Source organism: Pseudophryne corroboree, chromosome 3 (assembly GCF_028390025.1).
Source record: "Pseudophryne corroboree isolate aPseCor3 chromosome 3, aPseCor3.hap2, whole genome shotgun sequence".
NCBI classification, from domain to species: domain Eukaryota; kingdom Metazoa; phylum Chordata; class Amphibia; order Anura; family Myobatrachidae; genus Pseudophryne; species Pseudophryne corroboree.
In genome coordinates this window covers 452,813,369-453,057,161 of record NC_086446.1, presented here as the reverse complement: position 1 = coordinate 453,057,161, position 243,793 = coordinate 452,813,369, and the positions used below count along the sequence as shown (strand labels likewise).

At 45.6% G+C, this 243,793-nt stretch overlaps 2 protein-coding genes across 5 annotated transcripts; one reads left to right on the top strand and one right to left on the bottom strand.

The window, feature by feature from the left end:
* The first annotated feature begins 22,982 nt into the window (after nt 1-22,982).
* LOC135055954 (E3 ubiquitin/ISG15 ligase TRIM25-like) lies at nt 22,983-37,845 on the top strand. Of its 2 annotated transcripts, XM_063960578.1 has the most exons (5): nt 22,986-23,484; nt 32,829-33,050; nt 34,145-34,262; nt 36,412-36,510; nt 36,632-37,845. In XM_063960578.1, exons 1-5 carry the CDS (start codon nt 23,041-23,043, stop codon nt 37,216-37,218), a joined length of 1,470 nt encoding a protein of 489 aa, XP_063816648.1. In that variant the 5' UTR covers nt 22,986-23,040; the 3' UTR covers nt 37,219-37,845. The 2 variants fall into 2 exon arrangements, with proteins under 2 accessions (XP_063816649.1, XP_063816648.1); XM_063960579.1 differs by lacking the exon at nt 32,829-33,050 and having other exon boundaries at nt 22,983-23,484.
* Nucleotides 37,414-215,777, bottom strand: UNC13D (unc-13 homolog D). 3 transcript variants are annotated; one of them, XM_063960576.1, is made up of 34 exons: nt 215,744-215,777; nt 188,756-188,904; nt 172,680-172,721; nt 172,447-172,542; nt 170,781-170,888; nt 167,775-167,834; nt 161,942-162,008; nt 161,455-161,647; nt 153,836-153,880; nt 151,584-151,652; nt 150,044-150,113; nt 149,834-149,938; nt 147,946-148,035; nt 145,428-145,531; nt 133,434-133,551; nt 122,277-122,401; nt 112,847-112,937; nt 110,250-110,306; nt 109,885-109,982; nt 101,222-101,273; nt 100,997-101,127; nt 100,558-100,678; nt 95,776-95,919; nt 91,464-91,559; nt 88,943-89,149; nt 88,769-88,837; nt 88,557-88,636; nt 88,247-88,352; nt 87,367-87,438; nt 71,945-72,028; nt 60,987-61,104; nt 42,765-42,888; nt 42,141-42,343; nt 37,414-38,301 (listed from the first exon to the last, which is right to left on the bottom strand). In XM_063960576.1, the coding sequence occupies exons 3-34, from the start codon at nt 172,719-172,721 to the stop codon at nt 38,192-38,194; spliced, it is 3,255 nt and encodes a 1,084-aa protein (XP_063816646.1). In that variant the 5' UTR covers nt 188,756-188,904; nt 215,744-215,777; the 3' UTR covers nt 37,414-38,191. The 3 variants fall into 3 exon arrangements, with proteins under 3 accessions (XP_063816646.1, XP_063816645.1, XP_063816647.1); XM_063960575.1 differs by lacking the exons at nt 188,756-188,904; nt 215,744-215,777 and adding an exon at nt 178,705-179,048; XM_063960577.1 differs by lacking the exons at nt 161,455-161,647; nt 161,942-162,008; nt 167,775-167,834; ... (3 more) ...; nt 188,756-188,904; nt 215,744-215,777 and adding an exon at nt 158,369-158,437.
* Between the last annotated feature and the right edge of the window lie 28,016 nt (nt 215,778-243,793).

Here is a 243,793-nt window from a genome sequence, read left to right as displayed (position 1 = left end):
TCCATGGCTGTGGGGATCTCCTCCATGTCCGTCTCGGCTCGCAGAGGTCTCCGGCTGCGCCAATGGTCTGCGGACGCGGAATCCAGGAAAAGTGTGGAGGGTCTACCTTATACAGGTCAGGCTCTCTTTGGGGAGGCGCTAGATGCGTGGATTGCCACGGCTACAGCGGGTAAGTCTCCTTTTCTCCCCTCAGCTGCACCGTCTACGAAGAAGCCTTTTACACCAGCCACGTCACAGTCTTTTTCGGCCCGCGAGACCTAGAGAGAACAAACCTTCGAACACCTTCTTCAGAGGTGGTCGTGCTAAAGGAAAGAAGCCTACTCCCGCTGGTTTCCAAACCCAGAAGCCTGCTTCTGATACCCCAAAGTCCTCCGCATGACGGGGGACAGCTAGGCCTGGAGGAAGGTCAGGTGGGGGCAAGACTCCGGCATTTCAGCCACGTCTGGGTGTCGTCTGGCCTGGACCCTTGGGTACTGGATATAGTGTCCAGGGGGTACAGGCTGGCATTTCAAGATCTCCCGCCTCACCGATTCTTCAAGTCAGGCTTGCCAGCTCTGCTGGCAGACAGAACAATTCTTCTGGATGCTATCCAAATATTGGTGGTGTCCAGGGTCATTGTTCCTGTTCCACCTCATCAGTGGAACAAAGGTTACTATTCGAACCTTTTCATGGTACCGAAGCCGGATGGTTCGGTGCGGCCAATTCTGAACTTAAAATCTTTGAACCCCTACCTCAGGGAGTTCAAATTCGAAATGGAGTCTCTGAGAGCTGTCATCTCAGGTCTGACGGAGGGAGAGTTCCTAGTGTCCCTGGACATCAAGGATGCGTACCTCCATATTCCCATCTGGTCTCCGCATTAGGCATATCTCCGGTTTGCACTGTTGGACGATCACTATCAGTTTCAGGCGCTGCCGTTTGGCCTCTCCACAGCTCCGAGGGTATTCACCAAGGTGATGGCGGAAATGATGGTTCTCCTGCGCAAGCAAGGGGTGAACATAATTCCTTATCTGGACGATCTCCTGATCAAGGCGTCGTCCAGGGAGAAGTTGTTGTGATCCATTGCTCTCACGACACATCTGCTCAAGGAGCACAGTTGGATCCTGAACCTTCCGAAGTCTCATCTGGAGCCGACAAGGAGGCTGTCTTTCCTGGGAATGATCCTAGACACGGAAGTGCAGAGGGTGTTTCTGCCGGTGGAGAAAGCACTGGTGATTCAGTCAATGGTCCAGGATGTCTTAAAGCCTACCCGGGTCTTGGTTCATCAGTGCATCCGCCTTCTGGGGAAGATGGTTGCCTCCTACGAGGCTCTTCAATACGGAAGGTTTCATGCTCGATCCTTTCAGCTGGATCTCTTGGACCAGTGGTCGGGATCTCACCTACACATGCACCAGAGGATCCGCCTGTCTCCGAAAGCCAGGATTTCGCTCCTCTGGTGGATACAACTGCCTCACCTTCTGGAAGGCCGAAGGTTCGGAGTTCAGGACTGGATCCTTCTAACCACAGATGCAAGTCTAAGAGGTTGGGGAGCTGTCGCTCAGGAGGAAACCTTCCAAGGACGGTGGTCGGATCAAGAATCCCTACTCCCGATAAACATTCTGGAGCTAAGAGCCGTGTACAATGGCCTTCTGCAAGCAGCACACCTTCTACAGGATCGGGCTGTTCAGGTGCAGTCGAACAACGTGACCACAGTGGCCTACATAAATCGACAAGGCAGAACAAAGAGCAGGGCTGCCATGTCAGAGGTGTCAAAAATCCTCCTCTGGGCAGAAAGGCACGCGCTGGAGATGTCAGTAATCTTCATTCCGGGTGTAGACAACTGGGAAGCAGACTTCCTCAGCAGACACGATCTCCATCCAGGAGAGTGGGGCCTCTATCTGGAGGTGTTGGAGGAGGTAACCGCTTGGTGGGGGGTTCCTCACATAGACATGATGGCCTCCCGCCTCAACAAAAAGTTGCAGAGGTACTGTTCCAGGTCGAGAGGCCCACAGGCAGTGGCGGTGGACGGACTGTTAACACCGTGGGTGTTGAAGTCAGTGTATGTGTTCCCTCTTCCTCTGATACCAAAGGTTCTTCAACTGGTAAGAAGAACAAAGGTTCTAGCAATCCTCATTGCTCCGGACTGGCCAAGGAGGGCTTGGTACTCTGACCTACTGGATCTCCTGCTGGAAGATCCAAGGCCGTTACCTCTTTGGGAGGATCTGCTACTGCAGGGGCCGTTCGCTTATCAAGACTTACCACGGCTACGTTTGACAGCATGGCGGTTGAACGCCAGATCTTAGCTCGGAAGGGTATCCCGAGTGAGGTCATTCCTACCCTGATACAGGCTAGGAAGGGGGTAACGTCTAAACATTACCATCGCATTTGGAAAATATATGTTTCTTAGTGTGAATCCAAGAAGTTTCCTGCGGTGGAGTTTCAACTTGGACGTTTTCTCCTTTTCCTGCAAGCAGGGGTGGATATGGGACTGAGATTGGGCTCCATCAAGGTCCAGATCTCTGCTTTGTCCATTTTCTTCCAAAAACAATTGGCTGTCCTCCCTGAGGTTTAGACCTTTTTGAAAGGGGTTCTGCACATCCAGCCTTCCTTTGTGGCGCCAATGGCACCCTGGGATCTTGATGTGGTGTTGCAGTTCCTGCAATCTGCTTGGTTTGAGTCTCTGCTGGAGGCTGATCTCAAGTTTCTCACGTGGAAGGCTGTCACTTTGTTGGCCTTTGGCTTCTGCACGACGTGTGTCGGAATTGGGGGCTTTATCTTGTAAAAGCCCCTATCTGATCTTCCATGAAGACAGGGCGGAACTTAGGACTCGTCCACAGTTCCTACCTAAGGTTGTATCGGCTTTCCATATCAACCAACCTATTGTGGTGCCAGTGGCTACTGACTCCTCAATTGCTTCAAAGACCTTGGATGTAGTGAGGACTTTGAAGATTTATGTGCAGAGGACGGCTCGTCATAGGAAAAGTGACTCTCTGTTTGTCCTCTATGATCCCAAGACAATTGGGTGTCCTGCTTCTAAGCAGTCGATTTCACGCAGGATCAGGTTCACTATCCAGCATGCTTATTCCACTGCAGGATTGCCATGTCCAAAATCTGTAAAGGCCCACTCTCTACTCGTAAAGTGGGCTCTTCCTGGGCGGCTGCCCGGGGTGTCTCGGCGGTACAACTCTGGCGAGCAGCTACTTGGTCTGGGTCGAACATGTTTGCCAAGTTTTACAAGTTCGACACTTTGGCCTCTGATGACCTCAAGTTTGGTCAAGCAGTGTTGCAGGAGCCTCTGCGCTCACCCTCCCGTACTGGGAGCTTTGGTACATCCCCATGGTACTAATGTGGACCCCAGCATCCTCTAGGACATAAGAGAAAATAGGATTTTAATTACCTACCGGTAAATTCTTTTCTCGTAGTCCGTAGAGGATGCTGGGCGCCCTCCCAGCGCTGCGTTTTCCTGCATTGGTTTTATAGTTCAGTACTGCCTGGTTCCTAGGTAAGTTCTGCGTTTTTTACTTTTTCAGCTGTTGCTGAGTTGTTCCGGCATGTTAGCCGGATTTGCCTGTTGTGTGAGTTGGTATGAATCTCGCCACTATTTGTGTAATGCCTTCTCTCGAAGTATGCTGTCTCCTCGGGCACAGTTTCTAGACTGAGTCTGGTAGGAGGGGTATAGAGGGAGGAACCAGCCCACACTATTAAACTCTTAAAGTGCCAATGGCTTCTGGTGGACCCGTCTATACCCCATGGTACTAATATGGACCCCAGCATCCTCTACGGACTATGAGAAAAGGATTTACCGGTAGGTAATTAAAATCCTATTTTCCCATCCCTACAAAATCAGCTTTCTGAAAATCGAACACCTTTGTTTTTGTATGGGATGAGTCTGTCTCTGTCTTTATGCTGAACCATACTGCTTGATGATCACTGTATCCCAGGTTTTCACCCACTTTTATGTCCGATATTCTGTCTCCATTTGTAAGTATTAAGTCTAATATTGTGTCTTTCCGAGTGGGCTCCCTCACCAGTTGGTGGAGGGAAGCTCCCTGAAGGGAGTTTAAAATGTCTCTACTTCTAGTGGAACTAGCAACAGACACCTCCCAGTTTACATCAGGAAGATTAAAGAGATAATAGAGGCGCTTACATTCACACTTCCTGGAGGTAGGTGTATGTTACTATGTGGTAAAAAATTCAAGAGGTTTTTTTTACTCTAAATTTCCATAGGTTTGGTCTTTCAGGTATGATTACTATTCTGTCATACACTGTTTATGACGCTTCTGTTACTCTCTGTCCCCCCTTAGAGGAGGGTCACTATCTTCCTACATTCGTTTCAGTGTTAGTAATTATATGGTGGTATGGGATGTTTCACGTGAATATCCCAGCTTCACATATGCACTTCCATAGGGCAGTGGTATAAAGGCGTTTAGCACTGGCTGTATGCTGCATTGGTCCTATATATCTAGATATATTCAGACTCAGTATACACTAGTGGTAATTCTCAGGGCCGGCGCTTCCACTAGGCAGCTTTAGGCAGCTGCCTATGGGCGGCGGTACCTGAGGGCGGCCTAGAAGAAAAAAAATATCTGAAAAAGCAGCTTTCTATTGGCGGCAGGACTCAGAGCAGTGTATGTGACCACAGTCCACACAGCTTATCAGGGAGTCAGTGACTCCCAGACTACAAATCAGCACCAGGGAGAGAGGGTGCAGCGCTGACAGCCTCAGTCACAGGCACCAAAGAGAAAGGAGGGGAGAGCTTCTGTACCCGCCCATCGACGTCAGCTCCTGGAGAGGCGCAAGTTTGCTGAGATCTCGCCGCCGGGCGGAGAAGAAACTAATCCGAGGTGAGGGAAGATACCGTCGCTGCTGCCCGCCCGCCGCCCAGCCGCAGCCGCCCAGCTGCAGCCCCCCCCCCCCCCCCCCCGGCTCGTACAGCGCAAGACCGCTGCAGCGGTTCGGTAACACAGGACTTCTCCCCAAGTCCTGTGTTACCCCCCCCCCCTCATGTCCCCAGGTTGTGTGACAACTTGTGTTCCTCCTCCCCCTCTCCACCCCATCGTGTCCCTATGATCTGTGATGCTCTCCCCCCCCCCTCTCATGTACCCAGGTCATGTGTCCCTCCTCCCCCTCATGTCCCGTGGTAACCCCTCCCCCCTCAAGTGCCCAGGTCATGTGTTTCTCCTCCCCCTCATGTCCCGTGGCACCCCCTCCCCCCTCAAGTGCCCAGGTCATGTGTTTCTCCTGTCCCTCATGTCCCGTGGCACCCCGTCCCCCCTCATGTGCCCAGCTCCTGTGTCCCTTCTCCCCTCTTATGTCTAGTGTCACGCCCCTTCCCCCTCTCATGTCCCCATGTCCTGTGACACCCCCTTCTCCCCTCAGGTGCCCAGGTCCTGTCCCCCCCCCTTAAAGTCCCCAGGTCATGTGTCCCTAATCACCCTCTCCACCCCCCTCATGTCCCCATGTCTGTGACACCCCCTTCCCCCCTCCAATGCCCAGGTCCTCTGTCACCGCCCCTCAAGTCCCCAGGTCCTGTGTCCCCCCTCCCCACCACCTCATGTCCCGTGACACCCCCTCCCCCCTCAGGTGCCCAGGTCCTGTGTCCCCCCCCCCCCCTCAAGTCCCCTGGTCATGTGTCCCCCCTTCCCCTCTCCACCCCCTCATATCCCCATGTCCTTTGACACCCTCTCCCCCCCTCATGTCCCCAGGTCCTGTGTCCCAACTCCCCCTCTCCACCCCCCTCATGTCCCCACCTTCCCCCTCATGTGCCATGGCCCTGTGTCAATCCCCTAAATCCTGTGTCCCTCATGCCCCCAGGTCATGTCCCCAGGTCTTGTGTCCCTCATTCCTCCAGGTCTTGTGCCCACCCCCCCCCCCCCAATTCCCATGTCACCCTCTCCTCCTCATATGCACAGGTCCTTTGTCATCCTCCTAAGTTCTATGTCACCCCCCCCCCCCTCATGTCCCCAGGTCTTGTGTCTCTCCTCGCCTTTCCCCCTCATGTATAGTGTAACCCTCATCCCCCCTCATGTGCCGAGGTCCTGTGCCACACCCCCTCGTGTCCTGTGTCCCTCCTCCCAACTCCCCATCGCCCTCACGCTGGGCCGTAACTATGTGTGTGCTAGCAGTGCGTTGTGCTGCCCGCTGGCAGGGCTGTTTGTTGCTGCCTGTGGTGCGGCTAGGTGCCAGCATCCTCTCCCCTGCATCCTCCCATGTATACCCGCCACGTCCCTCCTGCCGCATCCCTCTCTCCTCCCCAGCGTCAAGAGTCAGAACCGGGCCCCGATACCTGGAAGCAGCGCGGACTGCTGCTTACCAGGCTGGATATGCGGGGCACACAATCAAGCACCCCGCGGTGCTGATCATATGCACTTAACCCCTGGAAGGTACTGAAGCTCAGCACTGTCTTACAGCTCGGGACCTGCTCAGGAGGTCGCCGGGCTGCTAGCTGCAGAAGAGGAGCCTGGTAAGTATGAGGCTGCCATGTCTCTCTCTCAACATTTCTCCCCCCTCGCTTTCTCTCTTACATGCCTCTTCCCTCCCCATGTCTCGTCCCCTCCCCTTCCCTCGCCTCTTCCTCCCCATGCCTCTCCTCCCTCCTCATGCCGTAATGTGTAAAAAAAAAGGGGACGCTGTCTGCCGTAATGTGTAATAAGGGGGACGCTGTCTGCCGTAATGTGTAAAAAAGGGGATGCTGTCTGCCGTAATGTGTAAAAAAGGGGACGCTGTCTGCCGTAATGTGTAAAAAAGGGGACGCTGTCTGCCGTAATGTGTATAAAAAGGGACGCTGTCTGCCGTAATGTGTAAAAAAGGGGACGCTGTCTGCCATAATGTGTAAAAGGGGCTCTACCTGGTGTAGTGGCGCTACTGTGTGTCGTAATTTAAATGATGGCGACTACTATAATATGTATTGGTATTACTGTGTGGCCACACCCCTTCCCCATGAAGCCATACCATTATATTCTTTGCGCACGCCTAAGGCACGCACTGCACCTGTTCTGCATAAATGGGGAGGGGCTGATGCCCTATCTTGCACACAGCGCTAAAATGCCCTCATGTCCGCATGTCCCGTGTCATTCCCCCAGGCCCTGTGTCCCTCTTCCCTCTCCCACCACCCCGCTCATGCCCCAAGGTCTTGTGTCCCTCTCCCCCTTCATGTGACCAGATCCTGTGTTACAGCTTCACCAGCTTATCCCAACAGGAGATCCACTAACAGCAGAGAGTCCCTGAGCAGAACCATATGGACTCAGGTTAGTGTGATTGTGACTGTACTGGTCACACCGAGTGCATCCTCCCCTGTGGCTGGAGCCTGGTCTGGTGGGAGCACTACCGACTCTAGAAACGATTAATATTAACAGGGGGCCATGGACTGTATGTATGCCATTGTCTCCCATGCAGGACACCAGTAGTGACTGCAGGTACCAGACACACGCACACAGCATTCCAGGATGACAGCACTACACAGCCTCGGCACTGACGGCAGTGCCTGCCTGAAAAATAAGTATGGGGGAGGGGGGGGAGGGGGGGCAGTAGGCTGAAGTTTTGCCTAGGGTGCTAAGAAACCTAGCACCGGCCCTGGTAATTCTGGTTACAGAGCTGTATCCCTGGGTTTGTTCTGTGATCCAGTTATGTTTAGACTGAGAGGTCCTTTTCTCCTGTCATGTGCGTAGATGACATTATTCTAGCTAGCTATGTGGGCTATTGTTATTCTGGGAAGCTTAGAAGGTGATCTATTCTATAACCATACATCTCTCCACTAACACCTCTTTTATGATGCACTAACACTTCTGGCAGTTTCTCTACACAGGATGCCCTTTCTACTACAGTAGTTCCAGGCTAGTGATCAGGATGTAAATCGTCGGGTCTTGAACAACTGCGCCAAGACTTTAAACTCTATGGCCTGATGGTGCTTCAGTCTGACGCGTTCAAAACAGGTCAGTTCCTCTACAGGGTGTCTATGGACTCTTGGTCATTTGCAGATAAGGTTAAGCACTTGTGTGAGGTTTTAAGCTTATTTGGAGACTTTGCCAGTATAAATATGTACAGCTCTGCGCCATTGGAGTGGGCGGAGCTTCATCAGAGCGGGACCAGTGGCGTTTTGGCGCCTTCCTCTGCTTACAGCAGCCATCAACAGCACACACTCAGCGCTTCCTGCCTCACAGACACGCTGGAAACTGGTACAGGGTGTAGCTAAGGGGGAGAGCCGCTTGTGTACACTATTCTGAGCCTATTTAGGACTGCATTTATTAGTGTTACTGTGATCACAGAGCTGACAGTCTCACTGGGTATGTGCAGCTCAGGGTGTGCTGGTATTTCTCCCTCTCTCTGTGTCTTCTCTCACATACAGTAGGGCAGGCTTCGATTATAACTGTCTGTGTGTTTGTGTATGTTTTTGTAGTTACTGTGAAATATGGGAAAGCAGAAATTGTGCAGTATCTGTCACACCAGATTATCTCCATTATCTAATAATTCCTGTGAGCAATGTAGTCAATCTTCACAGATTAGTGAGGAGGTTTGGGGAGAGGGCACAGAGCATCATTGGTTAGGGTCTCTTAAGACTGTGATGTCAGATATGTCATCCCAGCTCAGTCACTGCTAATGTGCAAAAAACTCAGCTACTACAACAAGCTGTTGCAGATTTAGCTGCTAGGGCTGATGCACAGCCGCCCCCCCCCCCCCCACCCCCACCCCTCCCCTCCTCTCTCATGCAGGACCCCAGAAGCGTAGTTTACCTGCTCTGCTCTCTGATAGAGATGATGATATCCAGGATGATGGGGATGACCTGGATCCTGTTAGTGGGGATCTCAATTCTAATCAGTGTGTTGAACCCCTCATTTTGGCTATGAGGGATGTGTTGCTGCTCCCTCTAGAGGACGCTACTTCACAACAGTCGTTTTTCTTTGTACAAAACAAGCCCAATGTCCCTTTCTCTGAATCTCCATAGTTAGATGACTTATTCAAACAGGCCTGGAAAAATCCAGACAAAAAAAAAAGTTTTTGCACACTTTCCCATTTGCACCGCATGGTAGAAAATTTTGGGAGGAACACCCTGGGGTGGATGTCTCAGTCTCTTGCCTGTCTAAAAAGGCAGTGCTGCCCGACCCGGGCTCCTTTACTATGAAGGACCCTGGGGATAGAAAGATAGAGACTACCCTAAAGTCTATATACACTGCAGTCGGCCTTTCACAAAGACCGGTCATTGCGGGTTGCTGGATGACCCATGCCATTCATTCTTGGGCCATGCAAATTCAGGGGGACCTCTTGGGATATATGCCATAAGTTACCATGGTTACCCTCCTGAAACACATTCAGGACACTGCCCGTGTCCTCTGTGATTCCCTCAAGGAGATGGGGAACATAAATGATAATGATACAGGAAACATCATTGCAACAGTATATCAATTTGAGGAACACTTGCACATTATGTTGCTAATCAGTGTAAATAACATCGTGTTATATTGAGCTTATTGATATTGCTGCCTGTACCTATAAATATTGATTTTTTTCTTGTATAATCACTTATATACAGTGTCTTGGGAGGAAATATACAACTCGATGGCAATAAAATAGTGTGTTAAGACAGGGTATAATTGGAAATTATTGATTGCTGTTTTTTTATTTTTAGCCAGTATAAGTGGTTCATAAACAGTCGTTTTATGTATTTTTTAGATGCATATATTTTATTATAATAGTAAAAATCAAATCTATTTTAATAATATTAGTCTGTCAGCGCTTTCTAGTTTTCTTTTTTCTAGTAGAGCTTGGTTGTGAAGGGCGGAGTGGTCCCTTTAACTCATGAGAGCTGCAGACAGATTACTATTTAATTACTGAGCATTCAATTGGCGCCAGGAGGTACTCCGTACCTTTTTCGTTGTTTTCTGGGGAACATAAATTCTCGGACGCCATGGCGGTGTCGGCGCACAGGGCCTTGTTGCGTCAGTGGATTGCGGGCGCGGAATCCAAACGTAATGTGAAGTCCCTCCCCTTTTCGGGGGAAGGGCTTTTTGGGGTTGAGTTTGATGCCTGGATTTCCAAGGTTACTGCCGGGAAATCCATGTTTCTCCCCTCTGGGGCCCCACCGGCGAGACGTTTCTATCTGGGACCGTCTGTGCAGTCCTTTCTGTCCCACACATTTTGATCAAAGGCCAGAGGTGGCTGCAATGTGGCTAGAGGCACAGAGGTAAGTCCAGAAAACCTGCAAGTACCAGTCCTCAGGAACAGTCCACCAGTTCTGCTTCCACTAAAGCCTCAGCATGACGGTGCCCACCCACCCCGGGGGGATCTTGAGGTGGGAGCTCGACTGCGTCACTTCAGCCGCATCTGGGAGACCTCCTGCCAGGATTCCTGGGTCCGGGAGCTTGTTTCTCAAGGCTACAAGCTGGAGTTTGACAGTTTTACCCCCCCCCCCCCCCCCCCGCCCCCAACAACGATTTTTCAAATCAAGCTTACCAGGTTCGGAGGATATGCAAGTTACATTGCAACAGGCTATCCAAAAGTTGGTCCAGTCCCGCGTCATTGTTCCAGTACCACTCCCGCAATGCGGCAAGGGGTTTTATTCAAACCTGTTTGTGGTGCCGAAGCCAGACGGCTCGGTCAGACCCATTCTGAATCTGAAATCCATGAATCCTTATTTGAGGGTGTTCAAATTCAAAATGGACTCCCTGAGAGCAGTGATTGCGGGCCTGGAAGAACAGGAATTTATGGTCTCCTTGGATGTCAAGGACGCCTATCTCCATATTCCGATTTGGCCTCCTCATCAGGTGTACCTGCGGTTTGCCCTGCTGGACGATCACTTCCAATTCCAGGCACTGCCCTTCCACCTGTCAAAAGCCCCGAGGGTATTCATGAAGGTGATGGTGGAGATGATGCTTCAACTTCGGGTCCAGCGGATCAATGTGGTTCCTTATCTGGACGATCTTCTGCTAAAGGCAAGATCCAGGAAGGTTTTGTTGCTCGATATCGACCGCACCATCCGTCTTCTGATCCTCAACTTGCAGAAGTCCCACCTGGAGCCAACTCAGAGGCTTCTGTTCCAGGGGATGTTGCTGGATACTGTGGCCCAGAAGGTGTTTCTACCAGAGGACAAGGCGAAAACACTTCGGGAGATGGTCCGCATTGTGCTCCGACCTACTCGAGTGTCCGTACATCTCTGCATACAATTGTTGGGAAAGATGGTCGCCTCATACGAGGCAATCCAGTATGGGAAGTTCCATGGATCTCCTGAGCAAGTGTTCCGGATTGCATCTCCAGATGCATCGGGTGATTCAGCTGTCACCTCAGGCTAGGTTTTCCCTCCTGTGGTGGCTACAGTCCTCCAATCTCCTGGAGGGAAGGAGTTTCGGGATTCAGGATTGGACCCTCCTCACGACGTATGCGAGTCTGAGAGGATGGGGAGCTGTCACCCAAGGATCACAGTTCCAGGGCAGGTGGTCAGCCCAAGAAAGCCTCCTTCCAATCAACATTCTGGAACTTCGGGCGATCTACAATGCTCTACTTCAAGTCTCTCCTCATATATCAATCGACAAGGAGGGACAAAAAGCAGAGCCTGCAAGTGAGGTGTGTAAAAGATACTCCTCTGGGTGGAAAGAAATGCAAGAGCCATGTCAGCAATCTTCAATCCGGGAGGCGGACTTCCTGAGTCATCATGATCTCCACCCAGGGGAGTGGGGGCTCCACCATCTGGTGTCCCAGCAGCTCATCCACCGGTGGGGTTGACCACAAATAGACATGATGGCTTATCATCTCAACAAGAAACTTCCCTGGTATTACTCGTGGACCAGGGACCCTCAGGCGAGGGCAGAGGACACACTGGCATCGCCTTGGCCATACTGGCTGGTCTACTTGTTTCCTACGATCCCATTGCTCCCAAGAGTGCTAAAGCGAATCAGGAATCAAGGTGTCCAGGCAGTTCTAATTGCCCTGGATTGGCCTTGAAGGGCGTGGTACGCGGATCTTCTGGACATGTCAGTTGAAGACCCTTGGTCTCTACCACTCAGCAGAGATCATCAACAAGGACTGTTCATCTACCCGGACTTACGGCGACTTCGTTTGTCGGCATGTAGGTTGAGCGGAAGATCCCATCTCACAAGGGCCTTTCCAAGAAAGTTATTGCAACCATGGTTCAGGCCAGGAAACCTGTGACGCCAAAACACTTTCATCATATCTGGAGGAGATATGTCTCTTGGTGCGAGGAACGCACATATCCGCCTGCACTTGGGACGTTTCCTACGTTTCTTGCAGGCTGGTGTGGATAAGGGCTTACGTCTGGGTTCCATTAAGGTCCAGATTTCAGCTGTCTCCATTTTCTTTCAGAAGAAATTGGCAGTGTTGCCAGAAGTTCAGACCTTCTTGCAAGGGGTACTCCACATACAACCTCCTTTTGTGCCGCCTACGGCAACCTGGGATTTGGATGTAGTGTTGACATTTCTACAGTCCTCCTGGTTTGAACCTCTGACGACGGTAGAAGACAAGTACCTCACGTGGAAAACGGTGATGTTATTGGCCCTGGTTCTGCTCGACGTGTTTCAGAATTGGGGGCCTTATCGTGTAAAAGTCCGTACTTGGTCTTTTACGAGGACAGAGCGGAGCTCCCGGCTAGACAGCAGTTCCTGCCAAAGTTGTCTCTGCGTTCCATTTGAAGCAACCTATTGTGGTTCCATCCAGTTTTGACGCTTCTGCTCCTCCGGAGGCATTGGATTCTGTACGCGCCTTGAAGATATATGTCAATCGTACAGCTCGGGTCAGAAAGACGGATTCTTTGTTCGTGCTCTATGATGCACAGAAGGGTTGCCCTGCTACAAAGCAGGCCATTGCTCATTGGATTAGGCTTACTATCCAACAGGCCTATGTGTCGGCAGCCTTACCTGTTCCTAAGTCTCTAAAGGCCCACTTTGCTAGATCAGTGGGCTCTTCCTGGGCGGCTGCCCGTGGAGTCTCGGCCTTGCAACTATGCCGAGCTGCTACATGGTCGGGGAAGAACACTTTTGTTAAGTTCTACAAGTTTGTTACCCTGTCCAAAGAGGATACCCAGTTTGGGCAGGCGGTGCTGCAGCAGTCTCCGCACGTTCCCACCCGTTCTGGAAGCTTTGGGACGTCCCCATCGTACTTGTTTTCCCCAATATCCCTTATGGATGCTAGAGAAAATAGGATTTTAATACCTTTTCTCGTAGTCCATAAGGGATATTGGGTGCCCGCCTCAGTTTGAGGACTTTTCTGCAGGTTCTTGTTCTATAGTTACCTGTTCAACTATGAGAAAAGGATTTACCGGTAGGTATTAAAATCCTATTTTTTCTTAAGGGAAGTGGACAGAACTCTACTGGTGTCCCACATAATGGCCATTACAGTTTACATATAGCTAGGCTCACCATAGAAGACGATTATGGTAACAGTACCATCTGTTGGTCAGTTCCCCAGTTTTTCTCTATTCTCTGGTATCCTGTAGAGCAGGGCTGGCCAAACCAGTCCTCGAGATCTACCAACAGTACACATTTTCCAGACCACCTAGCTGGTGCACAGGTGTAGTCATTACTAATTAAGATGTGCTGCATTCATTCCTAACTGACAATTCTACAGATCTCCAGGAGGCCTGGAAAACATGAACTGTTGGTAGATCTCGAGGACCGGTTTGGCCAGCCCTGCTGTAGAGAAATTGGATTACTAGTACTTTGCACTAGAGTGAGAAATGACACACCAAGGGTAGAAAAGACAACAATATTATCGAAGGGGCTCTTCTGTGTTCCCTCTGTTGTCTTGTTTTTATGTAACAGGGTTTTTGTTCTGTAGGTCGTGGTTTCTACTACTCTACATGCTACTCTTGGCATGTCATTTTGCCACTTGTCATTGTTGGAGGATGCTCTTCCAGGATTCTTTCCTCTACTCTTACCTCACTGGTAGAACAGAAGTCCAAGACCAGGGTTTACTGATGTATGGGTAAGAGTTGCAGGCCCCCTCATCTCCTTGTTACCTCCTTATTTCTCCTATCAGGAAGTTGTGATCCCCTGGGAGGGTTTCTATATCTAGCCTTATGTTCTAGCTGGGATTTCCTTCAAGGACTTTTTTTTGCTAGTGTTCCACCGGGTGTTTTTTGCTTAGTCCACTCTTGTGTGCCACAATCGCTCGCTCAGGGAGTTTTCAATTACCTCTGCGGCTGCAGGTTTTGGGCCAGAGTGAGAACTTCATGTTATTTTGACTGTGCGAAAGCGCACACAGACAGTGGAATTCTGTGCTTATACAGCAGACTCTCCTACGCAGCCGACTTTCCTAGGTGTTCAATTGTCCCTGATTTTTCAACATATCCCTTAAACCATAGCATTACTCTTTCAAGCTCCGGTTTGATTCCTGAGCTTGGTACTAGATCTTTCAGTATCTTCTTGCAGTCAGCCTGTGGTTGTTCGACTCACCCTGTTCTCAGGGGTGGTGGATATTTTCCTGTCTGTCGGTTAGGGTCTAGCGTATGGTTTTCTTGATGACCACTGTCTCTATCTTTGCTACCACTGTTTAGTTTAGTTGTAGAGTTCTGCGCTTTCCTTGCGCCTTCCCACCCGGAGGTCAACTTTGGGACGTACCCATTGCCTGTGCTCCAGTGTACCCTAGTGGATGAAGGAGAAAATAGGATTTTGGTACTTACTGATAAATCCTTTCCTTCAATTCCATAGGGGACACTGGACGCCCTCCTGACACTGTTCCTTACGATCATATTCCCTAGTCATTGCAGTTACTTTTTCTTTGTCTGCTGCATCTTGGTCATTGCAGTTTTTCTTGTTCAGTCTTTGGACTTTTTGCTTAGTTGGTTCCTCCTTCTTCCTTTCTCTCCTTCCTCTGTTGTCTCTGCTCTCTGTCTCCTCTCGGCTTGGTTTATATAAACTGGGCTTGGAGGGATATAGATGGGGAGGAGCCAACTACACTTCCTGAAAAAAATTAAAGTGCTAGGTTCCACTGATACACCCGTATATACCCCATTGTCTGTGCTCCAGTGTCCCCTATGGATTCGGAGAAAATAATTTATTGATAAGTACCAAACTCCTATTATCCACTCAATTGTCTGCATCTACGGGTGGCTGAGGGACAACAATATCATTCGGGGTCCAATCAATGTCCTAGAACTAAGGGCGGTACTAAATGTTCTAGTTCAGGAACAGCTACCACACAGATGTCCACAGGATGTTGATGGGTCCATTAGGACTTCTTCCTCAAAGGAAGGAACTTGTAACTTGGGAACCATTTTATCATCTGGATTTTAATAGTCTGTCTGTTGGATGAATATAAGGGGTTCTCTGATACTGTAGTTCAGATGCTTAAGTCTGTCGACCTATGTATGACACAAAACAAACAGAAAAACTCATGTCAGCATTTCAAATGTCAGTATTCTTACTATGTCGGCATTTTGAACATGCTGACATAATGAATATCTGTATTTTGACTGTGTCTGTGTTATGACTGTAGGTCAATGGCTGCCGGGATTATGACCATCGGTATTGTGTCCGTCGGTAAATCATACTGAACCCCTCCAAGCGATGATGCATCTACCCATCTGTCTTTTACCATAAAATATGCATTTATTTCTAAAGTGCAGACGTTCTTACAGGGTGTGATGTAGTTGCGATTACAGTATAATTCCCCAGTAGTTCCTTGGGAACTGAATTTGCTGTTGAATGCATTACAATACCTTGGCTTTAATTGCATGACTTGGTTGATATCCGTTTTTTCTTCATCAGGATCCATAGTGATCTTCAGTCCTTACATTGGCCCTCATTCCGAGTTGTTCGCTCGCTGCTAATTTTAGCAGAATTGCTAATAGGCTAAAATCCGGCAGTTATGCGTATGCATCTCAGGGCGCACGCGCTAAGCAAATTTACACAAAACTATGCTATTTTACTCACAGGCGAACAAAGCTTTTCAATCGCTCTGCTGATTGACAGAAAGTGGGAGTTTCTGGGCGGAAACTGGCTGTTTTCAGGGAGTGTGCTAAAAAACGCAGGCGTGCCAGGTAAAAACGCAGGAGTGTCTGGAGAAACAGAGGAGTGGCTGTTCAGACGCTGGGCGTGTTTGTAACGTCAAACCAGGAGCTAAACGGACTGAGGTGATCGCAATCTAGGAGTAGGTCTGGAGCTACTCAGAAACTGCAAGGAAATTGCTTTCGTTAGCAATTCTGCTAATATTAACAGAATTGCTAATCTTTCGTTAGCAATTGCTAATCTTTCGTTAGCAATTCTGCTATGCTAAGATACACTCACAGAGGGCGGCGGCTTTGTGTTTGCATTTCTGCTAAAAGTAGCTAGCGAGCGAACAACTCGGAATGAGGGCCATTGGTGTGTAGGTGGTAGGAGTCGACTGGGCACCACACAGTAAAGCTTTTAGCTCCTGGGATGTTCCATCCCTCCTCCTCATATACCCCGCTCCTGGCCCATGGATGCCAGTTTTAGTGTTGGTGTTGGCAGAAGTCAGAGCACCGTTCACACAGCTGAAAGAAAAAAGTTTTTTATTTTTTATTTTTTTTATTACTAAGCGTGAATGAATGAGCAAGCGCTGGGAGTCTGTTTGTGCCAGCGCTGCCGCTCCAACAATCCCCCGCTGGTGCTAAAACGTCAGTGAGGCTGAGAGACTGACTATTCCAGCTGGGTTTCTTCCTGGTCGCCATGCTAGTACAGCGTCCAGGGCCTCGAACTGTAGCGGGAGAAATGGTGGACGTTTGTGGGACCAGAGATATACGCAGTCCATGCCTCCGGTCCCTGGGAGACAGACCTCAGGCACTGATGTGAACCCTGACTGCAGCTCTGGGTTACACTAGACCACCAGGGCATATATATATACCTGCACTGGGGATAATGGAGGCCTGAGTACCTGGTATTTGATGTTAGCCATGGGAGGTAAGCACTTTCCCAGCGGCCCTTCCCCCAGTCCAGATCCAGATTCCACAGCTGAATCTGACAGATAATTGTATAGTGTATGCCCAGCTTTACATGAAAAGCACGTGGGGGAGGGGCAGCCCAGAAACGAGAAACCCAGCTGTGGAATCTGGCTGGTTGGAATGACAATCCGGTAATGGATGAGAGCAAAAGACAATCAACCATTTGCTTCCAAACACCGGGAAATGGACAAAAACTTTTGTTCATGCAAATTGGTTAAAGCCGTGCGTGAATGACAGGTTTTGCCCATTTTCCAGTGATTTGCTCTCATCCATTACCAGATTTTCATTCCAACAAGCCAGATCTGGCAGATTATCTGCCAGATAATTGTATAGTGCATGCCCAGCTTTAGGCTACGGCCACACAGAGCAGCCAAGCGGGTCCTATTCAGCGGGACCTGCTTGGCTGCAAGGAGACTGCACATGGGCGCCTATGCAGGCGCCCGCACATGTGCGGCAATCCTGCCGCGACCGGATCCAACCACAGCATGCTGCGGTTGAGCCGGATGGCAGGACGATGGGATTTCAAGGTGAACACATACATTTCAATGCTATGCTGTGCTGCCCTGTGTGCTATTGAAATCCCGTGTGTCACTGGCCGGATCCTATTCTGCGGGATCCCGCAGAATAGGATCCATGTGAACACACAAAAAACCTCCTGGCCAAGCGGGATCTGCTTGGCAGCTATGTGTGGCCGTAGCCTTACAGTCTCTGAGCCATATTTCAAATGAAGACAGGTATGCTGTAGGGCTCTGGGAATGCCAGGTTATACATGCACTAGTCCTACCTACCACTGCTGTGTGAGTAGTTGACTTCAGTGCACATTGCAATTGTTATTTACTTGCATTGTGCTAGCTTATGCCAGCTCTGCTGTCTGACTGCGTTTCTATCTGTCAGTTATATCTATCCCTATAAATTTTCTTTTTTAAAAGCCCTGAAGACAGGTGTTCAGGGCTGTGGTACTTCACAATTACTTTGTTTTGTGAAGGTGGTCACATTTGCAATTGCTAAAGCTGTACATTGTGTGGGCTTAGCTTCTAGTTATCCAGTTACAATGTCCTCCAAAGGCAAAGATAACAAAAAGGATAATACATCTGTGCTGGTTTCATGTAAGACCTGTGCAGCAGCATTTTCTCCATAGGACCTTGTGCAGGACGGTTTGTGTGTTAAATTCTATGTGCCAAACCCACAATGGCTGCCTCAACCAGCCCCTCTGCAGGAACCACGGTGTGTGGCTTCTTTGGGACAGGTGTTAACACGCATAGCGGACCTCTTGGCACCTCCAGCTTTGCCGCCTAATATGGGGGTCCCGCAGCAATTGCCTCATACATTGCAGGCCCCAAGGTGGATTGAACCCATTTACATACTCAGACCACATGGCGGCCGCTTCAGTTGTTGCAAGTAGACCGTACTCAGAAGAGTACAGCGCATAAGTGATCTGTTTGATCACAGTCTACACAGCGGTCAGAATCTGTGGAATCCTCAGATGAAGAGTTGGACACCTCTCTCCCTTGGTTTTCCTCATGTGAGGATTGTTATTTCTCAGTGGATGTGACAGCCCTTGTAAGGGCAGTTAAGTCTGTTTTGGTTTTTGAGGAGGAAGAATCAGGACCTGTGCCTAAAACGTCTTTGTTTAAGAGTCAGAAGGGTGGTTAAGGCTGAGTTTCCTCACTCTGAGTATCATGCTGAATTCATGCAGGAAGCTTGGAATGCTCCTAGTAAGAAGTTCCCGGTGTCTAAGAGATTGGCTTCTCGTTACCCCTTACCACAAGGAGAGTGTGCTAAATGGAAAAATCTCCTTTCAGTGGATATTCATGTAGCATGCCTGGTGCGCTCCTCCACATTACCTATAATGTCGGCTTCCTCCCTTAAGGATGCGACAGACAGGAAGATTACTAGACCGGGCTACTACTAGACCGGCACTAGCTTCAGTCTGGGCGGCGTAAACTGTGGAGTATAGGGCTGATGCACTGGGGGACAGTCCGAAGTTCGATGGTTCCAGAGACCAGCTGTCTCTTATTGCTAACAACAGGCAATCAGCCCGATATTTAGAAGAGGCATCCTGAGATACGAGTCTTTAGTGGTAGCTTGCCGGGTGCTCTGGCTATGCTCCTGGAAGGTGGATTAAAGTCTAAAAAGGCGTTGGAAGTTCTGCCTTTCGCTGGAAACATTCTGTTTGTCGCAGAATTGGATAAGATTGTGGCTACGCTGGCAGCTTCTAATACCCCGTTCACACTTCACAAATAACCCGGTATCGACCCGGTATTTTGCTGCGGGTCGACACTGATCGCTGTGTGGTGTGAACAGGTCACTGCCGAATTCCAGGGTCGCCTGACCCAATAATTCAACCCGGGAATGAAGAAGGCGTAGTGTGAACGGGTTACCTGGGACCACCTGGTACCCGTTCACAGCATAGGAAGAGGTGGTGCAGAGATGATCTCATCTCAAGCGCCGCCTCCGCACTCGACCCCGATACCGCCGCGTTCCCCACCCCTTGATGGCAACCTGACCCGGCATATTGCTGGTTCAGGAAGCATGTTCTCAGGCTTCAATGCCGGGTCGCACCCGGGAAGGACGCGTATCCAATTCTCGAGTGCAACCCAGCAATTGCAATCTGAACGGGATATAAGTCAGATTTTTTGCCATCAGCATCTAACCTGAAGGCTGGGACATCTTCCTTTCGGAATTTTTGGTTTCAAGGCAAAGTGAATATATATATATACATTATTCTGGATGGCAGGGCATATTTATACCATCTGGCTAGATTTTATATATATATATATATATATATATATATAGTGGTAACAACGAGCGCGGCACTGGGAGACGTAAACGGTGATGTGAAAAAATCAAATGCTTTTATTCAGACAATCTACGTTTCGGGGACGCAGCCCCTTCGTCAGGATGAATAAAGTGACAATAGACAGTGTTTAAATACATGTGCAATAAGAGGTTACTCACCGCCTCCAGCCGTCGCGCCGCCCGGGTGCCGGATCTGACGTCACTCCCTCCAACAGGAAGTGTCGCGTCACCGGTCCGTCAAGCCAGCGTTCTCGGGCTGTGGGATACATGCAACCATGGCAACGTAAACAACAAGTGAATCAACTCAAAACACGCTTAATATACAAAAAACTATCCTTAATACAGTATATCCCAAGGGATTAAATGAGATGTTAAGCTTGAGATGTTTCCTATAAACAACTGCAGAAGCAGTTCCAGATGTGGCCTCATACGTTCAGACATAGGTGGACGTATTTTTCCTGGTTGCTTCTGCAGGCTATGAAGTTGAATAGTTGACGTTCTTGGGGTATAGACACTTTCCCAGCGCATAAAGATAGCATTAGCCGTCTCTCTGTCCTAATATATTACAATGATGGTGACACTTATATATGTGTAGGAAATATTTAAAAATGGAAACGGCTCATATGCCCAAAGTAAATAATTATAGCAATGTATTGAGTTATTAATAGCGGTAGGGACTGTTAGATTCATGAGCATTATTATTAAATGATTTTAATACTTTTTATTAATGGATAACACACATGCAACAATGACCATTTGAAAAGTTTGATTTGCACTTTAGTTTTTTGTATATTAAGCGTGTTTTGAGTTGATTCACTTGTTGTTTACGTTGCCATGGTTGCATGTATCCCACAGCCCGAGAACGCTGGCTTGACGGACCGGTGACGCGACACTTCCTGTTGGAGGGAGTGACGTCAGATCCGGCACCCGGGCGGCGCGACGGCTGGAGGCGGTGAGTAACCTCTTATTGCACATGTATTTAAACACTGTCTATTGTCACTTTATTCATCCTGACGAAGGGGCTGCGTCCCCGAAACGTAGATTGTCTGAATAAAAGCATTTGATTTTTTCACATCACCGTTTACGTCTCCCAGTGCCGCGCTCGTTGTTACCACTATATAAAGGGATCTACAAAATCCAGGAGCTGAAGGCACGGGGGCAAAGATACCTTAACGCTGGGGAGCGTATGGAGTGCCGGGTCAATCTGCTTGCTATATATATATATATATATTATGTTGAACATTTTATTTATAGGGGCCCCCACAAGTTTGTTGCCCTGGGGCCCCCAGAAGCCTTGATCCAGCCGTGTGCTAGAATAAGAATTAGTGGTGTATATACACGGTGAGATTTTTTTCTTACGATTTTGACTTTATAGTCAAAGGCGTAAGAAAAGTTAGTGCGATCCTGAGCCTAGATAGACTGTGCAGGCAAGTCAATTTTGACTATCTCGTAGAAATGATAGTCAAAATTGACACTTAGCCAAAATAGCGCATAAGTATCGCAAGGACAGTCATTATGTGCTTGCGATTCCGACCTAGCCCCTATCGCATAGTGAGAATCAGGGTTAGCCCAAATCTCACCATGTGTATACACCTTAAGACTCTGACCCAGGATATCTGGGTCCTGGCTTAGGGGGTCATTCCGAGTTGATTGCTAGCTGCCGTTGTTCGCAGCGCAGCGATCAGGCTAAAAATCTGCATTTCTGCGCATGCGTATGGGCCGCAGTGCGCACGCGCTACGTACTTTCACACAAAACTATGCAGTTTCACACAAGGCCGAGCGACTCTTTTCAGTCGCTCTGTTGATCGGTGAGTGATTGACAGGAATGGGGCGTTTCTGGGAGGTAACTGAGCGTTTTCTGGGAGTGTGCTAAAAAAACGCAGGCGTGCCTGGGGAAACGGGGGAGTGGCTGGCCGGACGCAGGGCGTGTTTGTGACGTCAAAACAGGAACTAAACAGACTGAAGTGATCGCAAGGAAGGAGTAGGTCTGCAGCTACTCTGAAACTGCTTGAAAAAATGTCAGCACTGTTCTGCTAACCTTTCGTTTGCACTTCTGCTAAGCTAAGATACACTCCCAGAGGGCGGCGGCTTAGCGTGTGCACTGCTGCTAAAAGCAGCTAGCGAGCGATCAACTCGGAATGAGGGCCTTTGTGTGAATGGGTCAACCCAGGTTCAGGGCCCCAGGACCAACCCAGATAAACCGCAGTGTGAAAGGTGTGACCCGGGTTACATCTAAAAGCTGCTGGTTGGCTGTGTATGCAGAGGCCCGCCTCAAGGGAGTGACATGCAGAGAAGACATGGGTGCAGTATGAAGATGGCGATGCAGGAATAACTCGGTCCAATGTGCGGTGAGAAAGCGGTTTCAGCAGCTATGACACGGCTTGAAACTGTGTTTACTTTATCCAGATTGGACCCGGGATTTTGGTGTGAAAAGGGTATAACAAAATCCCTGCAGAAAGTGTATAGAAAGCAGGTGCCAAAGCGTTGAGTCCTGTAGGATCCTCTGTATTACATCGTACAAGAGTCCCCTGCTGGATTCTGAGAAATAGATTTAGGCCCTGATTCAGATGCAGCCACATCTTTGTCTGTGTCTTTTGCTGCTGTAGTGTCTGCAACTTTATGCTGATGCCGCTACAAAGCCCTTTCCTGGTGTACTGCCCTGTGTTCAAATGTGCAACGATTGAAGCGTCCACTATGTGCATCTTTAGGTGGCATCATCCATTGATACTTTCACCATCCCTATGCTAGGTACAGATTCTCTGGCTGATTAGGGCCTCCTATGTGAGCAATGAAGTGTCTGTGCACCCAACCACTATCAGCGACACTGCCATGACACTCCCTTATCACTCCCATAAGAATAAGCATCTCTGTGCTTTCTGATTAGCTACCGCCCAGGAGCGCCCAATACATTTCTGATCCATTTAGACACTGTGCAGCTGAATCAGTACTGTGACTGTGCGCTAACAATCAGTACGCATGGACAGTGTTACTTCCATTCATACACAGTATAAAAACATTCCTCCACTGCTTCAGACATTGGCAGTGCGTGCTACTCACAATCAGACCCTTAATGTGACTATAAAATGTAGGTTTTACAATTTATTAAGCTCTATCTGTCTCTGTAACTAATAAACATATACGTCCAGCTGTATCCACAGAAAGCCGTCCTAATATCAAGGGTGATTATTTATTGCAGAGATACATAAATTAGACAGAAGTGTGATAAGTGATTAAAACAAAGTAGTATATCTGTCAGTACTGTTTTTCCTTGGCCACATCTTTGCAGCTGTGTGCTATGCTGGAGGAAGGTGCATAGCTAAGAATACATCCTGCCATTGTCCTGCTACTTCCCATCCAGTTCTATGTTTGTACGCTCACGTTCTGCGATGGCGACTGCTGCTTTTCTCTGTTCTGAATATTTGTATTGCCCGGTCTGCCTGGACCTGTTCCGAGAGCCTGTCACCATCCCCTGTGGGCACACTTTCTGCTTGGCATGTATTACTCAATGCTGGTCTCTACAGGGAATGCCTACCTCCTGCCCCCAGTGTCGTTCCACCTTTCGACCAGACTCTTCACCACGACTCTGCAAGAACAGTATTCTGTCACAAATGGTAGAAGACTTCTCAAACTTTCAAGAATCAAGTGAGGGGATGACAGCTCTCAGCAACCAAGCCAAGACTGTGGGAATGCCATTTGAAGATCTCTGTCATCAAAACTTGCCTGACGGAAGCCTTGAAAGCAAAACTAGTAACAAATTTGATTTACCACCTATATGCAGAAATAGCCAGGAAGCCATCAGTGTTCAGGTGAGTATTCCAACTATCTACCTTTAATCTGATCTATAGGTCTGATTCAGAGATAAACACAATGTTGATTTTGTACGCAGCAGAGTAATTTCTTTGCCACTGCGGATGCATATGTCTTGCTGCGCATCTGCCATGATGGTGTTGCGGTCAAACTGTGAAAAAAATTGCAGCTTCGGTAGCATCAGCGTACATTGCTGAATCAGGCCATATGTGCCCAGTAATCCTTGTTCTGCTCCTGTCTGCCTAAAACGTGTGGGTAATCCAGAGGGGTTTGTTGTACAGAGGATGGCATTTCTGACAATATTCTGTTGTTGAAATATATAATTTAACCAAAGTACATACATAGCATACACACTTTGGGAAAATCCATAAAGTAGAATAAAGTAATGTTTACCTAAAGAATATGGAAGGACCTTTTACAATTACAGGTGAGGCTTCTGTATATGCCCACACCAAATCTGCACCTTGAATTTGCAGTAGGATTACTAATAGACAACAATATTATTCCAAATTAATGCAGTGTGATATTTGCTTATCAGGAAAGATTGGGGGTCATTCCGAGTTGATCGCTAGCTGAAAATGTTTGCTGCGCTGCGATTAAGTGAAAAAGCGTCAGTTCTGCGCATGCGGCGCAGTGCACACACGCGACATACTTTCACAACTGGCCAATGTATTTTTACACAAGGTCTAGCAAAGCTTTTCAGTCGCAATGGCAGCCGCCGAGTGATTGACATGAAGGGGGCGTTTCTGGGTGTCAACTGACCATTTTCAGGGAGTGGTGGAAAAAATAAGATTTTACTTACCGATAAATCTATTTCTCGTAGTCCGTAGTGGATGCTGGGACTCCGTAAGGACCATGGGGATATAGCGGCTCCGCAGGAGACAGGGCACAATAATAAAAGCTTTAGGATCAGGTGGTGTGCACTGGCTCCTCCCCCTATGACCCTCCTCCAAGCCTCAGTTAGGATACTGTGCCCGGACGAGCGTGCATAATAAGGAAGGATATTGAATCCCGGGTAAGACTCATACCAGCCACACCAATCACACCGTACAACCTGTGATCTGAACCCAGTTAACAGTATGATAACAACGAAGGAGCCTCTGAAAAGACGGCTCACAACAAGAATAACCCGATTTTTGTAACAATAACTATGTACAAGTATTGCAGACAATCCGCACTTGGGATGGGCGCCCAGCATCCACTACGGACTACGAGAAATAGATTTATCGGTAAGTAAAATCTTATTTTCTCTGACGTCCTAGTGGATGCTGGGACTCCGTAAGGACCATGGGGATTATACCAAAGCTCCCAAACGGGCGGGAGAGTGCGGATGACCCTGCAGCACCGAATGAGAGAACTCCATGTCCTCCTCAGCCAGGGTATCAAATTTGTAGAATTTAGCAAACGTGTTTGCCCCTGACCAAGTAACTGCTCGGCAAAGTTGTAAAGCCGAGACCCCTCGGGCAGTCGCCCAAGATGAGCCCCCTTCCTTTTGGAATGGGCTTTTACAGATTTTGGCTGTGGCAGGCCTGCCACAGAATGTGTAAACTGAATTGTATTACAAATCCAGCGAGCAATCGTCTGCTTAGAAGCAGGAGCACCCATCTTGTTGGGTGCATACAGGCTAAACAGCGAGTCAGATTTTCTGACTCCAGCCGTCCTGGAAACATATTTTTCAGGGCCCTGACAACGTCAAGTAACTTGGAGTCCTCCAAGTCCCTAGTACCCGCAGGTACCACAATAGGTTGGTTCATGTGAAAAACAGAAAACACCTTAAGGAGAAATTGAGGACGAGTCCTCAATTCTGCCCTGTCAGAATGAAAAATTAAGTAAGGGCTTTATATATGATAAAGCCGCCAATTCTGACACACGCCTGGCTGAAGCCAGGGCTAATAGCATCGTCACCTTCCATGTGAGATATTTTAAGTCCACAGTGGTGAGTGGTTCAAACCAATGTGACTTTAGGAAACTCAAAACAACATTGAGATCCCAAGGTGCCACTGGGGCACAAAAGGAGGCTGTATATGCAGTACCCCTTTTACAAACATCTGAACGTCAGGCACTAAAGCCAGTTCTTTCTGGAAGAAATTCGACAGGGCCGAAATTTGAACCTTAATGGACCCTAATTTTAGGCCCATAGACAGTCCTGTTTTCAGGAAATGTAGGAAACGACCCAGTTGGAATTCCTCTGTAGGGGCCTTCTTGGCCTCACACCACGCAACATATCTTCACCAAATGCGGTGAAAATGTTTTGCGGTTACATCCTTCCTGTCTTCGACCAGGGTAGGGATGACTTCATCTGGAATGCCCTTTCAGGATCCGGCGTTCAACCGCCATGCCGTCAAACGCGGCCGCGGTAAGTCTTGGAACAGACAAGGCCCCTGCTGGAGCAGGTCCTTTCTTAAAGGTAGAGGCCACGGGTCTTCCGTGAACATCTCTTGAAGTTTCGGGTACCAAGTCCTTCTTGGCCAATCCGGAACCACGAGTATCGTTCTTACTCATCTCCCTCTTATGATTCTCAGTACTTTTGGTATGAGAGGCATAGGAGGGAACACATACTCTGACTGGTACACCCACAGTGTTAACAGAGCGTCCACCGCTATTGCCTGAGGGTCCCTTGACCTGGCGCAATATCTGTCTAGTTTTTTGTTCAGGCGGGACGCCATCATGTCCACCTTTGGTTTTTCCCAACGGTTTACAATCATGTGGAAGACTTCCCGATGAAGTCCCCACTCTCCCGGGTGGAGGTCATGCCTGCTGAGGAAGTCTGCTTCCCAGTTTTCCACTCCCGGAATGAACACTGCTGAGAGTGTTATCACATGATTTTTCGCCCAGCGAAGAATCCTTGTAGTTTCTGCCATTTCCCTCCTGCTTCTTGTGCCGCCCTGTCTGTTTACGTGGGCGACTGCCGTGATGTTGTCCCACTGGACCAATACCGGCTGACCTTGAAGCAGAGGTCTTGCTAAGCTTAGAGCATTGTAAATTGCCCTTAGCTCCAGTATATTTATGTGGAGAGAAGTCTCCAGACTTGATCACACTCTCTGGAAATTTTTTCCTTGTGTGACTGCTCCCCAGCCACTCAGGCTGGCATCCGTGGTCACCAGGACCCAGTCCTGAATGCCGAATCTGCGGCCCTTTCATAGATGAGCACTCTGCAGCCACCGCAGAAGAAACACCCTTGTCCTTGGAGACAGGGTTATCCGCTGATGCATCCGAAGATGCGATCCGGACCATTTTTCCAGCAGATCCCACGGAAAGGTTCTTGCGTGAAATCTACCGAATGGGATCGCTTTGTAAGAAACCACCATTTTTCACAGGATCCTTGTGCAATGATGCACTGATACTTTTCCTGGTTTTAGGAGGTTCCTGACTAGCTCGGATAACTCCCTGGCTTTCTTCTCCGGGAGAAAACATCCTTTTCTGGACTGTGTCCAGAATCATCCCTAGGAACAGTAGACGTGTCGTCGGAAAAAACTGCGATTTTGGAATATTTAGAATCCACTCGTGCTGTCGTAGAACTACTTAAGATAGTGCTACTCCGACCTCCAACTGTTCTCTGGACCTTGCCCTTATCAGGAAAGCGTCCATATTTCTTTTAAGAAGAATCATCATTTCGGCCATTACCTTGGTAAAGACCCGGGGTGCCGTGGACAATCCAAACGGCAGCGTCTGAACTGATAGTGACAGTTCTGTACCACGAACCTGAGGTACCCTTGGTGAGAAGGCAAATTTGGACATGTAGGTAAGCGTCCCTGATATCCAGTGACACCATATCGTCCCCTTCTTCCTGGTTCGCTATCACTACTCTGAGTGACTCCATCTTGATTTGAACGCTTGTATGTAAGTGTTCAAATATTTCAGATCTCACCGAGCCGTCTGGCTTCAGTACCACAATATAGTGTGGAATAATACCCCTTCCCTTGTTGTAGAAGGGGTACTTTGATTATCACCTGCTGGGAATACAGCCTGTGAATTGTTCCCAATACTGCCTCCCTGTCGGAGGGAGACGTTGGTAAAGCAGACTTCAGGAACTTGTGAGGGGGAGACGTCTCGAATTTCCAATGTACACCTGGGATACTACGTGTAGGATCCAGGAGTCCACTTGTGAGTGAGCCCCCTGCGTGCTGAAACTCTTGAGATGACCCCCTACCGCACCTGAGTCCGCTTGTACGGCCCCAGCGTCATGCTGCGGACTTGGCAGAAGCTGTGGAGGGCTTCTGTTCCTGGGAATGGGCTGCCTGCTGCAGTCTTCTTCCCTTTCCTCTACCCCTGGGCAGATATGACTGGCCCTTTTGCCCGCCTGCCCTTATGGGGATGAAAGGACTGAGACTGAAAAGACTGTGTCCTTTTCTGCTGAGATGTGACTTGGGGTAACAAAAGGTGGATTTTTCAGCTGTTGCCATGGCCACCAGGTCCGATGGACCGCCCCTTTATACGGCAATACTTCCATGTGCCGTCTGGAATCTGCATCACCTGACCACTGTCGTGTCTTCGTCTGGCAGATATGGACATCACATTTACTCTTGATGCCAGAATGCAAATATCCCTCTGCGCATCTCGCATATATAGAAATGCATTTATAGTCCATAAAATCTTGTCCCTGTCAAGGGTATCAATATTTTCAGTCAGGAAATCCGACCAAGCCCCCTCAGCGCTGCACATCCAGGCTGAGGCGATTGCTGGTCGTAGTATAACACCAGTATGTGTGTATATACTTTTAGGATATTTTTCAGCTTCCTATCAGCTGGCTCCTTGAGGGCTGCCGTATCTGGAGACGGTAACGCCCCTTGTTTTTATAAGCGTGTGAACGCCTTATCCACCCTAAGGTGTGTTTCCCAACTCGCCCTAACTTCTGGCGGGAAAGGGTATACCGCCAATAATTTTCTATCGGAGGAAACCCACGTATCATCACACACTTCATTTAATTTATCTGATTCAGGAAAAACTACAAGTAGTTTATTCACACCCTACATAATACCCTTATTTGTGGTACTTGTAGTATCAGAAATATGTAACACCTCCTTCATTGCCCTTAACATGAAACGTGTGGCCCTAAAGGAAAATACGTTTGTTTCTTCACCGTCGACACTGGAGTCAGTGTCCGTGTCTGTGTCTGTGTCGACCGACTGAGGTAAATGGGCGTTTTTACAAGCCCCTGACGGTGTCTGAGACGCCTGGACAGGTACTAATTTGTTTGCCGGCCGTCTCATGTCGTCAACCGACCTTGCAGCGTGTTGACATTATCACGTAATTCCTAAATAAGCCATCCATTCCAGTGTCGACTCCCTAGAGAGTGACATCACCAATACAGGCAATTTGCTCCGCCTCCTCACCAACATCGTCCTCCTACATGTCGACACACACGTACCGACACACATCACACACACAGGGAATGCTCTGATAGAGGACAGGACCCCACTAGCCCTTTGGGGAGACAGAGGGAGAGTTTGCCAGCACACACCAAAAACGCTATAATTATACAGGGACAACCCCTTATACAAGTGTTTTCCCTTATAGCATTTTTATATATGTAATCATATCGCCAAATAAGTGCCCCCCCTCTCTGTTTTAACCCTGTTTCTGTAGTGCAGTGCAGGGGAGAGCCTGGGAGCCTTCCTCACAGCAGAGCTGAGCAGGAAAATGGCGCCGTGTGCTGAGGAGAATAGGCCCCGCCCCCTTTTCGGCGGGCTCTTCTCCCGGAGTTTGTGAGATCTGGCAGGGGTTAAATACATCCATATAGCCTCAAGGGCTATATGTGATGTATTTTAGCCATAAAAAGGTATTATACATTGCTGCCCAGGGCGCCCCCCCCAGCGCCCTGCACCCTCAGTGACAGTTGGTGACTGTTGGTGAAGTGTGCTGACAACAATGGCGCACAGCTGCAGTGCTGTGCGCTACCTTATGAAGACTGAAAGTCTTCTGCCGCCTGTTTCTGGACCTCTGGACCTCTTCAACTTCGGCATCTGCAAGGGGGGTCGGCGGCACGGCTCCGGGACCGGACTCCATGGCTGGGCCTGTGTTCGATCCCTCTGGAGCTAATGGTGTCCAGTAGCCTAAGAAGCAAATCCATCCTGCACGCAGGTGAGTTTACTTCTCTCCCCTAAGTCCCTCGTAGCAGTGAGCCTGTTGCCAGCAGGACTCACTGAAAATAAAAAACCTAACTTAAACTTTTATTCTAAGCAGCTCAGGAGAGCCACCTAGATTGCACCCTTCTCGTCGGGCACAAAAATCTAACTGAGGCTTGGAGGAGGGTCATAGGGGGAGGAGCCAGTGCACACCACCTGATCCTAAAGCTTTTATTATTGTGCCCTGTCTCCTGCGGAGCCGCTATATCCCCATGGTCCTTACGGAGTCCCAGCATCCACTAGGACGTCAGAGAAAACGCAGGCATGCCAGGAAAAACACAGGAGTGGCTGGCCGAACGCAGGGCGTGTTTGTGACGTCAAATCCGGAACTGAATGGTCTGAACTGATCGCAAGTGCTGAGTAGGTCTGGAGCTACTCCAAAACTGCACAATTTTTTTTTGTAGCTGCTCTGCGATCCTTTCGTTCGCACTTCTGCCAAGCTAAAATACACTCCCAGAGGGCGGTGGCATAGCGTTTGCACAGCTGCTAAAAACTGCTAGCGAGCGATCAACTCGGAATGACCCCCATAGATCCTTTATCTGCTATGCATTTAATATTGTACTTAAAGCTGATCAATAAAAGGAGGTTTTTCCACTATGAAGAATTTAGGTAATTGGCACCAGACTTCATCATGAGCATGAGCCATAAGGTGCTGAGAACTGCCACAGCCGGTTCTGTTCGGCTGTGGCAGTCCGCTTACTTATGCTGATGCAAGTTTCTGCCGTGCGATTATGCATAGTATGGGCATGCGCAGTCTGCCATTGTTTCTGCGTCGGATGCACAGTTTGCAGTTATCCATGAGATCCGTCAACATGTGGACTTGCTTTGGACTCAGAATCAGGCCCATAGTGTAGCATTAGAGGAATATAAAAATGTATTTACATGGATCAACGTTTTTTGTCTTTATGAAGTTAAAAGCTAAAAATGATCTTGATGATGATGCATTCAGTAGCAGATCTTGCCACGGGCAAGCAGGACTTTGGCCCGGGGCGCCGCCTTCCGGAGGGCGTCGCACTATGGCAAGATCCGCCACTGCTGTGCCCTCCGCTGCCCGCTGTGTCCCACGGCTGTGTCCCCTGTGAAGGGAACTAGACGCTACGCGTCTAGTTTCCCTTCGTGGAGAGGACCTTTGCTGAGCGGTGCGCGATGACGTCATCGCGCACCGCTCAGCATTTAAGCAGCGCTACTACTGTACAGGGGGCGTAACTGACCACGCCCCTGTATTAAGCCACGCCCCCATTTCCTGCCCGGGGCGCACAGAGGGCTCGAACCGGCCCTGGATGCATTGTAGCACCAAAACTCTCCTATAATCAGGCATATGGCACTGTAGCTTCATGCTTCTTTGTTTAATTGTGACTCAGACAAAGGTACTCATTTGCTAGAGACAGGGGGGATTCAATAGGCTGTAAATTTGTGACAACTGAATTTGCAGCATTTTTCTGGCGATTTGGCCTCCAAATTGCCAGAAGTAATAGCCAACAATGGACCTAATTCAGATCTGTTCGCTCACTAGCTATTTTTGCAGCGCTGTGAACAGATAGACGCCGCCTATAGGGGAGTGTATTTTAGCTTTGACAGTGTGCGAACGCATGTGCAGCCGAACAGTACAAAAACAGTGTGTGCAGTTTCTGAGTAGCTCTGACCTTACTCAGCCGCTGCGATCACTTCAGCCTAGTCGAGCCCAGAATTGACGTCAGACACCCGCCCTACAAACGCCTCGACATGCCTGCGTTTTTCCAAACACTCCCAGAAAATGGTCAGTTGCCACCCAAAGACGCCCTCTTCCTGTCAATTGCGGTGCATACGCATGCACAGTAGTTACCTGATCGCTGCACAGCAAAAAACGCTAGCGAGCGAACAGATCTGAATTAGGCCCAATGTGCATTGGGTTTCAGACTCACACATCTCTGACACTGGCCTATTCTGGTGGATTTGCTGCTTTTTACTTGTGTTTTTTAAAATGTTTTAAAAAAAAGTGTGTGTCTAAACACTAGAACTGTCAGTCCAGACTGGTAGCAGCAAGTCTTGGGGACTTAGATCTTGGAGTCTCCCCAAAATCTCTGCTATCAGCACAGGGCTGATGGCACTGTGGCAGGAAGACCCACAATGCGAGGTTCCCATGCCATAGTGCCAAACCAGTACTTGGTCAGGCAGCACAGGGCCATATTATTCCCTATGGGGGCCAGGTCCACAATAATCAATAGACACCCAAAAAAAAACTTCATTGGTTCCCCCTTCTGCAGCCCTGCCCACACACCCAGAAATGCCTCCCCAATATTAAAATATGTAAATAAGGTGCCAATTTCAAAGATATCTTTCATCTTTCAAATTGTTTGAAAAATTGCTTAGTGTGACACTCAATTTCATTTGTCAGGGCTCTGGGAAGTTCAAGGGAAATTGCTCATCTTCCACATTGTTCATCTTTCACATTGGTCATGTGTTCTAGTGTGTAGGGCCCTTAAGGGGTGATTTTACTAAGATGGGAGTTATATTTAAGATGGGATGTTGCCCATAGCAACCAATCAGAGTCTACTTCTCATTTATCTAGCACCTTCTACAAGATAATACCTGGAATCTGATTGATTGGTTGCTATGGACATCCCATCTTAGTAAATTTAACCCTAACATTCCAGCTAAGCATATGTTCTTCTTTCTTGGTCAGATTTATAGGCTAGCAGAAGCCTATCCACCTTGAACTACTCATTAATTAGCTTGTCTGAGACCTGTATTCTAAAGGCACTTTATATTGGTTCGCTGCTGGACCACCAAAATAAATTATTGCCCTTATTAAAACAACAACCAGTCCCTGGAGCTCTTCCCAATATCCAAGGGTGTTGGTGGTAATATAATGATAACTGTATTTAAGGTCACTCATTTTCTTCCTTGTAGTGGAAATCAGCCACGCAAACTGGTGCTGACGGAGGATCGGGTGGGGCATATTCAAGCCCTTTTGCAGAGGGGAAATGGCTTAACGCCACAGTGATTCTCCATGACTTTCTCATTGTACCAATGTTGCTCCACAATCTTTTTTTTCCCAGATCTGTGCAAACTTCTGCTCCTATAATAAATGCACCATTTCCATCTGTAAATCTATATGCCCTGACAGAAATCTAGGACAATGTACATTACAAAAGACACCCAATCTAAATAATTTTCAAGAAAATAATGTAAGTTGACAAATGTATTTGAGCTGGTTCAATAACTCTGCATCCCCACAGGTTTCATATGCCAAACAGCGCAGAGTAGTAAGCCAGGGGTTCTCAGACATGGCGCGAAGCCTGCAGGCCTCAGGGTTCCGGCTACTGCAGATGCTGGAACAGGCAGAAAGCCAAGTGCTGAAGAATGTAAACAGCCATGAACTGGTGGAAGGGCTTACCATGACAGCAATGCAGTCTGCCCAGGTTGTTCCAGATCAGCAGCAGGACCAGCATGTGACAGCGGTAGGGATCAGCTGTACATATCAATATGTATTATTTGTGCTGTTCCTTATTTCCAGCTAGAACATGTTAAGTCTGATTAAAACACACACATTGAGCCTGATTTAGAGTTGGACATAAATCCATTTGCTTTGCATAAAAATACACTTCCTTTACACCATGCATCTGCAAAGTATATACTCAACTTTAGAGTTGAATGTAAGTTGAGCTTATATCTCATGCTTGGAGAGGCAGATCAAGGGGGTTCAGTAAAGTAAGGCCACCCAGACCCAACTGTAGCACAACCCTTGGAATGCAGTCTAGTTAGAGGTGGCTGTATCTCTAGAAATACCTCTTAGGAGTGTATTTATTTCCCATGCTTAATGTTTGCTGTAAATACATATGATGATGATGATGATGATGATGACCAAAGCAGAATCAACACACAAAAAAAAATTAAATAGGTGACTCCCACATTGCATATCTTCCTCTTATAGTGTGACCAGCCCTTCCTATAAAAGCCAATAGCTAGTTGCTTTTCTATGCTCTTACAGGGCCCCCTTCATTTTCCTGCTACTTAGACGGTAATTTAGGAGGTGACAAATGGAAACTGGTTCTTTTTGTTCAATAGCATTAAAGATGTGCTGGTCCCAACTTTAAAGCAGGCCAGTAGTCTCTGCAGAGTCAGATATTATACATAGTTAGTGAGGTTGGAAAGAGGCAAAATGCCCATTGGGTTCAACCTGTATTCTGTGTTAAGCTGTTCCTATTATAATGCACCTGCTGAAGTAATGGTTTAGTACCAATTGACAACTATGATTCTTACCACTACCTGATATTAATGACACTATGTTAAATGCTATAGTCCTGGATACGTTTTCCAGTTAGAAATTTGTCCAATCTGTTTTTAAATGCATTTACAGAGTCTGCCATTATTATCTTCTCCGGCAGGGAGTTCCAAATCTTCATTGTCCTTACAGTGAAGAACCCTTTCCTATGTTGTGTGATACCACATGCATACCACATACATTACATGCTCTTCATCATAAAAATTATGCAGTTGCTAGGTCTTATACTTTTATCTTATGAACTTTTAATTCTTTATTTTGTCATATCAGGAGGAAGAAACCTCCATTCAGGATCACAAGTGGTCAGGACTATATGCAGCTGTCTCGAAATTTAAGGAGTGTTTACTGGAATTATGTGCTGATCATATGGGTAGGCTGGTACAGCAAGGTGAGGAATGAACCTTGGTGTGACTGAGGTTGGGCAGGGGTGTGCCAAACCATCCTGATGCCTTGTGTGCTTTTTACTGATTAACTAACATTTGTGTATTAGTTGTGTGCAAGACCAATACTGTGGGTTGTTTTAAGTGCCATTAGGTCTACCAAGCTAAATACAGTTAATTTAGAATTGTGCATCAAGTAAATTGTCATTTTTCATTTAATGTCATTCAGGGTTTCCCAAACTGGGTCCTCAAGTCACCCTAACAATGCAGGTTTCAAGGATATCCTTGCTTGTGCACAGATGGTATAAACAAATTGACTGAAAAACGAATTATGTCACCTGTACTTAAACATTGATAGATATTCTTAAAAGCTGGAATGATAGGGTTCCTTGAGGACCCAGTTTGGGAATCAGTGATGCAATTAATTTTGATGATCTTAAAACTTGCTGCATGTTATAGCTGCCTCCAGTTTCCTTCACATAGGCACACTCATGTATGCGTTAAGATAAGGAGGATAGCACAACGGTTTTCATTGAGGAGAGAAGGATGGTAACACAGAGCATGTTGAGGCAAGAAAGATGGTAACACAGAGCATTTTGAGGCAAGAAAGATGGTAACTCAGAGCATGGTGAGCTAAGGAGGATGGTAACAGAGAGCATATTGAGCTAAGGTGGATGGCAGAGCAGAGTAAGTTGAGGTAAAGAGGATAGTAGAGCAGAGTATGTTGAGGCAAGAAGGATGATACCACAGAGTATGCTAAGGAGAGGAGGATGTTCTGGATGGTAGAGGAAAGCATGTTGAGGTGAGGAGGATAGTACCACAGAACATGTTGATGATAAGGAGGATGGTAAAGCAGAGTATGTTGATGTAAGTCAGGGACGTAGCAAGGGTGGAACGAGTGGAGCTCGAGCTCTAGGCGCCGCTGGGAACGGAAGGCGCCGGCTCTCTGTAACAGAGCTGGGAGCCGGGACTTTGTTAGGAGGAGATGACTAGAAGAGAGGGAAGGGGTGGCCACCACACTGCCTGCATCTTTCATGTCACTGATTGCAATGCAGAGAGTCCAGAACAGTTTAGTGTGGTGTGTTGTTAGGGAAAAGGGAAGGTTTGGAGACTTGTCAGAAGAACCTTCCTGGCTGTCAGGTACTGTATCTGCATTCAGTGATATGGAACATGCAGGCAGTGTGGTGGCCACCCCTTCCCACAGTCCTTTCCTCCTGTCCACGGAGGCCCAGCCTGTCAATCACATAGAAGCTCCGCTCCTCCATACTAGAACGAGGAGCTGCTGCCTTCTGGGCGAGAATAGATGTGTCTATATGTGTGTGTTTATGTCTGTGTATACTGTGTGTTTAGGTGTATATGTATATGTGTGTGTGTGTGTGTGTGTGTGTGTGTGTGTGTGTGTGTGTGTGTGTGTGTGTGTGTGTTTGTGTGTAAATTAGAGTTTTTATGTTTATATGTGTGCATATGTGTGTTTGTGTATACATATGTCTGTGTGTATATGTATTTCTTTGTATACAGTATGTCTGTGTATATGGGTGTTTGTGTGTATGTCTGTATATCTGTGTGTATTTAGGTGCATATGTGTGTGTTTATGTATGTCTGTGCCTGTGTGTGAAAAATAAATACATATATATATAAAATAGGGGGGGCACGCCGTGACATGACCCTGCTCCGGGTGTCATGTCTCCACGCTACGCCTCTGGGTAAGGAGAATAGGAAAGCAGAGTATGTTGAGGCAAGATAGATATGACCGCAGAGTGTGTTAAGGCAAGAAGGATGGTACCAAAGAGTATTTTGAGCTGGAGAGGATAATAAAGCAGACTATGTTGAGATGAGGAGGATCGTACCGGACGGTAGAGCAAAGTATGTTGAGAAGAGGAGGATGATATCACAGAGCATGTTGGGGTAGGGGGATGGTTAAAGCAGAGTATGTTGAGGTAAGGAGAATAGTAGAGAAAATTATATTGAGGAGAGGAAGAGAAGGAGATTGGTAGAACAAAGTGTGTTGAGGAGAGAAGGATTGTACCATGGAGTATATTGAGGCAAGTAGGATGGTACTGCAGAGTATGTTAAGGCGAGAAGGATATCACATTTGCCCATATTATAACTGCAGTGTTATTTGTCCTGCTTCACTTATGTACTTACTTTGTTCTATAGTGTGGACCACACATAGCAGCTGTCCCATATTACAACCTAAATTATGGAGAAGCCCACTGCTGCCGTTGATCCCACGTGTAAGAGACGAGTTTCTCCAGTGTAAGACATTTATTACAAGAATCTTTTCACATCTCACCCATTATGTATCAGATTTCTCCAGCACCCTTGCTTGTTGGAATTAATTTAATTGACATGTTACCTATGACCTTCTTGTATCCAGATTACCGTGATATCAGCCTGGACCCAGACACTGCCCATCATAACTTGTGTCTTATGCAAGGGAATCGCAGAGTGCTATGCAAGCTTCAACCTCAGGCTTACCCAGAACACCCAGGAAGGTTTAATCATTACACCCAAGTGCTGGGTAGGGAACCAATGGCCCATGGGCGTCACTACTGGGAAGTATGCCTGTCTGGAAATCGTGTGAATTTGGGTGTTACCTACCATGATATCTCCCGCAAAGGGCACCAGAGCTACTGTTTAGCAGGAAGAAACTCACAGTCTTGGTGCTTAGAGTGGAACAGTACCCGCTGTTATGCCTGGCATGATGGTCAAAGAGTTTTGGTAGCCACAGGACAGCAGGAGAAACTAGGTATCTTTCTAGACTGGGATGCAGGAAGTCTTTCTTTCCATGAGGTATCAGACAATATGTTACTACTTCATCAGTTTCATGCTTCCTTCATCCAGCCTGTGTACCCCATCTTTTTCATCAGCTGGAACTCAATCATGTCCCTTGGAGAAGGAACATCAACTCATCACAGTGTCAACAGCAACCGCTTCCACAGGCAACTATCTGCAAACTTTTGACCAAAAGTTTGATCCTTTGTGAACTTTAAACCATTAACTCTTGGGCTACTCTTTTGCAATCTACATCTTAACTTTACATCTTTATCTAAATAATTATATTGTGAACATTCACCTTTTTGCCACTGTTTAATATACTTTTACTAACTTTGATGAAATTGTACAGAACTCAACACATGAGGGTAACACATAATACAGTTTTAGTATAAATATAAAAGTGTACTTTATTTTCCTCATACAAATCAGATTGTAACATCTGTCATAACTGTATGATTCTGACAATTTATCTGTGATATCAAATCTACGTTTGCATGGATTGATCTTATGACTTTTTGATACAATCCTTTGAATGTATGATTGCATGGTGAAACTCTGTGTGGTGTAATGATGACGTCACACAATCTTAAACCAAATAATTTGACAGAAACGTCACCAGCTGTTACCATAGAATCATTGGTTCTTTATGACTGCTATTTGCTGTAGAATATGGTTCAGTGCAATTTATCACTGTCTCATGTCAAGACCGCTTCTTTGATAAGCCGCTGTTTTGGCATAGGCTAAAACAGTAGCAATGAAAGTTAAATTTCAAAACTTAGTTACTACCTTAATAAATAAAGATGTTATATAGAATTGCATTAATCATGTGGAATCTGTTGTTAACACATGAATAAGGGCTTTGATCAGGCTCCTTAATCCTGTATAATTGGTATATCTCTAATCTCAGAACAGTGACAGCATTAAGCATTGGAAGTTTAAATAGGACTATTCTATACAGGTATCTGCATGGTAGAAAAGATAGTAGCAGCCATTGGTCCGCCAGTACAATTACATAAGTATATAAGTTTAAGCTCTGCACAGCACCCTGATAATGCCCAGCCGACACCTCCTCAGTTCATTGACCATATAGTAGAAAACTTCTCCTGGTCTGACCCATTAGCAAATCAGATTGCTATATGCAGCAACTCACACACCAGGGTCACCGCTCAGACTCCTTAGACTGACGAGCTATCTGCCTACGAAGTTTGACAAACGTGGCGGCTTCCTTTTCTGAACGACGACAGTCCAGGAGTTGCAGGATACGGTCCCCTGAGAACGAGACAAAGTCTTGTTTTTACCCTGATTTACATGTTCATGATTAACAAACTTTGGAAAAACAGGAAGAACAACTGCTAATGTTGTCCTGATGCAAGTCTGCTTTTTGCTGAGTTGTCTGACTGGGCTCTTGTGCATGAAGGCAAGCATTTGGTTTTGTTTGCCTTGCTGTCACTACTGTGTTCACAGCTAATGTCTCCTGTCTACCTATAACAAATATATTTTATAATGACATCAGATGGTTGGGCGCATTCTGAAAATCCCATTTGTTTAACTCCCTAAACTAGTAAGAGTAAAAATCTTTGATCACGTATTCTTGGGAGCCACATGGAGAGGAATAAATAATTAATTTAAATGCATGAAAGCAAAGCTAAAGGGGGTACACACTACATTTCTAAGCAGTCTGACTAGACTGCTTAGAAATTAAGCACACGTCGTTCCGTGTGTAGGGTGCCGGCGACAGCGATGCGTGGTCCCGCGCGTCACTTTTGCCGGCTCTAGATTTGGCATGCATGCATGCATGCCAGATCTAGTTAGATCTCTCACTTCACCGCTGGGTGAAATAAGAGGCCCCCCTCACTCAGCACACATCGCGCTGTGCTGAGCGTTCTGTGCTAGATCGTTCAGCACACATCTCTGGGGCACATCTCCCCGTGTGTTCCCCCCTTTAGTCTATATCTAATCAAAATAAAAATGTCCCACAGAAATTAAAGGATATTTTGCATTATTTTTGTATGTCTATGCAGGAGATTTATTGAAATTAGTGCAATTGAACAACGTGATGTTGCACATGGCAACAGATCACATTTTAATTTTCCTTTATTTTAGTACATCACTATTTTGTTTTGGTAGCAGCAGCTTTTATAAATATCTGCCACAGAGATGCTCCACAGCATGCATTTATACCAGCCAGTGTATGAACAGTACTTACTTCATCTCCCTATTGGGAAGCCTAAAATAGATGGAGCACAGTGTCCAACTTAAAGGAGTGTATCTTACTCTTGTTATAATAAGGACAATTCAAAATATATGTCAATGGGTTGATTTTGGCATGTTGGAATAAAGCTTTTCATAGCCTGGCCTGCATTGCCCTATTTTAAGGCTGGTGAGCTCAGTAGTAGTAATAGTAGTAGTAGTAATAGTAGTAGTAGTAGTAGTAGTAATAGTAGTAGTAGTAGTAGTAGTAGTAGTAGTAGTAGTAGTAGTAGTGGCTTGACCATTTTATTGCAAATGACATAAATTTGAAGGAACTGACCACCTACACGTATTTGTGGCGTTTCCTTTTCTCTTCTATGATGACAGCACCATAATGTGGTGAATTGAGGGAACTTGGTGGCCTATGTATGAAGTCTTGGAGAGACATAAAGTACCAACCAACCAACCAACCAACCAGATCCTGTCATTTTTCAAACACAGCCTACAACATGGAAGTTAGGAGCTGATTGGCTGGTACTTTATCACCTTCCACTTTATCTCCCCAAGCCTTAGTACATAGGTCAAATATTTACACTGAGGTGTTCATTGTGTGAATATGGATTTCCAGTACTAACAATGCAACAGTATCCCATCAGTCCAGCTTGTATTTACACATGGGTCCGAGTAAACAAAATGTTGAGTAGAACCCAATAAAACCATTCTGTGACATTCCTTCCCTGTGAGTCGTTGATGACACGTATCAATCCACTACCATGATGGGGCTAAATTAGCGCCACAAAATATCCATGGCAGTCAGAGATCTGGTGGGTATTGTGTATAATCATTTATATCTACTCAGAGCCGGAACTAGGTGTGTGCCGATGGTGCCTTGCCCACAGCGCAAAATGCACTGAGGGCGCACCATCGAGCATCACACCCGCACGGCCGCAGATTCACTGTTTTAGGTGGCGGTGCCGCCTGCGTCCTGCTGACAACGGCGCCGCCTGCATCTGGCTGAAGCCGCTGCCGCCCACATGACTGTGTCCTGCTGCTGAAGCCGCCCCACCCACACACCCGTGTCCCGGTGAAGCAGCCCACCACCAGCCTGTGTACAGCTTAAGCTGCCACCGCTGCTGCTCAGGTCCCGGCAGCGCTGCGGCTGAGTTCTGTGAAGTGGACAGGAGGAGTCAGGAGCCGGTAACAGCACTACACAGACACTACACTATACTACACTACACTATATTACACTACACTATATTACAGTACAATACCCTACAGTATATTACACTACACTTCACTACAGTACACTACACTACACCACAGTACACTTCACTACACTACACTCTAAGGGTAGGGGGGGTGTAAGGGAGACTCTTCCTGCCGTACTGCGTTAAAGGGGGACTCTGCCTGCCATAATGTGTAAAAGGGGGACCTATCCTGCCGTAACGTGTAAAAGGTGGACTCTTTCTGCTGTAATGTGTAAAAGGGGACGCTGTCTGCCGTAACGTGTAAAAGGTAGACGCTGTCTGCCGTAATGTGTAAAAAGGGGATGCTGTCTACCGTAATATGTAAGATGGGAACGCTGTCTGCCGTAATGTGTAAAAAAGGGGACGCTGTTTGCCGTAATGTGTAAAAACAGGGACGCTGTCTGCCGTAATGTGTAAAAAGGGGACGCTGTCTGCCATAATGTGTAAGAAGGGGACTCTACCTGGTGCAGCGGAGTTACTGTGCAGCGTAATTTGAATAATGGAGACTACTGTGCACCATTATATGAATTGGTATTATTTTGTGGCCACACCCCTTTCCTGTGAAGCCACGCCCCTATATTATTTGCCCGCGCACTGCCGCCGGTTTACATTAAGGGGGGGGGGGGGCACCGATGCGGTTTCTTGCACACAGCGCTAAAATGTCTAGGTACGGCACTGTATCTACTTATCTATAGTATCACACTATAGTAATCCCCACTGTCATCCTGTAATTAGGGAGGCATGTTACCATGTGAAAACAAAGAAAGCAGCTGTAATTATACAGTTCTCACAAAAAAATCAGCGAAGAAAGGCTAAGTACACACTCTGGGGGATATTTAATAAAACATAATTATCTCATAAAAGCTGGAAAATGTGATATTTATGTTCTCTGGAGATGGAAAGAAATATCTCCTCTCCAGTGGCAGTTGCAGAGCAGTCCACAATTCACGTACTTAACGATCCACGTGGACTACGATTGGGAACAGTAACCAGTGCCGAGCGCAGCGAGGCACCTTGCCCGAAGCATGGAGAGCAAAGCGAGCGTTGCAAGGGGACACAGTGCACTAATTGGGGTTTCCAGTCACTGTACGGAGAAAGCGACACAAAAAAAATAATTAACGAAACTCATGTTGACCTTTTGACCTGTCGACAGAGACCATGTCAACATAGAAACCCTGTCAACCTAGTTACTGTCGACCAATAGTGGTCGACTTAGACTGTTGACCTAAGTACCCGTCCAGAAACCTATTAATAAAGTATCATGATAGATTCTATATATATATGTACACACACACACACACACACACACACACACACACACACACACACACACACACACACACACACACACACACACACACACACACACCATACTGAGCAGGGGTGAAAAAAAAGTAGGTCAAAGATTATACATGTGCATTTAGCATAATAGAAATAAAACACATTTGCGCCAGTTTCCCGGTTGTATTGCCAGTAATTTGAAGTGGACACAGCTTAGTGTTAGTGCTTATTACAGTAGTCTGTCAGGTGTCAGACAGAGCGCCATTCAGTTACTGTTCATGAAACTTCTTTTCTAGGTTTCAGCATGAAATTTTCAGCAGATATTTTTTAACCAGAATATCAATATACATACATTGTTGTTGGGAAAAAAAGAAGAAGATGAGAACTGACCATTGAGTTTTGGGTGGGACAGGGGCAGCCGTGTCTGTGGGATGATGGTGACAGTATCACTGATCTCCTCTTTTAACCCCGGCACATCGGCAAGAGGTAAGAAAGCCTCTCCCTCCAGCTCATTAGACAGCAGAGTATCGTAATCAAATACTGTCAGCAGCAGACATGCTCCGGGAACATCACACTGCTCCAGGGTCACCAGGCTAATGGAAGGAGAGAACACTTCATGTAATACATTTTACAAAATGATAATTGTACAATACCTTTTATACAATGCTTATATTATCTAACAGGGCAATAACAGAACAAAATGCAAGGAATGCAACTTTTGCACAAACTTTGCAAAAGGGATTATTGGGGTCTATCCATGAAGCAGTGAAAATAGTGGAGAAGTGAGACAGTGGAGAAGTAGCCCATGGCAACCAATCAGCATTGAAGTAACATTTATCAAGCACATTCTATAAAATTACACAGAGCAGCTGAGTGGTTGCCATGGGCAACTTCTCCATTGGCTTCATCTCCTCTCTTTACTGCTTCATGAAAAGATCCCACTTGTCTGTTGAGTCCACATCTCTCCCAGCATTTCATTAACTTATAACTACACAAGTTTTTGAAGTCACTCACAAGTCGAAGGTCTCATCGTACAGAGGGTTCAGCTCATTCTTTTTGACCTGTGTAGAACGTGGCTCCACTGCTGGGAATACATGTTTAGGTTCCAGCATTAGCTGCACGAAGGGGTCACTGCTGCCTGCACAGATGAAAAAAATGCCACAATGTGTTAATTTGCTAATTACACTAAACACACACATTACACATGGTATATACACTTCTGACAGATAAGCAACCAACAGCTCTGTACTCTCTCTTACTGACAGCTAGTGGCGTAACTACCACCCCTGCAGACCCCGCCATGGCATGGGGGCGCGGGGTTGATTAATGCTGCCTGACAAAACAGTGAGAGTCAGTGACAGTGACTGAGGCTTCATTCTTCCTATAGCCAGGACGTCAGTCTCGAGTGGCCACCCAATTAGAAGAGGTGAAGGTGGAGCTCCAGTGCCTGTGTGATGGGAAGGGACACCGGGCAACACGGCACTCACTGGTGTGGAGTTTGGACGGAGACCAAGAGGCTGGGCTGCTGCGGCAGTGGTCCCGCTGCCCGGCCCCGGCCTCCTATACACAGACAGTCACACTCTGTCTGTGAGCTGCTCTGGAGGTGGCCCTGCTGCCCGGCCCCAGCCGTGAAAGTGGCCCATACACTTGTGAGATATGCAGTGCTGTAACTAGGCATGTTAGCGCTGTGTGCAAGAAACGGCATTGGCGCCCCCCCATGCAAGATAGGGGCAGTGCATGCCGTAGGCGCACGGAAAAATATATAGGGGCGTGGCTTCATGGGAAAGGGATATGGCCACAAAATAATACCAATTCATACTACGGTGCACAGTAGTCTCCATTATTCAAGTTACGCTGCACAGTAGTGCCACTACACCAGGTAGAGCCCCTTTTTACACATTACGGCAGACAGTCCCCCTTTTTACACATTACAGCAGACAGTCCCCCTTTTTACACATTACGGCAGACAGTCCCCCTTTTTACACATTACGGCAGACAGCGTCCCCTTTTTACTCATTACGGCAGACAGCGTCCCCATTTTTACACATTACGGCAGACAGCGTCCCCCTTTTTACACATTACGGCAGACCGCTTCCCCCTTTTTACACATTACGGCAGACAGCGTCCCCCTTTTTACACATTACGGCAGACAGCGTCCCCTTTTTATACATTGCGGCAGACAGAATAGAGAGAGAGAGAGACACACACACAGACAGACAGATACTTACCATCTCTCCCCGCTGGCAGTCAGGCTCCTCGGCGCTGGCAAATCCCGGGCAGGGGAGGAGGAGGAGGAGGGAGGGGGACTGGAGCCGCAGCAGCGCTATGTAATTGGTAGAGGCGCTGCTGCAGCAGTCCCCTCTCCTTCCGCATTGGCTAGCCGCCGCCGCTGTGAATGCTGGGATGAGGGAAGCGCATCCCAACGTTCACAGCAGCGCCGGGCAGCCAATGCGGAAGGAGAGGGGACTGTTGCAGCGGCGCCTCTACCAATTACATAGCGCTGCTGCGGCTCCAGTCCCCCTCCCTCCTCCTTCTCCCCTGCCTTCAGCGCTGCTGCTCTCCTCCCCTGCCTACGGCTTCTCCAGCGTGGCCCACACAGCAGAGGTGGCTTGTAATGAGTCAATTTGACTCATTGCAAGCCGCTGGCCTTTGCGCCCTCAGGGCAACTGCGCTGTGTGCCAGGCACACCTGGCACACATGTAGTTACGGTGCTGGAGATATGGCATACAATCCTTCGATTTCGACCGCATCTGTGAGAGAAATTGAAGGATTGTATGCACAGTTAAGGTACCAGGCGACGCAATGCGCGTACATGCTGCTCAAATGATAGTATGTGCTGCACTTAATATTTATCGCATCGCAGTGCGATCGCATGTGTTCTTAAAAACACATGCGATACATCGCACTGCGATGCACGATATGCACCCATAGGGAGCGTCCAGAGGCCGCTCCCACTCGGGGGTGACGTGCCCATTACGTGATTACCATGCGATCTATCGCATGGTAATCACTTTGGCAGTTCAGCGCGATTTCATCGCACCTGAACTGCCGGTGCGATGCTCCGTGATGTCGCGTCGCGGGGCATCGCACAGGTGTATGGGCACCATTAGGCTGAGTACACACTGGCAGATATATCTGCAGTTCAATCGATCTGCAGCTATATCTGCAGATGGTGGTTGTTCATACACACAGAAAGATGCACCAATATATCTGCAGATATAATGGCCATCTGTTGTGTTGCACAGCAGATGCAATATATCTGTGGAAGACGTCTTTCACAGACATATTGCTTGTACACACCTGCCGATCAGCAAAATCTATATTGGCCGATCAATTGATTAGGCAATATATCTGCCAGTGTGTTCCCAGCATCATGCCAATCAGTTGTTTGTCCAATATATCTTTTGCTGATCTGCAGGTGTGTACAAGCAATATGTCTGTGAAATACATATATTATATTATACACATATTATAATAATATACCGTATATACTCGAGTATAAGCCGACTTATTCAGCACTTCAGTGGGAAGGAGGGACACGGAGGGCACAGCGCGCGCCTCTCCTGTGTCCCTCCTGCGTCTCCGACGGCAGCGGCGGGTCTATTACATGAAGTACCCGTTCGTGACCTCCGATTGGCTCACGAACCGGCACTTCATTTAACAGACCCGCCGCTGGAGATGCAGGAGGGACACAGGAGAGGCGCGCGCTGTGCCCGGCGTGTCCCTCCTTCACAAAACAGCACGGGAGCGGCGGAGGGTAAGTTGTACTTGGCACTGGGGGAGCATATTTGGCACTTGGGGGGGCATATGTGGCACTGAGGGCATATCTGGCAGTGTGAGGGCATGTCTGGCACTGTGGGGGCATGTCTGGCACTGTGGGGGCATATCTGGCAGTATGAGGGCTGTGTACGGCTAGAGCTGCATTTCCCACCCTAGGCTTATACTTGAGTGAATACGTTTTCCCAGGTTTTTGTGGTAAAATTAGCTGCCTCGGCTTATATTCGGGTCGACTTATACTCGAGTATATACGATAAGTGGTTTTGACTCCCTGCATCAGCAGGACATCATTACACTGCTGCAACATATACAGGATGCTGCAAATTTTAGGAGTGAGGCAATTAAACAATTATGTCTCATTAATGACTGAACCACAGCTATGGCGGTCTCAGCTCGTAGAGCTCTGTGGCTGTGACAATGGTCAGCAGTTGCTGATTCCATTAAAGGTGTGGTGAATCTTCCTTTTACACAGGAGACCTTGTTTCGGGAAGAACTGAACAAGTGGTTCTCTCAAGCACGGCAGGTAAGCCTACCTACCTGCCATCTGCGACACCTCCTACTAGACGTACCTACCCTGGGCCCTCTCTGCAGTCCTTTCGTGTAGCCAGATTCAGAGGCAGAGCCAGAGGTGCCTTCAATGCTGGTAGAGGAACTCGCGGTAAGTCCTGTAAACCAGTGGCTGCTGGATCTCTGGACCAGGCCTCCGGATCCTCATCCATGCAGCCCTCCGCGTGACGGTTGACCCCAGCAACAGGGCGACTTCCAGGTAAGTGCTCGCCTTCAGCACTTCGCCCACATGTGGGCACAGTCCTGCCCGGATCCTTGGGTGAGGGACCTCATATTCCAAGGATACCGGTTGGAATTTCAGGTACTTCCCCCTCCCAGATTCTTCAAGTCTAGCTTACCAGCTTCACCCATAGCAAGAGTTACCTCGCAAGACGTCATTCAAAGACTGCTACAAACGAAGGTTGTTGTCCCATTGCCTCCTCCGTTGCACAACAGGGGTTTTTACTCCAGTCTTTTTGTGGTACCAAAACCAGACAGTTCGGTACGGCCCATCTTGAACCTAAAATCACTGAACCTAAACCTACGAGTGTTCAAATTCAAGATGGAATCCCTGCAGGCGGTGGTCTCCGGTCTGGAGGAGGGGAATTCTTAGTATCTCTGGACATCAAGGATGCTTACCTACTCATTCCCATATGGCCTCCTCATCAGGCGTACCTCCAGTTCGCTATACTGGACAACCATATCCAGTTTCAAGCCTTACCCATTGGTCTCTCCACAGCTCCAAGGGTATTCACAAAAGTTATGGCGGAGATGATGCTACAATTACGCAGAATGGGAGTCAACATAGTCCCCTACTTGGACGATCTCCTTTTTAACCTTGTGAACCGACTAACCAGTTCACAAGGTTAAAAAGGAATTGCACGGACCAACAGACATTCCTAGCCCAAGCATCTGATATGGAAAATCGCTTCAAAGACTCCGGTTATGATGAACAGACACTTAAATCATCTCTTGAAGGAGTCTCTAAACTAGATAGAACTGCCCTTACCAAAAGGAAAAATAAAGAGAAGGTAGAACAGAATGATAGATTTAAGTGGGCATTTATTACTGGTTACTCGTCCCAGCACCATAAGGTGAATAACATCTTGAGAAAACACTGGTCAATCCTTAAAAAGGATTCTGTGATCGGATCCGAGTTACCAGAAAAACCTATCTGTATTTACAGGAAGGCACCAAATATACAGTCAAGATTGGTACATAGTTTTCATGCCACTCCTGAACAATCAATTATTACATCTAGGGGATTCTACAGGTGCGGCTCATGTATTGCATGTAGGAATATTGCTAATACATTTGGGAACAAAAAGGAAGAAGTTGTTATCAACAATAGAAAATTTATTATTAAGGATTTTATCACATGTCACTCAGCAAATGTTGTATACTGCATAGAATGCAGTTGTAACAAATTTTATATTGGTAGGACTAGCAGAGCGCTAAAAATTAGGATGGGGGAACACCTTCGTAATGTTAAAAAAGGCTTGGAAACCCATGCTTTATCAGCTCATTTTAAAAAAATTCACAATTCTAACCCCAGTGATATTAAAAACTTTTATGCCTTAAAAAAAGTGGCATTTGATAAAAGAGGTGGGGATCCACATAAGAAACTTGCAAAAATTGAAATGCAAACTATATTTACATATAAAACCTTAGAGCCTTCGGGTCTCAATAAAGATTTTGAGACCAAGTGGTTCATAATGGAATAAAAGCTATGTTGCAATAGGATGTACACCCTTTTAAGTTTTTTATCAATATGTTTATTAATATGTTCATTAATGTGCTTTTTGTTTTTCCTTTATGACTTTTAAATGTGGATGGTCTTCACCAAAATGGCGCCCGTCAAACCTCAATTTGAATATCCAATGTTTGATACCATAACGTCGAGACTGGACACTACACTTCCGGTCACGGACTGCCGTAATGATGATCGGACGGAGTGACGCACTTCCGCCAATGAGGTATACGGAAGCGGAGAATCATGATCTCGGCGTTGTGATGCACTTCCGACCGGAAACAACACCCACGTGACCGGCTGTGCACTGCAATTAGAGGAAGCCGAAAACGGGCGGGAATAACAGTGAGAACAATATCCTGGAGTGGAAGACCGGATTAATAAATATGTCATATGGATGGGGATTTTTAGCAGTAGAGAGTCCATGTCTGGAAATAGGTTTTTCTTTTTGGTTAACTGGTTGGGTATAAATACCCTGTTCATATAGATACCTGTACACCTTGAAAAAGATAACATCCAGTTATCGAAACGCGTTGGTTAAGGTATCGTTTTGGCACGTAGAGGACTCACTTGGCGGTTGATGACGACTCTCGGGGACGCCTGGGCTAATTATTAATGCGCATTTGTCTACTAACATCTGTAGACCACTATACTCGGTGAGAGTCCACTTGCTTATTATGTTATTCATGTTGTGATGTCCATTAAAAGTGTTATCTGGTAATGCACTATCAAGTACCATTTTATTTACATATGACCGTTTATTGGTGAATGGGAGAAAGTGCCTTGTGGGAAAGATTGAAACAGATGCTAATCGGTGATCCGCTCAGCATACAAACGTTATTGTCTGCCTAGAGAAGACCATCATATCTGGTACGAGTCCGCACTAGGAAACAACATCACATCTAGTCATATTTCATGACGGTTTTCCACTATGTTATGTGTTTTATTTTGTTTTAGAGGTTTTATAAACATACATTGGTGGCTGATGCAAGCTAGTCCATTGATATGCCTATAGCAGAGCGCCCGAGATCCTATGTGCAGAGCCGTCTTAACAGCAGTGTAGGCCCCTGGGCACAGCAATGCACTGGGCCCCCTACCCATCCTCCAGTGGTAGGGGTGGGGGTGCTATCAGCGGCAGCTTTGATGTCCTGCGGGCGGTAGGGGGTGTTCTATCTTCCGCTCAGCATGTAGCACCTGGAGCAGTAATTTCTCTAATTACTCCTTTACTGCACAGATGGGGCTAAACTGTAGAAGGGGCATTGGGCTGAATGAAGAAGCCCTGGTACATGACTTCCAGGGTGGTAGGGGGTGTATAATACATAGGGGAGGGGTGGCTAGTGGAGTGGGCTTAATATTTATCATTTTCCGGTGGGAGGGCAGCTTGCCTGACTGCAGATATCTCAAGTTCCTGAAAATATATTTCTTCGCTTTGAATGGGATAAAAAAACTAGAGAGGCCCACCTTTCAGAAGGTTCTGGGGACTTGGGGATCAGAGTTCAGGAGCCAGAGCAATCCACCAACGAAAATATAAAACTGCATACCAGGCGTGTGGAGCTGGAGCAGGGACCAGCTGCTTGAAGGCTGATATCTCTGGTTCTGGGCATAGTAGAGACAAGCTGCAAGTGTCCACCAAAAGGGGAGAGTCCTAGCTTTTGGTTTATACCCTTAGAAATACTCTAAGTCAGACAGAACCCGAGATATCAGGCTGGGAAGAGCAATTAATAGGCTTGGATGGGGACCACTGCTTTCAAGTCGGATATCTCCGGTTCCCCAGGGCCGATTTTCAAAAATCTGGTACCCCTGGAAAGAGGAGACCCTCAGCTATCAGCCTAGGGCCCTTATTCTCTTGGGGCCCTTGGGCAAGAGCCCATTGAGCCCATACGAAAAGACGGCCCTGCCTATGTGGTAATCTTTTCTTTACATTGTATCTAAGTGTTGGTGACACTTATACCACTGGGTTCTAGGCTGCCAGTTGGCGCATGAACGTGTGATCACATTTTGCTTCGATCTCCTGATAAAGGCAATGTCCAGGGAACATCTGATACACAGCATCGACCTGACGACTCGCCTGCTTACGGATCATGGATGGATCCTAAATTTACATAAGTCTCACCTGGAACCATCACAATGAATTCAGTTCCTGGGAATGATACTGGACCCAGTGTCTCAGAAGGTGTTCCTTCCTATGGACAAGGCCTTGACTATCCAGGCTATGGTCCGCTTGGTGCTCAGACCCCGCAAGATGTCAGTTCATCTTTGCATTCGCTTACTGGGCAAGATGGGCAAGATGGTAGCCTCCTACAAGGCAATCCAGTACGGCAGATTTCATGCCCATCCATTCCAGCTGGATCTGCTGGACAAATGGTCAGGGTCTCACCTGAAGCACGGATCTCCCTGTTATGGTGGCTACAAGTCCCTCACATTGTGGAGGGTCGGAGTTTCAGTATCCAGTCATGGATACTACTGACAACGGATGCCAGTCTCCAAGGTTGGGGGGCTGTGACCCAGGGGGCCCAGTTCCAGGGGAAGTGGTCGAGTCAAGAATCTGTACTCCCAATAAATGTCCTGGAACTCATGGCAATTTACAATGCTCTTCTGGAAGCTTCATGTTTTCTCAGGAATCAAGCCATTCAGGTACAGTCAGACAACGCCACTGCAGTGGCGTACATAAACCGACAGGGAGGAATAAGAAGCAGGGCCGCAATACAAGAGGTGTCAAGAATACTCCTCTGGGCGGAGGCAAACGTAAAGGCCATCTCAGCCATATTCATTCCAGGCGTGGACAATTGGGAAGCGGACTTCCTCAGCGGACACAACCTCCATCTGGGGCCCTCATCCTCAGGTGCTTCAACAACTGGTTCACCGATGAGGCTGTCCGCAGATAGACCTGATGGCTTCTCGTCTCAACAAGAAGCTCCGTTGTTACTGTTCCAGAATGAGGGATCTGCAGGCTGCAGCAGTAGACGCTCTGACGGCGCCGTGGACTTACCAGTCCATATACCTGTTTCCTCCAATCCCTCTCATTCCCAGAGTTCTAAAAAGACTCAAAAGGTAAAAAGTTCAGGCAATTCTAATTGCCCTGGATTGGCCTCAACGAACCTGGTATGCAGACCTCCTGACCTTGTCTCTGGAGGAACCCTGGCCTTTGCCGCTTCTCAAGGACCTTCTTCAGCAAGGACCATTCATCTATTCAGACTTACAGCAGCTATTTTTGATGGCTAGGAGGTTGAGAGGGAAATTCTAACAAGAAATGGTCTTCCCTCCAAGGTTGTTTCCACTATGGTCCAGGCCTGGAAGTTACATCAAAGCAAGTTACATCAAGTCCAGTGGTTACATCAAAGCATTACCACTGGATCTGGAAGAAATATGTTTCTTGGTGTGAGGGTAGAAAATATTCTCTCATGGAATTTCGACTTGGTCATTTTCTTTTTAACCATTTCTTTATTGAGTCATTATGAGTAAACAAACAGTTGATCTAGTATAAATGCCAAACGTCTTGAACAGATCTCAATTCGTACATCAGAATAAATGTTTACAGAAATAAAACAGTGACAATGAGTAATTATGTCTTGTTAGCGGTGTCCATTCATGTCACCAATAATTACTTTATACTGACAGAAGCAAGAAATTAGTCCCGAGGGGGAGCCACCGACGGACCTCCAGTATCCGCATAGGGAGACAGGTGGATCAAGTGCTGCCAATCTTGTTAAATACCATGTGGTGTTTTTTAAGCTATGATGTATTTTTTTGCCGTGTGGTAAGTGGGAGAGTAGATATATAGGATTCCCATAATGTAAAGAAACGATCCACCTGTTTACCCTTGTCCACTATTGCCTCCACCCAATCCATTCTGAACAGATGATATAGTTTAGACAAAAATAATGGTATCTGCGGAGGTGTAGTGTCTATCCATCCCTGGAGAATTGTCTTCTTCCCCGCTGCGCTAAGAGCTATAAGTAGTTTTTTACATTCCATTGGCATCCTAAGATTTGGATCAATAATGCCTAGAATTGCCCATTCTGGTGTAAAGGGAACATAGGTGATTAATTTGGCTTCAGCATAACGCCTAACTAGATGCCAAAAATATTGTATGATTGGGCAAGCCCATAAACAGTGGTAAGTATCAGCTTCAGATTGATGGCATTTCGGGCATGAATGGGAGTCCGAGGTTCCCATATGGAAACGTCGCAGGGGGGATAAATACGTATTGTGATATATATTTAAAAATAACTCTGTATACATGCTAGTGGGAAGAACTTTGCGGGAGAATAGTAGGGCCCTTTCCATTAAAGGTATCGTCAACCCAGGGAAATGGTTCAACCACTTAGACATAACAGTCGCATGGTCTAAAATTTTTCTCAGGAAAGTATAGTGGGAGGAAATAGCTTTACGTTGTGGGACTGGGTAGGACAAAAGACTATCTAGAGAGTTATTCCAATCCGCAGTTGTAAAGTGCCTGAGGACATGACTTATGTAGAATCGCAATTGTACAAATGCCAAGGGGTGTGGGCCAACCACGTCAAACGTTGAGGATACCTCCGAAAAGGTCAAAATCCTTCGACCCTCCGTGGAGACCAAGGATCGAATTGAGTGCAACCCAGCCGACCCCCATACAGTAAAGGGGTGAGCAGCCATGCCGTCCAGAAATTCAGGGTTTTGGAGTAAGGGCAGGTGTAGGGAGTGATAATTATTCAAATTGGCATGGTGGCGCAGAATGTGCCAAAGTTTTCTGGTGGTCCACAGGAGGGGATTAGATTTAACAGAATCCGGAACCTCCTGGTCACGCTGATGGAGAAAACATGTCAGGTCAATGCCCTGTAGGAAATTCTGTTCCAGTGATGTGTTTGTGTAGACTGAACTTTTTTGTATCCAATCCCTCAAGTGACGCAGGAGAGCAGCGTGATTGCACACCTCAATATCAGGGAAATTGATCCCTCCATTTGATTTGGGTTGTGCCAATTTCCGCATCGCTATTCTAGCTCTGCCACCCCTCCAAACAAATCCCCTGATAAGCTTGTTGATGGATTGAATATCTGATTTTGTAAGCAGGAACGGAAGGGTTTGCAGTGGATAAAGTAGACGGGGATTGGCTACCATTTTAAGTAAGTTGGCCCTACCTAAATAGGATAGGGAGAGACGGTCCCACCCCTTTATGTCGGAAGATAGGGTAGATATGGCTTTACTAACATTTAGTCTGTATAAAGCATCTATGTTTTTTGGTATCAATATTCCCAGATAAGGAATGTACGCATCGGCCCAATGTAAAGGATATTGAGTAGTCCACCTAGTGCCAGTGGTAGAACTGCATAGTAATAATGCCCTAAATTTGTCAATATTTATGCTAAACCCTGAAAAAGAGCCGAACATATGTTTTTTTTCGAGTATTTGGTGAAGGACCCGTTCTGGATTATTGATATAAAGGAGTATATCATCGGCAAAACCAGATAATTTAATTTCCTGTGCACCAATTCGGATTCCCTGAAACGCTGTCCAATCTTGGAGTGTACGCAATAAAGGATCAAGTGCCAGATTAAACAAAAGAGGGGATAGGGGACAGTCCTGACGAGTGCCCCTTTCCAGAAAAAAGCGCGGTCCTCTAATTCCATTTATAAGGAGAGAAGCAGAGGGTTTGTTGTATATATACCGGATATAATCAATGAAAGTCGTACCAAAACCCCTGTTTTCCAAAACTGTATATAAATGAGGCCATAACATCATGTCAAATGCTTTGTTAGCATCAAGACTTAAAAGCATTTTTGAATCAGCATGGGAATGATGGGATGATACTACCGCTGCTATTGCTGTGCGGATAGCCTTGACTGCATGTCGGCCCTGTACAAACCCCATTTGGGTATCAGCGAGAATGTCTGGGAGAATCACTTGGAGCCTCATCGCCATAATCTTTGCTAAGATCTTATAGTCGACGTTGAGGAGACTAATAGGCCAATATGAAGAGAGTAGCGTCGTGTCCCTGTCTGGCTTCGGTAGAAGGGTTATATATGCTTCATTAAAAAAAGGAGAGGGGCAGTGTCTTTCATGTATGGCTTGGAATAGTTCCAATAATGTTGGGGCAATATGTGGTTGCAGTATGCGATAATAGTCGCCCGAAAGGCCATCTGGGCCTGGGGATTTGCCATGAGGTAGATGTGAGATAGTGTGATTGATCTCCTCCATCGTAATTTTGCCCGCCATGGCCTCCCGTTGTTCGGGAGTCAGTGGTGGCAACATGGAGTTTGCAAGCAAGTGATTCTGAACATCCTCATCTACTGGGGAGGACTTGAATAAAGTCGTAAAATAGTCTTGAAATTGAGATACAATTTCCTGGGATTTGGTTATGATGGTGCCATTCACAGGGTGTTTCAATGCGGTTATTGTATGACGTTTCCTAGGGGGTCGGGACATGACAGCAAGCAATCTACCTGCCTTATTCCCCCACCTGTAGAATTTGTTTTTAGTGTAATCTAGGGAATGTTTCGCCTACGTTGCTAGATAAGTTTCCAGTAGTTGTCGCGCTTGTCTATATGTGGTCAGTGTGTTTTCCGATGGAGCCGAAACATAAGCCTGAAATGCGTCTGACATTACTGTTTTAAGTGCAATATATTCTGCCTTAGACTCCTTTTTCTTTTTAGCCACATAGCTTATAATATGTCCCCTCATCACCGCCTTAGAGGCATTCCAAAAGATAATAATCTAGGTTCTCATCAACAAAATTCGTCCAGTGGTAAGTGAGATAAGATTTAAAGTCTTCCGAGTTAGCTAGATAATGTGGGAAGCGCCATATACGATCCGATGGATGCATGGAAGAGTGGGTAAGAGCCAAGGTAAATGTAATGCATGAAAATCAACCATATTACTTGATTTAAGTCGGCAGCTCCCCCCCAGCACCAAGGCAGTATGCTAAAATAGAATGTACATGTTGTTAACAGAAGAATGAACAAGACACATGGCAATTTCAAATATCCACAATGACTCACAACTCCTTTTTCAAATATTTTCCAACAAATAACAACTATGGTGGGCACCATCTAGGCTTAGTGGTGCGCACACAGAACACTCCTAAATATATTAATAAAATCCTATCATGTAGGGATGCCTCCCCAAAAAGGAACAAAAGGAACGGAGAGAAAAATAAAAAAGAACAAATACAATCGGTACCACCCGAGACGTGAGAGTCAGCGGCTGACAGACATTGAAACAACAATTTATCTACGTGGTGATCGCTGCGGTAGCCTATCTGTCAGAAAATGTGATTTGGCCATCTCCGGGTCATTGAAAAAGGTGTGGCCGCCATTTTCCTGCACACGCAGTTTCGCAGGATACAGCAAGGCAAATCTAATATTTTTGTTGTGTAAAAAAGTGCAAACCTCAGAGAATTCTTTCCTCTTTTGAGCAACTGCGGTGGAAAAATCCTGAAAGATTAAAATCTTATGTCCCCTGACCACCAGGCCCCCAACTTTACGATATGCGAGCAAGATTTGTTCCTTAGCTCGGTAATCGAGATAGCGGGCAATAACTGGGCGTGACTGCTATGATGCCCCCTCCCTCAAGGCCCCTATTCTGTGAGCTCACTCAATATGGGGTATTTCGATATTAGCTATAATCCCCAATGATGTGGGCAGATCGGTATCTAAAAAAGATGTAAGGGTCGATGCCGTGATAGATTCAGGTACGCCCACAAACCGGAGGTTATTTCTGCGGGATCTATTTTCTAGATCCTCCAGTTTGTCTTGTAACTGTTGTGTAAGCTGATGGAGAGTAGAAACCTCATCATGACTAGAATGGACATTATCCTCCACATCGCTTACTTTAGATTCCAGGGCCGTGATGCGGGTCGCGTGCGAATCAATACGCGCTAACCCGCATCCAAGCAAGTCTGGAGGTCATTGAATCTTTTGTCCATTAGGGGCATCATAAAATCAGCAATGTCTTTAGCCGTCAAAGGGGAATGCCTATCCCCATGCGTCTCTAAAGTGTCAATCTCCGTGCTACCAGGAGAGGGGGGACCTGATTTTTGGGACACTTCCTTCCCCTTTCCAGCCTTGTTAGCGAGGTTAGATTGTTTTGGAGGCATATTTCTGTCGAGGTATTTATCCATACCCCAGGGGAATAAAATAGAAAAAGAAAAAAAAAATCACAATGATAGAGGTATGATCAGTGATAATCACCGAGGATATTGTAGTTAGAAATAAGATGTCTCGGGTGGTAGAATACTGTTACGCTAATATACTAAAAACATGACTCACACGGGGGGCATCCCAATAAAAGAACATGGCATTTTGCAATCACATAGTCAAGGCATATAACATGCACACACTGTTGAATCGCATATTTAAAACGTTAGGCTGAACATGTGAATACCTGTGAAATATGTGAACCTTCAAAAATATGGGTGCAGCCCTGTAACACAATAAGTAACACCAGAATATGCCCACCGAATCACAGAAACAGAATTATTTAAAAAAAATATGGAATGGAAAAATTGCATAAAAATAAAAATAAAAAACGGTACATATGAACAGCAAACAGTATGTCTAAGGGTTCAGACTGCAGACTATAGGAGGTGAGATATAAACCAAGAGCTAAGGGCCACTGGGTGGCAGTATTGCCTTAGTTAAGTAGAGACTGAAATATAATTGTGCAGGCCACTACAACAGAAAATAATAAGTGAACATAAACTAGGCAAATGCAAATGAAAATAGTTAGAGATACCTGACACTGTTAAGCAGAACTTAGGTAGCATAAAGACACTGCCAGCTAAATATGAGAAAATAGTGTTTCTGTGTCAATAATTGAGATGTGGGCAACGACCCAAGTTCGGGGCAAAAGCAGTCACTGCCGGCATAAGTCCCCTTAACAATGGTGGGTTCAGTTGCTACCTGTATGGGGAAGGAGAGAAAGGAAGGGACCAAGGAAGGGAAAGGAAAAGTGCGGGTTGGGGGGTGTAGGATCACACAAAAGGTATGAAGGGAATGGATATTAGTGGGGAGATGACAAATACCGGGTTAGAGTGGAGAGATCTGTGATGCCTCTTAGGACGTGGTTCTCATCCAGAAGAAGGCTAGATGGGTGGCAATCAGTGGGGTCCAAACACCCCTTGCTTGTCTCTGCAGATACCGTCGACCCGGGTCCTCTGTCGCCAACACCTCCCCGATGCGCTGTCCACCTTAGTCAGGATTGGCGATGTCTTATCAGGGCTCCCCCCTCTGCGCTTCAAACCAGGTGGCACGGCAGCGGTCCGCTCCGGAAAGCCTCCCAGGAGCTGTCAGTAAGGTGGGCCCGTCAGCCGCTGCATCAGTCCTGGGGCAGCGAGATCAATCCCTCTGTGTCTTATTGCTGGTGCTACGGCAGGTCTGGGCCGAAGAGAGCAGCTCCTCCGTGTCTCAGCCGCTTCTTTGCAGGAGAGGGAGGAATCCCTCAAGCCACAGTGGGTCCGTGCGGAAGTGCGCCCACAACAAGCGGCACCACAGTCATGATGGGGGTCACAAAGGTCCGTAAAGTATCAGGGCTCCACGTCCGCCGCGGCAGTCTCCCGCCTCATTGCACAGCAAGATAGCAATAGGGAGCACGGGCCGGGACTCCGTTTCTTCTGTCCCGCGAGCCCTCCTCTCCGCCTCTCTCGTCGGGCTTTCACCAGATTCAGGTAAAGGTGCTAGGGGGGCCAGCGTGGGGTAACACCGCTGCCGCCTGATAATGACAGCTCGTCCGAGGCAGGGAGCCGACAAACAGACTCACAGTGAATGCTCCCAGCGTCTCAGGCCGCCATGAGGGCCATCAGTGTCGGTGGCCGGACTCCGGTGTGAAATAAGCGCTCCCCAACAAAAGTGACCTCAAAGCGTTCCTCTCAGTTTGATCTCTACAGGTGGTCGATTATATTGTTGAATTAAGCAGGATCTAAGCAGGATGGGCACTGATTAAGTAGGTCTTTGTAGGGAGCTCAGATAAAATGCGGCCTTGCTGGATGCCCCGCCCACTGGAAGTCCCGACTTGGTCATTTTCTACTGTTCCTGCAAGCAGGAGTGGATATGGGCCATCAAAGTCCAGATTTCGGCTCTCTCCATCTTCTTTCAAAAATAACTTGAGTGTTGCCAGAAGTACAGACATTCCTGAAGGGGGTTCTCCATATCCAACCACCCTTCGTACCTCCCACGGCTCCGTGGGATCTCAATGTGGTCTTGACCTTTCTCCAGTCGGACTGGTTTGTACCCTTGCAAAGAGTGGAATTTAAATATCTAACTTGGAAGACTGTCATGTTGCTGGCATTAGCCTCGGCAAGACGTGTGCCAGAATTGGGGGCCTTATCCTGTAAGAGCCCATATTTAATATTTCACAAGGATAGGGCAGAGTTTAGAACTCGCCCACAGTTTTTGCTGAAAGTCGTGTCGGCCTTTCACGTAAAACAACAATTAGTAGTTCCGGTGCTGGCGGACACATCTATTGCTCCAAAGTCCTTGGACGTTGTGAGGGCTTTGAAAATTAACGTCAAAAGGACAGCTCATCACAGGAAATCTGACTTGCTTTTTGTCCTTTATAACACTACCAAAATTGGTCGTCCTGCTTCTAAGCAGTCAATTGCTCGTTGGCTCAGGTTGACCATTCAACAAGCCTATTCTTCGGCAGTGTTGTAGCTGCCGAGTTCTATTGAGCAGTGACGTGCGGTGAGGTCAGTGGCTGCGGAGGCACTGACAGCTAGACACGCCCGCCCCCATTGCCAAGCCAGTCAGCCCGGAGCAGGAATTCATCGGAAAGCGGGCCCCAAAAAAATTAAAATGGGGTCCACCCTCTCGAGCAACAACCAGCCCAGTGCTATGCCCCGCACCCCTGGTGGCGGTGGGTGCGAGGTTCATTGTATGTTAATATTGTTCTTTTGAGGTGGCCTAAAGGTCCCAGCAAGCCTGCCCCAGCATGCTGGCACTTGGAGAACCAGAAGTGCCAGCATGCCCGGACATAAAGGGCCCGCTGGCACCTGTAAATAAAATATATTAAAAAAAACCACAACACTGTCTTTAAAAAAAGTGTTATTACTCAGGTTCTTCACCTGGGGCGGTGGCCTTTAAGCTCTTTTGCATGGCCGCCACCTTCCCAGGGCTTCCGGCGTCTTCACCTGGGGGGGCGCTGCCTCCCCAGGGCTTCCGGCGTCTTTCTTCGGTGTCTTCACCTGGGAGGCGGCAGCCTTTAAGCTTTTTTGCATGGCCGCCTCCTTCCCAGGGCATCTGGCGTCTTCACCTGGTGGGCGGCGGCTGTTAAGCGCCTTTGCATAGCTGCCGCCTATCCAGGACTTCCACGGCATCTTCTTTCTTCAGGAGCTCTTCACTGCCCTTCCTACACTGTCGGACTGACGCGGCTGCCTCGCGCTGACTTATATAAGTCAGTCGGAGGGGGCGGGGGGAATGACGTGGCGAGTCGTGATTGGCTCACTGCGGCCATCTTGAATTTCCAAAATGATACTGAGGCGCCATTTCTGAAACTGGTACCGCTCCGCTGCCAATCTCTGCAGAATGGCAGGCAGGGATCTCGGATCCCTGCCTGCCGCGTCCCGCCGCCCGCACCTCCTCCACTTCCCGCCACCCGCACCTCCGCCGCATCCCGCCGCCCGCACCTCCGCCGAGTCCACCAAGTGATGACAGCGGATCCAATGACGGATCTGCTGGCCAATCACTGTGGCCTCACTCACAGGGGCGTGTTTTCCTTTAGAGGTGCCGCTTTCCTATGTAATATCAATAGGCTTTTACTGCCCATGGCTTGGCCCCACCCCCCGCTCCCACACCTTTCCCATTCACAACGGGAGGCACCACGATCGGTGCCTCCCAACCCCATTTTACACTGTGATAATAATTAGAATAATATAAAGAAGATACTTATGACACAGAATGTGTGTCATAAGTATCTTATTTGTATTATTTTAATCATTAATGACATTATTGACATTAATGACTGCCTCCCCTGCCTCCCAGGACTGCAAGTACCTGCTATCCAGGCCCACTCCACAAGGTCAGTGGTTATTCCTGGGCGGCTGGCGGGGTGTTTCGGCCTTACAGTTGAGTTGTGCAGCTACTTGGTCTGGTTCGAACGCATTCGTTAATTTCTATAGGTTCGACACCTGGGCCTGAGATGACCTTCAGCTTGGTCAGGCGGTTTTGAAGGGGTCTCAGCACTCTCCCACCCGTTCTGGGAGCTTTGAGACTTCCCCATGGTACTAAAGTACATCCCCTAAGATGTTAGAGAAAATAGGAATTTCATACCTACCGGTAATTCCTTTTCTCGTAGTCCGAAGTGGATACTGGGCGCCCGCCTCAGTGCTTCGTATTCTTGCTTACCTGGTTGTAAGGTTTCTTGGTTGGGTCCGCCGTTGCGGTCCCTGTTCCACGTTGGCTAGCGTTGCTGCCTGTGTTGGTGATAGTATTGCTGTCCTCTGTTCTGGTTAGCGATGCTGTCCCTTTTATTGTTGTGTGTTGGTTCGTTACGTCACCGTTATCTTCATATATATTCTCTCTCTCATGGTATGTCCGTCTCCTCGACTCCACAGTTTTCCTAGACTGAGTCTGGTAGGAGGGGCATAGAGGGGAGGAGGCAGCACACAAACTAATGTTTTCTTAAAGTGCCAGGCTCCAGTGAACCAGATCTATACCCATGGTACTAAAGTACATCCCCAGAATCCACTAAAGGACTACGAGAAAAGGAGTTACCGGTAGGCATTAAATTCCTATTTTCTGTATGTCAGTGATCATGTCAATTCCAATTACAGCAAATGGCATGAAAATGCCTAGTGGCATCGTTATTAGCCACACACCAGGCACAAACCTGTTTTCCTGCCACACGGGGAAACAGCCTCCAGCTGGTAGATGTTGGCTAACATGGATTACAACAATGAAAAAGACAGGCCTGGGGATATCTGCCACTTACCCCCCAGGCCGTCCATGTTACCGAACATCTACCAGCTGGTGGGTGTTTCCCTTATAGCAGACCCGTTATCTTTCACCCAGGGTGCAAGCTGTGGCAGAGCCCTCCACTGCACCCCTGCCACACACTGCATAATGTTCAGACCTAATTTACTGATGATGTTATATTTGGTAGACTGTATTTATATACCTCTTTATCGACTGGACAGATATAACTTCTGTGGGGGAGATACGTGTAACCTGGGTCAACACATGCACTATACTCACCATTGGAATCCAGGGGAAGTAGATTCACTGCATTGAGGATCTCCACACGTAGCTTCTGCTCTGATTGATGGTAACTGGCCTTCACTGTGACGGCACCATACTTCTCTGTCATGGATCCCTTTCATAGGGTGAAAAATAAAGGAAGGTGAGTTGCACTGATTTACCTTATCTACTGTGACACTGGCAATGTATTTCTGATGTTTTATTGTCGGTATGGCAAACATTCTTATATACATCCATTTTATCCTTGGTGATTTCCATCACTACTCAGCGCAGATCAAGGGGCGTATGTAATAGACTGTAGCTGCACTCTCTGCAAAACTTCTGGTGAGTCTGCCTGCTATTATATCAGCCCCGGCTCTCTATTAGATCCTCCAGAATCAATCACCCTGCCCACAGGAAACAGAAGTCTTTCAAACCCTATGCTTCCACAGCCGTCCCCTGAGTATGACACCACCCACTTCCCCTAGATAAGGCGGATAGTTAACAGTTGCCTCTGGCAGGTGCAGTGTTTACATCTGAACATGGCCTCTGTGGAATGGGCTAAGTGCCTAACACACCCACAACCCTCCCGTAAGATGCCCACGAGATGGACTGTCTTGTGTTCACTTCAGGCCACCTCCCAATCCCTGCCCAGGAACACCCATCACTTTACAGCTCCATTTCTCATACCATCACATGCATTCAGGGCAGTAGAGAGCTGGGCTGGGCCCAGGTACTTTTCAGGGGGAGTGGCCTAATCACAAAAAGAGTAGAAAAAATACAAAAAAAATTGTATTTTAAGCGCCTTCATGGCCACACTGCTGCACAGTACACAGCAGCGTGTGCTGGGCTGAAGAGAACAGCTGCAGATGCTGCTGTCAGGTAAGGGGGAGGGAGCCTGGTGCCCCCACTGGGCCTTCACTGGGCCCCTCCATCAAACCTGGGCCCGGGTAATTTGTACCCTCTCCCCCTCTCTCTCGGCACCACTGCATGCACTCACAGTAGCAAATAATCGCTCAACTACATGAACATCGAAATAGCGTGCAGTTTGTTAAACAGGCCCTGAGGCACTGTCTCCTTTACATCGCATTTGGTTTGCCATATGGTTTGCATAGTTGGTGACCACTGCAAACTCCACACCCAACCAGTAGTAGCCAAAAGCATCTCTAGCCCATTTTATCGCAAAACATTATTTTTCTAAGAAAAAACCTGGGGGCTGGAAATAAACAATCCACTGATTAAAGATATAAAAATGCTGCTTGAGCAGCTTCAGCCCAAACTAACTGATATGGAGAAAGCTCTTTGTTAAGAACCTTGTTAATGAGACAGCAGCAGCAGCTCCTGCACACTCCTTGCAGTGGGACCTACACCCTAATTTTGAGTGGGACATTCTGAAAAGTATGGGAGACTTAGGGGGCCGAACATTTGAGTTTTAATATAACACAAGTACAGTTTAAAATATATGCCATCACTGCCACATCTACCTCTTTCTATGCCATCAGACCCCTCCTCCGCAGGACCCAGCATTTGTCACACATGTCCCCATGCTCTCCAGCTACTGACAATAGTGCCCCTTATTCACATTATGCCACACGGTATGAGCCAAATTCAAATTATGCCACACGGTATGAGCCAAATTCATATTATGCCACACGGTATGAGCCAAATTCATATTATGCCACACGGTATGAGCCAAATTCATATTATGCCACACGGTATGAACCAAATTCATATTATGCCACACTGTATGAGCCAAATTCATATTATGCCACATGGTATGAGCCGAAATTCATATTATGCCACACGCTATGAGCTGAAATTCACATTATGTCACACGGTATGAGCCAAATTCACATTATGCCCGGAGCTGGCCCTAATCAGTATGATGCCCCTAGCACCGCCACTACAGATGTAGCCAGCCTCATTGTTGTCGTAGTGCGTACCCACGGGCATACGCATCACGGCAAGCTGCACTGAATGCTGTGTTGCGAATAGCTGCAGCCAGCGTTTGCGGGAATGTGCATGCGCGCATCATAATTGCAAACCAGTTCTAATAGTCTCTTCCTGTACTTTTAATAACATCTATTCTGTGCCTCAATACTCAGGGAAGATGCACAATGCTAGACACACTCTGAGCAATGTAACAGAAAGCCTTACACAGGCAGAAAGGCGACACATGTAATAACCTTACCTTCTCTTTCCTGGCCGGGCACCATGGTATGGCTGCTGTTAGAGATCCACCTGCACCAGCAAGAGAAGGCAGGGTTGCACACAGGTCGCCGGGCCCAAGGAAATCTGGGTGTGTGGCCTAATCGCAGCCCCCCGTGGCCACGCCCACTTTTAGAAAGACCCCTCTAAATCAGCAGGAACTGCCCTGCCGGGGCCGGGAGAGGAGGCGCACCACCACTCCACTTTGCAGCAGCAGGCGTGGGGTGTGGGGGGTACCGCACATTAGGGGGTGCCTATGCGCACCAGGCACCCCCCCCCCCCCCCTGCGCACACCTATGATGCTAAAAGGGGCTTGATAAATGATAAGTTAACTCTAATTGGTTGCTATGGGCAACATCACCACTTCCGATACACTGCATCTTAAAGTGAGAAGAAGTAGAGCGCGCCAACATTTTTGTACATTTATGGTTTTGTAAAGGTTGGGATAACTTTCAGACGGCCAATGCTGTGACTGATGGTAGCGATGTTGATCTGATGCGTCTTCGAACGGAGCCATCAGATATGAGATGCCGGCAGTGGGCGTCTTTTAACACTAGATGCCTCCTGCTGCATATTTTTTGCACAGTCACTGCATACAAAGACACATCAACTTTGTGATTAGCATCCATCTCTTAATCAGGCCCTGTGAATCTGGTTGTTCTACTATGTGTTCTATTCCTGGGACTGGCAGTCCAAACCTACTGGCATCATTTCTAGTTGGAAGCCACTTCCCTGCTATTATGACATTCCTATTCGATCTACTAATTAGAGGATTTACATCAGTGACATTTGTTTCTTGGATGCAGCACAATCTGAAATATTACATGGACAACATTACGTACTATTGCCATCAAGGTTGTGAATTGAGAAGGAACTGTCAGTACCCAATAGCGCACCGTTTTTCTCAATTTATGTATTTTTAATAGGCCTGAATCTTTTTAACCAGATTGAATGACAACTAAAGATAATACGAAATAATAAGATTTTACTTACCGATAAATCTATTTCTCGTAGTCCGTAGTGGATGCTGGGACTCCGTCAGGACCATGGGGAATAGCGGCTCCGCAGGAGACAGGGCACAAAATTTAAAAGTTTGACCACTAGGTGGTGTGTACTGGCTCCTCCCCCTATGACCCTCCTCCAAGCCTCAGTTAGGATACTGTGCCCGGACGAGCGTACACAATAAGGAAGGATTTTGAATCCCGGGTAAGACTCATACCAGCCACACCAATCACACCGTACAACTTGTGATCTGAACCCAGTTAACAGTATGACAAACGTAGGAGCCTCTGAACAGACGGCTCACAACAATAACAACCCGATTTTTTTGTAACAATAACTATGTACAAGTATTGCAGACAATCCGCACTTGGGATGGGCGCCCAGCATCCACTACGGACTACGAGAAATAGATTTATCGTAAGTAAAATCTTATTTTCTCTGACGTCCTAGTGGATGCTGGGACTCAGTCAAGACCATGGGGATTATACCAAAGCTCCCAAACGGGCGGGAGAGTGCGGATGACTCTGCAGCACCGAATGAGAGAACTCCAGGTCCTCCTTAGCCAGGGTATCAAATTTGTAGAATTTTACAAACGTGTTCTCCCCTGACCACGTAGCTGCTCGGCAGAGTTGTAATGCCGAGACCCCTCGGGCAGCCGCCCAAGATGAGCCCACCTTCCTTGTGGAATGGGCCTTGACAGATTTAGGCTGTGGCAGGCCTGCCACAGAATGTGCAAGTTGAATTGTGCTACAAATCCAACGAGCAATCGTCTGCTTAGAAGCAGGAGCACCCAGCTTGTTGGGTGCATACAGTATAAACAGCGAGTCAGATTTTCTGACTCCAGCCGTCCTTGAAATATATATTTTCAATGCTCTGACAACGTCCAGCAACTTGGAATCCTCCAAATCGCTAGTAGCCGCAGGCACCACAATAGGCTGGTTCAGGTGAAACGCTGAAACCACCTTAGACAGAAAGTGAGGACGCGTCCGCAGTTCTGCCCTGTCCGAATGGAAAATCAGATATGGGCTTTTATACGATAAAGCCGCCAATTCTGACACTCTCCTGGCTGAAGCCAGGGCCAGTAGCATGGTTACTTTCCATGTAAGATATTTCAAATCCACCGATTTGAGTGGCTCAAACCAATGGGATTTGAGAAAATCCAAAACTACATTAAGATCCCACGGTGCCACTGGGGGCACAACCGGGGGCTGTATATGTAGTACTCCTTTTACAAAAGTCTGGACTTCAGGAACTGAAGCCAATTCTTTCTGGAAGAAAATCGACAGGGCCGAAATTTGAACCTTAATGGACCCTAATTTGAGGCCCATAGACAATCCTGTTTGCAGGAAATGTAGGAATCGACCCAGTTGAAATTCCTCCGTCGGGGCCTTCCTGGCCTCACACCACGCAACATATTTTCTCCAAATGCGGTGATAATGTTGTGCAGTCACCTCCTTCCTGGCTTTTACCAGGGTAGGGATGACCTCTTCCGGAATGCCTTTTTCCCTTAGGATTCGGCGTTCAACCGCCATGCCGTCAAACGCAGCCGCGGTAAGTCTTGGAATAGACAAGGTCCCTGCTGAAGCAGGTCCCGTCTTAGAGGTAGAGGCCACGGATCTTCCGTGAGCATCTCCTGAAGTTCCGGGTACCAAGTTCTTCTTGGCCAATCCGGAGCCACGAGTATCGTTCTTACTCCCCTTTGCCGTATAATTCTCAGTACTTTTGGTATGAGAGGCAGAGGAGGAAACACATACACTGACTGGTACACCCATGGTGTTACCAGAGCGTCTACAGCTATTGCCTGAGGGTCTCTTGACCTGGCGCAATACCTGTCCAGTTTTTTGTTGAGGCGGGACGCCATCATGTCCACCATTGGTCTTTCCCAATGGACCACAATCATGTGGAAGACTTCTGGATGAAGTCCCCACTCTCCCGGGTGCAGATCGTGTCTGCTGAGGAAGTCTGCTTCCCAGTTGTCCACTCCCGGGATGAACACAGCTGACAGTGCTAACACATGATTTTCTGCCCAGCGGAGAATCCTTGCAGCTTCTGCCATTGCCCTCCTGCTTCTTGTGCCGCCCTGTCTGTTTACGTGGGCGACTGCCGTGATGTTGTCCGACTGAATCAACACCGGCTGACCCTGAAGCAGAGGTTTTGCCAGGCTTAGAGCATTGTAGATTGCTCTTAGCTCCAGTATATTTATGTGAAGAGACGTCTCCAGGCTTGACCACACGCCCTGGAAGTTTCTTCCCTGTGTGACCGCTCCCCAGCCTCTCAGGCTGGCATCCGTGGTCACTAGGACCCAGTTCTGTATGCCGAATCTGCGGCCCTCTAACAGATGAGCACTCTGCAACCACCATAGCAGAGACACTCTTGTCCTTGTGGACAATTTTATCCGCTGATGCATCTGCAGATGCGATCCGGACCATTTATCCAGCAGATCCCACTGAAAAGTTCGTGCATGGAATCTGCCGACTGGAATCGCTTCGTAAGAAGCTACCATTTTTCCCAGGACTCTTGTGCATTGATGCACAGATACTTTTCCTGGTTTTAGGAGGTTCCTGACTAGATCGGATAACTCCCTGGTTTTCTCCTCCGGAAGAAATACCTTTTTCTGAACAGTGTCCAGAATCATCCCTAGGAACAACAGACGTGTCGTCGGGATCAGTTGGGATTTTGGAAAATTCAGAATCCACCCGTGTTGTTGGAGCACTACTTGGGTTAGTGCTACTCCGACCTCCAGCTGTTCTCTGGATCTTGCCCTTATCAGGAGATCGTCCAAGTAAGGGATAATTAAGACGCCTTCTCTTCGAAGAAGGATCATCATTTCGGCCTTTACCTTGGTAAAGACCCGGGGTGCCGTGGACAATCCAAACGGCAGCGTCTGAAACTGATAATGACAGTTTTGGACCACGAACCTGAGGTACCCTTGGTGTGAAGGACAAATTGGAACATGAAGGTAAGCATCCTTGATGTCCAAGGACACCATAAAATCCCCTTCTTCCAGATTCGCTATCACTGCTCTGAGTGACTCCATCTTGAACTTGAATTTTTGTATGTACAGGTTCAGAGATTTTAGATTTAGAATCGGTCTTACCGAGCCGTCCGGCTTCAGTACCACAAATAGCGTGGAGTAATACCCCTGTCCCTGTTGTAGGAGGGGTACCTTGACTCTCACCTGCTGAGAATACAGCTTGTGAATGGCCTCCAATACCGTCGCCCTGTCGGAGGGAGACGTTGGCAAAGCAGACTTTAGGAAACGGCGAGGAGGGGACTTCTCGAATTCCAACCTGTAACCCTGAGATACTACCTGCAGGATCCAGGGGTCCACCTGCGAGTGAGCCCACTGTGCGCTGAAATGTTTGAGGCGACCCCCCACCGCCCCTGAGTCTGCTTGTAAGGTCCCAGCGTCATGCTGACGCCTTTGTAGAAGCCGGGGAGGGCTTCTGCTCCTGGGAAGGAGCTGCTTGTTGCAGTCTCTTACCCTTTCCTTTGCCTCGGGGCAAATAGGAATGTCCTTTTGCTCGTTTGTTCTTATAGGAACGAAAGGACTGCGGCTGAAAAGCCTGCGGCTTTTTCTGCTGGGAGGTGACCTGGGGTAAAAAGGTGGATTTTCCGGCCGTTGCCGTGGCCACCAGATCCGATAGACCGACCCCAAATAATTCCTCCCCCTTATACGGCAATACTTCCATATGTCGTTTGGAATCCGCATCACCTGACCACTGGCGCGTCCATAAACTTCTTCTGGCAGATATGGACATCGCACTTACTCTTGATGCCAGAGTGCAAATATCTCTCTGTGCATCTCGCATATAAAGAAATGCATCCTTTAACTGCTCTATAGTCAGTAAAATACTGTCCCTATCCAGGGTATCAATATTTTCAGACAGTGACTCCGACCAAGCCACGCCAGCACTGCACATCCAGGCTGAGGCGATTGCTGGTCTCAGTATAACACCCGTATGTGTGTATATACTTTTTAATGTATTCTCCAGCCTCCTATCAGCTGGATCCTTGAGGGCGGCCGTATCAGGAGACGGTAACGCCACTTGCTTTGATAAGCGTGTGAGCGCCTTATCCACCCTAGGAGGTGTTTCCCAGTGCGCCCTAATCTCTGGCGGGAAAGGGTATAATGCCAATAACTTCTTTGAAATTAGCAGTTTTCTATCTGGGGTAACCCACGCTTCATCACACACTTCATTCAGTTCCTCTGATTCAGGAAAAACTATCGGTAGTTTTTTCACACCCCACATAATACCCCTTTTTGTGGTACTTGCAGTATCAGAGATATGCAAAGCCTCCTTCATTGCCGTGATCATATAACGTGTGGCCCTACTGGAAAATACGTTTGTTTCTTCACCGTCGACACTGGATTCAGTGTCAGTGTCTGGGTCTGTGTCGACCGACTGAGGTAAAGGGCGTTTTACAGCCCCTGACGGTGTCTGAGACGCCTGGACAGGTACTAACTGGTTTGCCGGCTGTCTCATGTCGTCAACCGACTTTTGTAGCGTGCTGACACTATCCCGTAATTCCATAAACAAAGCCATCCATTCTGGTGTCGACTCCCTAGGGGGTGACATCACCATTACAGGCAATTGCTCCGCCTCCACGCCAACATCGTCCTCATACATGTCGACACACACGTACCGACACACAGCAGACACACAGGGAATGCTCTGATAGAAGACAGGACCCCACTAGCCCTTTGGGGAGACAGAGGGAGAGTTTGCCAGCACACACCCAAGCGCTATAAATATATATAGGGACAACCTTAATAAGTGTGTTCCCTTTATAGCAGCTCAAATATTATAAATATCGCCAATAAGTGCCCCCCCTCTCTGTTTTTACCCTGTTTCTGTAGTGCAGTGCAGGGGAGAGTCCTGAGAGCCTTCCTCGCAGCGGAGCTGGGCAGGAAAATGGTGCTGTGTGCTGAGGAGAATAGGCCCCGCCCCCTTTTGGCGGGCTTCTTCTCCCGGTTTTTTTGGAACCTGGCAGGGGTTAAATACATCCATATAGCCCCAGGGGCTATATGTGATATATTTTAGCCAGAATAGGTATATTACATTGCTGCCCAGGGCGCCCCCCCCAGCGCCCTGCACCCTCAGTGACCGCTGGTGTGAAGTGTGCGGAGAGCAATGGCGCACAGCTGCAGTGCTGTGCGCTACCTCATGAAGACTGAGACGTCTTCTGCCGCCGGTTTCTGGACCTCTTCTCTATTCGGCATCTGCAAGGGGGTCGGCGGCGCGGCTCCGGTGACCCATCCAGGCTGTACCTGTGATCGTCCCTCTGGAGCTAGTGTCCAGTAGCCTAAGAAGCAAATCCATCCTGCACGTAGGTGAGTTCACTTCTTCTCCCCTAAGTCCCTCGTTGCAGTGAGCCTGTTGCCAGCAGGACTCACTGAAAATAAAAAACCTAACAAACTTTTTCTAAGCAGCTCTTTAGGAGAGCCACCTAGATTGCACCCTGCTCGGACGGGCACAAAAACCTAACAGAGGCTTGGAGGAGGGTCATAGGGGGAGGAGCCAGTACACACCACCTAGTGGTCAAACTTTTAAATTTTGTGCCCTGTCTCCTGCGGAGCCGCTATTCCCCATGGTCCTGACGGAGTCCCAGCATCCACTAGGACGTCAGAGAAAATTAATTTTATACAATATTTGTGCAGGATGTCTATAGAAATAAGTACGGATGGCTATCAGTGGGTTGTCCATTCATGGTCACCATCAATAGTATCATTGATTGATAACCTTGATGGTGTAAAACCATCTGTAAGGGAACCATCAATGGTTTTACCCATCGATGGTCACCCCTGCATTAGTGCAGACCAATCATTCTGGGGGCATGGCTTTGCGGGTGTCGGGTGGCGGAGCTTTTTACCATCAATGGTGGGAATCTGCTTCTCCACCATTGATGATCAAAGTATTCACCATTGGTCATAGACCATCAATGATTTAAAATCATCAATGGTCGATGGCCATCTATAGAAATAAGAAGAAAGTAAACATTATATACAATATAGTAGACTGTATGCATAGGCTTAATTATAATCAGTCTATGGCGTGCGGTTCAGTGGGGTACGGTACCACACACCCTGCACATAAGAATATACTTATCTTGTGCTCAGGCCCGGTGCTACCCGCTCAGAGAAGGGATGCAGTGCAGGGAGGCGCTGGGAGGGAGAGGCGCTCCCCCTGCTCTGCATCCCTTCCCTGCTGCGCCGTCCTGTCCTACCTGCTGTTGCTGCCAGCTGCTGTGCGGCGCTGGCATCATGAAAAGCCCCCTCCCCCATTCCCCTCACCTGTGTGACAGCGTCTGGGTATATATCAGAGGAGGGGGTTGAGCTAGATGGGACAGAAGGGGCGGAGCTACACGGACCAGGCTGCTGTACTGAGGGAGACAGTGGCTTAGGTAAGTGGTGGGTAAGAGAGAAATGTGTGTGTGTGTGTGTGTGTGTGTGTGTGTGTGTGTGTGTGTGTGTGTGTGTGTGTGAGTGTGTGTGTGTATATATATATATATGTATATATGGTGGGTGTGTATGTGTGTGTCTATATGTGTGAATTGTGTGTGTGTGCGCGCTTAATGGATGCTAGTACTGGGGGGGCATTACGTATAACGACGCTACTACTGGGGGGACATTACATGTAAGGACGCTACTACTACTGGGGGGGCCATTACGTGTAAGGATGCTACTACTACTAAGGGGGGCATTACGTATAAGGATGCTACTACTACTGCTAAGCGGGGGCATTACGTATAAGGACGCTACTACTACTGGGGTCATTACATATAAGGACGCTACTACTACTGGGGGGGCATTACATGTAAGGACACTACTACTACTGGGGGGGCCATTACGTGTAAGGACGCTCCTACTACTGGGGGTGCATTATGTATAAGGACGCTACTACTACTAAGGGGGGCATTACGTATAAGGACGCTACTACTACTGGGGGGCATTACATGTAAGGACGCTACTACTACTAAGGGGGCATTACGTACAAGGACGCTACTACTACTGGGGGGGCCATTACGTGTAAGGACGCTACTACTACTGGGGGGGGGGCATTACGTGTAAGGATGCTACTACTACTGGGGGGGGCATTATGTATAAGGACGCTACTACTACTGGGGGGGCATTACGTATAAGGACGCTACTACTACTGCGGGGGCCATTACGTGTAAGGATGCTACTACTACTGGGGGGGGGGCATTACGTATAAAGACGCTACTACTACTGGGGGGGGCATTACGTGTAAGGATGCTACTACTACTGGGGGTGCATTATGTATAAGGACGCTACTACTACTGGGGGGGCATTATGTATAAGGATGCTACTACTGGGGTGCATTACATATAAGGACACTACTTGTGAGACCACACCCCTTTTCCCGGCGCACGCCAAAGGAATATGGGAGGGCGCAAATTTATAGTTTGCAGGGGGGCGCCGAACACCCTAGCACCGGCCCTGCTTGTGCTGACAAGAGGGTCCCCCCTCCTTCATTGTTCCATCTTCCCAGTGACATCTACGAAAAGGTGGCACTGCTCAGTGAAAGTAAAGACTCTGACACTGTGCCAGAGTCTTTGCCCTCTTGTGCGTATGCTCCATCTTCCTGAATATCACTGGGAACATGGTGCCATGGGGGAGAAGGGACGTGCTTCCCGGCACAAGGTAAGATATTGGGGCTGCTAAGAGGAGGAGCTTTACAGCTTTGACTTTATGCAATTGTAATACAACAGGAAGCCAATAAAACTCTACTTTGCCCTGTTACCTGCTGCACAATCTTCTTCTGGTAATACTTCTCGATTAGTTTCCGAGTGCTGGAAGAGCAGAGTTCAAGTTCTTGTTCCAGTGCCTGAGGCAAAAGACAGACAGGAAACTTAATATATATTTACATACCTCCCAACATTCCGTTTTTCATCACTAAAGGCCCAAAGGGGGCATGACCAGCGCTCTGTGAGCTGCTGGCATGCCCCCTCTCCCTGTCTTCACTGAATAGACGCTGTGCGCATGCGCACAGCGTCTATTCACCGCTGCTCTGCTAAGCAGAGCAGCGATGACAGGAGCCTCCCAACTTCCCCTTCCACACCGCAGGACACTGCGGCCCGCGGGTGGGACAGTGGGACAGTCCCAAAAAAACGGGACTGTCCCGCGAAAATCGGGACAGTTGGGAGGTATGCATTTATGTTGCCACTGCCACTGTTTCAGCTGTTCAGAGAGGAATAGACAGTTTTACATTAAGGAGTCTACTGATTTATTGTGATTAACCTTTGCATAACCAATTAAGCTAGCTTATCTCTAAAATAAAGACACAGACAAAATAAGACACGGACAACCACTGCGTAAGTTTGAAATGGTCATTAGCTATTTATTAAGTGGAATGACCCTTCTGGTAAGGGATGGCAGGGAAAACGCTTGATGACCAGCTCTAGCCAATTGATGTTATAATAATAATGGTGGCAACTTAAATGCCTCAACTTAAAATGGTGGCGACTGCACATACCCCAACTTCTATAATATGAGACCTGGGGAACCAACGGGTAGCATCTATCCTTATGTATCAATGCCTATTTCCCTATAGATTGTAAGCTTGCGAGCAGGGCCTTCCTACCTCTGTCTGTCTGTCTGTCTTTGCCCAGTTTTGCTGTATAATTGTTGTTCTAATTGTAAAGCGCAACAGAATATGCTGCGCTATATAAGAAACTGCTAATAAATAAATAAATAAATAAATAAATAAATGAGGAGACTAAAACGTCTCATCCGGCCAAAAGCATAACCTGCATTGAAAAGGCAACACACCCCTCACTATGGCATAGCGTGACCATTTCCTATAGAAAATGCTCATCCTATAGAAAATGCCCATCGTCCCCCGAACTCACTAGCCGTCCTTGGGGGTGTTCTTCAGTATACCGGCTGTCGGGATCCCGGCGCACAGTATACCGGCGCCGGAATCCCGACAGCCGGCATACCGACACTTATTCTCCCTCGTGGGGGTCCACGACCCCCCTGGAGGGAGAATAAAATAGTGTGGCACGCGTAGCGCGCCACCGTGCCCGTAGCGTGGCGAGCGCAGCGAGCCCGCAAGGGGCTCATTTGCGCTCGCCACACTGTCGGTAAGCCGGCGGTCGGGCTCCCGGCGCCGGTATGCTGGTCGCCAGGAGCCCGACCGCCGGCCAGCCGTAGTGAACCCGTCCTTGGAAAGGGTAGGATTAATCTATTTATACTCAGAATCAATAGAATATATATTATGTGAAAACACCTATTTAATTCTATTGATTATATTGTAATATCACTAAAGGCAGGAGTAAGGTGAACAAATAAATGTTGAGAATTAGATTCACATATACTTAAGTAATATACAGTTACAGATAGGGCAGTGGCGTAACTAGAAATTTTTCTCCCCCAAGCCAAAAAATCCTTCGGCGCCCCCCCCCCCCCATACACCCCGTAATTGCCTGCGGCGCGCGCTGGCAAAAAGGGTGTGTGGCTTTGTCGAAATGGGCGTGGCTTTGCGTGGAGGGCGTGGCATTGCAGGAAAAGACTACCTTATACCCCAGTTTTGCAACCTGCACGCCCAGACGTTGGCCACCACAGGAAAGAAAAATAATCCTGATTCATGCCCCTTACATTATTTGTCATTTTTCCTCCTTATAGTAATGCTCAGTATACATTATTCCACATACTGCAATGGCCCTTAGACATTATTCCACACACAATCAGTGATCGCGCTGAGCCAAAAAAAAAGTGGGTCCCAGGGACCCTTCACTTTTAAAAATTGGGGTCCTACCGGTCTTTTTCTGGGTCCCATCGGAATGAAGGTTCTTATTAATTTTAATCTTGTTTGGACACTACAAAAGTGTTGCAAGATGGGGGGGATGGGGTGACAATGCTGCTGGGCTGTGTAGCATGCAGGACACCCTGCACCAGAGCTGTAACTAGACATTTTGGTGCCCTTAGGCAGAAAGTGAATTGGTGTTAGACCACTCAGACCACAAAGAACAGGCAGTGCGCGCCGTAGGCGCGCCGCAAAATTTTAGGGGCGTGGCTTCATAGGGAAGGGGCGTGGCCACATAATAGTGTCAATTCACATTACACCACACAGTAGTGGCGCTTATACACATTGCACCAGGTAGAACCTCCTATGCACACTGATCCAGGTAGATCACGTCATACACTTTGCTCCAGGTACAGCACGTCATACACTTTGCACCAGGTACAGCACGTCATACACTTTGCACCAGGTACAGCACGTCATACACTTTGCACCAGGTAGAGCACGTTATCATACACATTGCCGCTAGGTAGAGCACGTTATCATACACAGTGCACCAGGTAGAACACGTTATACACACTGCGCCAGGTAGAGCACGTTATCATACACATTGCGCCAGGTAGAGCATGTTATCATACACATTGCCGCTAGGTAGAGCAAGTTATCATACACATTGCATCAGGTAGAGCATGTTATCATACACATTGCCGCTAGGTAGAGCAAGTTATCATACACATTGCCGCTAGGTAGAGCAAGTTATCATACACATTGCGTCAGGTAGAACACGTTATTATACACATTGCGCCAGGTAGAGCACGTTATTATACACAATGCGCCTGGTAGAGCACGTTATCAGCCACATTGCGCCAGGTAGAACACGTTATTATACACAATGCGCCTGGTAGAGCACATTATCATACACATTGCGCCAGGTAGAACACGTTATTATACACAATGCGCCTGGTAGAGCACGTTATAATACACATTGCACTAGGTAGAGCACGTTATCATACACATTGCGCCAGGTAGAACACGTTATCATACACATTGCGCCAGGTAGAACACGTTATCATACACATTGCGCCAGGTAGAGCACGTTATCATACACATTGCGCCAGGTAGAACACGTTATTATACACAATGCGCCTGGTAGAGCACGTTATAATACACATTGCACTAGGTAGAACACGTTATTATACACAATGCGCCTGGTAGAGCACGTTATTATACACATTGCACTAGGTAGAGCACGTTATCATACACATTGCGCCTGGTAGAGCACGTTATTATACACATTGCACCAGGTAGAGCACGTTATCATACACATTGCGCCAGGTAGAACACGTTATCATACACATTGCGCCAGGTAGAACACGTTATCATACACATTGCGCCAGGTAGAATACGTTATCATACACATTGCGCCAGGTAGAGCACGTTATCATACACATTGCGCCAGGTAGAGCACGTTATCATACACATTGCGCCAGGTAGAGCACGTTATCATACACATTGCGCCAGGTAGAACACGTTATTATACACATTGCGCCAGGTAGAACACGTTATTATACACATTGCGCCAGGTAGAACACGTTATTATACACAATGCGCCTGGTAGAGCACTGAGGCACATTGCAGTAACCACTCACTTATCACCTCCAGTTGCACGAAGGGGCCGTTTGACACAAGTGGTTCCGCCCCCAGCAGCAACTCACTGACACTCACCATTTTTTCTGACAGCACAGTGCAGTGAGTGCACTGGCACAAGTAGCCAGCCTGCGCCTGTAGTAGCCGCAGCCTGGAGGAGCTCTATGTGAAATCGCAAGCAGAGGCTGTTCTCTGGCAAGAAGGAGCTCGTCCAATCGCTTCCCCTGACGGGCTGGCCACTGCTAAATATACCGATAATCAGTTCCAACTGTGTCAAAGTAGTGGAGCCCCAGGTGCAATGGGAAAGTCAGTGTCACTGCACAGTTGTACTGATATACTGGTATATTTAGCAGTGGCCAGCCCGTCAGGGGAAGCGATCGGAGGAGCTCCTTCTTGCCAGCCTCTGCTTGCGATTTCACAGATAGCTCCTTCATGCTGCGGCGCCGGCTGGCTACTTGTGCCAATGCACTCACTGCACTGTGCTGTCAGAAAAATGGTGTCAGTGAGGCCCTGACACTCTGAGCGGCCTCACATTGCACACACGGAGCTTGCAGCCCCCGGACATCCCGCATCTGCACCAGCTACTCCAGTTGAAGCGGGGCGATGCAGCACTGTCTACTGCTTACCTACAGCGGGAGCTGCGCAGCCCGGACGGCTCCTGCTGGAAGGTAGTTGTCGGGTCACGGTGGGGCGTTGAGCGGGTCCCGGGTAGGGGGGTGGCGGCGGGCAGATCCGGAGCTGTACTCCCAGTCGCAGAGGAGGGTGCTGGCGGCAGAGCGGCAGTGGAGCCGGATGAGCGGGGCCAGTCTGTTAGCCCTGCAGCACAGATTCATGTGCTGGCGGGGAGCAGGATTCAAAGCGGGAGATGCTGCAGGCTGTGATTGGATGGAGACTACAGGAGGTGATTGGCCGAGGAAACAGCCAGTCACCTCCTGCATTCCGCTGACAGGCTTAACACATGCAAACACATATTCAGATGAGCGCGTCCTGTGGGACCCGCTCATCTTCTAAATGTGAGTCCCGGGCGGCTGTTTCTGGGTAAAATACGCGCCATGGCGCGTTTTTGCGATCATTGACAATAATGCACATGACACAATATGCACACACCGTAATGCCCCCTACACATTATGCCACACACCGTAATGCCCCCGACACATTATGCCACACACCGTAATGCCCCCGACACATTATGCCACACACCGTAATGCCTGTGACACATTATGACAGGAATCGCAAAGCCAGTTATACATTATGCTACACACTGCAATGCCCCTGATACATTATAGCACACACAATGTCTGTGACACAGTATGACACACACCACAATGATCCTGAGACATTATACCACATACCACAATGCCCGTGATATAGTATACAACACACCGTAATGCCTGATACATTATGACACACACCGCAATGTCCGTGATACATTATGCCACACACCGTAATGCCCATTACACATTAAGTTCTACAGTAAGGCTTCCAATTACTTTTAAATTACCTCCTCGTTGCCAGGGGTTTCATGCTCTTGGTTCCATGCACGGTGCCAGGGGTTTTCATGCTCAGGGTGTCATGCTCGTTGCCAGGGGTTTCATGCACTGGGTGTCCTGCTCGTTGCTAGGGGGTAGTGCTTGTTGCTAGGGCCGTGCTCCCAGTGCCACATATGCTCCCAGTGCCAGATATTCCCCCACAGTGCCAGGTATATGCACCCAGTGCCAGATATTCCCCCACAGTGCCAGGTATATGCACCCAGTGCCAGATATTCCCCCACAGTGCCAGGTATATGCCCCCCCCCCCCCCCCCCAGTGCCAGATATTCCCCCACAGTGCCTGCTTCCCCCCCAGTGCCAGATATTCCTCCCCCCAGTGCCAGGTATATGCCCCCAGTGCCAGATATCCCCCCCCTCCAGTGCCAGGTATATGCCCCCAGTGCCAGGTATATGACCCCCCAGTGCCAGATATTCCCCCCCCCCAGTGCCAGGTATATGCCCCCAGTGACAGATATTCCCCCACAGTGCCAGGCATATGCCCCCAGTGCCAGATATTCCCTCCCAGTGCCTGCTTCCCCCCCCAGTGCCAGGTATATGCCCCCCCAGTCACGGGTATATGCCCCCAGTGCCGGGTATATGCCCCCCCAGTGCCAGGTATATTCCCCCAGTGCCAGGTATATGCCCCCCCAGTGCCAGGTATATGCCCCCCCAGTGCCAGGTATATGCCCCCCCAGTGCCAGATATTCCCCCCCAGTGCCAGGTATATGCCCCCAGTGCCAGGTATATGCCCCCAGTGCCAGGTACATGCCCCCCCAGTGCCAGTTATATGCCTCCAGTGCCAGGTATATGCCCCCAGTGCCAGATATTCCCCCCCAGTGCCTGCTTCCCCCCCAGTGCCAGGTATATGCCCCCAGTGCCGGGTATATGCCCCCCCCAGTGCCAGGTATATGCCCCCAGTGCCGGGTATATGCCCCCCCAGTGCCAGGTACATGCCCCCAGTGCCAGGTACATGCCCCCAGTGCCAGATATTCCCCCCTAGTGCCTGCTTCCCCCCCAGTGCCAGGTATATGCCTCCAGTGCCGGGTATATGCCCCCCCAGTGCCAGGTATATGCCCCCCAGTGCCGGGTATATGCCCCCAGTGCCAGGTACATGCCCCCAGTGCCAGGTATATGCCCCCCCAGTGCCAGGTATATGCCCCCAGTGCCAGGTATATGCCCCCAGTGCCAGGTATATGCCCCCCCAGTGCCAGGTATATGTCCCCAGTGCCGGGTATATGCCCCAGTGCCTGCTCCTCCGGCCCCCCCCCCCTATGTGTTGGAGGGACACGAGCGCATCGCGCGTATCTCCTGTGTCCCTCCTGGCTCTCCCCCAGGTGTCTAATAAAGGAAGTGCCGTTCGTGAGCCAATCAGAGCTCACGAACGGCACTTGCTTCCTTAGACCGGCCGGGGGAGAGCCAGGAGGGACACAGGAGAGACGCGCGATGCGCTCGTGTCCCTCCAACACATGGGGGGGGAGAGCCGGGGGAGCAGGCACCGCAGCAAGGAGGGAGAGGAGATCGCAGATTGACATGCGGACGCTCGTCCGCATGTCAATCTGTTCTAAATCAGTGGCGCCCCCGCAGCCCCTCGCCCCTCGCCCCCAAGCCACCGCGAGGACTGCGGGGGCAGTAGTTACGCCACTGAGATAGGGTAAGATACACCCTCCTTTGGCTATACAAATTACGTGATACATAACCCTATCCAAATAAATAAGCTCCTACATATACTCTGTGTTATTGTATTAAAGGTACTAAGGGTCCTTCATGTATGTGTGGAAAATATAATTGCTATATCCCCTATACTATGGTACTAACGATATACTGTTAATGCTCTGACATACTGGAGTTTACATTCAAGTAAAAAATTGGATCTTGAACTATCTTAAAAAATGGAACCAAGCTGTATTTAGGCAGCCTGCTCTCTAATAGAATTGGGGTTGCTACACCCCTAATGAAAGCAATATTCCATATGCGTCTAACCAGATCTAATACGAATACCGAATATTGACGTAAATGTGAGCTGCAATACATGTAAAATTGGTACTGCTACATTTCTGAAAGCAACTCCCTCTACGTGTATAATCAGAGCATATATTTTCTCCATCAGGGACATTAATAATTAATATGATAAGCCCCTGCTATATGGAGATTTACTCCCTAGTGGAATGTGATTTGGGAATATAGTAGTAGGGGATAGGTTGAAATAGTGATCTCTATTAAACACATTATCCCTCAACTTGAAGGCCAACAGTATTACCACATCCACCTATACTCACAGCCTTGTTATTAGAGATACTCCTTTTGAGGTAATTATAGTTGAGTAAGGGGTGCATGTACGACAATTATCAGTCGGATCAATTATCATAGAACAGACAGCTTTTTGATAGTATCTTAATAATTAGTACCCGATCAAAACATATACATTGATACAGCCACCCTAAGTGGGTTGCACATTAAGAATTACATGTGGAAACGGTTTTTAATACTTTATTCACATTTCTTAATAACTTTCTTATTCACTTATATGTTTGTCTTTGTAATTTTAAACTCTATGTTTCACTGTGGTCCGGGATATTACCAATAATGTACATTCTATTTTAATATATTCTCAATAAAGGTTATATTTTATGATTTATTACTTCTGTCTAGTGCTTCGACAATACAGATTGCCTCTGCAGCCAGAAAGGCTGAGATATGCTGCACACAGCCCTTACTACAAAAACTACAGAAACTGCAGGAACAGCAAGGGTTAATGCAGCCCAGGGAGAAAACATTGTTGCCAGCCACAGGTCTCCTTGCTGTCACCTGATTGGATGTCAAAGGAGCAGGAATCCCAGGCATGGAATGTTGCCCTGAGAAGCCAGAGAGGTTAAATATGCCCTGCATCTGGTGGGAGGTGTGCAGTGTCAGCATGGAGTGTTCCCTGCAGTGTGTCCAGCTGTTGGTAGTGTGAGAGGGGTGGGTGTTGCAGCAGTCCCAGACAGAGTGCACCCTATCTATTGGATGTGAGTAGGACAGAGTGACAGCAGTGTTGGAAGCTATAAACCTTCACCAGGCAGAAGTTAGCAGAATCTTGGAGCCAAAGACTTGTTGGTAGTACTGATACAAACTGCATCCAGTTGACAGCAAAGGGAAATATGAGCTGCCACTACTTTGGAAGCTGTGTGTGGTGCGTTTGAACTCTGTTATTGCACACTATTCACAGACTCCGCCTTTGTTGAACTATTTCAGACCATATCAACCTCCTTAAAGTGTACCTCAGCCAGTGCCACAGTTAAGCACTAATACCTGCTGCATATAGGGACTGAGAGACTTTTGGTTAGACAGTAAAGGGGAGCACCAAGCAGCTATTAGCAGCATATAACCTGCCTACCCCTCCCAGTATGATACAAGCTGTAAAACAAGTGCATACCATGCCACAGCCTGCATAGTGTGAGGGATTATTCAAACCACCATACCTTGAATGTGCAAATAAATGGGTAGCATTATCATAACTTCAGGATCACAAGACTGCTAATACAGCCTGTCCATCTCTAAAGCCACCCAATGGGGTAAATGTATGAAGCAGTGATAAGAGAGGAGAAGTGAGCCAGTGGAGAAGCTGTCCTTGATAACCAATCAGCTGCTCTGTATAATTTTATAGTATGCAAATTATAAATGTTACTTCAATGCTGATTGGTTGCCATGGGCAACTTCTCCACTGGCTCGCTTCTCCTCTCTTATCACTGCTTCATACATTTACCACCATATACCTCTATTGTCTGTAGCTGAGTTCAATTGCCTATAAATCGGAGGTTTGTGGACAGGAACTCACTGTGGAGCTCTGATATATAGTTATGCAGAGGTTCTCAAACTTGGTCCTCGTGGGCCCACACAGTGCATGTTTTGCAGGTCTCCTCACAGAATCGCAAGTTAAATAATTAGCTCCACCTGTGGACCTTTTAAAATGTGTCAGTGAGTAATTAATACACCTGTGCACCTGCTGGGTTACCTGTAAAACATGCACTGTGTGGGCTCCCGAGGACCGAGTTTGAGAACCTCTGTATAGTTATGCATCTGTGCAGTGCAAATGTTTCCTAGGCTGATTAAAGTGTAGTAATCTCCTGCTACAGCTTGCACCATGTAAAGTGTTCACTAGCACATCCCTTAGCAAAAGAGCGCCCTTCAGAGCTGCAACACTGGTCACTGTTACATTGATTCTTGCAACAAACGTATATTGGCCCTCATTCCGAGTTGATCGGTCGCAATGCGAATGTAGCAGAGTTACACACGCTAAGCCGCCGCCTACTGGGAGTGTATCTTAGCTTCTTAAAAGTGCGACCGAAGTAATCCCAATATTGCGATCACAAACCTCGTAGCAGTTTTGGAGTAGCTTCAGACTTACTCTGCCTGTGCGATCAGTTCAGTGCTTGTCGTTCCTGGTTGACATCACAAACACACCCAGCGTTCGCCCAGGCACTCCCACCTTTTCTCCGGCCACTCCTGCGTTTTTTCCGGAAACGGTAGCGTTTTCAGCCACACGCCCCTAAAACGCCGTGTTTCCGCCCAGTAACACCCATTTCCTGTCAATCACATTACGATCGCCGGAGCGATGAAAAAGCCGTGAGTAAAATTACTTTCTACATAGCAAAGTTACTTGGCGCAGTCGCAGTGCAAACATTGCGCATGCGTACTAAGCGGATTTTCATTGCGATGCGATGAAAAATACCGAGCGAACAACTCGGAATGAGGGCCATTATGGATTAAATTCCGTAGAGTAGTAAATACTTCTAAATCGCTCTACCACAGGAGTGAGGAACCTCCGGCCCGCGGGCCGTATAAGGGGGGTCATTCCGAATTGATTGCTCGCTAGCAGTTTTTAGCAGCCGTGCAAACGCATTCTCGCTGCCTACTGGGGAGTGTATTTTAGCTTTGCAGAAGTGCGAACTCTTGTGCACCAGAGCGCCTGCAAAATCTTTTTGTGCAAAACAAGACCAGCCCTGTAGTTACTCTTCGTGTGCGTTGATTCTAACGACAGAGGGACGGCATTTGACGTCACACACCCGCCCAGCCAAGCCTGCGTTTTTTCTGCCACGCCTGCGTTTTTCTAACCACTCCCTGAAAATGGTCAGTTCACACCCAGAAACGCCCACTTCATGTCAATCTTCCTGCATTTGGCCGTGCGACAGGAATGTTCGTTAGACTCTGTGCAAACCCACGATGTTCATTGTACCTGTACGAAGCACCTGCGCATTGCGGTACATGCACAGAAATGCACATTTTTAGCCTGATCGCTGCACTGCGAACAACAGCAGCTAGTTATCAACTCGGAATGACCCCCTAGTCCCGTAAAGCCACTTGTTCCGGCCCGCTGCTGTGTGTGTGTGTGTGTGTGTGTGTGTGTGTGTGTGTGTCAGGGGAGGAGAGCGCAGCGTGCGCCTCTCCTGCCCCTTTGTGCTCAGTCCGGCAGCAGTGTGTCTCAGCTGTCAGGGCAGGGAGGAGAGCGCAGCTATGTCCGGCGGCAGCGGCGTGTAGGATCTCAAACCAGCTGCCGGTTCGTGAGCCAATCAGGAGCCGCCACTGCCGGTCCACGAGCTCTGATTGGCTCACGAAACGGTGGCTGGATTGAGGTCCTACACGCAGCCACCCACATAGCTGCACTCTCCTCCCTGCCTGGCCCCAGAAAACTGAGACATGCAGCAGTCGGACTGAACACTATGGGGCAGGAGAGGCGCATGCTGCACTCTCGTCCCCTGACACACACACAGCAGCAGCGGTGAGCAGCACAGTGGGGTGGGGGGCATGTGTGGGGTAATATGTAACTGGCACTGTGGGGCAATGTGTATCTGGCACTGTGGGGGCATATGTGTATCTGGCACTGTGGGGGCATATGTGTATCTGGCACTGTGGCGGCATATGTGTATCTGGCACTGTGACGGCATATGTGTATCTGGCACTGTGGCGGCATATGTGTATCTGGCACTGTGGCGGCATATGTGTATCTGGCACTGTGGCGGCATATGTGTATCTGGCACTGTGGTGGCATATGTGTATCTGGCACTGTGGCGACATATGTGTATCTGGCACTGCACTACTGGGGGCATATGTGTATCTGGCACTGCACTATTGGGGGCATATGTGTATCTGGCACTGCACTACTGGAGGCATATGTGTATCTGGCACTGCACTACTGGGGGCATATGTGTATCTGGCACTGCACTACTGGGGGCATATGTGTATCTGGCACTGCACTACTGGGGGCATATGTGTATCTGGCACTGCACTACTGGAGGCATATGTGTACCTGGCACTGCACTACTGGGGGCATATGTGTATCTGGCACTGCACTACTGGGGGCATATGTGTATCTGGCACTGCACTACTGGGGGCATATGTGTATCACGTCCCGTTTTTATTGGCCATGACCTGTATGGCATGTGGCCACACCCATTTTTGGCAACCACTAAGGAGCATATCTACTGGAGGCAGGCTAATTTTTAAGTTGATAATTCTTTTATGGCCTCCAAAGGATTTTATAACTATCCAAATAGTTGGTAGAAAAAAGGTTCCCCACCCCTGCTCTACCATTTAGTGGCTAAAACCAAGTTTAGACCTTTTCTGGGTTTTTTATATATATATATATATATATATACCAATTCAAATTGCTATTGACCTCATACTGGGATCTCTTATCGCACCCTGAACTCACGTGTGCTGGAACTATATTCCAGGGATATTTGTATGTTGAACTGTCATAGTGATATGTATATGGTTCTTGCTTTGATATATGATTTGTATATGGTTCTTGCTAATGTAATGAGATATTACTTTAATATTTGAAACGTCATTCATATTATTTGATATGCTGATTGATTGTGACTATTTGTACTGAAAGTGATTAATTATTTACATGACAAGTTTTCAGATTACATTTATCGTATTCTACGCTCTATTATTGTTTTCCTTCATTGCTCTACCTCTTGTGTGAACCCACCCTACAGGTAGTATCCCTCTTTCTTACCATTTATGTTATTTAAATAAAACGCCTCATAGAGGCCTTAAATGCCATATTTCAGACCTGGCTTGTGCTTCTCATCTATATCTCCGAAACCACCAGCAAATCTGTAGTGGAGACTGTAACGATTTGGCCGAAGAACTGAGAGAACCAGATCAGGTCAGTGAATTACCTCCACACCTCACTGTACAAGGCAGGATATCACAATTAGCTCCATCTGTGGATCTTTTAAAAAGTGTCAGTGACTGGACCTGTGCACCTGCTAGGTGAGCTGGAAAACGTGAACTGTTGGTGGCTCTCGAGGACCAAGGTTGGCTACCACTGGTCTAGCATGTGAACATTTTAATGCTCTGATTACAGAATGGTCTAGCATGTGAACATTTTATTGATCTGACTAATTACAGGTTGGTCTAGCCAAGTGTTGCTCAAATACAATACTCGTGTTTTCAATGTCTCCCTTAAGAATCGCAAATCAAAATAGTAGAACCAAATTATTATTGTCACACCTGTGCTCCAGTCAGATGACTCCGAAGTCATGCGCTCGTAGAGCTCCATGATTACTGGAGCTGGGAAACAGTGATCTAGCATGTAAACATTCTAATGCTCTGATCGGCTACAGGTAACTCTAGCCATGGGAAAATCTAATATTAGAGTCTCACTCGCTTGCTGTTGAGTAAACATAGACAAGAGATAGAGAAATACAACAGGCACTGTCACCCAAGCACCAAATAACCTAAAAAGGTAATAAGATGTAGTATAAAGGAGTACGGGTATTTCTACTATCATATACATATTATCAGAGCCGGCCCTAGGCATAGGCCTAGGGCATTTGGAATGCCTAGGGGCACAAGCAGCTTCTGCGGATTAAAATTATATGCAGCATGCCTAGATTCTGTTTGTGACTGCGGCTCTATCTGCATGGGAAATGCATTACTAATGTGCGGCATTATGTGTATAAGGTGTATAAGGTGGCGTAACGTATAGAAAGAGCACTACTGTGTGGCCTAATGTGAATGAAGAGCAATATGGTGTGGTGTAATGTGAATAAGGGGCACTACTGTGAGGAGTACCGTGGTACTACTGTGTGATGTAACGTGAATAAGAGACACTATTGCATAATATAATGTAAATAAAGTTGCAGTACTGGGAGGCGTAATTTCAACTGGGGTTATTATTGTGTGGCCATGCACTTTCCAGCAAGAAGCCACCACGTTGTGGGCTGCGCACTGAATGTGCACACTGTTCCGATTTAAAATATAGGGGGTAGGTGCACCAAAATGAGGACTGCTATGGGTGAGGGGTGATGGTGCTGGGAAAGGGGTGCAGGGTCAGAGGCAGAACTAGCATATGTGCAAGGGGGCACCAGCAAAAATCTTGCCTAGGGCATCATATTGGTTAGGGCTGGCTCTGCATATTATGGCACATGTACAGAAGAGAGATAGCAAGTGAAATTATGTAAAATATGGATTTACACAACCAGACACATGCAGAAATACACTTTTGTATGGATTTACAGCTGACATTTAAAATGTATGTTTTTAAATCAATTTTACACCAGTGTTTTAAGGACTGCTTAATAAAAAAACAAATCACCAATGTGCCTATTTCTTGTTCTCTCTTTAACATCCCCGATCTACTAGATTTTCTCAGCTATCTGCAGCAAAGCTGAATGAATTAAATTCTAGAATTTCTGTTACGTATAAATATCTGTTTTTAGTGTTATTTTCGCTTTGAAATAATAGATGGGGGGGAATGTAATAAGGTTTCAAAATTTAGGGAGCAAGAGATTTTGTGAGAGTCCTCCTATTTTTTTTAAAGTGGCAACCATTTACATGGCAACATCAACTAGATTTTGCCATGTACACGATTGCCACTTAAAAAAACAATCAGGAGAACTCTCACAAAATCTCTCGCTTCCTGATTCTCACACATATAGTTGTAAAACATGAATAAATAACAGTAAGTTATATTGTCTTTCTTGGTGCATAAAACCTTAAGTCTATTTAAATTTGAAATGAATTGATTTGGCCCAGTATAGTTATATGCAGAGCCGGCAACAGAGATCACGGGGCCCGGCACAGTGATATATCTGGGCCCACCTCCCCCCTCAACCACACTCAATCCCCAAACTCCTCTAAATATATATATATATATATATTATATATACACACATACACAAACACACACACATAAACATACAGATGTGTCCTTTACACTACTATGCACACACCTTTATGGGGCTGGCAGCGGGTGCATATGCACCGTGGTCCCACTACAGAACGCTGCTACATGCAGCAAAGGTATAGCACAAGTGTGATACTAGGGTACACAACACATTCTACTAGATGGTAGAATATTCTCAAAATTTTACCGTGAACCTGAGTTCCTAAGTATCATATGCCTTTTTTAGAAACAATCGGGCGCTATTGGCCACGTGTTTAATCCTTTGTGGCCTGTTTGGTGGATGTGGGTGTCCAAGAGTTATTTTTTTTCTACGGTACAATACTTTAATGGTAACTCCTTAAGTGCGATATACCCCTGATGAAGTGTCAGCATGAGACGAAACACGTTGGATTATCTGTCTTTTGTGATGTGATCTCCAATCTTACAATAGAAGGAGGAGATCGCAAAAGAAATATCGGTTCACTTGTACTTATCTTGACCCCCATTTTATGTTGGTAGGGGGCGATTAACCAAAGAACATTCTTATGTATAACGGACACTGGTGTTGCTTTTTATGAATTTTTTATAAATTTGTGTATTGGAACCTACTGATTATTTCTACATTTTATGAAATGTTATACTTTATCATTGTACAATACTAACAAATGAGGTCCGCAGGGACGTGCAGTGAGCTAAATGGCTCAGGAGGCACTGACTAACACCAGAGCCAGATTTACATGCAATATATGAGCCAAAGCATACATGTGGGCATTATACACAGGTGCAGCAGTATAAAGTCCTGGAAATTTGGTGAGTTTTGATCAGAGATGTGCAGCAAAGTTAGCCAGGTGAGGCACTGCCTCACCTGCCATAGACTCTTTACGCCAGAGTTTTGGCTATAAAAATAATTAGAATAATGCAAAGAAGATATTTCTAACATATTCTTTGTATTTTTCATATACTTTATACAGTCAAAACTCTGGCACAAACATCGGTATGTCAGGAAAGGCTCTGCCTCACCTGCTTCACCCCACCGCACGTCATATACGGTATATTCTGGGACAAGAATTGATACTTGGCTGCACTTACCATGAATGTAGCAGTGTGAAGAGAGTCCATTGACAATCCACAGCCCTCTGCGTGGAAACATAACTCCAAGTTCTGAGTGGACAAGAAGAAAAGCGAAAATTCTTACATTGCTCTTATTAAACATATAGAGGAATAAATTTCCACGATTGCTTTCTGCCATAGGTTACAAGCAAAAGTGACAGGGTGGTAGCCGTTCATTGATTTAGGAGAAAAAAAATTAAATAACAGCATACAATTAGTACAAGGCAAACATCACCCGCTGAAGGGGCCTTATAATTCTGAAAGTTTGAATTCTTTTTAGTTAGCCTTTAAAAGTGATCATATTCATAATGACTTTGAGAACAAAACTACATGCATTTGTTATTAAACTGGTGTAAAGCACTGTCTTGCCTTGGGAAAGACCATTCTTCTTTGTATGCAGTCCGCACTACAATCAGAAATATATGATTTAAAACTAATACTTTTAATTATATACGATTTGTGCTACTACATATGTCTCTGATGGCAATAGAGAATCATATAGAACAGGGCTGGCCAAACCAGTCCTCGAGATCTACCAACAGTTCACATTTTCCAGACCACCTAGCTAGAGCACAGGTGTAGTCATTACTAATTAAGATGTGCTGCATTCATTCCTAACTGACAATTCTACAGATCTCCAGGAGGCCTGGAAAACATGAACTGTTGGTAGATCTCGAGGACCGGTTTGGCCAGCCCTGATATAGAATGTATGTAACAGAAAGCCTGACAATTACAGTCCTGGTCAGTGGTGAATACAGCTAGGGGACTGCCATAACGTGAAATAGTTATTAACTTTCTGAGAAATCTAAAACAGTAAAACAGCGCCTAAGAAGTTGATATATAGAACTGGAATTATCACCTTGAGTGCTGCATGCAACCTCTGGTAGTAGCGGGGGGAAGCAATGGTCTGGCCGGACAGGTTGGAGATGACTGTTAGGATGTGAGACCACAACAAAGACAGGAGGCTGTGAGAGGAACAAAACAGAACATACAAGAAATGAGCTCTGTATCCGGAAGGTAACATGGAAATGAAGGGAAATAACTAGAGGATATTCCTGGAGAGATAACGAGAAATATAAATGGGTGCAGACAGACCTAGAATATGTACAGCCGTGGGTGCATTATGAGGAGTGAATTAGTTTAGGGTAATTCTAAATATGGTTCTTTACCAGTTAAAGTTTTCCTGTACTAGGTTCTGGTTCATGTATTTTAACTCTGACTCCAAGAACTTCATCAGCGGGATGATGGTCTGTAATGTGAAAATCAAACTGTTAGACCAAAGAAAGGTAGAATAATCTTGCTTATACTGTAGGCAAGGATCTCTAGTGACTAAAACATTCATCAATAAGCAGAGCTAGGTGTGAGCCTCGGACATACTCACATCATTGGGATTGCGGGAGTCACTGCTGTTGGCTATGGAATGAAGGTGTTTAGCAATGCCAGAGTCCAACTGTGGAAAGGGAAAATAAAGTTCAGTTCTGGGGTAAATATACAAATGCTATGGAGAGCAGAAACCTTTCTTTGGGCCAGTTTAACAAAAGTAAGTGGAGCTTACTTTTTGAGCAAGGGCTTGCACCACTCCTCGGATCTCACGGTCGAGGCATGCCACAGCATTCTTCAGCTGGTCATAGAGTGTGTGCTCAAACTGCCCTGCGCTTATGGCATCAGACGTTCTGCGTTCCAGAGATGCCCAGTCCATCTTATCAGGCAGCGACCGCACCACCAACCGCAGCTGCTCAATATTATTAACCACCAGGCACAACTGAGCAAATAAATAAAGAGTCATAGATCAAAGTGCTCCAGAGGGAAGGAGACAATTGTAAAGAGTCGTCTCAGGCTCAAAATTTTTTAACATAATAAACACATGCTTTAGATTGATCTTGCAAGAAGTGTGAGCGGCCGCGTGCAGTGTCACACCTGCGACATGCTTGCATCTGCTTAGCCACCCCCTTTCTTACCAGGAACACCCAATGAATTTCACAGCTACTGCGTCCAAATCTGTTATGTGTCTCTGAGCGCTAACAATCAGGACACATGCTCTGTTTCACTCGGATACATGTGCTGACTTAAAATATCAACCAACTTCGTGTTGCATTGACATTGGGTCCGACTCAGAATCAGGTTTAAAGTTTAAAAGCAGTATTTTTTATGCTAAGCAGTGTGTATGATACTATGGTTGGGTTGCGGTCGTTAGGTCGACATGAATTAGGATGACATGCATTGGGTCGACCACTAAAGATCGACATGCAGTAGGTTGACAGGATGTCTAGGTTAATTAGGACATTAGGTCGACATGTGCAAGGTCGACATGAGTTTTTCACTTTTTTTTTTACCTTGTTCATACTTTACGATCCACGTGGACTACTAATGGGCACCTTGCCCAAAGCGAAGGGATGCGGTGCACTAATTGGGGTTCCCCCGTCACTGTACGAAGAAAACGACACCAAAAACAGTCAAAAAAACCATGTTGAACTTTTGACTTGTCGACCTTGCACATGTCGACCTAATTACCCTGTCAACCTAGACACCCTGTCGACCTAGTGCATGTTGACCTTTAGTGGTCGACCCAATGTATGTCGACCTAATGTGTGTCAACCCAACGACCCATAACCCTATGGTTATGAAGATGGCAGTTGAACTAGAAACTGCACCAGGGCAGCAGATATTTCCAACAGATTCTTAGCCATGACTAGGTGCGAAATAAACAACAACATGATGGCTATCAGAGGCTTCAATTTCAATCAGCAAAAGGTGAGATAACTGGGTAAGACCAAAGTTGTGTCCTTCACTGACCAGGGGGTGCAGCGATAACCCAGTGCACATTGATTGGGCCTAGTACTCTTATTTGTAGTCCTGTATGTATGTATGTATGTATGTATATATATATATATATATATATAAAATATCTCTGTGGAGCGCACTTGTTTAACGTATTACACAAATAGCCTTCTTGAATTATAGACTATTTGGACAATAGAAATATAATAACTGTTTTCAATGTGCATATTCTTCTCATTATTGTTCCTTTTTTTATTTTTTGTTTGTTTTATTTTCCTGGTTACACCCCAAAGAACACCCCTGAAGAAGTCGCTATAAGACGAAACGCGTTGGATGAAAGCATCTTTATTATTAATTTTAAATGTATAAACTGAACAAACAATTGTATTCCTAATGATCAATATTACTTTGTAAGGAAACAATTATCATTTTTATTGCAAATGTGATTTTGAACTACATTGTCTTAACAATAAAAACATGTGTTTTTTTAATATGGGTGTCTAAATGTGTAAAGACACCTTCTCTTTATCTATCTATCTATATCTATCTATACATATAAAAAAAAGTATTATCATTAGACAAATAATTGCCTAATATGTTAAAGAAGTGCGCTCCACAGAGATATAATTTGTGTATCTGTTTCTATGTTGATCTCTGTCGACAAGGGATCCTTTCTCTGTGTTGAAGCCTGCCTATAAAAGAAATAGTGTTAAACTAACTGATATAGAACAAACTAACTGATATAAAATAAGCATATATATATATATATATATATATATATATATAGTATAGCTGGGTCCGGCACTCCACCTGGATACCAAGGATACTTTGCCTGGGTGCCTTCTATGAGAGGACAGCACCTCTCCAGCATACACACCAACGGCAGCGGCACTCCAGGACAGCCAATAGATTCAAAATATCTGTGTCGTTCTATTGCATATCATCAACGTTTCGGGGTGTCAACGTTTCGGGGGTAACACCCCGAAACGTTGATGATATGCAATAAAACGACACAGATATTTTGAATATATTGGCTGTCCTGGAGTGCCGCTACCATTGGTGTGTGTATATATATATATATATATATATATATATATATATTATTTAGCACAGTGGGCAGGCACAGGAGATGCATACTGTGTTTTTCCTTCCTCTTTCCTATCAAGTAAATATTGGTAACAATACATTTTACATCCATGTGGCTCAAATGGAAAGTCCTCAATGATGAACACTGATATAAAACACACATGCATATAACATATAGATGATATAAATGTACACACAGACTACTAATGTACCTTGTTTGCAGCCTGTCCTGGATTCCCTTTATCTGACAATTTCTCAGCTCTTTCTTTAATCATTGAGCAGTACATAATGGTAATACGGCACATATCCTAGAAGGAACAAGTGGATACTTTGTCAGTGTGAGACTCGCAATAACATTAAAGTACAAGATAAACGTTTACATGTGGTAGTGTCCGTATTAGATTTACCACCCTTTGCAGATGGAAGGCAGAATAGTATTGGTTTGGCGAAAGTGAGTGCCATGAATAGAGCAAAGTGAAACATACTTACAGTATACCTAGTCCTATTAGCCTTCTATGCAATTATTTAGGATTATCTCTACCCTCTTTTAGTAATCCATTACCCCTGCATTGATAATCCCAATTTGTAATTAGTAGGTCAAAGGTTCTCAAACTCGGTTCTCAGGACCCCAAACAGCTCATGTTTTCCTGGTCACCTAGCAGGTGCACAGGTATAGTCATTACTCACTGACACATTTTAAAAGATCCACAGGTGGAGTTAATTATTTTACTTGGGATTCTGTGAGGAGACCTGGAAAACATGAACTGTTTGGGGGTCCTGAGGACCGAGTTTGAGAACATGTGGTCTAAGTAATAATTTAATTTGAATTCGGGGCAGCATAACTTTAAAGGCTCGTACACACTATGAGGTGTAGGTGTAGAAAAGGTGTAGACAAACCTCATACTTTATTCTAGCTTTTAACAGAGTGTTAGAATGAAATGAGTTATCAAAACATGCCTGCACTGCAGCATAGTATACTATGTACACTGAATGCGCCTACTGAACTCCATTATATGGCAAGAAGTCATATAATTTACTTTGGAACTCCATAGTAGTGTTACATGGTGCTAAAGTTTTATGAACAGCCTGAAGTGAATGCTAACATGTAGAAACCCTCAATGTCCATCTTTCAAGACCTGTAAAATGAAATCTCAATAGTATTTTTCAAATTGTAGTTGACAGCTCAAAGCTGGACAGCTCTGCACTTTCATCTGAGTCACGCTCAGGCTTCTGGGCAAATCCATTTGTTTGTAGAGTTTGATCTCTGAAATAGCCATCATTTATCTATATCCCCTATCGACCAGAGGCGGACTGGCCCGGGGGGCAGAATGCCATGTGCCCCCTGGGCCACGCTACTGCCAAGGGTCACGGGATGGCCGCCACCTTCCACTACACCAGCTGTGACCAACCCGCGGCTCTCGAGCCACATGCATCTCTTTCTATCTCCGCATGCGGCTCATAAGCTCCCGCGGTGCCTCCCGCTGCCCTAATCGGCAGTGCCCGGCGCCGGCCCGTGAGCCAATCAGAGCTCCTGGACCAGCAGCCAATCAGGAGTCTTAGCTTCCTGTCCGTGTACTCTGATTGGCTCACGGACCGGTGCCTAATTAGAGAGAATCAACGCCGCCGGAGAGTGGAGACTGAGGGGCAGGAGAGGCGCACGCTGTGCTCTCCTCCCCTCACAAGCAACAGACTGAGCAGAGCAGCAGCACTTGGGGGGGGGGCGCAGTGTGGGGACATGTGTATCTTACACTGGGGGCATATTTGGCACTGGGGGGACTTGTATCTGGCACTGGGGGCATATCTGGCACTGGGGGGACATGTGTTTCTGGCACTGGGGGGACGTGTATCTGGCACTGGGGGCATATCTGGCACTGGGGAGACGTGTAGCTGACAGTGGGGGCATATTTGGCACTGTGGGCATATCTGGCACTGGGGGGACATGTGTATCTAGCACTGGGGGGACATGTGTATCTTACACTGGGGGCATATCTGGCACTGGGGAGATGTGTATCTGGCAGTCGGGGCATATCTGGCACTGTGGGGACATATATGTATCTGGCACTGTGGAGACATATATGAATCTGGCACTGTGGGGGCATATATGTATTTGGCACTGTGGAGGCACCCATTTATTGGTGTTTTTATATGTATGTGGCACTGTACAGGGGCTTTATTTGTATGTGTCACTGTACAACATGACTAAAAATGGGGTTATGACACAAGGTCATACTCCTACAAACGTCAAACCGAAAGGTGTGCGCATAAAAATGGGGTGTGGCTTTGTGACAACTATGCCACGCCCCCATTCTTGCGTGCGTGCCTTCGGCGCGCGCATGATATGGCTCTTACCCTTGATTACAGATCTTTTCTGGCTCTTTGCCATTGACTGGTTGGCCACCCCTGCACTACACAACTCTGCTGAAGCCACGGCCGCACTGACAAATTTATAATAAAGTATCTTTGGGATAATTTACACCAGGCCTAATTTTTTATATTAATAAATATTTTTTAAACAAAAAACCCTCCATTTAAGATGGCACCATTACTTATGGTCCAGTGCTCTGGACTTGCCCCCCAGGTTAAAAGTTGCCAGCCAGCCCCTGCTGTCGACATAATGACTACATATCCTTTGCAATAAACATCTTTCCAGTTACCAATAATTTCCTCAACCCAAGCTCCTGTTTTACATTCCAGGACCATGCAGTACTTGCACCACTGAGGCTGAATGCGGAAAGTATAGGGCCTAGGCCCTCATACAGTTCTGCCCCTGGCATTACTGCCATAGATGCCCATATAATATGCTACTGCTGCTCAAGTGAAAACAAGATGGAAACCTAGATCTGTCAGTAAAAGTGCATGTGTCCAGTTACAGTGCAGTGAAGTTCCTCTCACTAGTAGCACTGTTCATGTTACCCACCTGACACTCTGCATTCTGCCATAGTAACACTATAGACACATTAGTTACACATTATCACACATGCATAACATGCAATTTCCTGGACCACGAGTTCCACAACTGATAATGGCAGCTAGGATTCTCAGAACTTCCAACATGTTCCCTTCCACCAAGTACAAAAGGCTTTGCTCTGGACCTTCCACTTAATTTATGATCGTAGTCACCTGTTGAGAACTAATTCATTGAAGAGAAGGGTGTATTTAACCAGCGCCTGATTAAGGGTATCAGCCGCCTTAGGCTAATACAGAAGTGAACCCCCCCCCCCCCCCCTGCCACCTTCTCCACACCCATTTTTTTCACTCATATTCAGCAAAAAATCTGTAATTATGTGTAAAAAAAACCCCAACAGATTCAATTATTGTTTGCTGAAACAAGTTGTATTTTTTTTTCTATAGAAACACAGACTAATGACATTAATACGAAAAGGTACATTAAATATAGTCGTCAAACTCACCGTTTACATCAAGCTCCTTTTTCTTGCTTTAGAAGCTGCTCCCCATAATATGATGCACAAGACAGTCCCCCTTCCCCAGTAATAATATTGTCCAGCTCCTCTTCCCCTCCCTCAATAATATGCACCTGACCAGCCAGCCCCCACCCTGGGTCCCCATAATAGCATACCTCCCAACATGACCCTCTCTAGGAGGGACAGAATGCTCTGCTCCTGGACTTTTCTCTTAATTTGTGATTGCCGGAACCTGTGTTGAACAGGTTCATGGATAAGAAAGGTGTTTCAGCACAGGTGAGGGCAATGATACATTAAGAGGGAAGTCCAGGAGCAGAGTATTCTGTTCCTCCTGGAGAGGGTCATGTTGGGAGGTATGATAATAATGTGCCACCTAAAGGACTGGAGTCAGGACTGTGACACAGACACCCTCAGATAGTCTCGGGACACACACACCAGGTCTGACAGGAAGTCAGCCTATTGGTTGATCAGGCTCTGTGAGGCACCGCGCTCTACTGCTGAAAATGGCCCCCTGATGGCTCTCTCAGTGTCCTGGAATGCCTACTGCGCATGTCAGATTCTCTGTCATCATGCAGCAGCATAGGCAGGACGGAGTGAGTGGGGGCCATATGCGAAAGACGCTGTAGCGCTCAGGCAGTGCTCAGCAGCAATGATGACTGAAGCAGTGAGTGGCACAGACAATTACGGTGCCGACATTAGGAGCAGCCGCACTGCCGCAGAATCGCATAGTAAAAAACAAAAAAGAAACCTAACTAATCTAATGTGCCAATGCTGCGTACCCCCCAGGACCCAGCGCTCCAGGCTGCAGCCTAATGATCATATTGGTTGATCAGGCCCTGTATTTAACATAGGTGACTGCAATCATAATCATAGATTAAAAGGTATAGCCAGGAGCAGAGAATGATGTACCTGGTGACAGAGGGTCTAGATTCTAACGTAATTACGCAAAAAGCTATATATATATATATATATATATATATATATATATATATATATAACATTTTCCTATATCTCTTATACAGTATATCTCTTGCATTGTTAGCAGAATTGGTCAAATCTCTGTATGGAAAACCCTGTTTGTAGCAATGATAACTCTTCTCACCTCAGTGAATTTCACCATAATCATAAATGCCTCCTCGGGGTCAGGCCAGTCCAGTTGCTGCCATGTGCGTCCAATCTGTGTGAAGCATGTGGACAGATCCACGGTGGATGCACTGTGCTTCTGTAACTCTGACAGTGGTACCAACTGAGGAGATAAAAATCACCACACTGACTGGATACTCCACTCTCCAGCACGGTCACTATTGGATCTACATGCTCTTTTTTTTTACTTCTGCACCTTGCTTCTACTTAGTGTGTATATAGACCCATTATCACCCATTCATTTTCAATATACAGTATGTTCTTCTGTAAGAAGATGTTACTTTTGTATTTGTACACATGTAGTACATAGTTGTTCTTCTATTGTTTTCTATATAAACTGACTTTTTGCTCAAGTGTCTAACTCTAATTACAGGAAAACGGGGCACTTATTTTTAACTTACCACTAAAACCTCTTTCTCTGGGTCTGTAGGGACACAGAATGATGGGTTACATTCCAGCCATTAAGAGTGGAAAAGAAACAGGATGAAAACCGTCTCATCTGTCCTGTAACCATCCAGCTGCCCACGTACCCAGCTAATGGCACATCACCCAGGAGGAGCAAACATCTTGGAACATCTATGTAAATAGTGTCAGGAAGAAGTGGGGATTTTTCACCCTCCTGCTACACTTCTGGGTACAGGATGAGTGATGCCATGGCAGTGAATTAATAGACTACATTCTCATTAATAGCTACCTGCCCCCTCTGTTTTATATATAATCTTACATACAGTAGCTTTTACGTAAAATACTGTGTAGTTCTTTATAATATTGTCTAAAAACACTGGGCAGCTACCTATGGAACAGTGTTCATGGAAAACATTATATTGGTCACATTTACATTACATTGGTAGATCAATTAACCAGGAAATCTCCCTATTGGTATCATCTATACAGTCTAATCCAGTTACTTACCGCGGGATTTACTAAAGGGAAAATGCGGTAAAACCCCCGTTTTACCGCATTTTCATATGTACTAACTCCCGACCGCCGCGTTTTCACCTCATAGGGTATCGCCATGTTTTTATGGCGATACCCTATAGAAGCCTATGGGATTCTTACCCCCGCCGCCACCCTACGCCGCATCCCGCCGCCGCCCCGCGCCGCTCACGCCGATCCCCCCCTTCCCCCCCGTCCCACCCGGCATACCTGAGCTGCTGCTGCCTGCTGGTGCGGCCCCCCTCCTCCTTCTCCCCCGCATCACAGCCTTGTCTCCTTCCGGCTGCAGGGGGGAGGAGGAGGAGCCCGGGGACTCCCTGCACACGTCACCTCCCGAGTCTGGGAGGTGACGGAGACCCCCGCCGACCCCCCGCAGACCCCGGCAGACATCATCGCGGGGGGCCTCCTATACTGCATTGCGATACTAATCGCATATGTTAGTACATATGTGATTAGTATCGCTGCGGTAGGCGGCGAGAGGCGGCGATTGCTTATAGTAAATCCCGCCCTTAATCTTGTAGTGTGAAGAGGTTTTTTTTTTCTTTAAATATTACATTTTTATTAATGATTTTAAAACATATGGAGAAGGGGAGGGGAAATGCTTACAGAAAAAAAAGAGGGAAAGGGGAAAGTAGGAAATTGGGAGGTGGGGCAGACAGATACAATTATGGAATAAACATAGTTGTACAGTTATGTTTCAACATAAGAATGTATAAATATCAAACATATAAAACATACACTGGTCCTTATGTAATATCACATCGTAATAGAAGTATATCAAAGCCAATGAGGATAATCAAGAACAAGCAGTGCAGTGAGTCCATCATGCAGGGTTGAGTGACCTATAAGTGTGAATATAGTGGTGGATGCTCAATTAGCTTAGTGATATCATTCAGGTGCTTGAAAGGGAGGGGTATTTCTAAGCAAGAAAAAAACAAAAACATATTGTTTCCCCAGCACCCTAAATGATAGCAGTAACCAGATTTAAATCCCATACAATATCTTAGAATTCAGAGATCTCGGTTACATATATCTGTGTAAATGTATGTGTAAGCCCCCAAGCTGCGTCAGGGCCTCTCTGTATATATATTGGGGGTCCCTAGCGCTATATCTAGGTGCAGGGCGTGGAACCACAAAAAAATCAGCATAAGCCAGACAGCCCAGGGCAGCATACCAGTGAAAAAACTATAATATTAATAGATTAGTGTTAAGATTCCGAAGCTATAGGGAAAGTGATACAAACATCAAATGTAATTAAGATAAGAAATAGTGTTGAAGAAATTAGTATGTGATAAGTGTTAATGTAAGGGTATGCCACACTAAAGCCATCCAGCTCTGCCAATCCAGGGGCACCACATCCCGCACCTCCACAACCCCAATCTGGGTCTATGTTTAACCAGCAAGGAGCCACATGATAATGGCTCCCTGCTACTATATATCTAAGCTAAGAGCTACCCACCTTGGAGCAACCCCATAATGCTCCATCTGGCATGTCATCCGGCGTGATCTATAAGTGTGCCATGAGACCCAGAGAAGAAGGGGGCCTGACGTGGAGGGTGGGGAGAGGGCATGTTAAACCTGCTGTTTAAAATTCATTGTGGGACTGAGCAGCCGTTTCAACAGCAGCTACCGTAGTGATTTGGGGGTGTGCACCAATTTTGTGCTATTAAGAGTTTAGTCTATATTAAAATGTGGCCCATCACATAACGGTCATTTGGTAGGAGATCACCCTGAAACAAATGGAGTAAGACTAGTTTAGGGTGAGGGGTTATATGAAAGCCCATGACTTTAGAAATAAGGTCAAAAACTGCGGACAAGAGATTGTTAAGCTGGGCATGACCAAAAGGGTTTAAATTACGCCAACACATATTGGAAATAGATGGCCAAAAGGTATGAGTTTAGATGGAGTTAGATATAGGCGGTGCAGAAGCTTATAAAAGTGTTCCATATGAGACATACAGTGAGATAGGTGGAAGCATGTGTGGAAAACCACTTTCCAGTTGTCATCTGAAATCATACATGTAAGATCACGTTCCCATGTAACTAGAGAGGGTAGCTTCATAGAAGGATGGGGGCTAATGAGAAAATTATACCACCTCGTAATCCCACCTTTATTGTCCGCTCTAGGCTACTAATTCTCATAGGTATGTAGGAATTAAGGAAACCCTGTGGGGCGACTGTGTGATGGAGTACAGCCAGTGTCGTAATTGCAAATATCTATAAAAGTCCCTATGGAACAATGAATATTGAGACTGGAGTTGGCTATAAGGTAGTAGTGCACCATCTGTTGTTTCGCCACTGAGCGTAAGTAAACTGTGGGACATCCAGACTTCAAAATTTCCAGTCTGGGATCAGGCAGGCTATGCCAGCCAGCGATAGATCGGTTTGAAGCCTGATGTCATGACCCTATATTATTCATGCCCTTTTCCTTTTGTGACCAGTTGCAGGTTGAGGAGTTAGTGGCATTTTCATTACTTAATTGGGATTTTCATTTAATCTAAGATCAGACATACAGTATAATCTATGGATAAAATGTAAACTGAGCAATGTGAATGGTGCTGTCCTTCCAACTGGCACTCAGTATTACATAAAAACAAGACAGTTCAATGTCCAATCTCCCTATTGTGTATTCCTACCACTGCATGCCCCATGTGACTAGCAGAGGTAGCAGACAGCCCTGGTCATTTAATATATATCTCCAGTAGTAGCAGACAGCCCTGGTCATATAATATATACCTCCAGGAGTAGCAGACAGCCCTGGTCATATAATGTATATCTCCAGGAGTAGCAGACAGTCCTGGTCATTTAATATATACCTCCAGGAGTAGCAGACAGCCCTGGCCATATAATATATACCGCCAGAAGTAGCAGACAGCCCTGGTCATATAATATACACCTCCAGGAGTTGAAGACATTCCTAGTCAAATGATATACACCTCCAACATTAGCAGACAGCCCTAGTCATAAGACGTACACCTCCAAGAGTAGCAGACAGCCCTAATCATAGGAAGTACAACTCCAGGAGTAGCAGACAGCTTTAGTCATAGGACATACATCTCCAGTAGTAGCAGACAGCGCTACTCATAAGATGTACCTCCAGGAGTAGCAGACAGCCCTAGTCATACGATGTATACCTCCAGGAGTAGCAGACAGCCCTAGTCACAGGATATACACCTTCAGGAGTAGCAGACAGCCCTAGTCATATGATGTATACCTCAAGGAGTAGCAGACAGCCCTAGTCATAGGATATAAACCTCCAGGAGTAGCAGACAGCCCTAGTCATGGGCTATACACCTCCAGGAGTAGCAGACAGCCCTAGTCATAGGACATACACCTCCAGGAATAGCAGACAGTCCTAGTCATACGATATACACTTCCAGGAGTAGCAGACAGCCCTAGTCATACGGTATATACCTCCAGGAGTAGCACACAGCTCTAGTCATAGGTTGTACACCTCCAGGAGTCGCAGACAGCCCTAGTCATACGATATACACCTCCAGGAGTAGCAAACAGCCCTATTCATATGGTATATACCTCCAGGAGTAGCACACAGCTCTAGTCATAGGTTGTACACCTCCAGGAGTCGCAGACAGCCCTAGTCATATGATATACACCTCCAGGAGTAGCAGACAGCCTTGTTCATATGATATACACCTCCAGGAATAGCAGACAGCCCTAGTCATACGATATACACCCCCAGGAGTAGCATACAGTCTTGTTCATACAATATACCCCTCCAGGAGTAGCAGACAGCCCTAGTCATATGTTATAAATCTAAATATACATTTAAAAGTTATTTCCTCACCAGATCAATTTGAACAGCTCTTTGAACTCTCTCAAGAGCAGTTGTATACGCCTTCTCCAGCCAACTAGGTAATGAGTCGGCAAACAAACGGTGGATATCAGACAAGGGAAGGGGATCAACCCTAAGAGAAGAAGAAGAAGATACTTTTTGGTGTGGGATTATAACATTCTTTATAACTTTTTGATGTGGGATTATACCATTCACCTGCACATAAACTATTTTCTTGCCTGGTTAGCAGTAAAAGGTGGAACTCTGTGTTCAGATAACTCTCACCTTGTCAGGCAGAAACAAATGAGTAATACAACACTGGATGCATGACATAAGCAAGTTGCATCTTATATCAATAATCCAAAAATTCTATCAGATGTCAGCTAAAGCAGTAGATGATACATTAATACTGCAATTGGCATAATGGTAATGGCAGTCATTTAATGGTTACCTTGTTGGTAGGTGGTTATGGAGTTTGTGAAGCTCACGCAGAGTGAGATAGAGTTGGTAGAGGAGCTCAGAGAGCTGGCGACGAGAGGTGTGGTTAGGAGGTGGAAACTGACAGAGCAACTGCTGAGAGACCTGACACATGGAAAAGAAAAGTTCCAGGTCACAGACACAAATTAAATGAGGATCTTTGGTGAGATCACAATGTCTTGCAGACTGTAACACTCACCAACTCCTCCAGTTCTTGGAAGGCCAGGCTGAAAATATCCACCTTGATAGTGCTGAGGAGTCAAAAACAGGATTATTGATAAATTGAGATACTGTAAGAGGTATAGAACAAGTGAATATAAAACTAGAAAGCCTAGACATACACCATAAATTATTTAGTAAGGCTGCAAAAATACATACTTATAGGTCCATCAAGAATCCAACCATATACAAATTCTAATGATGCTCACCCAAGGGAAGCCAAAACATACCCATTTCTCCTTTTAGCCTTACAGGAGAAAAATATTCCTTCATGACTACAAAAATGGTAATTAGAAAATTCCCTGGAAATTACATATACATTAGTGCATGTTTCGCCCCAGAGATGCTTTCATAGGTTATACTCTAGAGTTATACAGTTAGCTGGATGGTATTGTCATACTGCTGTAAAAAAAATGTCATACGGAGTCAACATAGGAATGACATGTCTTACAGACAGAAAACTGACAGAAAATTAGCTTAGTCCATTAAAAAACAGTATTTGTTTCATTTTGGATGCTAAGGCGTCTATCAATCAATATTTGTGGCATTATTGCATTTTCAGGGGATACCTTTTAACATTATCATCCCAACGAATGAAAGTTGGACAGCAGCAGATATCTTGGTCCCTCCGATTCTGACAACAAAGCAGTCAGATTTGCCAAGCATCTGAATAATTCCAGAGTTCGGCACCGTCAGACAATGCCATTCAGAAGATAGCATTAGCAGCTATAACCTACTGGGCTACAATCCACACAAAGTACCGGGAGAGGGTTCCTCCACTCCCATCTCAGAAAATGGCTGCTGCACATGCGTGGTCAGTAGACAATGCATTTGCAATAGCGCTGCAGGAGTTCAGATAGAGAAGTGAAGTAACCGCTAATGTAATCTATTCACTCCTAACAAATCACAGGGACAAATTCCTTTCAGTGCCCCTGTCCCTGCATGCGTATATTAATACAGTATATCCAGACAAAGTAAACTGCATAGCACCTTGAGAAAAACACCCTGCGCATCGTTGAAACATTGCTGTAACTTTGTTGTGCAGCTTTACACTCAATGGCCCTCATTCCGAGTTGATCGCTCGGTATTTTTCATCGCATCGCAGTGAAATTCCGCTTAGTACGCATGCGCAATATTCGCACTGCGACTGCACCAAGTAATTTTACAATGGAGATAGTATTTTTACTCACGGCTTTTTCTTCGCTCCGGCGATCGTAATGTGATTGACAGGAAATGGGTGTTACTGGGCGGAAACACGGCGTTTCAGGGGCGTGTGGCTGAAAACGCTACCGTTTCCGGAAAAAACGCAGGAGTGGCCGGAGAAACGGTGGGAGTGCCTGGGCGAACGCTGGGTGTGTTTGTGACGTCAACCAGGAACGACAAGCACTGAACTGATCGCACAGGCAGAGTAAGTCTGAAGCTACTCTGAAACTGCTAAGTAGTTAGTAATCGCAATATTGCGAATACATCGGTCGCAATTTTAAGAAGCTAAGATTCACTCCCAGTAGGCGGCGGCTTAGCGTGTGTAACTCTGCTAAATTCGCCTTGCGACCGATCAACTCGGAATGAGGGCCAATATTTTTGCATTTTTCCAACAATCCGCTGAGTGTCATCTGGTTCCTATTACAAGGAGAGGGCACACCAGTCTCTACCTAGGAATCCTCTGGACATATACCTTTTGAAGATATATATATATATATATATATAACCAACAAGACAGATCTGACATTCAGTGATCTGAGTGTTTCTTTGTTGACATAAATTCACTGAGCGACACACATGTAGAATAATAGATGGTCCCAACGCGTTTCGTCCCTAATGGGACTTCATCAGGGGTACAAACAATCAGATGCTGAGAAATGAGGTGAGAGTGACTTGTTAAAACGTCTACACCTCTGCTTGTTCCGGTTAAGAATGGGTATATACAACCAGGTTATATCTGGTGTATCAATTCACAACGTGATGTGGCTCCATTGTGTAGGGGACTCAGTTCATAAAATGTTATATCGCAGTAAGGGTTTTAATGTGACCGATATAGATTAAACAAATATTTAACACTGGACTGTAAGCGATGACCAACTTTCTGTGTATACAGGAGGGTATCTTGACAAAAGGTTGACACCTGAAATAGGTTGACATGGACAAAAGGTCAACATGGAAAAAGGTCGAATTGAGTTTTTCAAAACTTTAACTTTTTCATACTTTACGATCCACGTGGACTACAATTGGGAACAGTAACCTGGCCGGAGCATGGCGAGCAAAGTGAGAAAACGCCACCAAAAAAATAAGAAAACTAATGTTGACCTTTTTCCATGTCGACATTGTTCATGTCGACCTTTTGTCCATGTCGACCTATTTCAGGTGTCGATCTAAGGTGCGTCAACCAATTGAAGTCGACCTAAGTCGTGTTGACCTAATTGCTGTTAACCTTGAGTCCCAGACCCATACAGGAGTAGGTGTAATGCGTATACAATAGATGTGTTCCTCTCAGAGTCCAGTGGATATCCACTGGACTCTGAGAGGAATTCATCATTTGTATGCGCATTACACCTACTCCTGTATACACAGAAAGTTGGTCATCGCTTACAGTCCAGTGTTAAATATTTGTTTATTCTATGTCGGTCACATTAAGACCCTTAGTGCGATATAACATATTATGAACTGACTCTCCTACACAATGGAGCCACATCACGTTGTGAATTGATACACCAGATATAACCTGGTTGTATATACCCATTCTTAACCGGCACAAGTAGAGGTGTAGACATTTTAACAAGTCACTCTCACCTCACTTCTCAGCATCTGATTGATTGTACCCCTGATGAAGTCCCGTTAAGGACGAAACTTGTTGGATCCATCTATCATTCTACATGTGTGTCGCTCAGTGAATTTATGTCAACAAAGAAACATTCAGATCACTGAATGTAAAACCGGATATTTCCGAAGACACATCTTTGCAAAACTGTACAGATGCTTTTGATGCTTTATTGTATATTTATGAATACATTTTTACTTGAATGCATTTGAGAATTTTATTGTATATCATTGTTAACCTAATATTGGAACAATACCATTAAACTAGCACAATGGGTGCACAATGTTCAAATAGTCCACCTGAAGTCCAAGTTCAAGCCTCCACCACAAAAGTCTGTCCAATTTCCCCAAGGTAGGTTGCCGCCACCTAACAGGTGGGTGGTAAGTCACCACGGTGGGGGGCCAGTTACACACAAGTGCCACCCAAGGTGTCCCCATAATGGCATGCCCCACCTTCCACCATAGCAGTTTTCTGCTCAAACAGGCCACAGGGTGCTCCGGCCCATATGGCTCTTTCTGGCTCAGTACTGCTCCCAGTCCGTGCAGTGGCGCAGTAGTTCGTAACACACAGTCCTGGTCAAGAATGTGCGCCATCAGCACTGGATCGGGTACCAGAGCCTCCTTCAATGACTGGAATGCCAACTCGCAAGCAGGTGCAAAGTCCACTGACTTGGGAATGCCCTTCCTAGCCATCTCTGTCAAGGGGTTCACTACAGGACTAAAATCAATGACAACGTGTCCGTAGGGCCTTACAGGTTCTAAGGTTAGTACCGGTCTGGGTGATGTGGGTCGGGGACAGCCTCTGGTTGCCTCCACCCCCTCTGGTTTGGGCCTACCCCTGTCTCCTCCCACATAGTGCCCCAGGCACTGCACCTCCGTCATACCTATCTGGCAACTGTCTGCCCTAACTGTCAGATCTGCCCTCCAATCCTCCTCCGTCGACCTATGACTCAGGAAACCTACCCTGTCACCTAGGCCTACTCCTTCCTCCTCGCCCACTACCTGTGCCACAGTGATGGCGGCCAGACCACCAGCATCTGGATCCTGTGTGGCATCCACTACAGGGAGGCTGCGTGTCTTCCCCGATCTACTGAGCACAGGCAGGGGACCTGCTATGTCCACAGCAACTTGCTGTAAAGGTTCTCCTATGGGCAGAGGCCCAGACAACACAACCGCTGGAGTGCCCGATCTGCCAATGCATGGCAACAGCCTTACAGTTGGTCTGGGCGTCATTCGACATTCCAGACCAGGGTAAGCTCTGTGTCAGGCACTTCAGGGTACGGTCTGTCTCCGGGTTACTGTCCAAAGGGGTTTCGCTGGCAACCGACACCGGTTGCGCAGGAACGTTCCCTGGGGGGACCAGTTAGACACATTCCCTATCTTGTCTATCCCCTCCCACTTTCCTGGCTACCCTATACCTTAACTCTTCCCGCCTGTTCAAACCTCCTGCCCCAACCCTGTCAAGGCCGCTGCCAGAGTGGCGCCTCATGCCTTTCGGGGATGGGTCAGAGAATCTCTTCTAAATTGGGACACTCTACAGGGGGATCTAGGTGGGGACTACTAGGGTCAGTCTGGTAGAGGTCAGTCATGGAAAAGTCAGTGTGGTTTCTCATACTCACCGCCGGAGTTGGCAAACCACTTGGGTCAGGAGCATCATTGGGCACCCCCACAGGATCAAACGAGCTGCAACCAACATCCTCTGCGTTGCTAGGGGACGTAGGCATACCAGAGGCAAAAGGCATGCGGGGTCGATGTGCCGATCTAGCCGCTGTAATCTTTTCCTCTGGGCTGGTTGATGCTGTGGTTGGCTGTGCTGGCAGTTGTCTAGCAGCTGTAGTCTTTTCCTCTGGGCTGGGCTGTGCTGGAGTAGCTGATGTCAACAGTGGTTGTGGAACTTGACTCCGGGAAATGGCACCAGCAAACGTGGTGACGATCCCACCACCCAGATCATTTCCTAGGACCACATCAGTTGGGAGACCATCCATGACGGCAACTTCTCGCAACTCTGGTCCAGCTCCCCAGTCAGGTAGACTCTTGCCATGGGAACCTCTTTCTCCGTTCCATCTGCCAGGGTGACCTTGGCAGTGCGACCCTGCAATACTGCAGCAGGATCTATAAGGTGGGGGCTCACCACAGTGATTGAGGCCCCAGAGTCTCTTAGGCCTTCCCCCTGCAGGGGTCCCACGTGGACCGGCTGCAGGTGCCTCCACATATGGTGTAGGGGCTGTTTGGCCATGCAGGTGACTCTCTCCGCAGAGTGCACCTGTCTCTCGCCACACTCCATCGGACTGACTGGAGGGGGAACAGTCTCTGTAGGCTCATCTCCTCTCGTCAAACAAGCGAGCTAGGCTCCAGCACTCGGATTTGGGACACGAGTCTGGGGTGCTTGGGATGCAGGACAGTTCATCCTCAGATGTCCGATTTTCCCACAGCTGTAGCACTTCTTCTCCAGTCGTGGCACCGATGATCTCTGATCAGTTGCAGGGACGCTGCGGTGCGGTTGCTGGCCAAGAGCACCCGGGTTGTAAGATGCTTGTCTTTGGGGGTGATGAGCTGAAGAGGGGTGTCCCCCTGGTGGTACAGTCTTTTGGATCTGGCTGCTGGCTGGGCGCTTCTGCCCCCGTGGCCGAATTGCCACATATTTGTCGGCTAATTGGGCAGCCATTTTTAAGCTGGGTGGCTCCCAATCTAGCACCCACTCCTTCACTTCTGGGGCGCACCTGCGGTAGAACTGCTCCCTGCAGATCAGGTCGATCAGTGCGTCCCATGTAGTGGCTTCAGAATCCTTCACCCACTTCACCACGTACTGCCGCAGCTGGGTGGCGAACTGCCCATGGGTGCTGCTAGGATTCTTGGGCAAGTCTCTGAACTTCTTCCTGTAAGACTCTGGAGTGATGAAGAATCGCTGGAGGAGGGCCTTCGCAACTTCGTCGTAATCCCCACAGTCCTCCGTGGCCACTCCTCGATAGGCCTCCAAGGCCTCTCCATGCAGAGTGGGCACAAGGTGTCTCACCCACTCCGACTTGGGTAAATCATGTAGTTTACAAGTCCTTTCAAAAACTTATAAATGTCCATCAATGTCCCCATCACTGTCTGCAAACTTGGCAAACTGAATGCGTCCCGATCTGTGTACAGCAGCTGACAACGGCTCCCGGGCTACCACGGCCTGTGGTGCCCGCTCATCACGCCACATCTGGATGATGATCAAGCGCTCTTGCTCCGTTGCCCTTCCCCCCAATTCCGCTAGCCGATCTGCTAGGGTATCCGGGCCGCCCCCCCTGGGACGTCGGGATCCTGGCCCTTTTAGGGATTGCTGGGAAACATGGCTGCTGCTAGAAGGGGCGGGGCTTGTGGGTCTCACTGGTTCCGTACGAAGGTCCACTGGTGGGCCGTCCTCTGCGATGCTGAAGCCGTCAGTGCTCTCCACCTCCGCCCGATGGGACTCCTCTAAGGTCACGAGCGCCGCCTTCATGGCGCTTCTGGACGCGTTGAAAGGGATATCCACACCCTTCTCCTGGCACACGATCTCCAGATCGCCCTTAGACGTTCCGCTGAAGTCCGTCATCTTGTGCGTTCTCCTGCGCTGCAGTTACTCCTCTCCTGAGTAACTCTGCTTCTCCAATCGGGTGACCGAAAAGCCGCCTGGGATTATCCCACCGCTATGCCACCAATTTCTGTGACAGGACGGTCCCGTACGAAAGCACTCACCGCTTTCGCGTCCCGTCTCCTGTGCACAGAATGGAAGATTAGGTCACACGGGACCTGGCCACATAGGGGATTCCCGCTTACCGTCAGTAACCGCCTGTTACTGACTCCACCCACTGTGCTGTGGGCGGGTTTATGCTGCCACCACCAAACTCCTAACCTGCCATGGCGTTTGGAACCACGGTTCTGCTCTGTATGTGCCGACACACTGCATTACCACACCTGTGTGGTGTTGACGAATCCTTGCTAGGCCTCTACCGGTAGCTGGCGGAAGGCGGAACTTGGAGACGTTAGGTGCTTCCCTGGAAAGCCGGAGGACGGGGCTATGTTTGGCATAACCCTGTAGGTCACAAGATGACGCGGTCTTCTTGAGGCAAATGGTATTTATTTGCAATAGTTCTAAAGAGAACTCTTCCCTATTGCTAGGGGCAACAGCATACAGCAAGATGTTCCAGCAGAATAAAGATGGTACAAATACAATACACTCTGGAGGCATGCAGGCCTCCTTTTTATGTCAATTTTCCACACAGTACAACAGGGGGTCATGTCCTCCCTGAGCCCTTTCTATCCAATCAGGATATTTTACAAAATACCAATAAATAAATTACATTTCAAAAGGAGATAAGTGCAATAAAACAATATCCTCCTTCCTGTCACCCAGACAACGTTTGGTATCAGATTAACATTCACTATTGATAAATTTATCACATAGCTTCAAAATACAAATGTTTCTGGTCATTCACATCTTCAGGCAAACCCAGGGTTTGGGATTACAACAGGAAAGGCTATACAACACAAACAAACAGTCTTCCTTCCTGCATCTGCCATTCAGGGTTCGTATATTAATTAAATCAGTTACATAAAACAAGTTCCAAGCCCAGAACTACTTTACATATGGGATAAGGAGATCCCCGTGAGTAACATCTCTCTCTAAGGTACTTACACATCAAAAGGTTTTGTCATTCACACCTCTCTGCTAGGACAGGGCCATTAGCATGCCACTTCCTACTGACAGGAGATGATTATTCAGACATTGATAAGAGTAAGTGCATTTTCCCCTTTAAAATACAGGTGACCATATCTTGAATATAAAATAAATACAGTTAAACATGCAATCCTACAATTGTGCACAGAGCACTACATATGACATGTTAAAACACATCATTAAACAAACTTTTAAACAGTCCACGCCCAGCGCCGTAAGTACATTTAACAGTGACGCCAAGCGCCCATTGTCCCTTAATATGGCGCCGGGCACGAGGGTTAACCCCTTCAGTGCCGCAGCCGCCATTACACGTGTGGCGGGTTAGTCTCTCCGGCCACACTAGCGCCCTCAGATATGTCTATTTCATGTTTGTTCTGAACCTCGATTAACAGGGGGTTCTTCTAGAGGTGCTGCTGTAAAATCATATCTAGTACTATTGGGTACCCCATCTCTTTCCATATGTGTGTGTGTATATATATATCTATATATATTACACAGACTGTGAAGGGAGAGGGGTGGCATATATATATATATATATATATATATACATACACCCAGACACACGCCTGAGATAAACCAGAATAGAAGGTGACAAGTCTGGAAGCTGTCACTGCACGAGGCGGAGCTGCTGCTGCTGCTGCTAAAAGCCAGCGCTGAGCCAATTGTAGCTGTTTGCCCAGACCCAGATGTAAAATACCAGGTCCAGCGCTTTCATCCAACAGAAAATCCAGGTACACCCTGCGCAGACCCGGGAATAACCCTGGCAAGTTGCAGGGTTGCAGACTCGGGACTCCAGACCTGGGTTGGTAGCTTTCACACTACAGCTACACTCGGGTTGTTTAGGTTGTGCCGGATAATTACCAGGTTTTTTCAGCAAGTCTGAAAAAGGTATCTATTGATAAAAGTTCTGAACTTTATTTAATGACAACATCAGGTACAGATGTAGAAAATAAGGATTGCCTCAGTTTGATGCTCCTGGAGCCGATGGAAAGGAAAAGTGTGTGATTATTTTAATAAATAAATATTCATTAATAACACTTGAGTGTAGTAAATGTTTCCGGAAATGGCAGCCTACAGTTTCATTGTCTTACCGTGGGAGAAAAGTGAAATACAAAACTGTACTTTCTTACTTTCCTTACTTTATAAAACACTTGTTCATGCTTTTGTAACAGCTCTGTAGGTCAGTTATGACATCTGTCACCAGGCTTAGCAAAGACTTCAAGTTTTCCTCATGGCCCTATAGAAACAGGATGAATAATCAAACACTGAGAAAGACACAAAGAGGTGGGTTAATACGTGCCATGTAAAATAATAAAATGCTATACATTGTGTTATACATGTCCTTCCCAGAGTAAAGGGAATCTCATGTAAAAGCCGACAAACTTAAATATGACCTTGGGCAGGTGGCTCAAACTTTTAACTTAGGTTTTATAGTTAAAACGAGAATCTACAGTGTACGAGAATCTACAGTGTAATAATGTTCACAAAACAAAGCAAATGTTACCTGTATCATTGGTTGCAGATGCTGTCTCTTCAGATCAAACCACTCATGGGTTCCTGTCTGTAGAGAGGCAGAAGGGAAGGAATACAAATCTATGTGAATCTTTGCTACAATTGAGATGGATTTTCCTGTTTTTCTGATTTCGGGATTAGAGAGCCTCCTTCTTTTTTCAATGCCGGTCAGCGTTGAGCGTCCTCAGGGAGGCTCAGATGCTGCCCAGCTACCACCTCCCGGCTCCCCCTGCTGTGCACACTGCGCAGCATGACGTGAAGTCAGAGGACATACTGCGCAGTGTGACGCCAGCTGCCCACGCTGCCCGGACCACACCTCACCGCCCCCACTTGCAGCAAGTGAACCCGCCTGCACTCCCAGAGGATGGTGAGTACTTCCGTGGGATGGGCGGGTCTAGGAAGGGGTCGCTGAAGATTTTAATTTTAAAATATTCAACCCAATCCTGGGTATCCCGGGAATCTCGGGATTGATTATTTTTCAATCCCAATACCCGGGATTGAAAGAACGGACCGGGATTGGCCTCCCTAGTGGCAGCTTCAAAGAAATGCGTTGCGACTGGCATGCTAGCACAGAATGTCTCTGTAGGCACAAAATATTTCTATAGTAATGGTCTGCAAGATACACAAGTCCAAGACGGCCCAGCGAAGTGGGGGTAACGCTGCAGAAAGGGGGAATGCAGCTATATGCATGGTGCAGCTGATAAAAGAATACATGGGTATCCCTGGCATCAACCGTATGCTAGTTCACAACCTGATTGAAACGCGGCATGCATTCTGCTAGAAGCAAGGCAGCCACCAAGACTTCGGAAGCCGGGTGTTTAGAGGAAGTGATCAACGCACTGGCGGATGGCAGTCCGCGAGCTACAAGTAACACATTTGCTCAAACAAAGGCAATAAAGCACAAATAACATCTTATCCTGTGCAGAAGGTCACCTGGTGGATAGTTTCTCGCCAAAGTTGATTTTGGGAGAAAGAAGGGATTTGCCCTTTTCCCTCCTTAAAAAAGGGCCAGGTCTAGCCATGGACCCAGGGAGGTTTTGGTTTTACCTTCCGCCAGGCCACCCTCTGCACTTACATCTTACCCTCCACTCTAACCTACCTTACCCACACCCACCCCACCCACCTAACCATTTTTTTCCCTGGCATCCGTTCATGATATATCATCAAAGTCAAGTTAAGGGTCTACGGGTCACTCTGTAGGGGGCCTAATTGTTTCCATGATCTTACAGGTGGGAGAAGAGAAGCGTCATGGCGAATGAGCTTCTATGGCCCAGTAGGTGGCATCTCTTACTTTGTGTGTGGGGAACCCGAGTTTGGTTCCCAAGAAGGGGGGAGGAGATTAACAACTCTGAAACAATGAACAGTCGATGACTGAGGCAGAGGGGTATGAGATGGAATAAGGAGAGGAGGTTTGGACCTCTGATGGTTACCATAGTTCACTGAGGCGGCAATGGCACCGGGAAAAGGAAATTTGTATACCTCATACATGATATAAAAGCAGACCTGGCACATATAAGGTGCAGGTTCCATGGAGTCAAAGTTATATGGGATGGCTCAGTCAGTACGTCAGTGCTCTATGGTCATAGGGTTACAGATTCAGTTCCCAAGACTTGAGTTTCTACCATGCTACTCCTATACAAGCTGGGGCCTGTTAGCATGTTAAAGTCTGATACAGTACTCAGGAGGCAATGGTCTGGCCCCATTTAGAAGAGTCAGTGCTTGACAAAGCCAAAACTAAAATCCATGCAACAGCTGGCAAATTCATTGTGTCAGAGAGGGGGGCAGCGTAACCATTGACAAGCAAATTTAGTTTCATAGGTAGCAGATCGATAAATCAGATGGAATTCACTGTCAGAAGCTGGCCTAGAGCTGTTTAATGCCCAGCATCTGAGGGCTGGAGGCTTGTTAGGATCACAGTAGGGTGGCGGGCCTTGGTTCAGAAGGAACCTAGCGTTGGCGCTAGCAAAATCCGAGGAGAAACCCTGCCCTCGCTAGAGAGCGGCTGATACACTCGGTACCACCCATATGGGGGGCTGGGCCAAAGCCATGAGAAGGCGGCCGAGGTGCGTTCTCCCGGGGCTATGCGTTGGGGGCAGAAGGGTCCCTGTGTGATAACCGATTACAGTTGCGAGGAAGGGACCCCCTGCACCTGGGTCAGTTACCAGTTTCAGTTGCAATGAGGGCTGGGGACCCGCAGTGCTATCTAGGCCATCAAAAAATGAATCAGTAAATTTATGGCCAAATTTAATAAACTGTGACCTTTTAATTTGCAATGTACATTAATTCTCTGTCTGCTTATTTCTGGTGCAAGGAAACCGGGAAAAGGGGGGGGGGGGGGGGGGAAGGGAAGAGGCGAGGGTTTTGGTGAAGTGTCAGGAGCATCAGACGATCACTAGTTTAAGAGATTTGGCCCCAACCTCCACACACGAATCACTCTATAAGGCAAATAAGTGCAATATACCTGTATTCTTAGATTCTTACAATGGGCAAACTGCTATCCCTGTGATTCTGCCATCCTAAGCCCAGTACATATTACTTTTCTATAAACCATGACCCAGTAAGAAGGAAAAATGTTCTGCTGATTGCTACCTTGATGGCCTGGATCACTCTGTCCTGTAAGGTGGGAGTGGCAGAGCACAACTCTCTGAAAGCCTTGGTCTTACACATTTGTATCAGCACCCTGCACGTGGAGGGAAGAGGTAGTATGGTGAGGTAGGTATAAAATACAGAAAATAAGGTAAGACACAATGCTTGGTGACATATCCCTCATTATTCCGCAATGGAGGAGAGGATGGAGCACCATTTGTGAAGCAAAATGTCCTAGAATTTGCCCTGTTGAGTCTGGATTGTCTACCCAGCACTTCCCAGTCTATACAAACTTCTGATTTCTGGACACACAGTTAAAACCTTAAAGTGTACCTAGGTGTGTGGAGGAAAATCTCCAGTGGCGCACTGCGCAGAATGTTAAATGTTACATCAAAGAGCAACAAAAATGGTCTTAAAAGATGTATAATTTATTCGCACAAACAGGTAATGGTTGATTTACACAAAACATAGGCCCGCATTCCGAGTTGTTCGCCCGTTGCCGAGTTTCGCTATATTGCGATTAGTCGCTTACTGCGCATACGCAAGGTTCACAGAGCGCATGCGGTTAGTTATTTTACTCAAAAGTTAGGTATTTTACTCACGGCATAACGAGGATTTTTCATCGTTCTGGTGATCGGAGTGTGATTGACAGGAAGTGGGTGTTTCTGGGCGGAAACTGGCCGTTTTATGGGTGTGTGTGGAAAAACACTGCCGTTTCTGGGAAAAACGCGGGAGTGGCTGGAGAAACGGAGGAGTGTCTGGGCGAACACTGGGTGTGTTTGTGACGTCAAACCAGGAACGAAACTGACTGAACTGATCGCAGTGGCAGAGTAAGTCCCGAGCTACTCAAAAACTGCAAAGAAATTTCTATTCGCAATTATGCAAATCTTTTGTTCGCAATTCTGCAAAGCTAAGATTCACTCCCAGTAGGCGGCGGCTTAGCGTGTGCAATGCTGCTAAAAGCAGCTAGCGAGCGAACAACTCGGAATGAGGGCCATAGTGTGTTAAAGTGCATGAAAGAAGGGAAGGAACCTCGATAACAGCATATGGAGACCAGGAGCCAGAAGTGAATATTGCAGTGTACCTGGCTTCCTCACCAATCCCATAAAGCCAGATGCGTTTAATAGTTAGGGACATATTTATTAAAGGATGAAAATCTCTATGGCTGGCAAAAACGTGATTCTGCTGGCAACAAGACAGTGTACTACACTATAGGGGGGTACACATGGTAGAGATGTGTGCTGAGCAATCTATCACAGAACACACAGAACACTCAGCACACATCTCTCTCCCCATGCTCAGCACACAATGCGATGTGTGCTGAGTGGGGGGGCGGGACGCTCGCTTCACAGAACAGTGAAGTTAGTGATCTACTAGATTTGGCACCCAGAGTCAGTGATAGCGACGCGCGGGACCATGCATCACTATCACTATGGGCATACACATGGAGAGATCCGTGCTTAATTTCTAAGCAATCTAGGGGGTAATTCCGAGTTGATCGCAGCAACAAATTTGTTAGCAGTTGGGCAAAACCATTTGCACTGCAGGGGGGGCAGATATAACATGTGCAGAGAGAGTTAGATTTGGGTGGGGTGAGTTCAAACTGAAATCGAAATTGCAGTGTAAAAATAAAGCAGCCAGTACTTACCCTGCACAGAAACAAAATAACCCACCCAAATCTAACTCTCTCTGCAAATGTTATTTCTCTTACGTCCTAGAGGATGCTGGGAACTCCGTAAGGACCATAGGGTATAGATAGACGGCCTCCGCAGGAGACATGGGCACTATAAAGAACTTTAGAATGGGTGTGCACTGGCTCCTCCCTCTATGCCCCTCCTCCAGACCTCAGTTAGATCCTGTGCCCAGAGGAGACTGGGTGCATTACAGGGGAGCTCTCCTGAGTTTCTCTGTAAAAATAATTTTGTTAGGTTTTTTATTTTCAGGGAGCACTGCTGGCAACAGGCTCCCTGCATCGTGGGAGTGAGGGGAGAGAAGCAGAACTACTTAAGTGATAGGCTCTGCTTCTTAGGCTACTGGACACCATTAGTTCCAGAGGGTCGGAACGCAGGTCTCACCCTCGCCGTTCGTCCCGGAACCGCGCTGCCGTCCTCCTCACAGAGCCGGAAGATAGAAGCCGGGTGAGTAGAAGAAGAAAGAAGACTTCAAAGGCGGCAGAAGACTTCAGTTCTTCAGTGAGGTACACTGCTCCCACACACACACACAACAGCGGGCACTGTAAGGGTGCAGGGGGGAGCGCCCTGGGCAGCAATTAATAGCCTCAAGGGACACTGGCAGATATAAATATACTGCGGAGGCAGTATATTATTAATCCCCTGCCAGTTTTTTTATTATTTGAGCGGGACCGAAGCCCGCCACTGAGGGGGCGGGGCTTGATCCTCCAGCACTACCCAGCGCCATTTTCTCCACAGCACATGCAGAGAAGCTGGCTCCCCGGACTCTCCCCTGCTGAACACGATCACAGACGGCAAAAAAGAGGGGGGGGGGGGGCACTTTTTATTGGCACAGTGAGTGTATATTTATATATTTATATAAAAGCGCTTTTTGTCAGGGAATTTGGTTTCCAGTGTCAGTTGGCGCTGGGTGTGTGCTGGCATACTCACTTACTGTCTCTCCAAAGGGCCTTATTGGGGAACTGTCTCCATATAGATATATCCCTGAGTGTGTGGGGGTGTCGGTACGCGTATGTCGGCATGTCTGAAGCGGAAGGCTCATATAAGGAGGAGGTGGAGCAGATGATTGTGGTGTCTCCGTCGGCAACGCCGACACATGATTGGATGGATATGCTGAATGTTTTAAATGCAAATGTGGCTTTATTACATAAAAGATTGGACAAAGCAGAGTCCAGGGATAAAGCAGGGAGTCAATCCATGGCTTTGACTGTGTCACAGGGCCCTTCTAGGTCTCAGAAACGCCCGATGTCCCAAGTAGCAGACACTGATACCGACACGGATTCTGACTCCAGTGTCGACTACGATGATGCGAGGTTACACCCAAGGGTGGCCAAAAGTATTCATTATATGATTATTGCAATAAAAGATGTTTTACATATCACAGATGACCCCTCTGTCCCTGACACGAGGGTACACATGTTTAAGGAAAAGAAACCTGATATAACTTTTCCCCCATCTCATGAGCTGAATGAGTTATTTGAAAAAGCTTGGGAAACTCCAGACAAGAAACTGCAGATTCCCAAGAGAATTCTTATGGCGTATCCTTTCCCGGCAAAGGACAGGGTACGGTGGGAATCCTCGCCCAGGGTGGACAAGGCTTTAACGCACTTGTCCAAAAAGGTGGCGCTGCCGTCTCCAGACACGGCAACCCTCAGGGATCCTGCTGATCGCAGGCAGGAAACTACCTTGAAGTCAATTTATACACATACGGGTGCCTTGCTCAGACCGGCAATAGCGTCGGCTTGGGTTTGTAGCGCTGTGGCGGCTTGGACGGATACCTTGTCAGCTGACATTGATACCCTGGATAGGGATACCATGTTATTGACCTTGGGTCACATTAAGGACGCAGTCCTATATATCAGAGATGCTCAGAGAGACGTTGGCCTGCTGGGTTCGAGAGCCAACGCCATGGCGATTTCTGCTAGGCGAGCCCTGTGTACCCGCCAATGGACGGGTGATGCCGACTCAAAGAGGCATATGGAGGTTTTGCCTTACAAAGGTGAGGACTTATTTGGGGAGGGTCTCACGGACCTGGTTTCCACAGCAACGGCAGGTAAATCTACTTTTTTGCCTTATGTTTCCTCACAGCAAAAGAAAACGCCACAATATCAGATGCAGTCCTCTCGGTCGCATAAGTCCAGAAGAAGTCGGGGCTCTTCCTTCCTCGCCAGAGGTAAGGGTAGAGGGAAAAAACTGCCGGCTACGGCTAGTTCCCAGGAGCAGAAGTCCTCTCCGGCTTCTACTAAATCCACCGCATGACGCTGGGGCTCCGCGGAGGGAGTCCACTCCGGTGGGGGTACGTCTTCGACTCTTCAGCCACGTCTGGGCTCAATCAGAGGTGGATCCCTGGGCAATGGAAATTGTATCCCAGGGTTACAAACTGGAATTCGAAGACGTGCCTCCTCGCCGGTTTTTCAAATCGGCTTTACCAGCTTCTTCCCCAGAAAGGGAGATAGTTTTACCGGCAATTCAAAAACTGGGTCAACAACAAGTGGTTGTCGAGGTTCCCCTAGTTCAACAGGGGAAGGGGTACTATTCAACCCTATTTGTGGTCCCGAAACCGGATGGCTCGGTCAGACCCATTCTAAATTTAAAATCCCTAAACCTGTACTTGAAAAAGTTCAAATTCAAGATGGAATCACTCAGGGCAGTTATCTCCAGCCTGGAAGGGGGGGATTTTATGGTCTCACTAGACATAAAGGATGCATACCTTCATGTCCCCATATATCCTCCTCATCAGGCGTACCGGAGGTTCGCTGTACAGGACTGTCATTACCAGTTTCAGACGTTGCCGTTTGGGCTTTCCACGGCCCCGAGGATTTTCACCAAGGTAATGGCGGAAATGATGGTGCTCCTGCGCAGGCAGGGAGTCACAATTATCCCGTACTTGGACGATCTCCTGATAAAAGCGAGATCGAGAGAACAGTTGCTACAAAGCGTGTCGCTCTCCCTAAGAGTGCTGCAGCAACATGGCTGGATTGTCAATCTACCAAAGTCACAGTTGGTTCCAACGACCCGGTTGACTTTCTTGGGCATGATTCTGGACACGGAACAAAGGAGGGTTTTTCTCCCGATGGAAAAAGCCCAGGAACTCCAGAACATGGTCAGAGACCTGTTGAAACCGAAAAATGTGTCGGTCCATCAATGCACTCGAGTACTGGGAAAAATGGTGGCGTCCTACGAGGCCATTCCCTTTGGCAGGTTTCATGTGAGGACTTTTCAGTGGGACCTTCTGGACAAGTGGTCCGGGTCCCATCTGTACATTCATCAAAAAATCAGCCTGTCCCCCAGGGCCAGGGTGTCTCTCCTGTGGTCGCTGCAGAGTGCTCACCTTCTAGAGGGTCACAGGTTCGGCATTCAGGACTGGGTTCTGGTGACCACGGACGCGAGCCTCCGAGGATGGGGAGCAGTCACACAAGGAAGAAACTTCCAGGGACTATGGTCAAGCCAGGAGGCTTGTCTACACATCAACGTACTGGAATTGAGGGCCATATACAACGGCCTGCGTCAAGCGGAGACTCTTCCTCGCGACCTACCGGTTCTGATTCAGTCAGACGTCACAGCCGTGGCTCATGTAAACCGCCAAGGCGGAACAAGGAGCAGAGTGGCGATGGCGGAAGCCACCAGGATTCTTCGCTCGGCGGAAAATCATGTAAGCGCTTTGACAGCAGTCTTCATTCCGGGAGTAGACAACTGGGAAGCAGACTTCCTCAGCAGACACGATCTCCATCCGGGGGAGTGGGGACTTCATCAAGAAGTTTTTGCAGAGATAACAAGTCATTGGGGACTTCCTCAAATAGACATGATGGCGTCACGCCTCAACAAGAAGCTTCGGAGGTATTGTGCCAGGTCAAGGGACCCTCAGGCAGTAGCAGTGGACGCCCTGGTGACACCGTGGGTGTTTCAGTCGGTCTATGTGTTCCCTCCTCTTCCACTCATCTCAAAAATATTGAGAATCATAAGACGAAAAAGAGTGCAAACAATACTCATTGTTCCAGATTGGCCTCGCAGGGCCTGGTATTCAGATCTTCAGGAAATGCTCACAGAAGATCCGTGGCCTCTTCCTCTCAGAGAGGACCTGTTGCAACAGGGGCCCTGTCTGTTCCAAGACTTACCGCGGTTGCGTTTGACGGCATGGCGGTTGAACGCCGAATCCTAGCTGGTAAAGGCATTCCGGAAGAAGTCATCCCTACTCTGATAAGGGCTAGGAAGGAGGTGACGGCGAAGCATTATCACCGTATCTGGAGAAAGTATGTATCTTGGTGTGAAGCCAAGAATGCTCCTGCGGAAGATTTCCATCTGGGCCGTTTTCTCCACTTTCTACAAACAGGAGTGGATATGGGCCTAAAATTAGGCTCCATTGAGGTACAGATTTCGGCCCATCAATTTTCTTTCAGAAGGAATTGGCTTCTCTCCCAGAAGTCCAGACTTTTGTAAAGGGAGTGCTGCACATCCAGCCTCCTTTTGTGCCTCCAGTGGCACCATGGGACCTTAACGTGGTGTTACAGTTCCTGAAATCTCACTGGTTTGAGCCTCTTCAAACGGTGGAATTAAAATTTCTCACTTGGAAGGTAGTCATGTTGTTGGCCTTGGCATCTGCAAGGCGGGTGTCTGAATTGGCGGCTTTGTCTCACAAAAGCCCCTATCTGATTTTCCATGTGGATAGAGCAGAATTGCGGACTCGTCCTCAATTTTTGCCTAAGGTGGTTTCATCGTTTCATATGAACCAACCTATTATGGTGCCTGTGGCTACAAGGGACTTGGAGGATTCCAAGTCCCTTGATGTAGTCAGGGCCTTGAAAATTTATGTAGCCAGGACGGCTCGGGTTAGGAAAACAGAGGCTCTGTTTGTACTGTATGCAGCCAACAAGGTTGGCGCTCCTGCTTCTAAGCAGACATTGCTCGCTGGATCTGTAACACGATTCAGCAGGCTCATTCTACGGCTGGATTGCCGTTACCAAAGGCCCATTCCACTAGGAAGGTGGGCTCTTCTTGGGCGGCTGCCCGAGGCGTCTCGGCGTTACAGCTTTGCCGATCGGCGACTTGGTCGGGGTCAAACACTTTTGCAAAGTTCTACAAGTTTGATACCCTGGCTGATGAGGACCTCCTGTTTGCTCAATCGGTGCTGCAGAGTCATCCGCACTCTCCCGCCCGGTCTGGAGCTTTGGTATAATCCCCATGGTCCTTACGGAGTCCCCATCATCCTCTAGGACTTAAGAGAAAATAAGATTTTAAACCTACCGGTAATCTTTTTCTCCTAGTCAGTAGAGGATGCTGGGCACCCGTCCCAGTGCGGACAAATTTCTGCAAGACTTGTACATAGTTTTTGCTTACATAAGGGTTATGTTACAGTTTGGATCAGTCTCGGGCTGATGCTGTTTTGTTTCATGCTGTTAACTGGTTCGTATATTCCATGTTAAACAGTGTGGATGGTGTGGGCTGGTATGAATCTTGCCCTTAGGTTAACAAAATCCTTTCCTCGTACTGTCCGTCTCCTCTGGGCACAGTTTCTCTAACTGAGGTCTGGAGGAGGGGCATAGAGGGAGGAGCCAGTGCACACCCATTCTAAAGTTCTTTATAGTGCCCATGTCTCCTGCGGAGCCCGTCTATACCCCATGGTCCTTACGGAGTCCCAGCATCCTCTACGGACTAGGAGAAAAAGATTTACCGGTAGGTTTAAAATCTTATTATCTGCCCCCCCCTGCAGTGCACATGGTTTTGCCCAACTGCTAACAAAATTCCTGCTGCGATCAACTCAGAATTACCCCCCTAGTCAGATTGTTTAGTATTTAAGCACGGATCTCTCCGTGTGTACACCACTTGGTATCCGGTCTCTAGGTTGACCACACTTAGGTCACCAGTCATTAGGTCGACCTCTATTGGTCTACATGCTGATAATGTCGATTTTATTCTTAAAACATAAAGCTATACCTTAAACACACCTTAAATACACTTTAAACCTTTAGCCGCTGCGGCCGCTATACTTAATACACACGCTCTGTACTTTATACACTGTTTGCGTACGGAGTCCTGTATCACTGTACGGACTTAGCGTACAAACGCCGCGCTGGGGGTACAAAGTACACACAGCGCGCACACACCCAGAGATTCACTTTAAACCTTATACAGCAATGCGATGCGTTACTAATACACTTTTAAATCTTAGCAGGAAAAGGAAGACACAACACCGATTTGTAGTTAATCACTGGGTTCCGACACCACAGAGTAATATTTCTAAAAGGGGGTTAACAATACAAATTATGCACTACAATACAACAGAGTAAATGGCTACAGTCAATGTACATACTTGAGAATATTCGCATGCGCCTCCCGGTCCGGTCCTCCGCTATCAGGTTGATAACGTTGAGAGTCTTGTGTCAGGCCGGGCTGCAGCAGGCTTTATTTATACAAGTCTTCCAAAAGCAATACAATGGATACTGTAATCCCGTTGTCCATTGGACACAGGAATGCACTTTTACAGTACAGGAGAGGTCATAGGTTGATTTGAAAAGGTAGGCGATGTCTTTCCCAACTGCTCTTGTGGGTGGTCTCCTCTGGATTCCCGCCGCATACATAATATACAGTAAATACAGTTTATATCTATATTCTGCTTCTGCACCTAACTATCCGCAGGAACATGCGATCTTCCGCAAACCAACACCGGAATGTTACCCTCAAAATACCCTACAGCTGGATACCAAACACCACCTTATAACCTTAGTCTGTCCCCTCTTATCCTGTAAAGGCGAATCCCTTTGTTCTGGAATCATTTAAACTGTTGATACTTTCTGATATGGTGCAGGGGGACTATGTATACAAAGTGCACTATTTGGATGAAATATGTAATGTTTTGATAGCTCTCCATGCGTTCACAAACTCCGCCGTAAATACCCATACCACGCGCAGGACCGCGGGAGCGACCATACGCAAATTGCGGATATGTGCACGCACGGCGGAACAAGTGCACGCGCAGTGGGCATGTGTGTGCAGTTTATACGTGCTGTGTGTTCTTCAATATTTTTCGACTTTGACAATGCATTATGTCGACAGGGTTTCTAGGTTGACATGGTCATTAGGTTGACATGTTCTAGGTCGACATGACAAAAGGTCGACATGAGTTTTTCACAATTTTTTTTTTTTTTTTTTTTTTTACTTTTTCATACTTCAGGTGGACTACAATTGGGAACAGTAACCTGTGCCTAGCACAGCAGGAGCAAAGCAAGGTACCTTGCCCGAAGCATGGCGAGCGAAGCGCGCCATGTGAGGGAACACGGTGCACTAATTGGGGTTCCCGGTCACTCTATTAAGAAAACAATACAATTTTTTTTAAAAACCTCATGTCGACCTTTTGTCATGTTGACCTTGCTCAAGTCGACCTAATGCTTGTGTGGACCTATTTTGGGTGTCGACTTAGTTACTGTCGACCAATAGTGGTCGACCTAGACATTGTCGACCTAAGTGTGGTCGACCCTATGAACCACACCCACCCTCCTTATGAGGTGTTACTGCCAGCGAAGTCAATATAACAATTATGCAAATCTTGTTTTGTTATCACCATCTCTCTGTCAAAGTGAAACATGGAGGTGCAATACGCTGCCCATGAGAAGAATAGAATGATATCTGAAGATCACCAGCTTAAACCGAAGTCCTTTTGTGGAGATGAAATTGATGGACATCCCTCCACAAGAACACACATACTGCATATGTCAGAAAGCTACTAGCAGAATATTTTATACACTAACCTGAGCAGACCCTGAAGACGTTCTGTGGAACGTGACTCTGACAGTGGGAACACAATGCGATACCTCTGTAGAAGGGACACTCCATATTGCAAAAGGGAGTCAAATGATTCAGCCAATTCATTTTTCTGATGTAAACAAACAAAAACAAAACAAGCCATGAGCTTGTGCTGATATTGTACAGGCCTAAGTGGATGTTAGGTATTAACTAGAGATGAGCGGGTTCGGTTTCTCTGAATCCGAACCCGCCCGAACTTCATGTTTTTTTACACGGGTCCGAGCGACTCGGATCTTCCCGCCTTGCTCGGTTAACCCGAGCGCGCCCGAACGTCATCATCACGCTGTCGGATTCTCGCGAGGCTCGGATTCTATCGCGAGACTCGGATTCTATATAAGGAGCCGCGCGTCGCGGCCATTTTCACACGTGCATTGAGATTGATAGGGAGAGGACGTGGCTGGCGTCCTCTCCGTTTAGAAATTAAAATAGATAGGAGAGTGAGAGTGAGACACTTCATTTACTTACTGGAGCTTAGGAGGAGTTATACTAGTGACTGATGACCAGTGACCTGACCACCAGTGCAGTTTTATAATTTATTATTATTTAATAATCCGTTCTGTTCTTGTTCTCTGCCTGAAAAAAACGATACACAGTGACTCAGTCACACTCACATACCATATCTGTGCTCAGCCCAGTGTGCTGCATCATCTATGTATAATATCTGACTGTGCTCACACAGCTTAATTGTGGGGGAGACTGGGGAGCAGTTATAGGTTATAGCAGGAGCCAGGAGTACATATTAAACAGTGCACACTTTTGCTGCCAGAGTGCCACTGCCAGTGTGACTGACCACTGACCACTGTGACCAGTGACCTGACCACACTGACCACCAGTATAGTATATTGTGATTGAATGTCTGCCTGAAAAAGTACACTCGTCGTGTGACTTGTGTGGTGTTTTTTTATTCTATAAAAATTAAAAAACTCATTCTGCTGACAGACAGTGTCCACTCCAGCAGGTCCGTCATTATATAATATATACCTGTCCGGCTGCAGTAGTGATATATATATATTTTTTATATCATTATTTATCATCCAGTCTACTAGCAGCAGACACAGTACGGTAGTTCACGGCTGTAGCTACCTCTGTGTCGGCACTCGGCAGTCCATCCATAATTGTATACCACCTACCCGTGTTTTTTTTTTTCTTTCTTCTTTATACATACTACATCTCATTATCATCCAGTCTATATTAGCAGCAGACACAGTACAGTACGGTAGTCCACGGCTGTAGCTACCTCTGTGTCGGTACTCGGCAGTCCATCCATAATTGTATACCACCTACCCGTAGTTTTTTTTTCTTTCTTCTTTATACATACTACATCTCATTATCAACCAGTCTATATTAGCAGCAGACACAGTACGGTAGTTCACGGCTGTAGCTACCTCTGTGTCGGCACTCGGCAGTCCATCCATAATTGTATACCACCTACCCGTGGTTTTTTTTTCTTTCTTCTTTATACATACATACTACATCTCATTATCATCCAGTCTATATTAGCAGCATACACAGTACAGTACGGTAGTCCACGGCTGTAGCTACCTCTGTGTTGGCACTCGGCAGTCCATCCATAATTGTATACCACCTACCCGTGGTTTTTTTTTTCTTTCTTCTTTATACATACTACATCTCATTATCATCCAGTCTATATTAGCAGCAGACACAGTACAGTACGGTAGTCCACGGCTGTAGCTATCTCTGTGTTGGCACTTGGCACTCGGCAGTCCATCCATAATTGTATACCACCTACCCGTGGTTTTTTTTTTCTTTCTTCTTTATACATACTACATCTCATTATCAACCAGTCTATATTAGCAGCAGACACAGTACAGTACGGTAGTCCATGGCTGTAGCTACCTCTGTGTCGGCACTCGGCAGTCCATCCATAATTGTATACCACCTACCCGTGGTTTTTTTTTTCTTTCTTCTTTATACATACTAAATCTCATTATCATCCAGTCTATATTAGCAGCAGACACAGTACAGTACGGTAGTCCACGGCTGTAGCTACCTCTGTGTCGGCACTCGGCAGTCCATCCATAATTGTATACCACCTACCCGTGGTTTTTTTTTTCTTTCTTCTTTATACATACTACATCTCATTATCAACCAGTCTATATTAGCAGCAGACACAGTACAGTACGGTAGTCCACGGCTGTAGCTACCTCTGTGTCGGCACTCGGCAGTCCATCCATAATTGTATACCACCTACCCGTGGTTTTTTTTTCTTTCTTCTTTATACATACTACATCTCATTATCATCCAGTCTATATTAGCAGCAGACACAGTACAGTACGGTAGTCCACGGCTGTAGCTACCTCTGTGTCGGCACTCGGCAGTCCATCCATAATTGTATACCACCTACCCGTGGTTTTTTTTTCTTTCTTCTTTATACATACTACATCTCATTATCATCCAGTCTATATTAGCAGCAGACACAGTACAGTACGGTAGTCCACGGCTGTAGCTACCTCTGTGTCGGCACTCAGCAGTCCATCCATAATTGTATACCACCTACCCGTGGTTTTTTTTTCTTTCTTCTTTATACATACTACATCTCATTATCAACCAGTCTATATTAGCAGCAGACACAGTACAGTACGGTAGTCCACGGCTGTAGCTACCTCTGTGTCGGCACTCGGCAGTCCATCCATAATTGTATACCACCTACCCGTGGTTTTTTTTTTCTTTCTTCCTTATACATACTACATCTCATTATCATCCAGTCTATATTAGCAGCAGACACAGTACAGTACGGTAGTCCACGGCTGTAGCTACCTCTGTGTCGGCACTCGGCAGTCCATCCATAATTGTATACCACCTACCCGTGTTTTTTTTTTTCTTTCTTCTTTATACATACTACATCTCATTATCAACCAGTCTATATTAGCAGCAGACACAGTACAGTACGGTAGTCCACGGCTGTAGCTACCTCTGTGTCGGCACTCGGCAGTCCATCCATAATTGTATACCACCTACCCGTGGTTTTTTTTTTCTTTCTTCTTTATACATACTACATCTCATTATCATCCAGTCTATATTAGCAGCAGACACAGTACAGTACGGTAGTCCATGGCTGTAGCTACCTCTGTGTCGGCACTCGGCAGTCCATCCATAATTGTATACCACCTACCCGTGGTTTTTTTTTCTTTCTTCTTTATACATACTACATCTCATTATCATCCAGTCTATATTAGCAGCAGACACAGTACAGTACGGTAGTCCACGGCTGTAGCTACCTCTGTGTCGGCACTCGGCAGTCCATCCATAATTGTATACCACCTACCCGTGTTTTTTTTTCTTCTTTCTTCTTTATACATACTACATCTCATTATCATCCAGTCTATATTAGCAGCAGACACAGTACAGTACGGTAGTCCACGGCTGTAGCTATCTCTGTGTCGGCACTCGGCAGTCCATCCATAATTGTATACCACCTACCCGTGGTTTTTTTTTTCTTTCTTCTTTATACATACTACATCTCATTATCATCCAGTCTATATTAGCAGCAGACACAGTACAGTACGGTAGTCCACGGCTGTAGCTACCTCTGTGTCGGCACTCGGCAGTCCATCCATAATTGTATACCACCTACCCGTGGTTTTTTTTTTCTTTCTTCTTTATACATACTACATCTCATTATCATCCAGTCTATATTAGCAGCAGACACAGTACAGTACGGTAGTCCACGGCTGTAGCTACCTCTGTGTCGGCACTCGGCAGTCCATCCATAATTGTATACCACCTACCCGTGGTTTTTTTTTTCTTTCTTCTTTATACATACTACATCTCATTATCATCCAGTCTATATTAGCAGCAGATACAGTACAGTACGGTAGTCCACGGCTGTAGCTACCTCTGTGTCGGCACTCGGCAGTCCATCCATAATTGTATACCACCTACCCGTGGTTTTTTTTTTCTTTCTTCTTTATACATACTACATCTCATTATCAACCAGTCTATATTAGCAGCAGACACAGTACAGTACGGTAGTCCACGGCTGTAGCTACCTCTGTGTCGGCACTCGGCAGTCCATCCATAATTGTATACTAGTATCCATCCATCTCCATTGTTTACCTGAGGTGCCTTTTAGTTGTGCCTATTAAAATATGGAGAACAAAAATGTTGAGGTTCCAAAATTAGGGAAAGATCAAGATCCACTTCCACCTCGTGCTGAAGCTGCTGCCACTAGTCATGGCCGAGACGATGAAATGCCAGCAACGTCGTCTGCCAAGGCCGATGCCCAATGTCATAGTACAGAGCATGTCAAATCCAAAACACCAAATATCAGTAAAAAAAGGACTCCAAAACCTAAAATAAAATTGTCGGAGGAGAAGCGTAAACTTGCCAATATGCCATTTACCACACGGAGTGGCAAGGAACGGCTGAGGCCCTGGCCTATGTTCATGGCTAGTGGTTCAGCTTCACATGAGGATGGAAGCACTCAGCCTCTCGCTAGAAAACTGAAAAGACTCAAGCTGGCAAAAGCACCGCAAAGAACTGTGCGTTCTTCGAAATCCCAAATCCACAAGGAGAGTCCAATTGTGTCGGTTGCGATGCCTGACCTTCCCAACACTGGACGTGAAGAGCATGCGCCTTCCACCATTTGCACGCCCCCTGCAAGTGCTGGAAGGAGCACCCGCAGTCCAGTTCCTGATAGTCAGATTGAAGATGTCAGTGTTGAAGTACACCAGGATGAGGAGGATATGGGTGTTGCTGGCGCTGGGGAGGAAATTGACCAGGAGGATTCTGATGGTGAGGTGGTTTGTTTAAGTCAGGCACCCGGGGAGACACCTGTTGTCCGTGGGAGGAATATGGCCGTTGACATGCCTGGTGAAAATACCAAAAAAATCAGCTCTTCAGTGTGGAGGTATTTCAACAGAAAAGCGGACAACAGGTGTCAAGCCGTGTGTTGCCTTTGTCAAGCTGTAATAAGTAGGGGTAAGGACGTTAACCACCTCGGAACATCCTCCCTTATACGTCACCTGCAGCGCATTCATAATAAGTCAGTGACAAGTTCAAAAACTTTGGGCGACAGCGGAAGCAGTCCACTGACCAGTAAATCCCTTCCTCTTGTAACCAAGCTCACGCAAACCACCCCACCAACTCCCTCAGTGTCAATTTCCTCCTTCCCCAGGAATGCCAATAGTCCTGCAGGCCATGTCACTGGCAATTCTGACGAGTCCTCTCCTGCCTGGGATTCCTCCGATGCATCCTTGCGTGTAACGCCTACTGCTGCTGGCGCTGCTGTTGTTGCTGCTGGGAGTCGATGGTCATCCCAGAGGGGAAGTCGTAAGCCCACTTGTACTACTTCCAGTAAGCAATTGACTGTCCAACAGTCCTTTGCGAGGAAGATGAAATATCACAGCAGTCATCCTGCTGCAAAGCGGATAACTGAGGCCTTGACAACTATGTTGGTGTTAGACGTGCGTCCGGTATCCGCCGTTAGTTCACAGGGAACTAGACAATTTATTGAGGCAGTGTGCCCCCGTTACCAAATACCATCTAGGTTCCACTTCGCTAGGCAGGCGATACCGAGAATGTACACGGACGTCAGAAAAAGACTCACCAGTGTCCTAAAAAATGCAGTTGTACCCAATGTCCACTTAACCACGGACATGTGGACAAGTGGAGCAGGGCAGGGTCAGGACTATATGACTGTGACAGCCCACTGGGTAGATGTATGGACTCCCGCCGCAAGAACAGCAGCGGCGGCACCAGTAGCAGCATCTCGCAAACGCCAACTCTTTCCTAGGCAGGCTACGCTTTGTATCACCGCTTTCCAGAATACGCACACAGCTGAAAACCTCTTACGGCAACTGAGGAAGATCATCGCGGAATGGCTTACCCCAATTGGACTCTCCTGTGGATTTGTGGCATCGGACAACGCCAGCAATATTGTGTGTGCATTAAATATGGGCAAATTCCAGCACGTCCCATGTTTTGCACATACCTTGAATTTGGTGGTGCAGAATTTTTTAAAAAACGTCAGGGGCGTGCAAGAGATGCTGTCGGTGGCCAGAAGAATTGCGGGACACTTTCGGCGTACAGGCACCACGTACAGAAGACTGGAGCACCACCAAAAACTACTGAACCTGCCCTGCCATCATCTGAAGCAAGAAGTGGTAACGAGGTGGAATTCAACCCTCTATATGCTTCAGAGGTTGGAGGAGCAGCAAAAGGCCATTCAAGCCTATACAATTGAGCACGATATAGGAGGTGGAATGCACCTGTCTCAAGTGCAGTGGAGAATGATTTCAACGTTGTGCAAGGTTCTGATGCCCTTTGAACTTGCCACACGTGAAGTCAGTTCAGACACTGCCAGCCTGAGTCAGGTCATTCCCCTCATCAGGCTTTTGCAGAAGAAGCTGGAGACATTGAAGGAGGAGCTAACACGGAGCGATTCCGCTAGGCATGTGGGACTTGTGGATGGAGCCCTTAATTCGCTTAACAAGGATTCACGGGTGGTCAATCTGTTGAAATCAGAGCACTATATTTTGGCCACCGTGCTCGATCCTAGATTTAAAGCCTACCTTGGATCTCTCTTTCCGGCAGACACAAGTCTGCTGGGGTTGAAAGACCTGCTGGTGAGAAAATTGTCAAGTCAAGCGGAACGCGACCTGTCAACATCTCCTCCTTCACATTCTCCCGCAACTGGGGGTGCGAGGAAAAGGCTCAGAATTCCGAGCCCACCCGCTGGCGGTGATGCAGGGCAGTCTGGAGCGACTGCTGATGCTGACATCTGGTCCGGACTGAAGGACCTGACAACGATTACGGACATGTCGTCTACTGTCACTGCATATGATTCTCTCACCATTGAAAGAATGGTGGAGGATTATATGAGTGACCGCATCCAAGTAGGCACGTCACACAGTCCGTACTTATACTGGCAGGAAAAAGAGGCAATTTGGAGGCCCTTGCACAAACTGGCTTTATTCTACCTAAGTTGCCCTCCCACAAGTGTGTACTCCGAAAGAGTGTTTAGTGCCGCCGCTCACCTTGTCAGCAATCGGCGTACGAGGTTACATCCAGAAAATGTGGAGAAGATGATGTTCATTAAAATGAATTATAATCAATTCCTCCGTGGAGACATTGACCAGCAGCAATTGCCTCCACAAAGTACACAGGGAGCTGAGATGGTGGATTCCAGTGGGGACGAATTGATAATCTGTGAGGAGGGGGATGTACACGGTGATATATCGGAGGATGATGATGAGGTGGACATCTTGCCTCTGTAGAGCCAGTTTGTGCAAGGAGAGATTAATTGCTTCTTTTTTGGTGGGGGTCCAAACCAACCCGTCATTTCAGTCACAGTCGTGTGGCAGACCCTGTCACTGAAATGATGGGTTGGTTAAAGTGTGCATGTCCTGTTTATACAACATAAGGGTGGGTGGGAGGGCCCAAGGACAATTCCATCTTGCACCTCTTTTTTCTTTAATTTTTCTTTGCGTCATGTGCTGTTTGGGGAGGGTTTTTTGGAAGGGACATCCTGCGTGACACTGCAGTGCCACTCCTAGATGGGCCCGGTGTTTGTGTCGGCCACTAGGGTCGCTTATCTTACTCACACAGCTACCTCATTGCGCCTCTTTTTTTCTTTGCGTCATGTGCTGTTTGGGGAGGGTTTTTTGGAAGGGACATCCTGCGTGACACTGCAGTGACACTCCTAGATGGGCCCGGTGTTTGTGTCGGCCACTAGGGTCGCTTATCTTACTCACACAGCTACCTCATTGCGCCTCTTTTTTTCTTTGCGTCATGTGCTGTTTGGGGAGGGTTTTTTGGAAGGGACATCCTGCGTGACACTGCAGTGACACTCCTAGATGGGCCCGGTGTTTGTGTCGGCCACTAGGGTCGCTTAGCTTAGTCATCCAGCGACCTAGGTGCAAATTTTAGGACTAAAAATAATATTGTGAGGTGTGAGGTATTCAGAATAGACTGAAAATTAGTGTAAATTATGGTTTTTGAGGTTAACAATACTTTGGGATCAAAATGACCCCCAAATTCTATGATTTAAGCTGTTTTTTAGTGTTTTTTGAAAAAAACACCCGAATCCAAAACACACCCGAATCCGACAAAAAAAATTCGGTGAGGTTTTGCCAAAACGCGGTCGAACCCAAAACACGGCCGCGGAACCGAACCCAAAACCAAAACACAAAACCCGAAAAATTTCCGGCGCTCATCTCTAGTATTAACGGGTCCAGGATGCCGGCTGTCAATAAACCGACAGCGGCATCCCGGCCGCCAGTATGCCGGCAGCGGGCGAGTGCAAAGAGTCCCCTTGCGGGCTCGCTGCGGGCCTGCTCTTAGTGCCTACATTATCTTATTAGCCATAGAATAAGAATACACTTTTTTGTTTCATATACAGTAGGATAATGATTTACTAGTATCACTGACTTAATTCTAGCAAATTAATCAACTGTGTAGCCATGTGATTTAGTGTTTTTTTTTTTTTCATTTAGGCACATGGGACATTCCTAACTTTCCAGATGGCTATTTAATATTTAAAGTTTTATTGTGATTGGGCACATCTCAACTCTACATAAAAAATATTCCAACTACATCTGCCGCCTGCAGTACAGAGGAGAGGCACAGGGATTGCACAGGCTCTGCAGGGTAATATAAGGATAGTTCCCAATAGACGTTCCCACACAGGTGGAAGGCTAATCTCCACAATTTCACCTGATTGTTATTTATGTCAAGTTGTTGATGGGTTTTTTTTTTTTTGTCGATTGTTATTTTAGGTCAAGCTGGTGCTGTTTATAGTGTTCATACTACAAACATATTTATACTTAGCACTTTCATAGTTTTTTATATATAATTTATCCCTACTTAATATTGAAAACTACTTCAATCACAGGGAGCTCAGAGTATAGTATAATTATTTATTTATAAATTTTAACTCTAAATATAGACTTGTCCACTGTGGGAGTTACTACTTCTACGTCAAACATAGGGGGTAATTCAGATCCGATCGTAGATGTGCTAAATTTAGCACATCTACGATCAGTTTCTCTGACATGCTAGTCCGCCCCGCATGTCAGATCTCACCCCTCCCCCTCTCCCACAAGGTGGCAAAAGCATTGCACGGCGGCAGTGCTTTTACACCCGCTGAGTAGCTCCCTGCCTGCGCAGCCTAGCTACATGTCCCAGGTCGCAGCAGCTGCGTGTTATGTCATGCAGCTGCTGCGGCCCACACCCGCACAGGCCCAGACACATCTGCATTGTCTGGACTGTGCCCCACCAATGGCACCCTCCCGCCTGTGTCTGTCAATCAGGCAGAGACGATCGCAGCCCTGAGATGCTGTTCCTGACCGTCTTTTCGTATGGGCTCAATGGGCACTTGCCCAAGGGCCCCAGGAGTATAAGGGCCCTAGGCTGATAGCTGAGGGTCCCCTCTTTCCAGGGGTACCAGATTTTTGAAAATCAGCCCAGGGGAACTGGAGCTATCTGACTTCAAAGCAGTGTTCCCCATCCCAGCCTGTTAATTGCTTTTGCCAGCCAGATATCTCAGGTTTTGTCTGACTTATAGATATTCTGAGGATATACTCCAAAATCTGGGACTCTCCCCTTTCGGTGGATATTGGCAGTTTGTCTTTACTGTGCCCAGAACCAGAGATATCAGTCTTCCAGCAGCTCGTCCCTGCTCCAACTCCACACGCCTGGTATGCAGTTTTATATTTTAGTTGGTGGATTACTCTGCAGGGACGTGCACCGCACGTCAGTGTTACTCTGGCTCCTGAACTCTGATCCCCAAGTCCCCAGTACCTCCTGAAAGGTGAGACTCACTAGTTTTTATTCTACTCAAAGCTAAGAAATCTAATTCCAGGAATTGGAGATATCTGCGGTCAAGCAAGCTGCCCTCCCACCAGCAAATGCTGAATATTAAGCCCACTCCACTATTCACCCCTCCCCTACGTATTAAACACCCCCTACCACCCTTGAAGTCATGCACCAGGGCCACTTCATTCAGCCCAGTGCCCCTTCCACAGTTTAGTGTTATCCCTCTCGCCCCATCAGTGCAGTGAAGGAGTAATTAGCAGATATTACTTCTCCAGGAACTACATGCTGAGCGGAAGATAGAACACCCCATACCACCCGCGGGACATCAAAGCTGCCGCTGATAGCACCCACTAGCCCTACCGCTGGAGGATGGGTAGGGGGCCCCCGTGCACTGCTGTGCCCAGGGGCCTTCACTGCTGTTAAGACGGCCCTGATGCTGTTAGCATCTCATTGGGCCTCCCGGGGTGCACTCGCACAGATTGTGATAGCTGCCGCTGCAGCGATCCAGTCTGAATTACCCCCATAGAACTTTATGTCACCTACTTAAAAATAATTCCTACAAATCACAAGTCAGACAATAATGCTAACCCTAAGTATGTGTACAGATTTTTTGCTTCTCCGTTCCCTATCTGCCTCTCAGTGCACAATGGGCCTAATTCAGACCTGATTGCTAGCAAGCAATTTTTGCACTGCTGCGATCAGATAGTTGCCACCTATAGGGAGAGGGTATTTTAGCTGTGCAAGTGTGCGAACGCATGTGTAGCAGAGCTGTACAAACTGATTTTGTGCAGTCTCTGCACAGCCCAGGACTTACTCAGCTGCTGCGATCACATCAGCCTGTCCAGGACCGGAATTGACGTCAAGAACCCTCCCTGCCAACACATGGACACGCCTGCGTTTTTCCAGACACTCCCTGAAAACGGTCAGTTGACACCCACAAATGCCCTCTTCCTGTCAATCTCCTTGCGATCGCCCGTGCGAACGGATCCGTTGCACAAACCCATCGCTGAGCGGCGATCCCATGCTTTGTACCCGTGCGACACGCCTATGCATTGCGGTGCATACGCATGCGCAGTTTGTGCCTGATCGCCCGCTGTGCGAAAACGCACAGCAGCGATCAGGTCTGAATTACCCCCATTGTTAAAACATGTGATAGATAAAACTGGTGCACTGGCAGTGTAACAAACACACCAAATTACAATGCACAACTGCACTTGTGTGTAACTGTAAATCATCACCTGTAAGTGAGACTCTGGTTATCTACAACCTCATAACTGCTATAACTGTTGGACCAATGCATCATCCCGGTTTGATATAAGCAATACCTGCTCATCCTGCAGTCGACCTTGAACCCACAGGTATTCAATACTTGTTATGTGGTGCAATAAGCAGCTACTGCTGAATTCCAGACTCTGGTACAGTTTACTGTAAGCTAGCCACTGCCTGGAAACACACAAATTGGTTGATAAAAATAAATACATGACAGTATATTGGGGAAGGGGAAGGGAAGATACGACAAAGGTGATGCTCAAAGGATATAGGGGGACATTTACTAAGCAGTGATAAGAGCGGAGAAGTGAGCCAGTGGAGAAGTGCCCATGGCAACCAATCAGCAGCTCTGTATCATTTTATAGTATGAATATAGATGTTACTTCAGTGCTGATTGGTTGCCATGGACAGCTTCTCCACTGGCTTACTTCTCCCCTCTTATCACTGCTTAGTAAATGTCCCCCATAGAAACTACCATACATTACATATATATGGTTATTATAAAGTTCACTCATTGATTGATTGATTGATTGATTGATTGATTGAGTGGCTGTCGATAGTATGACTGATGAGCATCTCTAATCAAATATTATGTATGTTGTAGTCTAACAGGTGATATTTATCAATCTATCTATATATAGGCCGATAGATAGATAGACAGTTAGCTAGACACTGATTAGCCATACCATTAAAACCACTGACAGGTTAAGTGAATAACATTAATTATCTCATTACTACGCACATTCTTAGGTTCTAACCTATTCTAATCTTTTCCCGATTACACTCAAAGATTTAGGTTCCCTTTATGTTTTATGTACCAGGGAATAACATACTTAATTCCTACAGTACCTAAAATGACCTAATCTTGGTGTTAGGTGATACTCCTTTCACACCGCACAAATAACCCGGTAACGACCCGGTATATTACCGGGTCGACGCGGGTCGCTGAGCGGCTTGAAAGGGGTCAGTCCTGAATTCCCGGGAACCCTGAATAAAGCAGGGTTATTCCTGGGTTATTATTGAGTCAGGTGCAGTGTGAACGGGTTGCCGGGTCGATGCGACCCGGGACCCGTTCACAGTATAGGCAGAGGCAGCGTGGAGATAATCTCTTCTTACAGTGCCGCCCCCGATGTCGCCTCCATCCCTGCCCCCAATGGCAATATGCCTGGTCCAGAACCCAATGTGAAAGGGTCCAATGCCGGGTCGCACCCAGGAAGAACCCATTTCCAAATCCCGGGTGCGAGCCTGCACTGCGATCTGAAAGCGGTATAACTAAAATAACAGTTTAACTAAAATAATAGTTAGGGTAGACTTAGCTGTGATAACTCTATTTTTCCTAAGTCCACAGTATCCACAGGATAAACATGAGGTAGCGACAGCGGATTGGCACCAATGATCAAAGCTTTCGGCCTCCCAGAATGCAACAGGCCAGTCCTTTATATCCCCGCCTCCTGCTCAGGCAATTCAATTGTTTACCAAATCTCAAGGCAGGAGCATTATAAAGAGCCCTAATCAGGCGAGAAGAACACACATGCACACCCTTCCGTATAAGAAGGAAGAGGTTAGTAGATGAAAGGATCCTCAAATCAGGTGCGTCAGGGTGGGATCCCTGTGGATACTGTGGACTTAGGAGAAATAGAGTTATCAACGGTAAGTCTTCCATAACTATTATTTCTCCTGCAGGGTCCACAGGATAAACATTGGGATGTCCCAAAGCAAATCTAGTGGTGGGGACGCTCCTGATTGGACAGGAGAATCCTTCGCCTGAATTCAGTGTCCTGAGAGGCAAAGGTATCAAAGACATAGGGGTATATTTACTAAGGTCCCGATTTTGACCGAGATGCCGTTTTTTCTTCAAAGTGTCATTTCGGTAATTTACTAAGCAAAAATCTCGGCAGTGATGAGGGCATTCGTAATATTTTGGAAGTCCTAGGAAAAAATCACGAATCAATACACCATCGGTCAAATACGCCTGCAATTTGGTAGAAATCGGTAATTTACTAAAAAGTGCAAATCACAAACACTGCCGACAATAGCCAAACACTGCCGTGCAGAAATACAATTCGTGAAAAAGTGCTAAAAAAAACAGACTTGCTTTTTTATCCCGTGTTTGGATAGGCATGCAGGGATCCATGAGATCCGTGCATGTTTATCAGTGGGAAGGGGATGGGAAAGTGTGTATTTTTTGAAAAAAAATTGCGTGGGGTCCCCCCTCCTAAGCAAAACCAGCCTCGGGCTCTTTGAGCCGGTCCTGGTTGCAAAAATATGGGGGGGGGAATGATAGAGGTTCCCCCATATTTAAACAACCAGCACCGGGCTCTGCGCCTGGTTCCAAAAATACGGGGGACAAAAAGCGTAGGGGTCCCCCGTATTTCTGAAACCAGCACCGGGCTCCACTAGCCAGATACATAATGCCACAGCCGGGGGACACTTTTATATAGCTCCCGGCGGCCCTGGCATTACATAACCAACTAGTCACCCCTGGCCGGGGTACCCTGGAGGAGTGGGGACCCCTTCAATCAAGGGGTCCCCCCCCTCCAGCCACCCAAGGACCAGGGGTGAAGCCCGAGGCTGTCCCCACCATCCAAGGGCTGCGGATGGGAGGCTGATAGCCATTGTGTAAAAAAATTAATATTGTTTTTAGTAGCAGTACTACAAGTCCCAGCAAGCCTCCCCCGCAAGCTGGTACTTGGAGAACCACAAGTACCAGCATGCGGAGGAAAACCGGGCCCGCTGGTACCTGTAGTAGTAGTACTACTACTAAAAAAATACCCCAATAAAAACATAAGACACACACCTTGAAAGTATAACTTTAATACATACATACACACCTCCAATATACACATACTTACCTTATGTTCACACGAGGGTCGGTCCTCTTCTCCATGTAGAATCCATGGTGTACTTGTGGAAAAAATTATACTCACAAAATCCAGTGTAGAAGCCTTTTCTTCTTTTAATCCAGTTGTAATCCAGGTACTTGTCAAAATAAAAAAAACGGACACCCGACCTCGCACTGAAAGGGGCCCCATGTTTTCACATGGGACCCCTTTCCCCAAATGCCAGGAACCCCCTCTGACTTATGTCTAAGTGGGTTCCATCAGCCAATCAGGGAACGCCACGTTGTGGCATCCTCCTGATCGGCTGTGTGCTCCTGTACTGTATGACAGGCGGCACACGGCAGTGTTACAATGTAGCGCCTATGCGCTCCATTATAACCAATGGTGGGAACTTTGTGGTCAGTGGTTGACCGAAAGTAACCTCACCGCTGACCACAAAGTTCCCACCATTGGTTACAATGGAGCGCATAGGCGCTACATTGTAACACTGCCGTGTGCCGCCTGTCATACAGTACAGGAGCACACAGCCAATCAGGAGGGTGCCACAACGTGGCGCTCCCTGATTGGCTGAAGAAACCCTCTTAGACATAAGTCAGAGGGGGTTTCTGGCATTCGGGGAAAGGGGTCCCATGTGAAAACATGGGGCCCCTTTCAGTGCGAGGTCGGGTGTCCGTTTTTTTATTTTGACAAGTACCTGGATTACAAATGGATTACAAGAAGAAGAGGCTTCTACACTGGAGTATGTGAGTATAATTTTTTCCACAGGTACACCATGGATTCTACATGGAGAAGAGGACCGACCCTCGTGTGAACATAAGGTAAGTATGTGTATATGGAGGTGTGTATGTATGTATTAAAGTTATGCTTTCAAGGTGTGTGTCTTATGTTTTTATTGGGGTATTTTTTTAGTAGTAGTACTACAGGTACCAGCGGGCCCGGTTTTCCTCCGCATGCTGGTACTTGTGGTTCTCCAAGTACCAGCTTGCGGGGGAGGCTTGCTGGGACTTGTAGTACTGCTACTAAAAACAATATTCATTTTTTTAAACAATGGCTATCAGCCTCCCATCCGCAGCCCTTGGATGGGAGGGACAGCCTCGGGCTTCACCCCTGGTCCTTGGGTGGCTGGAGGGGGGGGACCCCTTGATTGAAGGGGTCCCCACTCCTCCAGGGTACCCCGGCCAGGGGTGACTAGTTGGTTATGTAATGCCAGGGCCGCCGGGAGCTATATAAAAGTGTCCCCCGGCTGTGGCATTATGTATCTGGCTAGTGGAGCCCGGTGCTGGTTTCAGAAATACGGGGGACCCCTACGCTTTTTGTCCCCCGTATTTTTGGAACCAGGACCAGGCGCAGAGCCCGGTGCTGGTTGTTGAAATATGGGGGAACCTCTATCATTTTTGCCCCCATATTTTTGCAACCAGGACCGGCTCAAAGAGCCCGAGGCTGGTTTTGCTTAGGAGGGGGGACCTTACGCATTTTTTTTTTAAATTTAACACTGATTTTTTTTTAAAAAAAAGTGCACAATGAAGCCCAGCACGGATCTCTCAGATCCAGTCGAGATTCATTGTATTAAAGTCGGCAGTGTTTTACAAGTCACGTAAAACACTGCCTAAAAAAACGAATGACATCGACATCGGTAAAACCGAAAATGCAGAATACGGCAGCTTAGTAAATTAGTCGTACTAAATTCAAAAAGTTGCATATTTACACTTTCGATGTCATTCGTGATTGAACTTTGACCTCAAACGGAAAATTATGAATCTTAGTAAATTTACCCCATAATGTCTAATGAATGTATTAAAGGAAGACCATGTGGCTGCCTTACATATCTGTTCAGCTGAAGCACCACGTTGTGCTGCCCAAGGCGGACCTACCTTACGAGTAGAGTGAGTAGAGACCTTAGCCGGAATAGGGAGATCAGCTTGAGAATATGGTTCTGAAATCGTCATCCGAAGCCACCTCGCCAGTGTCTGCTTGTCAGCAGGCCATCCTCTCTTGTGAAATCCGTAAAGAATGAAGAGAGTGTCTGTCTTTCTGATGGCACTGGTACGATCCACGAAGATCCTTAAGGCATGGACTATTATTATTTATTACTAGTTATTTATATAGCGCACACATATTCCGCAGCACTTTACAGAGAAAGTTTGACCATTCACATCAGTCCCTGCTCGCAGTGGAGCTTACAATCTATATTCCCTACAACATGTACACGCACACACATTTACACTAAGGTTAATTTTGTTGGGATAAAAAACAAATACTCAAGACAAAGGCGCTGAGTGTGGTTTCATATAAACAAAGTCAAATACTTTAGAGTCCGTGAGAGTACTTATGGAAAGAAGACTTCCGCTTCAGTAAAACCTCATGCAGAGATGTCGTATGGATCCTCTATTTCACAGGTAACTCACGATGATATGTAATGGAAAAACAAATGACAATTCATAGTGTAGTAAGTCCAGTACCACTTAGATCTTTATAATCAATTAAGCCAGATATTCAAAGGTAGCATATATTCAAGGGTGGCGTACCCCACTCACAGTGAAAAGAATAAGGCTCCGCACATAAAGGTATCTTTTAAACTGGATAGCAGGGATATTCAATAGTATTGAAAGCGTACCATTACTCACTCAGAATGTGAATCGGATCCTCCTATAGCGGTTTCTTTGAAAAATTCTGCTTCAATCACGAACAAATGAAGTGGATAAAAACTGATTTATTTAAAATTAATTAAAAATATGAACAGGAGACCACACATAACAACTCAGGGGTAGAAGTAACAAAGCCAGTGTTACACCGCCGGCCGAAAACGGCAAACCCAGCCAACGGCAAACGTTTCTCCCCGCAAATGGGGTTCCTTGAAAAAGCCCCATTTGCGGGGAGAAACGCGTTGGAAAGGGTGTAGGACAGGTAGTATCACATAATTACACTTGGGAGTGTAGTCGTGCATTACATCTGGCTGGGTTTGCCGTTTTCGGCCGGCGGTGTAACACTGGCTTTGTTACTTCTACCCCTGAGTTGTTATGTGTGGTCTCCTGTTCATATTTTTAATTAATTTTAAATAAATCAGTTTTTATCCACTTCATTTGTTCGTGATTGAAGCAGAATTTTTCAAAGAAACCGCTATAGGAGGATCCGATTCACATTCTGAGTGAGTAATGGTACGCTTTCAATACTATTGAATATCCCTGCTATCCAGTTTAAAAGATACCTTTATGTGCGGAGCCTTATTCTTTTCACTGTGAGTGGGGTACGCCACCCTTGAATATATGCTACCTTTGAATATCTGGCTTAATTGATTATAAAGATCTAAGTGGTACTGGACTTACTACACTATGAATTGTCATTTGTTTTTCCATTACATATCATCGTGAGTTACCTGTGAAATAGAGGATCCATACGACATCTCTGCATGAGGTTTTACTGAAGCGGAAGTCTTCTTTCCATAAGTACTCTCACGGACTCTAAAGTATTTGACTTTGTTTATATGAAACCACACTCAGCGCCTTTGTCTTGAGTATTTGTTTTTTATACCATTGTTTATTAGGGTAAGGTGGCCCTTTTTTTCCTCAAGTGGCTGCACAAGTGTGTTGGCGCCTTGGGTTTCTGATTATTTGTTTATTGTAATTTTGTTGGGAGCCAATTAACCTATCAGTATGTTTTTGGAATGTAGGAGGAAACCGGAGTACCCGGAGGAAACCCACGCAAGCACAGGGAGAATCTACAAACTCTGCACAGTTTGGGCCATGGTGGGAATCAAACACATGACCTCAGTGCTGTGAGGCAGTAATGCTAACCATTACACAATCCGTACTGCCTCAACTACGTCCAACAATGCATCTCCTGCAGAAAGGTGCGGCCCTTGGAAGGCCGGGACTACAATTTCTTCGTTAAGGTGAAATTTAGACACCACCTTAGGAAGATACCCAGATTTGGTTCTGAGAACCGCTCCATATGGATGAAAAATCAAAAAAGGAGGGCGACATATTAATGCCCCTAAATCTGAAACTCTTCTAGCTAAAGCAATAGCCAGTAGAAAGAGAACTTTAGCTGTCAACCATTTAAGATCCACTCGGGCAACTTGAAGAGCCTTTTAGGACTAAACTTAAGTCCCAAGGCACTGTAGGAGGAGCAAAAGGAGGTTGAATGTGCAGCATTCCCTGGAAAAAAGTTGTGAGAATCCTCTTGCTTTCAGGATGGAAGTTTCAAGAGCCAGTCGATCCAGGTGCTTGTGATAGCAAGGACCCCGAGACAGTAGATCTGGACGTTGAGGGAGTAAGACTGTAGCATCCATCGACATCCTCTATAGATCTGTGTACCAATGTCTTCTGGGCCAAGCCGGAGCTATAGTATCACGGCACCCTTTCCTTGTTTTACCTTTCGCATTATCTTGGGTAACAGGGTAACAGGGCGATTGGTGGAAACACATAGGCCAGACGAAAGTCCCATCTCACTGACTAGGCATCCACAAAGATCGCTCTGGGATCTTTAGTTCTAGACCCGTATGCGGGAACTTTGTTGTTCTAGAGTGACGCCATGAGATCTATCTCTGGTAACCCCCATTTGTCTACCAGAATTTGGAAGAACTCTGGGTGTAAAATTTTTTTGCATGAATGGAAAAATCCGCTTCCCAGTTTAGAACTCTTTGCCTGAATAAGTGCCCAAAGTTCCAATATATTTATTGGCAGGCAATTTTCTTCCTTGGTCCACTGCCACTGGCAGCAACTACTTCCTGACACTGCTCCCCAGCCCTGAAGACTGGCATCTGTTGGCAAAATTTCCCAATCTGATATCCAAAAGGGTCTACCTTTGTCCAGATGGGATGTCTGTAGCCACCAGGCTAATGACCTCCTTAATTACCATAGTCGGCATTTTATTGTCTGATGATAACCATTCCATTTGGAAAGGATCAAACGTTGCAGAGGCCTGGAATGGAACTGAGCATACTCCATCATGTTGAATGTTGACACCATCAACCCCATCACACGCATTGCGGCATGAATAGATACCCTTTGACTGTGTAGCAGCTCCTGAATCTTTGACTGAATTTTGGATATTTTGTTCAGAGGTAGAAATACTCTCTGAAAACCTGAATCCAACATAGCCCCCAAATGAGTCATCCATTGTGACGGAACCAGGGACGACTTTGCCCAATTTATGAGCCAACCGTGTCTCTGTAAACAAGCTATTGTCTGTTGCAGATAACATTGAAGCAATTCCTGAGACTGTGCCAGGATTAATTAGTCATCTAGGTATGGAAAAATCCTTATCCCCTGCTGATGGAGATAAGATGCCATCACTACCATAATTTTGGTGAATACTCTGGGAGCCGTGGCCAGTCCAAATGGTAGGGCCTGAAACTGAAAATGATGCTGGTGGATAGCAAACCTGAGATAGCGCTGATGGGACAGTGCTATAGAAATATGTAGGTAAGCATCCTGGAAATCCAGGGATACCATAAAATCCTCCAGCTCCATGGCCAAAATAATGCAACATAAAGTCTCCATATGAAAATGAGGCACCCAGATGTACTTGTTCAGTGCTTTGAGATTGTGTATCTGCCGTTCCGACCCATTTGGCTTCTGGACTAAAAACAGATTGGAATAAAAATCTTGTCCTCGTTGTGTAGGGGGAACTGGAATTATCACTCCTGACTGAAGTAACTTCTGAACTGTCTCTTGCAAAACCCTGGCCTTCATTTCCACTGAAGATGGGCTGGTACAAAAAAAAGGTTTGAGGAGGGTGTTTCTTGAAAGCAAATGCATAACCGTGAGTTACCGCTTCTTGCACCCAGGCATCTGTGGTAGACTGCTGCCAGATCTGTGCACACTGAAGAAGTCGGCCTCCCACCCTGGGTTCCCCCAGGTGGAGGCCCGCACCATCAGGCTGATGGCTTATCTTATGATTTGGAAGCCGGTCCTTTCGTAGCCCAATGCTTTTTAGTCTTACCAGACTTGTTGGATTGGGACTGTTTGCCATCACCCTTTCCTTTTGCTTTTCCTTGATTCTGAAAGGGCAGAGAAGCTGGAAATCTAGTCTTAAATTTTTGTGTGGAAGGAAACTTCACTTTCTTGGAGTCTGCTTCTGACTCCAAAGTACTGTTTAATTCTTTACCAAAAAGAATATCTCCAGTAAAAGACAAAGACTCCAGAACATTTTTGGAGTCTGAGTCAGCTTTCCATGTACGTAGCCAGACCGTTCTGTGAGCTGCTACTGCTGAGGCTGATGCCTGAGAGGCAATTGTACCATATCCAATGCTGCTTCTTCCATAAATGTTGCCGCCTGTTTGATATGTGCAATATGAGATTTTTGCTCTCTAGATGCCATTGCAAGATCTTCCTCCAATGCATCAGCCCAGGCTGCCACTGCCTTTGCTATCCAGGCTGAAGCCATGGCTGGTCTTATGATTGCCCCAAACAAGGAAAAAATGGTTTTAAGAAAACCATTGATTCTCCTTTCCGTGACATCATTTAATGATGTTGACAGCAGAGGTAACGTAGATTGTCGCACCAGTCTGATGACATGCGTATCTACTTTGGAAGCCACCTCCCTTTTTAAACAGTCCCCAGCTGGAAGAGGATAATTGGAATTCCATTTCCTTGGAATTCTAAACTTCTTACTGAGCGTAACCCAAGCCTCTTGCATAATTTCCATCAGCTGTTCTGACCCAGGAAACTCAGTCCTAACTGTTTTAGGACATTTAAACACAGATGCCTTAGATTTCAACACAGGATCTGCCGCCTCTTCTAAGGTTAGAATGGCTTTCATCGCACTAATCAGCTCAGGTATGTCTACCAAGCAGAGGCCTTCCTCCTCGTCTCCGTATGCAGACCCGGAGTGTGATGAGTCCTCATCCTCCGACGAGCCATCATCTGAAACATGTGTAGACTGTGAAGATGTTGTTTCATATCTATGTAATTTACTTACCACCGGCCTTTCAGGTTATTTTTGTTGAGAGGCTGCCGCTCCCCCTGCTGGATGTAATAAACCCCAAGTGGAAGGTTGCATGTAAGGGTTAACAGGATAACCTATCCCTGGTATAGGAGCTGGCATTATCCACTCAGCTATACTGGATAATGTCTGTGCAAAAGTAGCCCATGGGGGTTCAACTTGAACCTGTGTCTGCCTTGGATTATTTAAGAGGCTTCGGTGAAAGCTAAAACAATTTGCACATAATCCATTTTGAACCAGATCCTGAGAGGTTAACCCAGCTTTGCAAGACAAACATGAAATGAGTGTTGGTGCTGCTGTGGAAAGTGTATTTTCCTTACTGTTGCTGCTCTTAGACATGATAAATAAATCACATACCTGTACAGTGTTAACTACACAATTTGTGACTGTAATCACTTTAAAATTTGTTAAAGTGACACACAATCCGACCCTACCCTGCTTTGCACCAGCACTGAGGATCGGAATACACAGAAAACTGACAGAATTATAGTAAAGTCAGCAATCACACTAGAAATCAGTCACAGATTATACATTAGTATAATAAGCAATATGAGCACATAATCAACTACAAATACATTTCAAGCATGTAGGAGAAACATATTACTGCATTACCTTATATAGGAGTTTTAAATGTATACAGTCACACAGCGAAAGAAACCAGCAGCAATAGTTTACAGACTCATATGCATCAGGCACTTATCTAACTATTCGTACTCAAAGGTAAAAAGAGACTTAGTGCTGTATCACCCGGCTCAGGAGAGTGGGATACAGGGAGACTTCACCCCGCTTCCAGGATCGATCAATATGTTAGCGAATGTTGAGTGGATCCAGATGCTAATAGTGTACACACTCACCCCGTGAATCTACAGTGAACACAGACGCCCAAGTGAACACTGACACACCAGTCACACAGCTGCCTATGCTGTGACTGGGTCCTTTTAGATACACAGATGGAAGCAGGAACTCAGTTCATGGTGGGAAACTCGGAGGAAACTGGTCATTAACCAGGGGGAGGAACGACCAAGGGAGCGTCTGACTCCCCACTGCTGACATCAACCCTAGGGATCACAGCCTCATACAACCCTTGGAGCCTATGATGCCTAGGGCCTAGCGCTGATGCAGCCAAGGTGGCAGCCGTGTCAGTGACTCTTTGGTAGTCTGCTCCCAAAACAGTGCGGCTGTGTCTGTGTTCCCCCTCTAAGCGGAACCGATGCCTTACCACCTCCCCGTGATCCGGCCACAGCCTGCTGGACTTGCTAGTACATCCTACACGGACGCCCGCCGAAACAGCACTGTACACGTGAGTAAGCGTTGTTGCGACTCTTTTTAATGTACGTATAAGACGCTTTTTAGAAAAGATCGCTCAAAAAAAATAGTAAGACTGTAAAAATAAAATGAAAAAAGCAGCCCATTGACCATGGTCCGGCTCCTGCCACACCAAACAAAAAACTGATTTGCCTGAGCCAGGAAGCGGGGATATGGGATCCGGTCTCTAGGTCGACAGTAACTAGGTAGGCACTATCTAGGTCGACCACTATTGGTCGACAGTAACTAGGTCGACGGGGTCTCTAGGTCGACATGTTCTAGGTCGACGGGTCAAAAGGTCGGCATGAGTTTTTCACAATTTTTTTCTTTTTCTGAACCTTTTCATACCTAACGATCCACGTGGACTACGATTGGAATGGTAATCTGTGCCGAGCGAAGCAGTAGTGGAGCGAGGCACCTTGCCCAAAGCATGGCGAGCGAAGCCAGCCATGCGAGGGGACACGGTGCACTAATTGGGGCTCCCGGTCACTCTACGAAGAAAATAACACCAAAAAAACTCATGTCTACCTTTTTACCTGTCGACCTAGACCATGTCGACCTAAAGACCCTGTCGACCTAGAGACCCTGTCGACCTAGTTATTGTCGACCAATAGTGGTCGACCTAGACACCTTCGACCTAGTTACTATCTACCTTCCATACCACACCTGGGGATATATGAACAGGCCCGTTGCATGCTGGGAGGCGGAAAGCTTTGACCGTTTGGTGCAAATCCACTGTCACGTCATCATATCCCAATGTTATCCTGTGGATAACCAGTGGACCCTGCCGAATAAAAAAAACTTGGTGTGTGTGAACTCCTGCATGCAGTTAGGGTGAAGCAGTTTTGAGCTTGATGGACCTTTGGAATCTACATATCCATATGCTACTGTGTATCTGTAATAATAACTATGAACATTCTATAGTGTTACTGGTATTAGAGGACAATGATTGTAACTTACGCAAGTCCCTGATGAAACTCAGACAGGTCCTTCTGGGAAGCATGCAGGTGCAGAATGGTAATACCATGAGGACCGATTTCTCCATTCCATGTGGAACCGGCGGCCTGAGGTTGGAATGAGAATATCCCTGAGTGATGGTATGCTAGAGACATATGCAGTAACTACAAAGTTTAGGAGTCCTTTATAATTTAATGGTACTGTATGTATAGTAGACAGGGCCGGACTGGCCATCTGGCACTTCTGGAACATGCCAGAAGGGCCGATGGGCAGGTGGGCCGCTCAGGTCCCTCAGAGAGCTGGGAAGGCCGCGTGCAGTGCAGCCTCCAGCTCTCTGCTTCAGCCGTCCCCACCAGTCTCCATGGAATGGGGCATGCCGCGAGTCCACGCCCCCCGGACTCGCGGCGTGCCCCTGCCCCCAGCAAGCATCGCCATGGTAACGGGGGCATATCGCGAGTCCACACCACCATGACTCACGGCGCGCCCCCGTGATGAGCGCACGCGCTCACGCTCATGAATGCCCGGGCCGAATTAGAGCCCCAGTCCGTCGCTGATAGTAGGTGATTAATGTGTTCTAAAATATGATAGGATGTGATATGCAAAGAGAAATATAAGACTATGGGGTAAATTTACTAAGATGGGATGTTGTCCATAGCAACCAATCAGATTCTACTTCTCATTTATCTAGCACCTTCAAGAAGATAATACTTGTAATCTGATTGGTTGCTATGGGCTACATCCCAACTTAAATAGAACATCTATTTTAGTTAATTTACCCCTATAATTGTGTTTGTTTCAAGAGCCAGGTGCTATGTTCAGGTAAATACAGCAGGTAAACAGTCGGTTCCTATGGCTGACATACAGAGGTGTGTCATTGTTTTTGGTGCAGAAGGACCCAAGGAAAAAAAAGACTCATATATATATATATATATATATATACACACACTTGTATATGTACATATATTATATAGTAAACAATAAATGTTTAAGACAGGTAGCAATTATAGCTCTCCCCTCTCCTATGGTTATTGTATGCAATTTAAATGACCATATAGCTATATCTCTGCTGACATAGGTCACGTCACAGCTGAGCAGATGAGCAGCTGAAGTGATAAAACAATCCTGTTCTAGTTGAACTTTGCCTTTTCTGAATTTCCGGATTGTTTTTCTCATGACTGTCGGGATATATGTACTAAGCCTAGGAGAGTGATAAAATGGAGACAGATAAAGTACCAACCACTCAGCACCAAACGGTCATTTTTCAAACTCAGCATGTAATATGACAGTTAGGAGCTGATTGGCTAGTACTTTATCTCTCTCCACTTTAGCTCTTTCCAAGACTTAGTACATATGCCCCTGTATTTTTTATGGCTATTTAAAGTCATACTTCTTTTTGCAACCATTGTACTATTACATTACATCTTGCATTTTGCATTATATACTATATGTTCAACAATGCCAGGTGAGACTTGATTTATAATCAGTATACAGAGTGCAATAGAAGTTCCCAACCATGGTCCACTATTTTTAAGGCTAGCCATACTTGAACACAGGTGACTTAACTGGGTATGAGTCTTTGGAAAGACACAACTTAGGTCGACAGTCATTAGGTCGACCATGGAAGGTCGACATGCATTAGGTCGACAGGGACAATAGGTCGACATGGTCATTAGGTCGACATGTACTAGGTCATCATGGGTTTTTTGACTGTTTTTGGCGTAATTTTCTTCGCAAAGTGACGGGGAACCCCAATTAGTGCACTGTGTCCCTTCGCATGGCTCGCTTCGCTCGGCACAGGTTACCGTTCCAATCGTAGTCCACGTGGATCGTTAAGTATGAAAAAAAAAATGGAAAAAATAAAATAAAATTTTAAAACTCATGTTGACCTTTTGATCTGTCGACCTAGTACATGTCAACCTAATGACCATGTCGACCCATTGACATGTCAACCTAATGCATGTCGACCTTTAGTGGTCAACCTAATGACTGTCGACCTATACTGTGTCGACCTAACGACCGTATCCCAACTTAATTAGTACCTCGGTTATTTTGATTTAACCATCTGTGCTCAAGCATGAATATCACTTAAACCTGGACTATTGGTGTGCCTTGAGGACCAAGGTTGGTAAACACTGGTGTACACTATGGGGTAGATGTAAGAAGGCTCGATATGGGGGAGAAGCTGTATCAGTGCCGTTTGTGCATTGATACTGCTTCTCTCCCATGTATGGTTGCGGGGAAGTGTGCTCAGTTACAGGGGTGCTATGCGCCATTATCCATATCGGCACTGCTATCTGTAAGATAGCAAGGCATTATGCAGGGGCAATGTATGAACGGTCAGTTTCACTGACTGTTCCGACACCTGCAGCTATCGATTTCGACAGCTTCAGGTGTTGTTGCCCATACATCCCAGCATGGACAGCGCAATGGCGTATCATGATATACTGCCGTTTTGATCAGCCGCAATGATATCGGGGCTAATTGAATATCCCAAAGTCTGCCTTAATTATTTTTTTTTTACCTTGTGGCAAGTGATCTCATGACGTACAAACTGCTGTAGTAGCTGGCGGTGGACGATGTAGCTGGGATTCCTGCTCAGCATTGTTGCTCTCTAGAAGTACATAAAGCAGAGAACACTAGTCAAAAGCCTGTGTAGAGAAGACAACATATAATATCATGTTGTTATGTCAAATCTGTCTAAAAGGAACATAACAGTGCTTCTCAGAGGACTATTTACAGATACTTACAAGCAGTGCAAAAGAATGCATAGCAATTCATGATAGAATTCAGTGAAATCCTTAAATAATCACCAAAACCTCCTTCACACACTCTCTAACTACTAGCCCATGAGGTATAAAAGTACAAGAGTCCATCACTCATTTTATATAATGTATCATTATTATTATTAATATAATTTCCTACTTGCAAGTGATCAATAAGGCTTACAAATCAGTGCTATTGCCTTACTGTGTTATCAGGGACTTGAGCCCCACACATATAATATTTATTAAACCGATTGTTGATGGTTGTATGCTGTATGATAACAGCATCACAATCATGGCTTGAATAAGCAGTAATCTCCATTGTATACTATAGTGTAAGATGTAACTCACACTGACTTATTATTATGAGTCACAGGGGTAAATTTACTAAGGTCCCGATTTTGACCGAGATGCCGTTTTTTCATCAAAGTGTCATCTCGGTAATTTACTAAACTCAAATCACGGCAGTGATGAGGGCATTCGTAATATTTGGAAGTCCTAGGAAAAAATCACGAATGAATACACCATCGGTCAAAACGCGGCTGTTTAAGTATGAATCTCGGTCATTTACTAAGAAGTGCAAAGCAAAACAAAACAAAACACTGCCGTGAAAAATTACAACTCGTAAAAAAGTGCTTAAAAAAAACAGACCAGCTTTTTTTATCCGTGATTGGATAGGCATGCACGGATCCATGAGATCCGTGCATGTATATCAGTGGGAAGGGGTGGGAAAGTGATTATTTTCTAAAAAAAAATTGCGTGGGGTCCCCCCTCCTAAGCATAACCAGCCTCGGGCTCTTTGAGCCGATCCTGTCATACAGTACAGGAGCACACAGCCAATCAGGAGGGTGCCACAACGTGGCGCTCCCTGATTGGCTGAAGAAACCCTCTTAGACATAAGTCAGAGGGGGTTTCTGGCATTCGGGGAAAGGGGTCCCATGTGAAAACATGGGGCCCCTTTCAGTGCGAGGTCGGGTGTCCGTTTTTTTATTTTGACAAGTACCTGGATTACAAATGGATTACAAGAAGAAGAGGCTTCTACACTGGAGTATGTGAGTATAATTTTTTCCACAGGTACACCATGGATTCTACATGGAGAAGAGGACCGACCCTCGTGTGAACATAAGGTAAGTATGTGTATATGGAGGTGTGTATGTATGTATTAAAGTTATGCTTTCAAGGTGTGTGTCTTATGTTTTTATTGGGGTATTTTTTTAGTAGTAGTACTACTACAGGTACCAGCGGGCCCGGTTAATGATAATGTGCAGAATGCAAGTTTTCACCTCTTAGGTTTACCACAAAACCACTTTGTGGTTTAACCTCATGTACCATATGGCTCATATTTAACATTGCCATGAGAAGACATCAGGACTGTCATTGCGTGTCTTAAATATTTTGAATCTACTGTTCACTTCCCACAGAAGTCTAAATGGAAGGTGCAGAGGAGCTCCCATTATAAGTATAAAGATGAGATCTCAGGGGAAGCTGGGAATTGATGCTTTTCACAGTGAGGAAAGGAAAGGCTGTGCTACCTGCCAGAGAGTCTCCCTGTAATTGTGCCCTTTCACCTCTCATTTAAAAAATCATGATAGAACACTGAAAAGTCATCTGAGAAGGTGACACTTTGCTTATATACCATGTTCTCACCTTTTTGTGTGTAAGAAGGAACTGCAAGTGGCACTGTCCTCTTTCTGGATAAGTTTCTGTCCGAGGTTCTAGATGATACCAACGGTCCTCCTTACACTTTAGATCCTGAGCACGGATAATCACATATCTGACTTAATTTATGCAATATAACGATTTATACATCCCTTCTGCATGTATATGCAAATAATATTTTAGTCCCCATGCTCTCACCCGCAGTCGCAGAACCACATTGCCTAAAAAGTCATCTTGACCTTTGTCCTTACGAGCATCTTTAAATATCCTGAAAAACCAAGATGAATTTGTAAGCCATGGAAGACAGTAGTAGAAAATGCAGACTGTTAACTGGGTAACTTTTTAGGTAGGAGAAGGGCAAAGAGTAAGATGGTATAGGGAACAAGTAACTATTGTATAATGTGCCTTTACATATGTGGAAATGCTATGCAGGATCTCAAGGCAAAAATACTATACCTCACCCATCTTTATCACCTTCCATATACATGCACATAGAACACTGGACACAGCTTGACAATTCTCTACTACCCATATTTATTGATCTTTGTATTCTCATGACAATAGATAAATATATAACCAAGTGGCCTATTTACTAAGCCTTGGATGTAGATAAAGTGGACGGAGATAAAGTACCAGCCAATCAGCTCCTAACTGCCATGTCACAGGCTGTGTTTGAAAAATGACAGGAGCTGGTTGGTTGGTACTTTATAACCATCCACTTTCTCTCCATCCAAGTAAGTAGACCCCATAGTTAGTTAACTGAAATCATTTTCAAATGAAATTCCAATGAATCAGATGAAAGGTAGGCAAAGTATTCTTAACAATAGCTAAAATTAGTAATCACATAGCTACATCCTGCTTTCCTTCAGAGAATAAATGGCACTTTATAGAAATTCACTAATCAGGGCTGGGATGATAGGTAGTTCTGCTGTACAATATATAGATGACATTTAGAAGAAAACTATAAGAAGAGTAGCTAAAACAACATAAACAACAGTCTTCTCTGGATATTTCCAGTAACCTGCACTGAGGAAGCCAAACAAGACACAAACAGATGATGAGTTATGATGATGAGTTAACGCATCCTGAGTTATGATCTCAAAAACATCAGACACTACCCATTCTATTCTACTTTGGGGAGTAGCTTATTTAAAAAAAAAAAAAAAAAAAACAGGAGAAATGGTGCAATAAAAACACATACCTCCCAGCTGCCCTATGTTTACAGTGGAAATACACTGTCATCCTTATTATCTGCATTGGTGCAAGAGATCTGACTGAAATTGAATGGCTCACTGCACACGCTCACCTCTGAATATCCCCCAACTCTGTCTACATGCCCACTAGCACTCCCATGTAAACTCACCATTCCCACCCAGTAATGCCCATTCAGCTGTAATTGAGTAGCAATTGAGATGCAGCAGACTCAGAACTGCTTGGAAACGCTTTAAGTTGCACAAGGAGGCCGTGATGCATGTTCAGGTTGCTAAATATCACAACATCCTTTGAAATTCAAAATTGTATGCAAGTCAGAATTAGGCCCAACGTGACTCGTCCAAGGTCCTGAGAATGGCATGCCTAAGTCAGCTGGCATATGTGCTTCAAGGTGTTTTGCAAGGTTTTATGTATTTGGAAGACTAGTTATGTGTGTGTTAGCATCTAAGGAAGCATGATAGGACACATGTCTTGTGGAAAGCCTTGAGGTTTATGTTGTCAGATAAATAACGATTCAAATCCTCACCTCTTCAATCCATGCAAATCCGTGAGCTCCCCCAGCTTTGATCTGACAGATTCCACATCATCTGAGTCCCTGTGCAATTAGAGTAGGAGACAAGGTAGACAGGATTATGGCATGAAACTCACAGAACAAAACATGAACCGTAGGAAGAGGACATGATCCAAGACACACTGTAGAGGGGGCAACACCTCATCTTGAATGATACAAAAAGTTTGTCATTTAATCAGTGACTTTAATATCAATGCTAGACAACCAAGCAGAAGTCTAAGCATTCTCTACATACTTCAGAGTTCTTGAATTTAGAATGGGTGCGTAATAATATCTCCATGTTCTGGTCACTTCATTGTATTCCTTTTTGGGTGAATGCAGCCAAACAACACCCAAAGGTCCTATGGGACAACTGGACCATAGTAATTTTATATTCCTTTCAAAAATTTCTGTCCTTGCAGCCTCCTGCAAATTCAGCTTGTTAATATATTAAAATAAATGGTAGGCTGTCAATATGAAACATAGCATCCTTGATGTAGTATTGAGAAGGCAATACACAGGGAGGGGTGCACCTACTTTAGGGGTAGTGGATCAGTGGTTACTGCTCAATAATAAAGCGAGGAGCAGCCCTCAGGGGCTGACAGATTACATTTTTAATGAAGCAGAGGATGTATCCTTATGATTAAGTGTGAATTCTTTACATATTTTATGGTCATAATACCAAACAGTTGTAATAGCCTGGAAATCCTACATGGTAAGTTTAACCAATCACACCAGACCTCTCTTCTTGGAGTAGCAACTCTTTCAGCTGTGCTAGCAACAACATTAAACAACAAACATTTTCCTATGATACTTGGGAGCAGATGTGAAGAAAAATACACCACACAATAAAAAAATGTGAGTGCAACACCAAATGAACCCATTTTCACATGGGACCTCTTCTCTCACAAAGTCATTGAGTACGTTAACGAGAATGTGTTAATTATACTTAATTATAAAAATTGGAGCAACCTTTAAAAGGTGGTAACCAACAAATTAGACTCCCTTGTACTTGGAGTATCTGCTGTCATCAGGGCAAGAAACAATTTAGTAGGTGAGCTGGTGATGGGCTCCTCGTATAGGCTGAATGAAATAATCAGAGGGCTCTACATTCCTTACACAGTACACATCTAGGATCACCGCCATTTTTTAATCTCTTCGACCATACACATATAATGTACAGCTGCACTTACAAGCAACATATTTTTGTTTATTAGTAATCATTTTGAATTCAAATCATATAATAATTTACGTTTATCAAATACATATTGTATTAAATGTATTAAAAGATGATCTGATATCCAGGCAAATTGCAGGGAGATAAAATGTGCGATGACACGTAATGTAACACGTTGCTCAATGACGGGCATCATTTTTGGTTAGTAATTTGACATTGCCAGGCTGTACAAGTCTATGCTTAGTTTAGCCACAGCTAAAGTTATACCAAAAACAACAACAACAATACATCTATAGAAAATACTATAGCTCGTACATATTCATCATCAATGTGATAAAGCTACTACATTTGGGCCCTCATTCCGAGTTGTTCGCTCGCTAGCTGCTTTTAGCAGCCGTTCAAACGCTAAGCCGCCGCCCTCTGGGAGTGTATCTTAGCAGAAGTGCGAACGAAAGGATCGCAGCGCTGCTACAAAAAAAAATTGTATAGTTTCTGAGTAGCTCCAGACTTACTCCAAGCTTGCGATCACTTCAGACTATTTAGTTCCTGTTTTGATGTCACAAACACGCCCTGCGTTCGGCCAGCTACGCCCGCTTTTCCCCAGGCACGCCTGCGTTTGTATCTGACACGCCTGCGTTTTTACACACACTCCCCGAAAACGGTCAGTTACCTCCCAGAAACACCCACTTCCTGTCAATCACTCTGCGGCCAGCAGTGCGACCGGAAAGCATTGCTAGACCTTGTACGAAACTGCATCGGCTTTTGTGAAAGTACATCGCGCGTGCGCATTGAGCCGCATACGCATGCGCAGAAGTGCCGATTTTTGCCTGAACGCTGCGCTGCGAACAACGGCAGCTAGCGATCAACTTGGAACATACACGTTTTTAGCAGCTCAAAGACTTAGAATATTTTACAGACAATATAATTATAAACACCCCCCCCCCCCCCTCCACCATCACCCCATACTCCACCTTCTATTTGCAGTATCTGAAAATCAAATTTACATTCTATCAGTGTCAAACTGATTACTGACAGATCCATCAGCACTCACCACATGTCCATCTGGAACCATGCATGTTCTATGTCGTTCACTTCCCTGAAACATAAATATATATATAATAGCAAGTTATTAAGATTGCTTTTATTTTTCAGTAGAAACACAGAGCTGCTCTCGCTCATGGTTATAAGGGACAGGGCATATTTTATTTCATACTTTCTTAACAGCTTTAAACAAGATTTTTTTACTTAAAAGGAGGGTGGGCATTGAGATAGATTTTGGGACCATGTTAATGATCACAGCAGTTTGCCCCCATTCCCAGGGAAGGGCTCTCAACATTTGGCCCGGGCATAAACCCAAGAAAGTGTCTCAGGCTCTGCTAGCAGAGCGCTGGCATAAGCAAAGAATTCTAGCTGGCATGAGCAAAAGAGAAAGAATTCTACCAACTGCTCTTAAATATAGTGAGTATTGTATGGACTGATATATAATACAGAAACCATCCTCGTGCTGGGTGGCAGTTTTTACCTTAAATGGGAAAGTAAGCGGTATGACTTTACCTTTTGCCCGTTAGTAGTGCTATTTCATTATTACACGGGGGTGATGACATTGGGAGACTGGTACATTATGGGTCATATTTTGGTGGCCACAAAAGCTGCAAGCCTCCTCGGCTGTGGAGGGGTACTGAGAATAAGATACAGAATCTGAGACAGTAGACTGTAAATAGTCTTCCTCCGTCCACATCACTTCTTATATAAAGGTTCAGATGGAGAGAATACAGAGCGCAGGGAAGCTCCTCCAAAAATAGTAAGACGATAGATCTTAGCAGCCTAGATTCCCCTCAATCTAATCCTTGAGGTTTGAACCTCTATCCTTTTTTTGCCATGCTCTCCTCCCTGGTATATACTACATATAAGTACTGCATAAGTGCGCACCTTTAGAAATAGAATGTATATTTCACTTTTTGTTGGTTTATGCATTGATGCTACATTTCATGTGTTTTGGTACCTATCCTGATGTAAGTGAATACGTTGTGAACCCCTTCCCTGGGCCTTGGCCCACCCTGTATTTTTATCCAATGGTTCCCTTTTTTTCTGTACTCTTTTGTGACTTGTATGTAAAAATTTCAATATAAAAAACGAATGTAAAAAATAGGATTTTAATAGCTACCGGTAAATCCTTTTCTCGTAGTCCATAAGGGATATTGGGGAATCTAGTAGGATGGGGTACAGACGAGGTTCAAAGGAGCCAGTGCATTTTAAATGTCTTCAACTGGGTGTGCTGGCTCCTCCCCTCTATGCCCCCTTGCACAAGCAGTTATAAGTAAAAACATGCCCGAAGGAGAAAGGACATATATAAGAGAAGGAACATGATAACAGAAATGGTGGTGAGATTTACACACCAGCACACCACTAACATATAACAACCAACAACAGCTGGTAACAACAACAGCAACAGCTGAACAGATAACCATAGAACAAGAACCTGCAGAGAAGTCCACGCACTGAGGCGGGCGCCCAATATCCCTTATGGACTACAAGAAAAATCCTATTTTCTCTAGCATCCATAAGGGATATTGAGGGAAACTAGTATGATGGGGATGTCCCAAAGCTTCCAGAACGGGCGGGAACCTGCGGAGACTGCTGCAGCACCGCCTGCCCAAACTGGGTATCCTCTTTGGCCAGGATATCAAATTTGTAGAACTTCACAAAAGTGTTCTTCCCCGACCAGGTAGCAGCTCGGCATAGTTGCAAGGCCAAGATTCCATGGGCAACCGCAGAGGAAGAGCCCACTGATGTAGTAGAGTGGGCCTTTAGAGACTTAGGAACACGTAAGGCTGCTGACACATAGGCCTGTTGAATAGTAAGCCTAATCCAGTGAGCAATAGACTGCTTTGAAGCAGGGCAACCCTTCTGTGCATCATAGAGCACGAGCAAGGAATCCGTCTTTCTGACCTGAGCTGTAAGCTTGACATATATCTTCAAGGCATGCACAGCATCCAATGCCCCCGGAAGAGCAGAAGCGTCAGACCGGACGGAAACACAATAGGTTGATTCAGATGAAACGCAGAGACAATCTTCAGCAGGAACTACTGTCTAGTTCAGAGCTCCGCTCTGTTCTCGTAAAAGACCAAGTAGGGACTTTTACACAATAAGGCCCCCAATTCTGAAACACATCAAACAGAAGCCAGGGCCAGTAACATCACCATCTTCCACGCAAGGTACTTGTCTACTACCGTCATCAGAGGTTCAAACCAGGAGGACTTTAAAAATTTCCACACTACCTCCAAATCCCAGGCTGCCGCAGGCGGCACAAAGGGAGGTTGTATGTGGAATACCCCTTGTAAGAAGGTCTGAACTTCTGGCAACACTGCCAATTTCTTCTGAAAGAAAATGGAGAGAGAGGAAATCTGGACCTTAATGGAACCCAGACGTAAGCCCTTATCCACACCAGCCGGCAGGAAACGAAGGAAATGTCCCAAGTGAAAATCTGCAGGCGGATACGTGCGGTCCTCGCACCAAGAGACATATCTCCTCCACATATGATTATAGTGTTATGACGTCACAGGTTTCCTGGGCTGACCCCTGGTTGCAATAACCTTCTTGGAAAGGCCCTTGTGAGCTAGGATGTTCTCCTCAACCTCCATGCCGTCAAACGAAGTCGCCGTAAGTCTGGGTAGACAAACGGTCCTTGTTGAAGAAGCTCTCTTCTGAGTGGTAGAGGCCAAGGGTCTTGGACGGACATGTCCAGAAGAACCACGTACCATGCCCTCCGAGGCCAATTAGAATTGCCTGGACACCTTGATTCCTGATTTGCTTTAGCACTCTTGGGAGCAATGGAATCTGAGGAAACAGGTAGACCAGCCGCTACGGCCAATGCGACGCCAGTGCATCCTCTGCCCTTGCCTGAGGGTCCCTGGTCCGCGAGCAATACCAGGGAAGTTTCTTGGAGAAGGAGATATATAATGAAATAATGTATATTTAAATTAACCTTTGGGAACCCCAATATTAGTGTTGTCTTGAGATAGACCTTGTTTTTCTCTGGGGGTGCAGCCCTAATACAACCAAAATATGCAACAAAACAGAGAGAACTAGAAAAGCGGTTATCGAGTTGGGCGCACTAATCTAATTTATTGGATTATATTATATAATAAAATTTAGCTTTTATTGCTTGGATTTATTCTAAAAGAGTCCCAAAATAACAAGACATATACAGCGAAATATATAGAAGGTAAAATATTACACATACAAACATAAAAGTGATAAAGACTGAAATATGTAAGTGTTGAAAGATTTTAAAAAAGCAGAGCCACCACTATAACTCTGCACCAATGTATTTTGATGATTGAAAAATGACAGTTATGAGCTACTTGGCTAGTACTTTATCTCCATCCACTTTATCTCCATCCAAGGCTTAGTAAATAGACCCCTAAGTCTCTAGAAACAACTCTCTATAGTGCTCCCTGTCTGTATTGTATATAATTTACTATGATGCTATATGTTTGTTGCATCTGTCCTATAATGTCCTTTAATTGTATATCTATCAATCACAACACAGTTATTTCTTTTTCTCTAGCATCCATAAGGGATATTGGGGGAAACTAGTACGATGGGGTATAGACGGGATCCAAAGGAGCTAGTGCACTTTAAATTTCTTCAACTGTGTGTGCTGGCTCCTCCCCTCTATGCCCCCTCCCACAGGCAGTTTGTACCAAACTCATTACTATGTATTCATTACTGTCCCTTACTGACACTGTGCTATATCAGCGTTAATTTAAATAATTCCTCCTGCGTTGTTAGTGTTATGGGAACGTTGGTTAATAAGATGGATTCTTTAGCAGCTTGCATCCAGTATTGTAACCCAAAATATCGGTCTTTGTGAAAGGCTGGCTGTAGTATATATAGATTTTAGGGTAGTCTCTATCTTTCGATCCCCAGGATCCTTCATAGTAAAGGAGCCCGGGGCAGGCAGCACCACCTTCTTAGACAGGCGAGAGACTGAGATATCCACCCCAGGGGGTTCCTCCCAACATTTTCTACCTTGAGGTGCAAATGGAAAAGTGCGCAAAAATTTTTTGGACACTTGGAATTTTTTGTCTGGATTTTTCCAGGCCTGTTTGAATAAGTCATCTAACTCTGGAGAATCAGGGAAAGTGACATTGGGCTTGTTTTGCACAAAGACAAATGACTGCTGTGACGCAGTGTCCTCTAGAGGGAGCTTTAACACATCTGAAACAAAATCACCAAGTAGGCGCACGGTACCAGTGATGTTGATAAAAACACAATTTATTAACATAAAACCAATAACAAACTGATTAAAAGACACAACACTACACAGAGCATATAACTGAGGTATTATACCTTATAGTTCACACATAAAGTGTATAAATAAGTGAAAGGGACACTAATATGCAGGAGAACCCGTCTCTGTAAGATAGGGTTAATCTCTCACATTAATTCCATATCAGACAGTTTAAATGAAAAGGAAGTCCTGTAAACTGATGTAATTAGCGTTTGTGACCATAAAGGTGTCCAGATTTAAATAGTGTTTCCTTGGAGCAAAATAAACCAGCCGATTAATGTTACTCACTGAGACGTAATGATCTCTTGCTGTACGGGATAAATGGTTAAGAAACCGCTTGTTATCACCCTGTGCATGGGTGAGACATCCGTCAGCGGTATATTCAGATGAAAGCCACTTCTTTCTGTGCAGCACCAGTTGCCTGTATTAGATCACCATACAGATCCTCCAGCTTGCTGAGCGACGCCCGGCCGGGCAGGAGGTAACAATGTTCCAAATGCAAGGAGAGTTAGAGTGGAGTGATTGAATCACAGGCTGGATCATTCACCGGTAACTTGTAACAAACGGCTGAAAGTGATGGATGTCGTGCTCCGTGGGACTTTAACACATCCCTTATAGCCAAAATGAGGGGTTCAATACCCTGAGTAGAATCGGGATCCCCACTAATGGGATCCAGGTCATCCCCATCATCTTGAATATCATCATCTGAATCTGATAGCAGAGCAGGTAAACCACGCTTCTGTGGACCTGCATGAGAGGGAAGGGAGGGGGGGGGGGGAGCTGTGCATCTGCCCTAGCAGCTAAATCTGCAACAGCTTGTTGGAGTAGCCGAGTCTTCTGTACATTAGCAGTGAGTTGGGAAAACATATCTAACATCATAGTCTTAAGAGACCCTAACCAGTGGGGCTTTGGACCCTCTCCCCCAGTCCCTTCACTGATTTGTGAATATTGTCTGCATTGTTCACAGGATACAGAATCATTAGATAATGGAGAGAATCTGGTGTGACATACACTGCACAGCTTGTGTTTACCCATATTTCACAGTAAGCACAATAACATACACATAGACAGTGATAATGCATGCCTGCCCTACTGTATGTGAGAGGAGACACAGATGAGAGAGGACACCAGCACACCCCGAGCTGCACAGCCCCAGTGAGGCTGTCAGCTTTCTAAAAACAGTAAACACTAGCAATTTAAGTCCTACAGAGGATCAGGATAGTGTACACAAGCGGCTCTCCCCCTTTGCTACACCCTGTACCAGTTTTCCAACGTGTCTTGTGAGGCAGGAAGCGTGGTGTGTGCTGTAGATGGCTGCTGTAAGCAGAGGAAGGCGCCAAAATACCTCAGGTCCCACTCTGTTAGCCCCGCCCTCTCTAATGGCGCCAGAGTTATAATGAATATTTATACTGGCATATTCTCCTTCATAGCTTAAAACATCACAACAAGTGCTAGTCAAACCGTTTGTGCCAGTTCTATATGGGGGATCTTAGCGGGACACCCCAGGAGGGTCCCGTACACCGCGCCCGTGGTCAGCCGCACTTTGAACCGGGGGACTTCCCTAGCGGGGCCCCTGGTTTGTACTCACCCCAGATGTCACCTTTAGGCAGCGTTAGGGGTGTGCGTCGTGCTGCGGCTGTGACAGCCAAGGCGCAGTGCCCCGCTGAACAACAACCACTCAGGACAGTGGTCCTGTAGCGGAGAAGCGGCTCTGCACCTCGTAAGGTCGGTGACCGTCTCCCCCCCTAACTCCCACGGTGCAGGTATGCTGTTGCCCAGACAGCATACCGAAAATAATAAAAGTTTAAAATGAAATTGGAGCTCAGAGATGTGCATCCTCTCCTGAGGGCACTTTTTTCTAAACTGCCTGTGGGAGGGGGCATAATGGGAGGAGCCAGCACACCCAGCTGAAGAAATTGAAAGTGCACTGGCTCCTTTGGACCCGTCTAAACCCCATCGTACTAGTTTCCCCCAATATCCCTTATGGATGCTAGAGAAAAATAAATAACTTTGTTGTGATTGATAGATATACAATTAAAGGACATTATAGGACAGATGCAACAAACATATACCATCATAGTAAATTATATACAATACAGACAGGGAGCACTATAGAGAGTTGTTTCTAGAGACTTAGGGGTCTATTTACTAAGCCTTGGATGGAGATAAAGTGGACGGAGATAAAGCACCAGCCAGTCAGCTCCTAACTGTCATTTTTCAAACACAGCCTGTGACATGGCAGTTAGGAGCTGATTGGCTGGTACTTTATCTCTGTCCACTTTATTTCCATCCAAGGCTTAGTAAATAGACCCCTAAGTATATAGTGCTGACTTTGTTCTGGCAGCCACTATATAATATACACACACAAATGTCTTGTGACTATACAATGAGGACGGACCAACAATTCTCTGCTGGCTTTTCATTGCAGACCACAGTTCTCTGGCTACCATGCAATGCAGTGCCACCCCCGTCTGGTGGCTTTACCATGCAACTCATCTCCATAGACACACACAAGTTTCTGATTACTTTAACATGTGGATTGTATTACCTCTCTGCTGTGTTTATAATGTAGACACTCCTGCAAATCTCAGGTGGTGACACAACACAGACATCAGATCTATGGTTGTAACACATTATATACTCAAATAGGTCACTTATCTCTACTTAAGCACTATGCAGTCGTCTGTATGGTGGAGAGGAAACATGACTGTCATACCAAGCAGAGGGCACTGTAACTGGTACCTGGTGCTAAGTGTTCAATTGTCCCTTACTAACAAGGAGAGACAAATGGATGGAGGGATAAAGGGGTGGGGTGGTAGTATAGATTGCCATAATTGCCAACCCACATCTGCAGGAAACTGTATTCCGTACGTAGTGTGTATTAGGAATTCTCAAGAGAGAAACACAGAAAAGGAAAATATTTTCTTTATGTTAAAACTTATCCTGTGTAACGGTTCCTTGCAGCTTTACATTTTATTTTTGTGAGGAAATATCAGAGTTTAGGATCTTGATCTCGGATTACTGCCTGGACCATCTGGATTGGGGTTATAGACTTGTCTTGTATCTTAAAATATGAGACTTCCCACTGTACATCAGTCGGCTTTTCTAGTCCTAGGACGGAAGGGGACTAAGAATAAAATATGGACATTTTTGGAACCTTTGTATTACACTCCATTACTTACAAATTTAGCAGTGTGCTACCTGTTCCGGAGGGCTCACATGTAATGGCCCTAACTGCAATCCCAGATGAATTGGTAGAAAAGCAAGACAAAAAGACGGACAATAGAATGATATGCATTCCATGGCAAACAGTACACACTGTGACCAAGTGCTCAGTGATTCTTTTCTCACAAATAATAAGGTACAGTACATACATTATAAATGTTTCATTCCATACAGGATTTAAGGTCTGGGCCTTGACCTGAGTCCTATGTGTCTGGTCTTCTGGAAGCATGTTCCGGACCACTGCTTTGTGCTTCTGCTTCTTATCAGGATTGGGACTGCTGTCTCTGGATCTAGTGTCAGCTCGACTGTCAATTCCCAACATGCAATAGGGGTCACTAAATCCTTGCAGAAAAATAAACAACCTAAGTATATTAAAATAATTATCTCTCACATGATGCATACATATCCGGTTACAAAAGCTGAAAGATTCTGATGGCATTTATTAAAATAAATATTCAAGTAATATCTAAAGCATTGTCAAGAAACTGATAAGAAAATGTCACACACACTTAAATATAATATATTATAATTATACACATATATAGTATATCGATTCATACATATACACAGTATATATCTAGTGTTCTGTACAGTTTAAGACTTTAATCAGGTATATAATGAGATAAACATACTTACCACTGACATCTTTTCCAATAATCCCTTTCGCTTCTTTCACTGTAACTTTCACACAGAATATTGGGGGCTGTAAGTAAAGCAAACAACTCATGCTTATTGTTCTAAATGCTTCCCATTATTACTAAATATGGTCTCAGACGTAACTTTACAACCATTCAACTTCCTACCAACAAGCTGTTATATTGTTATATACCTTACTGTGGTCATTTAACTAATGAGGGAACAGTACACTAGTGTCAATTACAACACTTCCTTCCTGTTCTTGCTTACAGTCACACTTCACTAATCCAGACACCAAAGTAGTTTTTGTGCACATACATAACATCTTTACTTCAGTATTGTTGCTGTACAGAAATGAAAGATAACAAGACACTCTGGTATAAATGAACACAAGTAGATGGCATTGGTAATATTTAGTAAAAGGCAGACCTCCCAACTTTTCATTTGTAGAAAGATGGACATATGTGTGGCAAAGCCGCGCGCTCCCGAAAAAGGGTCGTGGTCTAAGAAAATGGGCGTGGCTTCGCGGAGGATCCGCAATCGCGAGCCACGCCCCGTTTTCGTCACTGAGGGGGCATGCCCAGCGCTCTGTGATCCGCTGGCATGCCCCCTCTCCCTCTGACTCCAATGAATAAGCAGGGCAGCGAGTGCCTGAGCCTCCCAACTGCCCCCCCCCCCCCCCACACCGCAGGACACTGCGGCCTGCGAGTGGGACAGCGGGACAGTCCCCAAAAAACGGGACTGTCCTGCGAAAATCGAGACAGTTGGGAGGTATGGTAAAAGGTCTACAGTATATATCAAGACATACTGTTCAAATATTTAAGGCATTGCATCTGTTTTTAAAGTGAACGTTACATATCATTAATTCAGAAATGACTGTGTACAAGACCTCAGTATTTCTAAAAGAGCAGCTTCATCTCACTTTTGTCATTACAGAAGTAACCATTCATAGCTCAGTCATTTTTGTATATTACAGAAAACCTAAACCATTACTGGATGATCCAATTCACATACAAGTCAGAATATACACAACTGTTTGCAGACAGAAAGGCTACTGAAATATTGGACAAATGTCCTGATAGCACAGCCTGTGGTCAATTCAATGACTAGCATTTGCAAGAGGACTCTACCATGTCACCTGACACATTCTGAAAAATACCCTCACACATGTCCACTGGAAATCTCATGTCTATCAAGTGGGTCGGTAAAATTATGTCCATGGAAAAAATGGTTCTTAGTTACACATTCAGACACAATGGCCCTCATTCCGAGTTGTTCGCTCGCAAGCTGCTTTTAGCAGCATTGCACACGCTAAGCTGCCACCTACTGGGAGTGAATCTTAGCTTAGCAAAATTGCGAACGAAAGATTCTCAAAATTGCAAATAGAAATTTCTAAGCAGTTTCTGAGTAGCTCGACACTTACTCTGCCATTGCGATCAGTTCGGTCAGTTTCGTTCCTGGTTTGACGTCACAAACACACCCAGCGTTCGCCCAGACACTCCCCCGTTTCTCCAGCCACTCCCGCGTTTTTCCCAGAAACTGCAGCGTTTTTTTACACACTCCCATAAAACGGCCAGTTTCCGCCCAGAAACACCCACTTCCTGTCAATCACACAACGATCACCAGAACTAAGAAAAAACCTTGTAATGCCGTGAGTAACATACCAAACTTCTTAGCAAATTTACTTGGCGCAGTCGCAGTGCGAACATTGCGCATGCGCAGTTTGCGGAAAATCGCTGCGATGCGATGAAAAAGAACGAGCGAACAACTCGGAATGAGGGCCAATATCCAGATAGCATTAATAAAGGTCAAGTTACCCAGGCACACTGCCCAAGGATGTACAGTAGTTTCTTTTAGAACCTTGTTCCCAAAAAGTAACAAAGATAACCATGGCATGTACTGTATTGTATTTCTATTTTAATGGATTTACCATTAGTCTCCAAGCTTTCCTTTTCTGATGTAAGTGCTTTTTGAATCACATTTGTCTGTTTCTCCTTTGTAACTAACTGTGTGTGCTGTATGTTTTGCTCCATTGTTCCCATATTCCCTGAACCAGACAACAAGAACCATTTCCAGCAGGAGACAGAGAATGGCATATAACATCATTGCCTTGACAAGTCCAACATGGTCACTATCACCTGGTCATTATCAGCCATTTCCCTCACAAGATTATGTTAATATTCATCAAGGAAATCAGGGAAATGACTAGGTTTAAAATGGACTGCAACCCTGACTGGTTGGAATTGCAGCGGTTTGTGCATCAGTGGGTTAGAAGCGTCAGATCTGCCCAGACGAATTTGTGTAACTTGGAAAGGAGAGGTTTCGGGCTCCAGTCAAACCAAGGATTGATTGAATGTATAGCTGTTGTTGGAGCTGGATGGGGATTACAATTGCACTAAAGGTTGCGCAGCAGCAGCAGATGGGCTAATAAATTACATCCTAACACATAGATGGGTCAGCCCACCAAAACCATGGACAACCCTCACCTGGACTATTGCCAGCAATTTTGGATAGAGCAATATACACCCTAATTTCATATACTTAAATGTGTATTAATTTCCATTTGTGTCTTTATACTTACCATTTATACTAATGTATTGTTTATATAGTCAGTCATGAGTACATGTGATACTAAAACATTTTTTTTCATATAACTGTGTTATATATACATTTCCTACTTACGCTGTGACACCTTGCATGATATCTCCACAGTTAGTCACTTTGCAGTGTATGGCACAATCTTATTAAGATCATTTACCTTCTTATGTGACCAAATCGGACAGCTTAATGTTGCCAAACTCCAGTACTAGAATGTGAAAAATCTAGACATTTCTGTAAAATTCTATCACACAAAGTGCCCTTAAATTTTACGTTAAAACATACATTTTAAATTTTTTTTAAAGTGTCTCTTTACAATTAAGGAGGACTTGGTGGACTGGTCCAGTTATTTTATATCATGGATAGGCAGAATTAACTCTGTCAAGATGAGCGTGCTCCCCCGACTCCTGTACTTATTTCAGACCCTCCCGATATATGTCCCTACCTACGTCTTCAAGACTCTACAACGCCAATCCTCCCTCTTTATTTGGAATCACAAACGCCCTCGAGTCAGACTTAAACTGCTTCAACGCCCCTCCAGAGGTGGCGGCCTGGGTATCCCGGATTTTAAGAAATACTTTTATGCCGCGCAACTCGCTCAATGTGCACAATGGTGCAACGAAGGCGGGACACGGAAGGTCTGGGTGGGGATAGAGGCAGAGGAGACGGGCCTTGCTACACTATCCTCTCTACTGTGGCTTCACAGGAACCAGCGTCCCCGTGCGGCCCTATTGCACCCTGTAGTAAGTCGCTCCCTGGCAACATGGGACCTGACAAATAGACGATTCAGTCTGGCCCCATACCCGTCCCCGCTAATTCCGCTATTTAACAACCCAGCCTTCCCACCAGGTATGAGCAGAGCCATACACACGTCCTGGCGCATGAGTGGTATTTTCTATGTTAATGACATCACCTCCACAGCTACGTTCCCACAATTCGCAGATATCCGTGAAGGAACAGCAATCCCCTCATCAGACTTCTTCCGCTATCTACAAATTAGACACTTTCACTCCACCATCACCACCACCCTTCTCCACAGACATTTATCCCCCTTTGAACACATTAGCTGGAAACGCACCAACACTAAAGGCCTCATATCAGACATCTACACCCTCCTGGACGACCCCCCCACAACACCCCGGGCCCCCCATGAAGTGGCATGGGAAAAGGAACTGGGATTCACTATAGACAACGAGGACTGGGTAGATATATGGGACAATGCGGCCTCCAGCTCCATCTGTGTAAGAATTAAAGAAAATATCTATAAATTACTCTATCGATGGTATTATGTCCCTTCCCGTCTACATACTATGTTCCCCGATACTCCAGATAGATGCTGGAGGGGCTGTACGGACATTGGTTCATTCTTACACATATGGTGGGCCTGCCCCAAAATCTACACAATATGGGGTGAACTCAGCACCATGCTTTCGCGTCTATTCGACACCTCCATCCCCTTCGAACCCCAATACTTTTTGCTCCCCATGTCTCTTCCTACCCTCAACAGACATCAAAACAAACTATTCCGCCATATAGTCTCGGCAATGACATGTCAAATCGCCACAGACTGGAAGAGCCCGACCCCCTCACCAATGCAGGGGATAATTTCCCGGATATGGTATGTCCACAAAATGGAATACATGACCGCAGTTATTCGTAACACCTCGAAGCAATTCGATAAAGTATGGTCCCCATGGCTAAACCTACAACAGGCCTCCTCCCCATTCATAACCTGACACGGCATGCCAAGGACCTATCCACCTCCTGCCCCCGAAGGCTACTCCTCCACCTCTCCTCCCCTCTCTCTACTCCCCCCCCCTCTCTTCCTCAACCGGAGGTGCCCAGCCTCCTACACTTTTCTGTCCCCTTCTGATCGCTCTCTGAGCACTTTCCTTTCTCATTTCCTTTGCTGACTCTCTTGACGGAAGGCCACTCCGTTGCCGAGAGTTTCCCACTTATTATGTTCTAACCTAAATCTCTAAACACGGGAAAACATTAAAACAAAAACAAAAAAAAAAAGGATCCATGCGGTTGTAGCAACAATTTACTGTACTTACATTTGTATTTTAAGCACCCAAAATGTTTGGGTGCTCTGTTATGTAATCACTGTACCTACTTCATGATCCATTCAATAAAATGTGTTTAAAAAAAAAAAAAAAAAAAAAAGTGTCTCTTTACAGCTAAGGATCTGTTTGATCTCAGTTCAGAACCAAAGCTTCACCCCATTGTATTCATCAGACTCCTGCATACACTGGCGTGCGCAGCACATTTTATTAGGGGGTGCTCCGTCGGAGGGGTATGTCTAGCACTGCCTTTTGGGCGTGTCTGGCACCATATATTGATGGTCAACGCATATAAAATATCCACCTTTGTACCAATCCTAATAAAGCAGATACATTTCCAGATGTTGTGGTGTGCACCAAACAAACACCCCTGATGGCACTCACTGCAGTTACACTGCTCCTCCTCAGCCTGGTCTGGCTCCCCCTGTCTTTCCCCTGCTAGCTGCAGCAGCAGCTTACTTACAAGTCAGTCACTCACTGACACTGACAGTCGCAGACTAGTACTGCTGCTGCTGGAAAAACGAGTGACGTGTCAATGCTGCTGCCGACCGCCTGCCAGTATTGAATTTGTCTTCCTAAGAGGAACGCTGGCTGCATGCTTCTCTCCTCATCAGTAGTTGGCGTTGGCATAGCATAGAAGGAGAGAGGTGTGTATGTGGCGGGTGTGACAGGTGGGCATGCGAGCAGCATGACGTAATTACATTGCGCTGTTTTTGTACATGGAGGTGGAGCCGAGAGTTTGAAAGCTGGTGTCAGTGGCACTCTTGATTAACCCAGGCGTCTGGTCAGTAATGCAGTCCTGACAGGGTGCAGCACAGAGGGGACAGTAATCAGCCTGCTCGGCGATCATTGCATCAGGCATGTGAGATCGGGGTGCCAGACATTAGGGGGTGCCTGTGCGCACCAGGCACCCCCCCTGCGCACACCTATGCCTGCATAGAGGTAATATCTAACACATGGTGACTAAAGTCCAGTCAGATTCCTGTTCCTGAAATAATGTAAGATTCTAGTCCTTATGTAGACCAAAGCCACAAATAAAATACATGTATTTTATACAAAATGTGATATAACACGAGGCAGCCAGATACATAATAAATGTCTAGAGTTACAAAAAAAAAACAAAAACTAAAACTAAACTAAACTACAATATAGAACCATTTATTTATAGTTACCTCAAGGCCTTTAACACTTTCAAATATGGCCTTGTGCTCCTCAGGATCCATATTGAAAGCCTGTAAGAGACAAACAATTACCAAGCTAGCTTAGAACAGAAATTGGACTAGTCACTATTAAAGGACCAGTTAGGATATCTAGTTATTAGGTCACATTTGTATCTACTGTCCTTCCTGTATACAAGTAGATTTCTTTAAAATCATAATGCTCATTAGGATACATTAGGTCAATTGCCAATTTGTCATGTCCTGATCAAGTTCATGAGAATTAGTGACCTCCAGAAGATAGCACTGCTGTACAGAGTTCAACTGGCTTTGCAGACCATATTTATTTACTCTATATATTCATTAAAGCCTGTTGCATTAGCGACATCTTAATGGAAAAGCATAGACTTGGGGGCCCATTGTCATTTTATGTTTGTACAGTATGTTGCATACATTCTATTAATATAATCACAAAATTTGTTTTAATTTAAAAGGTGACCAAATATTCCAATACCTTCTTATCTTTCAATTGATAAAATTACGATTTGTAAATATTTAATTTCCAGTTGAAAACTAGATTTTCCAACTAAATATCTCATTATTAATGTAATTGTAGCACCTACAGTAGATGTAGCCATAATAACATTATAGTAATAATGTAACGCAGTAGACCTGGCTGCTTGCCATGTTCTATTGCAGAGAATAGGGAAGGAAGTGGGGATGCAGTCGTAAGGTCAACACTCACAATGTCGACAGGTATGATATCAATGTTGCTGAAATGTTGACATGCAACATGTTGACATCCTCAGAATGATACACTCTGACAATGTCATATCTGAAATGTTGACATAATCAGGGTAAATGGGCATGTACTTCCAGTGGGAGCCGGGGATGGTTGCATGCTCGTAGAGCTCTCATATAATAAAAACTATGAAATATCTAATCATATGAAGCTACTTGCACTTTGTAAAAAAAAATATATAATCAGCATTGCAGTTGAGCAGATCTATGTAGTGTGCAGCCACACATCCAATTCCTTGCAGCCACACATTACATAGATCTGCTCAGCTGCAATACTGATAATTTTTTCACAAAGTACAAGGTAAGCTTCAAATAGTTAGAATTCTCTAGCTTTCTCTTTAAGGGCAGATAGATCAATGAATAAAGTGTATGACTGCAATGCCACGGGCAATGGGTTTGAGTCCCAGGTATCTCAGCATCTTGAAATGTATAAAGGACATTGTGACTGAATAACAAAGAGCTCTCAAATTAAGTTAATGAATGTTGAATAGGTATTAGCAACGGAGCAGATTAAGGTAGGTTAACTTGTTGATTCTGTGGGCCTAATTCAGACCTGATCTCAGCAGCAAATTTGTTAGCAAATGGGCAAAACCATGGGGGTCATTCAGACCTGATCGCTTGCTAGCTATTTTTTTGCAGCGCTGCGATCAGATAGTCCCCGCCTATAGGGGAGTGTATTTTAGCTTTGCAAGTGTGCGATTGCATGTGCAGCTGAGCACTACAAAAAAGTTTTGTGCAGTTTCTGAGTAGCTCAGAACTTACTCAACCACTGCGATCACTTCAGCCTGTTCTAGGCCGGAATTGATGTCAGACACCCGCCCTGCAAGTGCTTGGACATGCCTGCGTTTTTCCTACCACTCCCAGAAAACGGTCAGTTGACACCCAGAAACGCCTTCTTCCTGTCAATCACCTTGCGAGTGGCTGTGCGAATGGATTCTTCGTACAATCCATCGCTCAGCAATGATCCGCTTTGTAGCTTTACAACGCTGCTGCGCATTGCGGTGCATACGCATGCGCAGTTCTGACCTGATCGCAGCGCAGCGAAAATCCTAGTGTGCGATCAGGTTTGAATGACCCCCATGTGCACTGCAAAGGGGCAGATATAACATGTGCAGAGAGAGTTAGATTTGGGTGTGGTGTGTTCAAACTGAAATCTAAATTGCAGTGTAAAAATAAAGCAGCCAATATTTACCCTGCACAGAAACAAAATAACCCACCCAAATCTAACTCTCTCTGCACACAGGGTCGGATTGGCCCACAGGGGTACCAGGGAAACCACCGGTAGGCCCCACTGCCTGAGGGCCCACTCCTTCCTCTAGGGATTAGGTTCCAGACTGTGCACTTGTATTATACATGGTAGATATGTTGCATTACACTGCACAAGTTTATTGTGTATTTCAAGCCTCTGTGGGGGTTGGCCACACCCCCTTTGTAGGCTGACCACACCCCTAAGTATGGACCCCTATCAACGCATTCCCCCCGTGGGCCATTCATGCCCCAGTCCGACACTGTCTGCACATGTTATATCTGCCCCCCCCTGCAGTGCACGTGGTTTTGCCTATTTGCTAACAAATTTGCTGCTGCGATCAGGTCTGAATTAGGCCCTGTGTGTGGCTGCATTGCTGGCATATTTAATTGTCAACCAACCAAACACAACCAAAGTGAAATGATTGAACCACGCTCATTCTCTGTGTGGGAAGTAATGGCTTCCCACTTAGGGGGTCATTCAAACCTGATCGCTCGCTAGCTGGTTTTTGCAGTCCTGCGTTCGCATAGTCGCCGCCCACCGGGGAGTGTATTTTAGTTGTGCAAGTGTGCGATCGCATGTGCAGCCGAGCGGTACAAAAAACTTTGTGCAGTTTCTAAGTTGGCCAGGACTTACTCAGCCGCTGCGATCACTTCAGCCTGTCCGGTCCCTGAATTGATGTCAGACACCCGCCCTGGAAACGCTTGGACACGCCTGCGTTTTTCCAATCACTCCCTGAAAACGGTCAGTTGCCACCCACAAACGCCCTCTTCCTGTCAATATCCTTGCGATCGGCTGCGCGAATGGATTCTTCGTAAAACCCATCGCACAGCAATGATTTGCATTGTACCCGTGCGACGCACCTGCGCATTGCTGTTCTGACCTGATCACAGCAAAAAACGCTAGCGAATGATCAGGTCTGAATGACCCCCCTAGTCCATATGGTTTTCCCATACAAGATTGTTGTTTCTTACCATTTGCAAATATTCATATAGCTGCTCATTATCAGATATATGTTCTGGTTCCGAAATCCCCATGCGGTGTATGATGGTATATAGAGCTTCCCCATAGAGCAGATTGCGCTGAAAAGAATCAATTACATTTATAGAATATAACGTATAAAATAGTCAATGAAAACAAAGATAAAGAAAATCCACTTGCAGCATTTTCATACCGCTGGTACCTGTTTTTGTTTCTAAATCATAAACTCTATGATGCAATAAAAAAAACCACAACTAAAAATAAAGCTTCACTTTCGAATTCAATTCAAATGAAGTGTACCAATTAGCTATGCAATGACCACCAATTGCTCAATTATAACTGGCTTAGGCTTGTGTGCATTACCCTTCTTATACTCCCTACTACACCCAAGGGGAGACTACACTTCAAGAGACATAAAGTGGGCAAGTTTCCCATAGCAACCAGAATCAGTTGTCATTTGTCTAGCACAGTCTATAAAACGACAGTTAGTAAGTAGCTGACTTTAAACCCCAACCCCTAGAACCTCTGGAGCTAGTGGCGGTTCCAGAGGTGGGGCTGCAGTGCAAAATGCAAATAGGGGAGCCACACCAACTGCCAATCAAAACTCACAGACATCACCGGCCGGGTGATGGCAGTTGGTTTGACTCCCCTGTTTGAGGGGTGGTCTTCAGGTTGCCGGCGGCCGGGCTCCCGATGACCACCATACCGGCGCCGGAATCCCGACATCTTTTCTCCCTCTTGGGGGTCCACGACCCCCCTAGAGGGAGAATAGATAGTGTAGCGCGCCACCGTGCCCGCAGCGTGGCGAGTGCAGCGAGCCCGCAAGGGGCTCATTTGCGCTCACCCAGCTGTCGGTATGCCGGCGGTCGGGATTCCGGCGCCGGTATGCTGGCCGCCGGGAGCCCGACCGCCGGCATCACATACTACATCCCTTTTTGAGTATTGGACTGCCACACAGCCCCACCTCTGGACTGGAGCTACCAACTGGATGGACTAATGCAATATGCAGTATGCAGATGTGTGAACACTCCCACTTCATACTCTCCAACATGACCCATTCCATTACAAAATGCTCTGTTCCTGGACGTCCTTGGTGGAAATTCAGGAGCAGACAATTTTGTACCTAATGGAATGTAGGAGGGTTTGCTACTTCACAGTATTAAATACCACAGGAACAGATCCCTTTCTGTTGAAGACAACTCCTACATGGCCCTATGACCACATATGCGCAGCAGCTTTGCAAGGTTTGAACCCAGAAGTAAAGTGGTGGCATGAGCTCTTTGCAGGCACAGCCTTTGTCCCTGCAGGAGATTTTCTGAGCTATACCCTGAAAAACTATTTCTTGTTACCGCGCTATACGATCATAAGAAATTATGTTTATCGGGGTTAAATGTGGCAAATAATACATCAGCCATTTACAGAGGGGTTTTTTTTACGTTTTGCTGAAGTCTACTAGCGAATGTGTACAGTATGTTATTAAAAACATGGTGTAGCCCTGGCATAAACTGGACACATATGCTACTAGCAAACTGTGATGCCTGTGGCCACAATAGCTGGTATTTCTTAGTGAAGGCATTTTACACCCACAATCTGGTGAGCATTAGCATCTAGCTCTGCATCAGGCCAATGTATCTCACTTTCTACTAATTTGTTTCTAACCTGTACAGATGGGGAAACCGGCTTAGTTCCAGCATCAGGCTCTTTCACGGATGTGTTCTTGGAGGGTTTGATTGTGCTCTTCCTCCCGTACCTGGCCTACAAAATGGTTCACAGTTGAAAATCCATTAAAGGTAAAAAAAATTAGAGGTTAGAAGAGGGAGCAAATGAGAGTAAATGACTATTTATAATTATTGCTTGCATATGCAATGTAGATGGATGTCTGTTAGTCTTACCTCTCTGCGGGTAAAGCGATGAGGCGCAATCGGAGGCTCCATCTGTGTGAGAGGCAGCGGGGAAAACATAAGACAAGTTAAACAACCACCGATACATAAGGATCAGCTTAAGTTCCTTTATCAGTCCCTTTATCACCATGTGTGACTCGATGGTCTGCATGAGAGGGCTTCCTGTTGCTGCATTCATTCCTCCAGGAAAATTCTGCACTTGTTTTGTTACATTTCATTCTGAATGAAATGAATAGACTATTCCCCAAACAGTTCTCTCACTGCGTAAGCCTAGATCATTCCAAACTCGTTCAAGACTTTTAGCAGGGACCAACAGGTTGTTTTATTAATCAAATGATTTATTATTACTTAAAAATGTATGTTGTCATCACTAGTATCAACCTGTATCTTTATGCCAACTTTAGAGATTAACAAAGATACGTGAGAGGCATATCTAAAGCTACATCAAACAAGTAGGACGTAGCTCTGTGGGCATGCGCTTTTACATCATGATCAGCCTTTTGAAAAACTAGGGCTGTAAGTGAAAGATAATCTCTAAATGATGACAAAGTCTTGTACATGTACAAAATCAAGTAATATATTTTTTACACTATGCAGAGATTTAAGTTCTATTCTAAATGCAATGTTATCTATTCAGTAGTCTCTACATACCTACCCAATCATCCCCTCCAATCTGTTAATCACAAACGCCTTTCATGTTCTTTTGTTCCTATTTCCCACTACTGCCTCCAAGATTTCTCCCATGCTGCACCCATACTTTAGGAATGCATTACCCATCCTATTGATCTCAACATTAATCTTAAGGGAGATGTTTATTAAACAATATTTGCAGGATATCTCCTGAAAACAGACATTTTGGGGGACAACCCGCAAATATGAAAGATCCTTGGAATTTAACATAGAGGGACCGCAGCAGATATCTCCAATATCTGCCGCAGCACATCCATTTCTGATTTCTATGGGGGCTGCTATGAAGTTGCATTTACCAAGCTCCAGAATTTGAAGCAAGGCCCTAGTAGCTAATATATGCAGATAGCCATATGCAGATGGCGTTAGCCTATAATAGCCAAGGGCTACTGTTTCACAGATTCTTTCGAAGAGGGAGCCTCTGCTTCCAGCTTTTCACAAGGATGGACTCTTATCTGAGCCCGTCTCTCAGCAAGAGCTTTTTCCTAAATTTGCGTAACAATACACCTCGCCAGAGAAGCCAATCAAATGCCATAAGTACAATGTGTCTTGTTCCCTTTGCACAGATGATATAGCAAGCCCCTTGCACATCTGCCCCCAACTGACAATAAAACAAAGTGTTGTCTACAAAATAAAACCTTCCTCTCTCTGCCTGGTACTTGTGTCTTAGTATAGAAACCAGCTGGATGGCCATACCACGTGGAACTGAGCACAACTAAGGATCTGATAAATGACATTAGTTTGTGAATACTTGCTACGGGTCCATTATACAAATAAGAATGGTTGCCTTTTCTTTCATACTTCCATGTCCTTTTTTCATCAAATACATTGTTTTCACATGTGGAATATGATGATGCTTTATAAATGTAGGAGAATAACTATTTCAAATAAAATAGATGTGATTGTAGGTAATGTGAATTTACAGCTAATAATTTCTTTACTGATATCAATACATCTACTCCTAATCTGGACTGGATTTAAAGTTATCATAATTTATGTATATCACATGAATGAAATTTGCAGTGCTGTACAGAGCAAGGGTGGAATAAGGGCCCGATTCAGTTTGAGTTGTAGTTTTGCAAAAAATCACAAAACTACAACTCCTTTCTCTAGTATGCGGGGGGGCCGTCTAGCAGAGGGCAAGGCCTCCCCGCATGCCGGACCACCCCTCACTGAAAAGTGAGCGCTTCGCTAAACAGCGAAGCGCTCACATCTTTAGGGTAGCCCCCTGCCTTTAGCAGCCTAGCGGCGAAGGCAGTTGCCTTGTCACCATGTTTTGGGTAACAGCGGCAGCGTGAGACATCAAGCAGCCACCGCGGCTTGCCCCCCGCAAATGGACCGTACACACCTCCGTTGTCCGGACAATGCCCCCCCAACCCCGCCACGATGTACCCAAAATGCAGCAACAATGCCCCATCACCACCCTCGCTGGGGCCTCGCACATGTGTGCAGTGGCATGTGCGCATGTGCAAAAGTGCGTAAATCAACGAATAGCAATTTCCGCACTTCTGCATCTCAAGCTGAATTAGGCCATTAGAAAGGATGGGGCCCACGTGCGATGAATAGTGGCAGAGTCTATTGTGCATTCACTGATCTCTGGGAACATGGTGCCAGCCACAACAGGAGGCAGACATACATACTGCTTACAGTATGCTACACACAGATAAGGCCTATGACACCAGTGGTGTGAGGCAGCAATGCAGACCACTGTGGGGCCCATGTACCATTTACGGCTTATTCTCCAAAAACACCCATTTTTGGGGTGGGAGGGCTGGGGGTTAACTTTAAATTGACCATGAAATATATACAGAGTCCCTGGCGCTCAGACCTTATAGATGTGCAAATATGCTATTTTGGGTGCATAAATTAATGAATAATAACTGTGTGATTTTAAAATCACAGAAATGGCATTTATTAAAACAATTCATCAGTAAAAACAATTCATCAATATAAAGTGCAACAACAAACAAGTTTAGTGAGGTAGATTTGTGCCAAATGTCCCGCTGAAAGTGACTGGTGCTTGCCTCCTCATAGAATGGGAGCGATCTCTCACCTTAATTCATATGTGCGGTGGGCTAGCTTAAGAGATAGCTGTGGGGTCCTGGGCTGAGTAGCCCGGCGCCACCGCACTGTGCGTTTCTCAGCAAGGCACTTCCGGCTCCAAAACAATATCCCTCACTCCTCCTCCTCCAAAGTTTGGAGGAGGAGGAGTGAGGGATATTGTTTTGGAGCCGGAAGTGCCTTGCTGAGAAACGCACAGTGCGGTGGTGCCGGGCTGACCCCACAGCTATCTCTTAAGCTAGCCCACCGCACATATGAATTAAGGTGAGAGATCGCTCCCATTCTATGAGGAGGCAAGCACCAGTCACTTTCAGCGGGACATTTGGCACAAATCTACCTCACTAAACTTGTTTGTTGTTGCACTTTATATTGATGAATTGTTTTTACTGATGAATTGTTTTAATAAATGCCATTTCTGTGATTTTAAAATAACACAGTTATTATTCATTCATTTATGCACCCAAAATAGCATATTTGTACATCTATAAGGTCTGAGCGCCAGGGACTCTGTATATATTTCATGGTCATATTATCCCTGGGGGTTGATGTTTACCCCAACTACAGAATCTGGGCTGCACTTTTCTTAGCACTGCGCTCTCCTAAGATACTATTGTCCAAATCATTCCGGTTAACTTTAAATTATTAGTAACGTTAGCCCATTGTAGCCTATGGGCTACACTTATTGTCATATATATTTAAAGTTCTACAATTTTTTAGTCCCTCAGCACATTTATAGGCAGCAAATACCAATGTAATTGAAACAATAATATTTACAAAAGTGACACATGACAGAGCCCAAGTTCCCTTGCTTTTAACTTTTTAAGATAAACATTAAGGTGGTCATTCCGAGTTGTTCGCTCGTTATTTTTTTTTCGCAATGGAGCGATTAGTCGCTAATGCGCATGCGCAATGTCCGCAGTGCGACTGCGCCAAGTAAATTTGCTATTAAGTTAGGTATTTTACTCACGGCATTACAAGGTTTTTTCTTCGTTCTGGTGATTGTAATGTGATTGACAGGAAGTGGGTGTTTCTGGGCGGAAACTGGACGTTTTATGGGAGTGTGCGAAAAAACGCTGCCATTTCTGGGAAAAACGCGGGAGTGTCTGAAGAAACGGGGGAGTGTCTGGGTGAACGCTGGGTGTGTTTGTGACGTCAAACCAGGAACGAAACTGACTGAACTGATCGCAGTGGCAGAGTAAGTCTCGAGCTACTCAGAAACTGCTAAGAACTGTCTATTCGCAAATCTGCTAATCTTTCGTTTGCAAATCTACTATGCTAAGATTCACTCCCAGTAGGCGGCGGCTTAGCGTGTGCAAAGCTGCTAAAAGCAGCTTGCGAGCGAACAACTCGGAATGAGGGCCTAAATGAGGCTCCCTTGAGTAATACTTCAGAGCAGAGGTTCCCAAATGCGGTCCTCAAGGCACCCCAATAGTCCTGGTTTTAAATGTATCCATGCTTGGCCACAGGTGACTTAATTAGCACCTTAGTCAATTTGATTTAACCACCTGTGCTGAGCCATGGATATACCTAAAACCTGGACTGTTGGGGTGCCTTGAGGACCACATTTGGGAACCTCTGCTTTAGAGTATAGGTTCTCAAACTCGGTCCTAAGGAACCCAAACAGCTCATGTTTTCCAGGTCACCTAGCAGGTGCATGAGTCACTAACACATTTTAAAAGAACCACAGGTGGATCTAATTATTTCACTTGTGATACTGTGAGGAGACCTGGAAATCATGCACTGTGTGGGGTACTGAGGACAGAGTTTGAGAACCTATGGCCCTCATTCCGAGTTGTTCGCTCGCAAGGCGAATGTAGCAGAGTTACACACGCTAAGCCGCCGCCTACTGGGAGTGAATCTTAGCTTCTTAAAATTGCGACCGACGTACGCGCAATATTGCGATTACAAACGAGTTAGCAGTTTCTGAGTAGCTTCAGACTTACTCTGCCTGTGCGATCAGTTCAGTGCTTTTCGTTCCTGGCTGACGTCATAAACACACCCAGCGTTCGCCCAGGCACTCCCACCGTTTCTCCGGCCACTCCTGCGTTTTTTCCGGAAACGGTAGCGTTTCCAGCCACACGCCCCTAAAACGCCGTGCATCCGCCCAGTAACACCCATTTCCTGTCAATCACAATGCGAACGTCGGAGCGATGAAAATGCCGTGAGTAAACTTACTTTCATCATAGTAAAGTTACTTGGCGCAGTCGCAGTGCGAACATTGCGCATGCGCACTAAGAGAATTCTCACTGCGATGCGATGAAAATCTCTGAGCGAACAACTCGGAATGAGGGCCAATGCCTTAGAATAACAGAAAACTTGAATGAAATAAAGTGATAGCAATTAGCATGTGCACTACAGTATTGGACTGCAAACTCACAAATGGCCACACTAAACATTTACATGGTGCCAATACCTGTGCACCTTTGTACAAAGTGGCCGATGCATGGCGCACATGGAAATAGATGCATATATTTGCCTTTTTTTCTCTATACTGTGCCTGTACTGCCCCTATCTGTATGCTTTGTCTCTTACATGTCACCATCATCAGTGTACATTTTTGGTCAGCCCTATCCTGCATGCAAAGGATACTATGAAAACGTATTTATGCTTTGCACAGCTCAAAATGATGTTGACAGTAAACATTGCCCACGTGAGATGTGACTAAATTGCGCACATTTCTGCATTGCCCATACTTGCATACACTTAGTTATGTAGCATCCAGGGCAAAAACACGCAAGATAAGCTTCTCCAACTGGCAGACGTTCAATGCTCCATCAGCCCCATGGATGTCATTCACAAAAACTGATGTTGTCCACCCTCTACACAAACTTTCCAAGCTACAGTATAAATTACTGTACAGAGATGAAAAAGTTACTCGGTAGAAAAACAAAAACTAGGGTTAAGTGAGAGCGAGAAAGAGGAAGGAACAGTGCCATTTTATTTTTATTTAACAAAACAATACTCAAGTCAGAGTATTTATTATTGGTCACTAATTATATTATTATTGTTATTATGACGGTCCTTTGCATCTAACAAGTAAATTGCAATGACTATGTACAGAGTGCAAGTATAATTTCTCAGACTTCAATTTATTACAAAGGTAGAATAATACGACATATATAAGCCTGATGCGTTTCTCTGAAGTGTTTATTCTCAGCAATCTGGTGTGTGCTATCAAAAATAATAATTACAGAGGCAGGATGGAAATTGCTAGCAAGGGACAGCCTGGTAAAACATTGTGAAGAAAATGTAATTGGACATTTCATACCTCTGAGTCTTTATTTCCAGGTGGTGAGCCATCACTTGCTTTGTCTATGGTGTCCATAATGGATGTATAGCTGTTATACCGACACTGCGCACAGCAGAGTCTTCTTTGCAGCTCAGAAAGTTTGCCCAATTCCAACTCCAGTTATGCGCCACCATCAGTTATTACTCATAATAGTAATCACCTACTTTCTATTCTCGCAGATCCATTACTCAACACTGTTCATACGTCCAAACACAGCTAACATTCTAAATACTTCTTAGTCAATATAGATTTAAAGTAGCCAAGCATAGCCTAACTGCTGGCACCCTTCTGATGCTTCTCAAAGTCTTACAGTTTCACAGAGGAAACCACAACTTTATCTGCTGTGAGGAAGTGATGCTGTGAGTGCATGACATAGCAGGACCAACACTGATGTGGAGGAGGAAAGAGGAATGTCCCCATTTCTGCTGGTTTAACCCCTGATGCTTGATCAACCAATAGGAGAACAAGAAAGAGAGACCAAAATATCCTTTGAATCGTAAACTTTAACTATAGGATACTGGGATGTTGCGGCTCAGAGCTCGCTGGGTACGGAGATCTGTTACCCGCCACAACAGGGTGTGCGGTCGTCCTTTCACAGCTGATATACGGCCTTAGCTCTGGGACCGGGGCTTGGTAGACAGGTTTGGCAGAGTGAATGTACGGATGGAGCCGGCATACCCCCGGGATGAGGCTGCCTTCAGCCTCCAGGAGCTGGTTGCAACTGTAATCCTATTTGCAATTAGACCGCTGTACATACTGATCCACACATTGGCATTTTCAGAATGGGTACAATGTGTGCGGTGCACACGGGCCCCTGGGTCCAAGAGGGACCCATATGTTAATATTTACCTTTACTGAGTCCAGCGTCAGGCGTTGCAGTCGTGATGAAAATCGCAGCCACAATGGCCGCAGCACATAGTAACATAGTTTCTGAGGTTGAAAAAAGACAATTTGTCCATCAAGTTCAACCTGTTAGTGGTCAAATTGTTCTCTGGAACGCGGTGGGCGCCATGTATCCGGAGACCTGCACGTGCGCAGTGGACTCCAGCACAATGCCGGAGACTACTATGCCGTGCAGAGAAGAGGGCATACCTGGACGTGCACACGGTTCCGCCTCCTCTGTTAAAATGCCCCTGGATTCACACTGTGCCAGCTGATATGGGCCCTCATTCCGAGTTGATCGCTCGCTGCCATTTTTCGCAGCGCAGCGATCAGGTTATTACTGCCCATGCGTATGCACCGCAATGCGCACACTCGTCGTACGGGTACAAACAGCATCGTTGCTGTGCAATGCTTCTAGCGACTAATCCATTCCATTCGCACAACCGATCGCAAGGAGATTGACAGGAAGAAGGCGTTTATGGGTGTCAAGTGACACTACCGTCAATCCTGCACTGAGGACACCGCCGGCACTTCCGATACAGCTGGCTACCCCAAACTGCTGACACAGCCAACACCCCCATACTGCTGACTCAGACGGCACCCCCACACTGCCGTCACCGCTGGCACTCCCGCACTGAGGACACCATCAGCATTCCCGCTCACGGTAAGTGCATTTATTGGTGTATCTGATCTGCATTGTATCCGACCTGCACTGTATTCAGCCCACACTGTATACAACCTACACTGTTTTCCGCACTGTATCCAACCCACACTGTAATCTGCACTATATCCGACCAGCACTGCATCTGATTTGCACTGTAACTTGCACAGTATCCGACCCGCATTCTGGGCCTAATTCAGACCTGATCGTAGCTGTGCAAAATTTTGCACAGCTACGATCAGCCACCCTGATATGCAGGGAAGGAGGGGGGGGGGGGGACGCCCAGCACAGGGCTAGTCCGCCCCGCACGTCTGGCCCTCCCACCGCCGCACGGGTGCGATAGCATCACACGGCGGCAATGCTAGCGCAACTGGCGAGTAAGTCCCTACCTGCGCATCATTGCTGCACTGGTAGGCAACTTTTTGTCGCATCCCGGGTTGCAGTGTCTGCATGTGACGTCACAGCGCCTGCGTTGCCCTGACCATGCCCCCAAAATGTTGGCTGAATGCCGCTGGCTCCACCCCCTCCCGTCCAGCGAACGCCTCTGCCTGTCAATCAGGCTGTCAGGCCTGTCGATCGTATCTCTGGCATGCACATGCACACTGCGTGGTATCCGCAATTCAGACCTGATCGGCCGCTGTGCGAAAACGCACAGCATTGATAAGGTCTGCATTAGCCCCTCTATTCAACCTGCACTGTAACCTGCCCTGTGTCCAACCTGCACTGTAACCTGCCCTGTGTCCAACCTGCACTCTATCTGACCTGCACTGTAACCTGCACTGTATCCGACCGCACTGTAACCTGCACTATATCTGATCCACACTGTATCCGATTCACACTGTAACACGCACTGTATCCGACCCGCACTCTATCCATCCCGCACTGTAACCTGCACTGTATCTGACTCGCACTGCATCCGACCTGCATTGTATCCACCCGCTCTGTAACCGACCTGCACTGTATCCAACCCACACTGTATCCGACCTGCATTGTATCAGACCCACAGGTGCAGAACGCTGTTTTTATGGTTGGGGAGATTTTGGTGAACTACTCAACAAAAAGGCTAACTGATCGGGGCTTTACATGGGCACAGATTGCCAGTCATCAGTTGCCCAGGGCCCCCAGGAAGGAGGTACAGATTGGGCACTGAGAACAGGCGTGCTGGGGGTAAGTGCACTCATGTAAGGGGTCTGCTTTGCTATTTTACACATGGTTTAGGGTTTTTCATTGCTGTTTGTTGACTTCTATTACTTTTTAACAATGATATGCCACACACGGTTCTTAGTAAATTACTGGATTGTTTTTCTATTGAAAGTACTTGCGAGTTGGTTATTGTTAATACATTACTAATTTACAAAACATTTTTAAACAGAGATAACTGCCGTGTGTTTGTGACGCTGCTCAGTTGCTTAGTTTAGCCAGCCAGCCATTGGTCTATGTTGGTGAACAATATTATAAGCTGTGAGGTGGTCAAAATTGACACGTAAAGACTGGAAATTAATGTAAATGAGGTTAATATTACTCTATGAACAAAAAAGGGCAAAATTATGTGATTTTTAGCTTTTTTTTTGACAATTTTTGAAAAAGAAATGCAAATCCAAATCTGAAACCAGTCATTGTGGTGAGGCAAATCCAAATCCAAAACCAGATCAGAGCCAAATCCAAATCCAGCAAAAATGGTCCGGCGTATCTAATACAAACTGCATCCATCTCAGAATCAGGCCTTGTGATAACTGCTGGACAATTGCTCTGTCATATTTCTTTCTTTCTGGGTCATTGTTCTGTAATATTTCTTTCTTTCTGGGTAATTGTTCTGTCACATTTCACTATATTGAGGATTAACATGAAAAGCTCATTGAGTTCTAGACCTCCATTCATTAAGGCACATGGGGCTCAGTGCTCCAAGAAACTAAAGCTCTGCTCTCAAGTGGTCTATTGGGCCCACAGATTAAATTCAATAATGGGTCTTAAGGGCCCTACACACTGGCCGATAACTATGAACGTTCTCGTTCATTAATGAACGAGAACTTGTTCATATCGTTCAGTGTAGGCACTAATGATGAACGATGCGCGGCCCCGCGCTCGTTCATCGTTGGTGCCGTGTCGCTTATGCATGCAAGCCAATATGGACAATCTCGTCCATATTAGCATGCACTGCTATGGAGCGGGTGATGGGGGGAGTGAAGAAACTTCACTCGCCCCGTCACCTCCACCCTGCCACCGGGTCGGCCGTATCCGCCGTCGATCAGCTCCGCAGTGGATCGCCGAATGTGTAGGGGGCATGAATGAAGGACTAGAACAGAATGACCTATACACATAAATCCCCAATCTGATTATCACTGTTCTGGAATTAATTGTGCAATATAGAACAGTTATTGTTCCGTATTTCAGTACCCTCGTCCAATCTATCCATTGTTTTGTTCTTATAAAAAAAAAATTTTTTTTCAATAACTGCAGAAACCAAAAGAGAATGAAACAAAAAAGTAAAATCAAAGAGGGTTGTTGAGAGAATCTAATAAGCAATCATACTTTAAAGGTATACAGCTGCTATACTGGTACCGTGAGCAGTCAAAGCAGAATCTATCTAGTCACTGAATCATTTCTAACTCATACAGGATGCACACACCTACGTTCTGGCCTTTTCATACACCTCCGCCAACTTGATTTGCACCTTGGTTTGCAGGCATTGAGGAAAATCTGATGGTGTGCACTATGCAAAAGTGTAACTGTCAGCTTTTTTTTTTTTTCCTACAAGTTCTTTGTTTAGCCTCACTTATGGCTAAAATAAATAATGAGATGAGGCAAACAGAGTTTCTTTATTACAAGTGGCATTTGTGTACCACACTGGGTAAACGTTACCTAGAAAGATGCTTTTCCACTGAAATTATACACACACAGGTGGTCCTGTGCCAGAAAGAGAATTCCTCCTGAATCCCCTTCCCCCGCTACCCCATTTTTTTCCCAATATAGACATGAGCCGCATGACCCATGGGGGAGGGGAATTACAAAATTGATCCCAGAGAAAGCCCACGCTATGATGCCGCTTCCCACGTTTATGTTTATATATATTTATATACACATATATTTTATACACACGTACATATTTACAGACTGAACACTGCAAGAAAATGGATTTGGACACAAATCCTCTTTATACCACATTCATGCACTTAACTTGAGAGCTCGCTGTTATTCAGCTACACTACTCTTTATTAAATAACACATTTCAATATACTGCCATACCCAGGATTCAAACCTGTAATCTATTGTATTCCAGTCAAACACCCTACTCAATGATCCATTTGATCCTGCATAAAAACTTAGATTTCTAACAATATGAAGCTACTTGTACTAATCTGCATTGCAATTGAGCAGATCTATGTAGTGTGCAGCCACACATTCAATCCCTTGCAGCCACACACTACATAGATCTGCTCAGCTGCAATGCTAATAATTTTTTCACAAAGTACAAGGTAGACTTCAAATAGTTAGAATTCTCTAGCTTTCTATGCAAGGGCAGATAGCTCAATGAATAGAGTGTCTGACTGCAATGCCACAGGTGATGGGTTTAAATACCAGGTATGTCAGCATCTTGAAATGTAATAAAGGACAGTGTGATTGAATAACAAAGAACTATCAAGTTAAGCTCATGAATGTTGTATTAGTTATTAGCGACAGCAGGTGTGGGGGTAGGAGACAGCAGCGGTCAGGAGTTGCTGGGCTTAAAAAACGGGGGAAGCTTCAAGTGAACGTAATTAAAGCAGATAATTGACAAGTTACGACAACAGCGCCCCCACACCTAGTTACAGGATGAGACATGATCTCCATAGCTCTGACCTGGTACAATATTGAAGTGTTTTTTGCTGAGTGGAGACGTGTGGGCACCCGTCAGCAAAGAATGTGGCCTCTCCAGCTCTTTATCAGATTTTAATAATATTCCACACACTGATCTGTTTGGTGGGAACACCTATCCAGCTCCTCCTAACTGCTGCCTAATTTTGCATCGCTGGGCAGTACGGATGGTGTAATGGTTAGCATTACTCAGGGGTGAATAGGCCTACCAGGATACTGAGTGAGTTTACTGCTGGGCTGGTCCCAAAATAGCCTCGGCCAGGCTGGTCCCATAATAGCCTCGGCCAGGCTGGTCACATAGTACCAGGGCCGGTTCTGTATATAGAACTTCACGTTCCTTCTTTAACCCCCTAGGTGGAAGTTCATAAAGCTAAGGAGCAATGGAGCTAAATAGCATTGCAAAAAAAAAAGGGGGACCAAATGTAGTCTCTTTTCTATATATATAGGAAATGGGTTGTATAGCAGCACAATTATGGGGGGGGGGGTATGAAATAGGTTCTGAGTTTAAGGAGCTGCTATGTTTTTCGGCTCTAATTAAAGCGCCAATTAATAGTTGTAAGGCTGGTTTGGCCTTATAATTAATTTCTGTTTAAATTTAGCGGCAAACTTTCCAAAAAGAGACAGGTTCCTTAAACTCAAAACCTATTACATAAACCCCATAGATTTGTCGTTCCAATATGACAAATCATCAATATATCCTCCTAATGTGTACCTGGTCTTAGTACAGTATAATCAAACTAAGGTGCTAATTAAGTCACTTGTGCTTAAACACGAGACCACTGTGCTAAAATAATTAATTTCAGTAATTTATAAACCTGGGGTTCCCCTACTCCAATCCTTAAGTGCCACCTACAGGTCATGTTTTGTGGATGCCTTTAATCATGCACCGGCGCTAGCGATGTGCTGGCCCGTGCATCGCTATCGCTGGGGCATACATTACACACGAGAGATCCCTGCAATAAGTATGCTAAGTATTCATTAAACAGAATACAGTTGGGGAAAATAGAGATGGAAAAGGCACTGGGTGTAAAAACACACAGTGCCAGGCAAAGATAAATATAATTCTGGGAATTAGAATAAGGGGGATCAATGCAGGTGATGCAAACATAGTAATGCAATCGTAGTAGTCAACAGCTGTAACACATCTTAAATATGGGGAACAGTTGTGGGTATCTCACTGTAAAAACACATGTATGAGAACTTAATAGCGTTCAAAAGCATATCAATTATAAATGATAAAAAAACTGGAGAGAGAAACCACCGTAAGTCTGTTTACACTGGAAAAAGTTGCTTTTGAATTGAACTAAATATATTTTGGGTTAATACAGAGAGGTCAAGGATCATCAATTGCCAAATGAACAACAATGGTTTCATCACAAGCACCCAAATGGAATGTCTACTGGAGTGTATGTAAGGGACATTTTACAGTTGGGATGGCGTATGTAAAGATGATGCCATTGGTGAAGTCCAGGTGGACCATGGTGCATTAGAATATTCATCATTACATATATATTTAATAATAATAATAATAATCATCATCATTTTTATAACAACAATAATAATATGTATTTATTTGTCATACTTTGACTGGTCTTTTTTTTTTCTTTTCTTTTTTTAGAAAACTTTCTTGAAAGTCCAAATAATTCTGCACTTATATACAGAATAAGACAAAATGTGCTGGTTATTTGGATAAAACTGAAAATGATGGACATTTCCAAGGGTAAAAACCTTACAGCATAAAACCTTGACACATCCCTTGAAATTAGAGACTGTTTGCATCTAAAAAGTTGATATGGAGCTATACAAGGGAGAAAAAGTTCAGCGCTGATATAGAGGAGGCCAGCCTCTCTAAAGAAGGAAAACAATCTTGTTTATTGGCTCAGGAGCTTATCAGAATGGTAGATATTTGAGATAAAGTTGTGATTGTGAGGGGAGATTGTTTTCTACACACAGCAAACGGACTTCCTTTCCGTAATCACAATGAAGGACGCTGGAGTCTCTTTCAGACAAATTTTGCTGAAAATGTCTGATAAGAAAGAACAATAGCTTGCAATGAACTGCACGTCAAATGCAAGCACAATGTCAAACAGTTCAGTGAAAGTGTTTGCTGTGAAGTAAATGAGAAAGTGATGTAATGTCTTGAATAATAAGATTACGAATTTCATGTTGAACCCATTAATCCTGCTTGTCTTCTTTCCATACAGGGGGGTACACACGGAAGATGTGTGCTGAGCGATCTATCACAGACTGCTCAGCATACATCTCCCCCCCCGCTGTGTGCTGAGCGAGGATGGGGGGCGGGGGACCGCTCATTTCACTGAGCGGGAAAGTGAGCGATCCCACTAATCTAGAGCCGGCGATAGCGACGCGCGGGGCCGCGCATCGTTGTCACCGGCACCCCTACACACGGAGCGATGTGTTCTTAATTTCTAGGCAATCTAGTCAGGTTGCTTAGAAATTAAGTGATTATCGCTCCGTGTGTAACCCCCTTACCTGTACACCAAGAAAATAGGTCTGAAAAGAGGTGGCAGATACTTGATAATGCCATTCACAACGACAAGTGAGTGGGTCAATGTGTATGTTACATAGAAACATAGAAACTGGCGGCAGATAAGAACCACTTGGCCTATCTAGACTGACCCTCTTTTTAACTATATTGTTACCTCAATTTGTTTGTAAGGATATCCTTATGTCTATCCCAAGCATGTTTAAATTGCTCTACCACCTCTGATGGGAGGCTATTCCACTTGTTCACTACCCTTCCTGTGAAGTAATTTATCCTCAAATTTCCCCTGAACCTACCTCCCTCCAGTTTCAGTATATGTCGTATTCTAATACTTCTCATGCTTTGAAGAATGTTTCCCTACTGGACCTTGTTAAAAACCCTTGATATATTTGAAAGTTTCTATCATGTTTCCCGCTTCCCTTCTCTGTTCCAAACTATACATGTTAAGATATTTTAATCTTTCCAGGTAAGTTTTGTGATGTGGTCCATGCACCATTTTATTTGCCCATCATTGTACAGTCTCTAATGCATTAATATATTATCCTTCTGGAGATATGGCCTCCAGAACTGAATACAGTATTGCAGATGAGGTTGTAACAATCATTTACATATAATAATAATAATAATAATAATAATAATAATAATACTACAGTGGCATTATTACATCTTTATTTCTGCTACTGATTCCCCTCCCTATACAACCAAGCATTTGACTTGCCTTCCTCATTGCTTTAGTACATTGCTTACCTGCCTTTAAGTCACTTGAAATAGTGACTCCTAGATCCCTTTTCTCCTCAGTAGTTTCCAGTATAGTGCCATTATTACTATATTTAGCTTTTGGATTTTTGAGACCCAAGTGCATGATTTTGCATTTTTTTGGAACTAAACTGTAGTTGCCATGATCTTGACCATTCCACTAGTCTACCTAGATCCTCAAAATTTTGTTGTACAACTCCTGGTGTGTTTACCTTGTTGCATACTTTTGTGTCATCTGCAAAAAGGCATACTTTCTGTTAAATACCATTTGCAATGTCACCAATAAAGATATTAAAAAGCACTGGTCCAAGTACAGATTCCCGGAGCACTCCACTGGTAACTTTTGCCTTCTACGAATGCACTCCATTTACTACAATTCTCTGTTTTCTATCCTGCAACCATCTTAGTATCCAATCCCATGTTTTTACATTTATTTATCAGTCTGCAATGTGGGACAGTGTCAAAACCTTACTAAAGTCTAGATAAGCTATATCTACAGCCCCCCCCCCCCCCCTTTGAGCTTTTACTTTTTTCACTGAGTCAAACGAGTCAATAAGATTTGTTTGACATGAACTCCCCCCAGTGAATCCATGCTGTTTGGGATCCTGTAAATTGAGGGATTTTAGATATTGTACAACTCTTTATTTTAAAAGAGTTTCCATCTATTTCCCTACTACTGATGTAAGGCTCACTAATCAGTAGTTGCTTGCCTCTTCCTTGCTTCCACTTATATGCAGTGGGACTACATTCACTCCCATAGCTAATGACTGGTTGAATAATTCTGTTAATTGTGCTACCAGCACCCCTTTAAGCTCTTTTAGTATCCTTGGATGTATTCCATCTGGCCCCATTCATTTATCCACTTTCAGTTTTGAGAGTTCTGTTAGGACCTTCTCCTCTGTAAATGTTCTTGTTTCTACCTAATTTTTTCTGAATATTTCTACAACTTAACTGTGACCCTCTTCCCCTCTTTTTCAGTAGTGAATACTGACCAAAAACAATTATGAAGATAATCTGCTACTACATTGTCTCCCTCAACAAGACTCCCACTCACTGTCTTTAGTTTTATTATTTTGCCTTTTCTTTTTCTTGCTTTTGTTGCTAATTTCATCATAACGCCTCTGCCTACTCAGTGCTCAGATTTACATAGTCACAGTATTCTATGCCCACCTTACGGAAAAACTACCAGCTCTTCTAGATGTGTGGGAGCTCTCCCCCTGATTTGGGTCACTCAAAATATGACCCAATAATACAACACCTTTTATAACTATAGTACAAATAATCACATGGTTTTGTAAACACTATTTCCCTCTATCAAAAAAATTATTCCTGGTTCCACCTCATTCCAGGTATAGAAGAAAATAATAGCATACCTGCACCACACATTAAGAAGAAGCTGTTGGCTTTACTTATCCAATCAGTCAAAAATGTTCCTTTATGTACTCCTGTCTTTACCAATCATTTTAGAATATTCCATCTTCTAGGATTCTTGCAAAACATTTTCACACTAAGTGTACAGTACCTAAAACAAAGATGATATTTTATAGAACAAGCAGGGAATAATATACAGGATAGGTATGTTTTACCGCCGGACGGAATCCCGGCGGTCGGAATACTGACACCGGGATCCCGACTAGCACAATCCCGACAGGGGGGCGAGCGCAACGCAGCCCCTTGTGGGCTCGGTGCGCTCGCCACGCTGCGGGCACGGAGCCTCGCTACGCTCGGCAGACTAATTTATTCTCCCTCTATGGGTGTCGTGGACACCCACAGTGGGAGAATATGTCGGGATTGTGCCGGTTTGGATCCCGATGTCGGTATTCCAACCGCCGGGATTCCGTCCGGCGGGATCTTGACCGCATCCCTATTATACAAGTTTTTTTATGTATGGCATATGGAGATAATGCATATCCAAGAAGAGGCAGAAGTTTTACAGTACAATGCGGGGGAGAGAGGAAAGTAGGTGCACGCCACAAAAAAATAACATTGTATGCTAACATATTATAGCATTTTCACAATGAAAGATAAGTATTTTAGCTCTTTAAATGTTCTTAAAAAAAGGAATATACATATATTGTGTTCAGTTGGTGGTCTGTCTCAAACAACACTGGACGCCCATAGAACTTGTGAAATGTTTGACAAGCAAAGACCAGGGCCAACATTTCCTTTCCTTTTCAATTTGAGCATAATGCAGCTCAGTCTCTGTAAGGGCCATGAAAGCAACAGGAACATGCACATCCAAAAATGTAAGCACCGGGCTGGAAGTCAGCATAGCCTTGAGGTGAGAAATAGCTGCAGCATGGCAGTCCAACCAAAACCATTCAATGTTGTTGTGCAAAAGCTGGCAGAGCGGGGCTGTGATCTCACTGTAGGTAGCAGAGATGTGATAATTGGTCATACCCAAAAAGCACTGCAGACTCAACTTATCTGTGGGGGCAGACATGTGTTGGATTGCTTGTGCTTTGACAGGATCCGGCTTAGCGCCTTCTGAAGTTAGAAGATGGCCATCTCAGTACAGACCTCAGTAACTCTGAAACAACACTGGTCAGGAATTCACTGCATGTTGAGTTCATGGAATCATGGAGGACCTGACGGAGGTACATGTTGTGTATTTCCATCCACAATTTTCTCACAAAGTTTTCCCTCAAAGAGATGCTCCATGCCATGGTGGAATGCTTCAATGCCAGTGCATATGCCACAGGGCATTTGAAGAATGGCGTACATGCCCAGTGGTGCCGAGAGAGGGGGGGAGAGGGTACAAATTACCCGGACCCAGGTCTGATGGAGGGGCCCAGTGAGGGTCCAGTAGGGGCACAGGCTCCCTCCCCCTTACCTGGCAGCTGCAGCACTTCTCCTAAGCCCAGCACACACTGCTGTGTACTGGGCTGCAGTGTGGCCATGGAGGTGCTTAAAATACAATTTTTTTCTAAGGGTACATGTCCACACCTCCTGTGATTAGGCCACACCCCTTGAAAAGAACCTGGGCCCAGCCCGGCTCTCGACTGCCCTGTACATGCCCACAGGTGTCATGAATGTGGTGAATATGGATGATTCCTTGTCCAACGTGATCTGCTAGAATCCTCATTTGACACCCAGACTGGTAAATATATTTTAATTTGGCGTATCAGCTATTATTTGTTCCACTGTTCTGAGGGGGTGATGCTGTCTGATCAGAACATTGCACAAATGCACAGGGTCATTGCAGATGCGTACTGAAACTTGATGTTACACTGTAGCAATCAAATCTGACACTAGCAGGGTGGCTTCTGCCACTAGAGAAATCACGCCCAATGCTGTCATGCAATTTAATTCCACTATCACTTTGTCCTTCACAATGATATACTGTAGGGTAAAGGAAGCAGATACCTACTACTATGTATTTTGTCTTTTTTAAACATATTACATTAGAATTTTGATGTTTTAAAACTCATTTGGAAAAACCACCTGTAATTAGTTGTATGTGTGATGCCCAATATTAGCAAATTGTAAAAATACAGGAAAACCATGCATTGGAAAAATACAATAAAGAATAGTGGTCTTCCTTATGGATAACAATAAGAAGTTGGTCAATGTGCAGTTTTTCCAAGAAACAGGGAGTTACAGAAAACCCATAGAACATTTAAGAAACATATAGTTGCCAATGTTATTTGCATTTGTACAATGGCAGGGTTACTGAATTTGGGTATAATTTAACCTGTTTATCCACTTCACTAAACATTGCTGCCAGTGCGCAGTGGAATCCAAGTCAGAATTAACTGCACCCACATTGCGTGTCTGGCCACATTGCGTGCGTGGAATTAAATGCAGATATTCCCCATACGTAGAATGGTACGCGTCTCTATGACTGGACCACCCCGATCTGTAAGCTTGATTTCATAGCCATCATCATGCATAATTCTGGATAGTCCGCAAAGCTGCTGGCCTGCCAGTAGTCCTTACTTACCTGTGGAACCCATCACCACCCAGTTAGGTGCTAGTTAATTTATATTTAGTAAGTACCAATACTTAGTTTCTTAATAGCTTACACAGGAAAATGAGTACAACAGGCCACTTACCGGTGCTAGCCCACAGGCTAACAATTCTATTGCTACACTGGGCCTGATTCTGAGTCGGAGCAGACTTGGCTGTCTTTATGCTAATGCCATGACCGATTTCTACAAAACTGAAATGCCCACTTGTAGCACATTGCTGTGGTGTAAATCCATCTATGTGCATCTTAAGACACACAATCGGAAACATGCACCAGCTCTATGGCAGGCACAGTTCATGCACCTCCTGTGTTGCAGCCACTGTCAGGGACACACCCGTGTCTGCCTAGCCAACCTCCTGTTACTTCCCATGTATGCCCACTGATATCCACACTCCGTGTCCAAATTCCCTCTGCGTTTCCATGTGGTAACCATTGAGACACATGCGCAGTGCGTAAAACATCGGCCAATTGCGTGCCGACTATGAATAAGACCTAGTTGTGCCCTATTTCTTTTCATATACAGAGGTTATTTTCAGTCTGGTCGATAGAAGACTGAGTAGAGGATTAAGGGGGACATGTACTAAGTAGTGATAAGAGTGGAGAAGTGAACCAGTGGAGAAGTTGCACATGCCAACCAAACAGCTGCTCTGTATACTTTTATAGTATGCAAATTATAAATGTTACATCAATGCAGATTGGTTGTGCAATGGCCAACTTCTCCACTGGCTCACTTCTCCACTTTTATCACTGTTTAGTACATTTCCCCATTAGGGAGCAATCTGTCCCTGTTCTCAGTCTACAGGGAAGACAAACTTGACCAGAAAGCTTTAAGCCGGGTACACACTTGATGATTATATTAACTATGTGGCCGATTCCGATGGATCGGAATGACACATCGTTAAAATCGTCTAGTCAGTGTGTATCCACTAGATTGTTACCGATGTGCACACTTGCAGGTCTCTAGCAACATCCCCTGTCAGCGATACATGCAGCTCAATCTGGGGATGTTGGTAGAGATGCCATGCTGCCGAACGCAGCATTGTCCCACACACCCCGCACATACCGCACCCCGTGCGATCCATCGCTGCCGACTTCGGCAAGTGTGTATGCACTTGCCAATGTCGGCACACCGCCGGGACCCGTCGCCAACGATATTACTGGGTACACACATTGTTTAGTGTGTACCTGGCTTTGAGTTCTTGTCTATGGTCAGCATTGTGTTTATCTCACAGATGAAAGTGAAACTGTTATTATCTCTTTATCAGTAGGCACAAGATGGGGTTTGTGAATAGATAACATGTTCCAGTCATCTGATGTTAAGATACTATTCTTTAATATCTTAGAAATTGCAACTGTAATAGCAATAATACTAATTACAAACAACTAAATTATACCTAGATCATCTGTGCCTGGAAGCTATTCTATGGGTCAACTACCTTAATTTTAATTTCTCTGACGTCCTAGTGGATGCTGGGAACTCCGTAAGGACCATGGGGAATAGACGGGCTCCGCAGGAGACTGGGCCCTCTAAAGAAAAGATTAGGTACTATCTGGTGTGTACTGGCTCCTCCCTCTATGCCCCTCCTCCAGACCTCAGTTAGAATCTGTGCCCGGCCAGAGCTGGGTGCTCCTAGTGGGCTCTCCTGAGCTTACTAGTAAAGAAAGTATTTATTAGGTTTTTTATTTTCAGTGAGCTTCTGCTGGCAACAGACTCACTGCTACGTGGGACTAAGGGGAGAGAAGCAAACCTACCTGCTTGCAGCTAGCTTGTGCTTCTTAGTATACTGGACACCATTAGCTCCAGTGGGTTCGAACACAGGCACCTGTCCTCGATCGTCCGTTCCCGGAGCCGCGCCGCCGTCCCCCTCGCAGAGCCAGAAGAACAGAAGCTTGAAGACGACGAAATCGGCGGCAGAAGACTCCTGTCTTCATTTAAGGTAGCGCACAGCACCGCAGCTGTGCGCCATTGCTCCCAGCACGCTTACACACTCCGGTCACTGTAGGGTGCAGGGCGCTGGGGGGGGGGGGGGCACCCTGGGCAGCAATTGAAGTACCTTTTGGCAATAAAAATACATATACACAGTCTGGCACTGTATATATGTAAAAACCCCCACCATTTTTTCACAGAAAGCGGGACAGAAGCCCGCCGCTGAGGGGGCGGGGCCTTCTTCCTCAGCACACCAGCGCCATTTTCTATTCACAGCTCCGCTGGAAAGAAGCTCCCCAGGCTCTCCCCTGCAGTATCCAGATACACAAAGGGTGAAAAGAGGGGGGGGGGGCACATAAATTTAGGCGCAAATTTGTATATACAGCAGCTACTGGGTAAACACTGAGTTGTAGTGTAATCCCTGGGTTATATAGCGCTGGGGTGTGTGCTGGCATACTTTCTCTCTGTCTCTCCAAAGGGCTTTGTGGGGGAACTGTCTTCAAATAGAGCATCCCCTGTGTGTGTGGTGTGTCGGTACGCGTGTGTCGACATGTCTGAGGTAAAAGGCTCCCCTAAGGAGGAGATAGAGAAAATATGTGTGTGAGAGGGTGTCTCCGTCGACAACGCCGACACCTGTTTGGATATGTGTAAGTGCTGAGGTGAATTTATTGCACAAAAGATTAGAGAACAGACAGGAAATCTACCCATGTCTGTCCCTATGTCGCAGAGACCTTCAGAGTCTCACAATGATCACTATCCAAAATAATACACACTGATATCGACACGGAGTTTGACTCCAGTGTCGACTACGATAATGCAAAGTTACAGCCAAAATGGCTGAAAGGTATTCAATATATGATTATTGTAATAAAAGATGATTTGCATATCACTGATGACTCATGTCCCTGACACAAGGGTACACATGTTTAAGGGGAAGAAAGCTGAGGTAAATTTCCCTCCTCTCATGAGGAAAAAGGGCGGGAATCTCCAGACAAGAAACTGCAGCTTCCCACAAGGAATTCTCAGGCAGTATCCTTTCCCCACTAGGGCCAGGATGTGATGGGAATCTTCCTCTAGGGTGTCACGTTTGCACAGACGGTAGCACTAGCTGTTCTCAGGGATCCTGCAGATAGCGTGCACATTCTAGTACACTACTCAGACCGGCGATTGTGTCGGCATGGGTTTATAGCGCTGTGGCAGCGTGGACAGGTACCTTTTCATCAGAGATTGAGACCCTAGTATGCATATAGATATATATATATATGTATATATAGAGATATATATATATATATATATATTAATGTTGCTGTCTTAAGAGATATGTATATATATATATAAAACATGCCCAAAGAGACATGAGTATACTGGGTCCTAGAGTCAAAGCTATGTCGATTTCTGCTTGACGTGTCCTGTAGAATATGCAATGGACAGATGATGCCGACTTAAGAGGCATATGGAAGGCTGAGGATTGTGTGGAGAAGGGTTCTCGGACCTGGTCTCCACAACTATAGCTGGTAATTCTGATATTTGCCTTATATTCCTGCACAGCCTAGGAAAGCACGACATTATCAAATGCAGCCTTTCAAATAAAGAAACAAGAAAGTCCGAGGTGCGTCCTTTCTTGCTAGAGGCGGGGGCAGAGGAAAGAAGCTGCACAACACAGCTAGTTCCCAGGAACAGAAGTCCTCCCCGGCCTCTACAAAAATCCACCGCATGTCGCTGGGGCTCCACAGGCGGAGCTGGGCCCGGTGGGGGCACGCCTTCGTAAGTTCAGCCACAAGTGGGTTCACTCCCTGTTAGATCCCTGGGCAATAGATATTGTGTCTCAGGGATACAAGCTGGATTTTGAGAAGATGCCCCCTCACCGACGGCCCTGCCGGCTTCCCCCCACGAGAGGGAAACAGTGTTAACTGCAATTCACAAATTGTATCTTCACCAGGTGATGGTCAAGGTTCCCCTCCTTCAACAAGGAGGGGGTTATTATTCGACCATGTTGTAGTCCCGTAACCTGACGGTTCGGTGGGACCCATATTGAATTTAAAATCCCTGAACATATACCTGAAAAGGTTCAAGTTCACGTTGAAATCGCTAAGAGCAGTTATTGCAAGCCTGAAAGGTGACTCGGGACATAAAGGATGCATACCTTCAGGTCCCCATTTATCCACCTCATCAGGCGTACCTCAGAATTACGGTACGGGATTGTCATTACCAATTTCAGAGGTTGCCGTTTGGTCTCTCCACGGCCTTGAGAATGTTCACCAAGGTAATGGCGGAAATGATGGTGCTCCTGCGGAAGCAAGGTGTCACTATTATCACGTACTTGGACTATCTCCTCATAAAAGCGAGATCAAGAGAGCAGTTGCTGAACAGCGTATCACTTTCTCTGGAAGTGTAACGGCAACACGGCTGGATTCTATATATTCCAAAGTCGCAGTGGGTTCTTACAGCTCATCTGCTTCTCCTAGGCATGATCCTAGACACAGACCAGAAAAGCGTTATCTCCCGATAGAGAGAGCTCAGGAGCTCGTGACACTGGTCAGGAATCTATTAAAACCAAAACAGGGGTCAGTGCATCACTGCACTCGAGTCCTGGGAAGGAGGGTGGCCTCATACGAGGCCATTCCCTTCGGCAGGTTCCATACGAGGTCCTTCCAATGGGACTTACTGGACGAATGGTCCGGATCACATCTTCAGATGCATCGGTTAATCACCCTGTCCCCCAGGGCCAGGGTGTCTCTTCTGTAGTGGCTGCAGAGTGCTCATCTTCTCGAGGGCCGCAGGTTCGGCATACAGGACTGGGTCCTGGTGACCACGGATGCAAGCCTCCGCGGATGGGGGGCAGTCACTCAGGGAGGAAACTTCCAAGGGCTGTGGTCAAGTCTGGAGACTTGTCTGCACATAAATATACTGGAACTAAGGGCCATATACAACGCCCTGAGTCAAGCGGAGCCCCTGCTTCGAGACCAACCAATGCTGATTCAGTCACACAACATCATGGCGGTCGCCCATGTAAACCGCCAGGGCGGCACAAGAAGCAGGGTGGCAATGGCGGAAGCCACAAAGATTCTTCTTTGGGCGGAGAATCACGTGCAAGCACTGTCAGCAGTGTTCATTCCGGGAGTGGACAACTGGGAAGCGGATTTCCTCAGCAGACACGACCTCCACCCGGGAGAGTGGGGACTTCATCAAGAAGTCTTCACACAGATTGCAAATCGATGAGAACTGCCACAGGTGGACATGATGGCGTCCCGCCTCAACAAAAAGCTAAAAAGATATTGCGCCAGGTCAAGGGACCCTCAGGCGATAGCTGTGGACGCGCTAGTGACACCGTGGGTGTTCCAGTCGGTATATGTGTTTCCTCCTCTTCCTCTCATACCAAAGGTGCTGAGAATTGTAAGTAAAAGAGGAGTGAGAACAATACTCATTGTTCCGGATTGGCCAAGATGGTCTTGGTACCCGGATCTGCAAGAAATGCGCACAGAGGACCTATGGCCTCTGCCTCTCAGACAGGACCTGCTGCAACAAGGGCCCTGTCTGTTCCAAGACTTACCGCGGCTGCGTTTGACGGCATGGCAGTTGAACGCCAGATCCAGGGGCGGATCCAGGAAAAAATGACAGGGGGGGCACGCCTTCAGCGTGCGGTCCCATGAACGTGCGCGTGGCCTCACAACAAGGGCAGTAGGAGGAGGGAAGGGGGGATATGGAGGGTAGGGCAGCAGTGAGGGTGTCTCCTCCATATGGAAGGCCAATGGTGGGGGGGGGGGGGATATGTTATTCTACAGAGGGGAGTGAAGCACCAACCGGCTATATATACACACATTAATACAGTTATATACATACATACACATTGAATTAAGCATCTCCATCTGAACTGGAAGCCCTCTGACATCAGACCCACTTCTGCTGTGTAGCCAGGTGCCCAGGAGTACAGTCCAGTCGAGTACCCACTGCTCCTGATAGGTACCCACCAGTGCCGTAACTAGGCATTTTGGCGCTATGTGAAAGAAATGGCATTGGCGCCTCCCTCCTCCCCATGCAAGACAGGTGCAGTGCGCGCCGTAGGCGCGCACAAAATATATATGGGCATGGCTTCATGGGGAAGGGGTGTGGCCACAAAATAATACCAATTCATACTACGGTGCACAGTAGTCTCCATTATTCAAATTACGCCCGCACAGTAGCGCCACTACACCAGGTAGAGCCCCTTTTACACATTACGGCAGACCGTCCCCCTATTAACACATTACGGCAGACAGCGTCCCCTTTTTACACATTACGGCAGACAGCGTCCCATTTTTGCACATTACGCCAGACAGCGTCCCCTTTTTGCACATTACACCAGACAGCGTCCCCTTTTTGCACATTACGGCAGACAGCATCCCCTTTTTACACATTACGGCAGACAGCGTCCCCTTTTTGCACATTACGGCAGACCGCGTCCCCTTTTTACACATTACGGCAGACCGCGTCCCCTTTTTACACATTACGGCAGACAGCGCCCCCTTTTTACACATTACGGCAGACAGCGCCCCCTTTTTACACATTACGGCAGACAGAGTCCCCCAGTCCTCTTTTTACACATTACGGCAGACAGAGTCCCCTAGTCCCCCTTTTTACACATTACGGCAAGGCACTCACCTAGGTCCTGAGCAGGTGGCAGGGCAGGCATAGGGGTGGAAATCCTAGATTCCGTGCAGCGTGCACTCTGCAGCATGGAGCTGAGCTCTGGGGAGAGCTGGTGGGGCTAAAGTACCAGCGTTGGAAGACAATACAGGTGTCTGGTTGCAGGGGAGCGGCGGGACCTGTAAAAAGTCCATGCCCCATAGTAGCCACATCCCCTGTCAGGCTCAACTGAAAAGGGCGGGTGGTCGGATCGGGCACTGTTGCCTGTGCCACGGCTCTCCATGTGGGGGAGGAGGAAGGGGGTGATCAGGGCCGGCTGCGCAGCGCTGTGTGACTGGCGGCTGGGTCACGGACGGTGTTGTCCCTCAGTAGCGGCGGCGGCGGCGGGCTGAAGCTGGGACCTCCTCCTGCTCGGCTCCTCTGCACAGAAACGTGACATGCACTGACTGACTGCATGTCACGTTTCTCAAGGGAGCCAATCCTGGACCATTAGCAGCTGCAGCAGCCTCATCATAACGGAAGTGCGCGCCGCGCCCGCCGTGCGCACTTAAAAAAAATAAAATGCAAAAATCTACGAAAAATGGCAGGGGGGGCACGTGCCTTGGTGCCCCCCCCCTAAATCCGCCACTGGCCGGATCCTAGCGGTAAAAGGCATTCCGGATGAAGTTATTCCTACGCTGATAAAGGCTAGGAAGGACGTGACAGCAAAGCATTGTCACCGTATATGGCGAAAATATGTTGCTTGGTGTGAGGCCAGGACGGCTCCTACAGAGGAATTCCAGCTGGGTCGATTCCTGCACTTCCTACAGTCAGGAGTGTCTATGGGCGTAAAATTAGGCTCCATAAGGGTCCAGATTTCGGCCCTGTCCATTTTCTTTCAAAAAGAACTGGCTTCACTGCCTGAGGTTCAGACGTTTGTTAAGGGAGTGCTGCATATTCAGCCCCCCTTTTGTGCCACCAGTGGCACCTTGGGATCTTAACGTTGTGTTGGATTTCCTGAAATCCCACTGGTTTGAGCCACTTAAGACCGTGGAACTAAAGTATCTCACGTGGAAAGTGGTCATGCTGTTGGCCTTAGCATCAGCTAGGCGTGTGTCAGAATTGGCGGCTTTGTCATGTAAAAGCCCCTATCTGATCTTCCATATGGACAGGGCAGAATTGCGGACTCGTCCCCAATTTCTCCCAAAGGTGATATCATCGTTTCATTTGAACCAACCTATTGTGGTGCCTGCGGCTACTCGGGACTTGGAGGACTCCAAGTTGCTGGACGTAGTCAGGGCTTTGAAAATATATGTTTCCAGAACGACTGGAGTCAGGAAGACTGACTCGCTGTTTATCCTGCATGCACCCAACAAGCTGGGTGCTCCTGCTTCAAAGCAAACTATTGCTCGCTGGATCTGTAGCACGATTCAGCTGGCTCATTCTGCGGCTGGTTTGCCGCATCCAAAATCAGTAAAAGCCCATTCCACAAGGAAGGTGGGCTCTTCTTGGGCGGCTGCCCGAGGGGTCTTGGCTTTACAGCTTTGCCGAGCGGCTACTTGGTCGGGTTCAAACACCTTTGCAAAGTTCTACAAGTTTGGTACCCTGGCTGAGGAGGACCTTGTGTTTGCTCATTCGGTGCTGCAGAGTCATCCGCACTCTCCCGCCCGTTTGGGAGCTTTGGTATAATCCCCATGGTCCTTACGGAGTTCCCAGCATCCACTAGGACGTCAGAGAAAATAAGAATTTACTCACCGGTAATTCTATTTCTCGTAGTCCGTAGTGGATGCTGGGCGCCCGTCCCAAGTGCGGACTTTCTGCAATACGTGTATATAGTTATTGCTTAAATAAGGGTTATTGTTATGAGCCATCCGTTGAGTGAGGCTCAGTTGTTGTTCATACTGTTAACTGGGTAAGGTTATCACAAGTTGTACGGTGTGATTGGTGTGGCTGGTATGAGTCTTACCCTGGATTCCAAAAATCCTTTCCTTGTAATGTCAGCTCTTCCGGGCACAGTTTCCCTAACTGAGGTCTGGAGGAGGGGCATAGAGGGAGGAGCCAGTGCACACCAGATAGTACCTAATCTTTTCTTTAGAGTGCCCAGTCTCCTGCGGAGCCCGTCTATTCCCCATGGTCCTTACGGAGTTCCCAGCATCCACTACGGACTACGAGAAATAGAATTACCGGTGAGTAAATTCTTATTTATTGTATTGTACTCAGTGCTTAAAGTGATCCTAGAGAGGTGGTGGAACTCACCTCTCCTCCCCCTGGCGCCCATGTAATAAAGGGATTGCGCATGCCCCCAAAAAGGAGTGTGGCCTCAAAAAGAAAGGGGTTTGGTCACACAATAGTATCCCAATTAAAATTATGCCACACAGTAGCATAATCTTATTCACATTACACCTCATAGCAGTGTCCCTTATTCATGTTATAACACACATTAGTGCCCCTTATACACAAAGCCCACAGTAGCAGCACCCCTAAAACACATAATGCCCACAGTAGTAGCACCCCTAACACACATAATGCCCACAGTTGTACCACCCCTAATACATATAATGCCCACAGCAGTAGCGCCCCTTATACACATAATGCCCAAAGCAGTAGCGCCCCTTATACAATGCCCACAGTAGTAGTGCCCCTTATGCAGTGTCCACTGTAATGGTAGTGCCCACAGTGGTAATGCCCCTTATATAGAGCCCATAGTAGTGGTACCCCTTATGCAATGCCCCCAGTAGTAGTGCCCCTTATGTCCCAAAGAGTGATGCCCCTTATGAAGGGCCCCCTATATAATGCCTCATTATTAGTGCCCCCAGTAGTAATACCCTCAGTGGTAATGCCCTGTTTAGTATTTACCCCAGTAATAATGCCGCCTGTAGTAATGCCCCCAGTTGTAGAGTCCTGTGTAGTTTAGCCCCAGTGGTAATGCCCCCAGTAGTTATGCCCCCAGTGGTAATACCCCCTGTAGTTATGCCTCCAGTGGTAATGCCCCCAGTAGTTTAGTCCCCCCTGTAGTTTAGCTCCCAGTGGTAATGGCACTGTAGTTTAGCCCCTGTAGTTATAGCCCCTGTAGTTATGCCTCCAGTAGTTTAGCCCCCAGTGGTAATGCCTCCAGTAGTTATGACCCCAGTAGTTTAGCCTCTGTAGTTATGCCCCCAGTAGTTTAGCCCCCTGTAGTTTAGCCCACATGTAGTGTGCCCCAAGTAGTTAGCCCACATGTAGTTTGCCCCATGTAGTTAGCCCCATGTAGTTTCCCCCCAGTAGTTAGCCCCTATGTAGTTTGCCCCCAGTAGAAGTGCCGCTTACACTCAAACATATAAAAAAAAAATAAACACAATACTCACCAAGCCCCGCTCCTGCGTCTGTCCTCTATAGTCCTTCCGGTGTCCGCTCCTCGGCACTATGGGAGAGATGTCATGACGTCTCTCCCATAGTGCACACTGACAGAGCTGGAAGCAGAAGCTCAGTTGTGAGCTCCTGCCTCCAGCTTCCGCTGTGGAGAGGGAGCCGGGCGCCCACTGGTAACACAATCTCAGCGGGTGCACAGCATCTCCCTGCGGTGTAGGGCACACATTGGGTTAGGTGAGCTGGAGGAGGCAGAACTGCCTTCTGTCTACAAATGGACCCTTTAACCCCTGATTGTACTACATCCGTATTGAATATACTATGCCTTTCTACGACATTCTCATTACTTCTACCTACATAAGGCCGTCGTCACTTATGAGTTGCCCACTTTCCCCTCTCCAGCTCTGTGTGGATAGCAACTAAAAGATAAATAGTTTAAAGGTCTAGAACCCTCCCAGTTAGGTCACAACTAAAAGATAAATAGTTTAAAGGCCTAGAACCCATCCAGTTAGGGTTTTAGAGATTGATTCTGATTAGGCAGATGTGTTAAGCTTTGTTTAATACCAAATAATTTATAACCATTGTGCTTTCCTTGTTGCAACTAAGTAAAAGATTGAATTGAAGTCAGAATTATAAAAACAATTAATTATTTATTAAAAAGACCCCGCCCATATACAGGCTGAGAGGGAGCATCCTCTCAGCCTGGGTCAAATACATCAATAGAGAAAAACATGGCGATACACTGGTTTTATAATATTCAGTTACACCCAATTCTTTTAACACTCCCACTGATTTCATGCATCTTGGAGTACAGTGTTATGCTCATATTAGGACAGGGTACCAGCTAGAAGCTGGTTAGCCTTATTTGGTGCTAATTCCAATTCTATTACACACAATGAGTCTGCTAAACTCTGTTAAAGGTACATGTATATGATTAGTGAACTAATGTTTGTATAAAGGTAATCTATCTAACAAAATGGATGGAGGGTTAGCCTTATTATATGATGGGTATAGCTGTATACCTATTACAAATGCGAGTGTATTGTATGAATAAAATAAATTATATTCCTTATGCACTTGGATATTTAACAGCCTGAAGAAGAGATAAAGTGAAAGGTGATAACGCACCACCCAGTCAGCTCCTGTCGTTTTCAAACCCAGCCTGTAACTTGACAGTTCACTTTATCAGTTCTCCAGGCTTAATACATTTGCCCCCGAGTTCTTTTGCCATTGTGTCTGCATCCTATACTAATTCTTACAATTGCCATGTAACTGGGACAGATGCACAGACATTTGCATTGACCCAGCATCCAGAAACCCCTTCTTAGGTGGCTTTCTATGCATTACCTCCAACAGCATTGGAAGTTGCTGTGAGTGATTGGCACATGCACATTAAGATGCTCAATTGGGTTCATGTTGAGCAAACATGGTGGCCACACCATTCGTTGGAACTCTCCAGGATGCTCCTCAATTTTGGACATCTTGGGGCCGATGACATGGTGCATGAAGTCCATGAAGGGCTGCAAATGGTCACGAAGCACTGCAATGGACCAGTTACCAGTCAATGACATGTTCAGGTGGACCCAACCCATGCCACATGAACACACCCCACACCATTATGGGACCACCGCCAGCATACATGGTGCCTTCTTGACAACTGTGGGGTTTGTGCCACACAAGAACCCTACCATCAGCCTGAAACAACTGGAACCATGACTCAATAAACCATGCCATATGTTGCCAGTCTACCATGGTCCATTTAGCGACATCACAAGTCCAGGTGAGGTGTGGTGTCCATTGTTGTAGTGTTAACAGTGGCACTTTGGTGGGTCTTCTGCTCTCATATCCCATGGAAGCAAAAGAATGCCACACTGACCTGCTGGATATGCATCTGATACCTCCTGCAATGAATGAGGATGTGATCTGAGCCAATGTCACTTATCTGTTACTACGAACAATTCTGCTGCTGGTCACAATCATTAAGCACCCATGGTCAGACACGGTGCTATCCACGGTGGGTGGTAATGCCTTCCATGAGCTATTCCCAGTACACATGTGACACCGTAGATCAAGGAATGTTGAATGTTCCCACAACTTTAGAATATGTCCCATCTGTCGGGCACCCACTATCTAGCTTCATTCAAAGTCCAATAATTCACATCATCTTGCCATGAGCAGACTCGCCACTTCAGTGTACTTTGAGGATCACAGTTCAACGTAGGAAAACACTTCAGTAGTTAACTGGAAATAATTGACTATTGAATGTAGAAAATAAGTTGTGTGATGGTCCAGGCGTGACAAGTTGCTGAGCCAATCACGGAGCTAGGGGCGGATCAGTATCAGACAGCACAAAATAAGTGCTGGCACACATTAACTAGGACTATCGTCTATATACAACCTGAAGCCGGCACCTACACTCTGCCACACATAGCTTGACTAAGAGATGTACATGTCACCTTGCCCTAGATATAGCCCTGATATCAGTAGTGCACCTGCATTCAGTCAATCACAAGTGGTATACCAATGAATTATTCGCACCTGTGGCTGACCAACCACAAATGATATAGCTTTCTCATGTGTATATGCATCTATGTCCTAGGGTGCACGTGTATACATATATGCAAACATGCCATGTACTCAAATCACTTTAAAAATTAATGTTCCATTTCAGCAACCCCAGGTGGGCATGAGTTGCAAAATAAAACAAATCTGCACAAATGCATACGTGTGTTCCCATTTCCTGGCGTGTGCAGAATGATTTCACACAAGATATGCACGCTTCATCAGCCCCTACGTGACCTGGCTGCTAATTTTACTTAAGAGGGGAACACGGTTAGTGGTATTACAAGTATATGTTGTGTGTGATTGCATGCTGGTACATGTAATTCTACAAGCACCAGCATGCATGCATACCACTCAACACTTGGGAGGGTGTATTGAACACATTGTCTGTGCATTACTTTGGGGGAATGGCCACATGTCACACCCCCTTTTGTATCAAGCTGAGGACGTGTCCAGCGCTTCCTGAGTTACCCTCAACCTCTCTCTTCCGTTGAATCAGGTGCCAAATGCATGCACCGCTGCTCTGACCTTCAAAGGAAACCGCTCAGGACATAACTAATGCCAAGAAATGCATCAAGGGGATTTTTGGCAACCCAACGTTTGCTCTGAAGTCTACTTTGAAGGACTCTAATTTATTGAAGGACTCTAACTTAAGTAAACTATCTTGAAACTGCATAACTGGATATCCAGCAGTTGATATGAATGGTACTTTACAGTCAACTAATGTACTGTAAACATGGCCGGTGCAAGGTTTCTTGGCACCCTAGGCAAAACTTCATCCTACTGCCCTCAACCACCACCAATACTCATTTATCAGGCCTTCAGATGAAAGTGTGACTTATAAGTTCCACAGCCACCACTTGCATGAAGTACAACAAGTATGTTTCTTTCAGAGACATCCCTAATTTTGTGATTGGCAGACTTAGAGGCGCCCCCATATCCCATCACCCTAGGCAGCTGCCTAAAGCTGCCTAATGGTAGAGCCGGCCCTGACTGTATACCTGCTGCGGACTTTAATTATACAAGTTGCAAGTGAGAGCTGTGGAGATTTCTTCTTTATTAACCATGCATAAGCTTTTAATGAACTGAGTTGCGTCTGCTTGGATATTCTTCAACGGTTTGCCTGCTTAACACCTGCTTGCTACTGGAATATCACCTGCTTAAATGCATTAACCAAGGCTGTAACCTAGACTACTTTACTTAATGAGATACTGCTATCAGCAAAATGCTTGCTAAGTTTCAAGTACTAATTAATGCTTTATTGCTAAGGAGAGACAAACTGAAGCATAGATTACAAGCAGGACCTTCTTATCCCTTTGGTCCTAATTCAGATTTGTACAGAATTGCCACATGAAAGTGTCTGTGCAATTCCGTGCAAATAAAATCCAAATGCAGCAGGAGGTGTCTGTAGGAGATAGATGCCTCCTGCATGCATTTGCGAGGTCTGATTTTTCTGGCAGATCACCATGACAACTATCGGTTTCAATTCGCAATGTTTGCAGTCAGTGGCCAGTCAGTGTAAGCTGAGGCTTGCTTAGATGAGGTGTAGGATCTGGACAAACGGGTCCAGGGAGTCTGCATCCCCCAGATGCATACAAAGTGGGGGTGATATGCCCCCCTTTTGATGGATGGTACCAGTTGTGCCTCCGCTCCGCCCCCCCCCCCCCCAATATGCCACCGCATGTCAATCAATGAGCAATATCGCAAGACCAGTTCTGCACATGTGCAGAACGTGTCTTGTGACTGCACAGACCCCTAAATTTTGGACTTGTACATAAACCATCAGGTTTACTAACAAATCTGAATTAAGTCTGTTATTGCCCAGTCTTGTTTTATTACAGTTTTGTTCCCAACTGTAAAGCACAATGGAATATGCTGGCACAATAGAAATAACCTTTAATAAACAAAATAAATGGGTTGGGTATGAAATGCCAGCATTCAGGGTCCCGACGGTCTGAATCCCGACAGCGCAGTACCAGTGGTGACAATGCGACAGATCCCAGGGAGTATTCTAACCCTAACCCACCTCTCCTGCAGCCTAAACCTAACTGTCCCCTCCCACAGTGTAACTCTAACTCTCCCCCTAGTGCCTAACTCTAACCCTAATACTCACCGTCAGGATCCATTGGCATTGTGACTGTCAGGATCCTGAATTCTGGGAAGCTGACTGCATCTCAAATAAATAATCATAGTCTAAAAACATACCATCAGGAGAAAAGGTGGTCATTTGCATGATACTCAACATATGTTTATTAGTCTTTGGTCTGGCTAGTTAATGTTATTTTACTGTTTTATGCTATACACCGGCCAAGTGTTGTATATGGAAATTGTGGAATAAACTGACCAACAGTGCATCCTATTTTTCTTTTTGCAGTGATACTGCCCTCACAGGCTTTCCTCCCTGAGGATCACTGCAGCCCGTGGGTGGGATAGCAGGACAATATATGAAAAGTGGGTGGTATGTGTACTAATACTCACGGGATGTAGGTGCAAGCTGGATTCATGAGTGTTCCAGGTTAAAGGGATAGTCTGGTCACTCTATATATATATAGTGCTTGTACTGGGGTGTACTACGATATCCCGATGGTCGGGAAGCCGGCACCGGGATCCCGACCATCAGAATGCTGGCAGTGGGGCGAGTGCAAAAGAGCCATGGACACCTCAAGGCGCCGATATGCTGAGTGCAGGGATATCAAATGCTTCCCCTTCTACTGTGGTAGGACATAGAGGAAATGAACACACTATAATATATGCATGCTGCAGAGGAATGCTGGAGCTATCAGAAATACAATGTGCTAGCAGCACAGAACTGAGATAATAATGTCTAGTTTAATGAGCATTCAATAATAGATAGATAACTTGCTTGCAGGAATATCAGAGGTTAACTGCACACAATAATCCAGGGAGACTGCAGGGAAATGGATGAAGTACTATTACTGAGAGTAGAATACAAGTGCTGCACAACAGAACTCTTTTGGACTTGAAAGCAGCAGGCAGGATATTACTGGTGTTAGATTAGTTCACGGGTTCTCAAACTCGGTCCTCAGGACCCCACACGGTGCATGTTTTGTAGGTCTCCTCACAGAATCACAAGTGAAATAATTAGTTCCACCTGTGGACCTTTTAAAATGTGTCAGTGAGTAATTAATTCACCTGTGCATCTGCTGGGTTACCTGCAAAACATGCACTGTGTGGGGTCCTGAGGACCGAGTTTGAGAACCTATGGATTAGTTGAAGCTTCACAGGTGGAAGCACAATCAGGAGAAAAACTCACAGCAGCACTATGATGCAGGCATATAAGCAAGTCTGTAGAATTCAGCAACAGATTCAGCAGAGCTGAGAACTTGAGAACAATGGAAAGTCTTATAATCAGTGAAGTGCAGCTGGAGGCAGTTCAGAACTTGCAAGACAGGTAAAACTATGGGGGGTAATTCTGAGTTGATCGCAGCAGAAATTTTGTTAGCAATTGGGCAAAACCATTTGCACTGCAGGGGGGCAGATATAACATGTGCAGAGAGATTTGGGTGGGTTATATTGTTTCTGTGCAGAGTAAATACTAGCTGCTTTATTTTTACACTGCAATTTAGATTTCAGTTTGAACACACCCCACCCAAATCTAACTCTCTCTGCACATGTTATACCTGCCCCTCCTGCAGTGCACATGGTTTTGCCCAACTGCTAACAAAATTGCTGCGATCAACTCAGAATTAGGCCCATAGCTAGGTACTCTGAGGCTTAGCTGAGTACATGCTCAGGAATCATATAAACAATCTGTAGCTTGGAAAGTTCAGCAGTCCAGCGATACTGGCACACTAAAATCACACTAAGATTTACTAAACAGGAGCCAGATTCTCATCAATGTGACTTGTTGATCTGACTGTGTGCTGGTGAACAGGAAGGGTTTAAATAGTAGCTGCAGGCTCCAGATTGGCTGTCAGAGTCAATATTAAGGAACTCCAGCCAATTATGTAAGACCCCTAGAGCCAGCTAGAGGGTCTTCTGCCTACAACAGCCGCCTATTGTTGCTTTAGTGTTAGATGTACACACTGGTTCTTAGGATGCCGCCAGGACTTAAACCTCAGCAGTAGGGGCTTACCCAGTTGGTTGGAGACTGCAGGTTATTGGCTGGAGCAATATACAACAGGATACTCGGTACTGGAATCTGATGGGTTAACCAGCAGATACTGAGCTAACTAGCAGGATCAGGAATAGAAGAGTATTAACCCGGTTGTTGGTAGGCAGGAGTGGCAGGATACAAGCACGGCAGATAGGCTAGGTATAAACAGGCAGAGTATCCACAAGAACTAGGGAGAGTATTTTCTGGACAGGCAGAGTATTCACAGGAACCTTGGACAGAGACCAGTGACTTACATGCAGGGTATAAGCTATAACCAGCAAGGGTCAGGTGGGCTGGCTGGCGTATAACAGGAAGAGCAACCAATAGGAGCAACAGGAACAACCAGCCCAGAATGAGTAATTATAATCTGCAGCTGCATCACAGCATGTTCTCCAGACTTCCTGCTTCACTAGGCAACCAGGGACGCCATCACTGTCCGGCATCCCGGTTACCCAGAAACCAGTGGAGACTGTCGGCCCCTGCAACCGGAAGACGCAACAACCGGGACACGCAAACAGTGGTAGCTGCTCAATCATTCCTGGAGATAATTATATCAGGTGCTAAAAAAAGGGAGGAGTCACAAACATACAGCAGAGAGAAGGGTGCTTTCAAACCCCCCAATATCCCTCCAGCACACTGACTAATACATGTAACAATACTTGAACCTATCTGGTAACAATATTCCAGAGAATTGGTTACATGCGTTTGCAAAGACATGGTTAGCTGCTGAGACGCATCAAGGCTTATATTTTATCAAAAAAGAAAAAGAAAAGAGGTAGCATTGTGGTGCACACAGTCAAAAACTCACTATTGTAAATTAATTAAAACGTAACTTTTATTGTAGTATTTCAAATAAACTCCCCACCTATCTAAAAAAAGCGAAATATTAAAAACTAGAAGATAGTAAGAAATGAAATAATAAAATCTGGCGCTGGGGCACCTGATATAGCTCCTATTAATAATCAATAATCGATCCAAATATCGATATTAATATTGTGTCTACACGTGGTATATAAATTTTCACCACTGTGTATCTTGCATAGTGATCCACCGATCAACAAAAACACAAACACTCCTCATATATTTAATCCATATCGTTGTATAATTGGGGAGTGATTAACCAATGGAAATGGGTTTTTGTAGTGTATAATTATCACTGAGTGGTGAAATGGGACAGTTTAGCGTCCTGTGTGAATTGAACTAACCACTCACTTAGATAATGTGTCTCCCCCATACACTGTTGCAAAAAATGTATTCTGCTAAATTCTTCACTATCAGGAAGTAACAGAACAGGTCACTGTAACAATGATGTAACAAATAGGTTATGCATTCTTTTCTCTATGAGCTGCTGGGGTGCAGAACAAGATCTGCAATTGTAACTGCTCACAATATCTGGATAAATATTCCTATTAAATGGCTTGCAATTTGAGTTTATGCAGAACTCCGGAGATTATGTTCATGAGATATTAAAGTGACAGAATAATAAATTAATTTGTTGAAATAATAACGGCTTGACTGATTATTCCTTCCTCTCTATGCTGATGGAATATGTGATAAAGTTACAGAGTGAATACTCAACACATCTAACTGAAGTAATGACAATTCACTTCCCAGTGGGTGCAAGGGATTATAATCCCATTCCTATGCTACCCATATGGATATATTTATTGTGAATGCTGATGGTCCATCACACACCCTGAAGGGCAATCAATCATACCTGATTAATCAACAGCATTCACAATAAATATATCCATTTATCACATATTCCATCAGCATAGAGAGGAAGGAATAATCAGTCAAGCCGTTATTATTTCAACAAATTAATTTATTATTCTGTCACTTTAATATCTCATGAACATAATCTCCGGAGTTCTGCATAAACTCAAATTGCAAGCCATTTAATAGGAATATTTATCCAGATATTGTGAGCAGTTACAATTGCAGATCTTATTCTGCACCCCAGCAGCTCATAGAGAAAAGAATGCATAACCTATTTGTTACATCATTGTTACAGTGACCTGTTCTGTTACTTCCTGATAGTGAAGAATTTAGCAGAATACATTTTTTGCAACAGTGTATGGGGGAGACACATTATCTAAGTGAGTGGTTAGTTCAATTCACACAGGACGCTAAACTGTCCCATTTCACCACTCAGTGATAATTATACACTACAAAAACCATTTCCATTGGTTAATCACTCCCCAATTATACAACGATATGGATTAAATATATGAGGAGTGTTTGTGTTTTTGTTGATCGGTAGATCACTATGCAAGATACACAGTGGTGAAAATTTATATACCACGTGTAGACACAATATTAATATCGATATTTGGATCGATTATTGATTATTAATAGGAGCTATATCAGGTGCCCCAGCGCCAGATTTTATTATTTCATTTCTTACTATCTTCTAGTTTTTCATATTTCGCTTTTTTAGATAGGTGGGGAGTTTATTTGAAATACTACAATAAAAGTTACGTTTTAATTAATTTACAATAGTGAGTTTTTGACTGTGTGCACCACAATGCTACCTCTTTTCTTTTTCTTTTTTGATAAAATATAGGTCCCTCAGGTAGCAGGTAGCACGTCCCCTCAGAAATATACCCAGACTATAAGGTTAATATGTTATACGGGGATTAAGTCATATTATACCGGTGCGGAAACACTTGGTTTTGTCTGTACAACGCATCAAGGCTTCTCCAATATCAGCAGCCCTAACACTACATAATAGCAGTGCCCACATAGGGCCATGTGATTTGTCTATAGTAAGGCTTCATGATAAAGGCTCATACAAAACCACATCCAGACAGAGGGCTAGCTTACCTGAGAGCCACCCCTAAGATCTCCCATTTGTACTACAAGGACCAGCATGCCTTCCAAATGCTGCTCCCATTCAATGCCTTCTCACACATGCAGATAAACAGTGGTAGCTGCTCAATCATTCCTGGAGATAATTATATCAGGTGCTAAAAAAGGGGAGGGGTCACAAACAGCAGACAAGGGGGCTTCCAAAGGTACCCCCCCCCCACACACACACACACACACACACACACACTGCACCGACTAATACCTGTAACAATACTTGAACCTATCTGGTAATAGAATTTCAGAGACTTGGTTACATGCACGCGTGAGAAGGCATTCAATGAGAGCAGCATTTGGAATGCATGCTGGTCCTTGTAGTGCCAGTGGGAGATCTTAGGGATGGCTCTCAGGTAACCTAGCCCTCTGTCTGGATCCTTTATCATGAAGCCTTACTGTAGACAAATCACATGGCCCTATGTGGGCACTGCTATTATGTAGTGTTAGGACTGCTGATATTGGAGAAGCCTTGAAGCGGCTCAGTGGCTAACCATGTCTTTGCAAACGCATGTAACCAATTCTCTGAAATTCTATTACCAGATAGGTTCAAGTATTGTTACAGGTATTAGTCAGTGTGCTGGGGGTATACTGGGGGGGGGGGGGGAAGCACCCCCCACCCAGTATACCTGTCAACAACCGGGACACTTCATGGAGACAAGCCACCAGGAGGCTTGTAACAGTCAGCTGAGTGGAGGAGATGCAGTCAGCTGTCAAGCTCTAACCTGGTGGCACCCATGTATCTGCTCTACAATACAAGTACGGATAGAAAACCTGACCTGCATGACAGGTAAGTGATGAATCACTTAGTGCATGAAACAGGTTTGAAAGTATGATTTTATGACAGCCGTGTTACAAGCTGTGTTTGAAAAATGCCAGTTAGAAACTGGTTGGTTGGCACTTTATCTCTATTCACTTTTTTCTCTCTTCAAGGCTTGATACATAGACTTAAGAACACAGGGCAGACAAACATAGTTGCAGATATCCACTGCAGTAGGGCACTTCAATCAGGACAAAGATAGCCGAAACAATAGATATTCTATGTATTGATGCGAATGTGGGGTCTACCTTGCGTAGAGCTTATAGCTACAGTCTGCAACAAAACATTGAAGAAGTATGGTTCAGGGTGTCAGGAGGTACAAGCTCTACAAACAGATCAATATAACCTGGAACTTCAGTCTAATTTACAAATTTCCATCAATCCAAATTATTGCAAGGTACTCAGGGTAATCGTAGCGGATGAGGCTTTAGCCATTATAGATTCACTCTGGTCCACAGTTCTAACTGCTTCTTCAATTAGATGTTCACCCTACTTTTAGAATGTCACTGAATAATACTTTATAAGAGCCAGTCCCAGTATGCAATCTAGACGTCATCTATTAGCTCTCATTTGTCCATTTTTTGGTGATTGGGAGCAAATTGCTGATTGTCATTTGCTTCCTTTCCTTATCAGATTTTTATTCCAACCAACCAACCAACCAACCAACCAGATAGTTGGTGGAAAGTTAGTCTGATGTATGGCCAGCTTAAAGACTTTGAGTAGATCATCTGCTCCACCATGGTACCTTTATCTAGTTAAATAACTTTTCAGCCCATAGAGTACATTTCTTTTGAACATATGTCACTTGAAATGACATCTTGCTAGCTAGAAGACTTAGCAGACTAGAAGAGCCTAAGGAGCTCTCAATATTTCATGCAGTTGGGACATTATACAGTAATTGTTGTTTTGTTTTTTTAAACTCTCAGAATTCAGAGGAACAAATGTGGGATAAAAGCCAGATGTTGTTAGGTACCTCAATATGTTTGTTAAAAATTAAAAAAAAAAACTAAAATTTTAGAGTTCTGAACTTCTGTTTATTTGCATTAAGAAGAAGAAAAAATGATGTCTCCAAAACAATAACCATTTGTATAAGGAGACCGTACACCAGGGGTGGCCAAACAGTCGATCGCGATCGGCCGCCCAGCCACCCGAAGCCGCGCCTCTCCTGCCTGCCGCTCTGCCTCCTCAGTCTGGTCTGCGGCAGTGACGGCTGAGTGTATAGCTCAAATCAGGTGCCGGTTTGTTAGCCAATGAGAGCTCACGGACCGGCACCTGATTTGAGCCATACACGCTGCCGTCACCGCCGGAGATCAGACTGAGGAGGCAGAGCGGCAGACAGGAGAAGGGCGCGCTGCGCTCTCCACACACAGCACGGTGAGCTCTTCTATGGGGGCATATCTGGCACTGTGGGGGCACATAGCTCAGTGGGGGCTTATCTGGCACTGTGGGGTCATATGTGGCACTGGGGCATATCTGGCTCTGCGGGCACATGGCACTGTGTGGGCATATCTGGCACTGTGGGGGCATATCTGGCACTGTGGGCACATGGCACTGTGAGGGCATATCTGGCACTGGGCACATGGCACTGTGGGGGCATATCTGGCACTGTGGGGGCATATCTGGCACTGTGGGGTCATATGTGGCACTGGGGGCATATCTGGCTCTGCGGGCACATGGCACTGTGGGGGCATATCTGGCACTGTGGGGGCATATCTGGCACTGTGGGCACATGGCACTGTGAGGGCATATCTGGCACTGGGCACATGGCACTGTGGGGGCATATCTGGCACTGTGGGGCATATCTGGCACTGTGGGGTCATATGTGGCACTGCGGGCACATGGCACTGTGGGGGCATATCTGTAATCTGGCGCTGTGGGGGCATATCTGTAATCTGGCACTGTGGGGGCATATCTGGCACTGTGGGGTCATATGTGGCACTGGGGGCATATCTGGCTCTGCGGGCACATGGCACTGTGGGGGCATATCTGGCACTGTGGGGGCATATCTGTAATCTGGCGCTGTGGGGGCATATCTGTATCTGGCACTGTGGGGGCATATCTGGCACTGTGGGCACATGGCACTGTGAGGGCATTTCTGGCACTGTGGGCACATGGCACTGTGGGGGCATATCTGGGGCATATCTGGCACTGTGGGGGCATATCTGGCACTGTGGGCGCATATCTGGCACTGTGGGGGCATATCTGTAATCTGGCACTGTGGGGGCATATCTGGCACTGTGGGCACATGGCACTGTGGGGGCATATCTGTATCTGGCACTGTGGGGGCATATCTGGCACTGTGGGCACATGGCACTGTGGGGGCATGTGTATCTGGCACTGTGGGGGCATATCTGGCACTGTGGGCACATGGCACTGTGGGGGCATATCTGTATCTGGCACTGTGGGGGCATATCTGGCACTGTGGGCACATGGCACTGTGGGGGCATGTGTATCTGGCACTGTGGGGGCATATGTGTTTGAGGTTTTTACCTGTGGGGGCCAATGTGTTATTTCGTGTGAGGCAGTCATTACACTCTGCGCAGCAAGGCTACGTCCCTTTTTTTTTATATACCACGCCCACTTTGTGTTATACCACGCCCACATTTTGTTATGCCACTCCCTTTTTTTGCGCGCGAGCCTACGGCGCGCGCTATTATTCCTCCTAGGTAGATCGCAAAAGCTTTTTAGCTTTCACGGTAGATCACCGACTCTAAAAGTCTGGCCGCCCCTGCCATACACTATTCTAGCAGTGTATGCAGAAAAAGGGTTTTAATGTTATAGTGCACATTCATGTATTTATAATATTAAACTATAACTTATAGGCTGCAGCTGTTTGGGTGGGGGGACAGTGGGCGGAGCTGAGCAGCATTCCCAAAAATAGGGGCGTGTTGCCCCATTTTCTTGGAGTGCCCAGGCAAGGATCTGCTTTTTTTGACGCAGACTTCCTGCCCTCGTCTACGGAGCTGTCAGGGCTAATCTGATTAACCTCAGGGTTACTCAGATGACCAATGGTTTTATAGATGATCCAATGCTGCGTTTTGGGACACAGCACTCAGATCTGCAATGTCAGCAGGAGGTATATTTTTCCCTGGACCTTCTCCTCTGCTTTAGTATATTACTTATTAAATAATGGGTTTCCAAAATCTGTGCTATACTAGCAGTTTTCCATCCATCCAAATATACTATGGCTATATCTGCTGAAAAATAGCAGGCAAATGTGCGATAACAAACCAAATCCCCAAACTGCTTTTGTTATATAAAATAATATAAAATAATATAAACAACCGGTATTATCAACCCATGGCTTTAAAAAAACACTTTAAACTCTGACATGCGAGTTTTTCTAAAGAGCTGCATGGATCAAAGTGATTGTGTTTTTTATTTTATTTTGTATTTCTATTTTTAAAAACCTGTAAAAAAGGTGCGTACTTGGGCCCTCATTCCGAGTTGATCGCTCGCAAGGCGAATTTAGCAGAGTTGCTCAGGCTAAGCCTACGCCTACTGGGAGTGTATCTTAGCTTCTTAAAATTGCGACCGATGTATTCGCAATATTGCGATTACAAACTACTTAGCAGTTTCAGAGTAGCTTCAGACTTACTCGGCATCTGCGATCAGTTCAGTGCTTGTCGTTCCTGGTTTGACGTCATAAACACACCCAGCGTTCGCCCAGACACTCCCCCGTTTCTCCGGCCACTCCTGCGTTTTTTCCGGAAACGGTAGCGTTTTTATCCACACGCCCCGAAAACGCCGTGTTTCCGCCCAGTAACACCCATTTCCTGTCAATCACACTACGATCGCCGGAGCGAAGAAAAAGCCGTGAGTAAAAATACTATCTTCATTGTAAAATTACTTGGCGCAGTCGCAGTGCGATTATTGCGCATGCGTACTAAGCGGAATTTCACTGCGATGCGATGAAAATTACCGAGCGAACGACTCGGAATGAGGGCCTTGGTTCTCAGGCCAGCTCAAGTATTGAGGCACAAGCAAAGAAAATCCCAGGGAGCTTGTATTTTTATTTTCCCTACTTATCTAGGTTTGCCTTATGTAATTTTATTCATATAATTATATTCATCTTCAAGCTATGCCTCATAGAAGACAAGTCTATTAGCATCTCAAACTGTTCTATCCACTGTATAACACATAAGAAATATCCTACCTGAGCTCGGAGAAGAACTGGTCTTTCCTGCAGTTTATAGACTAATGAGGACTTTGGCCGTTAGCATTGATAAACTCGTACAGGGCCATATTTACTAAGCTGCAGTGAGCATGACACAATTACCACGACACATGACAGCTAAGGGATTGTAACACATTGCAAGATACAATATCGTAGGTGCTGTGGATGGCAAAATGATTATGGTTACTTTATATATAGACTGAGTGAAAGATTAACTGCTCACTGCAAGGGCTATAGACAAAAGGAACTGTTAGTGAAAGCATATTGCTCAGACAGACATTGATCTACAGGTTATGGAAGCTGGCTGGGAAGTTTGGCAGGGAATCACAATATTACATAATTGCTTGCATAAAACTTTAGGCCTAGTGTTGTGTAATAGAGTGGGAAATACATACATGCTTTTCCAGTACAATTGTGGGAGAGACTGCATATGTCTGAGGTGTGCAACCACATTCAATACGACTGAAACATTGCCCGACTTATTTTATATGGCAGCAACGTAAACTATTGCATCCTAAACTTCAATGTCTCCTGCTATGTTCAATTTAAAATAGATCAGATTTCAGAACAGAGTTTGTTGAATAGACTGTTAAGTCAGCCATAGACTGCATTATTAGTGCTGACGACCCAGACGATAAACAAGTGACAATGTGACAGCCTGTTAATCGGAGTGCCACCATACACTGCAAAATGTATGGAGGTGATCTCCTTTCACAGCATAGTTGCCTACCCTCCCACATTCTGCAGGAGACTCCCTGAAATAGTAGCAATCTCCCTGACTCCCTGAATAGTCCAGCAATCTCCCTGATTGCACCTTCCTCCATTATGTAGCTGTTATATCCTTGGGATAACAAGAAATCAGAGATACAGTATATACATTCAAATGGGATCATCGGCGTTATTTCCCTGCATTGGTTATAAGGCAAAGAGATCCCTATGGCTACATGCATTTTAAATAAGGTTTCTCGTGGCCACTTACAGTATATGGAACCTCTTGTAAGACACAATACACAGACAAATCCTGAAAAATATCAGTGTCTTTTCTTCAGCAAGTAGATCTTACTAACTTTGGGGATCATTTACATTTAGATGTAAGTCATGTTTATGACACACCTCTCAGATGTAGCAGTACATGTCCGCACTGATAGGTGTTACTTTCACAATCTCCCTGAAATGCTTTTTCAAAAGTATTACGGAAGATAACAATTAATTATCAGAGAGCGCATATAGCTATTTAGCTCAAATTTATTATATATATAAAATAACACACATATATACTAATTAATACAAATAAATATAAATATAAACTCATATACACATATAAATAAAAAATCAATAAATAAAAATCAATAAAAATGCCCCCTGCTGCAGCGGATACCTGGACGTTATTCTTATGTCCAGATTTGTAGTTGGTACAATTTTATTAATAGTTAAAGAGTCCTGAACGGTGTACCGTCTAATATAGGAACACTTTGTTGCCTGTTGTTTTTAACAGCTGTAGACGTTTTGTACTTGTTAATAGGTCTCCTTATATATCTAATAGCACCAGCTTCCCACTCCGTTAATTAATGTAGCTGAACGGCCAAGAATTTCAAGTGCTTATACTCCGGTATCTGTGTCAAATAGACCTTTTCATTCATTCCCACTGTGCTGATGGGCCATGATTGCAAATGTCCACTTTATACTCACAGCCAGGAGTATATCCTTTAGGTATCCGTGGACGGCCCCCGTTGCAGATCTCAGTCACAGTTGCAGGGAAACACCTTTGGCGAGGTGTACCGGAGAGTCACCACAGTCGACCAGCATGCAGACGGAAACGGCACCAAGGGATATTGCTTGCTCGTAAGCCGCTGATAACAGGAGGGACACTGATCTGAAGTAAGCCCCGGTCCTTACGCGTTTCTCCGCCAATGTAAAAGTGCGGTTTCGTCAGAGGATAACATGGGGCTGTCCAACCTACTATTTAAGTATCAGGGGACCAATCATGATCCAATTCTTTGATTGTCACACCTGAATTACTCTCACATGTGCAAAATCAAAATTCAATCTCATAATGACCCATAAATTATCCTAATCTAATCATACAATAACAAAAGGTGGATTAAGTATATAGCAATATATTCATAACCTAAAAATTACTTTTATTGTATAAACAATAAAATATTTCTATCTAAATGATCAGAGAACAGAGGTGATGGCATACATGCACTATCTACATATATCGGTATCAAATCTACAAAAATTCCGTTCTACTTATATGACATCCACTTTAGCCCAGTGGTTTAATGTCCCGCATTAGCATTCACAGGGTCCCGAGTTCAACTCCAACCCATCCCCACATATAATATTGATTTTAAACATTATGTTTTTTATATATTTTTCATTATTTATATTTTGTATTAATATTTTTAGTTGTCTCCTTCATTATTATTTATGTGTATATATTTATTAGTTACGTGCTCCCATACTTTATGATGAGTGCATAATTCTGATTCTGTGTAATAATAGAAAGTACATTAAATGCATCCTGCAAACTCTTCAAAGGGTTTTATTGCAAACTGTAGTTCCAAATATACTATACTTTTCAAAGTACAAATGGAAACCAACAACTCACAAGATTGGAAATTCCATAATCCATGAAAATATTATTATTATCACTGTTTATCGTGTATATATAAATACATAAAAAACAGGAAAAAACAGAAAAGGAGGGAAAGGATAGTGATGGAGAGGTGGAAAAAACAAGAAAAAGGTCCTATGGGCACTTGAATATCATCTAATATTATTAATCTCCATATTCTCATTCAAACCTTCGGGCACCAAAGTGCCCAAGTTGAAAATCCAAAATGCCTCCCTTGTGCACAATTTATTGAACCTGTCGCCTCCCCTGGAGGTGGGGGCCACAGACTCAATACCTTGCACCTTCAGTGACTCTACATTGCCATCATGTTGATAGGTTACATGTCTTGACACACTGTGGTGAGGATTCTTCTTGAGGACATTCCGTCTATGTTCTAAGAACCTTGTATTAAGACTCCTAACTGTCCTCCCCACATATTGTTTTCCACATATGCAGCTTATTAAATAGACGACATATGTCTGCTGACAATTAATAAAATTCTCAATTGCAAATTCCAATCCTAGTGTTGTTGATTTAAATGAGATACTTCTATGTATTATAAATTTACAAGTGATACAGTTGATCTTACCACATCTAAAACAGCCTACACTTTGATTTAACCAGGTTTTCTTGACCACTGATTGTGTGTTATCTTGAAAGAAACTTGGAGACAAGTGATTCTTTAGGTTCTTAGCCTTCTGAAACACCACCCTAGCTGAATCCCCCAAACATGGATTAAGAACCTTATCTAATTTCAAGAGTCCAAAATTTTTCTTTATAATTTTCCTAACATCCTCAGCACATATATTATATTTTGTTATAAAAGGCATAATCTGATTATTGTCCGGACCCGTTTTCTGTACTACTGAATTTTTAGTCGTAAGAAGGAGAGAACTCCTTTCTCTGATGGACGCCCTCTCAAGGGAATCCGCCAGTAATTTCTTCGGATATCCCTGGTCTAAAAACGCACATGTAAGGAGATCGGACTGTTCATAAAATGTACATTCATCGGTACAGTTACGCTTCATCCTAAGATATTGTCCCATGGGTATATTGTCCTTCCATTTGCGGTGGTGGCAACTGCCGTAATTTAAAAAGCTGCTGCAATCCACCTCCTTTCTATAGGTTTGGGTGACCAACTTATTATCCCTAACCGAGAGAGCAATATCCAAAAAGTTAATGTGGGTAGGGTGACAAGAGTGACTGAATTTAAGCCCAAATGTGTTAGAATTAAGATATGAAAGAAAAGAAGACACACTAGAAACCCCATCCCAAATAATAAACAGGTAGGAGTAGGAAGGGGTCATTTAGAAGTACAGAACAGATTTCAACCATTGCACCCAAATACCCCCAAAAGGTCGAGACCAGAAGAACAAGAGGATGTAGAGGAGGAATTAAGACACAACACCAAAAGCGGAAGGCTAGGGTGAGAAATAAGGGAATTTTTAATCTATCATCCAGAGTACTGAGCGAACATGAAAAAGCTGTAATTTCCAAAGGTCTCAAGTTTGCACCATCGGTTAAACCCGATATTTTTGAGCTCTTTGTGGCTCTTAATAGGTACACTAGGGATTTGTGTCGCAAGAGATACTTTATTAATAAATCTTTAAAACAACATGATATTGAAGGTATACCAATCATATTGAACGATGAGGACAATAAAGGATTGGAAATTCTGAACTCATTATTAATGGAGAATGACTACGTTGAACAAAATAGCGAGAGAAGTATGAAAAAGGTTTATGATATCACAGATAGTTTGTACGAGGAGGTTGGGGCTAATAAAGCATTTAAAAAGAAGTCAGAATTCTATCCTGTTCAACATAAAAGTTCTTACATTGAGACCTTTTATACATCAACACTGAATGATTTTCGCTCATTATGTAATAAGAGAAAAGCAGTTGGAAAGGGTGATAATTTGAATATTAATGAAAGACGAGCACTCAAAGCACTAAAAGATGATCATACCATCATCATCAAAAGTGCTGACAAAGGGGGAGGGGTGGTGTTACAAGACAAGGTAGTGTATTATGAAGAAGCATTGAGACAATTGGGTAATGAAAAATTCTACTCTAGACTCCCCTCTAACCCCACAGCCATATATGTTCAGGCATTTAAATCTTTTCTACAACAAGCCCTAACCGAGGGAGCAATTTCTAAGGATGAATATTCCTTTCTTTTTATTCCTTATCCGGTCATTCCCACTTATTATCATCTCCCCAAAATTCATAAGTCTTTGGTAGCACCCCCGGGGCGTCCTATTATATCTGGTGTAGGGTCCCTCACGTCTAATTTGTCGGCATTCGTGGATTCCTTTTTACAACCCCACGTCGTCGAGTTGCAGTCATACATTAGGGACACCAATCACTTTCTGCATCTAGTGAGTGGTATCGAGTGGCGGGAGAGTTATGTACTCCTGACATGTGATGTCGAGTCACTTTACACCAATATCCCCCATCAAGGAGGGATAGAAGCCTGTCGCCACTTTCTGGAAACTATCAATGGACTGTCTCCTGGGCGACGTGGGTTTGTATTGGAATCCATGAATTTTATTTTATCTCACAATTATTTTTTGTTTAATTCACAGTTTTATCTTCAAGTGCACGGTACCGCCATGGGCACGAGGTTCGCGGCGAGCTTTGCCAACTTGTATATGGGGCTCTTTGAGGAGGAATATATTTGGGGGGGCCCCTTCGGCGCGAATCTGGTGCTCTATGGTCGGTACATTGATGATCTGTTTATTATTTGGGATGGGGTTTCTAGTGTGTCTTCTTTTCTTTCATATCTTAATTCTAACACATTTGGGCTTAAATTCAGTCACTCTTGTCACCCTACCCACATTAACTTTTTGGATATTGCTCTCTCGGTTAGGGATAATAAGTTGGTCACCCAAACCTATAGAAAGGAGGTGGATTGCAGCAGCTTTTTAAATTACGGCAGTTGCCACCACCGCAAATGGAAGGACAATATACCCATGGGACAATATCTTAGGATGAAGCGTAACTGTACCGATGAATGTACATTTTATGAACAGTCCGATCTCCTTACATGTGCGTTTTTAGACCAGGGATATCCGAAGAAATTACTGGCGGATTCCCTTGAGAGGGCGTCCATCAGAGAAAGGAGTTCTCTCCTTCTTACGACTAAAAATTCAGTAGTACAGAAAACGGGTCCGGACAATAATCAGATTATGCCTTTTATAACAAAATATAATATATGTGCTGAGGATGTTAGGAAAATTATAAAGAAAAATTTTGGACTCTTGAAATTAGATAAGGTTCTTAATCCATGTTTGGGGGATTCAGCTAGGGTGGTGTTTCAGAAGGCTAAGAACCTAAAGAATCACTTGTCTCCAAGTTTCTTTCAAGATAACACACAATCAGTGGTCAAGAAAACCTGGTTAAATCAAAGTGTAGGCTGTTTTAGATGTGGTAAGATCAACTGTATCACTTGTAAATTTATAATACATAGAAGTATCTCATTTAAATCAACAACACTAGGATTGGAATTTGCAATTGAGAATTTTATTAATTGTCAGCAGACATATGTCGTCTATTTAATAAGCTGCATATGTGGAAAACAATATGTGGGGAGGACAGTTAGGAGTCTTAATACAAGGTTCTTAGAACATAGACGGAATGTCCTCAAGAAGAATCCTCACCACAGTGTGTCAAGACATGTAACCTATCAACATGATGGCAATGTAGAGTCACTGAAGGTGCAAGGTATTGAGTCTGTGGCCCCCACCTCCAGGGGAGGCGACAGGTTCAATAAATTGTGCACAAGGGAGGCATTTTGGATTTTCAACTTGGGCACTTTGGTGCCCGAAGGTTTGAATGAGAATATGGAGATTAATAATATTAGATGATATTCAAGTGCCCATAGGACCTTTTTCTTGTTTTTTCCACCTCTCCATCACTATCCTTTCCCTCCTTTTCTGTTTTTTCCTGTTTTTTATGTATTTATATATACACGATAAACAGTGATAATAATAATATTTTCATGGATTATGGAATTTCCAATCTTGTGAGTTGTTGGTTTCCATTTGTACTTTGAAAAGTATAGTATATTTGGAACTACAGTTTGCAATAAAACCCTTTGAAGAGTTTGCAGGATGCATTTAATGTACTTTCTATTATTACACAGAATCAGAATTATGCACTCATCATAAAGTATGGGAGCACGTAACTAATAAATATATACACATAAATAATAATGAAGGAGACAACTAAAAATATTAATACAAAATATAAATAATGAAAAATATATAAAAAACATAATGTTTAAAATCAATATTATATGTGGGGATGGGTTGGAGTTGAACTCGGGACCCTGTGAATGCTAATGCGGGACATTAAACCACTGGGCTAAAGTGGATGTCATATAAGTAGAACGGAATTTTTGTAGATTTGATACCGATATATGTAGATAGTGCATGTATGCCATCACCTCTGTTCTCTGATCATTTAGATAGAAATATTTTATTGTTTATACAATAAAAGTAATTTTTAGGTTATGAATATATTGCTATATACTTAATCCACCTTTTGTTATTGTATGATTAGATTAGGATAATTTATGGGTCATTATGAGATTGAATTTTGATTTTGCACATGTGAGAGTAATTCAGGTGTGACAATCAAAGAATTGGATCATGATTGGTCCCCTGATACTTAAATAGTAGGTTGGACAGCCCCATGTTATCCTCTGACGAAACCGCACTTTTACATTGGCGGAGAAACGCGTAAGGACCGGGGCTTACTTCAGATCAGTGTCCCTCCTGTTATCAGCGGCTTACGAGCAAGCAATATCCCTTGGTGCCGTTTCCGTCTGCATGCTGGTCGACTGTGGTGACTCTCCGGTACACCTCGCCAAAGGTGTTTCCCTGCAACTGTGACTGAGATCTGCAACGGGGGCCGTCCACGGATACCTAAAGGATATACTCCTGGCTGTGAGTATAAAGTGGACATTTGCAATCATGGCCCATCAGCACAGTGGGAATGAATGAAAAGGTCTATTTGACACAGATACCGGAGTATAAGCACTTGAAATTCTTGGCCGTTCAGCTACATTAATTAACGGAGTGGGAAGCTGGTGCTATTAGATATATAAGGAGACCTATTAACAAGTACAAAACGTCTACAGCTGTTAAAAACAACAGGCAACAAAGTGTTCCTATATTAGACGGTACACCGTTCAGGACTCTTTAACTATTAATAAAATTGTACCAACTACAAATCTGGACATAAGAATAACGTCCAGGTATCCGCTGCAGCAGGGGGCATTTTTATTGATTTTTATTTATTGATTTTTTATTTATATGTGTATATGAGTTTATATTTATATTTATTTGTATTAATTAGTATATATGTGTGTTATTTTATATATATAATAAATTTGAGCTAAATAGCTATATGCGCTCTCTGATAATTAATTGTTATCTTCCGTAATACGTTTTTATGTGGATAGGTCAGTACTGTCCGGTTGAGAGCAGCATAAGTTCAATCCATATGATCCATATTGTATAAATTAGGTGGTTTTGACGCGCTGGAATTATTTGTTTCTTCTTTTTCAAAAGTAGGCAAGTATGTTTCACAGCGTGTTGCCAGTTGTACAACTAGGGATGTTCAGATAACTGGTAACTAAACCATACATTCCAGTCAAGTTTTTAGCCATTTAGGCTGTGAACGATTATAATTCATGTCCATACACTAAACCAGTGGTTCTCAAACTGCGTGTCGTGGCACCCTGGGCACTTGCAGGGGTGACATGGATTGGTGGTTCAGGACCAATTCAGATTATTTATGGTCAATGTAATATGCAAAACCAGTGCTGGTCGCTGCCAGTCATAACATATGTGGACAAACGGAAGCAAATCTTGTCCCTCACCACATAATTGAACATAAGGATGACATATAAAACACAATTTAAATTAATGTCATATTTCTTTTTAACATTCTCAATAAGAAACATTTGGCCTAGGGGTGCCGTGAAAAAATTCTGATACTCTAGGGCAGGGGTGGGGAACCTTTTTTCTACCAAGGGCCACTTGAAAATTTATAAAATCCTTCAGGGGCCATACAAAAATTATCAACTTAAAAATTAGCCTGCCCCCAGTAGTTAGCCCCCATGTAGACATGCCCCCAGTAGTTATCCCCCAGTCAGTAGATATGCCCCCAGTCAGTAGTTATGCCCCTAGTCAGTAGATATGCCTCCATTAGTTATGCCACAGTCTGTAGTTATGCCCCCAGTTAGTAGTTATGCCCCCAGTCAGTAGATATGCCCCCAGTGCATATGTCCCCAGTCAGTACTTATGCCCCCAGTCAGTTGATATGCCCCAGTAGCTATGCTCCCAGTCAGTTGTTATGCCCCCAGTCACTTGTTATACCCCCAGTAGATATGCACCCAGTCAATTGTTATTCCCCAGTAGATATGCCCCCAGTCAGCTGTTATGCCCCAGTACATATGCACCCTCTAGTAGCGCCGCATACACACACACATTAAAAAATAAAAAATAAAAACACCTCACAATACTCACCAGCTCCACTCCTGCTTCGGATCGTTGCCCTCCGCCTGGCTGCCCGCTCCTCGGAACTATGGGAGAGACGTCATGACGACTCTCCCATAGCTCACAGCTGCACACGCACACGCACACACTGCCAGAGCCGGACTATTTCTAGAGTGGAGCATGCACTAGAACTTTTTGGCTAGCATGTATACAGAGTTGTTTCTCAATACATACCAAGATGCATACCTGTCACCACTTAGGCCAGGGGTGTCCAAACTTTTTGCAAAGAGGGCCAGATTTGGTGAGGTGAAAATGTGTGGGGGCCGACCAGATACACAAATGCCCCCAGCAGAGCTGCCAGATACACAAATGCCCCCAGTGCTGGCAGATACACAAATGCCCCCAGTGCCAGATACACATTTTATGCCCTCAGCAGTGCTGCCAGATACACATTATATGCCCCCACAGTGCTGCCAGATACACATTATATGCCTCCAGCAGTGCTGGCAGATACACAAATGCCCCCACAGTGCTGCCAGATACACATTATATGCCCCCAGCAGTCCTGCCAGATACACAAATGCTCCCACAGTGCTGCCAGATACACATTATATGCCCCCAGCAGTGCTGCCAGATACACATTATATGCCCCCAGCAGTGCTGCCAGATACACATTATATGCCCCCAGCAGTGCTGCCAGATACACATTATATGCCCCCAGCAGTGCTGGCAGATACACAAATGCCCCCACAGTGCTGCCATATACACATTATATGCCTCCAGCAGTCCTGCCAGATACACAAATGCTCCCACAGTGCTGCCAGATACACATTATATGCCCCCAGCAGTGCTGCCAGATACACATTATATGCCCCCAGCAGTGCTGCCAGATACACAAATGCCCCCAGCAGTGCTGCCAGATACACAAATGCCCCCACAGTGCTGCCAGATACACATTATATGCCTCCAGCAGTGCTGGCAGATACACAAATGCCCCCACAGTGCTGCCAGATACACATTATATGCCCCCAGCAGTCCTGCCAGATACACAAATGCTCCCACAGTGCTGCCAGATACACATTATATGCCCCCAGCAGTGCTGCCAGATACACATTATATGCCCCCAGCAGTGCTGCCAGATACACATTATATGCCCCCAGCAGTGCTGCCAGATACACATTATATGCCCCCAGCAGTGCTGGCAGATACACAAATGCCCCCACAGTGCTGCCATATACACATTATATGCCTCCAGCAGTCCTGCCAGATACACAAATGCTCCCACAGTGCTGCCAGATACACATTATATGCCCCCAGCAGTGCTGCCAGATACACATTATATGCCCCCAGCAGTGCTGCCAGATACACAAATGCCCCCAGCAGTGCTGCCAGATACACAAATGCCCCCACAGTGCTGCCAGATACACATTATATGCCCCCAGCAGTGCTGCCAGATACACAAATGCCCCCAAAGTGCTGCTAGATACACATTGGAGAACTACTTACAAGTGAAAATACTTTGGCACCGAACACCTATGAGGGGATGAAGCACTGAACTTATTGAGACCACTGATCACCGCACACTGTTGCGGAGCTGCAGTAAAGATGGCCACCATGATGATCCTCCCTGGTGTCTCCTTTTATAGATTCATACAAACAGGAGGGCTGGGTTTGTCTCGGCGGGAGAGGCAACCCCAGCCCTCCTGTCCCACCAGATCATCAGCAGACCAGCCTATAGTCTGCACGCAGAAGAGGGAAAGACAGCTGTCAGTCACTATGTAGCACGGCTGACAGCAACGAGCGGGGAGTGTCAGTGCAGCGGTCTGCAAAGGCAATGTGCCTGAGAGCTGAGGGCTGCGGCCAGTGGAAACGTGAGCATGGGCCGCAATTGGCCCTCGGGCCAGACTTTGGATATGTCTGACTTAAGCAATACTGTATGGGAATTTCCTCAACCCACAATCGCCCAACATGTAATCAAATGGAGGCTGATATTTCCGTAGTCTTTGGGACTGCTAGGTAATGAAATACTAACAAATGACAGTGAAATCTACACTCCAATACAACGAGATACAGTCATTAGGTCGACAGCACTATTGGTCGACATGGTCAATAGGTCAACATGGTCAATAGGTCGATATGGAAAAAGGTCGACATGAGGTTTTCACATTTTTTTTTTACTTTTTCATACTGTACGATCCACGTGGACAACAATTGGGAATGGTAACCTGTGCTGAGCGCAGCGAGGCAACCTTCCCGAAGCATTGCGAGGGGACACTAATTGAGGTTCCCTGTCACTTTACGAAGAAAACTACATCAAAAACAGCCAAAAACCTGATGTCAACTTTTTTCCATGTCGACCAATAGTGGTCGACCTAATGACTGTCAACCTAAGTGTGGTCGACTTAATGACCCATACCCAATACAACAGGTGCAGTAATACACCACAAAAGGAGTTCACCAACTCCTTGAAATCAGAAATAACGATAATGATTGTAGTCTAGTGCTACCAATTGGGATACCAAGAGAAGTGAATACCCCTTTAGATCGCAATGCTGGGTCCCACAAGGGAATTGGAAATGGGTCCTTCCCGGGTGCGACCCGGCATTGGACCCTTACACACTGGCTTCCCGACCTGGCAATATGCCGGCTCGGTTTGCCATCGGGGGTGGGGATGGCTGCTGCAACGGGGGCGGTGCTGGGAGAGGAGATCGTCTCCATGCTGCCTCGGCCTATACTGTGAATGGGTCCCGGGTCGCTTCGACCCTGCAACCCGTTCACACTGCACCTGACCAGGAAATAACCCAGGAATAAATCCTGGAAGCTGTTATCTCTCTGTATTCTACTCCTCGTCATACAACGGAACTATCACGATCCGGGTATCTGGACGCCATTTCTTACCCATCAGATGCCTCCTAAGGCTGGCTCAGCGCTCCAGGACCGGATCCCATCTGTTATCCTGATGTGTACATTCCTGTATCCTCTCCTGTCACTCTGGGACGCTGTCACAGTAAACGCCATATTACACCTGGCATGGCGTCTCCCGCGGCCTCCGCCGCCGTCCCTGCTCTTCTGCATGCAGAGTGTCTGAGTGGCGATTACGTCAGCCGCGGCCTCCGCTGTGTCCGCGTGGTTGGATGTGCATCTGTCAGCCTGGCGCCTCCTGTCTCCGGTGGCCGGCGCCGCCATTACTGTTTTCATTACCACATGGATTACAAACCAAACTTCCCTCCAAGTGTCTGCATGGGCGCAGCCATCTTGGATTCTGTCAGCTGATCATTTCCACCAATCTGTTCTCAGTATTGATAATCTGCATAATTGCCTAGCCAATCCCTTCCTTGCTGCAGGTATAAATACACTGTGCCTGAGCAAGGAAGGCGTCAGTGCTTTGGTTGTCAAACCTAGTTCCTGTTTGTCTCTCTCCTGTGATTGTCTTCCAGGTTCCAGCTCCTGTCTCAAGACTTCCACCATAGAGACCCGCACCAGCATTCCACCTGCGGTGTAGCCTGACTCTCCAATCCATTGTGGATTCATCTGTTTCCAGCTACAACATTACCTGCTTCCAGCTCAGCTTCCAGCAGAGTACAGCTTCTCTTAAAGGGCCGGTGTCCTTTCTACACTTTACCACTCTCCACCGGTATTATTATTTCTCCGCTCTCAAGTTCTACATTTCAGTTCATATTTCATCGCTCCCAAGTTCATTTATTATTTAACTGGTTCCAGCCAGTATCCACTCCGTGCTAACAACAGTCTGGTTCCAGCCAGTATCCACAGCAGCCGTTTTATCTTCAGCAACCCAGCTTTTCCTGGAACACCAGCTGGCACAATCCTGGGTTATCTCCATTGCTACAGTCGGGCCTGGTAAGGACTTTCCATCTAGAAGATTATAAGAACTATCTCACACTACCAGTGCCCTGTGGCTCCTGCCATCCTGTAGTACCCAGGAACTGTATTTATTCTTTGCTGACTTTTACGTTTTCTTTTACTGCTGCTGTGTTGCGGAGTTGTCATAATAAACATCATTGATTTTTATCCAAGTTGTCGTGGTCACGCCTTCGGGCAGTTATTATTCATGTTACTTACATGTCCAGGGGTCTGATACAACCTCCCAGGTTCCGGTACATCTCAGCCCCTACAACTGAGGCTGCCTCCCGTCAGCTCAGGCCCTCAGTTGTGACAGTAAGCACTGACCTAATGAATCCAGCCGGAGACCAGGATCAAGCGGCCAGGCCGATGCAAGAACTGGCAGCCCGACTAGAACATCAGGAGGCTGCACAGGGCCACATCATCCGCTGTCTCCAGAATCTCTCTACTCGGCTGGATGGGATTCAGACAACTCTCCGTGGATCAGGCGCGTCTGGTGCGTCAACCACAGTGACTCCAGCTATAACCCCACCCACCTTACCCATTTCTGCTCCACGTCTTCATCTTCCAACGCCAGCAAAATTTGACGGATCTCCAAGATTCTGCAGGGGATTTCTCAACCAGTGTGAGATTCAGTTTGAGCTACAACCTGGCAATTTTCCCAGTGACCGTACAAAAATTGCCTACATTATTTCTCTTCTCAGTGGCTCAGCCCTTGATTGGGCATCACCGTTATGGGAGAGGTCCGACACCCTGCTATCTTCCTACACTGCCTTCGTGTCAACATTCAGGCGCATCTTCGACGAGCCAGGCCGGGTAACCTCAGCTTCATCCGAGATTCTCCGTTTACGCCAGGGGTCACGTACTGTAGGACAATATCTGATACAGTTCCAGATCCTGGCATCCGAACTGGCATGGAACGACGAGGCCCTGTATGCTGCATTCTGGCATGGCTTATCTGAGCGTATTAAAGATGAGTTAGCTACCAGAGACTTACCTTCTAAGTTAGATGAGCTAATCTCACTCTGCACGAAAGTTGATTTACGTTTCAGAGAGAGAGCAACTGAGCGTGGAAGATCATCTGCTCCAAAATCTTCTGCTCCTCCTCCTCGTCAACTGTCACCATCTAAAGATGAGCCCATGCAACTTGGCCGTTCCCGTTTAACTCCTGCTGAGCGCCGAAGACGTCTCTCCGAGTCTCTCTGTCTCTATTGTGCAGCTCCGTCTCACACCATTAATGCCTGTCCCAAACGTCCGGGAAACTCCAAATCCTAGCTCGCCAAGGAGAGGGCCGGCTAGGAGTAATGATCTCCTCTCCATCTCCTCAAGATTGTAATCTCCCAGTCTCGCTTCAAGTTGCTCAACGTTATCGGAATGTCATTGCCCTCCTTGATTCCGGAGCAGCTGGGAACTTTATTACCGAAGCCTATGTTAAACGGTGGTCCCTACCCACCGAGAGACTTCCTTCGTCCATTTCTTTAACTGCCGTGGATGGCAGCAAAATTTTTGATGCAGTTATTTCTTTAAGGACTCTACCAGTTCGTCTGAGAGTGGGAGTTCTTCATTCCGAACTTATTTCTTTTTTAGTGATTCCAAGAGCCACACATCCTGTGGTCCTGGGCCTTCCATGGCTCCGTCTTCACAATCCTACAATTGATTGGACGACTACGCAAATCCTGGCATGGGGTTCCTCCTGTGCTGAGACATGTTTGTTTAAAGTGTTGCCTGTCTGTTCTTCCTCCCCCAGGTCGTCTGATGTTCCACCTCCTCCATATCAAGATTTCACGGATGTGTTCAGTAAAGCTTCTGCTGATATCCTTCCTCCTCATAGAGAATGGGACTGCCCGATTGATCTCGTTCCAGGGAAGGTTCCACCTCGAGGCCGAACTTATCCGTTGTCTCTGCCTGAGACGCATTCTATGGAGGAATATATTAAAGAGAACCTAGCAAAGGGGTTCATTCGACCTTCTTCTTCTCCAGCCGGCGCAGGCTTCTTTTTTGTAAAAAAGAAAGATGGTGGTCTGCGGCCGTGCATCGACTACAGAGGTTTGAACGACATTACCATCAAGAACCGTTATCCTTTACCCCTGATTACTGAGCTCTTTGACAGAGTTAGCGGAGCTACCATCTTTACAAAGCTGGACTTGAGAGGTGCATACAATCTCATCCGGATCCGTGAGGGTGACGAGTGGAAGACCGCCTTTAACACCCGTGACGGACATTATGAGTACCTCGTCATGCCCTTCGGATTGAGCAATGCTCCAGCTGTCTTCCAGCATTTTGTCAATGAGATCTTCAGAGACATTCTATACCGTCATGTCGTGGTCTATCTAGACGATATCCTCATTTTTGCCAACGATTTAGAGGAACATCGTTTTTGGGTTAAAGAGGTTCTGTCCCGTCTCCGTGTCAATCATCTCTATTGCAAATTAGAAAAATGCGTCTTTGAAGTCAAGTCCATTCCGTTTCTAGGGTACATTGTGTCCGGTTCCGGACTAGAGATGGATCCTGAGAAACTACAAGCAATCCAAAATTGGCCGGTACCCTTAACCCTCAAAGGGGTCCAGAGGTTCTTAGGGTTCGCCAACTATTACCGAAAGTTTATACGAGACTTTTCCACCATTGTGGCGCCTATTACTGCTTTCACTAAGAAGGGTGCTAACCCGTCCAAGTGGTCTGAAGAAGCCATGCAAGCATTTCATCTTTTAAAACAAAGGTTCATCTCTGCGCCTGTTCTGAAACAGCCTGACATCGACTCTCCTTTCATCTTAGAGGTGGATGCCTCCTCCGTTGGAGTAGGAGCGGTGTTATCTCAGAGGGCTAAAGATGGCCATTTACACCCTTGCAGTTTCTTCTCCCGGAAGTTCTCCCCAGCTGAGCGCAACTATGCCATTGGCGACCAGGAGTTGCTAGCCATCAAGCTCGCTCTAGAAGAGTGGAGGTATCTGTTGGAGGGAGCTTCTCATTCAATCACCATACTTACAGACCACAAGAACCTTTTATATCTGAAAGGCGCACAATGTCTCAACCCTCGTCAGGCCAGATGGGCACTTTTCTTTTCCAGGTTCGACTTTAAACTCCAGTTCTGTCCGGGCTCTCAGAATCGCAAGGCCGATGCCCTTTCCCGCTCATGGGAGCAAGAAAATGAGTCAGAGTCTTCAGACAAGCATCCTATTATAAATCCGTTGGCATTCTCCACGGTAGGGATGGACTCTACGCCCCCATCAGGGAAAAGTTTTGTGAAACCGATGCTAAGGAAGAAGCTCATGCATTGGGCCCATGCTTCCCGTTTTGCCGGACATACAGGTATCCAAAAAACCCTGGGGTTTATCTCTAGGTCCTATTGGTGGCCAACTCTGAAAAAGGACGTCTTGGAGTTTATTGCATCTTGCCCAAAGTGTGCTCAACATAAGGTATCCCGCCAGTCGCCTGCGGGGCAACTGGTTCCACTATCTGTTCCCCGTCGACCTTGGACCCATTTGTCGATAAATTTTATTACAGATTTACCCATGTGCAACAAGTTCAATACCATCTGGGTGGTAGTTGACCGGTTCACCAAGATGGCACACTTCATTCCTCTCACCGGTCTTCCGTCAGCTTCCAAGTTGGCTCAAGTATTCATACAAGAGATCTTCCGACTCCACGGTCTTCCTGAAGAAATTATCTCAGATCGAGGAGTTCAATTCACAGCCAAATTCTGGCGAAGTTTATGTCAAGTCCTCCAAGTCAAGCTAAAGTTTTCCACGGCTTACCATCCTCAGACCAATGGTCAAACCGAGAGGATGAATCAGGACTTGGAGGCCTTCCTCCGCATCTATGTGTCCTCCTCTCAAGATGACTGGGTTCAATTACTTCCCTGGGCCGAGTTCTGTCATAACAACCAGTATCATTCTTCATCTGCTTCAACACCATTCTTCACTAACTTTGGATTCCACCCTAAAGTCCCTGAGTTCCAACCGCTTCCAGCAACTTCTGTTCCCGCAGTGGATATCACCTTGCATCAGTTTGCCAATATCTGGAAGAGCGTACGATCAGCTCTGCTCAAGGCATCGTTCAGGTACAAGAAGTTTGCGGATAAGAAGCGTCGAGCAGTTCCTGCTCTCAAGGTGGGTGATCAGGTATGGTTATCCACGAAGAATTTGAGGTTAAGAGTTCCCAGTATGAAGTTTGCACCTCGCTATATCGGTCCTTTCAAGATTGAACAAGTCATCAATCCTGTTGCTTACAGACTCCAGTTGCCTCCCTTCTTAAAAATACCCAGGACATTCCATGTTTCCCTGTTGAAACCGCTGATCTTGAATCGGTTTCATTCCTCACTTCCTCCAACTCCGAAAGTCCAAACTCAACGAGGCGTTGAGTATGAAGTGGCCAAGATCCTGGACTCACGTCACCGTTACGGTCAACTACAATATCTTATTGACTGGAAGGGTTATGGTCCTGAGGAACGTTCATGGACCAATGCTTCTGATGTCCATGCTCCTGCCTTGGTCCGGAGATTCCATTCCAAGTTTCCTCAAAAGCCAAAGAAGTGTCCTGGGGCCACTCCTAAAGGGGGGGGTGCTGTCACGATCCGGGTATCTGGACGCCATTTCTTACCCATCAGATGCCTCCTAAGGCTGGCTCAGCGCTCCAGGACCGGATCCCATCTGTTATCCTGATGTGTACATTCCTGAATCCTCTCCTGTCACTCTGGGACGCTGTCACAGTAAACGCCATATTACACCTGGCATGGCGTCTCCCGCGGCCTCCGCCGCCGTCCCTGCTCTTCTGCATGCAGAGTGTCTGAGTGGCGATTACGTCAGCCGCGGCCTCCGCTGTGTCCGCGTGGTTGGATGTGCATCTGTCAGCCTGGCGCCTCCTGTCTCCGGTGGCCGGCGCCGCCATTACTGTTTTCATTACCACATGGATTACAAACCAAACTTCCCTCCAAGTGTCTGCATGGGCGCAGCCATCTTGGATTCTGTCAGCTGATCATTTCCACCAATCTGTTCTCAGTATTGATAATCTGCATAATTGCCTAGCCAATCCCTTCCTTGCTGCAGGTATAAATACACTGTGCCTGAGCAAGGAAGGCGTCAGTGCTTTGGTTGTCAAACCTAGTTCCTGTTTGTCTCTCTCCTGTGATTGTCTTCCAGGTTCCAGCTCCTGTCTCAAGACTTCCACCATAGAGACCCGCACCAGCATTCCACCTGCGGTGTAGCCTGACTCTCCAATCCATTGTGGATTCATCTGTTTCCAGCTACAACATTACCTGCTTCCAGCTCAGCTTCCAGCAGAGTACAGCTTCTCTTAAAGGGCCGGTGTCCTTTCTACACTTTACCACTCTCCACCGGTATTATTATTTCTCCGCTCTCAAGTTCTACATTTCAGTTCATATTTCATCGCTCCCAAGTTCATTTATTATTTAACTGGTTCCAGCCAGTATCCACTCCGTGCTAACAACAGTCTGGTTCCAGCCAGTATCCACAGCAGCCGTTTTATCTTCAGCAACCCAGCTTTTCCTGGAACACCAGCTGGCACAATCCTGGGTTATCTCCATTGCTACAGTCGGGCCTGGTAAGGACTTTCCATCTAGAAGATTATAAGAACTATCTCACACTACCAGTGCCCTGTGGCTCCTGCCATCCTGTAGTACCCAGGAACTGTATTTATTCTTTGCTGACTTTTACGTTTTCTTTTACTGCTGCTGTGTTGCGGAGTTGTCATAATAAACATCATTGACTTTTATCCAAGTTGTCGTGGTCACGCCTTCGGGCAGTTATTATTCATGTTACTTACATGTCCAGGGGTCTGATACAACCTCCCAGGTTCCGGTACATCTCAGCCCCTACAACTGAGGCTGCCTCCCGTCAGCTCAGGCCCTCAGTTGTGACAGGAACTTTATCAGGTCATCTCAATCTCCCACCACATAGATCATGGAATTACATTTAGTTATCATATGCAAGTAGAGAAAATTCCAACAATAGTGAAGTTCCATTTATTATATTATTATTATTATTATTATTATTATTATTATTAATAATAATAAAGTATAATAATAATAATAATAATGGGTTAAAAAATTAAAACAAGTGATTGTAGTTTATCCACCAGTATAAAGGCAAAAGTAACATACACAGAGATTGGGTATCTGCACACTCGCCATATATTATTTATTGTATTCCTTGTGAGTGTATGTGGTTCATCACCATACATTCACTAGGCAAAAACCCCTTTCTTATATCATAAGTATTATTCAATATACTTAGGGGGTGCTGTCAACTACAGTGTATTGAAACTAGAATGTGAGAGGAAAAAAACAGAAGGAAGTCTGTATTGTTGACGCACTGAGGAGATATGGATTTATTCTAAAATATAACCTTTATTCGATATACATTAAAATAAGATTGGATATTGTCCTGAACTACAGTGAAACATAAGAGTTAAAATCACAATACTAACAAATAAGTGAAAAGAATGGAAAAAAATGTGAATAAAGAGTTAAAAACGTGTCCACATGTGTTTCTTGTCTGATTCTTAGGAGTTGCTGTAAGGACTTATGTATTGATAGTCTTTGTCCAGTATCAAAAGGGCTGTCACCATTTATAATATTGGAACCCGCTATGCTGTATTAATAGTCTAAACAGTCAATCTTCATGTGTGTATATCCTTCACTCCATAAAGGTTACCATCTAGAAGGTACTCCCCAATGTGGAGACTATAAAATCAAATAAATGCGCATATATCACCCGATTTTAAATAGAAGATTATCTTTAGTTATATATGGTCGCTTTAATCTTAATTTTCCTATAACTATAGTCACAAATCTCTACTGGAATACGGATCTCCATATATCAGGAGTCCTTCACACTTACTGTCTATACCGTTGGGAGGTCTATTATGTGTGTTGGTTAGGTTGCTCTGGAGGTTATAATAATCCCCACTTTTATGGGAGGCAACCTACGTGTATATTAATACACATTGGTTCTATTTTGCCTGATTATATCAGAGGTATAGCTGAAATTGCTTACATTAGGGGTATAGCAACCCCAATTTTCCTAGGAAGCAATCCGCCTGTAGACGCAACTCATTTCCTATGCGTCTATAGTTTTACAGCTGAAAATTATTATGTATATCTTCAATTGATTGTAATATATTTCTCATTTACATAATTTCCAGAGTAAACTCCCATTTGTCAGTATAGTTCACTGTTATGCCATTAAAGGAATAAACCTTATTGGATTGGTTAACAGTAACAGCAAAATTAGTAGTGGGGTATAGCAGTCCAAGTTTTAATGGAAAGTAACCCACATACACATTAGTAATGGTAGCTTTAAGGAATGTTCCTATTTTTTGGCAACCAATATGAATAGAGTGTTGGTTGGGGGTATAGTACTTTTAATCCTCGTATAGTGTGATTCATATGCGTAATTGTTCTTAAATTGTTTGTCTTCAGATATAGGGAAATTTATTTTTGTTTCTATTGAATTTATTACATCTATCCAAAAATCTTAATTTATAAGGCAACCACTATATAGGGAGACCTTTATATTGTAGGTCAATAATTATCATAAGATGACATTGTGTATCCAAATTGCGGGTATCTCAAAGAGTATGTGTCATGATGTCATATATTCTGGCTGTCAGTTATACCACAGTCACATAATTATAACTGTATTAATAAGGTTTATAGTTTTAACATAAACTCTCTTGCTAGTAGCTACTTCAATGATCTCTTAGGACACGTAGCTGTCCTCTGGCTCCTGTATGTTGCCAGTTAATTTGCTACAGTGTGTTGTATTCAGTATATTAAATTAGAGCATGCAGCTGCTTCTGGCTTCTCAATGTTGCCAATTTGTTTCTATGTAACAGTGTTATGTTATTCCTATCTCAGCAACTTGATTGTCTGAATATGTTACAATTATACACAGTTGCAACAATGCTTTATTGCAACACTACTGGTATCTGTAGCTACTAGCACAGTGTCAGGGATTTATAACACACCACCAGCTGTCACTAAGTGTGTCAGTCTAAACAGCTAGTGTAGACTTGGCTGCAGCTTAATACAGTCTCCCTATTCCTGAGGACTATTAGTTGTCACCATATTTTAATACATAGATTTCTGTATGTTAGGCAATAGATAGCCTTTCATCTGATCTGTATATTCAGCCCTCTACAATATGGTGTCCCTGTCACTGAAAGCTGACAGCTAGCCTCCTGTGATTGTTCCTATATTAGCATCATGACATTACACATTATTAATCTTCATATTCAGCCCTCTGCAGTAAGGTATCCCTATTGCTGCAAACTACCAGCTAACATCCTGTAATCATATATTTGCATTATAGCATTTACACATTGAACACATGTGGACATGCTGTGCCCTACACGCGTGTTTCACTGCACTTATGGCAGCTTCGTCATGGAGCAGCAAGAGCGCTTCCCGAGAGCATGTATAAATTGAATTCATTTAGCCCAATCAACATCCACTTTCAGGTCACGTGGGGCCGCCAGCCTATCATAATTCCGCTGTATCCCGATACGTCACATGCAGCCGCCAGCCAATGGATTGCATTCATTATTATCACGTGACACCACTAGCCAATCGCGGTGCTCCAATGCTCTATGTTGTGTCTATGGAGATGGGGATTTCGTTACCACCATGCCCCGGTATCTGTATACAGCATATCCATCCATTATCTAGCAACATGATTTACAGTAAGGCCTTTATATACCATAATAAACTGGCCCCGCTGTATTTCTCCATCTTGCAGCATCTTGATTGTCATATTCCACGTGTCCAAGTTTTATTGCCTTCATTCCGTATAGAGTGCTTTAATGGATATATACATGTTCCTGGGTCAGTCTTTACATATACCCTGTGACGCCGCTACCCAATCGCGGTGCTCATGCGTTGGTAAGGAAGTAATTTGTATTATGCCAAAGGAGATGGAGATTTGATTACAGCTGGGCCCCGAATCTGTGTATATCATATCGCTCTATTTTCACACAGCATAGCCAGCAGTGGCACCTTTGTATTTTCTAAAGTTTACTGACCCCGCTGTATTCTTTCTTCTTACAGCAGCTTGGTTATCATATATCATATGTTCAGGTTTTGTTATCCTCATTTCTCATACAATGATTTAATAAATGAATACATGTTCCTGGGTTATTCCTTCCTTATCAAGCCCTGTCACAGACATAATGGGGGAGATGTACTAAGCCTGAAAAGTGATAAATATCACTGTGATAAAGCACCAGCCAATCGGCTCCTAACTGCCATGTCACAGGCTGTGTTTGAAAAATGACAGTTAGGAGCCGATTGGCTGGTGCTTTATCACAGTGATATTTATCACTTTTCAAGCTTAGTACATCTGGCCCAATGTGTGGTCCCTATCCCACACTCGTGCTATATCTGTTGTAATGATGCTGCATATTCAATTCAATTTAATTCAATATATTTCTGCTGTATTTTATAGTCTACAAAAATAAAAAATATTGTAGTCTAACTGTGTGCTTCTTTATGCGGAATAAAATTTTTGGTGAAAGAGTGCTAATACATTTCAAGTCGCATTTAGGGTACAGATTCCACATCACTCTAAAAATATATAAGTATTCATTAGATATATGGTTATTGGAATAACTCATAGTTTTGATGTTATAACATTCGGCAATTAATAATGTCCAGTATATTCAGAAGGTAAGTATATCCCTAAGGTAAGTATCCAGGTAAGTTAGTCTAATTCTTTCCCAATATAGCATATATGTCAGTTAACTGACAGGTAGGATGTTCGTCCCTTAATCATTTATCACTATGTAGATTTGTCATCTTAAGTGGCATTGGAATAAAATGGTCCAAGCTCTCACTGGTTGTAGCCTTTTCTGTCCCCTGCCAATATCTTGATATTATGGGAGATATACTTTCCCAGTATAATGTATATGAATTTGCTGACAAGGAGGATGTTTGTATTTTAATCGGTTGTCACCATATAAAGTTGTCATCTAGGTGATGTTAAGGTAAAATGGTCCAAATTGGCTAGTTGTGGCCTCTTTAGTCACCTGCCAGTGTCTTGGTACTATGGAGGACCATAATCATATAAATTTGGGCAATATTCCAAAAAGGGTATTAACAATAATTCAATATAGTGGATAGATGGTAATAAACCATTATTATCACATAATGTTGTAAGAAGTATGCAAACATAGGTGGTTGCCCCGTGAGGGCAGTGAATTAAAATGAAAAATAATCAAAAAGTAAAATAAAAATAAAATAAAAAAGGGTCCAATATGATGTGCGTGAGATCTCACTGATGCATAGTGAAGTGGCAAAAGACACTATAATAGAGTGAATATAATAGTGATGTGAGGACCATACGTGAACAACTTAAACAACGTGCATTAAAAGAATATTAATGAGTAAAGTGTACATGCTAAACAGTGAAAAGTGAGTAATATGGTGTCTTTGCATATTTTAATTGCAGGGATGCCTACATAAGTAGTAAAACATATATTGAAAAAAAAAAAAACATGTGCGACATGTCAAAGATATGAATTGGTAAGTGGGAGATAGAGTGCATCTCTCTAAGCAGTGATACCAACATAAAAAGTTTATGAGGTGATGAAAAATGGTTAGGATGGTATGCCCTCATAATTACAAGAACCCAATCCGAATAGTATGATCAATTCAAAAAGGAGATGTAACTATTTGATTCGTTCATCCCATATGGATGTACGGTATTTAGCAGGAAGATCATTTTCATTTCAAATTTGAATAATTCCTGGTCTAGGTCCCCTCCCCTGATGCCAAGCTGTACATGTTTGATACCAAATGCTCTGAGACCCGTTGGATCTCCATTATGGTGGTTTAAGAAGTGTCTGGCTACTGGTGGGAGAGGTTTGAATCTGGCTAGATCTTTTCTAGCATTCCGGATACTGCCGAAATGTTCTAGGAGTCTGACTTTCAATGGTCGTATCGTTTTTCCAATATATTTCTTGTGACAAGTACACTCAAGATAACATACGGTTCCTATCGAGGTACAGGTGATTTTTGAGGATATTATCCATTTTTTGTTATATTTATAAAAAAAAAATGCTTTTTAGGAGTCATAAATTTACAAGCCTTACAACTACCGCAGGGGAAGGATCCCTTCTTTGCCATTTCATTCGGTGAGATTTGAGATAGATGACTATGTACCACCTTGTCCCTCAGATTTGGTGATCTTCGCCAGCTGGTAAGTGGCTTATCAGGAAGTATCCTGGCCAGATCTTCGTCTGTGTGGAGAATGGGCCAATGTTTCTCTAAGATATTATTTTAATTTTTTTTCAATATATAATTTATTGAGGTTCACATAATACAGGCAAGAATAGCAGGATGTAACAGTGGGTCCAAACAATGCACCAATCTCAATTGTATTACAGGTTTGCCATATACAAGTATGATGGAGCCCTTTATAAAACCTCACATTTTCCATTTTCTCACAGAACAGACCAAAATTATAGACAATAGAATTATGAAATTTGTGGAAGAGCTATTTTGCAGCATAGATAGTCACAAATTTGGTACAAAAATAAAAATAAAAACAAAAACATCAACAGTATAACATTTAAATGCGTCCCCCCTGTCGGGGAACACAGAAACCCAAAAACTATAAACAAACAGAGAAATATGAACTGGGATACAATACAATAAAATAAAATAAAATAAAATAGTACCTGCCCAGGTTAAGGGACCGCTGACCCATCCATGGAGATATCATCAGAGCTAGAGAAAGTACAAAGTTGACGGAGAACCAGAAAGTAGAAGAAGAGAAGAGAAGAGGGATGTATACAGCTGTGATGGGTGGGTAGATAGAGTTAGGCGGTTATGGGAGAGAGACCGGAGGGGTGTCAGTCAGGAGTTGTAGACCATACCATGTAGTGCAGGAAAAACTCTGCTGAATAGCCAACTTTGTTATGGTGGGCAGCTTATGTATGAATCGGCCCCAGCATTGGAATAGAGCAGGAGTCAGTATTTCCTTATTGAGGGACGTTTCTGACCAGTCCATTGTGAACAGGAAAAGAAGCCTAGAGATCACCACAGGTAGTGTGTGTGTGTGGGGGGGTGTCATGGATCCACTGCTGAAGTATAGCTTTTCTGCCTACTGCAGAGAGAATTACCACCAGTTTCGCATCCTGGGAAGGGAGATCAGTTTGGTCACGGATATGTCCAAAAAGAGCCCAAGAGGCAGTGCATTGAAAACGTAAGCCCAACTCGGAGGCACCATAGGCCCTCAGCTCTGCCCAAAAAGCCTGAATATGAGGGCAGTGCCAAAAGCAGTACATCAAATCAGCTATTGGTGCTGAGTACTTCATGCATCTTGCCGAGTCAGATAAACCCATCAGATGACTCCTCTTTGGAGAGATATAGGCTCTATGTAAAATCTTATAGGCCATTTCCTGGTATAAACTGGCTGGAATAATTTTTAAAGAGGTTGTAAAACTATCCAAGACATCGTCAGGAGACACAGCAGGAATTTGGGAGGACCATCTCTGAATCTGGGGTAGGTCAGAGGTGGGTATAAGTTCTACACGTATGCGGGCGTAAATAGATGAGATGGAATACGTCCCAGAGCGCAAAAGCGTGTCAAGGGAGTTAATAAAGTCTGACGGATGTAAGTGTGAGAGGACCGATTGTGTGTAGTGCACGGCCTGGGAGAAGAAAAATATGTGTCGAGGGTTGATGTCAAATTTAGCTAGTATATCAGCGAAGGAGAGTATCTGCCTCCCTGGACCCAGGAGGTCGGCAATCTGTACAATTCCAGCCTCGCGCCATGCGGTGAAGGGATAAGAGGCTTTACCATTCTGAAACTGTAGATTACCGACTAAAGGTAAAAATAATGATTGAGTGTGTTGTAGCTGCAGTGATTTTCTAGACAGCCGCCATGCTATTATGGTGGAAGTCAAAAGTTGGTTATCGATGTGCGAGGACAGGAGTTCAGATTTAGTCGCATGGAGAAGAAAGTGTAAGGATAGAGGGGCACAGCAGTGGCGCACCCAGGGGGGGTTTCTGAGCACCCAGAAACCCCCCTCCACTGAATTTTTTTTTTATTTTTTTTTATTTATTTTTTTAGCTGCATGAGTATTGTTAATGGCTGTCTAGCGTCCTCTGCAGCCTGCTGTCTTCCTGGTGGCACTTGTAAGTGCAATAAATGCTTACTTTATTTTAATTATAGTACATATATATCCATGTGCATACATATATACACATGTATATACATACATACATATAAACACACACACACATGATATATATATATATATATATATATATATACGTGTATATATATGTGTACTGTATGTGTGTGTACATATATATATATATATATATATATATATATATGTATGCATGTTTAATATGCTATGCATATGTGTATATGCAGAGCCGGCCCTAGGCATAGGCAAACTAGGCAAATGCCTAGGGCATTTGGTTTGCTTAGGGGCACCAGCAGCTTCTGCTGATTAAAATGATATGCGGCATGCCTATATTCTGTGGAAATCACTGTAATGTAGCATTTCGTATGCAGATACAGCCGCAGTAGCACACAGAATATAGGCATGCTGCATATCATTTTAATCAGCAAAAGCTGCTTGTGCATCCTAGCCACATAGTAATGCAAATAAGATGCATTTTCATAAACAAAAGGCGCCCCAACGTTAGCAGAGCTGCCAGCTGACTCATGCCAGGCATGTCCTGCCGAACTAGCGGTGCTGCTAGGGGGCACCAGCCAAAATCTTGCCTAGGGCATCATATTGGTTAGGGCCGGCTCTGTGTATATGTATGTGTGTGTGTATGTATATATATATATATATATATATATACACACACACACACACACACACACACACACACACACACTAGTTTTACGGACCCAGCATATACTGGGTCACCTCAGTCCCCACCCCCGTGATTGGCTCCGCCCAGTTCTGGAAACCCCCCCATGCAAATCCTGCGTTTGCCACTGAGCAGAGTTGGGAGTCAATCATCCAGTTGGTAAAGACTGAAGTACTTCTAAGCCAGTCCATAGCGAAGCGCAAAAGACATGCTCTATTGTACTGCTCTATGTCCGGCAGTTTCACACCTCCCCTCTGTACTGTCTGGGACAATTTGGAAAAGCCTATCCTGGGACGTTTATTGGCCCAAATAAATTTGGAGATGGACGATTTAAGGGAAGACAAGTCAGATTTCGAGATCATAAAGGGAACCATCTGGAGGACATAGAGCAGTTTGGGAAAGCTAGCCATTTTAACTAGATTGCATCGTCCCAATAAATTGAGGGGTAATGTTTGCCATAGCAGCAGTTCAGTCTGAATTTTGATAAGAATAGTACGTATATTGTCAGAATAGAGACGGGTGGGGTCAGAGGGAAGAAGAATCCCAAGATATGTAATATGTTTAGGGGCCCAGCGGAATGGAAAAGGAGTATCCCAGCCCATGGTGACTTGAGGAAATATGGCTAACGCCTCTGATTTATCGTAATTGACGGAGAAGCCAGCAAAAGAGGAGAAACATTCGATAGCATCCTGCAATGCCGGAATAGAGTGTCTTGGATTAGAAGTGAGAAGGAGGACATCGTCCGCAAATGCCATCAATTTAATCTCTCTGTCGCCTATCCTAATACCCTTGAAAGTAGATAAATTTAGGATATACCGTAAAAATGGTTCTAGAGCTAGGTCGAAAAGGAGAGGGGAGATAGGACATCCCTGCCTAGTTCCTCTCTCAAGGATGAAGGGGGCCGAGGGAATGTTGTTGACTACCACCTGCGCAGCAGGGTGATCATAAAGGGAGTCGATGAGGCCACGGAAATTTTCGCCAAATTGTTGATGTAGTAAAACTCTAGTCAAGTGGGGCAAGCAATCTTATCAAAAGCTTTTTCCGCATCGAGGTTTACCAATATATTATCCGTGAGATTGTGAGTGCGTGAGTAGGTAACGGCTGCTAGAGCAGCTCTGATGCCCTAAACAGATTGTCTATTTTGAATGAATCCCAACTGTGCAGGCGATATAATACGTGAAAGGCAAGGCT

What these genes read in the sequence shown, in the direction of transcription:
- UNC13D (XM_063960575.1), bottom strand. Translation starts at nt 178,761, where the DNA reads ATGGACACCATAGACAAAGCAAGTGATGGCTCACCACCTGGAAATAAA. An exon ending in AAAGTGTTAAAGGCCTTGAG is followed by an intron (nt 162,009 to 167,774) that starts GTAACTATAAAT and finishes CTTTACTTACAG; the next exon opens with CCCCCAATATTCTGTGTGAA. An exon ending in ACTCCCGCAATCCCAATGAT is followed by an intron (nt 88,637 to 88,768) that starts GTGAGTATGTCC and finishes TTCACATTACAG; the next exon opens with ACCATCATCCCGCTGATGAA.
- LOC135055954 (XM_063960578.1), top strand. Translation starts at nt 23,041, where the DNA reads ATGTTTGTACGCTCACGTTCTGCGATGGCGACTGCTGCTTTTCTCTGT. An exon ending in AGGAAGCCATCAGTGTTCAG is followed by an intron (nt 23,485 to 32,828) that starts GTGAGTATTCCA and finishes GCATCCCCACAG; the next exon opens with GTTTCATATGCCAAACAGCG. An exon ending in GGGTAGGCTGGTACAGCAAG is followed by an intron (nt 34,263 to 36,411) that starts GTGAGGAATGAA and finishes TTTGTTCTATAG; the next exon opens with TGTGGACCACACATAGCAGC.